Below are 281871 nucleotides of genomic sequence, written 5' to 3' on the forward strand. Positions count from 1 at the left end.
CCCGCCCTTAAGGCGCATCCCGGGACGGAGCAGGCAGTGGGCCCATGGCGAGGGGGTGCAGATGGCTGCCCTGGATGGAGGTTTTACCCCGCAGGGCGTTACCCCGGGTGTCCCAAAGAGTTTCCTGCCCCTCGAGGGGGTGCTGCACGCGCGGGGGATGGGGATGCTGCGCTGGAGGGGCGCGAGTGTTGCATGCGGGGCGGGAGTGCTGTACTAGGGAGAGGTGCTGTATTCGGGGCAGAGGTGCTGCACACATGGGGGGTGCTGCACGCCAGCGAGGGGCATGCTGCGCTGGAGGGGGCGGGTGTTGCATGCGGGGCGGGGATGCGGCACACGTGTCGGGGGAGGCTGCATGGGAGTCTGTGGGGCTGCTGCACGCGGGCGTTGTCCAAGCAGTGATTGTGCACCCCCAAGGAGGACGTGGCCCTCCGCCTCCGCTCCCGAGGGAGAAGCCGCGGTTTTCCCAGTTATGGCACAGTGACCTGCGCGGCGCCGAGTCAAGGAACTCACCTGGGATCCGGCCGCAGCGCCCTGGCGCCTCCCGGCCCTTGCTACCGACCCCTCTTTCAGGTTGAGCAGCTGGGCAGGGGCTGCCGGGAGCAGCCTTTGGAGGTCTAAAGACAGGCAGCCGAAGAGGCAGCCAGGCCTGGACGGACCCTCTGTTTCTTTGCAGAAAAACACTGGTATTTCCTTAAGCCCGTGCTGCAGAAGGTGGTGGGAGGGGAGAGGTGAGGGAGACCCGGAACGCTGCAGAAGTGGGGGTCCCAGATCTTGCGCGTGTATGGTCTGCGGGCAACGTTTCCCCTGCGGGCTCTGCCATACACTGCTGCTGGCCGTGGCCCGCTCCCCACCCTGGTAAGCCGGTATGAGCTCAGGAAACTGCGGGGTCTTCCCAGTGCGCCCTCCTGCTCTTTGGGCTGTCTGCATTTCCAGCTGGGGAAAGGGAGTAGGCCCCAAAGTGCCTGTCCACTCTCGGCCTGCACCCCCGCGCCCTGCTTCCCTTCAAATGCTGTGGACTAAGGGTCCTCTCTACTCAATTCTGGGGCCTTTTGAGCATGAGCAGTCAGGGCCCCGCCAGTGGGGGCAGGGGAGGGGGACTGAGAACGTGGGACAGAGGCAGAGGGCACCCCCCCGCCCCCGCTGCTGCTGCCGTGAGTGGGGACAGCAGGCATTTTTAGCTGAATGTAGACTGTTTGGGACCTCCAGCTGGAGAAACTGTCAAGCAGTGAGGTCTGGCTGGAGGCTGACTGGGAGTGGTCCGGTCCAGGTGCCAACAGAGGCCGAGGGTGTGCAGGAGACCAGGAGAAGGTGTCAGGCCACAGCCAGAGGGCAGGGGCACTTGACCCGAGATGCTCTCTCTCTGCTGCCACAGTCACCTGGCCTCCCAGCCTGCAGCAGAGTCAGACGCACCTTTGTGACATCCTCAGCAGCATTTTGCCCTATTGACCGTTTGCATCCGGCTGCTCCAGTGGCCAAAATTCTTGCTTTCTTCCTTCCCACTTGCTTGCCAACCTGCATCCCTCTCCCACCCCTCGCTGCAGCCCTGAGGCCTTTTCTTCCCTGTCTGTGTCTGAGCAGCCTACGCCATCAGTAGCCTCTGGGGCTTAGTCTGGGGCCTCTCTTCTGGCCCCCTGCCTGTCCTCCAGGCGCGAGAGGCTACTCAGCCTTCAGCCTCTGAGTGCCTATCCTCAAATCGTCCTCCCAGCCTCCCTTGGCCCTGCTATCGCCTCTTGAACGTGCTGCACAAACCCCTAGACTCAACACCTTCTCCATAGCACGCCGCACCCTCCCTGCTTCCATCTTTGTGGGGGTCAGCAGGACGATTGCCCTTCCTTCCAGTGGGCCTGGTGCTGGGGTGCCCCAGGAGAGGGTGTACCAGGGTGTGGCCAGCCAGGAGGTGCTCACGACTGTGATGCCACAGCCCTTGGTCCCCCTCTGTCACGTGTAAGGTGGGAGCAGGAGCCCCAAGGGAGCCAGGGCTCTTGAGCACGAAGGTCTGTTGCCGGAGTTAGGAAAGGGCCCAGTCTCACAAAGACATCCAGGCCAGGCCAGGCACAGTGGCTCATGTCTGTAATCCCAGCACTTTGGGAGGCCGAGGCAGGCGGATCACGAGGTCAGGAGATTGAGACCAGCCTGGCTAACGCGGTGAAACCCCCTCTCTACTAAAAATACAAAAAATCAGGTGGGCGTGATGGCGGGCCCCTATAATCCCAGCTACTCAGGAGGCTGAGGCAGGAGAAGGGCATGAACCCGGGAGGCGGAGCTTGCAGTGAGCCGAGATCACACCACTGCACTCCAGCCTGGGCAACAGAGCGAGACTCTGCCCCCCAAAAAAAAAATAAAAAAAGGACGTCCAGGCCAGGCCAAGACTCACCGGTGGAGCCCACCAAACACTAATGGAGGAAAAGCACCCCGCTACACAGACGCTTCCAAGACACAGAAGAAGACAGGCCACTTCCCAGCTCCTGTGTGAAACCGCCATCACCCTGGTGCCAAAACCATACAAGGACATGACAAGAAAATTAAAGTCCACTCAGGAGCCTAGACACAAAAATCCCTTAACGAAACATCAAATCAATTCCAGCAATATGTAAAGAGAACACATATGACCTTATGGAGCGTACCCGGGAATGCAAAGTTAGTTTTACATTTCAAAATCAATTTGTCATTCACTATTAGCAGACTGACACAGAAAAACCACACGGTCATTTCCACAGACACAAGGAAAGCATTCAACAAAATTCAACACTCATTCACGACAAAAGCTCTCAGTAAACCAGGAGGAGAAGATTCGAATCTATTCTAACCCTGCACTCCCAACCCAACAAAGGGAAACTACAAAAACCCACACAGCTAACGTCAGGCTCAGTGGTGAGAAACTGAAAGCTCTTCCTTGGGTCAGGGACGGGGCAAGGTTGTCCATCATCATCACTTATTTCAGTGTTGTGCCAGAGGACATGCCGAAGTAATGAGGCAAGGAAGACAAAATTTGTACCAGTTGAAAAGGAAATTTATTATTATTATTATTATTTTTGAGACGGAGTCTTGCTCTGTCACCCAGGCTGGAGTGCAGTGGCCCGATCTCGGCTCACTGCAAGCTCTACCTCCCAGGTTCACGTCATTCTCCTGCCTTAGCCTCCCAAATAGCTGGGACTACAGGCGCCCGTCACCATGTCTGGCTAATTTTTTTTATTTTTAGTAGAGATGGGGTTTCACCATGTTAGCCAGGATGGTCTCGATCTCCTGACCTCGTGATCTGCCCGCCCCGGCCTACCAAAGTGCTGGGATTACAGGCGTGAGCCACCGTGCCCAGCTGAAAAGGAAATTTTAGGTGATCTTCATTAGAAGATAACATTAATGGCCAGGCAGGGTGGCTCACGTCTGTAATCCCAGCACTTTGGGAGGCCAAGGTGGGCAGATCACCTGAGGTCAGGAGTTCGAGACCAGCCTGGCCAACCTGGTGAAACCCTGTCTCTACTAAAAATACAAAAATTAGCTGGGCTTGGCGACGGGCACCTGTAATCCCAGCTACTCAGGAGGCTCAGGCAGGTGAATCGCTTGAACCCACGAGGCAGAGGTTTCAGTGAGCCGAGATCGTGCCATTGCACTCCAGCCTGGGCAACAAGAGCGAAACTCTGTCTCAAAAAGAAAAACAAGAAGATAACATTATTGTCTGCAGAAAATTCTAAGCTACAAACTGGTACTAAAACGAATAAACAAGTTTACCAAAGCCACAGGGTACAAAGCCAAAAAAAGGTCAATTCTATTTGAGTGCTAACAATCAATTAGAAATTGAAATTATGAAAACAGTACCACTTACAAAGAGATTTTAAAAACGACGAAATACTAGGGGTAAATTTATCAGAATTTGCATGAGACCTGAATACAGAAAACTATTATACAGCTCTCAATATATTGAGTGAGACTTAACAAGGCCTAAGTAATCGGTTTAATTTTAATTTGATTTTTTAAATTTTCTCTCTCTCTTTTTTTTTTAGAAATTGACAAGCTGCCAGGTGCGGTGGCTCATGCTTGTACTCCCTGCACTTTGGAAGGCCAAGGTGGGAGGACAGCTTGAGCCCGGGAATTTGAGACCAACCTGGGCAGCTTAGCAAGACTCCATCTGATATAGTTTGGGTATTTGTCCCCGCCCAGACATTATGTTGAAATGGAATCTTCAGTGTTGGAGATGGGGCCTACTGGGAGATGTTTTGGTCATGCGGAGGATTCCTCGTGGCTTGGTGCTGTCCTTGCAATGGTGAGTATTTGTGAGATCTGGTTAAGTGTGTGGCGCCTCCCCTCCCAGTCTCTGTTGCTCCCGCAACAGACCCCTGCTCCCCCTTTGCCTTCCGTCATGGTTGGAAGCTTCCGGATGCCATGCTTCCTCTACAGCCTGCAGAACCATAAGCCAATTAAACCTCTTTTTAAAATAAACTACCCAGTCTCAGGTATTTATAGCAACACAAGAACAGCCTAACACACTATCTCTATGAAAAATAAAAATAAAATAGCCAGGCATGGCTACACACCAGGACTCCACACTTGTAGTCCCAGCTCCTTGGGAAGCTGAGGTGGGAGAATTGCTTGAACCAGAGAGATGGAGGCTGCAGTGAGCCACCATAGAGCCACTACACTCCAGCCTGGGCAACAGAGTGAGACCTTGCCTCAAAAAAAAATGACAAAAATTTGGAAGATGCACAGCACCTCGAACTCTCAGACGTTGCAGATGGGAGTGCAAAATGATGCTTTGGGAACCAGTCTGTCAGTTTCTTATAAAATTAAACACACCATTACCATACAATCCAACAACCCCGCTTACAGGTATTTTCCCAAGAAAAATGAAAACTTACAGCCACACACAACTTGCATGCAAATGTTCATAGCCACTTTATTTGTAACAGCCAAGAAGAGGAAAGAACCCCGTTGTCCTTGGGTGATGACTGGACAGACAGGCTGTGGTGCACCCACACGGGGAACACGACTCAGCCGTGACCACAGAGGGCCGGGGAGCGTGGCTGAGATGTGGGCGAATCTCAAACACATTAGGCCAAGTGAAAGAATCTGGCCTCAGAAAGCCATGTGCTGTATGATTCTATGAGGATGTAAGTGCAGGCCAGTGGACAAGTGGGTCATTGAGGCCAGGCGTGGTGGCTCACACCTGTAATCCCAGCACTGTGGGAGGCCAAGCAGGCGGATCACCTGAGGTCAGGAGTTCAAGACCAGCCTGGCCAACATGGTGAAACCCTGACTCTATTAAAAATACAAAAATTGGCCTGGAACGGTGGCTCACGCCTGTAATCCCAGCACTTTGGGAGGCTGAGGTGGGCGAATCACAAGGTCAGGAGATCAAGACCATCCTGGCTAACAGGGTGAAAACCCATCTCTACTAAAAATACAAAATACAAAAAAAAAAAAAATTAGCCAGGCATGGTGGAGTGCGCCTGTAGTCCCAGCTACTGGGGAAGAGAATGGCGTGAAGCAGGGAGGCAGCACTTGCAGTGAGCCAAGATAGCGCCACTGCACTCCAGCCTGGGCAACAGAGCGAGACCCTGTCTCAAAAAAAAAAAAAAAATTAGCCACGCGTGGTGGCGCGCACCTGCAGTCCCAGCTATGCAGGAGGCTAGGGCAGGAGAATCGCTTGAACCCAGGAGGCGGAGGTTGCAGTGAACCGAGGTCGCACCACTGCAACCCAGCCTGGGAGACAGAACAAGAGGCCATCTCAAAAACAAAGCAAAACAAAGTGGGTCATTGATCACGCAGGCCTTCCTGGAGGACCCCAGGGGAGAGGAGGATACAGAGGGGGTCACCGGATGTCCCATCTCCATTGCCAGCCTAGAAGTTTCCGGCCGGCGGGGGTGGCCTTTGTTTCCAGGCACCGGCCCTCGGGAGGATGTGTGTCCAGAGGTTGTGAGGCTCTGGGCGTCAGCTGGTGTCTCACGTCCCGGCCGCGGCCTCCGCTGCTGCGGAACTGGAACCACTGACGTCATCAACCTTCTCTCCCTCCCCTCCCCGCCACCCCCGCTCCTGGCGCCCCGGCCCGGCATGTGTCTCCCCGCGCTGAGGGCTCACGGCGCCATCCCTTCACTCACTCCACGTTGCCCTAATGCCCGCACCGCACCGGCACCAGGGATTAAAGACGCTGTCCCAGCCCCTGCCCCAGACTGAGCAGGCGCACGACCAATGACGAGGCGCCCCGCCAAGCAGCATCTCCGAGCTACGGGACAAGCTCACGGCCACCAGGAGCTGGGCCGAGGGCCCGGGGGGAGAGGGCAGGTGGCACGGGTGGGCAGCCGGCCTGCCGTCGCGCGCATTCCCGGGGCCTCCCAGCCAGCCTCACACCACCTCCTGGACCCGCCCCCTTCACCTGCCTGAGAGCTGGGCTTCCTGCGCTCGCCTCATCCCTGACCCGTCCGGTCTCCCTCACCAAGGTAGCTGTGTGGAGGAGGAAGAGCAGCCGCTTTCTTGGTTCCCAGGACCATCCACGGACATCAGGGACACCTCTGGCCCAGCCGTCGGAGCAGCCACCTCCTTCCCCACTGGCAGGGCCTCCCTGGCTGGCCCAGGCTGCCCATGACTCCGTCCTGCAAACAGATCCCCCACTACCCGTGGGGACCTTAGAGAGGCCACCCTGCCCACGGCCACACCTGCCTCTGTCCTCTCTGCTCACGCCTCGCACCCACCTGTCCCAGGACAGTGGTCAGAGAGCTAGGTCAGGGCGGCTCAGGTTAGGGTCTCTGTTGCTGCTGTCCCCGTCCCACTCCCGCCCTGCTTTCGTCTTCGCCTCTGGTCCTCCCGCTGCTCTCTCATCAGCCCCTTCCCAGAGGCTTACCCCACGCCCCGCCAGCCTGGCACCCACCAGCTCCGTGCCCGACAGCTATTGGCCTCTTACCTCGACAATGGGTTGCTCTTGGCCAGCCTGTCCTGCTGCAGAAAGGAATGGGGTGCAGTTCTAGAGAGCGTGGCCACAGTCTAATTCCCCCTCTGTTGTACATAGGTGGCTAGAGTCCCCCATAGAGACAGGCAGGAGGTCAGTGTGCAGGTGGGAGCAGGTGTGGGGTTCTCCCACCCGGGCCCCTCTGGGTGTCCCCACCACCAGGTGCTCCCAGCCACACTGGTGGAAAGCAGCACCTGTCACAGTGGGGACATTAGCTGCTGAACCGCCTGTCTCTATCTAAGCTCCTGTCCCTGCCCTAGCCCGGGGGCTTCCTGCTGCGCCCAATGGAGGTGACCAGGAAGCCTGGAGGGGCACACTGGGGCCTCTGATGCTCAGAAGCCCAGCACAGATCCAGCATCTGCTGAGCATGTGTGCTCAGACCCCCACGATGGCCCCCACTGAGGGACAAGGAGGGAAGCCTGGGAAGGGCAGTGCCCAGGTGGCCCCTGTTGGGGGTGGCAGGGGGGTCAGCTCCACACTGCACACATTGTTCTGGAAGCTCTGCAGGTCACCAGCACACAGAGGTAGGCGTTGCCCACGTAGGAGCCAGACACCCAAGGAGGGCTTGCGGAGTGAGAAGACAGGCCAGAGGGTGGGAGGGTGACAGGGAGGGATGGTGCAGTAAGGGAAGGCCCCGGGAGAGAAGGAGCAGAGCAGTGGGAGGAAAGCGGGGGAGAGAGTGTCATGGAAGTAAGGTACAGCTCCCACGGTGGGGAAGAGGATTCTGAGGGTCAGAGTGGTGACCTGACTTACCCAAAGCAGGCCTTTGATGCAGAAGCCCCCTGCTACTCCTCCTGTTGAGAGAAGCCAGGAATGGGGAGGGATAGGCAGCAGGATGAGCTGATAGCCAAGATTTAGACAGGAGGGTGGGACCAATGTGTCTGAAAAGATGGTTGAGAAAGTGATGCTATGTGCCTCTAAATTGACAAATACATGTATGGGTATTGAAGAAATTTTGAAAAATGTAGCCAAATGAAAAGGCAATAAAAATCACCTCTGGTCCCACCACCCAGAGCAAACCACTAGTTCACCTCTAGCTCTGTGTCTGCCAGCTGTCTTCTGCTAAATGTGATGTTTGTAACATCCTCCTTTCCATTAAAAATGTTTAATAGCTTTATTAAAATATAATTCACGTATCATACAATTCACCAATTCGCACTGCACGACTCAATGATGTGTATTTTTTAGTGTATTCACAGAACTGTGTAGTCATCACCACAATCAATTTTGCAATAAATTCATTATCCCCCCACAAAAACCCACATCCATTAAACACACTCCCCATTCCCTGCCCCTGCAATTTCAGGCAACCACAGATCTACTTCCTTCTACTTCCTTTCTTTCTTTCTTTCTTTTTTTTTTTTTGAGACGGAGTCTCCATCTGTCACCCAGGCTGGAGTGCAGTGGTACGACCTGGGTTCACTGCAAACTCTGCCTTCTGAGTTCATGCGATTCTCCTGCCTCAGCCTCCCGAGTAGCTGGGATTACAGGCGTGCACTAATTTTTGCCTTTTTAGTAGAGATGGGGTGTTGCAATGTTGGCCAGGCTGGTCTTGAACGCCTGACCTCAGGTGATCCACCCGCCTCAGCCTCCCAAAGTACTGGGATTACAGGCATGAGCCACTGCACCCAGCCCATTCACCAATTTAAATTGCTCAATTCAGTGATTTGTATTTTTTAGTGTATTCACAGAACCGTGCAGCCATCACTGCAATCAATTTTGGAACATTTTCATCATCCCCCCAGAAACCCCACATCCATTAAACACACTCCCCACTCCCTGCCCGTGCGATTTCAGGCAACCACAGATCTGTTTCCTCACTCAGTGGATTTGCCTGTTCTGGACATTTTACGCAGGATCACACAATATGTGTGGACAGGATCACACAATATGTAGCTTTTTGTGTCTGGCTTCTTTCCCTAAGCACAGCATCTTTGAGGCTTATCCACATTGTGGAATGTGTCGGAATTTCCTTCCTTCTGTGGCTGAATAATGTTCCGTCACGCAGACACTATAGACCATGCCTTACTTATCCATGTAACTGTAGACCGTGCCCAGCCCATACAAATTTTAGACTCAGCTTGTCAATTTCTGTAAAAAAGGCAGCTGAGATTTTAACAGCAATTGCATTGAAGGTGTAGATCAATTTGGGGAGTATTGTCATCTTAACAATAGTAAGACTTCCGGTCCATGAACATGGGATATCTTACCATTTATTTAGGTCTTCTTTAATTTCTTTCAATAGTGTTTTGTAGTTTTTAGAGAACAAGCTTTGCACTTCTTTTATTAAACTTGTTTTTAAGTATTTTATTCCTTTTGATGCTATTGTAAATGGAATTGTTTTCTTAATTTCCTTTTCAGAATGTTCATGGCTAGCACGTAGAAATAGAATTGATTTTTGCATATTGATCTGCACCCTGCAATGTTGCTGAACTTGTTTATTAGAACTTGTTCTAATAGCTTTTCAGTGGATTCATCAGGATTTTCTATATACCAGTTCATGTCACCTACAAATAGAGATAGTTTTACCTCTTCCTTTCCAATCTGGATGCATTTCTTTTCTTTTCCTTGACTGATTACCTGTCTAGAATCTCCAGTACAATGTCAAACAGAAGTGGTGAAAGCAAACATCATTTTCTTTTCCTGATCTTAGGGGAGAAGCAGCAGTCCTTCATCATTAAGAGTAACATTAGCTGGCTGGGCACGGTGGTTCACACCTGTAATCCCAGCACTTTGGGAGGCCAAGGCAGGCGGATCACGAGGTCAGGAGTTCGAGATCATCCTGGCTAACATGGTGAAACCCCATCTCTACTAAAAATACAAGAAATTAGCCAGGTGTGGTGGCGGGTGCCTGTAGTCCCAGCTACTCGGGAGGCTGAGGCAGGAGAATGGCATGAACCTAGGAGGTGGAGCTTGCAGTTAGCCGAGATTGCACCACTGCACTCCAGCCTGGGTGACAGAGGGAGACTCTGTCTCAATAAAAAAAAAAAAAAAAAAAAAAAAAAAAAAGAATGACATTAGCCTTGGCTTTTTAAAAAAATGCTCTTTATCAGCTAGGTGCGGTGGCTCACACCTATAATCTCAGCACTTTGGGGGCTGAGGCGGGTGGATCACGAGGTCAGGAGTTCAAGACCAGCCTGGTCAACATGGTGAAACTCCGTCTCTACTAAAAATACAAAAAATTAGCTGGGCAGAGTGGCAAGTGCCTGTAATCCCAGCTACTTGGGAGGCTGAGGCAGGAGAATCACTTGAACTCAGAGGGCAGAAGTTGCAGTGAGCCGGGATCATGCCACTGCACTCCAGCCTGGGTGACGGAGTAAGACTCCGTCTCAGAAAAAAAACCCAAAAACCAAAAAACAAACAAAAAAAATGCTCTTTATCAGGTGGGAGACATTCACTTCTACTCCTAGTTTGTTGATTTTTTATTATTACAAAAGCATGTTGGATGTTGTCAAATGTGTTTACTGCATCAGTTAAGATGATCATGTGGCTTTGTTTTTTTATCCTATTCATATGGTGTATCTCATTAATTGATATTTGAATTTAAACCAGCCTTGCACTCCTGGGATAGACTCCAGAAATTGGTCATGATATATAATCATTTTCTGTGTCTCTGTATTCAGTTTGCTAATATTTTGTAGAAGGATTTTTGTGTGTATATTCAGAAAGGATATTGGTCTATAGCTGCATAGCTGCCTTTTCTTTTCTTTTTCTTTTCCTTTATTTTTTTTTTTTTTGAGACAGTCTCACTCTTTGCCCAGGCTGGAGGGTTGGAGGGCAGTGGCGTGATCTCAGCTCACTGCAACCTCCGCCCCCGGGTTCAAGCAATTCTCCTGCCTCAGCCTCCCTCGTAGCTGGGATTACAGGCATGCGCTACCATGTCCAGCTAATTTTTGTATTTTTAGTAGAGATGGGGTTTCACTAAGTTGGCCAGGCTGATCTCGAACTCTTGACCTCAAGTGACCTGCCTGCTTCGGCCTCCCGAAGTGCTGGGATTACAGGCGTGAGCTGCCACGCTGGGCCTATAACTGTCTTTTCTTGTGATGTTGTTGTCTGGTTTGGGTGTCAGGATGGTTCTGCCCTCATGGAATGAATTAGGACATGTCCCCTCCTCTTTGATTTCCTGGAAGAGTTTGTGAAGGATTGGTATTAATTCTTTCTTAGGTGTTTGGTAGAATTCACCAGTGAAGCCATCTGGTCCAGAGTTTGTTCTTATGGGAAATTTTTAAATTATTCCTTTAATCTTGTTTATTCAGTGTTTCTGTTTCTTCTTAAGTCCGTTTTGGTAGATTGTGTCTTTCTAGGAATTTGTCCATTTCAACTAACTTATCTAATTTATCCAGTTAAATGATCTAATTTGTTCAACTAAGTGATCTAATTTGTTGGTGTAACGTGTATATTCATATTGATGAGTTCTCTGTGGTCTTTGGCTTTTACCCTTGGCCCCTTATGAGGTAAACACAGGCTCCGAGGGACCCTCTAAGAACATAAGGCAGAGTCCATACCCCATCTGCTTGCAACTCTTTTTTTTTTTTTTTTTTTTTTTGAGACGGAGTCTTGCTGTGTGCTTGCAACTCTTCCGTGAGCCCTTCTCACTCAGGGTCAAAGCCAAAATGCCCCCGATCCATCTCTCTGACCTCGTCTCCCACTCACTCACCTGCCGTGCACTGCTCCAGCTGGTCGGCTCCTCCTCACGGTGCTGTGTGGTGGGCACACGCTTGCCTCAGGCCACCGCCCTGGACTTGGCCCAGAGGGCCTTCCCTTCTCATGCACTTGACTCACTCCCTCAGAGCCTTCCAGTTTTTCACCAAACATCAGTGCACTCATCTGCTATGGCTGCCAAGACAAAGCACCCAGGACTGGGCGGCTTGGACAACAGACACTGATTGTCCCACAGTCCTGGAGGCTGGAGCCGGAGATCAGGGTGTCAGGGCTGGTTCCTCCCAAGGCCTCTCGGCTTGCAGACACCACCTTCTCCCTGCGTCCTCACGTGGTCATCCTTCTGTGTGTGTCTGCGTCCTCATCTACTCCTCTTATAACACACCAGTCCTATTGGATTAGGGCCCGCCCCAGGGACCTCATTTTAAATCAGTTAACTTTTTAAAGGCCCTCTCCTCAGATACAGATACATTCTGAGGCCCTGGGGGCTAGGATTTTGACCTCTGAATTTTGGGGGGATGCAGTTGACCCCATAACGGTCAGCATGGTGACTGTCACCCAGGCTGGAGTGCAGTGGTGCAATCTCAGGTCACTTCAGCTTCCTGGGCTCAAGCAACCCTCCTACCCCAGCCTCCCGAGTAGCTGAGGCTATAGGCATGTACCACCACTCCTGGCTAATTTTTGTATTTCTTGTAGAGATGGGGTTTCACCATGTTGCCCAAGCTGGTCTTGAATTCCTGAGCACAAGAAATCCTCCCTCCTTGGCTTCTCAAAGTGCTGGGATTGCAGGCATGAGCCACCATGCTGGGCCGAGTTGCACTGATTTTACGGCCATGGGCTCACGCCCGTTCCTTCCTCCGTCAGCTGTGGATGTGAACCAGCTGCCCTGGTGTGCCCTCATGGGCTGAGCTCTGACACTTGTTTCCCTGCACATTTTCATTCACTGCTGAGACTCCACATTTTTTCCATGTATTTAGTAGCCATTTGCCTTTTTCTTTTGTGAGTTGTTCATGTCCTTGCCGGTTTTTAATACTGATTTATAAAGCCCTTTGTAAACGGAGATATTAGCATTCTCTGTGGCGTGCATGTAGCAATGTTTCTTTCCCAGCTCGTTTGGCTTTCGGTTTCACTGTGGTATTTTGGGGGCTGGGGACATTTTCCCATCTGTGTTTTTTTTTATTTTATTTTTTATTTTTTTGAGATAGAGTCTCACTCTGTCACCCAGGCTGGAATACAGTGGCGAGATCTCAGCTCTCTGCAACCTCTGCCTCCTGGGTTCAAGTGATTCTCCTGCTTCAGCCTCCCAAGTAGCTGGGATTACAGGGATCTGCCACCATGCCTGGCTAATTTTTGTGTTTTTAGTAGAGATGGGGTTTCGTCATGTTGGCCAGGATGGTCTCGAACTCCTGACCTCAGGCGACCCACCGACCTCAGGCAATCCGCCCGCTACGGCCTCCCATAGTGCTGGGATTCCAGGCGTGAGCTACCGCGCTCAGCCTTCCGTCTGTGTTGTCGGAGCTCATGGCCTCCCTCTCTGCAGCTCAAGTGCAGTAGGGGCCTCGGGCTGTTGCTCCAGGTCAGGGCTCTCCTCGCTGTTGAGCTCGCATCTAGGGCTGGGCCCCGAGTGGTTCTGTTTGGGTCCCGGCTGTGGCTCTGTGGACCATCTGCCTATGTGCAGCCTGCCAGGTTCTCCTGATGATTTGACAGAGGAGCCCAGAGGTGCCCCAGGCTGCTGCTTGTGTAACCTGAGGTCACATAAGCTGGGGTGCTACGAAGGTGCCGTAGGGGCCCTGAGAGGCGAGGAGGGAGGGGTGTGGGAGCAGAGGCTTGGGGGGATGGGGAGGTGCACAGTGGACGGAGGCCAAGAACCCAGCAGGACCCGGAGGCTCCTCAGGCTAGGCCCTGCCTCAGAGGTGCGGGTCCCATATCCCCAAGGACACGATCCTGTCTGCCGGGCTCACCAGGTGGGTCACTGGCCACCCACCATCGAGGGGACCAGAGCAGATCCCAGAGCTGTGTCTGGCAGCCTTACTCTCTGCTGTGAAAATGACAACCTTTGTGAGGGCCAAGTGCTGCCCACCTGCGTCACCCCTTCAACACCCCCAGCTCACCCTGGGGCACCCCGAGTGAAAGCTCCACTCTCTTCCTAGCTGGGCTGGCCGCTACCCCATCCCCTGGACTCAGGGTGCAGGAAGGAGAGGTGAGGGGGTGGGAGGGCTGGGAGCAGGTGCTGAGATGCATAGCACCCCATGGCCAGTCCCTGTTGCCCACCCTTGCTGGGTCGTGCTGAGGCGGCTCCCAAAACCTCTGTCTGCTGGGGTTGGGGGGCCCAGCCTCTGTAGCTGAAGGGTGATGGTTCCTGCCCACTCTTTGGGCAGCTGGAGAAGCATTGAGGAGGGAAACAGGGGTGCGAGGGGGCTCAGAGTCTGTGTCTGCCTCTCTTTAGCACGGGCTGTGCTGGAGAAAGATGGGGGCCTTGTTCCTGGGTGACTCCGAGGCCAAAGAGCCCAAGTCCCAGGGGGCAGGACCCAGCCGCAGGATGTAGAAAGACCTCCAGGGACTCAGAGGTGGGCACACCACCCTGGGGCCCCAGGAGGCTCAGCCCAGCCTGGGTGGGGCTTCAATACATAGGTGGGAGGGAGTGGAGGGGTCAGATGGCTGGGAGCGTAGGAACCTTCAGACCCGGCCTCGGATGAAGGCCTACAGCCCTGCTTGCTGCCCGCGACCCAGCAGAAAAGGTGTGAGCCCCTGCCGGTCCCCTCCTCGCTAGGTATCCATCAGCCGTGAGCAAGGAGGAGGTGGGGGGTATAGAAAGCCCGAGAGCATGCTGCGGGGGGCGGGGGGAGGGCCGTGCAACAGAGTATGGATTTGCCCATTCTCGCACCACTATAAAGAATCACCTGAGACTGGGTACTTGATACAGAAAAGAGGCTGAATTGGCTCACAGTTCCTCACGCTGCAGGGGAAGCCTGATGCTGGTGTCTGCTTGGCTTCTGGGGAGGCCTCAGGAGACTTTCAATCGTGGCAGAAGGCGAGGGGAAGCAGGCACATCTAACCTGACAGGAGCAGCCAAAGAGTGAGCGGGAGCTGCTGCATCCTTAAACACCCACAGCTAAAGAGAACTCAGGCCTGCTCGGGAGGACAGCACCCAGGGACAGCGCTAAACCATTCGCGAGGAATCGCCCCCCACCAGGCCCCACCCACAACCCTGGGGATTACGATTCCACCTGAGATTTGGGCGGGGACACAGAGCCAAACTGTATCAGTGCAAACGTACTGAATGCTCCCAAACTGTATACGCTTAGAGTGTGTCAGGTGGCGCATTTTATGTATATTTCAGAACAATTTTTAAAATGCTTAAACAAGCTGGGAAAAGCACGGGGGTCACATTCTTAAAAGTGGGGTTTTTCCCACTTTCCCCTCCATGGACTTCTGGGGGCTACACCAGGCTGTCTCTGGCTGGTGCTGGGTGCGGGGTGGGAGAGGCAGGAAGGAGGGCGTCATCTCCGAGGGGCTCCCAGGTGCAGGCTGGATACTTTTGGAGCATGAATCCCATTCCTCGAGAGGAGCAGGCCGAGTCCACACAACCAGCATCGTGGTGGTTAACCGGAGCAGAGTGAGGAGGGACAATGGGCCCCACCCGAAAAGGAGGAGAGAGGGGAGGCCACGCCTGACATCGCGCTTACTAACAAAGCACGGCATGCCGAGGCCGCAGGAGCCCAGGAGGCCACTCTCCTCCCTCCTGTCCCTTCCTGAGATAGCCACGAAGAAGTGATGTAGAAAGAAACTGTGTCCAAAGCAATTGAGCAGAAAATGCACCGTGAGGAGCCTCCCCCTCTGACCGATAACAGGAATATCAAGACGTAATGATGTTTATAGTCTGGTGAATTGTGACTTAACATTCCATGAATTTTTAGCATGACTGTCTTTGTATTTACTTGTTTAATGAAATATGGCTCTCGAGACCATGGCAAGGTCCCCGCTGGGGAACAGTCACCACGGCTGTAGGGGTGCCCCAGCCCTGCCTTCCCAGCCGTCTGCACGTCGCCTGTAATGAGACCATTTATTTATGATTTCAATTTTTTTTTATCATTACTATTATTTGTTTTTCAGATTTAGGAGAAGTACATCAGACATTCTCTCACCCCCAGAACAGGGCCACACAGCCCCACTGCACAGGAACAGAGCTTTCCTTGGATGCAAGGAGAAAGACAGCTCATAATTACATTGAATGTTAACAATTAAAGTTAATATGGCTCGATGGGTTGAGCCCATATTTCTCGAAATGTGCCTGTCCATCGCTAGGCAACCCTGCATGACAATTCCTCATGCCTAAAAGGCTGGTAGATTTCCAGTTTTGTAAAGTTAGTGTTTTCTGTGAAATCTGCGTTTAATAAGAGATTTTCTCTTGGTTCTCCAGACCCTCTCAATACCAGGACTGGTCGCCTGATCTTTTTACTGAGACAGGGTCTCTCTGTCACCCAGGCTGCAGTGCCGTGGTGTGATCTTAGCTCACTGCAGCCTCGACTTCCTAGGCTCAAGCCATCCTCCCACCTCAGCCTCCCAAGCAGCTGGGATCACAGGTGCATGCCACCACGCCCTGCTAATTATTATTTATTTTTATTTTTATTATTTTTTTGTAGAGATGAGGTCTCCCTATGTTGCCCAGGCTGGTCCCTACATCCTGTTCTCAAGTGATCCTCTTTCCTCGGCCTCTGAAAGTGCTGGGACTGCAGGTGTGAGTCACCGCGCCCAGCTCCATCACTTGACCTTGACCTGTCTCTGGTGTGAGGCCATCTGTGGCTGGGGTCGTGGCCATCTGGCATACGTTGTGCTGGCTCCCCGGAGAAACCCTTGTCCTATCCACCATCCCAAAGAGCCATGGCTCTTGGGTCTCCAGCCCCTTCTGTGAATGAGCCCCACAAAAGGTCCCTGCCTCCCTGTAGGGGAACGGGGTCTATGGCTGTCACCTCACCCCGAAGGCAGCTCTGCAACAGCCCTGAAGCCGGGCACTTTTGGACAGAGACTCCCTGTAGCCAGACCCCCATGGGGGAGCCTGGGATTAGGGTGAGCTCAGGTATGGGGGAGCCTGGGATTAGGGTGAGCTCAGGGTAGGATTAGTCATCTTTTCTGGTCACCTGAAGGTGAAGCCTCCCACAGTTGGGTGCAGTCGCTGGGACCCTGTGTAAAATCCTGGAGGCCCCTTTGCTGAGGGAGGCCATGGCTGGGTCTCAGTGCAGTGGCTGGGACAGGGCGGCGGCAGTCACTGAGGGGCTGATCCCAGAGGGCCCTGTTCCCACAGTGGAGGGAGGAAGGCCCATCCCGGCACAGCAACTGCAGGTGCAATGGCGCTAGGGAAGACTCCCTCCATGGGCCCGTTGGCCCTCAAAGGGTTGAGTCCTTCGTCCTTCCCTGACGCTCCCTGGCCAGGAGCCTGTCCTCCTTCTCTGTTCCTCAGCCGGCGCCATCCCGGCGTGGAGCCACAGCAGGGCGGGTGCAGAGCCTGATGCGCCAGCCCAACCCGAGGGGAGGCCAAGGGCACTGCAGGTCGCCAAGGTCGGATACTCCCTCTGTCTCTCCCGCACCTGCCGCACCTCTGCTCCCGGGACTCCTGTGGTCCCCGAGGCCCCATTGGCCCCTGTGCACAGAGCTCCCTGCTCTGTGTCCCGTGGCCACCCCTCAGGCTCGGGGTCCCCAGGTCCCCCCACCATCCCTTCTCCTTGCTCCCTCCTGGGCTCCTCCATGACTCCTCCCACCCGGCCCCCTCACACGGGTGTTCTGGGGTCTCTGGTCCGCAGCCCCTCTCCACTCTCCTGTCTCCCGCACGAGGTCCCCGTCCACAAGCTCTTGGTGAAGTTCCCAGCCCCACCTGGCTCCTCCCAGTGAGCCCAGCGGTCCCGGCCCCTGCTGAGGGGAACAGCCCCCGTCACTGGCTCCTTGGCCTCAGCGTTGGCCTTTTATGTCTCCCTGCTCAGGACCCTCTGGGACGGAAACCACAGCTGGGGTTAGAGGGGACAGGGGACAAATGCTCAGGTTGGGGAGCAGGGGCCTCCCGGGAGGACGGCCAGATCCAGGGGTGGCCCCAACTATGCAGGTGAAACACACGGAGGGCGGGTGTCACCGATGCCGTCCTGCATCGGCTACATCGTGTCACCCAGATTCATGCATCAAAGTCCTGACCCCCAGGACCTCCATGTGGCTGCATTTGGAGGTAGGGCCTTTCAAAGGGGAATTTTGTTAAAATGAGGCCTTTGGGGCAGGCCCTGTTCCAGTCTTCTCCCCATAAGAAGAGGAGACTGGGACATCTCCCCGCTGCCCGCCCTCCTGGAAGCCTGTGCGCAGATGGACAGTCCTGTAAGGAGGGAGGGAGAGGTGGTGTCTGCAGGCCTACGAGAGAGGCCCCGGGGAGCCCTGTGGCCCTGTGGTCTCCACTTTCCTGACTGTCCAAGCAGGCAACAGCATCCTCAGCACCTTCCTGCTGCTGCCCAGCCCTGGGTGTGCTGCTGTCTAGTGAGGGCAAGAACGCCCGGTGCCACCCTCAGAGGCTCACAAGCCTCCAGGGCAGGCTGCATCCAGCTGTCAAGCAAGGCCAAGGCGCAGGGCCAGGGATGTGGGGGTGGGTCGCTGTCCCCGGCTTCCTCCAGCCCCACCGGCCCCCGCCAGCCTCCCTCCAGTCCCCAGTGGTGTCTTCCACGGACACAGGTGCGTGCGTCAGAGGTGGCCACAGGCCTGGTGTAGGCCAGTGGGACGGGCAGAGCGGTGAGGCCCCGGTTCCCAGCTGGACCCGAGAGGTGCTGTGTGCCCCACCATCACCTGGGGATGGCCGGTCTCGGGGCTTCCCCAGATGGGACTCGGAGCGGAACGATCCCCAGCCCTGGCCATTGCCGTCCTTGCGCCTGCTCCATTGCCCTGTGTGGCACCAGGTGACCGAGGCTCTGGCAGTGCTCCCTCCCCTCGGCGCCGCCCATGACAGCACACAGGGTCCAGCTGCCGAACGCCTTGGTCCAAGTTTTGTACGCCTTGGTCCCCGACACATGCAGGGACTGCTGGCCTCATTGCCACTGCCTGGCCGAACCCGAAATGCACAATGACCCCAGCCAACGTTGGCTTCGACCAGCCCCCCAGGGCCAGGCAGTGGGACCCACGCCTGGGACTCCTGTGCCTTGGGGGAGCCAGGACGCCCCAAGGCCCCAGGCCGAGCTCCTGACTGCCTGCACAGCCCTGCTGCCCCATGGGCTACCCTAGGACCTTGGGTGTGGGTCTGGGGACAGATTCAAGTCCATCTCTGCTGCAAGTGTCTGTGCTGCCCAAACGAATGGGAAGATGGACTTAGGGCACAGAGGGGACCCTGCCGGGTGTTTGTGGGCCTGAAGGTGTTGCAGCGCCCGTCGTCCAGCGTGGAGGGCAGCGGGTGGTGGGGGATCGGCGAGAGGTCATGGGAGGTCAGGGCCCCCGACCAAGCCCCAGTGTCTGCCTGGCAGAGTCCCCCAAACACTCAGGGTGGCCAAGGGGGACTCCTGGCCAGGATGAGCCTCACCGCCCCTCCCCCTCCTCCTCCCCTCCCCCTCTCCCCTCCCCCTCTCCCCTCCCCTCTCCCCTCCCCCTCTCCCCTCCCCCTCTCCCCTCCCCTCTCCCCTCCCCCTCCTCCTCCCCCCTCCCTCTCCTCCTCCTCCCCCTCCCCCTCCCCCTCCCCCTCCCCCTCCTCCTCCTCCCCCTCCCTTCCTCCTTCTTCCCCTCCTCCTCCTCCCCCTCCTTCTCCTTCCCCTCCTCCCCCTCCCCCTCCTCCCCCTCCCTCTCCTCCCCCTCCCTCTCCTCCTCCCCCTCCTCCTCCTCCCCCTCCTCCTCCCCCCCCTCCTCCCCCTCCTCCTCCCCTCTCCTCCCCCTCATTGCTTGTCCCTGGAGAACTTAGCTGGGCTGGGCCACAGGTGACATGTTGCTCCTCCAAGGGGCTCATGTGGGCAGGGGGACCCCACCTCTTGCTGGGTGGCAGGGCTGGGAGGAGCAGGTGGGACCAGAAGTGTCACTGAGGCCACTCTGGGAACACATGAAGGGCCACACCAGCACCATCCCCTGCTGGCCTGAGTTCCCCTTGCACCTGCTTCCAGGGCTGTCTTGAGTCCCTTTCTCGCCACAGGCCTCCCACCCCTGTCCAGAGCACGGCCAGCTTTCTCCCATCCCAATAGCTTTGGGGACCTCAGGCAGGAAGCTCCTGGAGCCTGGCCCTGCCTCACCCACCCAGCCACCCCACGCTGGACTGCTGGGTCCTCAACCCCAACCCCACTCCACCATTGCCTCCCTTCCTGCAGCCATGGAGGGTACAGCGCCCAGACCCTGGTACACAGCTGGGGCCTGAGCCGCGAAACCTCGTGCTACAGCGGCTCTGAGACGCCTCCTGCCTCCTTCTGGTCCTCCATGAAATGACCAGAGCAGCAGGTGTGGGAAGTTCCAGCCAGTTCACCCCTCACTGATCTGTTGCTGAGTTCCCTGGGTGAAGGCTGGGACCTTCTGCTCTGGCTCCCCTGACCTCTCCACCCCGGGGTCTGCACTCCACTGGCCAGTAGGTCCCCATTCAACCCTTCCTTGGATGCCGCCTCCTCTCCCTTCCCTTCCCTGTCCTCCACAGCACACACACACGTGCCCTCACACACATCTCCACCCTCCCTGGCACGCACACAGGTTCCCTCACACACCTCTGTCCTGTTCTCCTCGGCACACACAGGTGCCCACACACGCCTCTGAGGTCTGGCCAGGGGGCATGGGCTCCCCTCCTCTGGGAAGCCCCTGGGACTCCTACAGGGCGACACGTCCACCCCGGACTCCTAGGGGCTGCACGTGCCCAGTGAGTGTCGGCTCCACTCAGGGCTGAGTCGATGAACTTGGCCAGGAGCTCCTCAGTGACCCCCACCTCCCACCGGGAGGGCAGCCCCTGGGTTGAGCTGGAGCCCACGTCAGCTCCCAGCAGGTGGGCTTGGAGGCTGTGGGTGCAGGAAGGTGACTGCTCACCCAGCTCCCGTCCCCGACACACGCGCATGATTTATTTTGCAATTACGTCGTCTGTCAAGTTGATTTCGTGTGGGTCCCTGCTGCTCCCCCAACTCGACTGTAAACCCCGTGCCACCAGGGACCCAGCACCTCCGCCATTCGCAAAGTTAATAACGATGATTTGTATCTGAACCAAGCTCTGAGTTTCCTAAAACCATTCGCAAAGTTAATAACGATGATTTGTGTCTGAACCAAGCTCTGAGTTTCCTAAAACCCGTTCAGCCGAATTATTCCACTCACCAAAACAGACTTGCGCAAGGGGCTTAGTGTCCCCAAGGTCACAGGTGAGAAGCGTGGGGCTCAGGGTCACTCAGCATCTAGGCCATGGCTGCAGGAGGAGAGACGGAGAGGCGGGCACTGCTTACCCGGAGGGCAGCCCCAGAGGCCGGCCTGGCCGGGGAGGCAGATGCAGGGCAGGGGTGGCCCTGCAGCAAGAGGTCATGTCCAGTCCCGCCAGGGCCCAAGGCCACTTTCCAAAAGGGTAGAGGGGGCTCCAGGTGGCTTTGGGTCAACAGAACACAGGGGCATTTGGGGCAGGGTGAAATCGGTGTCGCGGGTGGGTGAGCAGAGACCCAGTGCAGCCCTGAGCGCCACGTGGAGCTGAGGTAGGGGCAGGACTTGGCTACAGAGTCCAGGCTCTGACACCAGACCAGATTGAGGACTAGGTAAAACAGGGCAGGGCGAAAGCGGCTTTCCAATCAGACCTGCCCTCCGCTGTGCCAGGTCAGTTTACCATTGACGTGGCAACACCCAGGCCTTGCCGCCCTTTCCACAGCAGCGACCTGATGGCCCAGAAGTTACTACCGCTTCCCTAGAAATTTCTGCATGAACCACTCTTTAAACTGCATGCAGTTACAAGTGGGTATAAATGTGATGCAAACTGCCCTGAGCAGCTGCTCTCTGCCTGCTTGCCCTTGGATTCTTTCCTGGGCAAAGCCAAGAATCCCCAAGGGCCAAGCTCCACTCCGAGGCTCACCTGCCCTGCATCAGAAGGGCTGGGACATGCCCATCACACACAGCCTGGCTGGGAGCGGGGTCTCCATCTCCCAGTGTAGGGGGATGTCCTGGTACCCCCACCCCTGGGTTCTGGTGGAGGTCCACTGTGCCCAGAGAACACTGTCCAATGCCAACCTTTCAACCATGTGGACATCTGTGTTGTGGCCACGACACGACGTGTGCTCCCGTGTTCCATTTACACCCGGAAAGAGGGGGCAGGGTTCCACAGGTGGTGTTTCTGAGAGCAAGTCTGTCTATCATGGGTCCAGAACGCCTGTCAAGTTATTGATCCTTTTCCTTCTTGTTTTGTTGTCTACCGGAGGAAGTGGGTTAAGATTTCCAATGACAAATGTGGCTTTATCGATTTCATTTAGTTCACAGGTTTGTCTTAAAATCAAGAGGGAAAACATCACAGACAGTGAGATGCAAAGGTTTTCAGTGCATACGATTGCGTGAGTTGTGGTGGAGCCACACCCCCATGTGCCCAACGCATCCCTCGAGGGAACCAGGAATGTGGTTGCCACCAGCCCCGATGCCCCCTCACCTGCTCCAGCCTCCCCTCCGTAGGCAAACGCGCCCCTGACTTCTATTACCCTGGGCCCGTTTTGCTGGCTCTTGGATTCCACAAAAGTGAAATCAAACTGTGTGTTGTCTTTTGTGTCTGCTTTTGTGTCTGGCTTCTTTCACATGTGGTAATGCCTTTAAAATGTGGATTAAGGATATTTTGCAGCTTTATGTAGCTACAATAGAAATCCATGCTATTAACACAGAATCAGTGGTTACCACACGAATTCATTTCAGGTGAAGTTAACTCTTTTTCATTACAGTGGAATGCACATAACATAAAATTTACCATGGTAAATGCACGCAATTTTAAAGTGTACAGTTTAGTGCCATTAGATACGTTCATGTTGGTGTGCACCCGTCACCACCATCATTATCTCCAGAACTTCTTCAGCTTCCCAAACCGAAGCCGTCCCTGATACATTCACATTGGTGTGCACCTGTCACCACCATCATCATCTCCAGAACTTCTTCTGCTTCCCAAACCGAAGCCGTCCCTGATACATTCACATTGGTGTGCACCTGTCACCACCATCATCATCTCCAGAACTTCTTCTGCTTCCCAAACCGAAGCTGTCCCTGATACATTCACATTGGTGTGCACCTGTCATCACCATCATCATCTCCAGAACTTCTTCAGCTTCCCAAACTGAAGCTGTCCCGGTTCCCATGAAAGACCGACTCCCATCCCCTCCGCCAGCCCCTGGCGCCCACCATCCACTTCCTGTCACGGGGGATTTCACTGCTCTGGGTTCCTCGTTTATGGGGAACCTTATAGGATTTGTCCTTTGCCGAGTGGCTTCTTTGATTCAGCGTAATATCCTCAAGGTTCATCCATTTTGTAGCCTGTGTGAGAATTTAATTTCTTTCCTTTTTTTTTTTTTTTTTAGAGACAGGAGAGATCATAGCTCACTGCAGCCTCGACTTCCTGGGCTCAAGCTATCCTCCTGCTTCAGTCTCCTGGGTAGCGGGGACTACAGCGAATTTTTAAAATTGTTTTTTGTAGAGACGGGTTCTCATTATGTTACCCAGGCTGGTCTCAAACTCCTGGCCTCAAGCCATTCTCCTGCCTCAGCCTCCCAAAGAGCTGGGATGACAGGCGTGAGCTGCAGGATTTCCTTCCTTTTTAGGGCTGAATAACATTCCCCGCTATGGGTAGAACATACTTTGTTTCATTCATCAACGTCCATTCTGCAGAGGCCCCTGCAGTCATTGGCGGCAGTGTACCTGGGCTTCTGGAGTCAGTTTGAGAATCACCCTGAGGTGCTGCAGGCAGCTGGGATCACTGGGGCGGTTTCTAACCATGTCAGTGGTACAGTTATCAGGGGACAATGGATGCTCCCCTTCTATCCCTGCACTTCCAGATCTCCTGAAATAACCTTCAATCCCCAAAGTTCTCAACATTTGTGTAAGCCTAAAGTTCCCTGCAATGAATCTCTTTCTACCCAAAGTACCTAGAGTGACTTTAGTGTTCCCGACCAACCATTCCTGGTACCAGCAGTGTTTCCAGGAAGACAGAACCTCAAAGATGGGAATCTGGGGTTAGTAATTGGACAGATCAGATTTCATCTGATGTCAGTGATGACCACGTGACGAGTGGGAAGCAGGATGCAGATAATCCATGAACATTGTCACTGGTAAAATCATTACCTTGAGGTCTCTGCAATGCAGTGCCCATCACAAGCCTGGGTTTCAGACACCAGGGGGCTCTTGCAATAGGACATTAGGATGGGGATGGAAACCATGCATACAAGGATGTGGCATGGGGTGGCTGCTTCTGACTGCACTGGGGAACTGACAAAGAAAACGACAAGCTGTGGCCTTGAGTGCTCAGCTCAAGGTATAGACAGAGAACCAGAGCCCTTCTATGGCTGTCCTAAAAAAAAACCATTTTAGTTCTTGTAGCTGCAGAGCCAACTTTTTTTTTTTAATGCAGAGCACAAATTTGATCTTGCAGGCTAATGAATTACAACTAAATAATAATTCAATGTCTTACTAAATCTCTTAAGTCAAAGTTAAGGCATTTATTTATTTATTTGGAAAGAATGAGACCTCGAGAACTGGAGAGGGTGGATTTCTCTGACTCTGAGTCCCCTGAACATTAGAACTTCCCAAGTCTCCCTGTAAGCAGAAGTGACCCTTCCTTAGAGTCTGAGGTGAGTCAAACTGTGCCCAAAGATCTGCGATGGCTTCACTTGAGGGAACAGCCTTGCAAAATGACAGATCTCCCTTGAGATCCACATCCACCTACCCTCATTATTCCCAGAGCCACGACTAGAGTTGGGTCAGACCCAAGAGGAGCCACATACATACACAATGAATGCAAGTTTTTGCCAATTTACATCAGCAGAAACCCGGGGCCTCTGAGGCTGTGGACTCTTGGAGTGTTGGACCACAAAGGAGGTAAAAGAATGTTGGATCAGGGTAGATTTACCAATGAGGACTCACATAGCAGAGACTCACTTAGCAGAGAAGTGTGCAGAAGCAGTGGCTGGGAGTGGTTCTCATAGTTTGTTCTGTTGTTTGACAGAAGCTTGCACACCACGCGAAATGAAGTGAGCTGTCAGAACTTCCTCCATACAGCAGAGAGGAAAGAAGGCAAAAGCGCAGACGTGGCAACGTTAGAGGATTTATCGCATGACCCTGTTCAACCATCCCAGCAATGCATCCTGGGAGAGAAAGGTGTTGGGCAATGTGCTGATGGAGGGTATCACATCTTGGAAGGCTCTGTGGACCGAGATAGTGGTGGAAGTTGCTCTCGTTGAACAGACTGAGTGTTGGCAACCAGGTAGCAGCTCCAGCACAATGGGGTGTCCTGGTCTCAATGGGTGACAGGGCCAGGGCAGCACCTGTGTCATTCACCCTGTAGTTCTTTGGGGGATGTCTAACTGATCGAAGTGTCCCCAGGACTAAAACATGTAAGTAGCCTGCCAAAGTGTTCACTGGTCTCTGTCTTAGTCTGTTTGGGCTACCATAACAAAAATGTCATTAAAGAACTGGGTGGCTTATAAATGATGGAAACATGTCTCACAGTTCTGGAGGCTGGAAGTGCAAGACCAAGGTGCCAGCTGTGTTTGGTGAAGGCCAGTTTCCTCTCAGACAGTGACTTCTGGCTGCACCCGTACATGGGGCAAACAAGGCTCCCGTGGGCCCCTTTCATAAGGGCACCAATCCATTCATGAGGGCTCTGCCCCCATGACCTTGCCACCTCCTGAAGGTCCCACCTCCCAACACCATCACCTTGGTGATTAGGTTTCAATACCTGCCTTTTGAGGGGGACACAAGCATTTAGACCACGGCAATCACCGTAAGTGACAAAACCCTGTAGGTCTGGTGAACAGAGAAATGGCATCAGCCAGCATGGTGGACAATCCTGGCTTTTCCCCATATCCCAGAACTGAGCAGCTCAGAGCCCCTGAATGCCGGGGGACCAGACCTCCTTACAGAAGGGCTCTGAGATACCAGTGGCCCCACGACTGTGGGCTAATCAGAGCGGGTGGGATGCTCGGCTCAGAGGTACTGCCTAGCCATTCTCCAGGGTGAACTGTTTCCTGCCTTCCGTCTGCAGCCACGCTGCCAAAGGGTTGCAGACTCCTTCAGAGAAATCTAGGAGAAAGATTTACAGTACATACTGGCAACAGTATCCTGGATTCCTTTTTTTTTTTTTTTTTGTTTGAGACAGAGTCTTGCTCTGTTGCCCAGGCTGGAGTGCAGTGGTGTGATCTTGGCTCATCACAGCCTCTGTCCCCCAGGTTCAAACAATTCTCCAGTATCAGCCTCCCGAGTAGCTGTGACTGCAGGCATGTGCCACCATGCCTGGCTAATTTTGTATTTTTAGTAGAGACAGGGTTTCACCATGTTGGCCAGGCTGGTCTCAAACTCCCAACCTCAGGTGATCCACCCACCTCAGCCTCCCAAAGTGCTGGTATTACAGGTGTGAGCCACTGTGCCCAGCTGATATCTCAGATTCCTATCACATCCTCTTACTTCACCTCCTTGGCCTGTGAAGGACAGAGGTGGATTTTGGAGAGTGACTGTGGATGGCTGCAAACACAATCAGGTAGGGACTCCAATTGCAGCTGCTCTTCCAGATGTGACCGGTGTGATGGAACAGCCAGCTATGGCTTCCAGGAGGAAACTCGTCTGACCAGTGTTTTCTTCCACACTCAAGAGCTGAGCCACAGGGGAAGGCTGCTTTCGCCTGGCAGGGACAGCAATACACCCCGGCTCATGCTTCTCAGACCTGTGCCCATCGTCCATCCCTTTGTCAAAATATAGTCCTCAGGGCCCTTGCCTATCTCAGTCCTGGCCATCCCACGGGACAAAGTGCCAGTTCACTCTGCTGATGGTGTAATGGAGATCAGACCTGGTGGCAGGAAGTAGTAAATACTCTAATTGTCTTAGTAAGGCCCTTTCGTGCCTCCATAGTAGGAGACACACCCCACAAAATTAAGGATTCTTCCATTTCAGTGAAATTTCTAGACATCCGGTGGTCTGGGGTGTATGAAGATATGTGCCCCCAGCCAGGCGCAGTGGCTCACACCTGTCATCCCAGCACTTTGGGAGGCCGAGGCAGGAGGATTTCTTGAGCCCAGGAGTTCAAGGTTGCAGTGAGCTGTGATGGCACCACCACGCTCCAGCCCGGGCAACAGAGTGAGACCTTGTCTCAACCATAATGATAATAATAATAATAAGATACCTGCCCCAAGTTCCTGTTCTTTGCACTAAGAAGGTGGCACAATGCTGCTTGGTAGGCCTTTTTAGACTCCAGAGAGCTCATGCACCATATTGAAGCAGACTGCTTTGACCATATGGAAGCCTCCAAGGCTGTCAGTTTTGAAGGGGCCTACAGCAGCAGAAGGCTCTCCAGGCTGCCATTAGGCACCTCTGCACGGGTGTCTCAGCAAATCAGATGGTGACGACGGGTCTGTGTCAGACAGGGATGCCATGTGGAGCTTCCGACAAACCCTGCAGAAGAATCCCAGCTCAGCCACCCAGCATTTTGGAGAAAAATCATGCCCTCTTCTGAAAGTAACCATTTTCCTTTGGAGACCCAGCTCCTGGCTTTCCACTGGGCCTCGGAAGAGATGGAAGTGTCAGATGACCACGTGACCTACCGGTCATGAATGAGGCAATGCAAGATCCACCAAGCATTAAAGCTTACCGTTCCCAGCATCCCTCCACCATCACTCAGGGCGGAGGCTATGGCACAGTCTCTGGGACGGCCTGGGACTGCACCCTTCCCACTCATTCAGGTGGCCACCTGTCTGTGCCATGCACCCACGTCCACGGCACCCAGGCCCACAGCATCCACGTCCACGGCACCCAGGCCCACAGCACCCACATCCACGGCACCCACGCCCATGGCACCCACACCCACAGCACCCACACCCACAGCACCCACACCCACAGCACCCACACCCACGACATTGCCATTTCTCCCTCCACAAGCACCAGTAGCCTCCCAGGGCAATTCCTAGCCACCAGGGGACTGAGGAATCAAACACTCACACTCAGTTTCCAGGTAGGTCCACACAGTTCCAGACAACACTAGCACCAGCTGAGAGCGGACGGGGCAATGCTGCAGCCTCGTCCGGGGATGGCCCTGGAGGGAGGCAGGACAGGGACATCATCCTAGCAGGCAGCGCTTGGGGCGGCCTCACTGGCTGTGTCCTGTGCCTGGACAAGAGGACAGGACCAGACCTCTTCAGGGGATGTGGCTAACGGTTTGCTGGATGGTCCAGGACTTGGAAGCCATCCGTTTGAGAGGTTGATGACAAGGAGGTCGCGGAGAGACTTGTGGATGAACCTTTCCAGAGGGGCACAGGGTGTGGGGTATTTGCGTGTCCACGGAGGAGGCTCGTCACAGCCAGCTGGACACACGGCTTGTCTTGGGGATGTCACCAGCCACCCCAGGCATGCTTGGTGGCTCCTGGGCAGGGCCCACAGCAGTGGGCATGGAAGCTGTGCCCAGCCTCAGACATGGGCCCCCACCATGGCCAAAAGCCCAACAACCAGCAGCAGAGAGCCAGAGCTGTGGGCCTGAAATGGCACTGTTCCACACGGGACGAGCCAGTCACGGGGGGAGGTTGGTTTCACTGGACCCCTCCATCAGGGAGGGTGCAACGATGTGTCCCGGTTGGAATGGACGCTTTCTCTGGACATGAGTTTCTGTCCCTGGCCATGGCGCTTCTGCCGACACCACATGCAGAGTCTGAGCAGCTGTCATGGTCCTCCACAAAGCATTAGCTGCGACCCAGGGCCCCATTCCACAGAAAAAAGGGAGAGAAAGGGCTCAGGCCCATGGGTTCCCTTGCTTTACCTGGGCCACGTCACCCCCATCACGGGCTGTTGAAGGCTCACTTATGTGACAGTGTGTGACAGCTGTCTATAGGACGAGGCCTCTGGAGGGTGCAGTCCCACAAGGTGGGCCAGGTTCATGTGTGATGTTCTCCCAGAGCTGGGACACATAGGCCCAGGGTGGTTCCCTGCACCATGGCCCTAGTGATGCACCAGCTAAGCCCATGCTCCCCACGTCAGCACGTCTGGGTTTTGCTGGTGCTGAGGCAGTGTGGAGTACTCATGTCACACACACGCTTCCCCTGAAGGGAATGCCTGGACAGCCACGGGCCCGGGAGTCCTTGTGCCACCAGAGCAGTAGACCTCCTGCCGGGGCAGCAGACTCAGGTGGCCAAGGGGAGTCAGGACGGCTCCTTCATGAGAGCAGCAGGAGGAGGTTGAACCTGGAGTCTCCCCAAGACCACCTGGTAGCCAAAGTTCATGGACGACATTTTGTTTTTTTGTTTTGCTATTTTTTTTTCAGACAGTCTTGTCTCTGTCGCCCAGGCTGGAGTGCAGTGGTGTGATCTTGGCTCACTGCAACCTCTGCCTCCTGGATTCAGGTGATTCTCCTGCCTCAGCCTCCTGAGCAGCTGGGATTACAGGTGCCCGCCACCATGCCCGGCTAATTTTTGTATTTTTAGTAGAGACAGGGTTTCACCATGTTGGCCAGGATGGTCTCAAACTCCTGACCTCAGGTGATCCGTCTGCCTTGGCCCCCCAAAATGCAGGGATTACAGGCGTGAGCCACCGCGCCCGACCGTGGATGGCATTTTGGAACAACCTCAAAGAACAGGACGAATGACGGCTCAGCCCCTTTGAGAACACAATGGCTATGGAGCCACGGAAAGGACACTGTGCCGTGCAGAGGCGGTGGCGGGACTGGGGCAGCCATGCATGTTTTCCCCCCCAACCACTTCCCCTCCCTGGGCCCTTCCCTGCTGTTTTACATGGGGTGTGGTCAACATTTATTTATTTACTTATTTATTTATTTTATTTTTCCATAAGTTATTGGGGTACACGTGGTATTTGGTTCCAGGAGTGAGTTCTTTAGTGCTGATCTGCGAGATCCTCGTGCACTCATTACCTGAGCAGTATACACTGCACCCTATTTGTTGTCTTTTATCCCTCGCCCCCTCCCACGCTTCCCCCCAAGTCCCCAAAGTCCACTGTATCATTCTTATGCCTTTGCGTCCTCACAGCTTAGCTCCCATATATCAGTGAGAACATACGATGTTGGGTTTCCTGTGGTCAGCTTTTAATCTTGGTATCTGATTTACAGGACGGCAAGAGAGGACCAGTGTTGACCTAGAAAAGCAGCTCGCCTGGCCCGGAGGTTGCCACACCGACTCACAGGCCTGTTTCCCCTTGTGGGGGGATGGCAGGTGGGCCTCACTGGAGAGTCATCACCGGGGGGCAGCAGCCGGGTGGCATGGGCCTCACTGGAGAGCCGTCGCCGGGAGGCAGCAGCCGGGTGGCATGGGCCTCACTGGAGAGTCATCACCAGCCGGGTGGCGTGGGCCTCACTGGAGAGCCGTCGCCGGGAGGCAGCAGCCGGGTGGCATGGGCCTCACTGGAAAGCTGTTGCTGGGAGGGAGCAGCCAGGTGGCCTTGCAGGAAGTCTTCACTCTGCAGCAGGGCAGGCCTGGCCAGTGACCAGAAGCAGGCCTTGCTGGCCTGTTTGCTGGCCTGTTTGTCACAGCCCTGCACACCCCCACCCTCATGCGCTTTCCTCCCACAGCACAGGAGAAGCTTGGACTACACCACCTGGGATGTCTTTCCTGAATGGTTCTGGGTCAGCCTCTGCCCGTGGCATCATCCAGGAGCCCCGAGTGTGGTGGCAGCATCTTCTGAGCCTGTGCTTGGTGCTGCACAAAGCAGGGACCGGGCAGCAACTCCCCTGCCTCTCCTGTCCAGAGCCCACCTTCCCAGGTCTCCTGAAAGCCTCAACCTCTGTGCTCCCTACAATCCAACAGTTGAGTTCCTCAGGGAAGTGGAGAAGGAATCGGAAGACTGAGGAGTGCAGAAGGTTGGGTGGAGCTCAGGCACGACCAGCTCACCCGTCCGAGTCTCCCAGGAGATAGTCACTCCATGGCCCAGCCTTGTGATTTGCCACACAAACAGTGCAAAAAGAAAAACCACATGTCAATTTCAATAGCTGCAAGATAAATGATTGATATAATTCAATAGTATTTTAAGATAAAACTCTTACCAAACTAGGAATAAAATAATTTTTTTAAACTTTATAAAAGGAATACACACACAAAAAAACAAAGCACAGCAACCATCACAATTACACTTTTTTTTTGAGATGGAGTCTCGCTCTGTTGCTCGGGCTGGAGTGCAGTGGCGCAATCTTGGCTCACTGCAAGCTCTGCCTCCCAGGTTCACGCCATTCTCCTGCCTCAGCCTCTCTGAGTAGCTGGGACTACAGGCGCCCGTCACCACGCCCGGCTAATTTTTTGTATTTTTAGTATAGACGGGGTTTCACCGTGGTCTCAATCTCCTGACCTCGTGATCCGCCCGCCTCGGCCTCCCAAAGTGCTGGGATTACAAGCCTGAGCCACTGTGCCTGGCCACAATTACACATTTTTAAATAAAATCAGGAATGAGACAAGTCACTCTCACTGCCTCTAACCCACGAAGAACTTGAGGACCCACTCAAAACCAGACAAGGAAAAGCAACAACGGGCCGATCACGCCTGTAATCCCAGCACTTTGCGAGGCCGAGGCGGGAGGATCACGAGGTCAGGAGATCGAGACCATCCTGGCTAACACAGTGAAACCCCATCTCTACTAAAAATACAAAGAATTAGCCGGGCGTGGTGGCGGGCGCCTGTAGTCCCAGCTACTCGGGAGGCTGAAGCAGGAGAATGGTGTGAACCCAGGAGGCCGAGCTTGCAGTGAGCCGAGATTGAGCCACTGCACTCCAGCCTGGGAAACAGAGTGAGACCCTGTCTCAAAATAAATGAATAAATAAATAAATAAAATAAATTTTAAAAAGAAACAATGGATATTAAAAATTGGAAACAAAGAAACTAAACTATGTGTTGATGAAATGATTACTTACAAAAAATACTGCAATCCACAAATTATGAGAATTAAAATAGTTTAACAAGATGCTCCAATCTAGAAATCAACATTCTAAAGTCATTCGCAGTTTTCTATATGGGCATCAAACACAAATGTTAAAATTCAAACCCCAAAATAAATACTTAGGAATAAACCTAGCAAAATACATATAAGATCTGTGAGTAGAAAATTATTAAAGTTTAATGAAATACTTCAAAGAAGACCAGAGAGAGAGAGAACGACAGAGAGAGCGAGAGAGAGAGAGAGAGCGAGAAAGACAGAGAGAGTGAGAGAGAGAGAGAGAGAGAGACAGAGAGAGGGCATGAAAGAGCGAGAGAGAGCGAGAGAGAGACAGAGAGAGACAGAGAGAGCAAGAGAGAGCGAGAGAGAGAGAATGAGAGTGAGAGAGACAGAGAGAAAGCAAGAGAGAGCGAGAGTGTGAGAGCATGAGCGACTGAGCGACAGAGAGAGCGAGAGATAGAGAGCGAGAGACGAGAGAACGAGAGTGAGAGAGTGAGAGAGAGACAGAGACACAGCGAGAGAGAGCGAGAGACAGCGAGAGCGAGTGAGAGAGAGACAGAGAGTGACAGAGACAGAGAGAGAGCGAGAGTGAGAGAGAGACAGAGACACAGCGAGAGAGAGCAAGAGACAGCGAGAGCGAGCGAGAGACAGAGTGCGAGAGAGACAGAGAGCGGGAGAGACAGAGAGAAAGAGCGAGAGACAGAGAGAGTGAGAGACAGAGAGAGCAAGAGACAGAGAGTGAGAGAGAGCGATAGTGAGATAGCGAGAGAGCGAGAGCGAGAGAGAGCGAGAGCAAGAGAGAGTGAGAGAGAGAGGGAGAGCAGGAGACAGAGAACAAGAGAGAGAGCACGAGAGCGAGAGAGTGAGAGAGCGAGAGAGTGAGAGAGAGCAAGAGAGAGCCAGAGAGCAAGAGAGAGCGAGTGAGAGAGAGACAGAGAGTGAGAGAGAGCAAGAGCGAGAGAGCGAGAGACAGAGACAGCAACAGAGACAGAGAGCAAGAGACAGAGAGAAAGAGCGAGAGAGACAGAGAGCGAGAGAGACAGAGAGAGCGAGAGAGATAGCGAGAGAGACAGAGAGAGCGAGAGAGACAGAGAGCAAGAGAGAGCGACAGAGAGCGAGAGAGACAGAGAGAGCGAGAGAGATAGAGCGAGAGCGACAGACAGCGAGAGACAGAGAGCGAGAGAGACAGAGAGAGAGCGAGAGAGACAGAGAGAGAGCGAGAGAGAGCAACAGAGAGAGCGAGAGACAGAGAGCGAGAGTGACAGAGACAGCGAGAGAGACAGAGAGTGAGACAGAGTGAGAGAGCGACAGAGAGTGAGAGACAGAGTGACAGAGTGAGAGACAGAGAGCGAGACAGAGAGAGAGCGAGAGAGACAGTGAGAGACAGAGACAGAGAGAGCGAGAGAGAGCGACAGAGAGCGACAGAGACAGAGAGAGCGAGAGACAGAGTGAGAGACAGAGATACAGACAGTGAGAGAGACAGAGAGAGCAAGAGAGAACGACAGAGAGCGAGAGAGAGCGAGCGAGAGAGAGACAGAGAGCGAGAGACAGAGTGAGAGACAGAGCGAGAGAGACACAGAGAGACAGCGAGAGAGACAGAGAGAGCAAGAGAGAGCGAGAGAGTGAGAGAGACAGAGAGTGAGCGAGAGACAGACAGAGAGCGAGAAAGACAGAGAGAGTGAGAGACAGAGAGAGAGCGAGACAGAGAGAGAGTGAGCGAGACAGAGAGAGAGTGAGAGAGACAGAGAGCAAGAGACCGAGAGTGAGAGAGACAGAGAGAGAGAGACAGAGAGAGAGCGAGAGAAACAGAGAGAGAGCGAGACAAAGAGAGAGTGAGCGAGACAGAGAGAGAGTGAGAGAGACAGAGAGCAAGAAAGACAGAGAGAGACAGAGAGAGAGCGACAGAGAGCGAGAGAGACAGAGAGAGAGTGAGACAGAGAGAGCGAGAGAGACAGAGAGAGTGAGAGACAGAGCGAGAGACAGAGAGAGCGAGAGAGACAGAGAGAGTGACAGAGAGCGACAGAGAGAGCGAGAGAGACAGAGAGAGAGTGAGAGCGAGAGAGACAGAGAGAGAGCAAGAGAGACGGAGAGTGAGAGAGACAGAGAGAGTGAGAGAGACAAAGAGAGCAAGAGAGACAGAGTGAGAGAGAGCGAGAGAGACAGAGAGTGAGACAGAGAGAGTGAGAGAGACAGAGAGACAGTGAGAGCGAGAGAGACAGAGAGAGAGTGAGAGAGACAGAGTGAGAGAGACAAAGAGAGTGAGAGAGACAGAGTGAGAGAGAGCAAGAGAGACAGAGAGTGAGAGAGACAGAGAGCGAGAGACAGACAGAGAGCGAGAGAGACAGAGAGAGAGCAAGAGAGAGCGACAGAGAGAGATCGAGAGAGACAGAGTGAGAGCGAGACAGAGAGAGAGCGAGAGAGACAGAGAGCGAGAGAGACAGAGAGCGAGAGAGACAGAGTGAGAGAGAGCGAGAGAGACAGAGAGCGAGACAGAGAGAGCGAGAGAGACAGAGAGAGCGAGAGAGAGAGACAGAGAGAGCGAGAGAGACAGAGAGAGCGAGAGAGAGAGACAGAGAGAGAGAGCAACAGAGAGAGCAAGAGAGGCAGAGAGACAGAGAGAGAGCGAGAAAGCGAGACAGAGAGACAGAGCGAGAGAGACAGCGAGAGAGAGAGAGTGAGAGAGACAGAGTGACAGAGAGTGAGAGAGACAGAGAGAGAGAGCGAGACAGAGAGCGAGAGACAGAGAGAGCGAGAGTGAGAGAGACAGAGAGCGAGCGAGAGAGCGAGACAGAGAGCGAGACAGAGAAAGCGAGAAAGAGACAGACAGCGAGCGAGAGAGAGCGAGACAGAGAGCGAGAGACAGAGAGCTAGAGAGACAGAGAGACAGAGAGAGACAGTGAGAGAGTGAGAGAGACAGTGAGAGAGAGAGCGAGACAGACAGAGAGCGAGAGAGACAGAGAGTGAGAGAGACAGAGAGAGAGCGAGAGAGAGAGAGAGAGAAAGGTTTGTGTGTTGGAGTCAATGTTGTAACAATGTCATTCCTTCCCTCTGTAATATCTGTGTACAATGCAACTCCTGTCTAAATTTCACCAGCATTGTTTGCAGAGGCAGGGAAAGGGGGTTGATAAGCAAGCAGAAAAGGGCCACAGAGATAAAGTAGTCAAAGCTCCAGGAGCTCCGAGTGCTGTGGTGACAGCACGGCAGTGTGGGTGGACGGCCAGTACTGGGGCTGGGTAGAAAGTTGATATTCTGAAAAAATCACATCTGCCTTTTCTCCTGTCCTATTCTCAGTGGGTCCCTAACCCAGGCAAGGAAGAGAGGGGCTGTTTGTGGTGGTTCACACCTGTAATCCCAGCACTTTGTGAGGCCAAGGTGGGAGGATCGCTTGAGCCCAGGAGTTCAAGACCAGCCTGGGCAACATAGTGAGACTACCCCCGTATCTAAAAAATAAAAATAAAAAATTAGCTGGGCATGATGGCACGAGCCTGTGGTCCCAGCTACTCAGGAGGCTGAGGTGGGAGGATGGTTTGAGCCTGGGAGGTTAAGGCTGCAGTGAGCCATGATCATGCCTCTGCACTCCAGCCTGGGTGATGGAGCAAGACCCCGTCTCAAAACAAACCAAAAAACCCCCACGTAAAACCATGCTATAGGCCAGGCTCGGTGGCTAATGCCTGTAATCCCAGCACTTTGGGAGGCCAAGGCGGGTGGATCATGACGTCAGGAGATCGAGACCATCCTGGTTAACACGGTGAAACCCCATCTCTACTAAAAATACAAAAAAATTAGCCGGGCGTGGTGGCGGGCACCTGTAGTCCCAGGTACTCAGGAGGCTGAGGCAGGAGAATGGCGTGAACCCAGAAGGAGGAGCCTGCAGTGAGCTGAGATCGCACCACTGCACTCTAGCCTGAGCAACAGAGCAAGACTCTGTCTCAAAAAAAAAAAAAAAAAAAAAAAAAGAAAGCACCTGTATAGTGTTGAGGGTCACATGTGTGCCGTGAGGTCTACAAACGTACCCCGGCACAACACTCCGGATGTGGGATCGGCCCCAGGAGGGAGAGCAATGGCACCGGGGGCTTTGGGTGGATTGGATGGGTTGAATCCATTTAAAATCATGGCACAGACACAGCCAAATGTCAGGGAGTCTTAGGGCTGGGAGGGGCTGATGGTGCTTATCATATCATTCTCTGTGGTTTTCCGTATGTTAGAAACATCCCATAACAAAACAGAACAGAGGAAGAGGAAGGCCAATCTGTGCTGCACTGATTTAGCAAGGAGCAACTCAAGAGGGAAACAAAACCTTGGCTGGAGGCACTGGCCAATTTCCGTGGTGTAAACATTCCCACCACGGCCGATGCCCAAGCCACCCACCTGAGGGAGCTGACAGAGCAGACGCATAGCACCGGCCTCCCAGCTGGCAGGGGCCGGCCCCCAGCATACATCGTGAAGGACACACAGCACTGGCCTCCCAGCTGGCAGGGGCCTGCCCCCAGCCCCATCACGAAGGACACACAGCATCAGCCCCCAGCGCACATCACGAAGGACACACAGCACTGGCCTCCCAGCTGGCAGGGGCCGGCCCCCAGCGCACATCGTGAAGGACACACAGCACGCCTCCCTGAGTGGGAGCCAACAGGCAAGGGTCACGTCTCTACAATCAGGGAGAAGAACAGAGAGGCTGCTGTGGGAACCTAGCAGGCATCCGGCTCACCGGCACACCAGGGAGCTCGTGTGGAGCAGGGCCGGGCACATGCAGGCCATCCCCGCCCTCGCCCTCACGTTCAAGTCTGGAAGGCAGAGAATGGACCAGCAGGGCAGCGGGCAGGTGGTGAAGGATGCACCTATGGTGATGGCTTAGACAGGAACTGGAAGGGCAGGCCCTGCCACTTTTGTGGCCAGGATCTCCCCGGTCTCTACCACTCTGGCCGCCACGGCAAAACACCCCAGGCGGCGGCTTCAAGCGACCGACATTTAGCTCACAGCTCTGGAGGCTGTGAGTCTAACAGGCCCTGGCAGACTGTGGTTCACAGCCAGCGCCTCCTGGCCACGTCCGCACATGATGAAGGGGTGAGGGGCTCTCTGAGGTCCCTTTTGTCTGGGCACTAATCCATCCACGAGGCCGACCCTCATGGCCAGACCCCCCCAAAGGCCCCTCCGCCCAACAGCATCACCTTGGGAGTGAAGGTTTCAACAGAAGAATTTCTGGGGATAGACATTCGGGCCATGGTGACCTCTCTGGGGGTGCCCCTCAGTGTGAGAAGGATGGAGAGAAGGAACCGGCTCCACAGGTGCCTGCGGATTCACATTCCAGGCGGAGGTGCTGGGGCAGAGGCAGGGATGGGTGTCTGGGTGTGATCTAGATCCTGAAGGGAGGCCCGGGGGCCGAGCAAGGGGGCTGGAGTGGCCCCAGCACCTCGGAGGCCACTCACTCACAAGCTCTGAGGTGTGGGGCTTGATGCCCCTCAGGCTGTCCTGTGGGTCGGGCACCGCAGTAGGGCTGGGAAGACCAGGCCTGGCCCCGGCCGGCCAGAAGCAAGAAAATGGGTCGGCAGGTGGAACGTTTGCCCTTTGAGGGGACTAGGGCTGAGGGTGGGCAGGGAGGTGGCGCTCTGCTCCATGGGCTGGAAAGAGCCCGGGGAAAGGGGGAGAAGAGCCACGTGCAGCCACGGCCATGCTGAGTCCAGGCCCAGGACTGGCTGGGGTGGCTGAGGAAATGAGATGCAGAGAGGTGATGTTCACATAGTGACTGGAGGAGAGGGTGGTCTTGGATGGGGGGTCTTGGATGCAGGGTCTTGGATGGGGGGTATAGACACATTTTTTGAGACAATTTGCTATGAATAGAAGAAAATTAGGGAGTTGCTAGAGGGGCTGCATGTTCCAGGAGGCACTGGGACAGGCAAGAGGGGGTGGGGGACCTGGTGTAGACCTGGGAGGGGAGTTGGCGGGGGTGGGGGGTAGGGGTCCAGGTGTGAGGCCTGGGAGGGGAGTCGGTGGGAGGTGGGGGTGGGGGACCTGGTGTAGGCCTGGGAGGGGAGTTGGCAAGGGTGGGGCGTGGGGGTCCAGGTATGAGGCCCGCGAGGGGAGTCGGTGGGGGTGGGGGGTGGGGCTCTAGGTGTGAGGCCTGGGAGGGAGTTGGTGGGGGTGGGGGGTCCAGGTGTGAGGCCTGGGAGGGGAGTCGGTGGCGGTTGGGGTGGCGGTCCAGGTATCAGGCCTGGGAGGGGAGTCGGTGCGGGTCCAGGTATCAGGCCTGGGAGGGGAGTCGGTGGGGGTCCAGGTATCAGGCCTGGGAGGGGAGTCGGTGGGGGTCCAGGTATCAGGCCTGGGAGGGGAGTCGGTGGGGGTCCAGGTATCAGGCCTGGGAGGGGAGTCGGTGGGGGTCCAGGTATCAGGCCCGGGAGGGGAGTCGGTGGGGGTGGGGGGTGGGGCTCTAGGTGTGAGGCCTGGGAGGGAGTCGGTGGGGGTGGGGTTCCAGGTATCAGGCCTGGGAGGGGAGTTGGTGGCGGTTGGGGTGGCGGTCCAGGTATCAGGCCTGGGAGGGGAGTCGGTGGAGGTCCAAGTATCAGGCCTGGGAGGGGAGTCGGTAGGGGGTGGGGGTTCCAGGTGTGAGGCCTGGGAGGAGAGTCGGTGGGGGTGGGAGGTGAGGATCCAGGCATGAGACCTAGGAGGGAGTGGGTGGGGGTCCAGGTGTGAGGCCTAGGAGGAGAGTCGGTGGGGGTGGCAGGGTTCAAACATCACACCTGGGAGGGAAGTCAGGGTTCAAACATCACACCTGGGAGGGAAGTCGGTGGCAGGGGGCCCAAGTGTGAGGCCTGGAACAGGAGTCAGTGGTGGTAGCAGTTCAACGTATCAAGCCTGAGAAGGGAACAATAGCACAGCTGCAAGGCCTGGGGGTCAGGCACGGGAGACGAGCTAGCAAAGTTAGGAACGAGGGGTTTATAGTACAGCTACAAGGCGTGGGGTGGGGGGTGGGGGATAAGCTAGCAGAGTTAGGAACAAGGAGTTTAACATCCACTCACCTTACAGTGGGGGTCAAGAACAACAAACTGTTTTTAGAAGGGCAGGGAGGCATGAGGTTAGGGATCAAACCTCACATCACACTGAGGGTGTTCCAGGTGATTACAAATTACATTTGCAACAGATCAGTAGACAGAGAACATTTAAAAAGAACATAATTAGTAAGCTCAGAAAAATTGGTAAAACGCATAATTAGTAAGCTCAGAAAAATGGTAAAACACAGAAATACTAATGAAAACAAGCACATCTGCATAATCCAGTGCAGCCGAGCTTCTGCGAGACAGACCCAGCCGAGCTTCTACAAGAGACCCGTTGCCGTTCGCAAGTCCGAAGTGATTCAACCTTTTAAAGTCAAGGTCAGGGTGATTCTTCCAGGATAATGAGAACATCAACACCCTTTGACTCAGGATTATAGTTTTTAGGCCAAATTTTAAGGAAATAATCCCTAAGGAGAAACAATTGTTTTCTCCTTTCCATGTTAGAGTGTTAGCTCGAAGAGTCGAGTCAATATTACTAGCCTGGGCGCGGTGGCTCACACCTGTAATCCCAGCACTTTGGGAGGCCGAGGCAGGCGGATCACCTGAGGTTGGGAGTTTGAGACCAGCCTGGACAACATGGTGAAACCCCGTATCCACTAAAAGTTAAAAAAAAAATTAGCTGTGTGCGTTGGCGTGCGCCTGTAGTCCCAGCTACATGGGAGGTTGAGACAGGAGAATCACTTGAACCCGGGAGGCAGAGGTTGTAGTGAGCTGAGATCGCACACTGCACTCCAGCCTGGGCAACAGAGCAAGACTATCTCAAAAAAAAAAAAAAAAGAAAAAGAAAAAAAATGAGAGTAAACATGATTGGAAATCACTCAAGTGTCCACAGTAAAAGAATGGTTGGGCAGATTACGGTACATTCACTTAAAATCCTATGCCATTGGGGATATATTGTGATAATGCCTAAGGGAAAATGAAAAATTACAGTGGCCAGCGTTTTACGATACTCACCTGGGTCAGGAGTGCTCTGTGTTGAATTCATTTAATCTTCACAAAGGTCCAAGGAGTAGCTTTGATCGTGTCCCCACCTTTATGAATCAGGAAATGAGGTCTCGTGCCCACAGTCACACAGCCCCTGAGCAGCAGATCCCAGGCCCCACCCTCCCTGGCCTCTTATGGCCCCAGCCTTGGGGTCAACTCTCTCCCACACAGCTGGAAGGCTCGAGAATGGATAACTCTTCAGAAAACCGTTTCCTGGGCAGAGAAGGGCCGGCTGGAGGGTGAGGAGCCCAGGGGAGCTGACCAAGGCCACACGTTTGGGGTGTCGCTGCCTGGTTTACACCTGGTCCTATGGGTAGGGTGGGAACCAGAGGGTTTGAGCCTGACTGGTCAGGTGGGCCTGGCTGGGTGGTGTCCACTGCCGTGGGGGCCTCCACATGCAAGGAGAAATTCCCAGAGCCAAAGAGGAGTGTGGTCCCAGAGCACGGCTCCCGGGTGCCAACCCCCGGGGAAGCGGAGGAGGCTCCCAGGCGCCAACCCCAGGGGAAGCGGAGGAGGCATGGGGAGAGGGTTGGGCAGCAGCGCAGGGAGGGTTGTCAGAGCCAGGGCAGGGGCGGCCTTGCCCTCCCAGATCAGCCTCACTGCCTGCCGGGGGTCAGGGTGCCAGGGCCTCTCCTGGGGCTGCGACTGCACCTGGAGCAGTCAGATTCTCCCAGGCAGAGGAGCCGGGTCCAGGACCCTCTCATTCTACAGGGCTCTGCGGAGCGTGGGGGCAGGTGGGGAGGGCAGCAGGACCCTCAGAAGTGGACCGACTCGGGCTGGACATGTAAGACGTGGCCGCATGCAGGCTGAAGCCAGCTGTGCTCTGGGAACAGCTGGGGAAAGGGGCTGTGTCCCCTGGGGCCATCGTTCCCTCTGTCAGGGGCTTTGACGGCCTGAGAAGAGGGAAGGGAGGAGTTATCCGGCAGGACCAGGGTGGGCGCAGGCTGTGTCTGAGACCCTGTCTGTGTGCGTTGCTCTCCATGCAGCGACGTGGCTGGAAAACCAGACCCCTCGCCAGGAGCGAGTGAGGCTTGACAGACAGCGCCTCTCCCTCTGCAGGGCACCGGCCCTGAGATGGTGCAGGAGCAAATCTACCCACCGGGCCCCAGGCTGGCTGCCGCATAGGAGGGGCTGGGTTGGCCGAGACGTCTCAGGGGGAAGCTCGAGTCCCTGGAAGGTTCCAGTCCAGAGGCCCAATGGAGGGACACACAGACCCACCCCCAAGAGCACTGAATTTGGGTCCGCACCTGGGCCATCTGCAGCCCCGAAGCCCACACCGTGGGGTCTCCAAGCCCTCCCAGCACAGGCTGGCGGCTCCAGGCAGAGGCTTTTCTTCCTGAGGGGTGTCCACCCAGCCCCCTGGCCTGCAGGGCAGAGCCACAGCGCAGGGCTGGCAGGCCTGGCAGGGAGGACAAAGGGACAGAGGCCGAGTCAAGACGTTGTGCCTCCTGAGCAGATGGAGCAGGTGGGGCCTCAGGCCTCCAGGGCCGCAGGAGTCGTCCATCAAGCTGAGTGCCCCTCATTGAAATTCTAATGGCAACGTGGCCACAGGCAGGGCTCCTCCGGGGCGTGCCCTCCTTGCCTGCCTGGTGCTCCTGAGAGCCAGACCCAGGTCACAAGGTCACGAGGCTGCACGCAGGCAGAGGCCGTCCCGGGAGAGCTCGGGGTGGGCACCTGCAGGGCCTTCCTGAGGACCACACGCCCCTCCCCCAGATGCTGGATGGACATGCTTCTCATGGGGAGCTGGGTTTTCCTCAGGGTTCTCTGTCCCCACGTGGCTCTGCCATATATGATAAAGCATGTCCTTTGCCACCAGCTAGTGCTTTGTGTGCGTGATTTAATCTCCCCTCCCAGGTGGAAGGATGCAGCCGTCCCCAAGCACTCCACACGGGGCCGCATCTGTACACTCATGACCAGGGTCGGCCGCCCAGCCTGATCCACATGCAGGACCTGGATTGGCCCCCTGTGCTCATGCAGGGTCTTGCTTTTCATTTAGTTCAGAAGGTGGGTAGGGAAGAGAGGGCTGGGGTTGATCCCTCCACCCCCCACAGTGTCTGAGGACCAGAGAGGGGCCCTGTGATACGGAGAGAGGGTGACGTCGAAAGGGGTGCGGTTTGCAGAACAGGCTCCTGCCAGCTGTGGCAAGGACTTGGAGTTTTATTCCAAAGGAACTTCCAACTAATCATTAGCCAGAAATACAGAATCTGGGTCATGACCCCTGCTTGGTCCCCAGCATTGTTTGGAAGTGGAGGTGAGGGTGGGGGAAAGTCACAAGCGTTCCTGGCACTCTTTCTGCTTAAGCAATGGGTGGCTGGTGGTTCTATTTACAGAGATGGTGGGGTTGAGTCTGGGGCCCTGGGGGTAGATGGGGCTGAAGACCCGGCGTGGGAAGCGAACCACAGACATGAGTGACTGTGACGGCACTACTGACAGCCGGCATCTGGAGTGTAACCTGCCAGGTATCGTCCCCGCACTTACATGGATTGCTCATGAATCCTGCTCTGCAAGCTTCTCCCTCCTATTTGAGGGAATCTCCTCAAATGAGGCCCTTCCTGTAACTAAGGAGGGTTGATCAGGCCCCTGAGGAGGCCACAAGACCTCTGGAGAGGCCACAAGACCCCTGAGGAGGCCAGGAACTCAGAAGAGAAAGGGACTGCCAGTTGAGCATGGAAAACTCAGCAAAGATGTCTTTCAAAACGGTTTCTTTGCAGTGAGGCCAGCGTGCGTCAGTGGGGTCTTCTAGACCAGCTGAGTCAGCAGTTTCGTAGGTATGCAGGACCTGAAGGAATTTTTTTTGAGATGGAGTCTCCCTCTGTCACCCAGACTGGAGTGCAATGGTGCGATCTTGGCTCACTGCAGCCTCCACCTCCCGGGTTCATGCAGTTCTCCTGCCTCAGCCTCCTGACTAGCTGGGATCGCAGGCGCCCGCCACCACGCCTGGCTAATGTTTGTATTTTTAGTAGAGATGGGTGGTTTTGGCCAGGCTGGTCTCAAACTCCTGACCTCAAGTGATCCACCAGTCTCAGCCTCCCAAAGTGCTGGGATGACAGGCGTGAGCCACCACGCCCGGTCCGTACCCACCTTCTGAACCAAATGAAAACCAAGACACAGCCGCCACCCCATGAGGCCAAGCCGGGTCCCGCGTGCATATTGGCTGGGTGACTGCCCCGGTCCTGGGCACAGATGCAGATGATCAATGACGTGCTGTACACTGACAGAGCCACGGACAAACGTCACATTTATTCCATCCCGGCGGACATGGAAAAGCACTGGACAAAACCCATCACCCACTTGTGATAAAAGTTCTCCCACCAGGGCCAGGAAGGAGAAAGGGCAGCTCCGTGTACGCTGACTTCTTCACGCAGTGAGTTGTTCATGTGCATCACTGTAGGCTCACGGCTTTGATTCTGTGGGTTACAATCCAGTAAACTGTTACCTGGCGCCTGGGGGCTTTCATCTTGACTCCCAGGTCCCCTCCCCACAAGCCCTGCTCCTGTTCACGCATTTCCTCACATTCCGGGACTGTGAGTGCTCCAGGCTCAGCCTGACGTTTCCCTGCCCCGGCCTTGGCACCAGCTGAGACTCCGAGGCCTGTGGGGTCCTCTCACTGGAGGGTGACGTTGGGGACCGAGACCTGCACCCTGTGCTTCCTTTGGTACTGGGGCATCCCAGTGTCTAGGCCCTCTTGGTGGACAGAGCCAGAAGATGCATGCCTGTGTACTCACCCCGATGCACAAACAATCTACATGTGTGTAGACTGACGGCATGAGCTCATGCTGCTGCCACCCACCCTAGGGCACACATCCATCCTCGCCCACCCCAGGGGCATGGGCCCTGTCCTCACCCACCCCAGGGCATGCACCCATCCTCACCCACCCCAGGGCACACGCCCCATCCTTGCCCACCCAAGTGGCACACGCCCATCCTCACCCACCCCAGCAGCGCGGGTCCCTCCTTGCCCACCCCAGCAGCACAGGCCTGTTCTCATCCACCACTTTACCTGTTGCGTCTCTTGTCGGAAGAAACCTGGCTTTCACACCTTCACCTGCTTATCTAGTCCCAGCTGCAGGTGAACTGACTCCAGACTTGCTGACACACCCCCATGAGGGACAGACCCACCACCCAGAGCCTGGCATCCATGCACAGCGCGTCTTGTCTTCAGCCTCACCTTCAGCGTCCCGTCAACACTGTCCCCGCGGTGACTTCAGGTGTTCCTTTACTTCTCAGCTTCCTTCAGTGTGACTGTGTCATTCCTCTGCAATATGGTTACATTCATCTGTTTGGTGGGTGTGGTTAACCCTTGAACAATGCAGGCTGAGGGGCAATGATGCTTGCACAGAGAAAACCCACACAGAACATTTTTTGACAGGGTCTTGTTCTGTCACCCAGGCTGGAGTGTAATGGTGCAATCTCAGCTCACTGTAGCCCGAAATCCTGGGCCCAAGGGATCCTTCCTCCTCAGTCTCCCAAGTAGCTGGGACCACAGGTGCACGCCACCACACCTGGCTAATGTTTGTGTTTTGTAGAGATGGGGTCTCCTTACGTTGCCCCAGCTGGTCTGGAACTCCTGGGCTTAAGTGGTCCTCCTGCCCTGGCCTCCAAAAGTGCTGGGATTACAGGCATGAGCCACCACGCCCGGCCTGATTCCCTAAAACTTAACTATTAGTAGCTTATTGTTGACCAGAAGCCTTCCCAATAATATAAACAGTTGATGAATAGATATTTTGTATGTTATACATGTTATCTACTGTATTCTTACAATCAAGTAAACTGGAAAAAAGAACATGTTATTAAAAAACTCATAAGGAAGATAAAATATATTCACTAAGTGGAAGTGGATCATCATCAATGCCCTCATCCGTGTCGGCTTCACATTGAGTGGGCTGAGGAGGAGGAGCAGGGGCTGGTCTTGCTGTCTCAGGGGTGGCAGAGGCGGAACAGTCTTTGTCCAAATGGACACTGGGTTATTAGCCAGCACCATTTATTCAAAATTCCAGCCTTGCCCCTGTGACTTGTGCAGCTATCCGTGTCCTGGGGTCTCCTGTCTGCAGGCCTGGGACGTCTGCACCTGCACCAGACACAGTTTCTTTCTTTTTTGCGGGGCGGGGGGTGGGGGCCAGAGTCTTGCTCTGTCGCCCAGGCTGGAGTGCAGTGGTGGGATCTCGGCTCACTGCAAGCTCCGCCTCCCGGGTTCACGCCACTCTCCTGCCTCAGCCTCCCGAGGAGCTGGGACTACAGGTGCCCGCCACCACGCCTGGCTAATTTTTTTGTATTTTTAGTAGAGACAGGGTTTCACCATGTTAGCCAGGATGGTCTCCATCTCCTGACCTCATGATCCGCCCACCTTGACCTCCCAAAATGCTGGGATTACAGGCATGAGCCACCCCGCTCGGCCTACACTATCCACAGTTTCTGCTTTGGGGTTTCAAGGAGTGTTCTGTCTGCTAGTGTGTTCCCACCTCTTCTTACCTGAGTGCTTTCCTGTAAAAACATTGCTATCAACCCGTCTAACTCCATAAAACTGCAAAAAAGGCGTGGGGACCTTTGCAGCATTGCACTGACCTCGCCCGATGCTTGGCCCCACGTACATCTGCTCGGGACCACTCTTGCCTCCTTTGGGGATCTTAAGGTTTTCCCTAGACACGTTTCAGCATTTCTCAAAATGGTGGCCCACTAACACCGCCGGGGTTTTCTTCTGAGCAGCTGCTGACAATTTTGCAAATTCTAATGCTGGCACTTAAGAAAAAATCTCACTGAAAGGTGTTAAGCCAGGCTCCAGCCAGGGGCAGGACTCATGCTCCTTCTCCAAATCGTCCTGAAAGGTGTTTTGCAAGACACCTGCCAAGGGCCGCTGCTGTCCAGCCTCGCCCAGCGAGGAGCCGCCCGGGTGGAAACTGCCGACCATGCCCGTGTCAGCTGTCCCAGGCAGTGCGATGACAGTCGTTAGGAGACGGCGCCCACAGCAAGGTGGAAAATCCATGCCTGAGGAGTCACCGACCCAGGACCCTGTGAGCACGCGACCCGTAGGAATGGCATCCATGCGTGCACCACGCTAGCAAAGGAAGGAAGAAAATCGCACGCTCGTCTCCACAGACGCCAAAAGCGCTTTTGATAAAATCCAACATTCATTCATGGTTTTTTTAAAAAACAACAAGAAACCCTAGCAGACCAGGAATAGCAGGAAACATCCCCAGTGCGACTGTGGGTGAGTCACAGGAGCTGTCCCTGACAGCAGGAACAAGGCTGGGGGCCTGGTGTTGCGCTGTGTGCGGCGCTGGGCTGAATTCCAGTGCCCAAAAGAAGAGAGATTAGAGGAGAAAGCAAGGTGATGGAGTCACACAGGATGTGGTTGGGTGCGTAGAAGATGCAGAAGAACCTCACGTCCTGGGCTGAACTGTGGCCCCCGCCCTGCGCTCGGATGTTACAGCCCTGACCCACCAGACCTCAGAGGTGACCCCACCCTGCACTCTGATGTTGCAGTTCTGACCCCCGGGACCTCAGAGGTGACCCCCGCCCTGCACGCTGATGTTGCAGTTCTGACCCCCGGGACCTCAGAGGTGACCCCCGCCCTGCTCTCGGACGCTACAGCCCTGACCCCAGGACCTCAGAGGTGACCCCCGCCCTGCACTCTGACGTTGCAGTCCTGACCCCAGGACTTCAGAGGTGATCCCCGTCCTGCACTCGGACGCTACAGCCCTGACCCCAGGACTTCAGAGGTGACCCCCGCCCTGCTTTCGGACGCTACAGCGTTGACTCCCAGGACTTCAGAGGTGACCTTATTTGGAGATAGGGCCTTGCAGATGTAATGAAGTTAAAGTGAAACCATCAGAGTGGGTCCTAATCCAACGTGACCAGTGTCCTAATAGAAGGAGGACATTTAGACAGAGCTGTGCATGAGGGGGACGCTGTCTACAAGCCAAGGTGAGAGGCTTCAGAAGAACCCAGCCCTGCTCGGCTCCAAAAAGAAACCCTGATCTTGGGATCCAGCCTCCAGGACTGTAAGAGTAACCATCTGCTGTTCACGCTGCCCACCCATGAGGTTTGATTTTTTAGAGACGGAGTCTTGCTGTTTCACCCAGGCTGGAGTGCAGTGGTGTGATCTCGGCTCACTGCAACCTCCGTCTCCCAGGCAAGTGATTCTCCTGCCTCAGCTTCCCAAGTGGCTGGGATTACAGGCATGTGCCACCATGCCCAGCTAATTTTTGTGTTTTTAGTACAGACGGGGTTTCACTATATATTGGCCAGGCTGCTCTTGAACTCCTGACCTCAAGTGGTTTGCCTGCCTCGGCCTCCCAAAGTGCTGGGATTACAGGCGTGAGCCACCGCACCCGGCCAACTGTGGGGCTTTGTTAAGGCAGCCCTAGCCAGCTACTTAATACCACCCACAGGAAAAATCAAGCACTGGGAACATGCTTAATGCTGACGAACTACACACTGAAACATATTTAATATGAAAACATTAGCCGGACATGGTGGTTCGCACCTGGGGTCCCAGCTACTTGGGAGGCTGAGGCGGGAGGTTGGCTTGAGCCAGGAGGTGGAGGCTGTAGTGAGCTGTGATTGTATCACTGCACTCAGCCTGGGAGAGAGTGACACCCTGTCTCAAATTTTTAAAAAAAGTTTAATACAGTAAATTGTATGTTATGTGTATTTTAACATAATAAAGAAATTAATATATAAAAATTTACACATCAGTAACAAACCACTAAAAATCAAATTTGGAAGCTATTATTTATAATAGCACCCAAAATATCAAGTGTCTATAAATAAATTTAACAGAAGATGTGGAAGAACATGGTGGTGGAAATTATGACATTTCAAGAGAAATTAAAGATTGTCACAGAAGATGGAGAAATAGACCCTATTTAGGGACCAGAAGACTCGGTGTTGTTAGGCATGTCAATTCTCTGCAAATCCCCACCCGCATCTTATTCCAGAGCTTCATGGATGCCTCTGAGGTTTTAGAATACATAAGACAGACACTGTATGTTTTAGTAGACACCCTGGATGGAATGCAGGAAGTGCTTTTCCATTCCCGATTTCCTGAGACTGCACCCAAGCTCCGGGTGTACTGAATTGCATTAATAGACTTCCTAATGTCAGAACGCCCTCGCATGCTGAGATAAACTCGCTTCTGACTATGATGAGGTGCTATTTCCATCCCTTGCTGGCTTCTGTCTGCTCGTTTTATTTAGGCAAGAAAGAAAGCAGCACTGTGTATTTCCATAAGCAGCAAAGACGCCATCCTAAACCATGTGGACAGTGGTCACACTGTGTGTTTCCATATGCAGCAGAGACTCCACCCTAACCCATGCTGACAATGGTCACACTGTGTGTTTCCTTATGCAGCAGAGACCCCACCCTAAACCATGTGGACGGCAGTCACACTGTGTGTTTCCGTATGCAGCAGAGACCCCACCCTAACCCATGCTGACAATGGTCACACTGTGTGTTTCCTTATGCAGCAGATATCCCACCCTAAACCATGCTGACAGCGGTCACACTGTGTGTTTCCGTATGCAGCAGAGACCCCACCCTAAACCATGCTGACAGTGGTCACACTGTGTGTTTCCATATGCAGCAGAGACCCCACCCTAACCCATGCAGACAGCGTCAGCTCTGGGGAGGCGAAGGGGCTGGGCCATGGGACAGCCATGGGGGATCTAGGCACTATCTGTGTCATATCATCTATGTGTGGCTTATGCAATTAAAACTGTAAAATGGAAATTTATAGAATGTTTGCATCCATATTTTTGTGTGATATTGTCCTGTGGTTTTCTCTTTTTCCATTTTTTTCTTGCTGTATGTTTCTGGCTGTGTCTATGTGTATTACTGGGTGTCTGCCTCTGTGTATTCGTGTGTGTGTCTCTATGTGTCTGTGTCACTGGATGTGTGTGCACCTGTTTTTCTGTGTCAGTGTGTGTGTTACTGTGGGTGTGTCTGTTTTTCTAGATGTGTGTCTCTGTGTGTGTCTGGATGTGTTTGTGTGTGTATCTCTAGGTGAGTGTGTGTTTGTATCACTAGGTGTGCGTCTCTGTGTGTGTCTGCATGTGGGTGTGTTTGTATCACTAGGTGTGCATCTCTGTGTGTGTCTGGATGTGGGTGTGTCTGTGTGTCTTTCTAGGTGAGTGTGTGTCTGTGTGTGTCTGGATGTGGGTGTGTCTGTATTTCTAGGTGAGTGTGTGTCTCTGTGTGTGTCTGGATATGGGTGTGTCAGTGTATTTCTAGGTGTGCGTCTCTGTGTGTGTCTGGATGTGGGTGTGTCTGTGTGTATCTCTAGGTGAGTGTGTCTGTGTGTGTGTCTGGATGTGTTTGTGTCTGTGTGTATTTCTAGGGTAGTGTGTCTCTGTGTGTGTCTGGATGTGTGTGTGTCACATTTCGAGGTGAGCGTGTATGTATGTCTGAATCAGTGTGTGTGTGCATATTTCTGGGCAAGTGTCATGTCTGCCTCTGTGTGTGTCGTGTCTGTCCATGGGTGGGCCACAGTAGGAGGTCCGGGGGTGCCCAGCTCTGGCCCCACGGCCGTGGGAGCTGTCCATCTGTCGCTGGACGCTGTGTCCATGTAACGCAGGCCAAGCCTGCTTCTTGGAGGTTTGTGGGGCTGGCTCTGCAGGTCTCCCGGCTGCTGGTGGGGGTACGGGCACCATCTTACGTCTTCCTGGTCATGGCTTGTTGTGGTTTTCTGCCTCGCTTGGGTCCTGTGAGAAGGTCAGCGCCTCAAGGGCGGGGGTCCCTGTCTGTCTGTCTGTCTGCCTCCTGTGGTCTCAGCAGCCTGGCTCCTGGGAGGGCCTCCAAATATCTAGGAATGAATGAGTTAAAGAACAAGTCCGTTTTTCCCATGTTGCCTTAGAAATGATCCATTTCATCAAGGTCTTCAAATGTATCAGTTTCAATGTGTGTGACGCGTTCTCTCTTAATTTTCAAACGTCTTCAGAATCTATCCTCGATCCCTTTCCTCTTTCCCATGGTTGTTGGTTTTTTTCTCTCTCTCTCTCTTTCTTTTTTGGAGTCTTGCTCTGTCGCCCAGGCTGCAGCACAATGGTGTCAACTTGGCTCATTGCAACCTCCACCTCCCAGGTTTAAGTGATTCTACTGCCTCAGCCTCCTGAGTAGCTGGGACTACAGGCACCTGCCACCACGCCCAGCTAATTTTTGTATTTTTAGTAGAGACAGGGTTTCCCCATGTTGGTCAGGCTGGTCTTGAACTCCTGACCTCAAATGATCCACCTGCCTCAGCCTCCCAAAGTGCTGGGATGACAAGCGTGAGCCACTGCACCTGGCCGGTTTTGTCTTTCTACTGATTCATTTCTATTTACCTTGGTCAAATACATTCTTTTCCAAGTCTAGCTTTGGGTTTTATTGAGCAAGTTTGCTTTTTTTCTATTTTATCACTTTCTATTTTGCTTTCAATAATTCCTTTTCTCTACTTTCCTGGAGTGTGTTTTACTGCCTTACTCCAGCCTAATTGGCTTGTTTTCTGCCTTTCCTGTTTCATAGTCAAGGCCTTTAAGTTGCCCTCAGAGCTCCCTTTGGCGACCTCGTGGAGGTTTTGCTTCGAGAACTCAAGAGGCCCTTCTTCTCTAAACAGCTTGTAATCTAAGTTTTCATTTCCTCTACAACCAGAAAGTTATTTAACAAAGGTATTTGCTTAATGTCAAGGGTACTGATTTCAAAATCTTATTTCACGGCGTGCACGTGCACACTCACGGACATGCCACATCCATGCAGTGTGGAGGTGACATCCTTACACATGCACATGTACACTCACAGATGCACACGTATGATCCCATCAGTTGCATCCCCCATGCCCGGAGCAGTGCCGGATCCCAGTGGATGCCCTAACAGATAAGCGGCTGAGAAACGCCAAAGCTGCTCGCCAGGCGCAGGCGCAGCACAGTGAGAAGGTTCGTCCTTTCGGGAAGTGGCGTGGGAGTTCCCGCAGACACTCAAGTGCAGAAGAGGAAGGATTCCTGATGGAGGCCGGGCAGCTCCAGAACCATCCACAGTGGCCCGGCCCCCGCACCCCCGCAGGCCTCACTGCCAGCGATCACGACCGGAGTCTTGGTGCTGGGGATGCTTCCAGGACTTGGACAACCTCCAGCCTGGGACACACCTTGTATGAGCCCATTCTCATGCTGCTATCAAGAAAACCCGAGACTGGGTAATTTATAAAGAAAGAGGTTTAATTGACTCGCAGTTCTGCATGGCTGGGGAGGCCTCAGGAAACTTACAATTATGACGGAAGGCACCTCCTCACAGGGTGGCAGGACAAAGAATGCGTGCTGAGGGGAGGGAGAAGGCCCCACCGGGATACTCACTCGTTATCACGAGAACAGCATGGGGGACCCGACCGCATGATCCAGTCACCTCCACCTGGTCCTGAGATTGACACGTGGGGATTATGGGGATTACAATTCAACGTGAGATTCAGGTGGGGATCCAGAGCCAAACCATATCACACCTGAAACAGGGGCGAGGAACTGAAAGGGGGTCTCTGGAGGACCAGCAGATGGAGGATGCAGAGGGGTGGAGGAGATGGAGATGGCGGACCAGAAAGGATGGAGGACGGGGAGGGGTGCAGGAGACGGGCCTCCTGCAGGCTGAGATGGGCCTCCTGCAGGCTGAGCTGGGGAAGAGGCGGGGGCCCGGGCAAGGACAAGAGAGCCAGAGATGAGCAGCACGTGGGGTGGGGGGGTGGAGGGGGGCCCAGGCCCAGGGGAGAGAGCCCGGGGGAGGTGGAGACAGAGAGACAGAGGACAGAGAGAGACAGAGAACAGAGAGAGACAGAGAACAGAGATGAGACAGAGAACAGAGAGAGACAGAGGGCAGAGAGAGACAGAGGGCAGAGAGAGACAGAGAACAGAGATGAGACATGAGAGACAGAGGCAGAGAGATAGAAGCAGAGATAGAGACAGAAAGAAACAGAAGAGTAATGAGAGAAAGAGGCAGAGATGAGAGAGAGACACACAGAGAGGCAGAAATAGAGAGAGACAAAAGATAGAGAGATAGAGACGGAGAGACAAAGAAGAGACAGAGAGAGACCAGGAGGAGAGGAGAGATTGGCAGAGGAGACTCACGGGCTGGCAGGTGAACCTGGGAGGGGCGGCTCTGGTGAAGAAGGGGGTGAGGAGGTCTGAAGCCGGTTTGAATGTGAATTTCGCGTGTCCCGGGAGCCCCTCCGTGGCCGCCTCTGTCCCCCAGAGGCGCCCCCCAGGCCCTGGGGTCCCTCCCGCGGTGGCTCCGGAGACAGGACCGCGCCCTCCACGGAGCCGCCATGTGGCCGCCAGGGCTTCCAGGGGGCGGCGGCCCCGCGGGGGCTCGGGTGGGACTTCGGGACCTCCCACCCTCGCTCTTTTTAACGTTTGTCAGATAAGATGATGCGGAATGAAAAGCGCGCTTGGAATGGAGCGGCCGTGGCCGGTGGGCTGGGAAGACCCCCGCGAGGGGAAGAAGCGAGCGCGCCCCCCGCCCCCGGGAAGGCGGCGCAGCCACTGGGGAGTCTCAGCGCCAGGCGGCTCCGTTCCGCGTCTCTGTCCCGCGTTTCTGAGGCTCGAAGCTGCCGGGGGAGCTGGGGGGGCTTCTGAACACGCTGAGCCGAGCCTCGCGGCCTCCGAGGGACCCCGTGCGAGGAGCCATTCCCAGCCAGGGACAGGGGGCTGCGCGGGCCTGGGGGGTCCGAGGCCGCGCGTCCACGGGAGTGCCAGGCGGTGGTGGGGCCGTGGCTCCGGGGGTTCGGGCTAGGGAGGGACGGGGACCCCCGGGCGGCCGCGACACCTCTTCCTGGAGAAGCGGGAGCGCGAGGCGGGGGCCAGGCAGGTCTCACCTTCTCCATCCCGCTGTCCGCGCGTCTCACCCGCACCTGGAGGGCGCGTCTCCCACCGCGGGCGGGGCGGGCTGGACGCGGGGCCTGGGCAGGAGGAAGACGCAGGATCAGCGGCAGCGCGAACCCACAGCCCTGCAGGGTCCCCGCGCCTGGGCACGGACGCGTTTCGCACAGGAGGAGGCTCCGGCGTAAGCGCCGGGAGCGCGGGGAACCCGGGCCGTCTCGAGACACCTGCGGGCCTGGGGTGAGCCCAGCGCCTCCCGACCCCCACCTTGTCCCCACCCTCCTCGTCCCCCCGCCCTCCCCCCCTCGCCCCCCCGCCCCCCCTCGCCGGGCGCCCGCGTGGCGGGAACTCAGGAACGCGCCGCCGTCCCGCTGCTTCTCAGGGCTGCGCCAGGGACGCTTTGTCTTCGCGTCTGAATGACGGGTTGACGGCCGTTTGTAGCGGCTCTGAAGCGAGCGAGTGGGGACGGCCTTAGGACGGTCTCCCGGACGGACGCGCTTCCAGGGGAGAAGTGAGGAGGGCACCGGGCGGTACTGGAGGCCCAGGGCCAAAGACGGGGAAGCAAGCGGCCTCTGGGGAGTGGTGGGCGGTGAGCAGCGGGGCGGGGGAGGGGGGTGCACGTGGGTGGGAGAGGGCGGGGGAGGTTGGAGGAGGGAGGAGGGTGGGAGAGAGGGCGGGGAGGTGGGAGGAGGGAGAAGGCGGGGGAGGTGGGAGGACGGCGCGGGAGGACCCCGGGATGGGAGTCGACACCCACAAGCCCCAGGCCCCTGGCCCAGCCTCACCCCAGGCGTCCATTCGTCCACAGCCAGGAGAGACACACAACATCGCCTGGGGCCACCTGCCCGAAGGTGCCCGGGAACACCTACGAAAGCACAGAAACCTGGGCTTCGTTATGCAGGAGTTTTGTTCCTGAAGATGGTATTGTTTGCAACCTCCCTCCCCACCCCACTCCTTTCTCCGTGAACATGAACGTCTCTGGATTTCTCAATCTCTGAATTTGCCAACACCACGAAAATTCACACCCGATGCTTTGCAAGAGCTGCTATTTATAGGAGCGCTGGGTTTCAGTGGATTCTCTCCAGAGTTGCAAAGTCACTCTCTAATGCAGCTGTTTCATCAGGCACCGCCCCGTGTCCTGGGCATCTGGTCTTTTTATATTCCTTTGGGTGCACCCATAATATTCTACTGGGGGCCGGAAGAGAAAATTTTGGTCTCCAGTTTAGCTTCATCATGCAGAATCCACCTTCCTTTTACCAACTCATCCAGCCATCCACTCACTGTTTGTGTGAACTCAGCAAGTTACTGAACCCCCCAGCCTCAGTTTCCCCATTTGTAACATGGGGCTGAGCAGCTCTTATGACGAGTTCAGGGAATTGTGAAGTCCCCGATGCATGAATGTCACCGCGATTGTTGGCTGTATGATCACAAGTCACTCAGCAACACTTGTGTGCACCTGCATGGGGGCCCTGGGCCCACCAGACTCGGAGGTGACCAATCTCAGTGCTGGTGAGAAGGGCTATGACAGGGGCCCTGCAGGGCACTGGCCCTGAGCCCACATCCCAGGCAGCAGTTAAAGCTGCCAAGGAGTTTGAAAAAAACCACCCAGGAGCAACCGAGGGCTGGGTCTTCATGGGATGAATAGGAGTTTTCCAGGCAGAAGGTGGGGGAGTGGGACTCGTATGCAGTGGAGTCAGGAGTCATTCTTGGGGACAGGTGGAGTGCAGTGATCACTAGGAAGAGACAGGTGCCTCACACCACATAGAACAATTAGTTCAAAGCAGGTTAAAGACCTAGACGTAGTAACTCAAAACTATAAATCACTGAGAAGACATAGGGGTGAATCTTTGTGAGCTTGGTTTTCTTAGATATGACCCAAAAAGCACAGAAACAAAAGAAAAAGATAGATAAACTGAATTCCTCAAAATCAAAAAAGTTCGTGCTTCAAAGGACACCATCAAGAAAACCAAAAAACAATCTGCAAAATGGGAGAAAATATTTGCAAATCACTTGTCTATAAGAGACTTGTATCTGGCGTATATAAAGGGGGTTATATTACACAAAGAACAACTGCAACTTGACAACGAAAAGACAAACAGCTCAATTAAATAATGGCAAAGGGGCCGGGCGCGGCGGCTCACGCCTGTAATCCCAGCACTTTGGGAGGCTGAGGCGGGCGAATCATGAGGTCAGGAGATCGAGACCATCCTGGCTAACACGGTGAAACCCTGTCTCAACTAAAAATACAAAAAATTAGCCATACATGGTGGCGGGCGCCTGTAGTCCCAGCTATTCGGGAGGCCGAGGCAGGAGAATGGCGTGAACCTGGGAGGCGGAGCTCGCAGTGAGCCAAGATCGCACCACTGCACTCCGGCCTGGGTGACAGAGCGAGACTCTGTCAAAAAAAAAAAAAAAAGGCAAAGGATGCGAACAGACATTTCTCCAAGAAGATGCACAAATGACTGATCAACACAAAAACATGCTCCACGTCAGTAGCCATCAGGGAAACGCACCCACTAGGGTGGCTACAATCTCTATTAATAATTTTGTTTAACTGGAAAACAGCAAGTGTTGGTGGGGATGTGGAGAAATTGGAAACTTCATTCATCACTGGAGGGAATGTAAAATGGTGCGGACACCGTGGAAAACAGTCGGGCAGTTGTTCCAAACATACACACGGAGTTGTCACAAGACCCAGCAATTCCGCTCCCACATATATGCTCAAGAGAACTGAACGTGTGTCCACATAAAAACCTGTCCACAAATGTTCATAGCAGCATTATTTATAATACCCCAATGTGAAGTTAACCTACATGTCCATCAACTGATGAAACATGGGCTGCATCCATACAACGGAATATTATCCAGCCATAAAAAGGAATGACATCAAATTGAAGGCAGGGTCTCGAGGACATATTTGCACACCCATGTTGCATGTTCATTGCAGCATCATTCATGAGCGCTGAGAGGTGGAGGAACCCTGTGTGCTGAAATTGGGGCTGGCCGAACCAGGTAGGACGTGGACAGGCTCTCTGGTGGCACTCCAGGGACATCCTTCAGGGACAGCTTTGAGGACGTCCCATGAGCAGTGCCCATGTGGTCAAGGGCTTCAGTGCCTGGCAGCAGCTCTCAGCCACCTTGACCATGAGCAAGGAGAGGACATATCTGGTGCCTCAAAAGAACATCTTTGCCTAAAGCTCATCTGGGAGAGAGAGCAAGCAGACTGCAACTTTCTGAAACTGCTTGAACCAAGTGCATGAATTTGGTGCATCCTGAAGTCCCTCTGCCCAGAGAGGGCTGCTAGTCTGTGCATGGCAGGATGGACTGCTGCTCTGAGTCACCTCTGCTGAGCAGCCAAGGCTGGGTTTCCCTTGGAATCGCTTCCAGAATGAGATATTCAGGGCCAGTCCTTGGCTGTGCTTTCTAAACTTCTCCTCGACGGGGCAGCTCCTTGGTGCAGCTCCTGCTGCACTGCTGGCCCCGGTCTGGCTCTCTTGGTGGCTGTGGCCACCCGTGCCATTGCATGGTCCTAACGGTCTCTGTGTATATTCAGCTTGCTTCCTGCTGTGGGGCCCCACTCCTGCTGCAGATCTCAGCCCCTGGGTCAGTGCTGACATTTGTACCCCAGTCCCTTAACTACGCAGGCATCTTCCTGTGTTTGTGTGGTGTTTTGTAGGTATACATCTCTCTTTCAGCAGCTAGCTGAAGTACGATTTGCATACAACAAGCCACATTTATCTAAGGTGTTATCAGTTGATATGTTTTGCCTTTTGCAAATGACACCAAAAGCATCACCACAACTGAGACAATGAACAGACCCCCCCAAGCCTCCAGTGCCACTTAGCTTCCTCTCGCCCTCTCCCTCCACTCTCTCTCTGTAGCCCACTGACCTGCCTTCTGTTTTCATAGGTGATATAGTTTGGATCTGTGTCCCCACCCAAATCTCATGTCAAATTGTAATCCCCAATGCTGGAGGTGGGGCCTGGTGGGAGGTGATTAGATTGTGGGGGTGGTTTCTCATGGTTTAGCACCATCACCACTGGGAACTCTCATCATCATAGTGAGTTATCATGAGATCTACTTGTTTAAAAGTATGTGGCACCTCCCTTCCCCCTCTCTTGCTTCTGCTCCAGCCATGTGACCTGACCTGCCGGGTCCCCCTTTGCCTTCCACCATGATTGTAAGTTTCTTGAGGCCTCCCAAGAAGCAGAAGCTTCCATGCTTCCTGTACAGCCTACAATTAAGCCTCTTTTTTTTTTTTTAAAATAAATTACCCAGTCTCAGGTATTTCTTTATAGCAATGCAAGAACCAACTAACATGATAGGTCAGTTTATATCTCCTTATGTTTTGAACACATGGAATCTCTTACAGTGTTTACTCTGTCATGTCGTGCCTGCTTCTTTCATTCGGCAAAGTTATTTTGAGATTCTTTCATGTTGTGTGTGTGGATAATTCACTCCTTTTCATGACCGATTGGACCTCCACTGGTTGGATATAGCACGGATTATCTGTTTCCACATCGATGGACATTGGGGTTGTTCCAAGTTTGAGACCATTACAAATAAAGCAGCCACGGGCGTCTTCATAGGGACAGGCACTTTCATACTTCCCAGTGAAAGGCCTAGGAGAGGAATCATACAGCAGGTGTGTGTTAACCTTTTCAGAAACTCAGTAACAAGAATACAAAATCTCTTCAGAAACTACAAAACTGTCTTCCAAAGCAGCTGCACCATTTTGCTTTCCCAGCATCAGTGATGGGAGATCCAGTTCCTCCATGTCCCCAGCAGCCATTGGTGTAGCCAGTGTTTTTAATGTAGTGCTGGAATAGGCGTGCAGTGGCAACTTGCTGTGCTTTTAGTTTGCATTTCTCTGATGATGGACGTGCTGAGCGTGCTTTCAGGTGCTTCTTTCCCTTCTTTTTTTTTTTTTTTTTTTTTTTGAGATAGAGTCTCACTCTGTCGCCTAGGCTGGAGTGCAGTGGCGTGATCTCGGCTCACTGCAATCTCCACCTCCTAGGTTGAAGCGATTCTCCTGCCTCAGCCTCCTGAGTAGCTGGGATTACAGGTGCCCGCCACCACACCTGGCTAATTTTTTTGTATTTTTAGTAGAGACAGGGTTTCACCGTGTTAGTCAGGCTCATCTCAAACTCCTGACCTCAGGTGATCCACCTGCCTCAGCCTTCCAAAGTGCTGGGATTACAGCCATGAGCCACCACGCCCGACCTCTTTGCCACTTCTATGTCTTCCTTGAAGTGTGTGTTCCAATCTTTTGCCCATTTTTAGTAGGGTTGTTGGTTTTCCTGCTGTTGAGTTTAAAGAGTTCTTGATATATTCTACTTACACATCCTTTATTGGATATACAATTTGCAAATATTTTGTTGGTCTATGGCTTGTCTTTTTATTTTCTTAGCATCTTTAGAAGAACAAAAGTTTATTCTACTTAATGAAGTACGATTTATCATTTTTTATCTTATAGATTGTGCTTTTCCTATTGTATCTAGAAAATCTTTACTTTGAGAGTACAAAGATTTTCTATTTTCTTCACTAATATTTATATTTTTATATTTTATACCTAGATCTATGATTAATTTTCAGTTAATTTTTTTCATGATGTGAAATACTGATCAAAGTTATTGTTTCGCATGTGGATATACAATTGTCATAGCACCATTTGTTGAAAAGACCATCTTTTCTCTGCTGAATTGCCTTGACACTTTTGTTAAAAATTAATTCATCTAGAATTATTCACAACAGCCAAGAGGTTAAACCAACCCAAATGTCCATCGACTGGTGAGCAGAAAAATAAATGTGAAACATGCTTACAGTGGGACATTATTCAGGCTTAAAAAGGAAGGAAATTCTCACACATGTTACAGTGTGAATGAATCTAGGGGTTCATCTTCATGAAATAAGTCAGTCACTAAAAGACAAATACTGTATCAATCCACTAACATGAGCAGGAAATTCTCACACGTTATAGCGTGAATGAATCTAGGGGTTCATCTTCATAAAATGAGTCAGTCACTAAAAGACAAATACTATCTGACTCCACTAACATGAGGTTTTCTAAGTGGTCGAATTCATAGGAACAGAGAGTAGAATGCCGATTACCAGCGACTAGGGGAGGGAAAATGGGGAGTTGTTGTTTAATGGTACAGAGTTGCAGCTTTGCAAGATGAAAAAGTTTTGGAGATTGGTTGCACAACAATGCGAATATATTTAACACTACTTAAATATACGCTTAAAAATGATTAAGGCCTGGTGCAGTGGCTCACACCACTTTGGGAGGCCGAGGCAGGAAGATCACTTGAGCCCAGGAGTTCAAGACCAGCCTGGGCATCATAGTGAGACATCATCTCTACTAAAAGAAAAAAGAAAAAAAAAAAACAATTAGCCAAGCACAGCGGTTCCAGCTACTCGGGAGGCAGAAGTGGGAGGATCACGTGAGCCCAGAAGGTTGAGGCTGCAGTGAGCCGTGATTATGCCACCACACTCCAGCCTAGGTAACAGAGTAAGACTGTGTCTCAAAAAAAAGATTAAGGTGGTACATTTTATGCTATGCATTTTTAAGCCACAATTAACCATGTTTAAACAATTAACCACGTATCTGTGAATTGGCTTCTGTACTCTATGTTGTCCTGCTCACCTACTGCTGATATTGACATCATCAGTGCCACAGTAGCTTGATGACTGTAATTTTATAAGATCTCTTGAAATAAATTAGCATAACTCTTCCAATGGTATCCTTCTTTTTCTTTTCTTTTTTTTTTTTTTTTTTTAGACAGAGTCTCACTCTGTCACCCAGGCTGGAGTGCAATGACGCGATCTCAGCTCACAGCAACCTCCACCTCCCTGGTTCAAGCAATTCCCTTGCCTCAGCCTCCCAAGTAGCTGGGATTACAGGCACACACCACCACGCCTGGCTAATTTTTTTGTATTTTTTAGTGCAGGCAGAGTTTCACCATGTTGGCCAGACTGGTCTCAAACTCCTGACCTCAGGTGATCCACATGCTTCGGCCTCCCAAAGTGCTGGGATTACAGGTGTGAGCCACGGCACCTGGCCATTCTTCTTTTTCAAAGTTGTTTTGGATTTTCTAGATCTGTCGCATTTTCATATGAATTTTAGTAACAATTTATCAATTCCTTAAAAAGAGCCACTGGGATTTTGGTTGGAGTTTTATTGACTCTCTAGATCAATAAGGGGAGAATTAACATCTTAAAGATATTGAGTCTTAACATAAACAAAATGTATCTTTCCATTTATTTAGTTATTCTTTAATCCCTCAGCCATATTTTGCAAAAAAAATTTTTTTTTTTTTTTGAGATGGAGTCCTGCTCTCTGTCACCCAGGCTGGAGTGCAGTGGTGCCATCTCGGCTCACTGCAACCTCCACCTCTGGGGCTCAAGGGACTCTTGTGCCTCAGCCTCCTGGGTAGCTGGGATTACAGGCATGCGCCACCATGCCTGGCTAATTTTTTTGTATTTTAATAGAAACAGGGTTTCACCACGTTGCCCTGGGTGGTCTCAAGCTCCTGAGCTCAGGTGATCCGCCCGCCTCCACCTCCCAAAGTGCTGGGATTACAGGCGTGAGCCACCACTTCCAGCCTATAATTTTCAATATATAAGTTTTGCACATTTTTGTCAGATTTATTTCTAAGTATTTAAGTTTTTGATGTTACTGTTAATAGAATTGCTTTTTATTTAATGTATGATTGTTTATTACTGTAGAAATACAAGAGATTTTTTTTTACTTCCCTTAAAGTCTGCAAATTTGCTAAACTCACTAATTACTTCTAGTAGCTACTGCATTCTACAGATTTTGTAGGATTTTCTACATAGGAAATCATTTGTCTGTGAATGAAAACAGTTTTACTTATTTTTCAATTGGGCACCTTTTTTTTTCTTTTTCTTGCCTGATTGGCCTGTTTCTAGCCTGCACTGCAATGTTTAGTAGAAGTAATTAAAGTGCACATCCCTGCCTTGTTCCTGATCTTAGGGGAAATCATTCCTTCTTTCACGATTGGGTACAATGTCAGCTGTATGTTTTTTGCAGATGCCCTCTATCAGGTCGAGGGAATTCCCTTCTATTCCTGTTTTGCAGAAAGCTAATATCTGGAATGGATTTTGGATTTTGTCAAATGCTTTTTCTGCCTTTATTCCGATGATCATCTGGTTTTTCTATTAATGTGTTAAATTACATTGCAGGATAATTTTCAAGTGTTAAACCACTCTTGCATTCCTGAAATACATGCCACTTCGTCATGATGTATTATCCTTACTATACACTGATAAATTCAATGTGCTCAAATTTTTGTTGAGAATTTTGCGTATGGGTTTGTGAAGGCTATTGGTTTGCTCTTTTCTTTTCTTACCATGTGTTTGTCTGATGATAGTACCAGCATATGCTGTGGTCTCATGGAATGAGTTGGAAAGTATTTCCTCCTACCCTATTTTCTGGAAGAGTCTCTGAAAAATTGGTGTTATTTCTTCTCAAATATTTGTATATATTTGAGATTTATTATTTGGGACTCACCAGTGAAGACTTTGAGTCTGGAGTTTTGTTTGCAGAAAGGTTTTTTTTTTTTTTTTTTTTTAACTCCTTTAATAGATAAATGAATATTTTTTCTATTTTTTCTTGAGTGAGTTTTGATAATTTATGTCATTCAAGAAATGTGTCTATTTCATTTCATTATGTTTAACTTAAGTAAAGCTGTTCATAACATTCCTTTATTATTCTTTTAATGTCTGTAGAATCTGTAATGATGCCTCCTTTCTCATTCCTGGTACTGGTAATTTGTGTTTTCTGTCTTTTTTTTCCTGGTCAGTCTACCCGGAGGTTTATCAATTTTATTGACCTTCTCAAAAATAAGCTTTTGTTTTTACTGGTTTTCTCTGTGGTCTTTCTGTTTTCTAGTTCATTAGATTTCTGCTATGACCTTTATGTATCACTTTCTGCTTCCTTAGAACTTAATTTTCTCTTCTTTTTCTAATGTCCAAAGAAAAATGCTAATATCAGTTATTTGAGACCTTCCCTCTTTTTTAATGTAGATATTTAATGCTATGAATTCCCCCTTAAATACAGCATTAGCTGCATCCCACAAAACATAATATATGTTTTTATCTTCATTCAATTCAAAATACTACCTAATTTTCCTTTTGATTTCTTCTTTGATGCATGGGATATTTAGTAGTATGTTAGTTTCCAAACATAATGGGAATTTTGCAGATAACTTTTTACTGTTGATTTCTAATTTAATTCCATTTTGGCTAGAGAACGTACTCATTTTAGACTTGTTTTCTGGCCCAGAATGTAGTCTATCTTGATACACATTCAGTGTATTCTGCTGGTCTTGGGTGGAGTTTTCTATAAATGTCAGCTGGATCAAGGTGTTTGATAATGCTGTTCAAATCTTTTCTACCTGCACTAAGGTTCTCTATTTGTTTTATGGAATGCTGAAAAAAGATTGTTGAAATCTCCAGTTACAGTTGTGAATTTGCCTGCTTCTCCTTGCAGTTCTATCAGGTTTTGCTCTTTTGAAGCAAAACTTCAAAAGTATTTTGAAGCTCTATAACTAGGTGTACAAATGTTTAGGATTTATACGTCCTCTTGATTTGTTTATCCCATTATCATTATAAAATGGCCCACTTATCCCTGGCAACATGAAGGCAAAACACTTTTTTTTTTTTTTTTTTGAGACGGGGTCTCGCTCTGTCGCCCAGGCTGGAGTGCAGTGGCACAATCTCGGCTCACTGCACGCTCTGCCTCCCGGGTTCACGCCATTCTCCTGCCTCAGCCTCTCTGAGTAACTGGGACTACAGGGGCCCGCCACCACGACCGGCTAATTTTTTTTTTTTTTTGTATTTTTAGTAGAGACGGGGTTTCACCGTGGTCTCGATCTCCTGACCTCGTGATCCGCCCACCTCGGCCTCCCAAAGTGCTGGGATTACAAGCGTGAGCCACTGTGCCCGGCCAGGCAAAACACTTTTGAGTACTCTACTCGGTATCCTGTCAATTCTGTGGTTTTTCACTCTCAATGGTGGGAATAGGAACTATTCCTGGCCCTGTATTAGCTAACAATGTTATTTCTGAAATTCTTTCCTTGGCTGGCTTCATCAGATGCATGTACTCATCAGTACTGAGCTGAAGACACAAGGAGGAGCCTGTGTAGGCCTCTGTTCCTCTTTCACTGTGCAGCTCTCTCCTCCCTGGCACTCTGCCCTGAGAACTCCGGCTTTCCTGTCCTCCCTGGACTCCCAGCAAAGTCTCCTCAGCTCAAGGAGACCATGTGTCTTTGCCTATGTTACGCATCCCTGTGCTGCAGCCTGGAAACTCTAGGTGGTGCACAGAGGCAATCACAGGGCTTACCTCATTTGCTTTCTCTCTCGGGGGTTGCTGAGCTTTACTGCCTTTTACATCTGATGTCTTGAAAACTGCTGCTTAAGATATTTTCCTGGATTTTATAAACGTATGCAAGTGGTTCTGTGAACACCAACTTTATTGTCTCTCTGCACTGCACAGTGTCGCAGAGTGCATATTTACCACATTTTGTTTATTCATTCTTCTAAAGACGAATAATTAGGCTACCAATTTCTGCTACACAAACAGCTGTGCAAAAACAGCCTTGAATGCATTCCCCGGTGAGTCAGTGTGAGCATGTTTACAGGATATGCTCTCGAGAGACAGCGCTCACAGGGCACATTTACTTTCACTAAGCACGTCCATATTACTTCTCAGAGATCCTCTGCCAGTTCCTACTCAGGGGTGCAAGAGCCTCCCATCTCCTCAATTCTCACCCAAACTTGATTTCCAACCCCTTTCTAATTTTTACTATTCTGAGGGATGTAAAGTGGTATGTCAGTGTTGTTTTCTTTATCATATTGTGAGAAAACATTTTAAATGGTCCATTTCCAAGGCAAGATAAATCTAAGCACTGGCAGCCAGCCTGAGGATGTAAAAACCATATGGCTCATGCACCTGGAAGGTCACGATAAGCGAACAGAATGTAGAGGAGGGGTCAGCCCATAAAAGGGAAGAAAGTTTCATTATTGGGAAATCGAAACTTAAGTGGGGAAGGGGACGGGGTATAACCTTATAAGGGGGAAAATGAAACTCAGGTGACGTCGGGGAAGGTTGTAACCCCACAGTACTCGACCAATGAGGACCTGGGGGAGGGTTTGTGTGCTAGGAGGTCAATTAACCTGCTGTAACTGCCCTGGGTGTGCCTGCCTACCGGACACCCAGTCTTGCAAGACTGCCATTAAAAGTCTTGCTGGCCAGCGCAGTGGCTCATGCCTGTAATCCCAGCGCTTTGGGAGGCCGAGGCTGGCGGATCACGAGGTCAGAAGATCGAGACCATCCTGGCACACGGTGAAACCCCGTCTCTATTAAAAATACAAAAAAACTAGCAGGGCATGGTGGTGGCACATATTAAACACTCGAAGGTGTTTTGTATCATTATTACTCAAGAATCCCATTAACGTTATGCAGAAAACTTGTCTGGGGCTCTTGGTACATTAGAATGTTCCATGACTACTCAGACCCATGTGTGCCATTGTGAGTTGAAATCTAGAAATAGAAAGACCAAGGGGAGTGGAACGCCCATGACAACGTGGAACGGGGCTGGAAGCAATGATGGTTCCACAGGCAGATGACCTCACTCAGGTGATTCACAGGGTCAGCGTCCATGCATATCAAACTCTGGATGTTGGCATCAGCTATCTAAGGGAATGGGAGCAATTACTTGGAGCATCTAACATTTAAGTCAGAATTTCCTTTACAGTCTACACTTAGAATATTCACTTAAATCATTCACTTAACTCTGCCCCTCCTTTGTAAAGAGTCCATTCATTACAATTTTTCCAGTCATCTTTTCCAGCTATCTTCATATTATTGATTTCTAATTTTAATGTAACTGTGGTCTGAGAGTACAACAGAAATATATATGGCTGGACCCCAGGCCTCCAGAATTGCCCCTTCTTTTTTTTTTGAGATGAAATCTCGCTCTGTAGCCCAGGCTGGAGTGCAGTGGCACGATCTCAGCTCACTGCAACTTTTGCCTCCCGGGTTCAAGCAATTCTCCTACCTCAGCCTCCTGAGTAGCTGGGATTACAGGCATCTGCCACCCCGCCCAGCTAATTTTTGTATTTTTAGTAGAGACAGGGTTTCACCATGTTGGTCAGGTTGGTCTTGAACTCCTGACCTCGTGATCCGCCCGCCTCGGCCTCCCAAAGTGCTGGGATTATAGGCGTGAGCCACCGCACCCAGCCACACCTTCTTTAATTCTCTTGACAAAGATGTCATCTTTGCTTACCTCTAAGGCCACACCACTCCACTCCTTAAAGCCCCATGACGATGGCTCACTGTTATACATTGTGATGGTTTCCAATGCTCCATGCTAGCATTGAAAACCCTCTTTCTGGCCTATCTCACTCTTATTCTTCTACCCATTCACTCCCCTACCTTTCTCAGGTATATTTCATGACTGATTGTCAGGTAGCCTTGGTCTGCTGAACACCTTTCTCCCACGTTTGGTCTGCTGAACGCCTTTCTCCCATGTTTGGTCTGCTGATCGCCTTTCTCCCATATTTGCTCTGCTGAACGCCTTTCTCCCATGTTTGGTCCGCCAAGTGGCTCTCCTTTCATCATGGAGGGTATCTCCTGACACCTCAATGGCTGCTCAAACTTTCCAAGATGGATCAGAGGACAGGCAACAATTTTTCCTGATTTTATCCTTTCTAAACTTGATGTAGACACTGAATTCATCAAATATTTATTGGGTTAATTCCATTAGGAATTGCTTTTTTGTTTGGCATAAGGTAGAGGTCCAAATGGATTTTTTTCATATATACAGTTAATTGTTGTGGCCCATGTATTGAAAAAAAAAATTTCTTTCCAAACTTCTCAACAGTGACAGTACTCTCATAAATCAAATTTTCATGTTCTGTTGCACTGGTGAAATGTGTCTATCCCCATATCACAGTCTTAATTATTATAGTTTTATAATACATTTTTATATCTCCTCTGACATTTTCCTTCCACCGCCACCACCACCTTCTTCTTCTTCTTCTTCTTCTTCTTCTTCTTCTTCTTCTTCTTCTTCTTCTTCTTCTTCTTCTTCTTCTTCTCCTCCTTCCTTCTTCTTTTTCTCCTTCTCCTCCTCCTCCTCCTCCTCCTCCTTCTTCTTCTTCTTCTCCTCCTCCTCCTCCTTCTCCTCCTCCTCCTCCTTCTTCTTCTCCTTTTCTTTCTTTTATGTTTTGGCTATTATTCAGCCTTTGATTTTTTTGTATGAATTTTAGAATCCATTTGTTAAATTCCTTTTAAAAACATTTATGGAGTTTTAATGGAAATTGCTTTTTGCAGAACGATTTAGGGGAGAATTGACAAATTTTTAATACTGACCCTTTCTATCCATGAATATGGTTTATAGTCCTCAATTTATTCAGGTCTTCATTAATGTCTTTCAATAAAGTTTTATAATTTTTCCTGCACACTTTTGCCCACTTTAAAAATATCTTATTTTCTACGTTCCCTCCTTATTTGTGTTGCTTTTTTCAGTGATACGTTACAAAATTGTATCTTCTGGTTATGGCTGATATTTGGATGCATGTGTAGTATAGTTTCTCAATTCACTCTCTGTCTTTCTCTGCCTTTCTTTGTGACCCAGGAAGCTGGTGTCTAACAAACTACATCACCTGGTTGGGCTAATGAGAGGCACCTGCAGGAGATGAGCGGCGAGGAGAAAGGTCAGAGTTATCTATTTCCTGAGATCGCTCCTTGTAGGCTTGTGGTTTGGCAGTGACTTTATTCCTCTATATAAGACCACAACTTCTGCCAAATAAGTCCCTTTCTCTGCTAACTATGACCTTCCTTTGTCCTTTCAAGGTCAGCAGTGCTAGCAGCTTCCTAAAGCTAAAAATGTCTTGAGGCTTCACTATACCTTGTTCATTCACTGAACTCTGCCCCTCCTTTGTAAAGAGTCCATTTATTACAATCTTCCCAGTCATCTTTTCCAGCTCTCTTTATATTATTGATTTCTCATTTAACTGTGGTCTGATCATACTGTATGATCGCTATGATTTTAAATTTGTGAAGATGTGCTTCATGGCCCACAATACGGTCTATCTTAGTAAATATTCCATGAGAGCTTGAGAAAAATGTGCATTTTGCTGTTATTGGGTGATTTAATCTATAGGAGTCCATTATATTCAGCTGATTGGTGGTCCTGTGGAGTTCAGCTATGTCCTTACTTATTTTCTGCTTGCTGTATCTATCCATTTCTGATAAAGGGTGTTGACGTCTCTAAAGTGTATTCCTCAGTTTTAATTAGATTTTTTTTGTTGTTGTTTTTGTTTGTTTGTTTTTTGAGACCGAGTCTCACTCTGTTGTCAAGGCTGGAGTGCAGTGGCCTGATCTCGGCTCACTGCAACCTCCACCCACCAAGTTCAAGCGATTCTCCTGCCTCAGCCTCCCAAGTAGCTGGGATCACATGTGACTGCCATCCTGCCCAGCTAATTTTTGTATTTTTAGTAGAGATGGGTTTTCACCATCTTGGCCAGGCTGGTCTTGATCTCCTGACCTCGTGATCCACCTGCCTTGGCCTCCCAAAGTGCTGGGATTACAGGTGTGAGCCACCGCGCCTGGCCAATTAGTTTTTTCCTCATGTATTTTGATGTGCTGTTTTTAGACAGATATGTTTTAAGGATTGTTATGTCTTCTTGGAAAAGTGATTCCTTTATCATCACGTAATATCCCTCTTTATCCCTAATAATTTTCCTTGCTCTGAAGTTTGCTCTGTCTGAAATTAGTATAGCTACTCTAGTTTTCTTTTTCATCATGGCATATCTTTCTCTTCCCATTTACCTTTAATCTATATATGTCTTTTTATTTATTATTTATTTATTTATTTTGAGACGGTTTCATTCTTGTTGCCCAGGCTGGAGTGCAATGGCGTGATCTTGGCTCACCGCAACCTCCACCTCCCGGGTTCAAGTGATTCTCCTGCCTCAGCCTCCCGAGTAGCTGGGATTACAGGCATGCACCACCATGCCTGGCTAATTTTGTATTTTTAGTAGAGACTGGGTTTCTCCATGTTGGTCAGGCTGGTCTCAAACTCTCGACCTCAGGTGATCCACCACCTTGGCCTCCCAAAGTGCTGAGATTACAGGAGTGAGCCACCATGCCCGACCTATATATGTCTTTATATTTAAAGTGAGTTTCTTGTAGTCACCATATAGTTGGGTCTTATTTTTTAATCCACTTTGACAATCTCTGTCTTTAATTGGTATTTTTAGACTATGGATTTTAAAATGATTATTGCTATAGTTGGATTAATATCTGCCATGTTTGTTGCTATTTTCTATTTGTTGCCTGATATGGTTTGGCTGTGTCCCCACCCAAATCTCATCTTGAATTGTAGCTCCCATAATTCTCACCTGTTGTGGGAGGGACCTGGTGGAGTTAATTGACTCATGGGGGTGGTTTTGCCCACACTGTTCTCATGGTAGTGAATAAGTTTTATGAGATCTGATGGTTTTATAAGTGGAAACCCCTCTCACTTGGTTTTCCTTCTCTCTCTTGCCTGCCACCATGTAAGACATGCCTTTTGTCCCCACCCAAATCTCATCTTGAATTGTAGCTCCCATAATTCCCACATGTTGTAGGAGGGACCCAGTGGAGTTAATTGACTCATGGGGGTGGTTTCACCCACACTGTTCTCGTGGTAGTGAATAAGTTTTATGAGATCTGATGGTTTTTTAGTGGAAACCCCTTTCACTTGGTTTTCCTTCTCTCCCTCGCCTGCCACCATGTAAGACATACCTTTTGCCTTCTGCCATGATTGTGAGGCCTCCCCAGCCATGTGGAACTGTGAGTCCATTAAACCTCTTTTTGTTTATAAATCACCCAGTCTCAGGTATGTCTTCATCAGCAGCGTAAAATCAAACTAATACATTGCCCTTGTTCTTTGTTACTATTTTCGTCTCTACTTTTTTCTGCCCTTTGTGGTTTTTACCAAGAATTTTATATGATTCCATTTTCTCTCCTTTCTTAGCATATCAATTATACTTCTTTTTAAAATACTTTTTTTAATGGTTGCTCTAGATTTACAACTAACATAAAAGTCCTCTTTCAAATAAAACTATACTGCTTCATGAATAGTGCAAGTATGTTATAATAACAACATAATTCTAATTATTCCCTCCCAGCCCTGCATTATTGCTTTATTTTGTGTAATTACTGTGTATTTACACTTACACTTAAACTATAATCATTAAATATATTGTTGCTATTATTTTGAACAAGCTATTATCTGTTAGATGAACTAAGAATAAGAAAAAACTATTTTACCCTCAATTATTTCTTCTCAGATGCTCTTCCTTTCTTTATGTGGATCTGAGTTTCTGACCTGTATTATTTTCCTTCTGTCCGATGAACTTCTTTTAGCATTTCTAGCAAGGCAAGTGTACTGGCAACAAATTCTCCCGATTTTTGTTTGCCTGAGAAAGTCTGTGTTTCTGCTTTACTTGTGAAGGATTTTCACAGGATACAGAATTCTAGCTTGGTTCAGTTTTATTTTCCTTTCAACACTTTAAATATTTCCCTCCACTTTCCTCTTACTTGCATGGTTTCTGAGGAAAAGTCAGATGGAATCATTATCTTTGCCCCTCTATAGGTGTATTACTCTGGCTTCCTTCAGGGATCTTTCACTTTCTGTAGGTTGAATATGATATAACTAGGTACAGTTATTTTGTGTTGTTTTTGTTTTTTGTTTATCCTTCTTGGTGTTCTCTTATCTTCCTGAATCTGTTGTTTGGTGTGTGACAATTAGTTAGGAGAAATTCTCAGGCATAATTACCTCAAATGTTGCTTCTGTTCTTTTTTTTTTTTTTTTTTTTTTTGAGATGGAGTCTTGATCGTGTTGCCCAGGCTGGAGTGCAGTGGTGCGATCTTGGCTCATTGAAACCTCCACCTCCCGTGTTCAAGTGATTCTCCTGCCTCAGCCTCCCAAGTAGCTGGGATCACAGGTGTCCACCACCAAGTCTGGCTAATTTTTGTATTTGTATTTGTATTTTTTTTTTTTGAGATGGAGTCTTGCTCTGTTGCCCAGGCTGGAGGGCAGTGGCACAATCTCAGCTCACTGCAAGCTCCACCTCCTGGGTTCACGCCATTCTCCTGCTTCAGCCTCCTGAGTAACTGGGACTACAGGCGCCCACCACCACACCTGGCTAGTTTTTTTTTTTTTTTTTTTTGTATTTTTAGTAGAGACGGGGTTTCACCACGTTAGCCAGGATGGTCTCGATCTCCTGACCTTGTGATCTGCCCACCTCAGCCTCCCAAAGTGCTGGGATTACAGGCGTGAGCCACTGCACCTGGCCCTCTTCCTTTCTTTCTTCTCCTTCTGGTATTCCCATTCCCATTACACATATTTACACCTCTGTAGTTGTCCCACAGTTCTTGGATATACTGTCTTGTTTTTTTCAGGCTTTATTAATGTAGTCTCAAGTTCAGAGATTCTTTCCTCAGCCATGTCTAGCCTACTAATAAGCTCATCAAAGGGAATTTTAATTTTTATAGCAATATTCTTATCTTTAGTATTTCTTTTTTATTCTTTCTTAGAATTTTCATCTCTCTGCCTTCATTTTCCATCTGTTCTTGCACATTGTCTACTTTTTCCACTAGGGCCCTTAGCATATTAATCATAGTTGTTTTAGATTCATGATCTGATAATTCCAACATTGCTATCATACCAGGGTCCAGCTTAGTTCTGGTGCTCAGTCCATCTCTTCAAATGGCATTTTTGTTTCTTTGTTTTTGTTTTGTTTTTGCCTTTTAGTATGCCTTGTAATTCTTTGTTGAAAGGCAGACATAATTTACTGAGTCAAAGGAACTGCAGTAAATAGGCCTTTAGTAATGTGGTGGTGAGGTGTGAAGAGAAGGAAAGCATTTTACAGGCCTGTGATTAGGTCTCCTGGTGAGTCTGTCCTGCTGGGTTGCGAACCTCATAAGTGCTTCTCAGGTTTGTTTTTTTACACTCCTTTAGGCGGCACAGTGTGCATAAAGGGGGCTGGAGTTGAGGACTTCCCTCCTCCAACATGGAAAGCTAGAGGGAGCTGGAGCTGGGCATTTTCTTTCCCCCAGGTCAGTTAGGTTCTGATAAAACCCCAGTAGGGTAGGCTGTGGTAAACTAGTTTCTGTTGAGGTGAAGCCTTTTTAAAAAGAGCAGAATGCTTTAACTTATTTCAAAATGGTTCCTTTTCCTCTCTGCCTGCTGTAAACCCCAGGAGATTTTTCTCTGCTCTTCACTGTGAGAATCTGGTAGAACTCCTGGAGGTAAAACTCACAGAAGCAGAAGATGGGGGGTGCCTGATGACTATGGGGGGGCTGATGACTGTGGGGTGCTGAAGACTGACTCGATCCTCCTGAAAGAGCAGGGTTGGGGGTGCTGATGACTGTGGGGAGGCTGATGACTGCCTAGGTCCTCCTGAAAGAGCAGGGTGGGGGAGCTGATGACTGTGAGGGGGCTGATGACTGCCTGGGTCCTCCTGAAAGAGCAGGGTCGGGGGGGCTGATGACTGTGGGGTGCTGATGACTGACTTGGTCCTCCTGAAAGAGCAGGGTTGAGGGGGGCTGATGACTGTGAGGGGGCTGATGACTGCTTGGGTCCTCCTGAAAGAGCAGGGTTGGGGGGAGCTGATGACTGTGGGGGGGCTGATGACTGCCTGGGTCCTCCTGAAAGTCTTCCCTCTCAGACCTGTGGACCCTGAGCCTCCAGAAATTTACCAACTACAGTTGAGGTTTTCCTCCTCCAGTGCTGGTTCTTGCAGAGGCGGATCTCTGCTTTGGTAAGTTGTGATTTTCTGTATCCACCTGTTTATCTCTCTAATTCTGGGGGCAGCAGTTTGCCCAGAGATCTCATTTCTCTGATGGTTCTAAGAAGAGTTGTTGATTTTTCAGGTTTTTTTTTTTTTTTTTTTTTTCAGCTGTTTGCTTGTTGTTAGGTCAGAGCATCAACTTTTTTTTTTTTTTTTTGAGACAGAGTCTCACTGTGTTGCCCAGGCTACAGTGCAGTGGTGTGATCTTGGCTCACTGCAAGCTCCACCTCGAGGGTTCACGCCATTCTCCTGCCTCAGCCTCCCAAGTAGCTGGGACTACAGGTGCCCGCCACCACGCCCGGCTAATTTTTTTGTATTTTAGTAGAGACAGGGTTTCACCATGTTAGCCAGGATGGTCTTGATCTCCTGACCTCGTGATCCACCCTCCTCGGCCTCCCAAAGTGCTGGGATTACAGGAGTGAGCCACTGTGCCCGGCCCAGAGCATCAACTTTCAATCTCCTTACATGATGGACCCAATTAATTATCTTTCTGAGTATGCCATCGGTTTCATAATGGGATCTTGACTGATACAGTCATTGGTATCAGAATTGGTCCCAAGAAACGGACTCTCAGAATGGGATTCTAGGACTGGATTGCTCATACATTTGATGAACACGGGGATAAATCCTTGCTGGGGAAAACAGAACACTGGGAGCTCACGTCACACAGTGGCACCTCAGTTCTTCACGTACTCATCAACAGCAGCATGGGACACCATGCACATGGAGGGAAAATAGATGGGGAATCACATGGCTGAGACACGCAGTTGCTTCAGCAAAAATGGGGATTACAAAGACTGTGGAATGGGCTGGCTGCCTCTGACGGCTCCAGAAAGTGTTCACAAAGGAACAGGACAATTCAAGCCTCAGATATGCCAATGCCTCCAGCAAAAGACCACCGGGAACACATCTGTAATGGAGCAAGCTGCGTTTATCACTCGTTGCAGTGAAGGAGAGCACACACACACCCTGGAGAACTACAGGTTAACTTCATAAGAGGGCACCGGAAAGGACTTACAGTAGCATTGGGGCTTGTGGAGGTATTCTGGGGAGGGTTTAAGGAAGTGGGGTTTTGTTCTGGGTTTGATGCAGTCAGGAAGCAGGGTTAGTTCCATGACTAGGCTTCTTTTTCTTTTTCCTTTTTTTTTTTTTTTTTTTTTGTGAAGGAGTTTTGCTCTTGTTGCCCAGGCTGGTGTGCAATTGCGCCATCTCGGCTCACTGCAACCTCCGCCTCCCAGGTTCAAGCAATTCTCCTGCCTCAGCCTCCCGAGTAGTGGGATTACAGGCACCTACCACGACGCCTGGCTAATTTTTTGTATTTTTAGTAGAGACTGGGTTTCACCATGTCGGCCAGGCTGGTCACAAACTCCTGACCTCAGGTGATCCACCCACCTCGGCCTCCCAAAGTGCTGGGATCACAGGTGTGAGCCACTGCACCTGGCTGATTAGGCTTCTTAGTAATTCTTCTCTAGAAGGAGGGAAGAATAGGTGGAGGCTAAAGTTGTAGTTGGTAAAGCAGCAGCTGTCAGACTGGCCAGGGTAGGTGATCTGGTCATTTGTCTTGGACAGTATTCAGACGTGATTAGAGAGTGGTGTGTTTTGGTACTGAGGCATCATGACCACAGAGTGGCCTTGTATGATGCGACTCTCCAGCGAAGATGATATGTTTAACAGAACACCACGCCCTAACTGGGAGTGCCAGGCCAGCTCATAGCAACACCAAGGCCTCACTAAAAGAGAGGCTTTTAACCTCTTTCTCTGATGGAAATTGAGAAAGCCTCAGTGGAGACTTGACAGGAACTTCTTATCTACACCAGCTTCAGGGCAGATATGGCTGAGGCACTTAGCAAAGAAAAGGAGAACGTGAAATGAATGGTGGACTAAGGAAGCTATGAGTATCACCACAGGTCTCATCACAGATACAGAAATGGAGAATATAACAGTTGTATATTCTGTTTCTGGTTATCGTTTTCCCTAACAAGTCACAGTTGGTAGCTAATGCTTCAATTCTTGCGGTAGGTCGTAATACATCTTAGTTGACCCACCCACGAAAATATGGTGGCGAATGGCACCTTGTATTTCTCCTATGCTGGGAACACAGGGCTTTTTGTCCAGAACAAAGAATAAGAATCTAAGTAAAAAACAGTATAAAGTGACAAAGAAGGTGGCTGGGTGCAGGGGCTCACGCCTGTAATCCTAGCACTTTGGGAGGAGGCAGGTGGATCACCTGAGGTCAGGAGTTCGAGACCAGTTTGGCCAACAGGGTTTGGTGAAACCCTGTCTCTGCTAAAAACACAAAAATTAGCCAGGCATGGCAGCATGCACCTGTAGTCCCAGCTACTTGGGAGGCTGAGGCAGGAGAATCGCTTGAACCCGGGAGATGGAGGTTGCAGTGAGCCGAGATTGTGCCACTGCACTCCAGCCTGGGCGACAGAGTGAGACTCTGTCCAAAAAAAAAAAAAAAAAAATGAGAGAGAGGGAGACAAAGGGGGTTATTATATGATGATAAAGGGATCAACTCAGCAAAAGGATATAGCAATTCTACACATATATGCACCCAACACCAGAGCACCCAGATATATAAAATCAACACCATTCAATTTAAAGGGAGATGTAGACTCCAATACAATAATAGGAGCGTCAATCGCCCACTCTCAGCATTAGACAGATCATCTAGACAGAAAATTAACAAAGAAACGTTGGACCAAATGTAAATTACACACTAGACCAAATAGACCTGACAGATGTTTACAGAACATTCCGTGCAGCAGCTACAGAATACACATTCTTCTCATCAGCTACATAGAACATTCTCCAGGTTCAACCCTATGTAGGACACAAAACAAGCCTCAACAAGTTTTTAAAAATCAAAGTAATATCAAGAACCTTCTCAGACTACAATAGAATAAAAACTAGAAATCAATAATGAGAACTTTGGAAACTGTACAAATACATGGAAATTAAACAACGTGCTCCTGCTGGGCACAGTGGCTCATGCCTGTAATCCCAGCACTTTGGGAGCCCAAGGCAGGTGGATCACCTGAGGTCAGGAGTCTAAGACCAGCCTGGCCAACATGGTGAAACCATGTTCTACAAAAATACAAATATTAGCCGTGCGTGGTGGTGGGCACCTATAATCCCAGGTACTTGGGAGGCTGAGGCAGAAGAATCGCTTGAACCTGGGAGGTGGAGGTTGGGTTGCAGTGAGCCAAGACCATGTCATTGCACTCCAGCCTGGGCGACAGAGTAAGACTCCGTCTCAAAAAAAGAAAAAAAACAAAAACAAAAACAAAAACAAAAAACAATGTGCTCTTGAACAACCACTGGATCAGGAAGGAATTTAGGAGCAAACCAAAAAATTTACCGGAAATAAATGAAAATAAAACTACAACATAGAAAAACCTATACAGCAAAAGCAGTGCTAAGAGGGAAGTTCATAGCAATAAATGCTTACCTCAAAAAATAGAAATATTTTAAATAAATCATCAAATGATGTACCTCAAGGAATTAGAAAAGCAAGAACAATCCAAATCCAAAATTAGTAGAAGGAAAGAAATAATAAAGATCAGAGCAGAACTAAACAAAATAAGAGAGTAAAAAGATGCAAAGGATCAACAAAACAAAATGTTGGTTATTTTGAAAAAATAAACAAAATCAATAAACTTCTTGTTAGACTAACAAAGAAAAAAGAAAAGAGACTCAAATAAGCACAATCAGAAATTAGAAAGGAGACCGTTACATCTGATACCACAGAATACAAAAGATCATCAGAAACTATTATGAACAACTATACACACTAACAAACTGGAAAACCTAAAGAAAATGGTTAAATTCCTAGGCACATACAACCTACCAAGATTGAATCAGGAAGAAACAGAAAACCTGAACAGACCAATGATGAGTAATGGGATTGAATCTATAATAAAAAGTCTCCTAATGCAGAAAAGTCCAGGAACAGATGGTTTCACTACCAAATTCGACCAAACATTTGAAGAAAAACTAATACCAATTCTCCTCAAGCTATTCCTAAAAAATTAAGGGGAAGGAATTCTCCCTAACTCATTCTATGAGGCCAGCATCACCCTGATACCCAGACAAGTATGTAAGGAAAAAATAAGACTATAGGCCAATGTCCCTGGTGAACATAGACACAAAAATTCTCAGTAAAATATTAGCAAACTGAATCCAACAGCACATGAAAAAGATAATACACCATGACCAAGTGGGAGTTATCCCAGGGATGCAAGGATGGTTCAACATATGTAAATCAATAAACATGATACATCACATCAACAGAATGAAGGACAAAAATCATATGATCATCTCAATAGATACAGAAAAAAGCATTTAATAAAATTCTACATACCTTTATGATGAAAACTCACAACAAACTTGCATAGAAGGAACATACCTCAATATAGTAAGGACCATATATGGCAAACCCACAGCTAACATCATGCTGAATGGGGAAAAGTTGAAAGCCTTTCCTTTAAGATCTGGAACAAGACAAGGATGCTTACTTTCATGACTTCTATTCAACATAATACTGGAAGTCCTAGCCAGAGCAATCAGGCAAGAGAAAGAAATAAAAGGCAAAAAAGAAGAGGAAAATAATAATTCAAATTGTTCCTCTTTGAAGATGATATAATCTTATATTTGGAAAAACCTAAGGACTGAACCAAAAAATTATTAGATCTGGTAAATAAATTCAGTAAGGTTGAGTGATATAAAATCAACATACAAAAATCAGTAGTGCTTCTATACACCAACAATGAAATAGCTGACCAAGAAATCAAGAAGATAATTCCATTTACTACAGCTACAAAAAAATAGGAATAAATTTAACCAAGTAGTTGAAAGACTTCCACAAGTAAAACTACAAAACACTGATGAAAAAAATTGAAGATGATGCAAACAAATGGAAAGATGTCCCATGCTCACCGACTGGAAAAATTAATATTATTAAAATGACTATACTGCCCAAAACAATCTACAGATTAAATACAATGCCTATCAAAATACCAACATCATTTTTCACAGCAATAGAAAAAACAATCCTAAAATATTTATGGAACAGAAAAAGAGCCCAAATAGCCAAAGCAATCCTGAGCAGAAAGAACAAAGCTGGAGGCATCACATTATCCAACTTCAAAATATACTACAAAAGTATCATAACCCAAACAGCATTGTATTCATATAAAAACAGACACATAGACCACTGGAACAGAAGAGAGAATCCAGAAATAAATCCACATACTTATAGCCAACTGATTTCTGACAAAGGCACCAAAAACACACAGTGGGGAAAGGACACCCTCTTCAATAAATGGTACTTGGAAGATTAGACATCCATATGAAGAAGAATGAAACTGGACTCCTATCTCCCACCATCTGCAAAAGTCAACTCAAGATGAATTAAAGACTTAAAGTAAGACCTGAAAGTATAAAACTACTAGAAGAAAATACAGGAAAAACACTTAAGGACACTGGTCGAAGCAAAGATTTTATGTCTAAGATCTTAAAAGCACAGGCAATAGAAACAAAAATAGACAAATGGGACTATATTAAACTAAAAAGCTTCTGCACAGCAAAGGGAATTATCAACAGAGTGAGGAGACAACCTGTTGCATGGGAGAAAATATTTGCAAAGTATTCATCCAACAAGGGACTAATATCCAGAATATACAAACAACAGTAAAAAATCAAAAAATCCCACTTAAAAGTGGGCAAAGGACATGAACAGACATGTTTTTTTTTTGAGAAGGAGTCTTGCTTTGTTGCCCAGGCTGGAGTGCAGTGGCATGATCTCAGCTCACTGCAACCTCCGTCTCCCAGGTTCAAGCAATTCTCCTGCCTCAGCCTCCCAAGTAGCTGGGATTACAGGCATGTGCCACCATGCCAGGCTAATTTTTTTTTTTTTTTGTATTTTTAGAAGAGACAGGGTTTCACTATGTTGGCCAGGCTGGTCTTGAACTCCTGACCTCAAGTGATCCACCCACCTTGGCCTCCCAAAGTGTTGGGATTACAGGCGTGAGCCACCACGCTCAGCCTGTATGTCTTCTTTTAAGAAATTTGTAGGTACTCTTAATATGTTTAGACTAACTCTGTCACATATATTGAAAATGTTTTCTTTTTGTCATTAACCTTTTGTTATTGAGATAAAACTTACATGCATACATCAAAATGCACAAATCACAAGTTTACAATCATATGAGTTTTGATACATTTACACATTGGTATAACCACTCCATCCCAATCAAGATATATAATCTTTCTACCACCCCAGAAAGTTCCCTTATGGTCCTGTCTAGTCAATCTCCAGTCCCTCACCTCCAACACACATAGATAACCACTGTTCTGAAATACATCGCCATATCATTTTGCAAGATATTTCAATTAACATATAATTTTTTTTCTTTTAGCACTTTAAAGATGTCACTCCATTCACATGACTTGCATTCTTTCTAATGAGAAGTCCGCTATTATTCTAATCTTTATTCTTCTGGATGTAATGTGTCATTTTCCTCTGTCTGCTTTTAAGAGTTTCTCCTTGCTTTCTGTTATCAGCAGTGTGAATATGATATGACTAAGTGTTTTGTTTATTTGTTTGGAATCCATTGCTTCCTAAATATTTTGTTTGGTGCCTACCATTAATTTGGAGAATTATTGGCCATTATTTCTTCAGATTTTCTGTCTCATTTTCCTTTTTTCTTCTGGAATTCTTATAATGCTTAAGTCAGATCATGTGGCTGTAAGCTTAGTGGCCTAAAACAACACGCACTTATCTCAGAGTTTCTGTGGGGCAGGGTTTCAGGCACAGCTTAGCTGGCTTATTGTTGGGTCTTACGAGGCTATAATTAAGGTGTCAGCTGGGTTGCATTCTCATCTGGAGGCTTGACTGGGGAAGGATCAAAGCCCCCTCAGATTCTTGGCAGAATTTGTTTCCTTGAAGTTGTAGGAATTATGGCACCTTGCTTCCTCAAAGCCAGCAACTGAGAGACCCTTGAGAATGAATCTGTGAGCAAGATGGAGTCTTTTATAACATCAGGTAATCATGGAAGGGACATCCCATCACCACTGCCATATTCTCTTGTTTAAAAGCAAGCCACTGGCTCTGTCCACCCTCAAGAGGAGAGGATTATTCAAGGATATGAACACCAGGAGGCAGGGATCATGCATCTACCTTAAAACCTGTCCACCCCATAGGGGAAGAATATTAAGGAAAGAGCTGAATCTAGTGTCTAGCGGAGGTCCTGGTGGGAGATATAGATTTTAGGATCATCAGCATATGGATAGCATTTAAAGGAATGCAACTGGATGAGCTCACTGAGGATGCAGATAGAAAAGATGTGCAAGGACTGAGCCCTGAGGTGAGGCACTCTGATGTTAAGGAGGCAAAGTGTTACCAGTGCGCCCTGGCATCTTGTAATCTCCCAGGATGGAAAGAGAGATCAGCAGACATAGCATCGAGGAGAAAGAGAAAGCTTTATTTAGCTTGTGCACAAGGAAGTCAGCACCATGAAAGACACGCACTTATCTCAGAGTTTCTGTGGGGCAGGGTTTCAGGCACAGCTTAGCTGGCTTATTGTTGGGTCTTACGAGGCTATAATTAAGGTGTCAGCTGGGTTGCATTCTCATCTGGAGGCTTGACTGGGGAAGGATCAAAGCCCCCTCAGATTCTTGGCAGAATTTGTTTCCTTGAAGTTGTAGGAATTATGGCACCTTGCTTCCAAACGGTGGGCTGCCCCATAAAAAATGATGAGTTCGTGTCCTTTGTAGGGACATGGATGAAACTGGAAAACATCATTCTCAGTAAACTATCGCAAGGACAAAAACCAAACACCGCATGTTCTCTCTCATAGGTGGGAATTGAACAATGAGAACTCATGGACACAGGAAGGGGAACATCACACTCCGGGGACTGTTGTGGGATGGGGGGAGGGGGGAGGGACAGCATTAGGAGATACACCTAATGCTAAATGACGAGTTAATGGGTGCAGGAAATCAACATGGCACATGGATACATATGTAACAAACCTGCACATTGTGCACATGTACCCTAAAACCCTAAAGTATAATAAAAAAAAAAAAAAAGAAAACGGTGGGCTGCCCCCCCCTCCCCCGGGGGGTGGCACGTGGGTTAGTTTCACAGGGAAGGGATTGGTCCAGGCATGAATAGGAGGGGTTTGTCTAGCGCTTCTCAGTAGCTTTGCATGCTTCTTCATGCATCGCATGCAACATTCACATTTTAAATCTCTACCCCTAGGTGTGATTTTTAGCGTGAAAATGAGGAAGGGGTAACTATAGTTGAAGTATAAGACTAACTGCACATATGGGGCCCGGGGAAGTCCCTAGGCCCCTAAAGCAGGAACTTGTGGTTAATAGCTTCTTGGGTCTTGTGCTGTGGATTGACTGGAAGTTAAGCTACAACTTGAGGAGGGGCTTTCGTTCTGTTTCTCTAAACTCCATCAAAACAGGCAAGCGGCCAGGCTGCCCGTTTGAAAAGGAGAGACTGGTAACCGAGACCTGAAGATGTGGTCTTTGGGATAAGAGGAAAGTGACAGCACATGGTGTCCTGGATGGGGAGTGAAGAAAGCATGTGTAGCAAGAATGACTATCGATTCTGCTGTAGTTCCCGGAGGACGAGGACTGAGAACTGACCACTAACAATATAGAGATCACTGACAAGAGTTTTAGTGGAGTGGTTGTGTTACCGGAAAAGGGTCCTGATCCAGACCCCAAAAGAGGATTCTTGGATCTTGTGCAAGAAAGAATTCCAGGCCAGTCCACAGAGTAAAGTGAAAGCAAGTTTATTAAGGCAGTGAAGGAATAAAAGAATGGCTACTCCATAGAGCAGGGTGTTCCCAAAAGCACGAGAAGGAAGGCGTCCACCTGGGTACGCTTGTTTATATTTAAGATAAAAGCCAAAAAACATCACGGGAGAGACATGCTGTACTACCTGGGCTCGTCAAACAAAGGATTGCTAATCTTTGCGTAACGCCTGTCCTCCGCAAGCATCTATATCATCTTTAAAGCGAAACTTCAACTAAGAATGCTTTTTTTCTCAAGATACCCAGACATCAGGACCTAAGTCCCGGGTCTGCTGGGTAAACGTTTATTAACCTGTTCCCGTGACCGTAAACGCCCGACTACTGGGGATGCAGCCAGCGGGGTTCAGCCTCAGTTTACCCAGCGCTGTTCGAGCTGGAGTCGCTCTGGCTGGAGCGCCTGACGCGGGGGGCGAGGTCAGGCCGGACTGGGGTTCTCCGGAGCGAGCAGGAGGGGAGCGGGGCCCCTGCAGAGCGGCGCGGCGGGGAGGCCGAGGGCAGGGCGGGCTCGAGCTCGGGCTCTTCTGACAGCGCCTCCATCCCCGTTCCGTTCACCCGGCAGCCGCCCCGTGGAGGAACTGCACCCCATCTTTAGCCCTTTGAAACAGAAAGGCCCTTCCTCCCGCAGGCAGCTGAGGGAAAGATCGCGCTAGAGGGGATGTCGGGCCTGCCACTGTTTTGTTCCGGGCCACAGTTCCCTCCCTTCTCCGAGCGGGTCGCACGTCCGCAGGTCACCCCCGCCAGGTGGCCAGGCCCTGCCGCCACTCGACAGAGGACGGAGGAGGAACCAACCCGCTGCCCAGACTGCAGCGCCGCCACGCTTGGGCCCGCGCCGACAGCCGTCGTGACTGGGCATGCGCAGACGGCCCAGCCGGGAGCCATTTCGCCGGGCTGCGGGGCTCGAGGAGAGAGCGGCTGCGTCTGCCCGACCCTGGAGCGCGCGTGCGCGCGAGAGCCGGAAGGGGCGGTGCCTGGCGCGGCGCCTGCGCAGTGGGGCGGTGCCGGGGGCGGGGCGCGGCGGCTGTCAGCTGACTGTGGCGGCGGCCTCGAGGTGACAACTGTCTCCGTCGCAGGCTCCGGCGGGGGCGCAGGAGGTCGTCCGGCGCGTTACTGTCGGGTCGGCCAGCCACGGGGGCCGCCGCAGCACCATGGCGACCACCGTCAGCACTCAGCGCGGGCCGGTGAGGCAGCCGGGCGAGGGTCGGGCGGGGGCGGCGACCTGCGGCTGCGGGCGGGGCCTCGGGCCACGGCTACTGCTCAGCTGCGGCTGGCGGGCCGGCTCCTCTGCTCTCCCGGGGCACGCGGGGCGCCCGGCCGGCCGGAGGGGAGCGGCGGCGTCCACACCTCGGGGCGGGGCAGGCCGGACGAGCGCGCCCACGCTGCGGGAGGCTTGAGCTTCTCGCCGCGCCCGGGCAGAGCTTTGGGGAGGCGGCCCCGCGGGAGGGGGCCTGCGCCCGTGGTGAGCCTCAGATGGAGGCGGGCCCCGTGCCCCATGGTCCCCCAGAGGGAGGCAGGCGCCGCTCCCTAATGGTCTCCAGATGGAGGAGGGCCCCGTGCCTCACGGTGCCCAGATGGAGGCGACCCCGAGCTCTGATGGTCTCCCGAATGGAGGAGGGCCCTGCACCCTAATGGTCCCGTAGGTGGATGCGGGCCCTGTACCCTAATGGTCCCCTACATGGATGCGGGCCCTGCACCCTGATGGCCCCCCAGGTGGAGGCGGGCCCTGCATCCTGATGGCCCCCCCCAGGTGGAGGCGGATCCCGCACCCTGATGGTCTCCCAGGTGGAGGCGGGCCTACACTCTAGTTGGTCCCATAGATGGAAGCTATTTCCTCTTTCTCCTTTACACAGAATGAGGGCAATGGTGACCACTTCTTGGGCCCAATTGTGTCCCCAGTTAGTGACCACCATGCAAAGCTTCAGTTTCTTCATTTGCAAATGAGAGGATAGGCGCCAAGAATTTCAGAGAACCTTTCCTGCTCTGAATTCTCTCCTGAGGGTTGCCTGTCAGTTTCTTCTATAGCATTAATATTGCAGGAGAGCTGGTGTAGACTGACTTAGAGATGATGGGCTCCTGGCATGAGTGGCCTCCTGGCTCACTGTTAGGGCCTTCTTGCATTGCTGTAAAGGAATACCGAGACTGGGTAGTTTGTAAGAAAAGAGATTTAATTGGCTCCCGGTTCTGCAGGCTGTACAGGTAGCATGGTGCCGGCATCTGCTCCTGGGGAGGCCTCTGGAAGCTTCCAGTCATGGCGGAAGGCCAAGTGGGAGCTTACACGTCACATGGCGAAAGCAGCAAGAGAGTTGGGGGTGGGGAGGTGCCACACACTTTAATGACCAGATCTTGTGAGAACTCACTATCACCAGGACAGCACCAAGCCATGAGGGATCTGTCCCTGTGACCCATACACCCACCCTGCCAGGCCCCACCTCCAACATTGGGAATCATAATTCAGCGTGAGATTTGGCGGGGACACAGATTCAAACCGTGTCACTCACTGAGGCTGGGCTGGGGCAGGCTGTCGTGAGCGGTACAGTTTTTATCAACAGTGGCTCTGAACATGCCGTGGGTGGAAAAAAGTCCTTTTTCACGATGCTCCAAGGTCCCTGCCCTCGCGCAGCCCAGTGCTGGACGTGGTGGAGGGGTCACCAGGGCTCCCCACCCTTAGCACTGCATCCACAAGTCCTGGTGTTTCTCCTGAGGAGATAATTCTTCAGGTAGAACATTTTTTCTGAGTTTAGAGTGAAGCCCCAGGTTTTGGGCATAGCTGCCTTTTCTGAGGACTTTGAAGGAAACCTCCTGACACTTACGAGACTCAGGTGTGGAGCCTGCGGGTCGGCAGAGGTCCTGGACGGCCTCTGATGTCAGCGTCTCTACCTCTTCATCTTCACTCCACCACAGTGAGTCCCCGCAAGTTGCTGTGGCAGCCAAGTGCTCCTTTCTGCCTAACCGGAGGCTCACAGCAACAAGGGAACCAGCACCCTGCCTTTATGTCCTCCCGGAGAGCAGGGGGGCTTGGTGGCCAGGCAGGATGGCCCCTTCCTTGCTGTGTGGTCTGGGAGACATCCTCAGTCTCCTGGGAACTTGTCCCTCATCTAGAACCCCACTGGGGTGTAGGACTGGGTTTGAATGCATCAGGTGCTGAGCACGCAGGGAGCAGTGGGAGGCAGGCCCTTGCTGTTCTGAGGGGCACTGGTGTGCAGCGCTGTTACACCTGCGATGAGGAAGTGGGAGCGGCAGATTTTCTCACACGCAGGGCCTGTGCTGACAAGTGCTGAGGCGTAGTTAGAATCTCCTCTTGCCCGGTGCCTCCTGGGCTGTTTCCATCATGTAGACAAGCAGCTATTTCAGGGGCATCCCCGTTCACCAGTAAACGCACAGTAACATCAGGTCTGGCTCTGAGCTGCCAGGGTCTCCAAGAAGGTGTTGTCAGTGATGGGGGTCTCAAGTGCTGCTTGGAGTACATGTGACTTAATCAACCAGCCTTACTGACTGTGGCGTTTAGGATGGCCACGATACAGGGGGCAACCAGCTGGTTCCTGCCACCGGGATCTTCCAGGGCAGCACGGGAGACGTGGCAGCACATAAGGACAGCTGAGCCTTGTGGTGACGGCCCGGTGGGTCTGCGATCTTAATGGTCAGGTGCTGGGAGAGTTTGTAAATGGTGGCTTCACCAGGGCTGGGTGTTGGGCTGAGGATGTGACATCTCTTGGAGGAGGAATGGGAGTTGGGGGGGTGGGCTGGGAGGGGAGGGCACAGAAAGCAGAGGCGTGAGGTCTGGAGGTAGAGAGGAGGGAGCCCCAGGGGCCGAGGATGGAGGGAGGGAGGCAGGAGCTGGAGGCCGCCAGAGGGTCCTGGGCACAGAAGGACTGGACTTGCCCTGGAGTTTACCACGTCAGCGCAGCACTCTGTAAAGTGTTGCCCGGCACACACAAGATAGGGCCCGCCTTGGCACTGGCCTGCTTCGCTGAGCATGACCCACCCCAGCCCCTCTGAATTAACTCATAGTGGGCCTTTAGCCAGTTATTAGCGCCTAGAGGAGCCCTGCTTTTGCAGGATGTCTTGACACAGTATTTATCGTGTCCTCTTTCTGTTACACTTGTGGTGTGGGAGAGGCAGGAGGTTAAGCAGGGTGCTCCCACTCCTTGTCCTGCTTTTGGAGGTGCTGGTTGACCACGGAGTCCAGCTGGAGGCGGCCTGGCCCCTCCACTCCTCCCTGAGAGGCCTGTGCCTCTCCAGGTCCCCTCACTCTTTACATCGTTGATAATTCCTGCCGAATCGGTGACTTCATTAGGGATGACAGAGGGTAGTTTCTGAACTTTATCACTTATTGGTGTTTATTAACTGGGATTGTTTGTAAAGATTAGCTTTCCCCATCAACCAGTGTCGGCCGGTTGTCCTGAGATACAATTCGTGAAGGAAAGGCAAGCGAGATGCTTTTCCCTCACCTTCCCGTACCTCAAGGAGAGAGTTGCTTTTCTTTGTAGATGTGTGTGGGCTTTCTCTTCCCCGAGTGTTGTGAGGAGCCCATGGATTTTCCTGCATCCTGTGTGTCTGAGCCAGTGGCACTTACCCGTCTCCGCTGGCTCCGGTGGGCTGTTCCTGGGCGGGCGTCCGTTCCTGCCAAGCGCACCTGAGCCAGTGGGGAACGTACTCACCACCTCCTCACGAGTCCACTCTCTGGGTCCCTGTGAACGTTTGCGCTGGATTTTTTAGGCCGGGTTGTGAGTGTGTACAGGTGTAGAATTGCTGTGCTTGCCTGGAAATCACATCTTTTCACTGTGTGGGGACCCACGGGCCTCTTGGAAGATAAAGGCCTCTTGCCTTTAATTATTTTGTCTGATACTGGCACGGCCACTCCAGCTATCTTTTAGAGAGTATTCACCTAGTACTTTTTCCTTCTTTGATTTTACATTTTTCTGAAAACTTTTGTTTAAGATAGGTGCACTATCGATATAGCATGTAGCTGGATTTTTAAAAAGTCAAATCTAAGAAGACTAAGTCTTTTGATGGGAACATGCTAGTTTCATATTTCTAGTTACAGACGCCTAGATGGATACACAGATCTACAGATTTTTTAAATGTTTTCTTTTGTGCTTTTATTTGTCCTACATTGTCTTGTTTCTTTTTCTCTTATTGCCTTCTTTTGGATTTATTAAACGGAGTTTAAAAAAATTGAGTTGTTTATCTCAAGTACATACACACTGTGCTGAGAAAGTACAGGGGCTCTCCTGGAAATGGGAACGTGCACTTATCAGCTTCTGCCGTGAGGTAGTCTCTGAGTGAACTCTGGCTCCGGAGGCTGCCCGGCTAAAGAATAATTAAAGAAGAAGTTAATCATTGTCTGTGCCACCTCCTGATCCACGCAGAGACCTCGGCCTCCCCGTCCCGGCGTGGGTGCTGCTGTGCCTTGTGTGGGTGCCGCCTCCCCTTGGGGCTCCCCCAGGAACGTGTTACTTCTCTCGAGTCAGCGCTTGTTTAGATTTCCTTGTATGTTTCTCTTTTCTTATCCCTTCTGGTGTCTCAGACCTTCCATTTGGGTCACTTTCCTTTAGGTTCAGGTTCATCTTTTAGAATTTTCTTTGCTGGCAAACTTGATTTTTGCTTGTATATGCCTTTTCTCCGTGTTCTGACAGCTATTTTTGTGTGTGTGGAACTCCGGGTGGACAGTACTCCAGGTGGACGGTACTCCAGGTGGATGGTCACTTGTCCTCAGTGCCTCGAAGGTGGGACCCTGCCCTCTCCTGGCTCCTGGAGTGGCTGCTGAGCAGTCCGGGAGTGGACATCCCTTCCTCTGGCTTTCCTTCGTTTTTGCCCCTCTCTTTGCTGCCTTCTGAATACGCTGCTTCTGGCCTGCCTCCCAGTTCACTTGAGGTTTTTTTTTTTTTTTTTTTTTTACACGGAGTCTTGCTCTGTTGCCCAGGCTGGAGTGTGGTGGCACAATCTCAACTCACTGCAACCTCTTCCTCCCAGGTTCAAGCGATTTTCCTGCCTCAGACTCCTGAGTAGCTGGGATTACAGGCGTCTGCCACCACGCCCAGCTAATTTTTGTGTTTTTAGTAGAGATGGGGTTTCACCATGTTGGCCAGGCTGTTCTCGAACTCCTGGTCTCAAGTGGTCCGCCTGCCTCGGCCTCCCAAAGTGCTGGGATTACAGGTGTGAGCCACTGCACCTGGCCCCAACCCCTGTTCAACGGGCCTCTAACACCGTCCCTTGACCTGCCCGACAGGCCCCTGGTTAGGCCTGCTGTGCAAGTGTTTCCTGTCCCTGAGTCACTGTCTCCAGATCCTGCGGGCGCTGCCCTGGCACCGTGCTGGTGAGGCCTGCCTTGCTGCCCTATGGGAAGTGCAGCATGCCCCTGCCACCCGGCCTTGCCCTGTTTCTGTGCACAGCGCCTCCTGCCATTAGCATACAGTGTAACTCATGATGCTTCCCGTTTGTCTTCTTCCACTCAAGTGTAAGTACCACAGGAGGAGGGGTCCCCCAGCACCTTACCACGGAAGCCTCAGGCACACAGTGACACGCAGAGGCCACCGCAGTGCGCACCCCGTGCCCGGTGCCCAGGGCCTGCCACATCACACACCGTCCGTCTCTGGATCTCTGTCCGCCCTTGGCCCTGCTGCTTGACTGGCTTTTGTTCCATCTGAATGAGAACGGGTTTTCCGCCTCTGCCTTGCTTGACCGTCCCAGCACTTAGGATGCAAGGCTGCGTGCAGTGGAGTTCCTGGCAGAGACCCCATTTAAAGTCGCTTGTTCTAGTCAGCTTTTATAATCTATGCTTATTCTCATTCCACCCTGTACTCTTCCCTTTCACCACTCTTCAGCTTACATGGGTTCGTTTCAATACTGTCATCTCCCAGCTTCCCTTACACGAATTCTAGTGTTTGCTTCGAGACTTCAGCAGAGCCGGGGAACCTCCCGGCATGTTGGCTTTGAAGCGCCTATTGTGTTTTGTATAACTAAAGGAAGAGGGGAGCGGGGGATAGGAAGAGGGAAGGAAAGCCCTGTCTGAGGAAGGCTCCAGAAGGGGAGACAAGGCACAGCAAATGAGTGCTCAGCGAGGGCTCCTGGGAGGGGGCTGCTGAGTGGCTGTGGGAGGAGGATGTGGGAACCGGGGACACAGTCACCACTGCCTGTCCACACTGGCGTGGGAGCTGTCTTGCCAAGAGCAGATGCGTGAAATGCCACTTGTTTGCTCAAGGGTTGTTTATTGAACATGCCAGTGCCAGGAGACTGGCATGGAGCATGAGGCCGAGGCTGACTGGAGTGGGTTTTGGGGAGTGCCAGGAGGCTGGCTGGAGTGCCAGGGGCTACAGGGTCAGGGACTGGTCCAGCTTTTGAATGCTGGTGCTGTGAAGGGTGGTGGGTGAGGGAGCCAGCAGCTGGGTGGGCATGGGGAATTGCAGTTTTCCTTCCAGCCTTAGTTTGGAAAATGCTAAACTTACAGGGCAATGGCAGTGGCCACCAGTGAGCGTCGGTGAGTCCTTCACCTCTGCGGGGCTCCCGTCTTGGCCGTGAGTGTGCAGGCCCGGGGCATGTGCAGGCTGGCACTTCAGTCTCTGAAACCCTGTGCACTGAGGGGTCAGTCAGCCGGGCAGAAGGACCGCCAGGGCCACCCAGGGTCTGTCCTGACTGCCCACGGCCCTGTGTCTCAGCCCTGGTGCGCGTTCCTGCCCTCTCGCACCCCCGGGTCTGGATATGAATCACACAGGTGTGCGGGTGTCCGGTGGACGGGCCACTTCTCCTGGGCCAGACTGAGCTCTGACCTGGGTGTGAACTTAGCAGCAGACATCCCCTGTAGGACAGTGGCCTGGAGCAGGCCCCTTGCAGGGCCTTCAAGGTAGGGCCGGCCCCTCAGACACAGCAGGGAGGCTGGTGATGACCTGGGCTCCAGGTTCTCAGTTTCATCTGGGCCAGCAGTGCTGTTCTATGTGAGTCCTGGGGTCCTGACCGAGTCTGGGGCTCCCTTCCTAGCAGACACTCAGACCTCACCCAGGAGGCTTGTGAGACTGACTTCCGCCCATATCCCCAGGTGTTCCTACTACAGGGGATTTATTTCTCTCAGTTTCATTAGCTTCCTCTGTCCCTTTAGCTACGAGCCCAGCCCAGGTCTTCCTGCTGTGGGTCCCAGCTCTGAAAGTCATGTTGAATCATGGCCATGTTAGGAACTGGAGCAACCCAGGGCTTGGGGTACAGAGTTTCACTAGTTGGGCTTCTGTGTTGGGGCCTACGTGGGCTGGCTTTGTGGCTTCAGGAGCCCTTGACGCTTGTTCTCAATGTGGGGGTGATATTGACCCTGAGAGGGCACAAGGGGTTCTTGGGGGAGGAAACTCCTGGGATTTGATGGCTGTGTGTGTCTCCCCAGCCCAGCTCCTAGATTTCTTGTTCCTGGGTTTTCTGGGTGTTCCAGCACGTGGATGTGGAGTTCTCGGAAGCTCACGACACGTGTGCGAGCTCAGGCCTGCCGTGAGGTGGGCGGGGAGGGTGGGCAGGTGCCCGTGGATGCCGTTTGTGTGGGATCCTCAGTGCTGGTTGAGACTCTGGCTTGGAGAGTTGAATGAGAATCGTCGACGTTTTGTGATTTAATTGCACAAAACGTATTTAGCCCATCGCTAATGATGTCAGTTTGCTGAAAGAATACCAGGCAGCCAGTTAAAAGGTACTTTCTCACATCAAGCAAAAGCTTCAGTTCACTAAGGATATTTTTTACTGTGTTTATATAAGTTGTTTATTTGTATGTGTTATTTGATACGTTACAATTTGTGTAAATAAATTACACTCAATGCTGCTCAGCACATAGTCATGAAGTGTTAGAAGCGTTCTAGTTTTTAATTGAACTTAATTTGACTTAGACCTGGCATTAGCGCTGAAACTCGTTAGAGCCTTGCTTGCAGTTTTGACGTGCCAAGTGCAGGTGCACACATGGCACACAAACACAAACAGCACCTCCACAGCCTCGCAGCGTCATGGGGTGGGAACAGTGAGAAGGTCTAAAAAGGCTCCGCAGAGGGCCAGTCATGGAAGTGGCCAGGAAACCCTGGTCTCCTGCCGCCTGCATGTGGCCAGCCGTGCTCCCGGGGCGTCTGTGGTGCAGCTCCTTGGGGTGATGTCTCCTGGCAGGCCTGAGGCCAGGACTGCGTGTGTTCAGGACTCCACGTCCTGGGCTGAGCTGGGCTCTTCCTGGGCTCTGTCAGGCAGAAAGTGTGGCCCAAGGAAGCAGCGGCTCTCTCAGTCGGAAACGTATTCCTAACAGGTGTTGGGCAGAAAGTGTGGCCCAAGGAAGCAGCGGCTCTCTCAGTCGGAAACGTATTCCTAACAGGTGTTGGGCAGAAAGTGTGGCCCAAGGAAGCAGCGGCTGTCTCCGTTGGAAACGTGTCACCAACAGGAATATTCACAGTGGGTGTTTAATTTGTGTGCTTAAAAAGAAAAATTAGCTTTGGGTTGACTACACGCATTGCATGACAAAAAAGAAGAATTAAGATTTTATTTCTGTGCCAAAACTAAAACTTAGACTTGAAGAGAAGTTGTTTTAAATAGAAGTGAATTTTGGAGATCTCTTTTCTTTCGTGTGGAAAGGTGCGCTGCAGTGGTTTAGAGCTCTGGCGTCAGTGAGGGAGGAATGGTCGTCAGTCACAAGCTTGCGTCGTGATCCTCTGAGAGCACCACATGGGGGAGGAGAATCAGCAATTCCAAGAAATATGAAGTTACATTTTTAAACTATATTAAAAGGGATAATATTTATAAAAGTAGCTTTTATTTTCAGAGCAGACGAAACGCAGAGAGCTGTGGGATGAGAGCCCGACCCTGTCCTTCTTATTTTAAAAGTAATTGACGAATGTTTTTAAAAAGTTTCTAAAAATAACTAGCAGGATATAAAAGTATAAATAAAATAGAATCTTCCCTGCCCGTTTCCCTCGAGTTCCGTTCTTGAATGCTCCTCCAGAGTTGGTGTCGACAGAGGCCTCCTTATGGCTCCCTGCAGCAGTTCGTGCTGCACCTCCGCCTCCTCCCCCGCCCCCGAGTCTCCTTGTGTTCGCGGCAGGGACCACCGGCTCCAGTGTGCTGGGTGGCTGTGCCTGGCTGGTGGACGGGGCGTTTTGACGGCACAGGTGACGCAGCCGCAGGCATCCTGTGCTCACGTGCCCGAGTGAGCGCTGACATGGGACTGGCTCCTGAAGTGGAATTGTCGGCCTTCACACAGGCATTTAGACTTACTTGTTAATGTTGGACTCTGTGTGCATCTTGTACATGGAAGCAAAATTCTAGAAAAATACCCATTATGTATCAGGAGTAATTATTTTTGTTTTCGTATTTCCAAGCCTTTGAACCAGGGTAAAGCATATATTTTTATGTGACCATTGAAATATTTCCTCCATCATAATATGGCAAAAATAAATTTTAGGATTAGCACTGAATTTAAAAAATAAATTCAAAATAGACATTTATTGAAGGACCGAGTGTCGTCACTGAAACAATAGGGTTTACTTCAGCGCCTGGACTCTCTACCCTGTGACTCGTGGAGCATGAACTGGTAGAACTCCCTCCTCATTTGAAGGGCTTTGCTCTAAGTTGAGAAACGAGGGCATTGCAGCAGCAGGCGAACCGCCTCTCCCTGGTAGGCGGGGCAGCAGGTTGCGTAACCAGTGTTTGTACTGGGAGGACTGAAGCCCGGTCTCCGTCTCCTCTCTTGCTCTTGCTGTCTTCAGGTTAAATGGAATATTTTTCTGAAAAAGCTTGAATTTTGTAGTGTTCAGTTTTATGACGAATTGAAAAGCTGGCACGAAGAGGTCCTGTGTGTCTCACCCGTGTTCCCTGGCCGACGCTCCCATCACCGGGAACAGCTCTCACAGCTGTGGCGCTGAGCTGGGGGCGTGACTGTTGGCTCCAGGTTTTATTTGGATGTCCTGGTTTTTCAATGACTGTCCCCTGCTGTCCCAGGACCCCGCCTTGCGTTTAGCCATCATGTCTCCGTCTCCAATCTGGGGCCGTCTCTCAGGCTTTCCTTGTGTTTTTGGGACCTTGACGGTTTGAGGAGGACTGACTGGTCAGGGATTTTGTCAGATGTCTCTTAATCGGGGTGTGGGTTTTTGGGAAGAAAACCCAGAGGTGAGGTGTGCATCATCTTGGGGAGCTGGATGCGCACCTGCCCCGCCACGTGGTGCTGGCAGTGGTCCCCGGGCTGCGTGGGGCTGACGAGCTCCATCCATGGGGAGCTCCTTCTCCCCTTTTCATGTTCTGTCCACACGGTTTATGTTTAAAAACCCTTGTTTCCTATTTGCCATTTTATGGTTAAATCCTTGTTGAAAAATGACCCTTGATCATTAGGCCTTTGGATATAATTTTATTTTCTCCCAGTAATGAGCAGTCCCATTGTCTTTAACGGACACCTAAAGAGTGCAGAGCAAGGAGATGGAGCGCTGGACGCCTTCAAATACTGGGACAACCAGGAGGCAGAACAGCGAGGGACCCACAGTGCACCCTCAGAGGCCTCTGAACCCTACATCCACACATCCCTGTGACCACCCACACCCTCCCCCGACCAGCTTCTCCATGCTGCTATCTCTGGGACATGAGTCGCCTGTCTGTCCCCCACATGTGCCCAGGAGGACACGAGCCGCCTGTCTGTATCCCACATGTGCCCAGGAGGCGCGAGCCACCTGTCTGTCCCCCACGTGTGCCCAGGAGGACACGAGCCACCTGTCTGTCCGGCACGTGTGCCCAGGAGGGCACGAGCTGCCTGTCCGTCCCCCACGTGCACCCAGGAGGACACGAGCCGCCTCTCTGTCCCCCACGTGCACCCAGGCGGGCATGAGCTGCCTGTCTGTCCCCCACGTGCGCCCAGGCGGGCACGAGCCGCCTGTCTGTCCCCCACGTGCGCCCAGGAGGACACGAGCCGCCTGTCTGTCCCCCACGTGCGCCCAGGCAGGCATGAGCCGCCTGTCTGTCCCCCACGTGCGCCCAGGCGGGCACGAGCCGCCTGTCTGTCCCCCACATGCGCCCAGGAGGGCACGAGCCACCTGTCTGTCCCCCACATGTGCCCAGGAGGACACGAGCCGCCTGTCTGTCCACCACGTGTGCCCAGGAGATACGGTGCTTTTCCTGCCGTGTCCTCAGAGTTGTGCGTGTGGCACGCAGGAAGCAGTTGTCACAAACAAACAGGAATTTGGCCTGTGTATGTTAATCCCGAGAACTTGGTTAGCACGAGTCTGTTTCTGCAAGATAACCCATTCCTAGTGAGCAGACAGAGCTAGTGATAGAGCCTGCTGGCATGGGCTGTGCCAGGGCCCTGTGGGGTTGGCAGGGAAGCGCCTCCTGTGTGGCCAGGTGTCCCCCGGGGAGAGAGCTCTGGGCTGTGAATCCTTCTGGGAGGCAGGCAAAGGGCCCTGGCCTTCTGTACCCCAGTGTTTCATGTGTGCCAACAGGAACAGGTGCTTAGCATCTCGTGCCATGGGGCCTCTCAGCGCCCTCCTGAGCCAGAGCTTGCTGGTGAGCTGTACAGCGCCTCGAGAGAGGCTGCCTGGGGGAGGCTGGCCTGGGACTCCTGGCATGGGCCCACTCCCCTCAGGCACCTCTGCACCCTCCTCAATTGTCCATAAGGGCGCAGGGGGTCCCTCTGGGCCCTGGCCTGTGCCACACCCTCCGGAGGTGAAGCTGGGGTGCTCTGCTGTTCTCACAGGACGGCTTCTCTCACAGGGCAAAGGTCACTCGTGACGTGTCCCGGTCAAAAACGGGGTAAAGTGTGGGGAAAGGCACAAAATGTGTTTTGCTTTTTAGAGAAGAGAGGTTGAGCACACACCGTGCTGGCTGCTCAGGTTGGGGTGCAGCCTGCAGAGAGCTTCCCGGACTGGGGGGTCCTGAGTCTGTAACCGCTCGAAGCGGTGCCTGGATCGTCCGGGTCCCTTCTGTTTGCTCCTGTTGGTCGTGGAGCGCTGACTGCTTGTGCTCTCCAGGCCTTAGATGGGGACACGGGTGAGGAGCTAGACCCTCTCGGGGTCCTTTGAAGTGCCAGGCAGCCAGAGCACAGCACGTGCAGGGCTTAACTCAGAACCTCCTGGAGCTCTGCCTGGCTCCATGTCATTGGGAGTCTATGGCACAGGCAGGTACGGGTTTCTGGTCTGCACGGCAGAGGAGTTCTGGCAGCCTCAGCACGTGCACCCTGCCTATGCTCACGTCCGACACACCCAGGGTTCCAGGTTTCCACTTGGTATTTCCTGAGAACAGCTGCGCAGGGCACTGGCACTGGCCGGGGCCCCTGCAGATGGCTGGGCCTCCACCCCACTCCACCAGCAACCAGGCCTCCACCCCACTCCACCAGCAACCAGGCCTCCACCCCACTCCACCAGCAACCAGGCCTCCACCCCACTCCACCAGCAACCAGGCCCACCCTCAGGGCCTCATCAGCCACCTTTCACCTGTGGAGCGTGGTTCTTAACCCAGCCCCCTTCGGCCGCTGCAGGTGTGCGGGTGGTTTCGGAATGGCATTGTCCTGCCTGGGCCCGTCCTCTCTCTTCCCCTCAGGGGTGGCAGCGGTGGACAGAGGGTCGAGGAGACACAGGATGCAGAGTGGGGAGGTCTTTCTTGGTTGTTTGGAATCGATTTACTTCCTGTGTTCTTGTAGGATACTTCTGAATTTCAGCTGTTTCACGTGGAAACATTTGAAGTAAATCAGCAGAGGGTTTTCCAAATCACTTTAGACTTGAGGCTCAGCTTTTGTCTCATTCATTTGTTTGACCAAGTGACCTGCAGTTCAGTGGCCCTGCCTTTAGCTGTGGACAAGGTGAAAGAGCCATGGGCACACATGGTGCAAGGGAGACCCTTTAAAATGACCTGAAAACCCACCTGAGCAGGCTTTGAGGACGGGAGCCCGTTTTTAGCGGCAGAAACCTGCATTTGGGGATCTCCTGAGTGAGGGCTGCACCTGTACCGCTGGGGGCCAGGCCACAGGCTGGACATCCTTGACCCCTCGGTTTAGAGATGAGGAAACTGAGGCTGAGCACAGTCCAGGACTTGATTAGGACATGGGTGGGGGCGGGGCCGTGGGAATGCTGGGGCAGCTGCTGTCGGGCTGCTTTGTGTCCCCGCCCTGACTCACTGGTCTCTCTGGTCCCTGGCCCCGCAGGTGTACATCGGTGAGCTCCCGCAAGACTTCCTCCGCATCACGCCCACACAGCAGCAGCGGCAGGTCCAGCTGGACGCCCAGGCGGCCCAGCAGCTGCAGTACGGAGGCGCAGTGGGCACCGTGGGCCGACTGAACATCACGGTGGTACAGGTGGGCCTTGGGGCACCCTCCTGCCTGCCTGGGGCTGGTGCGCTCAGGTGGGGTGGGATTGAGGATTTCGGCGTTTATACTGCATTTCCTAAGCGGGCAAACAGAACTTCTGATTCCCACTTTTCCTGAAAACGTGTGTGATGTTGAAGACGATCTGTGTGAAAGATATTCGCATTGACCCCAGGTTCTACCAAACATAACTCAAGTAATAAGTAGTGGGTATAGGTGGGCGTCTGCTCCGTGTAGGGCCTGGCTCTTCTACCAGGCCTAAGTACGCCCAAGGACGTCTCCTGGACCCCTGCTGGCAGCTAGAGGAGATGCAGCCGCCCCCCCCCCGCCAACCCCCGCCACCCGGCGTGTGCTGCGTGAGTGGCTTCCCGTTGGCCCCAGTGCCGGTGCCTGCACCCTCCCCTCCCCACAGAGCAGCCCTCGGTCAGCCTTGGGGCTGGCCCGTGGTCGCTTAGTGGTCTTTCAAGTGAAAACCAAAATCGGCAGATTGAACGCCGATTTTGATCACACGAAAACCTTCTGTAAGACCGCAGGAAAAGGAAACACATTGTGAGCCACACAGGCTTTTGTAGAAATGCACAAATATAGCAGGCAGAAGAGTCGCTGTGGACCTCACAAATAAGACTTGGTTTCAGGGGCTTCATGGTGTGGTGAGCACAGCGGCGCCGTCATCCCTTCCTCGCAGCGTCTTAGACCCTTGCTTGTGCAGCTGTTTCTGTGCTGGTGTGGCCGATCCCTCTGTCCACCCAGTGAACTCCTGTAAGCCCATGTATTCCTGCGCCAGCTGCCACCAGGCCAGCCAGTGCCATCACCCGTCCTCAGCCGCCACCTCCTGGCAGGGCCTGGTGACCGCAGGGCACTCCACCTCACACAGTTCAAGCTCCAGAGCTGGCTGGGCCTTGGAGGTGGCCCTGGCATTGCCCACGCCTCCGGCCCGCCTTGGTCCTCTCCCGCGCCCTGGAGCCCACTGCAGGCAGCCCGTTTCCTCCACGCGAGCTCACCCAGCCTTCTGTGGTGCGGCTCCAGTGCTGGGAAACATTCCTGCCTCCTCACTGGGCCACGTAGCTCAGCCCCTGCTTCCTGCTTCTCTTGGCTTCTGGGCGGCCACACATGTGGTTCCCTGTTTGCCTCCCCTGGCTGCTTCCCCTCATTGTCTCCTGGGGCCCCAATGGTCTGGTCCTCAGCCCTCCTCCCCTTTCTGCCCACACACCCCAGTGACTTCTGCATCCCTGTGGGTCTAAACACCTATGTGCTGGCCCCGGCCTGAGCCGACCACTCAGCCCCGCCCCAGATTCCTAGGTACGGACCATGGCCACATGGCCTCCCCCGGTGTTCTGTGGGCACTCCGGACTCCATGTGCCCAAGGTGGAGCTCTCGGGCCACCCTGCTGGCCTTTCCCCCCGTGTCTGCAGGTGGCTGCCCCACATTCCGGAAGCTGAGGCCCAAAGCCCTGGTGCTCCACGGTTCATCTCTGCCTCTTGCCCTTCAGGCCTGACCCTCGGCACAGGTGCCACCTTCAGCCTGTCCAGGCGTGGAGCCCCCTGCTCCCACCCACTGCCTCTGCGCAGCCACTGGAGTGTGGCCAGAGCAGGTCACGTCCTGCGCGGGCCTTTCTCATGGGCACTGTCCTGCCGAGCCTTCTCAAGCTGGAGCCCATGTTTTGCCTCACCCTAATCACTCCTGACCTTCCTGTTCCCTGGCTGTTCTCCTCCTGCTTCCTGCAGCTCTTCCTCCAGATCCTACAGCCCACACACTCAGTCCTCCTAGCTGGTCACTCCCTGCAGTGGTAGTGCCGTCTGCTGCACCGTGTGTCTGCCGCGCATCTCTTGCCTGTTGCGGGGAAAGCAGCCATGCCTGTGTGTCCCCACAGTGTCTGCTCTCTGACGCGCGTCTCTTGCCCGTTGCCGGGGAGGCAGCGGTGCCTGTGTGTCCCCATGGTGTCCACAGTGTCTGCTGCACCAGAACAGCATGTGGTTGTGGGCAGTCATCGTGAATGGGCAGATGCTTCTGTAAACATCGAGGAGGTCACTTCAGCAGAGCAGTTGATGTTACAGGACGCTCCTCCTAGAGTTTTCTAGCCACAGTGCAGAGGGCAGTGGGAGGAGACAGGAATGACAGGATGAGGCCGAGTGTAGCAGAAGCGGGCAGGATCCAGTGTGTGCAGGCATCGGTGATGGGCACGGGGACGCTGGCAGGGGAGTCCCATGTGCCACCCAGAAAGCTGGCTTTGCTCAAAGCCTTTAAAGTTATTAATAAAAAAAAAAGTCACAGCAGCTAGGCAGAAATAGCACAGTTACCTGAAAGCTTTGGAAAATCATGCTGGTCTCAGACTTTCCTGCTACATACTTTCTAGAAAATAGGGCAATTTCTAAGGAGTTTAGAGGGGCAGAGTTTCGAGTGTAAGAGCTGATCTAGCAGATCTGTGGGTGTGCAGCAGAAGGGAATCAGAAGCTGTTAGAAGCTGAGCATGCCTGTCGCCCAGGAGCTTCTGGAAAACTGTCACTCCATAGTATTCCGGAGTACGCTCTGGCCACCCAAGAAACACACTAAAATTAAGGACCCAAGAATGGGGCAGTTTTGACATAAAAGGACCGGCCACAGCTTTGGTTAGAAGTGAAAGGAGGGAACTTACATGTGGACGAGAATAGAAAACAGAGGACCTGGCAGTCCAGAGATGTGAGCACAGGAGGGGAGAGTTCAGCTGTGCAGCGAGGGATGGCGAGGACGGGGCGGCCGTGCCCTCAGAGGTGGGTCAGTGAGGACGGGACGGCCGTGCCCTCAGAGGTGGGTCAGTGAGGACGGGGCGGCCGTGCCCTCGGGGGCGGTGAGGACGGGGCGGCCATGCCCTTGGGGGCGGTGAGGATAGGGCGGCGGTGCCCTCAGAGAGGGTTCAGTGAGGACGGGGTGGCTGTGCCCTCAGAGGGGCATCAGTGAGGATGGGGCAGCCGTGCCCTCGGGGCGGGTGATGAGGACAGGGTGGCGGTACTCTCAGGGGGGTTGGTAAGGACAGGGCGGCCATGCCCTCAGAGGGGGTCAGGGGGCAGTGTCTGGACTCTGTTCCACTGTGAAGGAGGAACTGGTGGGCTCCATGTGGGTGGGAGGGCCGGGATGGCTCCCGGGGTCTCTATCACCAGCTCCTGGGGGTGAGCCGGGTTGGCCGCAGGAGAGCAGGTGGCTGCGGCGCAGGGAGGCCGTCCGCGTTCCAGGCAGGATGCTTTATAGGCAGCCGGAGCTGCAGGGCTGAACCCAACAACCCAGCTCACGAGGGCTTTTCTCCTGATTTTTTCTTGTAAAGGTTTTACAGTTTTAGGTTTTATATTTGAACCTGCCATCCACGTTGAGTTTGTTTGCTGAACAATTGTCTTACTTGCCAGTCTTCTGTCTTATTCTGAATATTCATTCCCTGTAACACACGTTCACTCCACCCCGAGGACCTCAACTGTCTCTGCCCAGCCGAGCGCCTGGCCTGAAGTCGGATCTCATGGTCTACATGTGATGTGGCTCCTTGTGATTGGGAGACACAAGAAAGACAAGTTCCTGTCCCCAAAACCCCACGTACTCCGATAGCACAGGCAGGGCTGCTGCCTTCATGAGGGAGGAAAGCAGCCACGTGGTGTCTGAATTACGCGCAGTAGGTGTCCTCACACCCACCTAGAGCAATGATGCACCTCTCCCGGGTCATCATGCTCCAGGGGCAGGTTCACACTCCCTGTCGTGCTCTGGCTCTCAGCTCTGTCCCGGGACCTCCTCCTCTTTCCCTCCTCAGCCGCTTCTGAGGAGGGCATTAGAGAGCGCACCCTTTACGGTGGCTGAGTGGCGGTCTCAGCTGTGTCTGTGAGCGTTGCAGGTTTCTGCTGTCAAGGATGAGCCATGTGCTTTGTCTCAGAATTGCACGATCATATGTGGCTCACTCTTCTTGCTCCTGGCCTCCTGGGAAGCAGGTCACAGCCGTGTTCAGGCGACTCTGAGTGGCTGTAGTCTATATGTTAGGGAAAGGCCTCATGGAAGGGTTCAGGGAGGCAGACGGCCTAGAGAACCCACCCTCTCCTGATGGTTGGCACCTCCTTTTCCTGACATTCGCTTCATTCCAGGCAAAGTTGGCCAAGAATTACGGCATGACCCGCATGGACCCCTACTGCCGACTGCGCCTGGGCTATGCGGTGTACGAGACGCCCACGGCACACAATGGCGCCAAGAATCCCCGCTGGAATAAGGTCATCCACTGCACGGTGCCCCCAGGCGTGGACTCGTTCTATCTTGAGATCTTCGATGAGGTGAGAGGGACGTGCCAGCTATTATGGAGGCTGCACGTGGCTGAGCATGGCTGCTGTGGGAACACGCCTGCCGACACAGCCACGTTCCTGGCTGGCTTCGAGGCATGGCTCCCCACCTGGTGTTTCATTGGGTGCATGACAGGGTCCTGCTCTCCCCAAGGAATGTTAAAAAGAGATTGTTTCCAGCTCCTTGAACACCCTTACATCTGGAAACATCCCCAGTGACAAGCATGACCAGGGACAGAGCGTGCACGTGTCCCCTCCACTGGGCGCACAGGGTCTGGCTGCTCACCAGCAGGTGGGATTTCCACCGAGTGCGGCTGCCTGCCGGGTGGGAAAGCTGTTCTTGGTGGTGCGAGCGGCCATGACCCTTGAGGGTCCTGAGTCCCATCTGTGGCTGCACGTGCAGCGCCTCTGAAGCAGAGTCAGAAGGTCAGAGGGGATGTGGCAAGGCTGCTGCTCAGTGTGGTACCGGCACCTCGCACCTGTGGCATTGTGAGCCTAGAGCCTGGGTGGGGGCCGGGGATCATTGTGGGGCAGTCAGGCCAGCAGACGGCCAGCCCTCCCTGCCTGGGCCCTGCCTTTTCCTCCCGGCTTTTCTCTCCCCGTCCCTACCTGCTTTCCCCTCCCTGGCCCTCAGAAGAGTAGAGAGCGCATGGGAAGTGCAGAGTGAGCTGTGGGAGGCAGACCCCATGTCCTTTCCAGTCTGCACCCCGACTGCTCTGGGGCTTGAGAGATGGCAGCTGGTGGAGCAAGGATGGGGCCCCGAGGGCTGGGGAGGAGCAGCCAGTGTCCCTGAAGCGGAACCGGAGGAGGACAGCAGCCCAGGGCCCTCGCTTTCCCCAGTCCCAGACCTGGCCCTGGCCCTGGCCCATCCTGGTGGAGAGAGGGAAGGAGAAGCCCCCTACGGAGGCTGATAAACGATCGTGAAGCCTGCGCTGCCCGAGGGGTCTCATCGATGGGGTGCTGGTGCAGGTGGGAGCCCTGTTCCACAGATGAGACAGGGACTCGAGGCAGGCCCACGATGGTGCGGCCTCAGGGGCAGGGCGGCCCCTTCCCTGATGCCAGGGGCCTCTCCCTCTTGTCTCCCCCAGAGAGCCTTCTCCATGGACGACCGCATTGCCTGGACCCACATCACCATCCCGGAGTCCCTGAGACAGGGCAAGGTGGAGGACAAGTGGTACAGCCTGAGTGGGAGGCAGGGGGACGACAAGGAGGGCATGATCAACCTCGTCATGTCCTATGCGGTGAGCTGCGGGCCTGGGCGGGGCGGGGCGCATCGGGGTATGTTGGAGTACGTCGGGACTGTGCCGCCCCGCAGACACCCTCGTCTCTTTCCTGTGGGCACTGAGCCCGTAAAACAGCAGGGCTCACGTTCTGAGGACAGAGGGCAGGAGCCCTGGGTGGTTTGGTGGCGGAGAGGGGCTGCCCCGCCCACTGCTCCTGCCCATGTTGTCTGTCTGGAGAAACAGCATCGGGGTTGTTTGTGTTCCTAAGATGGGCCCACCCTTTGTGGTGGTCTCCACTGTAGGCCCCTGTGTCCTTGGAGGCCCACCACAGCACTTCCAAGCTCTTCCCTTAGGGTCCAGCTGAGCAGCCCTCCAGGGTCTGAGATACAGCCCTGGGGCCTGCAGGACACCAGGCTCCTCCCCACAGGGCAGGCACTGGCTGGGGTGTGGCAGGGCATGCCTGGAGATGTGGGGGAAGCCTGGGGGCTGCTGTGCTCGGGGTCAGGAAGTCGAGGCCTGGCTGTGGGGCCAGCACGTCAGCGCCCTGGCTCCCAGCTGTCTCCATCCTCAGGGCACCTGCAGCTCCTGGGGGTGTCAGGAGGGCCAGTTAGAGGCTCCAGGACGTGCAGAGCTCCTGCTCTCTCGTCTGTATTATCAACCACGGGATTTTTTAGGTTGTTGTTGCTGAAAAATGATGCTGTGGGAAATGCCAGGCAGATGTGACAGCAGAGAGGGTGCAGCAGGGAGCTGCTTTTCTGGGCTATCTTGGCTCCTCCCACCCCCTTTTCGTTAACGCTGGGATATTTTAAAGCATGTCCCGGCCGTGAGTGACCATGTGTAAATGTCTCATGACACATCTTTAACAGACGCTTTCATACAAACACAGAACCATCATGATGCTCCAGTGACTTTACCTGCAGTTGACAGTTTTGAACTCAGAGGAGACAGCAGTGCAGTGACTTATCCGCAGTTGACAGTTTTGAACTCAGAGGTGGCAGCGGTGCAGTGACTTATCCGCAGTTGACAGTTTTGAACTCAGAGGAGACAGCAGTGCAGTGACTTATCCGCAGTTGACAGTTTTGAACTCAGAGGAGACAGCAGTGCAGTGACTTATCTGCAGTTGACAGTTTTGAACTCAGAGGCAGCAGCGGTGCAGTGACTTATCTGCAGTTGACAGTTTTGAACTCAGAGACAACAGCAGTGCAGTGACTTATCTGCAGTTGACAGTTTTAAACTCAGAGACGACAGCAGTGCAGTGACTTACCCGCAGTTGACAGTTTTGAACTAAACTGAGAGACAGCAGCAGTGCAGTGACTTACCCGCAGTTGACAGTTTTAAACTCAGAGACGACAGCAGTGCAGTGACTTACCCGCAGTTGACAGTTTTGAACTAAACTGAGAGCAGCAGTGCAGTGACTTATCCGCAGTGGACAGTTTTGAACTCAGAGTTGACAGCAGTGCAGTGACTTACGTGAAGTTGACACTTTCAAACTCAGACACCACAGCAGTGCAGTGTGGTTCCCCCCAGGCCGACTCGACACCTACACTGGGATGTCCCTCCTGTTACCATCCTCTCTCGGTCACATCTCAGTGAGAGGGGGGTCTGTAAGCCCGAGCCATGTCACCTCCTGGATTTTAGGAGGTGGTGCGGGGGTGGGAGCGGGGCGCGGCGTCCCCTGTGCCCTCAGGGCTCATATCTGCTCTCAGGGCTGGTGTGGGGAGGGCGATTCTGGGCTGCCGTGGGGAGGGCGATCGTGGGGAGGGCGATTCCCGAGGTTCTGATGGGTGGATGTTCCTCCTTGACCCCGGGACCATCCTCGCTGCATTTCAGCTGCTGCCAGCTGCCATGGTGATGCCACCCCAGCCCGTGGTCCTGATGCCAACGGTGTACCAGCAGGGCGTCGGCTACGTGCCCATCACAGGTGCGTGTGCCCCCTCCCCAGGTGCCTCTCCCCTGGTAGAAACCCCAGGGCCTAGGGCAGGTGCAGGAGGAGGGAACGGGGCTTAGAGCGCCGGGGTGGGGACGTCATCCATTCTAGAATCCTGCAGACATGCCGACTGCACGCAGATCCTTTCAGGCCAGGGAGCCAAGGGTTATGTTGGAATTTTGTTTGCATATCTAGAAAATAGAATTTTTTTTTTTTTCTAATTGTTGGCAGAAATGAGGTGAGTTGAAATTTTCAGAGATGTGGAAATGTGACTTTGAAACCCCGTTGTGCCCAGCTCTGTGCAGGAGAACCTCACGTCCCTGTCAGGTGATGCATGCTCTGCACTGCGCCGTTGTGTCCAAACCTCACACCCGTCGGGTGACGCGTGCCCTGCACTGCCCCGTTGTGTCCGAACCTCACGCTCCTGTCGGGTGACGCGTGCTCTCTACTGCACCGTTGGGTCCGTTGTCGTGTGTCACTGTTATGAGTGAGCAGCCTGTGGCTGCAGCAACACCAAGCTGGGATGTCGCTTTTTCATGCTGTTGCGTTTTCAGTCCAGCTGTGGCTGTTGCAGCAGCTGGTGCAAGGCCGGCCCCCACCATGGACGGGCCCAGCCGTCTTTAGCAGGAGAGGAGACCGTAGCCTCGGAGAGGAGATGCTCCCCTGGTTCTCCTCCTGAGGTAGCCTCTGTCTCGTTCCGGGGAGCTGGTGTCCAGGCAGAACACTGGTCCCTCTGCACGGAGGGGTGGAGGCCAGAGGCCCAGGCCATGGAAGTGGCCAAGTTGCGGGCAGGGCACTGGGGATGCGTGGTGGTGTTGGGGGAGGTGGTGTTGGGGGAGGTGGTGTTAGGGGAGGGTCTTGGGGCTGCTTGTGCTCAGGGGCTGCTTTGGGGTTGGGGCGGGACAGAGCTGCTGGCAGGGGAGAGTGCTGTGAGGCTCGTGCTGGTGTCTAGCCTAGCTGGAGTGGAGAGGCCTGGTCAGAACCCCAGTCCCGCCAGCATCTCGCACAGATGCAGAAAGGCCACCTTGGGAGTCGGGACCTCGCCCTAGACCCACCTGATGTGGCCTGAAACCCAGCCTGATGATGGGAAGGAGGAGACGGCGCTGGGAGACTCTGGGCTGTCCACTGGTGTTCAGGACATTCTCTGACAAAACTGCTTGTGAGAACAGCATGGCCTCGCCCTCACTTGCTCACATTACAGACTCTGTTTCCATGTAAAGCCGCCTGCGCAGGTGCCAGGGCTGCCTTTCTCCAGAGCAAAGAGCAGAGCCTATGTCTGAGCAGGGCCTCTGTGGTGTCCAGTGTCTTAGAAAACCATCAGCCCGGGGCCGGGCGCGGTGGCTCATGCCTATAATCCCAGCACTTTGGGAGGCCGAGGTGGGCGGATCATGAGGTCAGGAGATCAAGACCATCCTGGCCAACACGGTGAAACCCCATCTCTACTAAAAATACAAACAAATTAGCCGGGCGTGGTGGTGGGCGCCTGTAGTCCCAGCTGCTCGGGAGGCTGAGGCAGGAGAATGGTGTGAACCTGGGAGGTGGAGCTTGCAGTGAGCCAAGATTGCGCCATTGCACTCCAGCCTGGGTGACAGAACGAGACTCCATCTCAACAAAAAAAAGAAAACCACCAGCTCAGCAGAGGCAGCACCTGCGCCCCGTCACCAAGGAAAGAATGCTTCATAGGAAGTGACCAGAGGTGAGCCAGGAACACAGAAGCAGCCTTGAGGCGTTCAGAGTTAGAGGAGGGTGGGCATCTGGGTAAGCGGAAGAGCCATCACCTTGGCAGAGAAATGGGGGCGAGCATGGGAGCCCCGCAGCTGTTCCTGAGCCTGGAGCCTGGCCAGGGGAGCTCTGCTGCCCTGGGGGCCCTGATGCACCCTGGGTGCCCCACAGAGTGGCTCCCGGGGGGTTCTGGTTTGTAACTGGGACAGCCCAGAGCCGCCGTCGTGGGGTCGGAGTGCCTTCTGTGGTGTGCAGTTCATGGGGCTGGTGAAGTTCCGTCTGGTTGTCCTGAGTTGGAGGCAGATGGGCAACATCAAAGAACAGAGACCCAGGCCCTCCAGCTTCCTGAGGCTGGAAGTCCAAGCCCCGGTAGGCAGGGCCACTCACTCGCCAAGGCTGTGGGGAGGATCCTCCTTGTCTCCTCCAGCTTCTGGGCCGGGCGCTCTGTGGCTGTCTCCTCCTCCTCCTGTGAGGACCCCCGTCTGTGGATCGAGGGCCCACCCACCCTAGCATGCCCTCGTCCTCACCTGCTCACATCTGCAGAGACTCTGTCTAAGACCCCCCACGCAGGCTGGGGTTAGGACTCGGCCTGTCTTTTTAGGGGGTGCAGTTCCATCAACTGGTTACAGCACCAGGGTGTATCTGGCTGAAAGAGCATTCAGATGACAGATAACACTGATTGACTTACCTCTTTCTGGTTCCTATCCCTAATTCTCTTTGTAGATGCCTTTCAAGTTTGCTCTAAAAGGTTTATTTTAGGAAAGGCTAGACAAACTTTGAAATTTTCTTTTGATAGACATTGTAAATTTTGAAACAGCCCCACACTTCATAGAAAAGTTCCCAAGGAGATGCAGGAACATCTGCCAGAGCCTGTGAGGACTCGTCCATCTGATGCCCCACTGGAGCCCCCAGCCCCATGCCCAGGCATGCGTTTCCCATAAGCAGGGGCGTCCCTGGCACAGGACGGCCATCTAGATGAAGCTGACACTGACGCGTTGGGGCTGTCCCCTGCTTGGAGCCCATCTGAGTCCACAGCATCCAGGCCGGGGTCACTGGCCCTCCATGGCCTTGCCTCCCTTGGCCTGGAGGGGTCCCCATCTTGCTCCTAGGGTGTGCTCTGGTCAGGGACCTGGTGGGGCTGCTGACGTAGCCTTGCAGGGTAGGGCTGAGTTTCCTGGGGGCTGCTGGCAGGGCCCCCGCATTTTACCCAGGCAGATTCCACCACCGCAGATTCCACCCAGCGCAGGTTTACCCAGCGCAGGGCTAGTGGTGTGACTTGCTCACCCCTCACGGCGGGCTCTGCCTGGCTGCTCCCTGGGAACTAAAATATGTCCTGTGTGGGAGGCACCCCAGGACCACGTGAAGATCCCGCCCTTGTCAGCCCCTGAGTTTATCTGACTTCCCCAGCAATGTGGATTTACAATTTCCTATTTTATTTTATTTATTTATTTTAATTATACTTTAAGTTCTAGGGTACATGTGCACAACGTGCAGGTTTGTTACATATGTATCCATGTGCCATGTTGGTGTGCTGCACCCATTAACTCGTCATTTAACATTAGATATTTCTAAACAATTTCCTGTTTTATTTATTTATTTATTTTAATTATACTTTAAGTTCTAGGGTACATGTGCACAACTTGCAGGTTTGTTACATATGTATCCATGTGCCACTGTGGTGTGCTGCACCCATTAACTCGTCATTTAACATTAGGTATTTCTCCTAAACAATTTGCTATTTTTTTCCTTGGGTCAGAATCCCTTACGAATGTTATTTTTTCACTCAAATTATTCCAGATTGGCCAGAGGGAGCCCCCTCAGGCGAGATCTTTGTTCCTTGGCCTCCTCCGATCCTTCCCTGGGCCCCTCCCTGCTTCCTGGCACTGCAGGAAGCCCCAGGCTGTCTGCATTTCCGGCCTTAGCCCTGGCGTTAGCTGTTTCTCCCAGGAGTCCTGGTTCCCATTAGGAGAGCATTGCTTTTAGGAGCCTTTGAAGTATTTTTTAATTATCCTAACAGTACTGTAGAGTGTGAATAAGGCACCCTTCTTCACTGGAAGCCGATGCCCTAATTTTCCTCTGAGTACCTGTGATCACAGCCCATCCTTCCGGCAGCCACTGTCATCCGAAGGGTGAAGTCTGCGGAGACTTGGAGAGGCTGGCGGCTGCGTGCTCAGGGCGTCTTGGGCTGACTGGGCAAGCACGGTGGATTCACACCAGGGTTTTCTTCTCAGAAGTGGAATCTCAAAGTGCATCTTGGCCAGAGCATGTGTGTCGCCCACAGCTTCAACTGTTTATGACTCACATAGTGCAGAAGCCTGTGCCGCGTGCTCTGCCTGGCTGTGCGGTGCTGGCTGCGTGGCTTCGGGCCTGTGTGCATGCACAATGGCCTGGCCAAGCCCTCTGGTGAGACAGGGCTGCCGGAGCAGGCCAGGAAAGGAGAGCCCGGCTTCTCAGGGCCCTGCTTCTCACCAGCCCCTTCAGCCACTTGTTCATGCAGCTGTCGCCTGCTGAGCACTGCCTAGAGACCCCTGCACAGGGTGCAGGTCTCGGGCTCACTGTGCACAGTGAGGCCCCGAGAGCCTCCCGTGGTGTCTGAGCCCAGCTGCCACCTCTATGGAGAGTGCAAGCTGGAGACTGAGGGCTGAACGCTGGCTGAGTCCACAAGGACCGTCCACTTTCCTCAGTGAAAAACCAGAGTCCCCCACAAAGCAACTCAGAAGCCGGGGGCGCTGAGGTCAGACCGTCTCCTTCACAAAAATAAAGTGTGACCACAACAGTGAGGAAGGGAGGCTGGGACACAAAGCACAGCTTGATTATTAAAGCTTTTATGCCACGATCATGGCCCGAAGAGAACAGTTTAAGTTTTGATTTTTTTAAAACAAAATATTATTTTGATTACCAAGTTAGATACTTTACAGATTTCAAATAATTAGTGGTAGGCATCATGTGGTTATAGGGGGGTTTTTAGCCTCAATTTTAAGGAAACATCTAGGCGTGAAGCATCTGGAGACCGCGTGGCCTCATGAAGCACGTTCTCTTCCACGGAGCTGCAGAGTGGACAGAGACCGCCAGGCTGGCAACAGCAGCCAACTGCTCAATTTTCCATGCATTCTTCGTGCATGAGAGACCAGCGTGGGCGCCACTGGGCCTCAGCCCTGCCTGCACTGTCCCTCCAGCTGTCCCTGGCACAGAGGGGCACTCGGGCTGCAGCCACTGCCAGGGGTCTGCCCTGAGGGTCCCCACGAGACTGACAGGCGCTGAGGTGGAAGGTGGTGCCGGCCGCTGTCCTCTGGGGCCCTCCTCGCTTTCCCTCCTCCTGTTGCTTTCCACCTCCTTCTGCCTGGTGGTGGGAGGATAATCGGCGTGGAAAGTCGGGTGTCCAGCACCTCCCCAGCCCGGCCCTGGACAGGCAGCATCAGGGTGTGCATCAGCTCATTCTGCGCTCACTGTGGCTGCAGCTGCCAATTGACGCTGTTTCCATCTGTTCCCTTGTGTGCCTCCATTTCACACGGGCCTGGAGTACTTTTCTCTGCTGCCCCTACATCCTCACCGGCGCAATCCCTCCCGTCATCCTGGCCTGCGTCTCTGTGGGCACAACCTCCACTGGTTTCTGTGGAGCCGACCAGACTGTGACATGAATGCCTGTCCACAAAGTATGAAAGCAAAGCTAAACATGCAGGTGGATGCCTGCTGCTGGGATGGACAAGAGGGAGGTCCATAGAGAACGTGCACGCAGTGGCACCATGCACGGGAACAGCCAGCGTTCACAGCACTTGTGAGTTCCAGAGAGGGCCAGCCAAGGCCTCACCCAGCGGCCCAGGCATGCTTCTCCTCACACGTGGAATTCCAGGGAACAGGGAACAGCCAGCGTTCACAGCGCCTGTGAGTTCCAGAGAGGGCCAGCCAAGGGCTCACCCGACCGCCCAAGCCTGCTTCCCCTCGCACGTGGAATTCCAGCAAACGGGGAGTTTGCAGCTGAGCAGCGCATGCCATTTAAAATACAAAATGGTTCCATTCAAAATGAGAATTGATGCTTAAAAGTTTCCCAGACAAACTGTCACATGGAACTCTCTGCTGTTGTGTTTATTAACCCGCTAACTTGGTCGCTTTGAAACAAAGAATCATGTAGGTTTTCTTGTTTGTGATACACTCTGTGGAGTGAGAAGCAGCAACAAGCCTTGGGAGTTCCGGAACAGTCTCTGAGCTGGATGGTCGTCCCCACCTGCTCTTTGGATGTCTTTCCACTGTCGTGTGAGACGTCTGGGGCCCAGGGCCACATGCCTTCAGCTTGAGCAGGGCCGATGCTCCCCTGCCCACCGGCGGCCGGGAGTTACCATGCTGCGTGGTCTGGGGTCAGGGCCTTCTCGGAGCAATTTTTCCTGAATGGAAAAGGGACAGGTTTTGGTTTTCCCGGGTACCGTTGTGTTTGTCAGTAGAGAATTTGATTTTGCCGAGATATGACAGCAGATTCATGCAGCGTGAAGAATGTGAGGTGGGGCCTGTCCTGTGCTGTACATCCATCCGCGTGGGTGCAGGTGGCTGGTGGGGCTGAGCGCGGCGGACGGCAGGGACACAGCAAAGCCGCCCATCACTCCTCCCAGGGCCTCTACAGGTGGGGTCTGGGCTGCCCCGGGCTCCCATGGCGTCCTCTCTGCCCACGTTTTGGGGACTTTGCGCTCCACCAGGCCCGAGAGCTCCTGGTCTGTCCTCCTGAAGTCCCCAGGCAGCCCTGACACGGTACACTCACCGTTCTTGGAGGGCTGGATGGGCACATCCACGCTTGGTAACCAGGATGGGTCAGGCTCAGGCCAGGCACACGGCCTCTGCCTTGCAGGAAGGAGGGGAGTGAGCCAGGCCACTGCCCTCAGCCCACACTGTGGAAGCACTCACCTCTTCCCCTGGGGGTGCCTGGTCCCCGAGTGAGTGTGTTGGGGCCGTGCTGTCGGGACTCACTTGAGGGCCAGTCAGCACCGCATCCCCTCATGGTCAGCAGAGCAGGTTTCTCAGGCACCCCAGGCCGTGACGTCACTGCATCGCAGTCATTGTCGTCGATTTTGCAGCAATTCCCCTCCTCCCATCCCTTCTCCATCAGACTGGTAAAGGCTGGAGAGAGTGGGAGTGTGATGCCTCCGTTCCTCATGTTGCCACACTGTGGGGAGCCGTGTGGGCAGGGACAGGTGACGGCCGAGCCCTGTTCCTCTTGTTGCCACGCTGTGGGGAGCCGTATGGGCAGGGACAGGTGATGGCCAAGCTCCTGCCCGCCTGCCGGCCGGGGTGCCTAGAAAGCCACGGGGATCCCAGGGGTCCTTCCAGGACAGGCAGCGCCCGAGCCTTTGTCTTGTTTGAGGAAGAAGAAAGGGTGGTGAGGGTGGCCACGTCCCCACCTGGCCATGGTTCGGTTCATTTTCCCTCATTGCCAAAAGGCTGATCAGTGTGGGGTTGATGCTTCCCCAGTGAGGTGAGGTGTCCAGTGGCCAGGACAAGAGGCAGGTGTGGGTGTGGAGGAAAGGTGGGCCTGGCCCTGAGAGAGCCGAGAAGTGGAGGAGGCAGGGGTGGGTGTGGAGGAAGAGTTGGCCTGGCCTGGAAGGAGCCGGGAAGTGGAGGAGGTAAGGGTGGGTGTGGAGGAAGAGTTGGCCTGGCCTGGAAGGAGCTGGGAAGCGGCGGCCTTCTTTGCTGAGGAGCCCTGGCCTTTGCAGCAGGTGCTGGGGGCTCGGCAGCAAGCCCCGTCCGCTCCGTTTCCACCCCTGCAGGTCCTTGTTGCTGGTGTTGGTTCAGGCCAGGGTTGAAGTGGCTTCTGCTGCCTTTAGGATCCTCCAAGTATAGAAAGGAACAAAAGTCCTATCGTAAGATTGGGGCTCTAGTGCTCCAGTGAGCCTAGCTGGGAGATCATTTGTGCTTTTAAAGGTGAATGAACGGGTGAGCGGTGAGCCCTTGAACTGCTGCAGCTGCTGCTGCAGGAGGAGCTCTGTGTCTTGCTGGTTGCCAAGCCCCGCGTACACTGCCTGTGCTCTGTGCCTCGCTGGTCACCAAGCCCTGCGCTCGCTGCCTGTGCTCAGGGTTGCTTGTGGTTTTAGGGAGCAGCCACCAGGCTGGGAGGCGAGTCTTAAGTCTGGCCACACCGTGCCTTCAGGGGTGCGTGCGCTGCAGTGGCTGAACCGCTGTGCAGCTCCTGCTTGATAGATTGCATCTCAGTGTGTCCTGCCGCATCAGACACGGGGCGAGGGGCCTGCGTAGCTGTGGGGTGGAGATGCCAGGAACCCTGGACAGTGGCCCCAGTGCACTGAGGGTCCACTGTGCACCGCACCTGCTTCCCGACTTGTTTGAGTTTTGTGAGCATTTACTTGGTGTAGTTTGTATGTGTGTGTGTGGTTGTCATTCTGGGCATCGGCTGCAGCTTTGCTGAGGTCTTCAGTGCCTGTGGTGATTGTTCCCCACCAGCACACAGTTTAGTGACACTTGCCAAGCTGCAAAAGCATCTTCTAGAATGCCTGATAAAGGAAGAGGCTCAGACCCTGCAGTGTTTGGATCAGCGGGCGTGACATTCCGTGTAGTCCGTCCCCAGATGAAGAGGACTCTGTGAGCCCACTGGTCAGTGAAGATAAGCGTGTGCAGTGCAAATTTACGAGTTCTGAAGGGATCAAAACACTACCCCCAGCCTGCTAGTTATAAAACAGACTCGGGTGAGATTTGAAAGAAAGATCAAACTTTGATTTTTGTACGGAAGGAAGATGAGTTAGTGAAGGAGGCGTCACAGAGGGCCCTGCCCACCTGCCCCATGGCTGTGCCTGGGGTTGCTGTTTGGAGGTTTGCGTTTCCAGGGTGTCTTGCGGGACTGGTGTTTGCTGAGACCCGAGGTGGCCTCTCCCTCAGGGAGGCTGGTGGGATGCGTTGTTTTCTTCCTTCAGCAGGAGCTAGTGTGGTACTTCTGGAAGCTTCCGACATTTTTACCAAACTTGATCTTTGCTTCCAGGGATGCCCGCTGTCTGCAGCCCCGGCATGGTGCCCGTGGCCCTGCCCCCGGCTGCCGTGAACGCCCAGCCCCGCTGTAGCGAGGAGGACCTGAAAGCCATCCAGGACATGTTCCCCAACATGGACCAGGAGGTGATCCGCTCCGTGCTGGAAGCCCAGCGAGGGAACAAGGACGCCGCCATCAACTCCCTGCTGCAGATGGGGGAGGAGCCGTAGAGCCTCTGCCTCACTGCCATGTCGCCCCAGCTCTTTGGACACGCCGACCCGGCGCTCCCCAAGGAATGCTGTCCAACAAGATTCCCGTAAAAGAGCACCCGTGTCGCCCCCTCCTGTGGACATCTATGCCGCTGCGTCCACACCTGTTCTTGGGTGCATGTGGGTTTTCGGTTCCTGGCAGCCCAGGATGGGGCGGGGGCTCCCCTCGCATCTCGTGTTGGGAGGTCTCAGCGTGCTCTCCTGTCCCTGGGACGTGCGTCTCTCCTGCTCATGCCGTTCTGGAAAATGTTGTTGCTATAGAGAGCAGCTGCTTCTGCCAGGGTGTTGGAGGTGGTGGAGCGCCTTCTGATTCCATTCATGGCATTTTGTGATGTGATGTAATTGGAATAGAGCTGTTGATTTAAGGCACACACAATCCCTCACACTGATTTGTGGGTTTTTTTTAGAACTTCCCAGCTGAAAACTCACGCCCTTGCCCTAATGCGCTTTGCTGTGAGCCTGGCCCCTGCCCAGGGCTTGGGTCTGGTGAGCTGAGCCGCTTCCTATGGATGGTGTGGGGCCAGCCTCTGGCCTGGCTCACCTGGCCACTGTCCAGCCAGCCTTGTGACAGACTCTGGCGTGAAGGCAGAATGAACCCACACCTGGCGTGAGGAAGGGAGCCTGGCACGGTTGGCCGGGCTCTGCCTGATTGCCAGCCAGCAGGCATCTGAAGCTGGGTCCTTCGCCCGCCGGAGGCTGCCGTCCGTCTCCTGCTGCGCTCGCGCCAGCTCCGTGGGTGTCCTCCCAGGGGGCTTCTCTTCTCAACAGGCCTTGCAAGGCTGGGGTGGGGGGCGATAGAGGTAGCACCGTGCATGATTCTGAGAGGGTGTGGCGGCACGGCCAGCCAACTGCTGACAGCTTGGGAGCTGCTGTGCCCGGGACCTGGGTTCAGCGTGGGCGAGGAAAGCCTGGCAAGTGTGGCTTTTACAAAAGCTTTCTGAGGCGGGAGGCGCTCGCTCACCTCTGACTGCCTGGGTGCCGTGTGCAGCATCGTGGCTCACAGGACAGATTTTAGGTGACACCTGGTTATGAAAGTCAGAAATTTGAGAAGCTTCTCACAAGTGATGCACTTTAAATAATCCGCATGCCATCAAGACTCCTGCATGTCTGGTGTTTGTGGTTCAAGTGTCTGCCCCCAGCCTTCGGATGTAAACCCACTGATATGGACAGAGAGAGAATGCCCACAAGTGGGTCTTCTGTGGAAGATGCAGGAGGAGGAAGTGAGTGCTTACATTTTAGTCTTTTTCTCCCTCGAAAAAATAGGTTAAGTTTCAGTGCCAGCTAGAAAATACTGCTTTCTGCCACCGATTGGGGGTGGTTTTTGTCAAATATACTGTTGATAAATATTTATTTTTGTAAACTTGAAGTGTGTGGTGGCCGTGGGGGAGGGACATGCTGGCAGCAGGCGCCTTCTTCAGCCGTGGGTCCTAAAGGCCTTTGATCCCGTGAAGAAGAAAGACATGGTATTTGTTCAGCAGACGCTGACCACTGGGATGACAGAGGGGCCCCTGGGATTCCCTGTCTCAGATGGCCTGGTGTTATGCCTGTGTAGATTTCTTCTCCATTGGGAATGAAGGTGTCAGGTAGGACTGGAACGTTCTAGATGATATGTTTCGTGATACTAACAACTCTAACCCAGGACAGACCACAAGCCACACTTGGAGGCCTCACTGTGCTGGGGGCTTCAGCATCCAGGCACCCAGGTGTGGCCACCAGCACCGTTTCTGCCTTTGCGTTGCTGGGGTGCAGTGAGACTGCAACACGCATGCCCATGTGGCTCTGTGGGTGTCTCCTAGAGAGGACGTGGCCCCTGCTGCCAGCCCCTGAGCAGCCCGTGTGGGGGCCCGAGGGACCCACACAGTGGGGGCCGGCCTCGCTGGAGGGAGAGCAACCCTTTGCCGATGACCACGCTTGCTGCCATCTCTTAGTTTTCTTTTTCACGAGCGCTTTATTTTTTTAATAGACAAATCACATTTTGTAAGGCCTTTAATAAGATTCTTCTTTCCTTCATTTTATGCTTTATTTCCTGTTTGAAGGCTTACTGTAGAAGCAGCTTGCTGAGCCCCTCCGAGCGGTCCCCAGAATTAGCTGGTTCACACCCCCCACCCTCCCCCACCCCTGCCCCTGCCTGTGTCAGGTGTGGATGAGGTTGTCAGACTCAGAAGGACAGGCTTGTCCGCCAGCTCACAAGGGGAGGCTGCAGCGGGTTTGGGAGCTGGGTTTAGGCCCCTGGTGTCTGAGAGCCGGGGCCTTGCCAGGCCTCTGCTGCTCCTGCTCCTGGGTTTGAAGATGCAGGCCGATCGCCAGCTCCGTGGCAGCGGTCGCTAAGGACAGCCTGCCTGTGCTATCTTGGAGCCTAAGGCGGGGCTCCGGAGATAGAAGACAGGTTGCCGGAGGTTCCCCCCTCCTCTCCTCTCCCCTCTGCAGATGCTCCCTGGGCGTTGCCCTGCAGGGTGCCGGCAGGAGTGGTCTCAGAACGTGTGCTTCTGATTATTTTACTGGGGTCCATTGTCCAGATTTTTCTTTGATTGTAAAACATATTTTTACTTTTTAGCCTTCTAATTTAATAAATGATCCATATAAAAATAGAGAAATAAAGTCCTTTAAGGGAAGGTTTACCATGTTTGTTCCCGAGTGTTTTTTAACTTAATTCACAATATGCAGGAGTAACGAATCAGTCAGAAGCGGAGTTCACTCGTTAGGAACCATACACCTTCAGACCTAGCCTGGCCTTTGTTTCCCAGATTGAATTAGAGGAGGGAAGTCGCGGTTACTCCTCCCTCAACAGTAGCAGTGGTCGTGGGTCTGCTCTTCCCGTCCAGGCACCCTCTCCCCGCTGGGTGGTTCTGTTGTGCCTTTTCATTTCCAGGCCATTTCCATCTGGGAGTGAGCGTGGAACACGACCCCATTCTGAGAGAACCCACTGGGACCGTGGCACCCCCAACTCAGGAGTCTGAGCCCCTAGTGATGAGCTCATGCTTAGGGAGCAAAGCGCCCATAAATGTGAGCAGTACTCCAGAGACCCCGAGCCACCCTCACACCCAGGCACGGACCCCGAGCCACCCTCGCGCCCGGGCACAGACGCGTTGCTGGAGCATCCATGGACACGGTGGGGTGTCTGCCCCCTCTCTGCTGCCCAACCCCCAAGGCATGCCCGCTGGTTCTCTGCCTCCACCTGAATGTGGCCTTTCTGCAGTGTTGACTCCACAGCAAACTTCCAGCCATTACCTCTGTGATTCTGTGAATATTTTTTGCCCAAAACAGCTGAGCCTGTGTTAGTGCTGGACACGAAGCGAAGAAATGGCACCTCTAAAAGCCTGCGACAGAACACCAAGCTTGCTGGGAAACCACAGTACCTCAGGGCACAGCTGGGCTCGCAGGAATGCGGGGAGGGGCCCGAGGTGGGGATGGGGAGTGGGCGCGACGGGGAGTGGGCCAGTGATACCAGCAGGCCAGGGCCCAGGGGCCCACATGGGAAGTTCCAGCGCATTTGCCGAGGGAGCACAGGGTGCCACGTCCCGGGTGTCCTGGGCATTTGCAGCCGGTGGGTCTAGAACCTGTGCTTTGGCAGCCAGGAGACGTGGCTGAGCCCAAGAATGGGGCCACTCTCATGCCAGGAGGTTGGGAAGGCCGTTCCCTGGTTGAAAGGTGGAGCTAGGAAGAAGCCCACGTGCTGGGACCCAGAGGCCCTCAGAGCCCTGGGAAGCCATGACCACACCCCCTATCCCCCAATAGGCTTTGGGTTTGGTCTGCACCGAGTGGTCCGGGAAACCTCCAGGGGCCAAGTGCATTCATATGTTTCTTTCTGAAGGGGCCCTGTCCACACAGGCTGCTCAGGGATCCAGCACTCAGAACCACCCAACATGCACTTACCATTCAAAGAGCAAAATGGGCTGGGTGCAGCGGCTCACGCCAGGAATGCCAGCACCGTGGGAGGCCAAGGTGGGCGGATCACCTGAGGTCAGGAGTTCGAGACCAGCCTGGCCAACATGGTGAAACCCCATCTCTACTAAAAATACAAAAATTAGCCGAGTGTGGTGGTGAGTGCCTGTAACCCCAGCTACTCGGAAGGCTGAGGCGGGAGAATCGCTTGAACCCGGGAGCGGAGGTTGCAGTGAGCTGAGATCGTGCCACTGCACTCCAGCCTGGGCGAAAGAGTGAGACCCTGTCTAAAATTTTTAAAGAGACAAAGCACTGGGATTTTGTTCTATGATATATAAAATATTTTATGGTCCAGAGTCAAAACACAAAACAAGGTGAATTCACAGAGACCACATTTTCCTCGCCTGTGCTTCTGTCCCCGTCTGCTCTCCTCCCTGTAGGCGAGTGTGTCTGTTCCCCTTCGCGTGGCCTTCCTTGGCCTGGTGTGCATTTGATGCAAGCAAATCACACATGCACGGAAAAGTGGAGATATCTCCACACTGTCACAGGGACCCTTCCTTTCCGCAGCAGCCTGGCCTGTGATGTGTCCCTTCCATGGACGTCTGGGTCACTCTCATTTGTGGCTGTGACTGATGGCATTGGTTCTTCTGTGGAAAAGACCCCTGGGCGTGGGACTCCTGAGCAAAGATGGACCTGCCTCCCCTGCCCAAATCCCAACCCACTTCCTGGTGCCCTGTCCCCATCACCTGGCATCCCCATCACCGGGCGTCCCCATCACCGGGCGTCCCCATCACCAGGCGTCCCCATCGCCAGGCTGGCCTCTCCGTCCCAGTGCTGTCTTGGTGCAGCTGCAGTTAGGATCTCTTTTATTTAGTTTTTATTTTTTGTATTTATTTTTATTTTTAGATTTTATTTATTTATTTATTTATTTATTTATTTATTTATTTATTGCTGTGCGGCGGGTTCGCAGCCCCCGGATCCCCTGGGCCCGGCCTGGCCTTCCCGGCACCCCCGCCTCCTGCATCCTCGCAGGGCTGGCCCGCGCCCGGCTTCTCCTTCTAGAGGCTTCCTGGCTGTTCGTGTTGGGACTTACCAAGGAACTTCTTCCGGATAAGCTTGTTCAGAGCTCATTTAATGAACTCGGGGAAAGTAGCTTCCCACGCGCCCATCCATCGTGCGGACCCCCGGGGGCCGCTGCGCTGAGGGGTGAGGGGGTCGCTGGCCGCCTGTTGGCCTCGCAGCTGCGCCGCCTGAGGGTCCCTGAATTCCGGGGGTTTCCAGCCTTCTCGAGGTTTCCATGGTTACCTGGCTCCGAAAGAGACGACTTCTCTTTCCCTCCACGCCGGGTTCCTGCTGCTGCATCCCAGGCCCCGGCAGGGGGATGTGATTGGGGAGGGGCGGGGGGTTCCAGGGCGGGAGGTGCAGGGTGGGGGGTGCAGGGCGGGGGTTCCAGGGCGTGGGGCGGGGGGTTCCAGGGCCCGCTGGTGAGAGGAGCAGGGCCGGTCCTGGGGACCCGCGGTGGGTGGGGAGGAAATGCAAGGCGGAGTCCTGCTCCCTCCCAGCGGAAGGCGCCCCGGGACCCACTCAGACCGCGGTGCATCCCAAACGTCCCAGCGACCCTTAGTTGGGGAAACGGGCAGAGACCCTGCAGGGGGTGGCCCGGGCCCTGCGTGTCCTCTGGGGCCTTTGCCGCGGCCCCTCCTGTGCCCCGCACCACCCTGGACGTGCTCTGTGTGGGCGGGCGGCTCAGCCCTGCCCGGTGGCCCCAGGAAGTGCTGAAATGAACGAGGTCCCCTGGTCCCCGCCCCCGGGGCATCCAAGAGTAAAGGGACACGCAGCACCAGCAAGGTGCCCCAGGCTGGGGGGGTCCCAAACGCCGCTCCCAGGTCCCTCCTTCCCAGCTGGAGTGGAGAAGAGCCCACTCAGCCTGGTTCCTGCCGCTGAGCAAAGGGCGGACACTTCTCTTGGATTTTAGTTTTGAAAACAGTGTTCAAAGCGTCTCTTTGAACTGTAGATTTCTGCAGAGAAACGTTTTTGGAAGCAAAACCCTGACACCAAGTTTTACTCGAAATGGAAAGTGCCAGGTAGGGAACAGAAAAGGAAGGCCTGCAGGTGCGCGGCTTTCCCCAGAGCTTGGCAAAGTCCCTGTTACCTTAAATTTCTAGCCTCAAAAATAAAATGCTGGTGCCACACTCCCCGACACAGAGCCGGCCTCACTGCTCAGCATGAGAGTCAGGCTTTAAACATCCACCTTCCCTTGAACGTGCTGGCGGGCATCGCTGTGCAAAGCATGACACCTGACCCCGCAGGAAACCCCTTCTTACTCATTTGCAGTGTCACTGAAAGAAACTTATCTCCCGTGCCTGTTAACTGTCAGGTATCACTAAAGTTAAAGCAATAAAGCTCACTTAAGAGAAGATGGAAAAGTGAGAAACAGTGAAAATGACAGTACAGACATCACAAACTCAGCATGAGTTTCCTCGAGGCGTGACACCGGTTTGTGATTATGACTGGCAGGCTGAGCAGTGCCGAGTGTGAGGTATTTGCCCCAGTGCAGGCAGGAGGGACTGCGGTGGGCTCTGCCTCTCGGAGGACCTGAGGCTGCCCCAGGGCCCTCCCCGCTGCCCCCACTCGCTTTGGGGAGTGGGTGAGACTTGGCCTTCTTTGCTGACTCACCATACACCACTCCAGGCCCCGCTGCCCCAGGCCAGCTCCCTCTGCCTCCTCAGCGCCTGTTCTGGGCCCCAGAAGTGGCTGGAAGGGTCCTCAAGACCTCGATGGCCTCTATTCAGCGAGGGAGCAGATTCGGGGGGAAATGAGGAGGAGGCCCCCAGGGTCACCCAGACCCGGGGAAAAGTGGCCAGAGAGCTGCTTGCTTCCCACAAACACCACAATCACCCCTTGCAGGGTAAAGTTTCGCACAAGTCTCTGAGTGCAGAGAGCCTGGGCCAGAAGGCCAGGCCCTGAGTTCTGGAACAGGCGAGGACCCACCCAGGCTGCCCCATCCCTCCACCCTCAGTGAATGGCGACAGCCTCTGGGCTTTCTACTGCCTGTTGGCCCCCAACCCAGACCAAGCCCCTTCCCTCTGGTGAGCCTGGCCATGGAGATGGGTTCACCCCGACGGCTGCGTCCAGGCATCAGCAGGGCTGAAGGAGCCCTGACAGAACGCACATGGCCCACCAGGCCGGGCATGTGGTGATGGGTCAGGGTCCTTTCTGGTGGGCCAGGGACTCCCAAGGCCTAGGACCAGGGTTCCAGAGGGAAGGACAGCAGGGCCCCAGCTGGATCCCGCATCCAGGGCTGTGGCATGGGAAGAGAAAAGTTTCAGGAGCCGAGACTTGGCCCTTGGCCCCTGGCCCCAGAGTCCCAGAGGGCAGGGCCAAGGGCCAGGTAAGGACCCACAGAGGCAGGATGGTCTTCAGCACAGACACCTCATCGTTAAGCTCTTTCTCATGACGCTGTGGGGCTTTGGACATGTTCTCTTGACCATGGAGAGGAAATGGAGCCAGGGGGATGCAGCTGGTCCCAGCCGAGAGAGTGAGCTCAGAGAGAGTGTGTCCAGTCACAGGCTCCAGGGATGCAGCTGGTCCCAGCCGAGAGAGTGAGCTCGGAGTGTGTCCAGTCACAGGCTCCAGGGATGTAGCTGGTCCCAGCCGAGAGAGTGAGCTTGGAGAGAGAGTGTCCGGGCAGAGGCTCCAGGGGGAGTAGGACTGAACCTTCCTCTGCCCGCTGAGCCTCAGTCCTCTCAGTGGGGACCACAGGACCTGGGCACATCAACCAGTGCTGGCAGAGTCCTGAGGCCTCTCCCAGGAGAGCTTTGGCCAGAGGTCATTAGAAGCCAAGGGGTGTCTCTGTGTTGCAGACACTCACTGGAGCAAATGCACAGCCCCAAGGGGCGGGTTTACAGCAGCTCGGGCGGCCCCCTCACAGGAGCCTCCAGAGCCCCTTGATGTGGCCACAGTGCAGCTGGCCCCTTGCAGGGTGTGCGTGAGCAGAACTGATAGGTACTGCTATACCTCTGAGGCCTGTATCCTCTCTTGAAAGGGGACACCTCATCCCAGAAATCCAGCAAGGTGGGTTTATTGAGACTGTCCCACTGAAAACAGCCCAAAATGATGGATACCATATGTTTTTAAATTCTTCCTGGAGTTTTTGAAAAGATGACAAAGGAAAGGCGAACCCAGAGAGGCGATTGCAGCGAACTTAAGCTTCAGTCCAGGTGGTCTTATGGGGATGGAGGATGGAGATGTACAATGTTCATGGATTGAAATAGTCAATACGTAAAGATGTCAGCTTCTCTCAAAGTAATTTAGTCAGTATAATCCCAAATTCCCAGCAAGCCCTATTTTGTTGTACTGTTTTTTTGTAAAGCTTGATAAGTTAATTCTAAATAGCTAGGAAGAGTCCAGACATTCTTGTAAAAGAAGCACAAAATGTGAAAGCTTGCTCAAATAGATATCAAGGCCGAGTGCAGTGGCTCACACCTGTAATCCCAGCACTTTGGGAGGCCGAGGCAGGTGCGTCACTTGATTTCAGGAGTTTGAGACAGCCTAACATGGCAAAACCCCACCTCTACTAAAAAGGCAAAATTAGCTGGGCATGGTGGCGGGCACCTGTAATTTCAGTTACTCAGGAGGCTGAGGCAGGAGAATCATTAGAACCCGGGAGGTGGAGGTCTCAGTGAGCTGAGATCGCACCATTGCACTTTAGCCTAGGCAACAGAGCGAGACTCTGTCTCAAAAAAAGAAAAAAAAAAAAAAAAAAGGCCGGGTGCAGTGGCTCATGCCTGTAATCCCAGCACTTTGGGAGGCTGAGGCAGGTGGATCAAGAGGTCAGGAGTTTGAGACCAGCTTGGCCAACATAGTGAAACCCTGTCTCTACTAAAAATACAAAAAATTAGCTGGGCGTGATGGTGGGTGCTTGTAATCCCAGCTATTTGGGAGGCTGAGGCAGGAGAATTGCTTGAAGCCGGGAGACGGAGGTTGCAGCAAGCTGAGATCGTGCCACTGCACTCCAGCCCGGGCGACAGTGCGAGACTCCGTCTCGAAAAAAAAAAAAAAAAAAAAATCAGGACTATCAGTACTGTTGTCTACAGTAAGAGAATAAAGAGTCCAGGGAACAACACAGACTGTAGAGATGACAGGGTGGGGAACAGATGGCCTTTTTAGCACATGATATTGGGCCAAGCAGCAAGATCTGTAAAATAAAATGGAGTCAGACCCCCTACTTCATGCCACTGTCATACACCATTTCTGGGTGGATTCAAAATTTAAAGGCAGAAGGCAAAATTGCAGAGCTTTTAGGAAATAATTCAGAAGACAGTGTTCCTGATCCCAAGGCAGAGAAGGGTTTTCTTAAATAAGACCAACAGGCACTAATTACGAAGGATTGAGTCGTTAAAGTTAGCAACTTCTGTATTGTGACCTGTGGATTTCTGTTAGGTGCGTTTCTTATTCGGATATAACAGGGCATGTAGGCCGGGCACGGTGGCTCACACCTGTAATCCCAGCACTTTGGGAGGTCAGGAGTGGGCGGATCACCTGAGGTCAGGAGTTCGAGACCTGCCTGGCCAACATGATGAAACCCCGTCTCTACTAAAAATACAAAAATTAGCTGGGTTTGGTGGCGCATGCCTGTCATCCCAGCTACTCGGAAGACTGAGGCCGGAGAATCACTTGAACCCAGGAGGCGGAGGTTGCAGTGAGCCGAGATCATGCCACTGCACTCCAGCCTATGCAACACAGCAAGACTCCATCTTAAAAAAAAAAAAAAACAAAACAAAAAAACCAGGGTAAGTCACCCATTTCTTTGCTCACCATTATGGCATGCTTGTGACTGCACTTGGCCACTGGTCACCTCTGTTAGTAGCTCATTCACAGAGGATCTGTGGGAAGTGACCTTCTCAGTCCTTGTATGTCAAAAATGTCCTTGTCACTCTTAAATGACAGTCTAGTTGGAATAGAATAGAATTCTGTGTTGATTTACCTTCCCTCAGCGCTTTGAAAAATATCATGGCACCATCTTGCTGCATCCAGTGTTACTAATGAGAAACCAGATACCTGTCTGGTTCTCATGCCTTTGTAGGTGAACTGCCTTGTCTTTCTGGTAGCTTTGAGGTTTTCTCTTTCTCTTGGGCATATTTTTGCTTGGTCTGTCTTGGCATTCATTGAAAGCTTTGAGTCTAAGACTTCATGTTTTCAGTTCTGAAAATATGGCCTCTCTTCCACTCTCTCTATTCTTTCCTTTTGGCATTCACTAGAAAAAGTGTCGAGATTTCCAGATCTATCCTCCAAATCCTCTATTAAACCTGACAGCTTGAGCACATGGCCTTTGTCTTTCTCTACTGACGGAGCATTTCCTCTCTTTCAGGATGTTAGCATCTCTGAGCTGCTTGGTGGTTTCAGGCTGAATGCCCATTTTCTGTAAAGAAAAGTGATGTCAGGCTCTGTGTCCCCACCCAAATCTCACCTTGAATTGTGTCTCCCAGAATTCCCATGTGTTGTGGGAGGGACCCAGGCAGAGGTAATTGAATCACGGGGGCCAGTCTTTCCCACATTATTCCCGTGATAGTGACTAAGTCTCACAAGATCTGATGGGTTTATCAGGGGTTTCCACTTGTGGTTCTTCCTCATTTTTCTCTTGCTGCCACCATGTAAGAAGTGGCATGATTCTGAGGCCTCCCCCGCCATGTGGAACTGTAAGTTCAATTAAACCTTTTTTTTCTTCTCAGTCTTGGGTATGTCTTTATCAGCAGTGTGAAAATGGACTAATACAATAAATTGGTACCGAGAGTGGGGCATTGCTGAAAAGATACCTGAAAATGTGGAAGTAATTTTGAAACTGGGTAACAGGCAGAGATTGGAACAGTTTGAAGAGCTCAGAAGAAGATAGGAAAATGCGGGAAAGTTTAGAACCTCCTAGAGACTTGTTGAATGGCTTTGACAAAAATGCTGATGGTGATATGAACAATAAGGTCCAGGCTGAGGTGGTCTCAGATGAAGATGAGGAACTTATTGGGAACTGGAGCAAAGGTGACACTTGTTATGTTTTAGCAAAGAAACTGGCAGCATTTTGCCCCTGCCCTAGAGATATGTGGAACTTTGAACTTGAGAAAGATGATTTAGGGTATCTGGCAGAAGAAATTTTTAAGCAACAAAGCATTAAAAAGGTGACTTGGATACTGTTAAACATTCCATTTTAAAAGGAAAATAGGCTGGGCACAGTGGCTCACACCTGTAATCCCAGCACTTTGGGAGGCTGAGGCGGGTGGATCACCTGAGGTCAGGAGTTCGAGACCAGCCTGGCCAACATGGAGAAACCCCATCTCTACTAAAATGCAAAAATTAGTCGGGCATTATGGTTCATGCCTGTAATCCCAGCTAGGGAGGCTGAGGCAGGAGAATCACTTGAACCTGGGAGGTGGAGGTTGCAGTGAGCCAAGATTGCACCACTGCACTCCAGCCTGGGTGACAGAGCGAGACTCCATCTCAAAAAAAATTTTTTTTGTTGTTAAAGGGGAAAACAGAGCGTAAAAGTTCAGAAAATTTGCAGCCTGATGATGCAGTAGAAAAGAAAAACCCATTTTTTGAGAAGAAATTTAAGCCGACTGAGGAAATTTGCTTAAGTAGCAAGGAGCCTAATGTTAATCACCAAGACCATGGGGAAAATATCTCCAGGCCATGTCAGAGACCTTCACAGCACCCCATCCCATCAGAAACCTGGAGGCCCAGGAGGAAAAAATGGTTTTGTGGGCTGGGCCCAGGGTCCCCATTCTGTGTGCAACCTAGGAACTTGGTGCCCTGCATCCCAGCCTCTCCAACTGTGGCTGAAAGGGGCCCAATGTGGAGTTCAGGCTGTGGCTTCAGAGGGTAGAAGCTCCAAGCCTTAGCAACTTCCACGTGGTGTTGAGTCTGTGGGTGCACAGAAGTCAAGAACTGAGGTTTGGGAACCTCCGCCTCAATTTCAGAACATTTATGGAAACATCTGAATGTCCAGGCAGAAGCTTGCTGTAGGGGCGGGGCCCTAATGGACAACCTCTGCTACGGCAGTGCACAAGGGAAATGTGGGGTTGGAGCCTCCACACAGAGTCCCTACTGGGCCACCACCTAGTGGAGCTGTGAAAAGAGGGCCACTGTCTTCCAGACCCCAGAAAGGTAGATCCACCAACAGCTTGCACCATGTGCCTGGAAAAGCCACAGACATTCAACACCAGCCCATGAAAGCAGCCAGGAGGGAGGCTGTATCCTGCAAAGCCACAGGGGTGGTGCTGCCCAAGACCATGGGAACCCACCTCTTGCATCAGCGTGAACTGGACATGACACCTGGAGTCAAAAGAGATCATTTTAGAGCTTTAAAATTTTACAGCCCCGCTGGATTTTGGACTTGCATGGGCCCTGTAGCCCCTTTGTTTTGGCCAATTTCTCCCATTTGGAACAGCTGTATTTACCCAATACATGTACCCTCGTTGTATCTAGGAAGTAACTAGCTTGCTTTTGATTTTACAGGTTCATAGGCAGAAGGGACTTGCCTTGTCTCAGATGAGATGTTGAACTGTGGACATTTGGGTTAATGCTGAAATGAATTAAGACCTTTGGGGACTTTTAGGAAGGCATGATTGGTTTTGAAATGGTTTTGAAATGTGAGGACATGAGATTTGGAGGTATCAGGGGCAGAATGATATGGTTTGGCTGTGTCCCCACCCAAATCTTACCTTGAATTGTATCTTCCAGAATTCCCACATGTTGTGGGAGGGACCCAGGCAGAGGTAATTGAATCATGGGGGCCAGTCTTTCATGTGCTATTTTTGTGATGGTTATTAAGTCTCACGAGATCTGGTGGGTTTATCAGGGGCTTCCACTTTTGCTTCTTCCTCATTTTCTCTTGCTGCTACCATGTAAGAAGTGCCTTTCACCTCCCACCATGATCCTGAGGCCTCCCCCAGCCATGTGGAACTGTAAGTCCAATTAAACCTCTTTTTCTTCCCAGTCTTGGGTATGAAGACAGTGTGAAAACGGACTAATACATCCCTGTGATCCCCACATGTCATGGGAGGGACACTGTGGGAGTGACTGGATTATGGGGGTGGTTTCCCCCATGCTGTTTTCGTGATAGTGAGTGAATTCTCATGAGATCTGATGGTTTCCTAAGCATCTGGCATCTCCCCTGCTAGGTCTCATTCTCTCTCCTGCCAGCTTGTGAAGAAAGTGCCTGCTTCTGCTTCACCCTCCACCATGATTGTAAGTTTCCTGAGGCCTCCTCAGCCAGGCAGAACTGTGAGTCAGTTAAACCTCTTTTCTTTATAAATTACCCAGTCTCGGGTATTTCTTTATAGCAGTGTGAGAATGGCCTCATACAAAAAGCTTTGGGCCCCCCTCTCAGCACTTCCCAAATGTTTCCTTTTCGGGATATCTGCTGGCTTTGCGGATGATTTACTTTCTTGTTTTCAACTGCTGCTATTTTAAAGTTTCTTTCTATCATTGTCATAGTTTTTGTGTCTGTGGGGGAAGACAGGCCCACTTTTCCATCTGGAAACCAGAAATCCCTTTTAAAACGTCTTTAAAGTCTAAGTAACATTGGTTTATATTCACTGTGTTTGTTTATTTATTTATTTATTTATTTTTATTTATTTATTTATTTTTTTTGAGACAGAGTCTCGCTCTGTCGCCCAGGCTGGAGTGCAGTGGCGCGATCTCAGCTCACTGCAAGCTCCACCTCCCGGATTCATGCCATTCTCTGGCCTCAGCTTCCCGAGTAGCTGGGACCACAGGTGCCCACCAACATGCCTGGCTAATTTTTTGTATTTTTAGTAGAGATGGGGTTTCACCGCGTTAGCCAGGATGGTCTCGATCTCATGACCTCGTAATATGCCCGTCTTGGCCTCCCAAAGTGCTGGGATTACAGGCATGAGCCACCGCGCCCGGCCCACTGTGTTTATTTTTATAGTTCGTTGCTCTGGGGCATTGCAGAGCCCTGTGGTTTTGAGTGTGGCCTCGACTCGGGCTGCCTGGGTGTGAGCCCAGCTTTCCCCCTGACAGAACCACACCTTTTCATTGCTTTGTGCCTCAGTGTTCCCATCTGTGGAGTGGGAGACACAATAGCAGACACCACACAGGGTATTGTCAGGATTGAATGATACAGTTCTGGGGCACAGAGACAGCACAGCATGGGCCTCTGAGAGGGGTGCTTGTACCCACACACTGACATAAATGGGTCTAAGGAAACCATCGCGCCGTGGGAATGACTGAGGTTCAGGAAACCATTTGTTTACACGTGGCGGAATGCAGACCCAGGTCAGGCAGTGAGCTGGCGCAACCTCCAGACAATCAGCCTCAGAGATGCAGGGTAAAGCTATAGAAGCTCACCCCAGTGGTGACCATCCTAGCACACCACCCACCAGAGCCCACCTGCAACCTTGTCAGGCCCCTGACTATCTCCAGCCCAGTCCTGGGGTGGCTGGCCCTGCTGGGCCTTGGCAAGGAGGGCAGGAGAGGCTGGAGCTCTGGAGTGCTGGCAGGGGCCTGGCCGAGCCCCCAGAAGCTGGGAGCTCTGTAAATGTACAGTATGATGGCATCGCTTCCTGGGCAGGGCAGGACCCCCCCAAGGGCGGAGGGCAGAGGCAGGCCCCGGTGTGGGGAAGGCCCCACTCTGCACCCACACTAGAGGCTTCCATAGCCAGGCACGAGCATTGCTTTCGTCTCCCCAGGCCACGTTCTGCCTGTAGCCACCCCCTGCCCAGTAGGAGGTCATTTTGTGTCCAAAGCTCCCTGCATCCCACTGTGCCGAGGTCCTGGCTGGCACCACCTTCACTGTCTTCCCTACCCACACCTGCAGCCCCAGCTGCCGACCCCACCCATCCCACAGGCTCCCCGATACCCTGCTGTCTGCACCAGGTGCTCTCTGCTCTGGACAGAGCAACAGAAAGGAAGGGCAGAAAGCCCTGCCCGTGCGTGTGGAGGCGGGACAGGAGGCGAGCAAGCTCACGTGTGGCTCGTGTAGCAAGTGCCCCAAGGAAAGCATTCCCGGGGAGGTGTGCATAGCACGGGGTGAAAGGCGGCCCCACAGGGCCCAGCACCAGCCTGGGAGCATTGCACCCGGCTCCGTGCACCTGCCCTGGGGGGCGGCTGCCTTCCCGCTGACCGGGCCTGGTTGCCTGCCTGCCCCACTGACTGCTTCCGTCTTCCTACATGAGCTGGTTTCCTCACACAATCCACTATGCTGGAAATAACAGCCGGGGTGACCTCTGGGTCCTGGTGGCCCCCTGCCCCCTGTCCCCTGGGCAGTGCTCCCACAGCCCAAGACTGACTCTCGGGGTGCCCACAGGGGCATGTGGATGACCAAGCGGCTCCTTGTCCCCCACCCTGCCTGGCCTTCCCAGAGGCTTCCTGGCCCTTCAGTGGCTGCTGGGGGTCCTGCACCATCCCCCGCATGTGTCCTCCAGCCTGCAGGCCCCAGGCAAGCAGCCCACAGAGGACCTGGACAGCCTGGGAAAGACGGTAGGCAAGAAAAGACGTCAGGACAGGAAACGTACTCGATGCTCAGGGTTTATTTGCAAAACTGGGCTGGGTTGAGCAGAGGGGGCTTTGGGATGCTGACCCCTCTCTGACCTGGCGGTTGCAACCTCAGCCCTGAGGTACCCTGCAGCAGGCGTGGACAGGCGGCCGCCTTGCCTATCGCAGCTTCCTGGCAGCAGCTGGCCTTGCCTGGACAAGCCTGTCTGTGCCCCAGCGGCTGGACGTGGCCAGCCGGAATCCGTGCTGCACGGGGGTTCCGGCCGTGGCAGGGACACATAGGCCTGCACATGTTTAGTTTGTTCCAGGGCGTCCCAGTGACATCAGGGAGGGGCAAGGCCAAGGTGGGCCACAGGCTCTCCCAGGGCAGGACTCCTGAGTGGCGCCCTCCTGAAAGGGGTCCTGCTGGCCCCTCACCCTTCCAGGGCTGGTTTCACCCATGGGGTGGGCAGCAGGAGCACGGAGCACGGGGTGCCACACACAGAGGCCGGGGGGCTCTGCGGAGCAGGCCCAAGGTTTTCATGATTGGACAATGCACGTCTTGGCTCCAGGTGGACAGAGCATGGGGATGGAGGCAGAATGTCCTCAGACAGCAGTGGCCTCCTGGGCCAGGAAGCCAGGGGTGTGTGGGGGAGCCCTGGGAGCAGGGACGCAGAAGGGCGTGCAGCCACACTCATCCACGTGGGTGTACGTGTGCAGGATGGCTGAGCCGTCGGGACAGCGCAAGGGTACCGTTTCCTCATGGACCCGCCTCTCCTGGCAGCAGGTGCACTGGTGCTGCATGGCCTGGGCCTCTGCCAAGTACCTGTGGACGCAGAGTGGCCCTCACATCAGCCACTTTGGCCCCGCCGTTTCTCTGCCCAGCCATGGTGACACGTGGGCCTCTGGGGTCCTGGGCCAGACGGCCGCCCCCTTCTGTCCATAGTGGCCTACTCTGTGGGTACGTGAGGCTTCACCTTCTCAGGTTGGGGCAGCTCTGGGCCCCCAGGGTCCCTTGGCTCCCAGCTCTGTCTTCTGTGGCCTGCACTTCCCCTGTCTGAACCGCTCCTCCAATCCTGCTGACCCTGATCAGCCCTTGACCCTTCCTCCTGCCTCTTCTAGCTAAGGGTCAACCCTGCTGGCCCCTCCTGCTGAAAGCCACAGTGGCAAGCCATGGGGGGCTTCACAGAAGGCTCTGGTTCTGCCCACCCTTCCCAGGGGGACACCTGGACCTGGGTTCGCAGCTGGGAGCTCTGTGCCATGTGGCTCGGCTCAGCCGGGCCCTGACCTGGCTAGGAGAGTGGCCCCAGGCTTTCTGCCAATGGACTTGGAGAGGGGGAGCCCTGCTGGGTAGCCCCTTCCCTCCTTCCTGGAGCTGGCGTAGGCCCTCCTGACCCAGAGCAGGCTGCCAGCCAGCTGACGGGCCAGGGCAGACCCACCACATGCAGGTGCTCTTGGCACAGGGCCAGGAGCCCACTCACTTGGACACTCCGGGGCAGGAGCCCTCGCAGAAGGTGATGTTGACCTCGGTCTTGCAGCCCTGGTGCCACAGGACGGTCATGTTGACGCGGACTTGACAGGAGTCTGGGAGGAGGAAAGGCAGATGCGGAGCCCCACTGGACCCTCACTCTGAGGGCCTGGACCTGCTGGGCCGACCATCCCCATGGGACCACCCCTCCCATGGCCCTCCAGGACCGAGGGTAGAGTCTGGACATGGGCATCCCACTGCTGCCCAGTGCAGATGTCTGGGCAGGAATGGATGGGCGGCAATGGGCTGGAGCTGTAGGGCTGGTATGGGAAGGTGGCTTCCACTTACCCTCCTCACAGGAGTAGCAGCAGCCGGTTTTCCTGAGGCTCCCCTGGGGGGCCAAAGACAGGGGCAGGGCTGTGGGTGGGGCCTCCCTGGTGGGTGTGGCCTCCTGGGGAGGGGTGGGGCCTCCCAGGCAGGGGCAGGGCCTCCCAGGCAGGGGCGGGGCCTCGCTGCTGTGCGGGGCATCCTAGACAGGGGTTGGGCCTCCCTGGTGGACAAGGACTCCCAGGCAGGGGTAGGGCCTCCAGCACACACCCTGCAGCTGGACACATCTGGGCAGGATGCAGGCTGTGGGGTCAGCAAATGGACTCCACCCTCAACCTCACAGAGGTACACAGTGCAGTTGTCCACACGGCTGTTGACCCAGGTTTCGTTCAGCTGAAATGCAGGGGTGAGAGTGGAAGCCGAGTAGAGATATCTCTTGTGTGGAGCCCCATTGAGGGTGAGGGTCTCCAGGGAGGGAGCTGAGAACTGCCCCCACATGCCTCTGCTGTTACCTGGACTGGCTGGCCATCGGGCGTGAGGCAGGCGGTCTGCATGCACTCCCCACAGCACTGCCCGGCCACTCTCTTGTACTCAAAGCCCTGTGGGGACATGAGGGGCGTCAGGCCCTAACCCTCTCCTCCAGCGCCTGCCCCGCCCAGCCTGCCCTCCTGTCTACACCCCAGTGGTCCAGGGTCCCTTAGCCCTGTCCCTGCCTGGGCCTATACCCAAAGAAGTTGCCCCCACTCAGTTATCCTGGCTCAGCCTCACCCCAGTTTCCAGCACCTTCTCTCTGCCTACCCCTGCCTTCCTGGAACCTGACCCCAGCCCCTGTCCCCAGCAGCCTGCAGGTCCTGTCCCACCCCCAGACCCCCTCAGTCATCCTCCTACTTCATACCCTCCCTTTGCAAACAAACAAGACCCCAGCAGTGGCTGAGCTAGAGAACCCCAGGGAGCCAGGATAAGTAACTCAGGGCTGGGTCTGCCCAGCAGCTGTGGGCTCACCTGGGGGCAGGTGCCTCGGGTCTCACCTGGGGGCGGTGCCTCGGGGGCTCACCTGGGGGCGGGTGCCTCGGGGGCTCACCTGGGGGCAGGTTACTCAGGTCTCACCTGGGGGCAGGTAGTATTGTTGCAGGCATCCTCCTGACATTGCACCGTTGGGTCCTGGGTGTCCCCAGAGAGGCAGGTACATGTGTGGCAGGGAAGGGCCCCTGGGAAGTTTGCACCAACCTGCAATGGGTAGGAGGGTGGCACTGAGGGCACTGGTGGGGCACCAGGGCCAGGACCTCTCCCCGTGACCCACTGGGGCCCGCAGAGAGTTGTTCCTTCCTCAGATGGAGCATGGATGCACCCCTGGCTGAGCATGGACCCGGGCAGGCAGGGAGCTGATGCACACAGGGACCACAGGTGGGCAGGGAATCCCGGCAGGCAGAGACCCCATGTGGGCAGGAATCTGGGTGGGCAGAGACCCCATGGGGGCAGGAATCCGGTGGGCAGGAATCCAGGCGGGTAGGAATCTGGGCGGGCAGGAATCCGGGCGGGCAGGGACCCCAGGCAGGTGTGTGCTGCCCCCAGGCTGTTGGTGGGAGCCCCTGAAAGGACCTTTCAGAGGCAGCAGGTGTGGAGCTCATGCTGTCGACGTAAGGTGCCCCCGAGTCCCAAGCACGTCCCAGCTCTGACGTGCCCAGGGCCCCTGTGCGGATCTGCCCTCATGGCAGGAATGTCAAGACAAGGAGTGGGGCTCAGAGGGCCCCGGGGCATCCCACACACATGTTCAGGTCCCAGGGCCACACCCACCCACTGCTGTGCCCTTACCCCGTAGAAGGTGCCATTGTATGAACACAGCTGAGGTCCTGGAAGGAAAGGGAGCTAAGCCCACAACAGGTGGTGGGGAGCATGTGCTCCAGCGCTCCCACCGTCCTGCACCTCCCACCCAGGCGAGAGGCCACCCAGGAGCCCGGCCCCAGCCCTGCCCCAGCCCCGCTCACTGCAGCGGAAGGTGGGACAGCAGTCGCCCTCCTCCTGGGTGCAGATCAACTCCTGCCCTGGCGGGCACACGGGCAGGCTCTGGGGGCAGGTGGTTGTGTCGCACACTGTGGGAGGACGGAGGCCACTGTCCGGGTGCTGCTCACTCCTCCTCCAGACCGCTTGTTCCCAGAGTAAGTTGCAGGCATGCTTTTCCCCGAGGACCTGACCGTTTCACGGCCCCTGGGGACTCCCTCCAGGCCCCTTGCTTGGCCACCTCCCTGCTGCTTCCCACGTCCCTGGGCCACTCCTGGGCAGGCTAGAGGTCACCAGCCTCATCCTTAGGAGGAGAATGAAGCACCTGGAAGCCATCTCTGCCGAGTGGTCCTGCCACGGTCACACCAGGACACAGTGGCTCTCCTCTGCTCTCCTGTGCCCAACCCGCAGGCCCCTGGTGGGTGCCGGCTCTGTCCCCCCTCACCCTACGCCGGGCACCTCTGCTCTGCAGGGTCTTACCGCACACCGTCTCGGGGCAGCAGGGGTTGTCGGCCCGGGGCCTGGTCACGGTCACAAAGCCGGGACGGCTGCACGGCAGGGGCTGACCCTGGGCCTCACAGGGCAGGGGCTTGCACTGCACCGACACTGAGCCCTCGTCACACACGCAGGACTGGCAGTTGCTGACCCACCGCTCCCCGGGCTGGAATGGATCAAGGGGGTCCCTGAGGGCTCCTGGACAGGCACAGGTCAACTCTGGGCATCTGTCCAGCCACCCCCTCCCACCTCGGGCTGGTACCCGAGTGGCCCAGAGTGATGGGGCAGGAAGCCCACACCAGCCACCGGCACGTCCACGTCACACTCGGGCGCCCCACAGCTGCCCTGTGTGATGGGGATGATCCTTCCCTCCCTCCCTCAGCTCGCGAGAGGGTGGGGTAGGGCAGGTGGGGGTGGAGCCACTCACGAATTTGGGAAATCCATCGGGTCCCACGCAGGCTGGAAAGAAAACAGCATGGCGTCACTGAGGGTGCTGAGGTTGCAGGCGGAGGGGCCTCTGGCCATGAGAGGTGCTATCAGGCCTGGAGCCTGCTTCCCCTCGGGATGGAAGGCCCTGGAGAACTTTTGGGGTATCAGATGTGGCTGGAGCTCAGGCCAGGGCACCGTAAGCCCAGCTGTCAGTGCACAGAAGCCTCGTCCATGGTGGTGGGAGGCAGGGCTCAGGGGAGGGACCACCACAGCATCACACAAGGGCAGAGCCTCCCTGTGGGGCTTCAGGGGACCGTGGGGGCTCTGCAGGGCTCAGGGCTACTCTGGGGCCATCCCGTGCTCTGGTGGGGCAGAACAGGTCACAGGGGTCAGCTGGGGAGAGGGGAGAGCACATCACGGTCCTGGGCGGCTCCTCCCACCCTGTGTGTGCTTGGGTCGAGCCCAAGGTCGTTCCCGCAGCAGGTGGCGGAGCTTACGGCAGGCCTGCACGCAGATGCCTGTGTGTGTGTTGAAGAGGATCTGGTCCTCAGGGCAGAAGCAGCCCTCCGCCAGACCGTCCAGCTGTGGATTCTGGTTCCTGCAGGACGACAAGAGAGGCCCTGAGACCTAGAGATCCAGGAGGCCTCCACTGTCATCCACGTGAGTCCCCAGGATGGGCATTGGGGAGCGGGGAAGGAGATGAATGGGTGGAGTGCAGGGCTCAGGGTGGGTGGGGCTGGGGGCGGGGATGTGTGGGGCTGGGGTGGGGATGGGCGGGGCTGAGTGGATGGGGATGGTTGGGGCTTGGGGGCGGGGCCAGGTGGGGATGGGGGACTAGGCGTGGCCAGGGATGCGCCCCCTGCCCGACTCTGTCTCTAAGGCATCTGGGAGCAGCAGGGGATGTTTTTCAAGGAGTCCTGGGCTCGGGCACCCCAGAGATCTGTGGCTCACAGTGGGACACCCTCTGGCCTCCTCCTGCTCCCCCAGACAGGTCAGGCAGGCCTGGGTGGCAGAGAAGGCACCAGCCATCCCTGTACTCACCTGGAGTTGCAGGTGGCAGGCTGTATGCGGCCGCATGGCTTGTACACTTTGGTGGGCGGGCAGGTGAGGTCTGTGGGCACAGAGAGGTGTCAGACAAGCCAAGGAGTCTGGGGGGCCCAGGGCCACCCCCACTCACCACACAGGCCACTCAGGCTGAGGGGTCTGGGGGGGCCCAGGGCTGCCCCCACTCACCGCACAGGACACTCAGAGAGGCCGAGGAGGCTGGGGGGCCCTGGGCCGCCCCCACTCATCGCACAGGACACTCAGAGAGGCCGAGGAGTCTGGGGGGCCCTGGGCCACCCCCACTCACCGCACAGGACACTCAGAGAGGCCGAGGAGTCTGGGGGACCCAGGGCCGCCCCCACTCACCGCACAGGCCACCGGTTGCACCTCGCCAGTCACTGCACACTCCCCGGGTGCGGCAGAGTGCTGCGTAGGCCTCCAGGCTCTGGCAGGGCACCTCGGGGCGGCCCCCGCAGTGGTCGCTGATGCAGGCGTTGAAGAATGGGCCCGGGGGCACAAGGTCGTGGCACTCAGCAAAGACCCTGTGGGGCAAAGCAATCAGGACAGAGGGCACCCAGCCCCAGGGAGCTGCGTGCATGCGTGCGTGCAGGCGGGGGCGCCCCAGGGCCTGCAACTCCGGAGGGGAGGACTCACTGGCTCAGCATCAGATCGCAGAGCGGCTGCGGTGGGCACGGGCTGGGGGTGGGTGTGCTAGACACCGGGGCCGGGGGGCTGGCAGTGGGGGGTGTGCCAGTCGGGGCCCAGCAGCCATCCTTTCTGCTGTCGGGGACCAGCCAAGTCTTGGCCATGTCCTTGCAGCTGGCGGCAGTGGTTCCATCCCGCTGGAGACAGTCGTCCCTCTGGTTGTTGGTGCAGGTGCCTGGGGGTGGGGGTGTCACCGCGGGGCTGGAATCCGGGGAGCCTTTCGCAGCCCCCACCCCCCTCCCCCACTCATTCCCCTCCCCAGGCTTCCCCTACGCTCACTGGGTTGTCAGGCCCAGCAGCAGCCCTGCCCCGGACAGGACCCGCCGCCCACTCACCGCACTGGCCCTCGGTGTTGTTGTGGAAGAGGCTGTGGGGCAGCCGGGCCTGGAAGACGTGGCCATCGAAGGTGATGCTCACGCCCAGGGCAGGAATGTCCACACGCATGGTGGTGGTCCCCGTCACAGACACCAGCACGCCGTTCTTGCTGAAACCGCTGCTCACCGGAATTTTGTCAAACAGGGTCTGGGGGAATCCGGGGGAACCCTGAGCCGGGAGGCAGTGCCAGGCGAGCTCGGGGAGCGGGGCTTCCCTTTGGGGCTCTGCCTTGATGTGCAGAGACCCCCCTGTGTATCCCCCACCCCAAAGCCCAGATCTTCCCCAGGGGCCTGGAGTCTCCAGTTGGCTGCATTTAGGCCACGGGGTGTGCTCGGCCTTAGGTGGCCCCACAGGCCTTCCCTGCCCCCTGGGAGCTGTCTTGGGCACCGGGCCATTGCTGCGGCACCTGGGTCACCCCGGCCTGCAGTCGGCCTGCCCAGGTTCAGTTGGGACTGGGCCAACACTGTGCCACCTGCAGCCTGGACTCACCAGGCCCTCCTCCTTCCCATGCACCATGGTGACGGTGAGGACGATGTCCATGGACTTGTAGTGGATGCTGAGGGCGCGGGGGCAGCTGGCGGCAGCGGCAGAGGCTGCGCAGTAATTGTTGTCCAGGTAGAGGCTGAGATTCCCAAAGCGTGCGTGGATCTCTCTCATGAGGACATAGGTGCAGTTGCCCCGGAAGGTGTAAGAGGTGCCGTCAAAGGTGGAATAGTGGGAGCCGCCCCACATGCTGCAGATGCCTGTGGGACACAGATGGACGGGCTGGCAGGCTCCGTGGTGGTGCCCTCGTTCCCCAGGCGTCATGGCAGCCAGCATCACCACTGTGACTGCCACCTCGGGGAGCCACTGAAGCCCTGGGGCCTCAGCTGCCTCATCTATAAAAATGGGTCCAGTGTGTGGAATTGGGTCCCCCAAAATCTATGGCCACCCCAAAACCTCTGCACGTGGCTTTGCCGGGAGAAAGCGTCTTTGCAGATGGGATTAAGGGAAGCATCTTGAAATGACTTCATCGTGGACTAGCTGGGTGGGCCCTCAATCCAATGACCAGTGTCCTTACGGGAGACAGAAGAGACACAGACACAGAGAGGGGAGGCCACAGAGAGGCAGAGGCAGAGATCAGAGGGATGCAGCCACAGCCAAAGGACACCTGGAGTCCCCAAAGCTGGGAGAGGCAGGAAGGACCTCCCCAGACCCTCAGTGGGGAGTGTAGTCCCTGCCCGCCTGGATCTCAGACTTCCAGCTCCAGGACGGAGAGTGTGTTTCTGTTGTATAAGCTCCCCAGCTTGTGGCAGTTTGGAACAGCAGCCCTGGGCCAAGGACATGGGGAGGAGTGAGAAGGCCATCACTTCTTAGCGGCGGGTCCCGCATGGTGATAGAAGCCACTGTTAGGACCCGGGAGACAAAAGCTCCTCTGGGCTCCCGCTTCCATCCTGAGCTTCTCCTGGCCCCAGAAGCCCCTGGACGGGGTCCCTTTCAAAACACACAGGCTGATGTACAGAGAAGCTCAGCAAACCGGCCTCTGCTGCCTCTCCCTTGGGCTGTGTCAGCATTTTCAGCCCTGTGGATACAGAGCCTGCACACTAAAGGCTCTCAGGACATGCACCACTGAGGCCCGAGACAGCATGGTACGTGACGGTTTCCTGAAGGGATGCTAGCGATCTTCCAAACACCACCACCATGCCCCACCATGCCCCACTGCACCCCACCATGCCCCACCACACCCCACCATGCCCCACCACACCCCACCATGCCCCACCGCACCCCACCATGCCCCACCATGCCCCACCATGCCCCACCACGCCCCACCATGCCCCACCGTGCCCCACCATGCCCCACTGCACCCCACCATGCCCCACCACACCCCACCATGCCCCACCACACCCCACCATGCCCCACCATGCCCCACCACACCCCACCATGCCCCACCATGCCCCACCACGCCCCACCATGCCCCACTGTGCCCCATGCCCCACTGCACCCCACCATGCCCCACCATGCCCCACCGCACCCCACCATGCCCCACCGTGCCCCACCATGCCCCACTGCACCCCACCATGCCCCACCACGCCCCACCATGCCCCACCATGCCCCACCATGCCCCACCATGCCCCACCACACCCCACCATGCCCCACCGTGCCCCACCATGCCCCACTGCACCCCACCGTGCCCCACCATGCCCCACCGCACCCCACCATGCCCCACCACGCCCCACCACACCCCACCATGCCCCACCGCACCCCACCATGCCCCACCGTGCCCCACCATGCCCCACTGCACCCCACCATGCCCCACCATGCCCCACCGCACCCCACCATGCCCCACCACACCCCACCATGCCCCACCGCACCCCACCATGCCCCACCGTGCCCCACCATGCCCCACTGCACCCCACCATGCCCCACCGTGCCCCACCATGCCCCACTGCACCCCACCATGCCCCACCACGCCCCACCATGCCCCACTGTGCCCCACCATGCCCCACCGTGCCCCACCATACCCCACCGTGCCCCACCATGCCCCACTGTGCCCCACCATGCCCCACCACGCCCCACCATGCCCCACTGTGCCCCACCACACCCACACACTCACACTCGCACTCATAGTGGAAGTCACAGGGCTGGATCGGGTCCGACACTTTGATGGGCAGGTGCTTGTTCACGCAGGTGACGTTGGCCACAGGCTTTGGATCCAGCAGGATGACACGGTTGTCACCCACGCACCTGGCCACCATGCAGTTCTCCAGGGTCCAGGTCTCATTCACCTGGGGCAGGGAACATGCACGTCCTCACCTGGACTGGCTCACGGGACCCATCCCCAGCTCATCCCACCCCTCACGGCCCAAAGCCCCAGGTGGCCACAAGATCCTACCTGGGGAGGGCAGCCCCTGTGCTATTCTGGCCCCTAGACCCTGTGTGCCTCCTCCAACTGGAGATACTGGCGGCAGGGTCACTGAGACGGGCCTTGGGGACTGGGCCGTGGCTGTGCCTCCAGCCAACCCAGACCCTGTGCACACAGCAGGGGAGGTAGAGGGCAGGCGGGGCCCACCTGCCGGGGAGGGATGGCATTGTCACAGCCAGGGGCAGGGGAGGGCGAGGACAGCGGGGTGGAGGACACTGGTGCTGGGGAGGTGGGGCAGGCGCCCTGGAAGCGGTCGATGTCACAGTGCTGGTTGCACACTGCGTAGAAATGGCAGCCGGCTCGGTCGGTCTTATTATAGATGACTTCCCCTGTGAAGGACAACACCATAGGAAGATAAGCCACTCCCAGAGATGGGCAAGCCAGAGTCCTGGGAGAGTGAACGCAGAGGTCAGTGCAGGAGGGAGCAGCTGTTCCAGGGAGGGGAGTGGGGAGGGCCGAGGCTGAGTGTGTCCAGTGGGGACTGATTGTGGCCAATGGGGACGCATTGTGGCCAGGGGAGACCGAATGTGGCCAGTGGGGATGCACTGTGGCCAGTGGGGATGCATTGTGGCCAGGGGAGACCGAATGTGGCCAGTGGGGACTGATTGTGGCCAGTGGGGACCGATTGTGGCCAGTGGGGACTGATTGTGGCCGGGGAGACCGAATGTGGCCAGTGGGGACGCATTGTGGCCAGTGGGGACTGAATGTGGCCACTGGGGATGCATTGTGGCCAGTGGGGATGCATTGTGGCCAGTGGGGACCGAGTGTGGCCAGTGGGGACCGAGTGTGGCCGGGAGGGGCCAAGTGAGGCCAGTGGGGAACAAGCATGGCCAGCAGGGAGAAAGCAAGTGGCTCCCAGGACAGGCAGACCCAGGTTGGCATAGCATGTGGGGAAAGGGTATGGCAGCATTATCCACGTTCACTCACCAGGCGAGAAGAACTGTCCAAATGCCCTGCAGAAGCAGGGAGTAGAGAAGTGGGAGCTGGGCAAGCCAGTGGGTCTCAGGGTGGTGAGGACTGAGGAGGACACAGTGGACATGCTGAAGGTTGGCAGGCTGCTGGGGAGCACTGCAGGGGTGTGGGTGGTCCCCAGGGTGGACGAGCTGGGAACCGTGGAGCCAGTGGCTGTGGGCATGGTGGCCATGGTGGTCACCACCTTGGGGGTGTGAGCTGTTCCTGGAGTGGAGGAGGCGGTGGCCATGGAGCCGCTGGGCACGGTCATGGTGGCTGTAGTGCTTGGCTCTGTGAGGATCCAGGTGGTCCCTGGGGTGGAGGACGGGGTGGCCGTGGAGCCAGTGGCTGCAGTCGTAGTGGCTGCTGTGGTCAGCTCTGTGAGGACCCAGGTTGTCCCCAGAGTGGAGGAGGATGTGGCCATGGAACTCGTGGCCCTTGTCGTGGTGGCAGTGGTGGTCAGCACTGTGGAGGTGTGGGTGGTCTCTGGAGTGGAAGAGGTGTGGATTGTGGACATGGTGGCCATGGGTGTGGTCTGTGCTGGGAGGGTCCAGGTGGTCCACAGGGTGGAGGAGGGGATGGGTGTAAAGCTGGTAGCTGTGGATTTTGTGGCTGTGCTTGTCAGCACTGGAAGGGTGGTTGTAGTCCTTGCACTGGAGGAGGGAGTGGCTTTGGAGCTGCTGGCTATGGGTGTGGTGGCCGTGCTGGTCAGCACTTTGGGAGGGTGAGCTGTTACCGGGGTGGAGGTCAGGGTGGCCGTGGAGCCCGCGGCCACAGTCGTGATGGCTGTAGTGGTTGGCTCTGTAAGGATCCAGGTTGTCCCCGGAGTGGAGGACGGTGTGGCTGTGGAGCCGGTGGCCACGGTCGTGGTGGCTGTAGTAGTTGGCTCTGTGAGGATCCAGGTGGTCCCTGGGGTGGAGGAGGGGGTGGCTATGGAGCCAGCGGCTGCAGTCGTAGTGGCTGTTGTGGTCAGCTCTGTGAGGGGCCAGGTCGTCCCCAGAGTGGAGGAGGGCGTGGCCGTGGAGCTGGAGGCAGGGGTGCTGGGGCAGAGGCTGTAGTTGCAGCAGAACACACGGATTTCATAGTTGAAGCACATCTTGAACTTCCCCACCTGCTCACGGTTCCTGCAGACCAGGCCAAAGTCCAGGCTGCATTCCACGATCTGGCCCAACTCCCGCAGGGGGACACCAGGCTGGGCCTGGGCGCGGCACTCGAGGCCCAGGGGCTGCTCACAGACGGCCCCTCCGGCCGCGCGGATGTTGGAGTAGGTGTCAAAGTCGCCGCCAGAGGGCCCCGGCATGGGGTAGCTGTAGTCCAGCCAGTCCGACCAGGCACACTGGGGCTCACAGCCCGTGGTCACCGCCGGGGTTGTGGGGGCCGATGTGGGGCTGCTGGGCAGCAGGGTCGAGGTGGGGGTCTCACTGGGTGTGGCCGTGGTGCTGGAGGTGGCCGTGGTGAGGCCCAGGGTGGTCTTCCCTGGAGAAGGGGGTGACTCAGTGGCCCTGCTGCTAGGATGAGGGCTGGACAGGGCTGGAGTCGAGTGCAGGGTGGTACCTGTGGTTCCTGCTGGGGTGTGGGAAGTCACCGTGGATGGCTCTGTGATGTGGGTGGTGCCCGACGTGGCCACGGAAGTCCAGGCTGTGGGCACCATGTGGGGACTGCTGGGGGGCAGCGATCGTCCATGTGTGGTGCCCGACGTGGCCACGGAAGTCCAGGCTGTGGGCACCGTGTGGGGACTGCTGGGGGGCAGCGATCGTCCATGTGTGGTGCCCGTGGTGATCGGCACTGGGGGGATGGGAGTTGTCCCTGGAGTGGAGGAGGGGGTGGGGGTGGAGCCGGTGGCGGTGATCGTAGTGACGCTGGTGGTCAGTGGTGGGGGAGTAGCAGTGGTCTGTGTGCTGGAGGAGGGTGTTGCCATAGAACCAGTGGCCACAGTAGTGGTGGTGGTGGTCAGCACTGCGGGGGTATGGGTGGTCCCTGGGATGGAGGAGGGGTTCACCGTGGAGCCACTGGTGGTGGGTGTGGTGGTTGTGCTGATCCGCACTGGAAGCGTGGGTGCCGTCCCTGGGCTGGAGGAGGCGGTGGCTGTGAGGCCCGTGCTTGCGGTAGTCAGCACTTTGCTAGTGTGAGCTGTTCCTGGGGTGGAGGAGGGGGTGGCCGCAGAGCCGGTGGTCCCGGTTGTGGTGGCCGTGGTGGTAAGCACTGTGGAGGTGTGGGCAGTCTCTGGAGTGGAGGAGGGTCTGGCTGTGGTCATGGTGGCCGTGGGTGTGGTGGTCTGTGATAAGCGGGTCCAGGTGGAGCCCAGGGAGGAAGAGGGGATGGCTGTAAAGCTGGTAGCTGTGGGTGTGGTGGCTGTGCTTGTCAGTGCTGGAAGGGTGGTTGCAGTCCCTGGACTGGAGGAGGGAGTGGCTTTGGAGCCAGTGACTGTGGGTGTCCTGGCCGTGGTGGTCACCTTTGGGGTGCCAGCAGTTGCCGAGGTGGAGGAGGCGGTGGCTGTGGAGCCGGTGGCCACGGTTGTGATGGCTGTGGTGGTCACCTTTGGGGTGCCAGCAGTTGCCAGGGTGGAGGAGGCGGTGGCCATGGAGCCGGTGGCCACGGTTGTGGTGGCTGTAGTAGTTGGCTCTGTGAGGATCCAGGTGGTCCCTGGGGTGGAGGAGGGGGTGGCTGTGGAGCCAGTGGCTGCAGTCGTAGTGGCTGTTGTGGTCAGCTCTGTGAGGAGCCAGGTCGTCCCCGGAGTGGAGGAGGGCGTGGCCGTGGAGCTGGAGGCAGGGGTGCTGGGGCAGAGGCTGTAGTTGCAGCAGAACACGCGGATTTCATAGTTGAAGCACATCTTGAACTTCCCCACCTGCTCACGGTTCCTGCAGACCAGGCCAAAGTCCAGGCTGCATTCCACGATCTGGCCCAACTCCCGCAGGGGGACACCAGGCTGGGCCTGGGCGCGGCACTCGAGGCCCAGGGGCTGCTCACAGACGGCCCCTCCGGCCGCGCGGATGTTGGAGTAGGTGTCAAAGTCGCCGCCAGAGGGCCCAGGCATGGGGTAGCTGTAGTCCAGCCAGTCCGACCAGGCACACTGGGGCTCACAGCCTGTGGTCACCACCGGGGTTGTGGGGGCCGATGTGGGGCTGCTGGGCAGCAGGGTCGAGGTGGGGGTCTCACTGGGTGTGGCCGTGGTCCTGGAGGTGGCCGTGGTGAGGCCCAGGGTGGTCTTCCCTGGAGAAGGGGGTGACTCGGTGGCCCTGCTGCTAGGATGAGGGCTGGACAGGGCTGGAGTCGAGTGCAGGGTGGTACCTGTGGTTCCTGCTGGGGTGTGGGAAGTCACCATGGATGGCTCTGTGATGTGGGTGGTGCCCGACGTGGCCACGGAAGTCCAGGCTGTGGGCACCGTGTGGGGACTGCTGGGGGGCAGCGATCGTCCATGTGTGGTGCCCGACGTGGCCACGGAAGTCCAGGCTGTGGGCACCGTGTGGGGACTGCTGGGGGGCAGCGATCGTCCATGTGTGGTGCCCGACGTGGCCACAGAAGTCCAGGCTGTGGGCACCGTGTGGGGACTGCTGGGGGGCAGCGATCGTCCATGTGTGGTGGCCGTGGTGATCGGCACTGGGGGGATGGGAGTTGTCCCTGGAGTGGAGGAGGGGGTGGTGGTGGAGCCGGTGACGGTGATCGTAGTGACCCTGGTGGTCAGTGGTGGGGGAGTAGCAGTGGTCTGTGTGCTGGAGGAGGGTGTTGCCATAGAACCAGTGGCCACAGTAGTGGTGGTGGTGGTCAGCACTGCGGGGGTGTGGGTGGTCCCTGGGATGGAGGAGGGGTTCACCGTGGAGCCACTGGTGGTGGGTGTGGTGGTTGTGCTGATCCGCACTGGAAGCGTGGGTGCCGTCCCTGGGCTGGAGGAGGCGGTGGCTGTGAGGCCCGTGCTTGCGGTAGTCAGCACTTTGCTAGTGTGAGCTGTTCCTGGGGTGGAGGAGGGGGTGGCCGCAGAGCCGGTGGTCCCGGTTGTGGTGGCCGTGGTGGTAAGCACTGTGGAGGTGTGGGCGGTCTCTGGAGTGGAGGAGGGTCTGGCTGTGGTCATGGTGGCCGTGGGTGTGGTGGTCTGTGATAAGCGGGTCCAGGTGGAGCCCAGGGAGGAAGAGGGGATGGCTGTAAAGCTGGTAGCTGTGGGTGTGGTGGCTGTGCTTGTCAGTGCTGGAAGGGTGGTTGCAGTCCCTGGACTGGAGGAGGGAGTGGCTTTGGAGCCGGTGACTGTGGGTGTCCTGGCCGTGGTGGTCACCTTTGGGGTGCCAGCAGTTGCCGAGGTGGAGGAGGCGGTGGCTGTGGAGCCGGTGGCCACGGTTGTGATGGCTGTGGTGGTCACCTTTGGGGTGCCAGCAGTTGCCAGGGTGGAGGAGGCGGTGGCCATGGAGCCGGTGGCCACGGTTGTGGTGGCTGTAGTAGTTGGCTCTGTGAGGATCCAGGTGGTCCCTGGGGTGGAGGAGGGGGTGGCTGTGGAGCCAGTGGCTGCAGTCGTAGTGGCTGTTGTGGTCAGCTCTGTGAGGGGCCAGGTCGTCCCCGGAGTGGAGGAGGGCGTGGCCGTGGAGCTGGAGGCAGGGGTGCTGGGGCAGAGGCTGTAGTTGCAGCAGAACACACGGATTTCATAGTTGAAGCACATCTTGAACTTCCCCACCTGCTCACTGTTCCTGCAGACCAGGCCAAAGTCCAGGCTGCATTCCATGATCTGGCCCAACTCCCGCAGGGGGACACCAGGCTGGGCCTGGGCGCGGCACTCGAGGCCCAGGGGCTGCTCACAGACGGCCCCTCCGGCCGCGCGGATGTTGGAGTAGGTGTCAAAGTCGCCGCCAGAGGGCCCCGGCATGGGGTAGCTGTAGTCCAGCCAGTCCGACCAGGCACACTGGGGCTCACAGCCCGTGGTCACCGCCGGGGTTGTGGGGGCCGATGTGGGGCTGCTGGGCAGCAGGGTCGAGATGCGAGTCTCGCTGGGTGTGGTCGTGGCCGTGGTCCTGGAGGTGGCCGTGGTGAGGCCCAGGGTGGTCTTCCCTGGAGGAGGTGACTCGGTGGCCCTGCTGCTAGGGTGAGGGCTGGACAGGGCTGGAGTCGAGTGCAGGGTGGTACCTGTGGTTCCTGCTGGGGTGTGGGAAGTCACCGTGGATGGCTCTGTGATGTGGGTGGTGCCCAAGGTGGCCACGGAAGTCCAGACCGTGGGCACTGTGTGGGGACTGCTGGGGGGCAGGGATTGCCCATGTGTGGTGGATGTTGTGGTCAGCACTGGAAGTGTATTAGTTGTCCCTGCAGTGCTGGGGGCTGCAGGTGTGATGGCTGTGGTGTTCCACACTAGAGGAATGGGAGTTGTCCTTGGAGTGGAAGAGGGGGTGGTGGTGGAGCCAGTGGCCGTGATCTTGGTGGCCGTGGTGGTCAGTTCTGTTGGAGTACCAGCTGTCTGTGGGCTAGAGGTGGGTGTTGCCGTAGAACCAGTGCCCATAGTTGTCATGGTGGTGGTGATCAGCACTGCAGGAGTGTGGGTTGTCCCCGGGATAGAGGAGGGGGTCACCATGGAGACGGTAGTTGTGGGTGTGGTGGTTGTGGTGATAAGTGCTGGAAGGGTGCTTGCAGTCCCTGGGCTGTTGGAGGGGGTGACTGTGGAGCCCGTGGTGGTGGCCGTGGTGGTCAGCACTTTGGGGGTGTGAGCTGTCTGCACGGTGGCGAAGGGGGTGGCGGTGGAGCTGGCAGCCACAGTTGTGGTGGTAGTGGTGGTCAACATTTTGGGGGTCTCAGCAGTCCTTTGGGTGGAGTAGGGGGTGGCTGTGGAGCTGGTGGCCTGGGTCGTGATGCCTGTGGTGGTCAGTACTTTCGTGGTGTGAGCTGTTCCTGGGGTGGTGGCGCGCCTGGCTGTGGCGCCTGTGCTCCTAGGCGTGGCAGCCGTGGAACCAGCACTCATGGATGTGGCAGCCATGGATCCGGTCCTCGTGGGAGTGGTAGTGATGGATCTGGTGCTCGTGGGAGTTGTGGCACAGTGGCTGTTGTCACAGCACAACAGGCGCACATGAAAGTTGTGGCAGTACCACAGGGGCCCAAGTTGGTCACGGTTCCTACACACCAGCCCAATGCTCACGTCGCATTGTACCACCTGTCCCAGGGCCTCCAGTGGCTGGTCGGGCGCCATCTCAGAGCGGCACTCAATGTCCTGTGGATGTTCACAGAAGGTGTGGCCAGCCGAGCGGATGACCCCAAAGGTCTCAAAGTCCCCGCTGTCAGGGCCGGGGCTGGGGTAGTCCTCATCAAACCAGTCTGTCCAGGTGCAGCGAGGCACACAGCCTGTGCTGGGAGATGGGGGGCCGGAGGGCAGGGTCGTCCTGATGGCGGGCCCAGAGCTGGAAGTCTGCAGAGTTGTGTGCACACGGTCGGTCACCATGGGGGACGTTGTGGGGGTGCTGGCCACAGTTGGACTGGTGGGCATGGACGGAGCCTGGGAGGTCTGCTGCCCCCTGGTAGGGAGGAGGCTGGTGGTGGAAGCTGGAGGGGCAGAGGGACTGGGGAGGGGTACCCTCTCTGTGGTCTTGGAGAAGCTGGGGCCAGTTTGAGTGGTGGCCAGAGTTGAGGGTCCTGTTACTGCTGGTGACTTGGTGCTCCAGGTTGCAGTGGCTGTGGGGGTGGTGGCCACCATGGCAGTGGTGGCTGTGGAGGCAGTCACTGTGGGGGTGGTGGCCCCCGTGGTGGCCCCCGTGGAGGTGAGTTTGGGGGCCTGTGTGGAGGAGGTGGGCGTGGGGGCGGCTGTGCTGGGGCAGTGGCTGTAGTCGTCACAGCAAAGCACACGCACATTGTAGTTGAAGCACATGTTGAACCTGCCCGTCTGGTCCTCATTCTTGCAGGTCAGCCCCGTCTCCAGGCTGCAGGTCAGCACCTGCCCGACCTGGTCGATGCTTACCTCGGGATAGTTCTCCGCCCGGCACTCTATGCTCTTTGGTGCCCAGCACATCTTGCCCCCAGCAGCCTTGATGTTTTCAAAAGTTTCCATGTCCCCGCCTGCAACCCCTGAGGTTGGGAAGTCCACGTCGAACCACTCTGTCCACTCACACTTCGGCTGACAGCGGGTTGTGCCCTGGCTGGTGGTGGCCTCAGTCAAGGGGGTCAGTGTCGTCTCTGCCCTGGGCGTGCTGGTGTCGGCCCGAGAGGTGGACAGCTTGCTCGTGAGGGTTGGCGCCAGGCTTGTGGTCAGTGGCTCTTTGGAGCCGGTGCTGGCTGTGCCTGTCGGGTGAGCTCTGGAGGTTGCCATTGTTGTTGTGGCCAGTGTGGATGGCTGTGAGGGGCGCCATGTGCCCGAGCTCCCTGTGGTCGCTGGAAGGGCTGAGCGTGTTGGAAGGCTGGATGTGGCCACCCCTGGGACAGTGGGTTCTGTGGAAGCTGCAGGAACCGTGGGGCCTCCCGTGGTGGCTGTACCAAGGGTGCTTGTGTATCTGGGGGATGTCAGTCCTTTTGAGAGAGTGGGGACTGCTGTGGTGCTGGGCAGGGGAGCCCTGGTCACCCCTGGGCTACTCGCAGGCTGCGGCGTTGAGAACAGGGCCTGGGTGGTGGTGGTGGTGGCTGTCTCCGGCTCTGTGGCTGGTGGCGGGGTTGTGGCCCGTCCCCTACAGTGGTCGGCGCTGCAGCACAGGACCCGGATCCTGTAGTTGTAGCACATCTTGAACACGCCCTCCTGTTCCCAGTTCCTGCACACCAGGCCGAAGCGGACGTCACAGTGCACCTTCTGCCCCACCTGTGCCAGGGTCCAGTTGGGGAAGCTCTCGGCCTGGCACTCTATGTCTTTAGGCTGCTGGCATAAGTGCCCTCCCGCGGCCTTGATCTTATCGTAGGACTCAACGTCCCCCCCAAGTTGTTCAGACTTGGGGTAGTCCTCATCAAACCACTCTGTCCACTGACACCGGGGCTGGCAGGTGGTGGTACCTGGGGCCGGGGGGGTGACCGTCACGGGGCCTGAGCTGGACCCAGCCTGCGAGGTGAGGGCCGCCGTCGACTGGACGCTCGGGGTCACCCATAGGGTGGTCTTTTCGGTTGCTGTGGTCTGGGTGGGGGTAGGCACAGCAGGCTCCGTGCTGGCACTGAAGGAGGGCTGGGGGCTGCTGCCTGGGGCCGGGGAGGGGCCACAGGGCACGTATTCACAGCAGAGAACCCGCAGCTCATAGTCGTGACAGAGCGGGGGGCTCTGCTGGCTGTTGGCGCACATCAGCCCCCGCATGCGGTCACAGTCCACCTGCTGGCCCAGCTCCTCCAGCGGCATGTCGGGAAGCTGCCCCGCCCGGCACTCGATGTCAGCCGGCATGGGGCACACCTGGTACCCTCTCTGCCTCAGGTTTTCAAATGTCTCGAAGTCTCCACCTCCCAGGCCAGGCTCTGGGCGGTGCCCATTGTACCAGCTGGACCAGTGGCAGAACTTGCGGACACACACGGTGGAGACCGGGAGGGCTGGGCCTGCAAGGGGCGTGGGAGAGGGGTCCTGGCTCAGCATCCTCCAGTCCTGGCCTCACAAGGTGGAGGGGCCCCCGAGGACCCTTTTCCCAGGGCTGGCCCTGCCCCTATGGGATACTGGGGACCCCAGTGCCTGCCTCAGCCTTGGTTAGAGCCGTTTCTGCATGAGGGACTGGGGCCTGGCAGCCTGGCCTTGAGGGAGCCGGCTGGCTGGGATAGGCCATGCTGAAGGATGGGACGGAGTCTGGGAAAGCTTTATTGTCCCCTTGGGGTATCCCATCAGTCATTGTGCTGAGGCTTCGTGGGGAGCCCCTGGAGACACGCAGGGTGTTGGGGGGCCGTGTACCCCGAGACAGAGCCCAGCAGGTCAGTGGATTGGGACTGTCACTACCATCCAGAGCACCTGCACCAAGAGCCCAGGGGGTCCCTCCTTGTCACCCAGGTGTGACCGGGCCTCAGGAGAGCCAGGTAGGGCTTACTTGTCGTGGAGTGGGGGACCCAGGTGGTGGTGAAGGTGAATGGCGTTGTGGCTGGAGTTCCAGGACATGCCACAGCCTTCCTGATGATGGTGCCGTTGCTTCCGCAGATGGCGATCAAGCAGGCGCCAAGCCCATCGGTGGTGTTGTAGATGACGTCCTGGTAGCCGTAGGTCCTGTCCTCATAGGTGCAGGTGCAGGCTGGGGATGGAACCGGCAGAGTCACCCAGTGCCTCCAAGTCCCTGGCCGCAGCCCTCACCGGCCCACTAACCCCCCGGCCCTTCCTTACCCTCAAGGCTGTGAGCGCACTGGATGCCACTGGGTGTGCAGTTACTGGGGGTGGGGGAGAGGCGAGCTGAGGGCCTGGGGGGCAGCCTGTGGGGTCTGCTCCCCAGCCCTGCTCCCCCAGCGCCACCCGCTCCCCACCCCCTCACCAGCTCTGGCAGTTCTCCGCTGTGGGGACCCTTGCACCGACGTCATAGTAGTTTCCGTCCTTGTCGTAGCAGCCACACTGGGCCACGCACTTCATCTGGTCCTCATTGAAGAAGGGCTGGCTGGGTGGGCACTTTGGGTAGCAGCCTAGGGCCGGCAGGGTGAGCAGAAAACTCACCAGGGCCCTTTAGTCTCTCCAGCCAGGGGCTCCATGCTGCAGGGAGTAGCTGCCCCCCACCAGCCAGCAGGGGCCTGCCCTCAAGGCTTGCATTGTGCAGTTTATGGGAGCCTACACTGCGCCCCTGGGGATCCCTGGCCCCCCACATACACTCGGGAACCCAAGGATAGGAGGCTCCATCCAAGAAAGGCTGCCCCTCACCTTCCAGGCCAGGCAGGTCCACCAGGCAGTGCCCACTGGGGTTCCGGCAGGTTTTCAGGCAGGGTGCCCCGCAGGGCTGGTAGTGCCACTCACAGCTCCCGTGTGGGTTGTAGAAGTCACAGAACAAGGCTGGGGCACAGAGGGCAGAGGCTAAGGAGGCGCCCACTGGCCCTCACCCCTATTGTGCAGGGCAGCCCCCACCCCGGGTGTGGGGGCCGGTGTCCCCAGGGCCAGACCCGGGCTTGTCCCAGACATGCAGGGCCTCGGGCCGGGTGGTGCCTCACCTTCCCCTCCACTCCCCAGCCCTGCTCTTGGAACTCCTGTCCAAGAGCCGTCTCGTACTGGGGCGACCTGTCTGGTGGTTTTGCACAGGTCTTCCTCTGTGCATAGGAAAGTGTGCACTCACGTGGAGGCACATGCGTGTTGGATGTCTGTGTGCGGCTCAGGCCCAGGCCAATGCACCTATGGAGGCCGCCACACCTCTTCCCCTGCCCCGGCTGCTCCACCCTTCAGCACCACGGACAGAGCCCGACTCACGGCAAGTGTCCGGAGTCCGCCAGGACACACACAGGCCCGCGTCGTGGCAAGCCTGGGCGTAGGCGGCCACAGCCGTGCAGAAACACTCGCAGTCGCCACCCGAGTCACAGGCACACGCGTCGTTCACGCAGGCCTCGTAGTACTTGGTGGAGTCAACCTGGGGGCGAGGCCAAGATGCAGCTCAGCCAGGCCAATGTCCCCCCCAGCCAGGGGGTGGCTGGCCCAGGGCCAGTTGCTGGAACCATTTGTATTTCAACACCCCCCATAGCAGCTCTCTGAGCTCCAGGGCCTGGAATACCTCAGAGCGTGCCCCAAATGGGAGCTTCCCAGCACTTCTCCAGCCCACCTGTGCCCTCGTCCAGCTATATCCCTGCCCACCCGCCCACCTGTACACCTGCCCATCTGCCCACCTGTCCATCTGCCCACCTATGCACCTGCCCACCTATGCGCCTGCCCATCTGCCTGCCTTCACATGTGCTCTTTGGATTTTTCTATCACGTGGATCCGGTCATGTGGCCCACAGGTTTCAAACCCATGTAGAGCATAGGACCCTTGCTCACCCTCTGCCCTCACACCTACCTCCCTCTGCTGCAGTCGTACTGGCCTCCTTTCCACCTGGGGGCCTTCCCTCCAGCCGACCCAACCCCTGCCCAGGGCCCTCCACATCCGAGCATCTGACCACCCAGCGCCCACCGCCTTGCTGCCTCCTCTGGAAGCTCTGTGAGAGTCAGCCTCGTCCCCTGATCACTGGGGTGAGCCCAGAACATGCCAGGCTGTTCCAGGCACCCAGTGAATGTGCACTAAGGAAGGAGTGGTCACTTCCTTTCCAGACCAGCCACGTGGGGAGCCGAGCTGTGAACCCGTTCTGACCATGGGAAGCTGCCTACTTCCTCCACACAGCCCACACCCCTCCCAGGCCCCATCTGAACCTGGGCTCAGCTTTGTCAGGCCACAGGACCTTCCAAGTGGTCACCAGCTGCCTTCTCAAGAAGGCAAGCGGCGACCAACGTGAGAGTGCTTCAGGGCCTCCCACGAGCGAGTATGCCCACTGCTGCCCCTACGACAGCCCCTCATCTCAGCTCCTGAGCCACCATGCTGTGTGCCTAAGTGGGCACTCAAGTCTTCCTTAAGATGACAGGAAACTGCTTTTTGGTTTTTTGGTTTTTTGTTTTGAGACAGAGTCTCAACTCTTTTTGCTCAGGCTGGAGTGCAATGGCGCGATCTTGGCTCACTGCAACTTCCTCTTCCCAGGTTCAAGTGATTCTCCTGCCTCAGCCTCCCGAGTAGCTGGGATTACAGGCATGCACCACCACACCGGGTAAATTTTTGTATTTTTAGTAGAGACAGGGTTTCACCATGTTGACCAGGCTGGTCTTGAACTCCTGACCTCAGGTGATCCACCTGCCTCAGCGTCCCAAAGTGCTGGGATTACAGGCATGAGCCACCGCGCCCGGTCAGGAAACTGCTTTTTGGAAGTGTCTGCTTAAGGCTGATCTCTGATTCCTCCCTGGCTGGGTGGGGAGCCAGGCTGGCGTTCCAGTTTGTGCTGAGGACTGGGCAGGTCTGGGGATCATAGAGGAGGGTGGCTGGGGCCACATCGAGGGCTGCCCCTCCCTGTGAGTCTCTGGGTGTGACTGAGGCTGTGGTCAAAGGAGTGGCCGGGAAACAGCCAAGATGGCTTTGTGCCAGGGGCAAGAGGCACAGGTGTGGGGCTAACGGGAGATCCGGACTTGGGACCTGACATCCAGGACCGTGTGCCGTGGGACATGGTCAGACCCTCCTTGGAGCCCTGCTGTGTGCCCAGAAGACCCAGTTCTCAGCGGGAAGGAAGCAGCCGCCATCCCCACCAGACCTTGCCTGCCAAGACCAGAGCCCCACCTGGGAGCGGCAGGCGGCGAAGGTGGGGCCGTGGAGGATGCTGCACTGCTTCTGGGCCCAGGACTTGCGGAAGGGGTTGGCTGTGCAGGGGTCCTTGGGCACCAGGGCATCCGGGCAGGAGGGGGAGAGCTTCCAGCTGTTCCCGAACTCCAGCGCGTCCCCCACCACGGACCGGCTACGTGTGGCAAAGTCATTGATGGCATTGTCATCGAAGTTCCCGCACAGGCCGCAGACCCTGCCCTGCAGAGGCAGCGAGAGAGTGGGGCCCTGGAGCTGGGGCCACAGACATCCGTGGGAGGCAGTGCAGAGCCCGCCCTGGGGTCCAGAGCCCTCGGGGGATGGAGGGATGGCAGCCGGTTCCCCAGGCAGTGCCTGGTGAACTTGCAGGGGACAGGTGTGCAGTGGGTCCCTGGGTGGGCCGCTGGGTGGCATCTGCTTCCCTGCAAATCCCTCTGCCCACTGTGGAGACCACAGGCAGGGCCCTCGCCAGCCAGGCTCACGCACTCATGGGTCAACGAGTCCCACCCAGCACCAGGGTTTCTGTCACTGTGAGAGGGTCCTGCAGGGCCTAGGAGTGCACGGTCTGAGCTCACCTTGTAGTCCTGGTGCAGTCGGATGAACACGCTGGTCTTCCGGTCCCAGGACACGGCCATCCCGCGGGTCTCGATGACCAGGAAGATCCCCATGTAGCGGATCTTGTAGGGTGGGTCCCCACCTGGCCCTCTCACCACCGCCTTAAAGGTCCCCTCCTGGAGGATCAGCTCGTAGCTCTGCAGGGGAGGCAGATGCCGCCGGAAGCTGACCCTGTGGCCCCCGGGGAGGGGCCTGAGACCCCGGGATGCCCCACCCAGTACTCTGCAGGTGCACAGGGGTCCTCAGCCCCTCCCACCATCTGCAGGGAGCATCCCGGCCAGCGGCACTGCTCTCTCCCCTGGGAGCTCCAGCCCCCCTTTGTTGGAGTGGGTGTTTCTGGGTGTGGCAGGGTGAATGGTGGCTCCTGAAAATGTCTGTCCACATGCGAACTCCCAGAACCTCGGCGTGGGCCCTCACTGGGAGAAAGCATCTCTGCAGACGGGATTAAGTGAAGCATCTTGAAATGAGATCATCCTGGACTACCTGGGTGGGCCCTAAATCCAATGACCAGTGTCCTTACAAGAGACAGAAGAGAAAAACAAAAACAAAAAGAGAGAAGACAGACGCAGACACAGCGGGAGGCCACAGGCAGCCACAGCCCAGGGACGCCTGCCGCCCGTGAAGCTGGAAGAGGCAGGAAGGACCTCCCCAGACCCTGGACAGGGAGTGTGGCCCTGCCTGCCTGGATCTCTGACTTTCGGCTCCAGGACTGAGAATGCATGCCTGTTGTCTAAGCCCCCTAGTTTGTGGCTGTTTGGAACAGCAGCCCCCAGCCAGGACACTGCTGAGAACCTGTGGGTGCAGCTAAAACCTCACGAAGCTTCCCTGCGGGCCGGCTCGTTGGCTGCAGGGTCGGGGGGCCGCTCTCACCTCCACGAAGAGCTTGATGGCCTTGGAGCAGGTGGTGCCGGTGGTCCCACAGGGGATGTTCTCGGTGACGATGCGGAAGGTCCCGTGGGTGGTGTTGTCCCCACAGTAGTCCTGGGCCAGAAAAAGACAAGCTGCTGGCTGCGGGCTGGAGTGTGCCCGGCCTGCAGGAGCGGGCGAGGGGGCGGCGTACCTGGGCCAAGATGTACTCGCAGCTGCCTTCAAAGCTGTAGCGCTCGCCATCAAAGGTGATGAAGTGGCCGTCCCCGTAGGCCACGCAGGTGCCCAGGCAGAGCCGGTGGCTGCACTCCCACCTCCGGTTCCTGCAGGTGCTGCGAGGGGCCACAACGGTGCCTGCTCACAGGGGCCTGCCCTCCCGGCCTTCCTGAGACCCGGCACCCAGGCCTGTGCAGGTCAGCATGGGGCCTCAGCCTCCCCAGGCCCAGCCTGACCTCTCCTCCATGGAAGGAGTGGTGTCCCCCACTGTGAATGCAGGGCACGCAGCCCCACCAGGCTTCTGGTAGCACCATGGCCCCTGGGCCACCTTCCAGAGGACGCACAGGACGGCCCATGGCTTTCCTAGCAACTCTCTCTCCTGCCACGGCCCCACCTCACCCTGGCCAGCTGGCCCCCTGCCCTCCCTGGCCCACTGCCCTTCCCGCCGGCTGCCCCCCTGCTTCCTGCCCTCCCCGCCCCCGCCCGCTACCCTCCCCGCCCCTGCCCTCCCCGCCCGCTGCCCTCCCCGCCCGCTGCCTCCGAGGGACTCACGACCCACCAGGTGTTGCAGTCGACCCTGATGGTCTCTCCAGGCTTGTAGGTGGCCTCGTTGTGCACGCAGGGGCAGTCCTCCTCGGCAATGCAGCCCCCACTCCCGTCCGACACCAGCCCCGGGGGACAGACACAGCCGGACACGCAGTGTGTGCTGAACTGTGGGGCCCAGGCAGGTACCGGTCAGGGCCGGACACCAGAGTGGGCAGATGTCATTCACCCTCTGGGACAGGCGCACCCAGCTGCCCCCAGGGCAATGCATGGGCCAGGGCAGAGCTTCCGGGGGGATGTCTCCAGGACCACCAGATCCCTGGGCTCGGGAGCTGGGAAAGCTGGGACCCCTTCCCTGCCCACCCCTCCCTGAAGCATGGAACTCACACAGCCCACGTCCAGCGTGTGGCAGCTCCGGAGGCACTCGGCCCCAGGGGTGCCCGCCGAGCTGTTGCTGCAGTCCAGGTACACCATGGGGGCGGTACACCCTGGGGGCAGAGCTTGGTGGGAGGGGTCCTGGGGAAGGGCAGCCCTGAGCCTGTCCTGCTGATCAAGCTAACGGCGCCCGAGCCAAAGCTTCCATGACACCTGCAGCCCCCAACCCCAGGACACCCTAGCCACTCTGCGGGGCAGAGACCCACTGGTCCCTCCGTCCCTGGCATGTCGGGGCATGGGTGCCTGTGGCAGAGCCCAGGTGAGGACTGACCTGGCCCAGCAGGGCTCAGGAGGGGTGGGGCGGGTTGGGGCGTGTTGGGGCTGGGCCAGGCGGGGTGGTGCGGTGCAGGGCCCGGCAGGGCCAGGCAGGGCGGGGAGGGGTGGGGCAGGGCAGGGCTGGGCAGGGAGGGGCCGGGCAGGGCAGGGTGGCACTTACCTGTGCTTTTCTGCAGAGAGGCTCCCAGGCAGCTCAGCTTCCCACCCGTACACGAACTACAAGAGATGGATGGCACAGCCTGGACCTGTGGCCCTCACCCCACAGACCCCACCCCCGGGCTTCCAAGCCCCCGCCTAACACTGGGCCTCCCCAGCCTGGCCACCTCCTTGTAAGGCCAGACGGTGCCTGCTGCTGTGTTTGCTGGGAGCCCCCAAATCCCCTGGAGGAGCATGGGTAAATACACACAGGTGGGCAGCAAAGCAGCCAGGACCCTGGGCTTAGGAGCGGCCTTTGAGCCCAGGGTGGGAGTAGGGGCCACCCACCTTTCCTGGCGGGGGCTGCCGTGTGGACCCAGCTGAGAACAGCCAGCAGGCGTCCTCCCAGGGCCACCTCCACTCTTGGCCTCTTTCCCGGCTGAGAATTTTCTCTTCAGAATGTGCTGGGTCCACCCTGCGCCCCCCTCCCCAGCCTGGCCCCTCGTGTCTCAGAACCCTCGGAGGGAGGCACAGAAGCCTTTGGGGAGGGCGGGAAGTGGCTTTGAGGAGCACCCAGGGACCTGCTTTCCCCCCCTGCCCCTTACCACACAGCGCCTTCGTCGTGCACAACCTCTCCAGGAGCCAGCACGGTGCCATGAACGTAGCAGGGGCACTCCTGGGCGGGCACACAGGCGCCCGCGTCATTGAGGAAGGTGCCCGCGGGGCAGGTGCAGCCGTCCACAGGCACGAAGGAAACGCTGCAGGTGACGTCGGCCTCACTCAGGCCGCGGCAAGTGGGCTGGCAGGCATCCACCACGTAGGCGTAGCGCTGGGACTTGGGGCAGTTCTGCATGTACTTGGCTATGGTCGGTGGGGCCAGGGGGGACAGGTCAGCGGCCGAGCAGCCTGGCCAGCCCCCATCTTCAACTCAGCATCCCCGTCTGTGACGTGGGGATCGCAAGGGCATGAGGTTCTTGTGAGGCTGGGATGAGGAGGTGCAAAGCTCTGGGCTGAGAACTGTGTGAGTGACGGCTGCTGCTGGCCAGGGTCCCCCGCACCCCCACGCAGCGTGGACACATCCCACCCCCAGCGCGGGCACTCACTGCAGACGCCGTCCCTCCAGCCGCTGAGCTGCACGCCTTTGGCAGCGCAGGCGTGCACATAGGAGGACAGCGCGGCGCACAGGCAGTCCTCGCTCCGCTCACAGTTGCAGGTGTCAAACATGCAGTTCTGCGGAGGTGGGGGGCGTCGGGGCGTCAGGGACCCCAGCCTGCCAGGGCTCCCCCACCCATCCTGCCCAGGCGTGGGGGTCTGGCCTCACGGCCTCTCACCGAGTGGAAGGGCTTGGGGTTGATGACGGAGTGGCAGCGTGAGAAGGCACCGTTGGGGTCGGTCAGGCGCGAGCACCAGTGCCGGGCGTAGTTCTCTGCGGGGAAGACCCAGCCTCATCTCCATGCCTGCCCCGAAGCCCACACCCCTGACATGCAGGCCTGTGCCCCCCTCAGCCCGGGGAACAGTGAGTTGGAATTTGCAGCTCACCTGCTGCACTTTGGGGGGTTCTGGCCACCTGGCCCCAAGCACCTCCTCCTGATGCCTCCCACCTGCCTCCATGGGGTCCCCAATCCCACCCAGGGATCCCCGTGGCCCAGGGGACAGGAAGGTGCTGGGTGGAACTTGAGCCTGGGGTGACTGTGGGGGTGGGGGCGAGGAGTACCATTCTCCACACTGAGGGAGCAGGGGTCCTCAAAGCTGTTCCTGGCATTGGCACAGGCGGCCTGGGCCTTCCAGGTGTTGGCGAAGGCTGCGCCAGTGGCCTCCACCACCCCACTGAGGGCCGTGAAGTCGTCAGCCTGGTTCTGGTTGAAGTTCCCACACAGGCCTGGGGGCCAGGGTTGGGGGATGTCAGTGGCCGCTGTTGGGCCCACCCAGCTCCTGGCCCCTGCCATCCCTCCGGCACCATACAGGGTGGAACGGCTGGGGGCCCTGTCCCAGGATTCTGCTCCCAGAACCCTCTGCAGATAAGCCCCGGCGGGGGGCAGCCCCTGTGCAAAGTCAGCCCCTGTGCGAAGCCTGCCCCTGTGCAAAGCCGGCCCCTGTGCAAAGTTGGCCCCTGTGCAAAGCCAGCCCCTGTGCAAAGCCGGCCCCTGTGCAAAGTTGGCCTGAGCCAGGGCAGGGCTGCCCGCTCCATCCTCCCGGCTGGCTGCTTCGTGGCTGCCAGTCCGATGCTGGTGTCCTGCGCTGACACCAGGGTCTCCGCCATGCCCTGGGAGCAGCCCCCTCCCCGGTCCCCAGCCTGCCTCTGCCTGCCCCTCCCTGCAGTGTGGCGCTAGTCCAGGCCCCGTCCCCACTGGACCTGTCCCCGAGGGCCCCTACCCAGCCTCACCGCACATCTGGCCCTGGTGGGCGGAGTCCAGCCTGACAAACACCTGCATGAGCGGCACCAGCTGCACCAGCAACTGCAGCCCGAGGCCTGTCTGCACCACGATGAAGAAGCTCGAGGGTGTGAACAGGGTGATGTTGGCTGCCGGGAGTGTGGGAGAGAGGCTGGTCAGGGGTGCAGGGTCAGATCTGGCCAGATTGGAGGGGCAGGGCATCCAGTGGGCCAGGCCACCCCGCTGAGACCCGGGAGTGAGACCCAGGCGTGGCCAGGAGCCCTCAGGCTCCCTGTCCCGCGCCTGTGGCCGCCAAGCCGGCTCAGGTGGAGACTGGGCTCCCCAAGAGAGTGGGGATGAGCAAGCTGGATGTGGGGTCCCTGCTGCTGCCGGGGTGGGATCCTGGCATTCCCACTCTGCAGATGAGAAACCGAGCATAAGAAGCTCCTGGAGCTGCCCGAAGCAACAGAAAGCTAGCAGGGGATGGAGCCGACGCTGCCCAGGCTGTGGGAGCTGCCCCTGCTAGGAGGCGCCACCCGGCCCAGCCGTCCTGGGAGAGCCGCGTACCTGCCGACAGGGGCAGCTGCGTATAGATGGAGTTGAGGAACACGCTGCCATCTGCTTGGACCCGGATGGCCTGCGGGAGGAGGTGGGCGGGAAGTCAGCTGTGGGGAGGAACCCATTCCTGACTCTCAAATGAGGGGGTGGCCTGCCCAGGGGCCCCCACTGGGGACAGAGCCCACAGAGAAGCTCAGGCCCGGACCTGCGGTGCGCTCTGCTATTGCCCCCCGGGGAGGACCTGACCTCAGGGCTGGAGGGGGACCTGACCTCGGGGCTGGAGGGGGGACCTGACCTCGGGGCTGGAGGGGGGACCTGACCTCGGGGCTGGAGGGGGCACCTGGCCTCGGGGCTGGAGTGGGGACCTGGCCTCGGGGCTGGAGGGCGACCTGGCCTCGGGGCTGGAGGGGGGACCTGGCCTCGGGGCTGGAGGGGGGATATGACCTCAGGGCGGGAGGGGTGACATGACCTCAGGGCTGGAGGGGGGACCTGACCTGGGGGCTGGAGGGGGGACCTGGCCTCAGGGCTGGAGGGGGACCTGACCTCAGGGCTGGAGGGGGGACCTGGCCTTGGGGCTGGAGGGAGACCTGACTGTGTTTGCTCCCTGCACACCTTTGCATGCCCCTTCCTGTCCCAGCCCAGGGCCCCAGCCAGGTCCTCACCGTGTCCCCGCCATCCAGGCTGAGCGTCACTGCTTTCAGGCAGTTCTCGTTGTCCGTCAGGCCGCACTTCCGCAGCTCGGCCAGCACGGTGAAGCTGCCATCAGCACATTTCTAGGGAGAAGGACCCACGCATGCATTGGGCCTGGCTCGATGATGTGGGGTGCCCCCCAGAAGGGTGCTGGGGATGCCCATGTGGGGGATGTGGCTCTGTGGGGAGGTGGCCCTTGGCACCTCTGGTCACCTGCCAGCAGCTTGTCTCAGGACCTGGGGGCTCCTTGGCCCTGTGCTGCTCAGCAGGGAGAGCCATCCCTCTATGACCATCATGGGGACCCAGGGCTCCCTCTTCAGGCAGGGACATCCACCCCTCTATGACCATCGTGGGGGCCTCCCCTGGGTGGAAGGGGCGTGAGGGTCCCGGGAGGGTCTAGGTGTCTGAAGACCCGGCCCCACGCCCAGACCTTGGACAGAACGTAGCTGCAGTCACCATGCAGGTCGTAGAGTTTCTCATCGTAGGTGGAGATGTGGGCCCCGCCCTGCACGGAGCAGGTGCCAGGGCACGGCAGGTCCTGGCACTGCCATAGCCCCCCGGAGCAGGTGCTGGGGAGGGAGGCCGTGAGCAGAACCGGCATGTCAGGAGGAGGTGGGCCCCACCCTCCACACCCCCACCGCAGGTGGAGGCTGGTGGGTGTACACCAGGAGCTCCACACCCCCACCCCAGGCAGAGGCTGGCAGGTTCATAAATACCAGGAGCTGCAGGTGGTGTTGAAGGAGGTGCCAGGGCTGTAGGTGCGGCCGCTGTGGGTGCAGGGGCACTGCCCGAGGGGCAGGCAGCCAGAGTGCGTGATGTCATCCAGCACCGTGCCTGTGGGGGGGGGTGTGAGGCAGGGCCGGCCCATGCACGGGGGACACCAAGGTCAGAAGACACCAGCCTTGGAGACAAGCTGCCTCCCTTGGGGAGGAACTCCTGCTCCAGGACACCGCCCCCGCCCTGAGCTGCACCCGCTTGGATGAACACCAAGCACCTCTGGGCCTTGATTTCCCCACCGTGCCCAGCTGGCTCATGGCACTGCTCTGCCTCCCTCCACGCATCGTCTTCCGGCACCCTCCCAGCCAGTGCCCTTCCCACCCTGGGCCCTCTCGGGGGACCTTCTGGCATGAGGGGCTCTGCTTCGGGGCCTGATGAGGCTGGGGGCGGGGTTGGGAGCCGGGACCTGAAAGCCCCCTTTGGGGTCCAGGGCATGCAAGACCTGCCTGGAGGGCAGAAGCAGCCATCCACACAGTGGTCCTCGCAGAGCTGCGCGCGCTGGGGGTTGGAGCAGGTGTCCGCGCAGGGTGAGCCACACTCCTGGTGCTGCATGTTGAGGGGGCAGGTCCGGGCTGCGCAAAAGGAGGCGGGGCTGGGCCAGGGGAAGGGCCCTGTACTGCCCGTGTGGTCAACCCCAGCCGCCTTCCACCACCTTCCACATGCCATCAAGTCCACAGAAGCCAGAGCTGGGCCCCAGGGTGGCCTTGACACCCCTCATCGTGGGCAGCTCCACCCTCCAGCCCCAGCCCCCGCCACCTCCTGCACAGCCTCTCCACAGCCTCTCCTTCTCCTGCAGCCCCCGGAGGCCCCAACCCCTCCTGGGGTCCTGGGGTGGCCTCTGCCCACTACGCCTGGAGTGGGTCCTCTGCCCTCCACCCCTGTCCCCCAGGCCTCCCCACCCCCCAATGGCCCCCAAGGTGCTCCCCCTGCCCCTTCTCTCCAGCACAATCCCTGGCGAAGGCCCTGGGAGCACTCACGGCAGAGCTCAGGGCGCCTCCAGTTCCGCGGCTGGCCCCCCGCGTGGGCGCACTGGCGTGAGTATTCCACAAAGGTGGCACACGGGCAGGTGGGGCAGCGGCACAGGTCCTGGGCGCAGGCGGCCAGGTACGCGGCGCTGTCCACCAGTGTGTGGCACTCCGCAAAGGCCGGCCCCAGCAGGGTGCGGTGGCAGATGCCCTCCTGGGGGAGCACAGTGGGCCAGGCTGGGCACCCCTGCCATCCATGGGGGCTGCCACGGTGCTGGAACAGGACCCATGGCAGGCCAGGCTGGGAAGCCCTCTCCCTGTCGGGGTTCCGTGTACCCAGCCCCACCCCTTCCACCCACTGTGGCTGTGCAGAGCTCTGCTTGGCCCTTGGGAGTGGCCCATGACCCGGGATCCCCCACCCGGGATGTGCCTGCCTGTGGAGTAAGCGCCCAATAAAGGTGCAGACTCCGCCCCAGGAGGCAGAGCCAAGGAGGGGAGGTGGAGGCCCCGCCCCAGGAGGCAGAGCCAAGGAGGAGAGGTGGAGGCCCCGCCTCTCTGGGCAGCCCGGCAGGTTCAGGGCAGTCCAGTGCTGAGTGTCCTCCGTCCCCAGGCCCAGGGCTGCCGGCTGCGGCTGCGGAGCCCAGCTCCCACGGGGGCTGATGCTGTCATTTACGGCACAATTTAAGGCTCAGAGATCCTGCTGGTTTGGGGATCCTAGAGCCTCCAGGCCCCTTCTGAGTCCCCCTGCTGGTGGGAAGGGCTGGCTCCAGGCTCCCCGAGTGCCCAGCCTGTGCAGCGTGGGCCTGTATTTGCTCACACAGATGGGCACACGCGTGGCCTGAGGAACACGCACATCACCACACTCACAGTGTGTACCGTGGAACTGAGCACACAGAGGGTGGCTGCCCGGCCTCCCTCCAATGCCACCATCTCTCCTCCAGCTGCGACCGTTCCTCAGACCTCGGCCCAGCTCCCCCTGGACCTGGAGGCCGTCCCTGCCCAGGAGCTGGGGGTAGGGGGGAACTCACCTCGTCCGTGCAGTTGCCGGCTGGCAAGGGCAGCGGGTCTGGGCACTGCTCCGTGGGCCCGTCCAACTTCTGCAGGTTCCCAAACTGGAGCGGGGTCAGCCTGGCATCTGCCGGGAAGAAAGCAGGGGTGTGGTGGCTCTGAGGGGCTCCTGGGGACAAGATATGGGCTCCCACTTCCTGAGCCCAGGCCAGAGGACTCCCACTCCTGCCTAGGGCCCGATGCCCCCGAGGGGCGCTCCTCCCACCATGTAGGGCACAGTCCTCGTGGCCCCTCCCTGCCCGGTGCCCGGTCCGCACTCCGCCCCCTCCCGGCCTCCCCGGGACTGTGGCTCTTGGTTGGCTGACATAATCGGTCACTGCCCCCTCACCCAGGTGGCACTCACTGTGGGCGTAGAACTCGTTGAAGGTTGGGAGGCCATTGAAGTCCCCACACAGGCCACAGGTCTGGTTGGCGTATTTGGGGTCCAGCTCCAGCTGAGAGTGGGGGAGGGACAGCTCCAGCCTCAGGACCTCTGATCCCCCCACCGGCAACATGCCCCAAGTCCCGTGACCCCAAGCCCAGGGAGGTATCCCTCGACCCCCGGTGGGGGTTTTGTGGCCAGGCCCGAAGGGGCAAGGGGCGAGGGGGCTTCCTCACCAGGGCACTGTCCTCTCCGTTCCACAGGAATGTCAGGACCAGCCGGATGCTGACCTTGACATAGTCCCCGCTCTGCTCCACCAGGAGGCCAGTGCGGCTGTAAGGCAGCTCCTCCCTGCGCAGACAGCGGGGTCTCTCCCTGGGCCCGGCCCTCCTGGCTGCCTGCCTGCCCAACCCCACCCCAGCCCTGGCCCAGGTCAGACACGGCCATGTGGGGAGGTCACACCGCGTGGCCCGGCCCTCGCCTCTCCCCAGGGTGGCCGGCTCACCGCTGCCCGTTGATGAGGACAGAGCCGTTGGACGCCTCCAGCACCAGCCCCTGGGCCTTGATGACAACACGGGTGACCACAGGCCTGGAGCCCACCAGGCCTCGGCGCAGCTGGACGTTGAAGTCCTCATAGGCGACGCCGCAGTGCTCAGAGAACACGTAGTTGCAGAGGCCGGGGAAGTGGAAGACGTCGCCGTCGAAGGTCTTGTAGTGGAAGTCGCCCCAGGTGCTGCACACCCGCCCGTTGTGCGCCGGGTTCAGGGCTGCGGGGAGCGCGGGATGAGGCCCATCCCCATGCCAGCCCCCCACGGGGTAGCCTCCCCTAAGCCGAGGCACCCTGGTTTTTGGAACGGAAAAGCCCATGGTCGGCTGCTGGCTGTGCCCTGCCTGGCTCACCCTGGACTGCCTCTGTTTTGCTCCAAGACCCCTGACCCATCCCCATCCCCCAGGGTGGCCAGTGACCAGGAGACCGCCCACACGGAGGACTCTGGGTCTGGCCCAACGGCCCCACCTGGTGGCAGCTGCACCCCTAGATCTGGGCCCCCACCTTTGGGACTGGCAAACGCCCCTTTCCCGGCTGGCAGGGGCAGCATCTGCTTACGGCTCAGGCTGGGGAAGACAGTGACGGGTGGAACAAAGCTCACGCGCCGGGTGGGCGAGGATGTCGGGGCACCTGTGGGTGAAGGCTGGTCACCCCAGGAACGTGGCCAGGAAGGGGAAGCAGAGACACCCTCCCTGGGGCCCACCCTCCTCGCCAGCCACCAGAGTTGAAGCGGAGCCCAAAACTGATGGGCTGGGGGCAAGGCAGCCCCTTTACCCTTGGCCCTGTCTGCCCCACAAACACTGCTGCCCTTGTGTTTTGGCCTGTGTGTGCACACATGTGTGTGTCGGTGCAAGTGTGGGCACGCCTGTGCCTGTCCACGTGTGTGCGTGTGTGCGTGTGTGTGCATGTCTCTCTGCTCTGCACTTTCCTCTTCTTTGGAGCACCAAGCTCCGCCTCGGGTGACGGGCATTGTCCTGGGCAGGGGACCCAGGATGGGTCTCTGTCGGACACATGGCTGCTCGGAGAGCCGTCTGCCTGCCCCAGCCCAAATTCCAGCCCCTCCAGCCTGGTCAGGAACCTCCCCGCTGCCTGAACCTGGCCACGTACCGCCGTCTGTGGTGTGCCCTGCACTCCCCCAGCTCGGTTCCGCAGGGCCCTGGGTCTCTGTGGGAAGAGAGGATGGGAGTCAGTGAGGAACCAGATGTGGCTGCCAGCCACAAACCTGACCATGGACCTGGCCACATCCCTGGTGCGGCAGCCTCATGTGGGGTCCACGGTGGCGGTCTCCACGCCCTGCAGGTTCACCCGCACGGCACACTCTGGCCAAGGCCAGGACTCCTCAGCCACTCAGGCCACCCCAACCGTCAGCCACAGACACCTTCCCTGCCACTCAATGCTATGGAAAGCCTGCAGGATGGAAGCTTCCAGCAGGGAGCCCTGAGCTGCCCCCGGCACGGCCTGCCCTGCCCAGGGACCCCAGCCCTCCCCGACTGACACGAGGGGATGGTGCCTCCTTCTCAAGTGATGGGGGAGAAAATGGAATCAGGAAAAGGCGTTGGCTGCCCCACGGGGGGATTTCGCCCCATCCCACACATCCCTTGGAGAAGGACAAAGACCAGCTTTGTTAGGAGGACACACTTGGAGCCTTCCAGGCGTGACTTGGCAGAAACCTAAACACAGAACCAGTTTCGAACTCGATCCTAAGTCAGGGTGAGTGGGGCAGGCTGGTGGCAGGCCTCTGGGCCGCGCAAGGTGTGTGGCCGTTGATACTGGGATGGCTGCCCAAGGTCCCCCAGGCTGACCAGCGCCTCCAGGCAAGGCCTCACCCACCAACCCCATGGAGGTTGGACTCTGGGCTGAGAGCCTGAAGGGAGGCAGCTCCAACCCGCAGGACTCTGAGGCCCCCCGGCCCCCCGGCCATAGTCTGCCCAGTTTGGGTTGGGGCGCCCCCTTCACAGGACCCCAGAGCTCCTCCCTGGAGCCTGATCTGAGTCGGCCCAGCCCAAGCCTGTGCTCTGTGGGGAGGCGGGAGGTGAGGCCCCAGCCCCTACAGCACGGTCAGGGCTCAGCGAAGGGCCGGCCCCTGTGGTTCTCGCTCTGGCCTGGCCCTGCCTGGCTTTTCCAGCCAGGTCCTGCTGACATCTGGGAACCACCGCAGGGGCCGCCTCCAGAGGTCCAGGTTGACTGCCTTTCCCAGAAGGCCAGCCGCTCCCTGTGTCCTCCACCCCGACCCCCAGCCCACAGCCCTGCCCTTGTGTGCTGGCCCAACCAGCCACTCCCATGTCCTGGCTCCGGCCACAGGCAGCCCCTCCCCACCCCAGCAGCCCCTCACCCGCCCCAGGAAGCCCCTGCCTGGCCCGACGGCCCCTCCCCAGCCCCAGTCAGCTCCTCCCCTGCCCCAGACAGCCCCTCTCCCACCCTGGCAGCCCTCCCCACCCAAGCAGCCCCTCCCCCCCCAGACAGCTCCTCCCCGGCCCCAGGCAGCTCCTCCCCAACCCCAGGCAGCACCCCCCTTCACCCAGGCAGCCCCTCCCCTGCCCCAGGGAGCCCCTCCCCACCCAGGCAGCTCCTCTCCACCCCAGGCAGCTCCTCTCCACCCCAGGCAGCTCCTCCTCAACCCCAGGCAGCCCCTCCCCCGCCCAGGCTGACTGCCCTTGGTCGTCTGCTCCATGCAGTGCCCTCCTTGGGCTGGACCACCTGGGCCTCCATCTTGCAGCCAGAGAAGTGCCCACCACCAGCCACCCCATCACCTTGGGTTGTGTCCCCTAACATGAAGCCGCTCTGTGCAGGGCCTGCCCTCCCTGGCCACAGGACGTGCATCTCGTGACTAAAGCACAGTCCCTGCCAGGGGCTTGATCTCCCCAACTTGGACGTGCGTGGAGGACAGGAGGACGGGTGGGCTGACAGTCCCTGGGCCCTGCCTGCTCGGGTGAGGGGAGCCAAGGCTGCATGGCCCAGAAGAATCAGATGCAAGGATTGGCTATTCTGGTCAAACCAGCACCCAAACCTTGCAGCCAGAGGCAGCTCCCCCCGGGCCCAGGTTGGGAGCCACTGGGGGAAGCCCCCTGCCTCCAGCCCTGCTGACCACCCAGCCTCCCTTCCACAGATGGAGAGAGACCCCGGGGAGCCTCGCCTTCCCAGCCCAGACCCCAAGCTTGGGAGGGGGCAGAGGGCGGGGCAGGAAGGGGCTGCGGAGCCCGGCTGGGTGTCTCCCGGTGGCCCCTGGGGCTGCATCTTTCTCTGTTGACAGTAAGTATTAATGCTGCGGCTCTGGCCAAGAGACGGCAGACGAGGGAAAACGCTTGGCTGAGAGCCAGGCCGCCCGTGCAGCCTGAGATGCCCGCAGACAGCCCATGGGAGTCGGGCGTGGGTTGAGGCCTGGGCTCTTGCCGCTGGCTGTGCAACCCTTGAGGGTGGTACCCTCACCTGCCCTGCCAGCTATGATCCCCAGGCAGGTCGTGAAGGGTAGAGCCAGTCCTGGACAGGGGTCCACGCTAAGCCTGCCCCTGCTCACTCTGATGCCTGGGCCTCACGGGGCTCCAGAGAGATCCCCAGCTGCGACCCCCTCCCCCGTTGCCCATTCCTGTCCCACCCCCAAGACCAAGACCCTTTCGGTGGTCTCCCAGGGGCCTTGCCCTGCGGTCAGGGGCCCGACTTCTCCGGGACACCCCATCCAAGCCAGCCCCTGAGTTTCCTGACACTGTGAGCCCGTGGGGCCCGGGAGCCCTGTGTTGGGGACGGGTAGGGTCCCATGCAGGACACTCAGGGGGTCGTAGGGGGATCTGCCCATCCACTCTGCAGGAGAAGCTCCCAGGCAAGCGACCCGCAGAGACCCCCGCCGTGAAGATGGCATCGAGAGGGGGCGGAGTGGGGGGCTCTTACCTGCCTGCGGCACCACGAGCACGGCTGCCAGAGCCAACACCAGCGTCCGGCACGCGCTCGGGGCACCCATCCTGGGGGCTGGCACGGGTGGGGGGATGGGGACGGGCAGGGAGGGAGCCAGGCCGGGTGCTTGCTCCCCTGGGGGCCCCAGCTTATGTAGCAGGGAGCCTTGGCCCCAAGCCAGGCCAGGCCACGCAGGGCACCGTGCTCTTCCCCGCTCTAGCCACGTGTGTTTGCTCTCGGGGAGGGGCTGTGGCAGGGGAGAGGCCTGGATCAGGAAGGATTTGCAGCTCTGTGCCCTGAGGCCCAGGACGCCCCCACCCCCAGCAGCTTCTGAGAATCAGAAGGGAGAGGAGAAGGAAGGGCCTATCCCGCCTGGCACCCGTCCTAGATGGCAAAGCTGCTGGAAGGCAGGGCTGGCCTTGGATGCAGGGTCCATGGAAACAGTGGTCAGCCAGCCTGCCTCACACCCATCCCCACTCCAGCTCCTGCTGGAAGGGAACCCCAGCCTCTGGGCAGCTCCCCCAGCCAGGGGAGGGCCCACGAGGCTGGAGCTCCTCTCCCACCACTGCTCAGCCTGAGCTCAGGCATGCACGTGGCCAGGATGCTCAGTCTGGGTGGCTTGTGGGGGTCCTTGGAGGAGGCCCTATTTCCAGAGACCCCAGCCCAGCTGACCAGACCCTTGGAGTCCGTGGGAGGTCTCTGGGCTAATCTGTTTCAAGGTTCACGTTCAAGGGGAAACTGAGGCCCAGAGTGTCTCCTGGCAGTGCACATCGGGAGTCAGCTATGCTTGTCCAACGCCAGCCCTGATCCAGCCAGGCCAGAGGCTCCAGCCCTGAGTCCCATCTGGCCTCCACCTCACTCTGGGGCCTCCTCGTTAACCCTGGCAGGCTTGAGGAATCAGCTGCTCCGGGGGGTCCCGGACCTGCCCGGGGTCCTCAGCCTGCCCCAGGTGGGAGCCGCAGAAGCCTAGCACCTCCCACTGGTGCCGGGTGGGCTTCCCGGGGGCCACGTGGTAAACGTCCCCGACGAGCATCATCTACAGGACAGACAGCGTCATCTGCAGGACACTCCGTCTGCGCTGCAAACACCTCTTGCAAACACCTCCTGCCTGTGTGACCTGCACCTCAGGTGTTCCCACCTCCTGGCTCCCTGGCCACCAGCGTCCTGAACGCTCCGTGGCGCAGACCCCAGGCGGGAAGCACCAGGTCGGGTGGTGTGGCCTCGTCCGGCCCCATGGGGACCCTAGGGTGGTTTCCAGGTCTGTTGTTTTGTTTGTGTCACAGTCGCCGTCACAGGGGCCCTGCACCAGTTCCCCCGCGTTTGTCTTTCTGAAGTTAAATTCTTAGAGGTGGAGTTTCTGGGGCAAGAAGAAAACCCGTCTTCAAAGCTTCTGACCTGCTTCACACTCAATAGGACGGCGGGGATCAAGAAACCCAGGAAGTAAGAAGTGTTGGCAGAGACGTGGGGACCCGGAGCCCTGTGCCCTGCTGGTGGGGGTGACTAGCAACTCCACTCTGGGTCTGTCCCCAGAAGAACTGAAGACGGGTCATGAGGGACATTTGCACACCCATGTCCACAGCAGCATCACTGAGAAAGGGCAGAAGCTGCCCACGTGTCCCTGGACGGAGAACTGGGTCAGCATCGTGAGGCCGATCCGTGCGGTGGAATACGGTTCAGCTGTGAAAAGGAGAGGCTGGCCCAGGCTGCTCCATGGGGGAAGCTGGGGACACTGTGCAGAGTGAGGCAGGTGGACACAGAGGACAAAGGCAGGAGGGGCCACTCGTGTGCTGCCCCTGGAGTCATGAAACCCGCAGAGACGGAGCGTGGACGGTGGGCGCCAGGGGCTGGCAGAGGGGATGGGGATCTGGTGCTTCATGGGGACAGGGTTTCAGCTTGGGAAGATGAGAACGTTCTGGAGATGGAGGGCGGAGACAGCTGCACAGCAACATGAACGGACCTGGCCCGTTTTGCCACCTGTCACCCCTCATGGCTGAGGCCCCCAGGTAGCTCCTCAGAGCGAGAGGGCTGTGGTGGAGGCTGGGACCCGCCTTCTTCCTTTGTTCTTTGTGGCAGTTTCTCCAACTCAGGGCACACCTTAGGCTTCTGCCTGGCCCTGTACCTGGGTGGGGGGAGGGGGTCTCCCAGATCTCAGCACAGTGCAGACCCCTGCTCCCCGCTCACTTCGGGGACTCCAGAGCCTGTGCTCCCCCCACCCCACCAACGTCACTTCCAAAGCTGAAGGTTCCGAGGTCTCCGGGGTCTTAAAGCTCTCTTTCATATCCAGGCCCACAGATCCGCTGCGGCACGGCAGGGCGGGAGGGGCGGCCGGGGATGCCTGGGCCAGTGGGCCTTGAGGGTGGTCTGGAGGGTGGGCCGGAGTCCCCACCCCTGGGCTCATGGCTGTGACTGCGCCCAGGCCCCGGCCAGACCCCCGTCCCCGGCCTTCCTGCCTGCTCCAGGCCAGGCTGGGCAAATGGGGGGCTCCCGAACGCTGTGGCGCCTCATCCCTTGCACCGGCGGGAGGGGTGCGCCTGCTGCCCAGGCCTCTGCTGCGGACGTCCCCCCGACGCACCCACCCGGATCTCCCACCTTGGCCACAAGCCCTCGTGGCCTCCCGCCTCCCTGCCCGCGGCTCCAGCTCACAAGCCAATGCCCACTTGGGTGGTGGGGCCAAGCCTGGTGTCTCCCCTGCTGGCCCCCACTGCCTGTCCCCTGCCCTCCCTGACCACGGCCAGTGCCTGCAGCCTTCATGGGGGCTGGTGGCCCACTGGGGAGCAGCCCCCTCACCCCCAGCTCAAGTGGGCCGGGCACCTCGGCATCAGCGAGATAGCGTTTTCTCCGTGGCAGAGCTGCGACCCTCAGGCAGCTCCTCTGTCCCTGCTCAGTGCCTGTGGTCCAACCCCCCCGCCTCCACCCTGGAACAGCCTCGCCCGCCTGTGGCTGCTGGCACGCAGTGACACCAAACAAGTGGGGGCCCCGACTTTGCCCTCATCCCTCCCGCTATGCACCTCCCCAGGCAGAGGGCCCCTTGGGAACTGGGCTGGGTCCGGGGCAGGGGTCCGAGGTGGACGTCAAGGCCACAGCTATTGAGACATCCCGGATGTGGCCCCGGGAGTCTGGCCTGTTTGCTCAGCATGTTTGAAGAGTTCGCCTCTTCACAGTTGAAGGCCCTGAAAACAGAAGATAAAGGAAGGAAAGAGACGCAGCCGGTTCCTGCCGGGAAGGGGGGCCAGGCACAGCCTACTGGAGTGCAGAGGAGCCTCCCGCCTCGGACGTGCCAGGAACCTGCCCTGCGGCTCTGACGGGGTCTGAGCCAGGCCCAGCCCTGGGTGGGTCACTGTCCGTCATACTGGCCAGGGGGCAGTGGGGACAAAGAGGCGGCCTGGGCCACACAGAACCCAAGGGGGTTAATCCTGCCATGAATGAGGACCCATCCAGGACCCCACAGACTCCTCCAGAGGCCGTCCAGGCACCAGTGATCAGGGCCACCATCTGCTGTCACCAGCTGCCCCAAGCCCAGACCCTCATCCCTGGGGGGCCACCTGGAGGGCTTGGCCACTGCAAAGAGTCGTCACTGGGGCTGGGGTCCCCACGTGGCTCAGCCCTCCCCTCCCCTGACCACAGTGCTGCAGGTTTGAGCTGGGGCCCAGGGTCCATCAGCCCCCAGGCACTGAGCTGGGCCCCAGCTCCACGCTGGACACCTGGGGTGTCAGGCACAGCCCAGGGGCGTCACAAAGCAGGGATGGGCTCTTGGTCTGCTCAGAGCCAGGCCCCAGGCTGTGCTGAGGACAGGGGGTGGTGGCTGTGTGGGACCCTCCACCTCGGCAGCCTCCTGCTCCCTGGCACAGGGGCCCCCCACCTCCTGGGGTGGAGGCCTCACCAGGCCACACGCACGCTCCTGGGGGCTCACCTGCTGATGGGCTGAGGGTCCAAGTGTGTGACCGAGCGGGACAGGTCCAGGGCTGGGTGGGCCCAGCAGGAAGGTATTCCAGGCCTCGGGGCCCTGGGCAGGTGACGGGCTGCTTGCTCCTGGGTGTTGGGATGGCCAGGCCCCTGTCCCCTGGCCCAGTACACCTGGGGAGGTGTCCAGCAAGGCCCGGGGGTCTCAGAGCCAGTGCCTGGTGTCCAGAAGCAGCAGGTGGGGGTGTGTTGGGTCTTCATGGCCCTTAGACCCCAGCCCACTGAGCGACAGGCACAACTAGGGGTGCCGAATCACCCGGCAGGAAGTGAAGCTGCGGGATGGCAGGTCACCTTCCACCTGGGCGTCCCGGTGCCCTGAGCTGCCCCTGCTCTGAGGATGCCCTGCACAGGGGCTGCAAGTCAAGGAGACCCCCCTGGGATGGCCCCTGCCCTGTGTGAAGGCTTCAGCCCCCCAACGACCTGCTCTGGTTTCTCCTGATCTTTGCACAGACCCCCGTCTCTGCCTGTCTCCCCACCCTCTTCCTTCCTGCCAGTTCCAAGGAGCCCCAGCTGGGTCCTGGTGCTGCCCTGGGCAGTGGGATTTGACAAAGACTAGAACAGAGTCCCCCCTACTTTGAGGCTTCCAGTAGTGTGGACTTTGCAGCAGCAGCACCAGCTTCCAAGGAACAAAAGACGATGATCCTCTGGGTGGGGTGGGAGGATGACGGCTGAGCTGCAAACCAGGGAACAGCAGGTGCAGAGACGCCGAGGCGGGGATGAACTTGGCCCCCTGGAGGGTCCAAATGCACCTGGTGTGGCTGGGGCTGGGGCACAGGGGGCTGAGGGGAGCCAGAGGTGAGGGCAGGGTCAGGTGTGGGGAGGAGCCTGGGGGAGTGGGGCGAATTGATTGGATCATTTAAAGCAGGAAAACTATAGGGCATTTTTTCTAAAACAGTGGCGAAATGTATGTGACATAACATTGATCATTTTAGCTTTGTTTGTTTGTTTATTTTTGTAGAGACGAGGTCTCACTCTGTTGCCCAGGCTGTCAGGAAATCCCAGCCTCAAGCAATCCTCCCACCTCAGCCTCCCAAAGTGCTGGGATGAGAGGAGTCAGCCACCGCACCACCCAATTTGCAATTTTTTTTTTTTTTTTTGAGATGGAGTCTTGTTCTGTCGCCAGGTTGGAGTGGAGTGGCTCGATCTCAGCTCACTGCAACCTCCACTTCCTCAGTTCAAGCAAGTCTCCTGCCTCAGCTCCCAAGTAGCTGGGACTACAGGTGTGCACCACCACACCCGGCTAATTTTTGTATTTTTAGTAGAGATGGGGTTTCGCCATGTTGGCCAGGATGGTCTCAATCTCTTGACCTCGTGATCCGCCTGCCTCAGCCTTCCAAAGTGCTGGGATGACAGGAGTGAGCCACCGCGCTGCCCATTTTGCCATTTTTAAATGAATATAGGAGCATTAAGTCCACTTATACTGTTGTCCAACCATCCCCAGAGCTTTCCCATCGTCCTGCACTGAAACTCTGTCCCCATGAAACACCAGCTCCCACTCCCCTCCCCAAGCCCCATGCATCCACAACCTCACCTCTCTCCCTAAGTTTGGTCCTCTAGAGGACCTCGTATAAATGGACTCATACAATACCCGTTCTGACGTGACTGGCTTGTTTCACGGAGTACCATGTCCTCAAGTTTCGTCCGTGTTGTTGCCTGTGTCCGGGTCTCCTTCCTTGTTTAAGGCAGAGTCATTTTCCACTGCATGGATGGGCCCTGCTGGGTTCATCGATTCGCCCGTTGATGGACCCTCGGGCTGCTTCTGCCTTTTGGCTTCGTGAATGAGGCTGCGATGGACATTGCAATGTGCCCAGGAGTCCGCGTCCCTGTTTCCAGTTCCTCAGGTAGGAGTCCCTCTGGCTGGGAGCAGAATGGCTGGGTCACACGGTAAGTCTATGTTTGGCTTTCTGAGCAGCTGCTAGACTGCTCCACAGCGGCTGTGCTGTTTTACGCTCCCGCCAGCCGTGCACAGCATTTCCAATTTCTCTATATCTTCACCAACACTTGTTATCTTTTAAAAACAAATCACCTCGTGATATTTCCCTGTGGTCTGGACTTGCATTTCCCTAATAGTGATGTCCAGTGTCTTTGTATGTGCTCATGGGCCATTCACACATTTCCTTTGGAAAAATGTCCATTCAGGCCGGGTGCAGTGGCTCACACCTGTCATCCCAGCACTTTGGGAGGCCTAGGCGGGTGGATCACTTGAGGTCAGGAGTCCGAGACCAGCCTGGTCAACATGGTGAAACCCCCATCTCTACTAAAAATATAGAAATTAGCCAGGCGTAGCGATGAGCACCTGTAATCCCAGCTACTCGGGAGGCTGAGGCAGGAGAATCACTTGAACTCGGGAGGCAGAGGTTGCAGGGAGCTGAGATCACGCCACTGCACTCCAGCCTGGGTGACAGAACAAGACTTCCTCTCAAAAAAAAAAGAAAAGAAAAAGAAAAAAGAAAAATGTCCATTCATGTCCTTTGTCAATTTTTTAGTTGGATCTATTGGGTTTTCTTGTTGTTGCTACGTTTTAGGAGCTCTTTGTATGTTCTAGATATTGATTCTTTATCAGATATATTTTATTGGCAAATATTTTCTCCTGGGCTTGTCTTTTCACTCTTTTGATGCACAAGAGGTTTTAATTTTGATGAAGTCTTATTTATCTATTTTACTGCCTGTGCTTTTGCTGCATGTTCAAGAAATCATTGCCAAATTCAATGTCATAAGATTTTCTCCTATGTTTTCTTCTAGGGTTTTATAATTTTAGCTCCTATGTTTAGGTGTTTGATCTATTTCGAGAATTTTTAAAATCTCTCATAAGGTAAGTGTTCAACTGCACTCTTTTACTTGTGGATATACAGTTTTCCCAGAGCTGTTTGTCAAAAAGATTGCCCTTTCTCTATTAAGTGGTCTTGGCACACAAGTTGAAAATCAACTGACCAGGCCAGGCACGGTGGCTCACATCCATCATCCCAGGGCCAGGCGCGGTGGCTCACGCCTGTCATCCCAGCACTTTGGGAGGCTGAGGCCAGTGGATCACCTGAGCTCAGGAGTTCGAGACCACCCTGGGTAACATTGTGAAACCCCATCTCTACTAAAATACAAAAAATTAGCAGGCGTGGTGGCAGGTGCCTGTAATCCCAATTACTCAGGAGGCTGAGGCATGAGAATCACTTGAGCCTAGGAGGTGGAGGTTGCAGTGAACCAAGATTGTGCCACTGCACTCCAGCCTGGCAACTGAGTGAAACTCTGTCTCCAAAAAAAAAAAAAAGAAAGAAAATCAGTTGATCATATATGCCAAGGTTTATTCCTGGCCCTCTGTTCCAGTCTATTGGTCCATATAGCTGTCCTTATGCCAGTACAGCAACTTGATTACTGTAGTGTTGTCATGCGTTTTAAAAATAAGAAGTATGAGTCCTCCAATTTTGTTCTTTTGAAAGACTATTTTGGCTATTCAGGGTCCCTTGAGATTCTATACAAAGTTTAGCATGAGTTTTCCTATTTCTACAAAAGTACCATGAGAATTTTGATAAGGATTGCATGGAATCTGTACTACCTTTGGGTAGTATTGTTATCTTATCAATATTGTCTTCAAAGCCACGAACACAAGATGTCTTTCCAATTTATGTCTTTAAATATTTTTTTCAACAATGTTGTGTAGTTTTCAGTGTACAGATGTTTTGCCTCTTTGATTATGTTTATTTCCTAAGCATTTTATTCTTTTGGATGCTATGTAAATGGAATTGTTTTCTTAATGTCCTTTTCTCATTGTTCATGGCTAGTGTATAGCAATTGCTGAATGCTTTAATCAGCTTCAATGGTTTTGGGGTGGAATTTTGGGGGATTTCTATATATAACATCATGTCTTCTGTGAACATAGTAATGTTACATTGTCCTTACCAATTTTTGCTTCTGTTATTTCTCTTTCTTGCCTTATTTCTCTGGCTAGAACTTCGAACACTATGTTGAATACAAACGGTGAATACAAGCCTTGTTGTCTTTTTCCCAATCTTAGAGGAAAAGGTTTCATCTTTCATCACTGAGTATGAGGTTGGCTGTGGGCTTTTTACATACCCCCCTTATCATGTTGAAGTAGTTTCCTCCTATTTCTAGTTGGTTGTTTTGTTTTGGTTTGGTTTATTTTTAACCATGAAATGGTGTTGAATTTTGGCAAATGCTTCTTCTGCATCAATGGAAATGATCATGGGTTTTTTTCCTGCTTCATTCTATTAATGTGGTGTATTTCAATGGTTGATTTTCATATCTTGAACCACCCTTGCAGCCCAGGAAGAAAACCCATTTGATCATGGTGTAGAATCCTTTTAAGAAGCTGCCGAGTTCAGTTTGCTAGTATTTTGTGGAGGATTTTTTCATCAATATTTTTAAGGGATATTGGTCTTTAGTTTTCTTGACTTGTTTTGTCTTTGTCTCCTCGGTATCAGTGTAATGCTAGCTTCATAGAATGAGTTAGGAAGTTGATATGGGTGCTGTTCTCAGAACAGTGAAAAAGTCTCAAGAGAGCTGGTGGTTTTATAAAGGGCAGTTCCCCTCCACACACTCTCTCCCCTGCTGCCATATAAGATGTGCCTTTGCTCCTTCTTTGCCTTCTACCATGATTGTGAGGCCTCCCCAGCCATGTGGAACCGTGAGTCCATTAAATCTCTTTTTCTTTTTCTTTTTTCTTTTTTTTTTCTTTTTGGGACGGAGTCTCACTCTGTCGCCCAGGCTAGAGTGCAGTGGTGCAATCTCAGCTCACTGCAAGCTGTGCCTCCTGGGTTCACGCCATTCTCCTGCCTCAGCCTCCCGAGTATCTGGGACTACAGGCACCCGCCACCACGCCCGGCTAATTTTTTGTATTTTTAGTAGAGATGGGGTTTCACCGTGTTAGCCAGGATAGTCTCGATCTCCTGACCTTGTGATCTGCCTGCCTCGACCTCCCAAAGTGCTGGGATTACAGGCGTGAGCCACCGTGCCCGGCAAACCTCTTTTTCTTTATACATTACTCAGTCATGGGTATTTCTTTAGCAATGTGAAAATGGACTAATACAGAACTGTTGCCCTTTTTTTCCAATCTTTTGGAAGAATTTGATACATATTGGTGTTAATTCTTCTTTAAATGTCTGTTAAAATTAACCAGTAAAGCCGTCAGGCCCTGTGATTTTCTTTGTGTAGGAGGGTTTTGATTACTGACTTAATCTCCTTTTCTACATCTACTCAGTTTGCCTCTTTCTTCATGAGGCAGTTTTGCTAGATAGAGTGCTTTTGAGGAATTTGCCTATTTCTTCTAAGTTATCAAATTTGCTTGCAGATAATCGTTCATAGCATTCTTTTATGATCATTTTTGTTCCTATAAAATTTGTAGTAATATCCTTTTCATTTCTGATTTTAGTAAATTGAATCTCCTCTTTTTTCTTAGCCAATCTAGCTAAAAGTTTGTCAATTTGGTTGATCTTTTTAAAGAACCAACTTTTGGTTTCATTGAAGGCTTTCTTTTTTCCTATTATTTTTTAAAATTCCTTATTTTATTTATTTTTACTGTAACCTTTATTATGTCCTCCCTTTTGGTAGCTTTGGGTTTAGTTTTCTCTTCTTTTTCTAGTTCCTTAAGGTATGCAATTAGGTTATTGATTTAAGATATTTCTTCTTTTTTGATTTAGTTGTTTCTAGCTATACATTTCCCTCTCATTACTACTCTTGTGTGTCTTACAAGTTTGGATACATTGTGGTTTTGTTTTCATTCAAGCTTTAAGAATGCCTAATATCTTTGGTGATTTCTTCTTTGACCTGTTTGTTATTTAAGGGTGTGATATTCAATTTCCTCATATTTGTACATTTTGGTTTTTCTCTTATTATTGATTTTTAGCTCCATTCCTTTGTGTAATACTTAGTGTGATTTCAATCTTTTAAAATCTGTTAAGACTTATACATTTTAGTTTTTCTTTTATTATTGATTTTTAGCTTCATTCCTTTATATAATACTTCGTGTGATTTCAATCTTTTAAAATTTATTAAGACTTATTTTGGATCCTATCATATAGTTTATCCTGGAGAATGTTTCATGTGCACTTGGAAAAAAATGTCTCTTCTGCCATTGGTAGGTGAAGTGTTCTGTGCATATACATTATGTCTAATTGGTCTATGGTGTTGCCCAAGTCCTCTGTTTCCTTATTGATCTGTCTGGTTGTTGCATTGATTATTGAAAGTGTGGTACTTAAGTCTTCAGCTATTGTTATAGAACGATTTATTTCTCCCTTCATTCTGTCAAAGTTTGCTTCGTATATCTGGAGGCTCTGTTGTTTGGTTCATATATATTTATAGTTGTTATATCTTCTTGTTGAATTGACTTTTTTTTTTTTTTTTTGAGACAGAGTCTCACTCTGTTGCCCAGGCTGGAGTGCAGTGGCATAATCTTGGTTCACTAGAACCTCCGCCTCCTGGGTTTATGCCATTCTCCTTCCTCAGCCTCCCGAGTAGCTGGGACTGCAGGCGCCCACCACCACGCCTGGCTAATTTTTTGTATTTTTAGTAGAGATGGGGTTTCACCATGTTAGCCAGGATAGTCTCGATCTCCTGACCTCATGATCTGCCTGCCTCAGCCTCCCAAAGTGCTGGGATTACAGGCGTGAGCCACCATGCCCAGCCAATCATGGTTTTTTAAAAATTGATTTTAACCAGTCTCTGCATTTTAAATGGAGAGTCTAAGTCTATTTGCATTTAAAGTAATTACTAATAAGGACACACTTACCACTGCCATTTTACTATTTTTGTGTGTGTGTCTTCTAATTTTTTTGTTCCTCATTGTCTCCATCACTGCCTTCTTTTGTGTTCAGTTGATTTTTTGAAGTGACAAATTTTTATTCCCTTCTCATTTCTTTTTGTGTATATTCTATAGCATTTTCTTTGTGGTTACCCTGGGGATGACATATAACATCCTAAAGTTATAACAGTCTAGTTTGAATTGATACCAACATAACTTTAAGTGCACACAAAACCCTCCTTCTACACAGCTCCACCCCTCCCTTTATTCTATTGATGTCACAAATTACATCTTTATACCTTGTGTATTTAATAACATAGATTTATAGTTATTTTTATGCATTTGCCTTTTATATCCTGTAGAAAAGAAGAAGTGGAGTAAAATCAAATTTACAGTAATACTGGATTTTTATATTTGTCCATGTATATAGTTTCAGTGAAGATCTATTTCTTTTTACAACTTTGAGTTACTGTCTAGTGTCCTTTCATTTCAACCTGAAGGACTTCTTGCAAAATTTCTTGCAGGGCTTGGCTAGTGGCAACAAATCTCTCACCTTTTGTTTATCTAGTAATGTCCTAATTTCACCCTAAGTTTTGAAGGACAGTTTTGCCAGATATAGAATTCTTGGTTGACAGTGTTGTTGTTGTTTTTTAATTTCAGCACTTTAAATATTATCATCCACTACCTTGCTGGCCATTAAGGTTTCTGATGGTAAATATGCTGCCAATCTTACTGAAGATCTCTTGAATATGACAAGTCACATCTCTTGTTGCTTTTGAGATTCTTTCTTTGCTTTTGTCTTTCAACTGTTTGATTATAATGTGTCTCAGTGTGGATCTCTTTTGAGTTTATCCTACTTGGAGTTTCTTGAACTCCTTGGATTTGTAGATTCATGTTTTTCATCAATTTTAGGAAGCTTTTGGCCATTTTTGTTCCTTTGAATTTTTTTGAGTTTCTTTGAATAATTTCCCCCTTTCTCTCCTCCTGTAAGACCCACTTTGTGGTCAACAAGTACCTCAGACTTTATTCACTTTTCTTCAATCTTTTTTTCTTTCTGCTCCTCAGACTTGATCATTTCAATTGCCTTGTCTTCAAGTTTGGCTGAGCCTTTCTTATGACTGCTTAAATATGCTGTTGAACCCCTCTAGTGATTTTTTTCATTTCAGTTATTATAATTTCCAAGTACAGAATATCTGTCTGGTTCTTTTTAAAAATGATTTCTGTCTCTTTGTGGGTGTTCTCATTTTGTACATGCATTGTCTTACTGACCTCCTTTGGTTCTTTGTCCATCCTTTGCTTTAGTTCTCTGAGCAACTTAAGACAGTTGCTTTAAAATCATTGGCTAGTAAGACTGATGTCTGAATTTACTCAGGGATAACTTCTCCCAGTTTATTTTGTTCCTCTGAATGGGCTATATTGTTTCTTTGTAAGTCTTGTGATTTTTTTGTTGAAAATTGGGGATTTAACTATTATAATGTGGTAACTCTGGAAATCAGATTTCCCCCTTTTTCTAGTGTTGGCTGGGGTTTTTTTCTTCTTTTTTTTATTATTGAAGGCTGTAGTGATCCATTTGAGATGTTTTTAAGTGAATTTTGCAAAGGCTATTTCTTGGTGTTTTTTTTTTTTCTTGACAGAGTCTTGCTCTGTTGCCCAGGCTGGAGTGCAATGGCACGCTCACTGCAACCTCTGCCTCCTGGGTTCAAGCAATTCTCCTGCCTCCGCCTCCCAAATATCTGGGATTACAGGCACCCACCACCACGCCTGACTAAATTTTTGTATTTTTAGTAGAGACTGTTTTTGCTATGTTGGTCAGGCTGGTCTTGAGCTCCTGACATCAGGTGATCTGCCCTCCTCGGCATCCCACAGTGCTGGGACTACAGGCGTGAGCCACCATGCCTGGCTGCCAAAGACTATTTCTTGTCATGTGTGATCATGAAGTCTGTGTTCCTTTAGCTCATGTTCAGCTGATGTTTTGACAGAGATTTCCTTGAATGCCTGGAGCTCTCCCAGTTTTTAGAGAGAAAGACTAAGAAAAGTGGGAGGAATTAGAGTCACTGATGGATATTGACACTAGTTAAGGCACAGCAGCTAGGGAGGAATAGAGTAACTATGTGGTCCTAAAGCACCTCCCACAAGAGACTCCTTAGCTCCAAGGGAGGAGATGGCAACTTTCTGCCAAGACCAACTCGGTTGGGGAGACCCTAACCCAGTGGCGCTAGAGGAATTAAAGACACACACACAGAAATATAGAGGTGTGGAGTGGGAAATCAGGGGTCTCACAGCCTTCAGAGCTGAGAGCCTCGAACAGAGATTTACCCACATATGTATTAACAGCAAGCCAGTGATAAGCATTGTTTCTATAGATCATAAATTAACTAAAAGTATTCCTTATGGGAAATGAAAGGATGGGCCGAAATAAAGGGATGGGTTTGGCTAGTTATCTGCAGCAGGAGCATGTCCTTAAGGCACAGATTGCTCATGCTATTGTTTGTGGCTTAGGAACGCCTTTAAGCGGTTTTCCGCCCTGGGTGGGCCAGGTGTTCCTTGCCCTCATTCCGGTAAACCCACAACCTTCGGCGTGGGTGTCATGGCTATCATGAACATGTCACAGTGCTGCAGAGATTTTATTTATGGCCAGTTTTGGGGCCAGTTTATGGGCAGATTTTGGGAGGCCTGTTCCCAACAACTTTCCAGTGGAGAAAACTGGCAGACACCCCTGAACCAAGTGATGAAGGCTGGCGTCCCAGTGCTGGGTCCAGTCGACATCACATCCTCTGGAGACACGCACAGCTTCCCTCTGGTGACCTTGCCAGGGTACAGCCCAGCCGGAGTACGAGCAAACCTCAGACAGACTTAGGGGTGTCACACAACATAACCAGCCTGCTCTCCTCAAAAGACCATGGTCAAGAAACACAAAAGCTGAGGACAGATTCCAGATACAAGGAGACTGAGGAGCAGGCAGTGGTGGGACAGGTGGTCCTATGCCAAATCCTGGGGTGGGAAAGATGAAAGCTGTGATGGACGTGGGTAGGACAGCAGAGGGGTCTGCCTCTGGGCTGTGATGTCACGTCATCGACCCGTCTAGGTGGGACCCCTGCTGTTTCTAGGCGACACGTCTGCGTATATAAGGGTGAAGGGACATGCTTCTCAAACACCAGAGGTTCAGAAAAATATGTAGCTACAGACAGCAAATAGCAAAGTCCCTGGAACAAAATGCAAGCCCCAGAGCCTGGGGAAGGGCATGGAGGAGGTCTATGTTCCACTCATTCAACTTATCTGCGAGTTCAGAACCACAGTGAAGGAGGACTTTCCCCAGAGGTGTAACGCTGCCAGAGTGCGTCCCCTGCAGTAGCCCAGTGGGGCCTGGATGCAGGGGTGTGGTAGTGAAGGGGGACAAAGGGAGAAGTGGAGGGGACACGTGTGGGAGGAGGAGGAGGGGGACATGGCAGAGCCAGCCTGAGCAGGCAACAGGGATGCAAGGGGCTGGCGCGCCGTGGCCAGGGGCTAAGGCCAGTGTTGGGGGTGACCTGGCCCCAGCACTGTGGATGCTTAGTGGCTCCCCAGCCCTGTGAGTCTCCTGGGGAAGCAGCACCCCGATGCAGGGCCAGGGTCTTGGGGTGGCTCACAGTGGCAGGCAGGCTTGACCTCAGTGTGGTGGGCAGGCGTGACCTCAGTGTGGCGGGCAGGCGAGGATGCGGGCAGGGTGTGGACAGAGGACAAGGCCGAGGCAGGCCCCTTGGCCGCATTTGCTCAGGATTAAGACGACTCGAGTCAGAGCAAATAGGAGTGGGGCGCACGTTGTCCGGTTCCCTGCCAAGTGTCAGCGGCAAACAAGCCCTCCCTTCCCTCCAGGAACCCCGATGTTGACTTAGCGCCTGCGGGGTTGGCAGAGGGGCCGATGTGGCCCCGTGTGGCCAAGGCCACCTTCCCCAGTGGCCCGGTGCTGTGTGAGGCACCTGATACCAAGGCCAGCACCCACACCCAAGCTGTATAGGCTCCTGCTACCGCCGGCTCCTGTCCCACCTGGCCCCAGGGCCCCTGCAGGAACTGGGAGAGGGAGATCCAGGCCCAGCCCAAGGGACTCACCACGGTCCTGACTCTGGCGCCAGGATGGGGCAGGCCGAGCAGCAGAGGGGCAGCCTACTTGCAGGGCCTGACCCTCACAGGACACAGGCCCAGGCGTGATCCCCGCCCCTTGCACCTTTGGGCCTGGCCACCATGTCTGTGCACTCAGCCTCACCAGGGCCCTGCCTGCCCCACATCTGGGATGTGGCTGACGTTCCGAAAGCCTGTGTGGTCTGAGCAGATGGTGGCGGATGTGCCCACACCCCTGTGGGGTACAGAGTCAGAGCTGCTCCAAGGACAGTGGTGAGTGAACTCTGAACTCTGACCTACTACCCCATTCAGAGGTCAGGGTGGTCAGAAAGGCTCAAGGGGCACAATGAGGACTTGTTTGTTGAGGGGAGGTTGGCGACCAGACCAAGGCCTCACGCCCAGTTCTGCCCAGCCGCAGGGACACGAGGGGCAGCCTCACCCATGGCCGGCCTGAGGCTTTGGCAGAGCTTGGCTGAGAGCTGCTGCCAGGCCCCTTTCTCAGAACTTAAGTGCACTCAGCACCGACCCCTTATCACCCAGGAGGATGGTGGGATTCGCCTGGGGTCGGCAGGGGCCCTGCCCTGGAGTTGCTGAGCCTCTGGATGGACGGGCGTCTGCCCAGCTGAGCAGCCCCATACTCTGCTTCCAGGGAAGGGGGCAAAGCCCCAGGCCCAGCTCTTAGCAGGGCTGAAGAGGCATTTCCAAGCCTCTTTGTATTGACGTCCATATATCCACACATCCGCCCAGGGCCTTGCAGCTCTGTCCATGCAGCACACACGTAGGCAAACAGGAGCCGTCGCCCACGATTCTCCAGAGGCAGAGTCTGCAAACCAGCTCGGCCGGCGCTGCTGTGGAGACCCAAGTGGAGGGGGGACATGGCCCCGGGGACAGCTGAGACACCCCGGGAGAGGAGGCTGGTCTCAGTGGAGCTACCAGTGGCTTCCTGAGCTGCGCACGCACAGGTGAACGGGTCTAAGGCAGGGGGGGCGGGGTGCTGGGAGCAAGGCCATAGTGCCTCTTGGCTTTGGGGACCTAAGGCACATCCTGCCACCAGGGTGTGGCCTGGTGACCTCCCTGCCCCCAGGGGCTTCTTCCTGGACCCTGTGAGCTGGAGCCAGCCTGCCAGGGCCCCTCCTGGCAGGACGTGGATTCTCAGTTTTCACTAAATTCTGAACCATCCTTTCATGGGAGGGTGGAAGCTTGAGAGCCATCGACTGGGGACATCAGCTTGGGGACCCTTCCCTGGCCCCCTCCTGCCAGCCCCCGCCCAGGCATCTGAGGCCTCCAGGGTGAGTGCTGGGCGAGGCAGCCTGAGCCCCGGGTCCCTGCAGGGGTGGTGCATCAAGGCTGGTCTCCCTCTGGGTAGGACAATCAGAGGAGCAGCCCCCCAACCCTGCCCGGGTGGGAATGAGCCTCTGGCTCAGCCCAGCCAGAGAGGAGCCAGTGGGGTGCTGGCCTGGGATGGGTGTGGATGGTTTGGGGTGCAGGACCCCTGCCTCTGGTTTGGTAAGCACTGCTCTCGGGGCCCCTGCAGGGTCTGGGACTAGGGTGGCACGTGGTGGCTGATGAGCAGGGTGAGCTCCTGGAGGTGACAGAGCTGCCTCTACCACTGGCAGGGGCCCAGCCAGCGGCCTCTGAGTCCCCCAGGCCCCACAGCTCAGATGGCCCAGTCTTCATTGTCTACCTTCATCTGGTGAGGGCGGGGCCAGCACAGGAGCCCACACCCCACAGTCCCAGCTAAGGCACCAAGGCTGGGGCACCCCAGGGGTGGGCTTCGAGGGCTGAGGAGCCCCACATTTGGAGAAGTGGGCGGGCCGGGCAGGGATGGTTGTGGGATGCAGGGAGTGGGGTGAGATTGCGGTGAGGGGTGCATGTTGCCTTCGAATAAACAGTCGGTCCGGACGATGATGGCGGATGAGAGCAGAGAGTGCGGCGCCAGCGCGTCCTTCCCACTGGGCCTGTGTCGGGGCCGCCGGACGGACACACCTCGGCCTCCCAGCCATGCAGTCCTGCCTGCAGGCGCCTTCTTTCTGACCTGAACTTGCTGCTCTCCATGTCCTCCGGGCTGCCGTGTCTACGCCTCAGTCATAAAAATGTCTTTCTCCAGGGCCCAGGATGCACATACTTTGTCATAGTCACCCTCTGACAAGTTTTATTTTTTATTCTATTCTGTAAAAATACAGCAGCCTGGGTGTGACCTCCAGGTGGGTTTTGTGAGCATTGAGAAAGCCTCAGGGTGAGTGAGAAGCAGCAGGATTTGAGGCAGACTTCGAGGTGCCTCTGCTGGGACCTCCAAAGCCCACCTCACTCGGCCTGGCCTGGCCACTTCTGTATCCACCCCTCCTGGCCCACCTTGGTCCAGCCACCCTGGCCGGGGGCTCTCTCGCAGCCCTGCTCCCAGCGGGGCTCTCTGTCCCGCCACCCCCGACCCCACAAGCACCCTGGGCTCCCGCAGGCTCTGGTCAGCACACCCACAGTTCTAGCCCCAATATCTTGAATTCTCCTTTTCTGCTTTATGTTGCCCTGTAGCTCCATTGTGGGGTGCCTTCCACCAGGTAATCTCATCTGCTCTGCTCACTGTGAGGGCCAGGCTCCATCCCTGGGCTCTGGGCTGTGAGCGCTCAGCGACCAAACGCTGCAGGCCTCCCAGCAGATGCTCAGGCGCTGACAGCCCTGCACACTGCTCCTGCAACACGGCGAGGCCCCAGGGACACGGGCACCTCACCGGGCCCTCAGTGGGTCCCTTTGGCCTGCGTGGGGCAGTTCACACAGCACGGCTGCTGGAAGCCACTGTGACCTGGGGGGAGGAGCGCTTTCCCTGCGATGATTGCCGGGGAGCCCTCCTGGGTGGCAGGGCAATGTACTCTTTGCTCATGTCTTTCCAAATCCACCTGGATATTTGAGGACCTTTTTTCAGTCTGGGTAGATTCTACAATGAGTTTGCCAACTTCCTCCAAAGCTCTCACCAGCCGCTGTCGGCCTGGGGGAGCCACGCCTGTGTGTGCAATGCCCCTTCCCTCTCTGAGTCCTCCTCTGCATCCCTCCAGCCCGCTGCTGGAGACATGGACATTCACCACGCAGCTTCACACAGCCAGAGACATGGTCGTTTTCTGGTGGTGGTCCAGGGTGTGGAAGAACCGCGCTGACTTCGGGCCGCTCTAGCCAAGGCTCTGCGGGGCTGTCCCGTCGGCACCCATGGCTCCTCTGTTGGTTCAGTCGGGTTCTCGACGTAGGTGGTCATCTCTTCTGCAGTCTTTTGTCCCCCATGAGGCTGTCCCTGGGTCAAACACGTTCCAGGTCCTGCCTAGGGACATTCGAGCACACAGTCGGTGCCTGTCCTGAACACAGGCACACCTAGGGGCAGGAGCTGTGCCCAGGGTGAGTGGCCAGCCCGGGGCAGCTGCCCTGCTTCCCCACACTGGCCCCAGCCTCCTTAAAATCATCCTCCGGTCTCTCTGCTCCCAGAGCTTCAGCTGGCATCTGTGCCACCGCAGCGTCCATCTCTCTGCGCCTGGGCCAGGCAGGTGCCCTGGATCTCTGATTGCTCTGAGAAGTCACTCTGCTGCCCGGGAGCTCAGAGCTGCTGCCTGTTCACACCCCAAGATGTGGCCGACCGTGGGGACCCACCCTGCTGCCCAGAGCTCAGAGCTGCTGCCGGGGACACCCCAAGACGTGGCCAACCGCGGGGACCCACCCTGCTGCCCGGGAGCTCAGAGCTGCTGCCTGTGCACACCCCAAGATGTGGTCGACTACGGGGACCCAGCTCCCCAGGAGCCCTGGGTGCTGCCATGCTGGGGAGAGCTGGGAGGGGGCTGAGAGCACAGCCCACCCTCCACGGTCACAGACCCCTGAGCCCTGCGTCTCTGTCCATCTTGCTCCCCATGGCCGGGAGCCTCCCAGGTCCCCTTTTCTGGGACCTGGCCCCAGTATGGGCCCCAATATGGATCCCCCGGGCACGTGGCGGGACACCGCTTCTCCATCAGCCTGGGGGAAGTTTTGGCTCCTGGAGGGGTCCCAGAATCATGAGTGTCCAGCCTCGACGTGACGCCTCCGCCAAGGCCATACGCCAGGCGGCCTCCTGGCACGGGAGTGTGGGGGGTGGGGCAGGGGCCACCCAGGCCAGCCCTGGCCTCTTACCGCTCATGTCCTGGAGGAGTGGGGAGCAGGGGCAGGCTGGCAGCTGCCAAGGTGTTTGGGGCCACACCCAGCTCTGTGGCTCTTTCCGGAATGGCGACTTGCATAACCGGGGCCAGGGGCTGTGGCGACCCAGGTGGGCGGCAGGGAGGCGGCTGCTCCCTCCCAGGGACCTGCTATCCGGTTACCTCTGGCCACTCTGCCGTGTTCCAGGCAGGGAGGGCTGGGCGGGAGGCCATGGGGCCAAGCTCACCCCAGGGGGTGGGGGATTAGTCAGCAGTTCCCACCCTACCCTGAGAGGAATTGGCAGCTTTCTAGGATACCTGATCCACCCCGGGCACAGTGGTGCTGGTTAGGGTGCCCTGAGGCTGTGAGGTCAGGTGGTCAGCCAAGCACTGGAGCCAACAGTTCTTAGAGCGGGAGCTCCCGGCTGTGCTTCTGCCTGGCCGCCAAGGGGACATGGGTCGAGGCTGGGGAGCCTCTGCCCCACCCGTTCACCCCAGGAGTCAGGCTCGGAGGCAGCCCCACTGCCCAGGTGTCTGGGAGCACACACTGGGACAGGGCGTGCGGGCAGGCAGCTGGGGAACTGGACCTGGGGGTTCCAGGGCACCCCAGCCCTGAGACCTGTCAGAGCAACCCCCAGATGTGAGCCAAGACTGGGAGCCACGGAGGCCTCGCTGCCTGCCATTGGGTCAAAAATCCTGGTGTAGGGACTGGGCCGGCCTTGCCCTCTGACCTCCCAGTACCTGCAGACGTGGCCCGCGGGCAAGAGGGACTCTGGGACTGGCTGGGCCTCCTCACAGGGCTAGGCACATAGTGGTGGGAGGGACCGAGGCCCTCCGGCCCAGCCCAAGCCCTCCAGGCTGCCATGTGCCTGTAAGCCATGAGGGGTGTCCTCAGCCTCCCAGGGCCATGGGCAGGCCTTGAGGGATGTGGATCGAGACCCGGGACTCCCCTGGCACTGCGGTGCCTGGAGCCCAGGCCTGAGCCGACAGGTGCCGGGCCTGACTGTGCTGCCACCTCGTGGCAGCTGCAGGGAGCGCGGCTGCACTCCTGAGAATGGAAGGTCGGTTCCCCAGACCCCACCCTGCCGGGCCTGGCACCTGAAACGGAGGCTGGGGGAGGTTGGAGCAATGGGCACAGCCAAAGTCCAGGAGGGCTGGGAAAAGCGCCCACCCAGACAGGCACACAAGGCCGGGCCCCTACATCCACCTTGCTGATGGTGAATCCCCCTGCCAGCCCCTCAGCCACTCCACACCACGCCCAGGGTGCACAGGTCCCTGAGATCCTCTCTGGCCCAGAGGGACACTGGGGCCACCTGAAGCCATGGGAGATTTGTCCAGCCTCATCCCTGTGGAAGGCTCAGTCCAGAGTCACAGACCGGTGGTGGACAAGCCACAGTGGCATCTGGTTATGGCCCCCCAAAATCCCAGGTGGAGATGCCAGCCCACAGCCCCTGACAGGGCCTGGTCTAGGCCACTCACTGCAGTTTTGGACCGGGCAGCAGGCCCCCGCCTCGTAGGTCGGGATTGCGCGGGCGCCCTCAGGACAGCCCGCGGGCGTGGGGCAGTGGCTGGTGTTGCAGGCTGCGGGGGTGGGAGGGAGGCAATCGGGAGTCTGTCCCCCGCCCCCGCCCGAAGGCCCACCCCCAGGGGTCTCCAGGATTGCGGATTGCCTCGACAGCCCGCTGGGGGGGTCTCCAGATGAGGCTGTTGCAGGAGCGGAGGAGGAGATGCCCTCGTAGGCACTGTCCCCAGGTGCACGCCCCAAGGCAGCAGCAAAGGCCGGGCCGAGTGGGCTCTGGGTCACCTGCCTGCCAAGCCATGCCCCCCACCCAGCAAAGGGCTTACCGCAGCTGTACTGGGGGCAGCACTGGCCAGCCTGTGGGGCTGCAGGCACAGGCATGAAGCCGGGCAGGGGGCGGGCAGGGGGCAGCGGGCAGAGCTTGGGTCGGCAGGCCAGCGTCCACGTGGCCGCCTCACACGTGCACTCCTGGCAGTCCATGCTGACAGTGTGGCCCACTTGCAAGGGAGGGGACTGAGGTCCAGCGTCCTCAGCGGCTCCACCCAGGGGTGCAGCAGCCAGGCCAGCTCATGCAGTGCCGGGTGGCCAGGTGTGGAGGCCGTGTGGCCCGCAGCTGAGGACCCCGCAGGAGTAGGGCTTCAAATTGCAGGGTAGGGCCCAGGGATGGGCACGAAGCTCTGCAAGGTGGGCAGGCTGTGGGGTGACTGGCAGGCTGTGGGGTGACCTCACACCTCCACAGTCTTGGCTGGGCAGAAGGGGGGGGTCCCAAGGAAGGGAGGAGCACAGCCAGCCTCAGGGCTGGCATCCACAGAGCAACACCAGGACAGAGGCCCTGGCACTGTCCCTGATGCGGACAGAGTGGGTACCTGGGAAGGGAGATCCCGAGTCTTTCTGGGAGCCCGGCTCCTCCCACGGCCCTTTCTCTGGGCCTCTGGCATGGAGAGGACACCCCGACCCCTGAGCCCCATCTGACCATTTCTGGGGCCAGTGTTTCAAGAGCCTCCCTCCTCGGGCTCTTGGACCCCAGTGCCCTCTTGGGTCATGCCTGCCGCTCACCTTCACCGGCTGTCCGTGGGGCCCCAGACACCCTGGAAGGAGAGAGATCTGAGGTCACTGGGGGTCAGCCGCCACAATAGGGGCGAGGGGCAGGGTCCTGTATTGGGCCCGGGGCAGACCCCAGGACCTGGCCAACACTCACAGGCCCAGTCCTGCCACAGCCCCCAGCCCTGGCCTGGGGCACGTACTGGGGCAGCCCGTGGGCATGCAGACTTAGGCATTGGTGCTGAAGAGCATCATGCCCTCCAGACAGATGCAGCCTTCGGTGATGGGGCGGGCCTCCGGCAGAGCCCTGTGGAGAGCATAGGGTTGGTGGGTCTCCTTTTTCCCTCCGGGTGGGAAGGGCCCCAGCCTGGGAGTGGGAGATGCAGTGGGAGGCTGGGGGCTGGGTGGCTCCAGCAGCCCACAGCAGGGCCAGGAGGGAGGGTGCCTACCCGAGGCTGGCGCTGTCATTCCCATAGCAGTAGGAGGGGTTGCTCGGGTCGCAGGGCTGGTACACCTTGTAGGCTGGGCAGGTGAATGCTGTGGGGAGGGAAAGCCACACCTGAGAGGGCGGGAGGGCACCCACCCAGAGCACCGTGGGCCACTGGGCACCCATATCTGCTCCAGAGCTGCCTGCAGCCACCCGTGGGCCTGGGCCTCGCTACAGCCTCCCACACCCCAGTGCCCCGCTATGGGCTCCCCCATGTGGACGCCCTCCTTTCTCTCCAGGGAACCGGGTGCACTCTGCCCTGGGGGTGCCCCCTCCTCCTCCAGGTCCCACCCTGACTGGCCGAGCCCACCCTGATGGTCCACCTGGCGTGCCTGTGCCCCTCACAAGCGACTTGGGACCCTGAGGACAGTGGTGGCACTCACAGCGCATGTGGTTGGTCTGGCCTCTCCAGTCGATGCAAATGTCTCGGGACGCGCAGAGCGCCACATACAGCTCCAGGCTGGAGCACACCACATCCAGGTCGGTCATGTGGCACTGGTCGAAGACACAGCCCTCATAGAATGGCAGTGGGGGGACCACGGCGTGGCACGGCTCAAAGACCCCGTGGGAGGGATGGGCGGGGTGCTGGGTGCAGCCTCTCCAGTCACTTGCCTGCTCTACGTCAGGCTCCCAGGCTTCAGGGCAGTCCCCAGGCGAGGCGAGTCCCAGAGCAGCCGCTGGTGTGGGGCCGCCCTCCTGTATCCCCGGACAGGCTCCTTCCACACATTCTGTGTGCTTGGGGGCTGGGGGTGGGGGTCCAGATGGCATCATCCATTTATTTCTGCAAGTTCTTCTTCCTGGCTCCCCCAACCCCTGCCCTGCAAACCTGGGAGCTGCCTGGGGGCAGTGACCGATGCCCCCGTCCATACACCTGAGCCAGCAGAGAGCCTCAGAGATGGCCCAGCCGGCCAGCCCTGGCGACCCCTTGGCAGCATTCCAGCCATGACCACCCCTCCCTGGTGCCCGTCCCTCCCCAGTGCCCACCCCTCCCCGGCACCCACTTGTCCCCAACACCCGCCCCTCCTTGGCCTGTGGCACCAGCAGCTCTCATTTCCTCTCAGGAGCCCCCTGAAAATGCGCCTCTTCCCCTCCAGCCCTTGGAAGGGTGGGAGGTGGGGTGGCCGCACTGACCCTCCCTCCCTTGCACCCAAGTCTCACTTGCTCAGAATCAGCTGGCAGATGGGTGATGGCAGGCACGGAGCAGGCGGTGTGGTGGGCCCGACCGTGGTGGGTGTCGGGCGAGGCCCGTGGCAGGCTGGCTGGTCGGGGATGCTCACGTTCCAGAGGCTGGACATCTCAGAGCAGGAAGCGACCACCGTCCCCCTAGGCGTGCGGCACGCATCCTTCCTGTCATTGGTGCAAGTGCCTGGGCAAACGCGGTGGGAGTCAGGCTGCTGGACAGCAGAGCCGGCTGGCCCCACTGCCCATGGGGCTTGGCACCCCCAGCTGGGGGACAGGACCCTGGCGTCTCAGGGTCACACCTTGGTGGACTGCAGCGGGCCCTGCGTGTGTCTCACTGTCCCCCGAGAACAACCCTGGGACAGTCCCCATGGTACCGGGGAGCTGCAGATACCGGCAGGTGTAAGCCTCATGCGTGTGGCCTGCACTCAGCAGAGCAGCCAGAAAGCAGAGACACCGGCACACGTGGCACACGGAGGCCATGTCCCTGCCCGGCACCCCCCACCCCCGTGAATGTGAGATGATGCCCAGGAGCCCTGTGGCCTCACCGCACTGGCCCTCGGTGTTGTTGGCAAACTTGCTGAATGGCACCTCCACCGAGAAGATGAGGCCAGAGAACATGATCTGGACTCCCAGCTCCGGGACGGTCGCGTACATCTTGATGCCGATGCGCGAGACCACGATGCCGTTTTTCCAGAAGCCGGGGCTGACCACCTTATTGTTGAAGATGATCTGGACGCAGGGCGCAGTTGACGGGAAGTCAGAAGGCAGGCGGGTGGGCGGTCAGCCGCTGCTCAGGCTCTTGCCGGGAAAGCCTCGTCCCCCACCCTCCCCGGCACACTGGGCGCGCCCCCACCTCGTTGGTCATCACCCCGTGGACTGGCTTGCGGGTCAGCACCACGCGGTCCTGGTGGTACTCCAGGATGATGGACCTCGGGCAGGAGAGCCCGTCCTCCACACCGCAGAAGTAGTTGTCGACGAGCACGCGGAAGTGGCCATACACGGGCACAATCTGCTGCACCAGCACATACGTGCAGTTGTCCAGGAAGGTGTAGTAGGTGCCGTCAAAGGTGATGTAGTGGGGGTCACCCCAGCCGCTGCACACACCTGCCAGGCCCCAGGGGCAGCCTTACAGGCGGCTCGAGTGGTGGCACCATGGCCCTGGGGCTTCCTCCCAACAGGTCACATCTGTTCCTGATCCCCCACCGTCTCGCCTCACAGGGCGCATGAGACCCTCCACGTCATCAGAACACACATGGCCAGTGCCTGCACAGAGGTCTGTGCAGCAGGCTCTTGACAAGGCTGGAGCGAGGCAAGGACAGACTCCTCCACCTTCTCCAGCCAGGCTGCTCCAAGGCTCACAGGGATTCACTCAGCACCTCTAAGTGGGGAGGCTCAGCCCCATGCACCCCCGCCTTGATGCTGGGAAGTCCTTCCTGCTGTCCCACCCAATTCTTTTCTGCTTCAGCCAAGCCCCACCCATTTCCACCTGGGTGGGGAGTGGCTGCCCCGGCTGCCCTGGCTCCCACCCGGCGCTCCACTCACACTGGCACTGGTAGTGATGGCAGCAGCCATCTTGGTCAGCCACCTTCACGGCTGGGTAGCCATTGACACAGGTGGGCTTCTCCACCCTCGGGCACCTGCGCGGGCGCAGGGAGATGACGTTGTTGCCCTCACAGGTGGGCTCGGAGCAGTTGGGCGTGGCCCAGGTCTCACCTTTCTGCAGAAGCCCAGAGACCTGCAGGGTCTGCCCTCTCCCGATCTCCGGGGCACCCCTTGGTTCTCGGAGTCCCGAGAGTCCCGTGTGGGGACAGGGGAGGGTGGCTGTGCCCCAGTCTCCTTCCCGCCCCACCCTCAGCACCCACCCCAGACACCGAGCTGGCCCGGGGCAGGGGCCTCTGGTGTGGGAGTTGCTCCTCCCTGGCTCTGCCACACTCCCTGGCTGTGCAGCCAGGGCCACAGCCTCATCCAGCTTCTCTGGCCCTGGCTGTCCTCAGCACAGCCCCAGGCTTGGGCCCCACACACCCAGTGTCTAGAAAGCACGTGCCTGGGAAGTCCGGGGGGATCAGAGACGCCAGGCTACAGCACGGCCCTCTCCTGACGGCCGGGCTGCCTCCACTAGGGCCAGTGACCTTCTCAAGACCTTGCAGCTGAAGACTAATTGCAAAGACATTCAAGTTCCCTGTAGGGGCCCCTGAGCCTTCAGAAGGGTGAGAAGTAGGGGGTTACCTTTCTGGGGGGAACCGCATTTGGGCATCCCAGCTCAGTGACGGGCTCGGAGGTGGATGTCGAAGGGGACGTGGCTGGGGCAGGAGGCAGTGTGGTGGACGGACAGTCACTGTCAACCCCTCTGACCACTTGGCAGTCCTGGCTACACAGGGCATAATAGCAGTGGCCGGCGAGGTCTCTGTGGCGGTATATGGTGGATCCTACAAGAGAAAGGGACATGGCAGCCTTTAGTGGAGTCCTGCACAAAGAAGCAAAAACCTCTCAGTGAGCCACAGAGGCACTTTCTACCACCTGCGTAATGGGAAAAAATTTCAGAGAATGCCAGCAGCCACTCTGTGACAATGAGCCTGTGCCACAAAGAGCAGAGACTCCTCTCATCTCCATCACAGCTTGGCGTTTCTGGATGAAAAACTGACCAGGGTGAGCTCAGAAACAATTGCACCAGAAACACTCACGAACCCGCAGGGTAGAGCCGGTTGGCTATGTTGCAGAAGCAGGTTTGGGTGGAGTAAGCCACGGAGCTGGATGCCACAGAGCTGGATGCCATGGAGCTGGATGCCACAGAGCTGGATGCCATGGAGCGGGATGCCATGGAGGTGGATGCCACGGAGGTAGACAGGGAAGGATACAGGGCATTGGTAGGAGAAGTCCCATATGGGGTCACAGAGGTCACCGGGCAGCCTCTGGGGGTCTTGCAGCAGAGCATGCGCACCTCGTAATCGAGGCACATCTTGAAGGGTCCCTGCTGGTCCTGGTTCCGGCACACCAGGCCCTCTTCGTGGCTGCACTGCACCACCTGGCCCAGGTGTTCGATGTTCACCTCCAGATGGCTCTCGGCTCGGCACTGGAGCCTGGTGATCTCCTCAGGTCAGCGGCAGATTTTTTCCCCACTCCTGATGATGTTGTTGTAGGTTTCCTTGTCTCCGCCATGGGGTCCAGGGGATGGGAAGTCCACATCGAACCACTTGGTCCAGGTGCACTGGGGATGACAGTCACTGGTGACTGGTTGAGAGTGGGTTGTCTTGGATACAGAAAGATGGCTTGTGCTGGTCTTTGAAACAGAGGTTGTGCTGGTGGAGGGAACAGGGCTGGGAGTAGTTCCAGGACCAGAGGCTGTGCTGGTTGTAGGGGCAGAAGTTGTGCTGGTCTGTGGAGTGGAGATTGTGCTGCTTGTAGGAGCAGAGGTTGTTCCGGTTGTAGGAGCAGAGGTTGTGCTGGTTGTAGGGGCAGAGGTTGTGCTGGTTGTAGAAGCAGAGGTTGTGCTGGTGGGGGGAACAGGGCTGGGAGTAGTTCCAGGACCAGAGGTTGTGCTGGTTGTAGGGGCAGAGGTTGTGCTGGTTGTAGCAGCAGAGGTTGTCCTGGTGCTGGGAACAGGGCTTGGAGTAGTTTCAGGACTAGAGGTTGTGCTGGTTGTAGGAGCAGAAGTTGTGCTTGTGGTAGGAGCAGAGGTTGTGCTGGTGCTGGGAACACAGCTTGGAGTAGTTCCAGGACCAGAGGTTGTGCTGGTTGTAGAGGCAGAGGTTGTGCTGGTTGTAGCAGCAGAGGTTGTGCTTGTGGTAGGAGCAGAGGTTGTGCTGGTGCTGGGAACATGGCTTGGAGTAGTTCCAGGACCAGAGGTTGTGCTGGTTGTAGAGGCAGAGGTTGTGCTGGTGATAGGAGCAGAGGTGGTTCTGGTCGTAGCAACAGGGCTGGGAGTAGTTTCAGGACCAGAAATTGTGCTGGTTGTAGGGGCAGAGATTGTGCTGCCTGTCAGGGCAGAGGTGGCGCTGGTTATAGGAGCCAAGGTTGTGCTGGTTGTTGGGGCCGAGGTTGTGCTGGTTGTAGGGGCAGAGGTTGTGCTGGTTGTAGGGGGAGAGGTTGTGCTGGTTATAGGAGGCGAGGTTGTGCTGGTTGTTGGGGCTGAGGTTGTGCTGGTTGGGCAGGTCGTGTGGTTGTAGGGCAGGGTGCTGGTCTGTGGAGTGGAGGTTGTGCTGGTTGTCACCAAAATGGTTGTCCTGGATTTCTGCCAAGAGGAAGTGCTCTGAGTTGGGCTGGTGGCTCTCCCACTTGGGGTGCTAGGAGCTGTCACAGGTGTGGAGGTCACAGGGCAGCCTTTGGGGGTCTCACAGCAGAGTATGTGCACTTCGTAGTTGAGGCACATCTTGAAGGGTCCCTGCTGGTCCTGGCTGCGGCACACCAGACCCTCTTTGCGGCTGCACTGCACCACCTGGCCCAGTTGTTCGATGCTCACCTCTGGGTGGCTCTCGGCTCGGCACTGGAGCCTGGTGATCTCCTCAGGTCGGTGGCAGATTTTTTCCCCACTCCTGATGATGTTGTTGTAGGTTTCCTTGTCCCCGCCATGGGGTCCAGGGGATGGGAAGTCCACGTCAAACCACTTGGTCCAGGTGCACCAGGGATGACAGTCTCTGGTGACTGGTTGAGGGTGGGTTGTCTTGGATACAGAAACATGGCTTGTGCTGGTCTTTGAAACAGAAGCTGTGCTGGTGGTGGTAACAGGGCTGGGAGTAGTTCCAGAACTGGAGGCTGTGCTGCTTATAGCAGCTGAGGTTTTGCTGGTCTGTGGAGTGGAGGTTGTACTGCTTGTAGGGGGAGAGGTTGTGCTGGCTATAGTAGCAGAGGTTGTGCTGGTTGTAGGGGAAGAGATTGTGCTGGTTGTAGGGGCAGAGATTGTGCTGGTTGTAGGAGCAGAGGTTGTGCTGGTTGTTGGAGCAGAGATTGTGCTGGTTGTTGGAGCCGAGGTTGTGCTGCTTGTAGGGGCAGAGGTTGTGCTGGTTGTAGGAGCCGAGGAAGTGCTGGTTGTAAGAGCCGAGGCTGCACTGGTTGTAGGACCAGAGGTCGTTCTGTGTGTAGGAGCCAAGGTCCTGCTTGTTGTAGGGGCAGAGGTTGTGTTGGTTGTAGGTGCAGAGGTTGTACTGCTTGTAGGAGCAGAGGTTGAGCTGGTGGTAGGAGCCGAGGTTGTGCTGCTTATAGGGGCAGAAGTTGTGCTGGTTATAGTAGCAGAGGTTGTGCTGGTTATAGGAGACAAGGTTGTGCTGGTTGTAGGGGGCTGGTTGTAGTAGGGTTGTGGGGTAGCAGGGTTGTGCGGTGTGTGGGGTGTGGGTGGGCAGAGATGTGGGGGGGCTGGGCTCTGGGGTAGGGAGGCAGGGTTGTGCTGGTGTGGGGCAGATTGTGCTGGTGGGGAGGGTGGGGTGTGAAGCAGAGGTTGCTGGTGGGCAGGGGGGTAGTTCAGGAACAGAAGTTGTGCTGGTTGTAGGAACAGAAGTTGTGCTGGTTGTAGGAACAGAGCTGTGCTGGTTGTAGAAGCAGAGGTTGTGCTGGTGGTAGGAACAGAGCTGGGAGTAGTTCCAGGACCAGAGATTCTGCTGATTGTAGTGGCAGAGGTTGTGCTGCTTATGGGGCAGAGGTTGTGCTGGCTGTAGGAGCAGAGGTTGTGCTGGTGGTGGGAATGGGGCTAGTAGTAGTTCCAGGACAGAGGTTGTGCTGCTTGTAGGAGCAGAGCTGGTGCTGGTTGTAGAAGCAGAAGTTGTGCTGGTGGTAGGAACAGGGCTGGGAGTAGTTTCAGGACAGAGATTCTGCTGATTGTGTGGCAGAGGTTGTGCTGCTATAGGGGCAGAGGTGTGCTGGTTGTAGGGCAGAGGTGAGCTGGTGGTGGGAACGGGGCTAATAGTAGTTCAGGACTGGAGGTCGTGCTGCTGTAGGAGCAGAGCTGGTGCTGGTTGTAGGAGGAGAGGTTGTGCTGGTGGTAGGAACAGGGCTGGGAGTAGTTCCAGCACCAGGGGTTGTGCTGGTTGTAGGAGCAGAGCTGGTGCTGGTTGTAGGGCAGAGGTTGTGCTGGTGGTAGGACAGGCTGGAGTAGTTCAGGACCAGAGATTGTGCTGATTGTAGCAGCAGAGGTTGTGCTGCTTTAGGAGCAGAAGTGTTCTTGTTGTAGGGGCAGAGGTTGTGCTGGTGGGGAACAGAGCTTGGGGTGTTCAGGACCAGAAGTTGTGCTGGTTGTAGGAGCTGAGGTTGTGCTGGTTGTGGAGTGGAGGTTGTGCTGCTTGTAGGGTAGAGGTTGTGCTGGTTGTAGTAGCAGAGGTTGTGCTGGTTGTAGGAGCAGAGGTTGTGCTGATTGTAGGAGCTGAGGTTGTGCTGGTTGTAGGGGCAGAGGTTGTGCTGGCTGTAGGAGCAGAGATTGTGCTGGTGGTGGAACAGGGCTGGGAGTAGTTCCAGAACCAGAAGTTGTGCTCGTTGTAGGAGCAGAGATTGTGCTTGTTGTAGCAGCAGAGGTTGTGCTGGTGGTAGGAACAGGGCTGGGAGTAGTTTCAGGACCAGAGATTCTGCTGGTTGTAGTGGCAGAGGTTGTGCTGCTTGTAGGGGCAGAGGTTGTGCTGGTTGTAGGAGCAAAGGTTGTGCTGGTGGTGGGAACAGGGCTGGAAGTAGTTCCAGGATCGGAGGTTGTGCTGCTTGTAGGAGCAGAGCTGGTGCTGTTTGCAGGGGCAGAGGTTGTGCTGGTGGTGGGAACAGGGCTGGAAGTAGTTCCAGGACCGGAGGTTGTGCTGCCTGTAGGAGCAGAGCTGGTGCTGGTTGTAGGGGCAGAGGTTGTGCTGGTGGTAGGAACAGGGCTGGGAGTAGTTTCAGGACCAGAGATTGTGCTGGTTGTTGGGGCAGAGGTTGTGCTGGTTGTTGGGGCAGAGGTTGTTCTGGCTGTAGGAGCAGAGGTTGTGCTGGTTGTATGGGCATAGGTTGTACTGGTCTGTGGAGTGGAGGTTGTGTTGGTTGTCACCAAAGTGGTTGTCCTGGATTTCTGCCAAGAGGAGGTGCTCTGAGTTGGGCTGGTGGTTCTCCCACTTGGGGTGCTAGGAGCTGTCACAGGTGTGGAGGTCACCGGGCAGCCTCTGGGGGTCTTGCAGCAGAGCACGTGCACCTCATAGTTGAGGCACATCTTGAAGGGTCCCTGCTGGTCCTGGTTGCGGCACACCAGGCCCTCTTTGCGGCTGCACTACACCACCTGGCCCAGGTCTTCGATGCTCACCTCCGGGTGGCTCTCGACTCGGCACTGGAGCCTGGTGATCTCCTCAGGTCGGTGGCAGATTTTTTCCCCACTCCTGATGATGTTGTTGTAGGTTTCCTTGTCTCCACCGTGGGGTCCAGGGGATGGGAAGTCCACGTCGAACCACTTTGTCCAGGTGCACCGGGGATGACAGTCTCTGGAGACTGGTCTGGTGTGGGTGCCCTGTGTGACGCTGGTTGCTGTGGTCCTGCCCCTGGAGGTGGCCGTGGGTTGCTCTGTGGAGGCCGAGGGCATGTGTCTGGTGAAGGTGGTCAGGGTCTGAGCTCCGGTTGGGTGTGGAGTCGGCCGTGTCGTTGCGACGGTCTTTGGCGGTCTGGTGCCGTCTCTGCACACGTTCACCGTCTCACAACACTGGATGCGGATCTCATAGTCATAGCAGATGGGTGGGAGCTGGTTCTTGTTCAGGCAAATCAGTCCCTCCGTGCGGCTGCAGATGACGTCCTACCCCAGGTCTGCCAATGGCGTGTTAGGGAAGCTCTCTGCCCGGCACTGCACGCTTCGAGGACTTTCACAGAATGTGTATCCTTCGTCTCTCAAATTTTGAAATGTGTCAAAATCTCCACCATTTATTCCAGGAGCAGGGTAGCTGCCATCGATCCACTCGGTCCAGGTGCAAAGCTTCTGTAGGCAGGAGGATGTGCTGGGCTCGGTGGGGGTGGGCTTGCTGGAGACCACGGAGGTCCCTGGGGCCGTGGTCGACATGGATGATGTTGATGTTGCCAGCACTGGCGGAGGGCTGGGAGTTGAGAAAGTTTTTTTGACAGATGTAGCGGTACCTGGGGCAGGTGTTGTCCTGGCTGTAGAGACAGCCACGGGGCCAGGTGTGCTACTGGGGGCTGAGGAGGCTGAGGCCCGGGTTTCAGTGGTCTTGGAGGTTGTTGGAGGAGTGGTCTGGGCTGGACTGCTAGAGGTGGAGCAGGCTAGGGGCGTGCAGCACAGGACCCTGATCTGGTAGTTGTAGCAGAGCCCTGATGCCTGCTCCCTGTTACAACAGGTCAGCCCCACGTCCGCGCTGCACTGCACACGCTGCCCCAGGACTCGGAGCAGCACTCAGGGGGCATCCTCGGCTCAGCACTCCACTGACCTGGGTGATTCGCACACCCGGTACCCATGGGCGTGGAGGTTCTCCAGTGTGTTGAAGTCACCGCTGTCCTTGCCCCGTCCAGGGCGGCTGAGGTCCATCCATGGCGACCAAAGGCACTTTTCCCCACAGACCGGCGGCAGCGAGGCGGAGGCTGTGGGCGGCCTTGTCCTGGGAGAAGTGCCTGCTGTGGTGGGCCAGGCGCTGCTCGGAGGGCCTGTGTGCGCGCTGCTCGGGCCAGGGCTGGGGGCGTGCCTGGAGCTCATGACTGTGGGTAGAAGAGAAGGCAGCTGAGCATGAGGGGCCGGCACTTGGGGGCCGACCCCGCCCCTCCCTGCAGCCCTGTCAGCGGTCTGGGGCTGTGCCAGTGGGCCTGTCTGCCTGTCCCCACCCACGGTCCCTGCTCAGAACCCACATGAGCGGCACAGGTGCTGAAGAGCCAGGCGAACTGACTTGAGTTTTAGGGAAGTGGCTCCCAGGCCATGCCCTGAGCAGGGTCCACACATCTGTGTCCCAGAACACCAGAGTTCCAGAGCTTTCTACTCTCAGAGAAGCTCAGATGATGCCTTGGGCCCTGAGACATCCCCCAGGAGAGGGCGAGGACACGGGGGTACCTGAGCCCTGAGCAGTGTGAGGCAAGTGGCAGCCGTGCATCCCTGGGGCCAGCCTGGGCTGCCAGACCCCTGACACCCCCATGAGGCCAGGCCCGGGGACTGCTGAGGGCAGGACTTGGACGCCAGGCCTGCCGGGGTGACTTGGAGGCCAGGCCCTCCCCACTGCAGGTGGCTGGCGGGGAAACAGCAGGTAATCCCCGAGCCCGACTCCCTGCTCCTCGGTCCCTTCCTGATCCTCAGGGGCTGCCGCCCATGCCCAGAGCTGCTGTGACCTCAGCATCCAGCAAGGGCAGCTGTGCCAGGCAGTGGGAGGGGCTCACCCCGGGGCTCCTCGGCCGCATTTGCCTTACCCAGCGGGGGTGTGGAGAAGGAGAAGGTGGTTGAGGGGACGGGGGTGGTGGGGCTGCAGGGGTAGACCGTCCTCTCAATGGTGCCATTGGCCCCGCAGCGGGCGGAGATGCAGCCACCCGTGCCGTCTGTCGTGTGGTAGATGACGTCCCCTGGGTGGAAGTGCCGTCCATCGTAGGTGCAGACACAGGCTGTGGGGACAGAAGGGCCAGGCCCGTCAGAGGCTGGGCACAGACAGAGAACCCCAGACTCCAGCCCCAGGGGCTGCGGGCTGCTCACCCTCAGCTTTGTAGGTGCACTCCACGCCGCACTCGGTACAGAGGCTGGAGACAAGGAGGAAGGGCAGGCCGATGCGTGGGGGCAGCCGTGTGCCTTCCACGGGTATCCCATGCTACCAATGGCGGGCAGGGAGCAGCTCCAACAGGGGTGGAGTTCCCTGGGCACTGCATTGTACCCCCGGACTGGGGGACAGGTGGCTGGCCCCACCTGGGTCCCAGCAGTTGTCTCTCCAGGGTCAGCCCAAGGTCCCTCCCTCGTGGGGCCCCTCCAGTCAGGTGCCAGGGGAGGTGGGTGCCAGAGTGGAGCCATTACTTTCCAGGGGTGATTTTAACAGGGACCCTGGGGCTCCATCTCGGCCCAGCTTTCCCCTGCTGCCCCATGAGCCCCTCGAGCCTGCTCCCCAGAGGTTGTGCTGGTTTTCTGCCCAGAGGAGTCCTACACCCAGTCCCGCCTCTGTGACTCAGGACATGGGGGTGCTGGTCCCTGAAAAGCTTATGTCATAGACACCTGGGCCAGGACAGGACCCACAGCTTCAACTCCAGTAACAGGGAGGTCCCCAGCCCTGCCGCTCCCAGCCCCACCCAAAGCCCAGGCCGTGGCCAAATTCCCCTGCATGCTGCAGGCTCCACATTCCTCCCCCCAAAGGACTCACCAGGACTGGCAGTTCTTGTCCGAAGGCACCACTGTGCCTGGCTGGTAGGACTTCCCATGGACATGGCACCGTGGTGGCAGAGGCGGGGTCGGGCAGGTAGCCACACACTGCATCTTGTCCTCATCAAAGATGGGAGCCTCTGGTGGGCACTTGGGGTAGCAGCCTGTGGGCCAGAGAGGCCAGAGTCACAACCAGACCAAGTGTCGTCCTCCTCGCTCCGGAGGGCTCCGCCCAGCCCCCAAGCAATGGGCCTCGTGGACAGCACCGGAATGTGCTGGAAGCTGGGGCCACAGAGGCTCCTCGAGGGATCAGGAGAAGGCCACAGGCGGCGGAGCCCAGGCCACCCCTCCCGGCCGGCCCCAGCCCACCTTCCAGGCCCCGGACGTCCCGCAGGCAGTCTCCGCGGGGGTTCTGGCAGGTCCGCAGGCAGGGTGCCCCACAGGGCTGGTAGTGCCACTCGCACTGGCCTTCAGGGTTGTAGTAGTCGCAGAACAGAGCTGCAGGGAGGAAGGAACAGAACAGAGCTGCAGGCTCGGTGGGGCCCCAGGCACTCACTCGCAGAGGCCCCGCACCCCAGGGCTGCTCTAAAGCCGCTTCCCTCCCCTGCACCTCCTGGCCATCGCAAGATGGGGACAGGGGAGGGTGGGCCAGATCGGGACCCCCCAATTATCAGGGTGCCACGGAGGCTGCCACCAGAGTGGGGTCTCCAGTCAGAGCAGCTCCAGCAGTGCCCGTTCCCGGCAAGGCTCTGAGTGGGCTAGAGCTGGGCAGCTCTGCTGACCCCTCTGCCCAGAACATTCTACCATGCCAGCGACCCCTCCGTCAGCCACGCCCTCCTCTCTGGGCCCAGGTGTTTCTGTTTATTTGGAAATCTTCCCCACCCCACCCCCCGCCCCCACGCATCAGCGGCGAGTGTGGTGGGGCACACCCTGCTGGCGCTTCCTGTTCTGCCCCAGGCACCCACTCGCACTCACGGCAGATGCTCGGGGTCCGCCAGGACACACACAGGCCCACTTCATGACAGGCCTGGGCATAGGTGGCCACGGCCGTGCAGAAACACTCGCAGTCACCCCCTGAGTCGCAGGCACACACGTCGTTCACACAGGCCTCATAGTACCTGGCCGACTCCACCTGAGGGAGATGGGGCTTTAGGTTCCAGGGACCCCCCACCCACCCCGTGGGCTCTTGGGGACCGGGCCCATGCTGGCACATTGATTGGGGCCGAATTCCAGTGGAGCTCAGGGAGGGCGAATGCCCATCCCCAAGTGGCCGGCTGGGCCCATCTGGATATCCACAGGTCCCAGGGCTTCCTCGGCAGCCCTCGGGGTTAACATCCCCCAGGGCCCCGAAACCACAGCTGACAGGTATCAGAGCTGGAAGCCCAGCCCCTCTAGGCGAGGCCACACCAGCGCCAGTCCCAGCAGCCCACACCCTTGGTTGGCAGCTGTCCCCCAGCCCCCATTCCCTTCTCCCTTCTGGGGCCTCCTTGGATCACCATGACCCCCTTGGGCCCAGAGAAACGCCCCCCCGGCCAGTGTACGTGTGCGTGGCAGGCGGCGAAGGTGGGGCCGTGGAGGATGCTGCACTGCTTCTGGGCCCAGGACTTGCGGAAGGGGTTGGCTGTGCAGGGGTCCTTTGGCTCCAGGGCGTCTGGGCAGGAAGGGGAGAGCTTCCAGCTGTTCCCGAACTCCAGCATGTCCCCCACCACGGACCAGCTCCGTGTGGCAAAGTCATTGACGGCGATGTCGTCGAAGTTCCCACACAGGCCACAGACCCTGCCCTGCAGAGGCACCGGGAGAGGTGCAGGTGGGTGCAGCAAACCCAGAAGGCCAGAGCCCCCGTGCCCCGCAGCCACCTCCCCTCAACCCAGGGCCCCCTGCCCTGCGGCGGCCTCCTCCTACCCAGAGTCACCCTGCCCCGCGGCCGCCTCCCCCCACCCAGGGCCCCCCTGCCCCCTGGCCGCCTCCTCCCACCCAGGGTCGCCCTGCCCTGCAGCCACCTCCTCCCACCCAGGGTCACCCTGCCCTGCGGCCGCCTCCCCCCACCCAGGGCCCCCCTGCCCTGAGGCCACCTCCTCCTACCCAGGGTCACCCTACCCTGTAGCCGCCTCCTCCCACCCAGGTGGCCAACAGCGACCACAGGTGCTGCTTCCTCCTTCCCACCTCCGGCTACACCTGGGGAGGCCCCAGGCAGTGCAGCTGAGCACCGAGGGCTGGGGCCAGACGCAAGCCCCTCCTGGAGGAAAAGGAGCTGACGTGGCCTCGAAGGACCCGCCTGAGTCCTGACCCCGGCGCCTGTGCATGGCACCTCACTGGGAGATGGGGTCTTGCAGATTGAGGTAATGAGTGGGTCCTGAATCCAATGCCTGGTGTCCTTATAACAGATGGAAACTTAGATCCAGTCACAGGGAGGAGGCCGCGTGAAGACGGGGCGGCGATCCAAGCCAAGGCGATCCAGCCAAGGAGCGCTGGGGTCCCCAGCAGATGCAAGGGGCCAAAAGGAGCCCCCAGAGCCTTCTGAAAGAGCTCGGCCCTGTGGATGCCCTGCTGGACTTCCAGTGTCCAGGCTGCGGGCAAATCCGCCAGGGTGCGGGCCTTTGCTCTGGCCCCAGAACACTGACACCCAGCCAAGGAGTCTCCTGACCGCTGCCCTTGCCAAGGCTCCGTCACCCCCACTTCCCACCCCGCTTCCATCTCTATGTCTCTGTTCCTCTCGTCTCTGCCCACCTGTTCCATGCACCCCACCTCCAGGTTTCCAGCTGGCCCTGGCCTGGACGAGGGGCGTGGTCTCACCTTGAACTCGGGGGCTGGGGTTGATGAAGATGCTGGTCTTCTTGTCCCACAGCAGCACCAGGCCGATGTCGGTGTCCACCACCAGGTAGATACCCATCTGCCCGATGGTGTATGGCACCTCCTGGCTCTCGTCCGTCCCGATCACCTCCACCTTCCCATGGCTCAGCTTCAGCTCGGAACCCTGCACAGCAAGGGGTCGCTCAGGGCCCCCAGCGAGAACCCCAGCCCACCTGGCCAGACGCTGCCATGGGAGCCTCCCGCAAGGCACGCGACCGCCTGGCCTCGCTCACCCCCAGGAAGATCTTGATGGCCTTGGAGCAGGTGGTCCCCGTGGTGCCGCAGGGGACATTCTCAGTGACGACACGGAAGGAGTCCTGGGCGCTGTCTTTCCCGCCACAGTGGTTCTGGGGAAGCAGAGGCCGTCAAGGACCAGGCAGGCCCTGCCCTTCTTCCCGCAAGAAGGATGAGGCAGGGACAATTTGTGTGCACCCTGGGGCAGCCGCAGAGAGGCAGTGAGCAGCTGCGGGCCATGGGGGACGCCGTGAGGACCCCAAACACGCCGGCTCACCTGTACCAGCGTGTACTTGCAGTTTCCGTTGAAGCTGTAGCTCTGCCTGTTGAAGGTGAGGTAGTGGCCCTCCCCGGACACGGTGCAGGTGGCCAAGCAGGGGTCATCTGTGCACCGCCACATCCTGCTGTCACAGGTGCTGGGGGACATCTGGGGGTCAGGCTAGAGCACACACAGGGGTGCCTGCCTGGCTGGGTGCAGCCTTCCTACCCCCAGGGGGACCTGGCACCACAGACACGTGCCCACTGGGCCTCCCTGGCTGGGGCTGCTGGTGGCGTCCAGCCCTGAGTCTGTGCCTTGTGTTTTCCCGGGCCCCCTGTGCTGGGGGCTCACCTGTCTTTAAGGAGGGCCTCTGGTTTCCTGGGCCTGACACCCGCCATGGGCTTTCAGCCCCCGGCATACCAGGTGTTGCAGCCCACCCGGATGGTCTGGCCGGCCTGGTAGCTGGCCTCGTTGTGCACGCAGAGGCAGTCCTCCGCAGTGATGCAGCCGCCCTCGCCATCCGCCACCAGCCCGTCGGGGCACACGCAGCCAGGCACACACTGGGGGCTGTACTGCAGGGCCAGCAGACACCACTGAGTGATGGGGCAGGGCACGGGGCCTGCCAGGTCCTCCCAGGGACAGCTCACCCGAACCGCAGTGGAGGGACCACAGGACCAGGGAGTCCAGGAGCGCATGGGCAGGGGTCCTCCGGGACGTGGGGCAGCCCATGGCCTCATGTGTCGGAGGCTCACCGCTGCCCACCCTGGGGGCAGGCACCCTTAGCAGGCAGGGGCGGATGGAGGGTCTGTCATTGGGGAGTCCTCAGGGGCTTACACAGGTCATGTCCAGGGTGTGGCAGCTCTTCTGACAGCCGGCCCCTGCATCCCCAGGTGTGGCATTGCGGCAGTCGAAGAACACCATGGGTGCAGCACACACTGGGGAGGGAGGGGCCGTCAGGGGGCCCAGCCACAGGCTGCTGCAGCACCTCAACCGTGTGTTCAGGGAGGACGTGTCTGTGCCATGTGCATGTGCATGAGTGGGTGTGTGTGCATGAGTGGGGGTGAGTGCATGTGCATGAGTGGGTGTGTGAGCGTGTGCATGAGTATGAGTGTGTGTGCATCAGTGGGTGTGTGTGCATGAGTGGGTGTGTGAGCATGTGCATGAGTGGGTGTGTGAGTGTGTGCATGAGTATGAGTGTGTGCATGAGTGGGTGTGTATGCATGAGTGGGTTTGAGTGCGTGTGTATGAGTGGGTGTGTGTGTTGCATAAGTGGGTGTGTGTGTGCATGAGGGTGTGAGTGGGTGTGCATGAGTGGGTGTGTGAGCATGTGCATGAGTGTGAGAGTGTGTGCATGAATGGGTGTGTGTGCATGAGTGGGCGTGTGAGCGTGTGCATGAGTGGGCATGAGTGTGTGAGTGTTATGTGTGCGCCCACACCCTCCTTTCTTCCCCCTTGCTGCCTAGAGGGCACAAACCATGCCTGACACTGAGCAACTGATCGACAACTACCAGCCCTGTTGACTTGCAGTGGGGCTAACCCTGAAGCCATTTTTCAGGATTTCTTATGGAGATGAGGAGGCTGGGGGCCGCAGTGCCTCCTTTCTGGCACTCACATGAGGTGGGGGCTTGGCCTCTGATGCAGCTCAGCTTCCCATGCGTGCAGGTGCTGTGAGGAGATGGTGGTCAGAGCCTCACCCTGGGCCAGGAGGTGCCAGGGACCCCCCAGTCCACAGTGGGAGCTCTTACCAGACAGCCCCGCTGTCGTGCACCGACTCCCCACTGGGGATCATGGAGCCCCTGTGGTAGCAGGGCCAGTTGCTGGCCTGCACACACTTGCCCGTGTCGTCCAGAAGGTGCCCTCGGGAGGGATACAGCCATCCAAGGGATGAAGCCAACACCGCAGGTGATGTCCCCCTTGCTCAGGGAGCGGCAGGTGGGCTGGCAGGTGCTGACATGGTGGTGGTAGGTCATCGACTTGGGGCAAGTGGTCATGGGCTTTGCTGTGGGATGCCAGGAAGAGGGATTCTCAGGACACAAAGCCCGGCGATGGGCAGCCAGCAGTGAGTGAGCCCAGCCCTCTCAGCTACCCTCCCCTCCCCTCCTTGGCCAGGTCCAAGGCCACACTGACCTGGGCACTCCTTGCCCTCAAGCCCAGCACAGAGGACGGGGGCCCTTAGAGCACCTGTGCACACCAGGGGCCCCCCAAGACCCGCGGCCACCCAGCGAGGGAAAGGGACTGGGCTTGGCGGGCACTCACTGCAGACGCTGTCCCTCCAGCCGCTGAGCTGCACGCCCTTGGCGGCACAGGCGTGCACATAGGATGACAGTGCAGCGCACAGGCAGTCCTCGCTCCACTCACAGTTACAGGTGTCAAACATGCAGTTCTGCGGGGAAGGGGGTCATCGGGGCATCAGAGACCCCAGCCCACACCTGGTGGCCCCCCACGTCCTGCAGGCCACACATCCAGCAGCCAGGGTCCTCCCATCCCAGGTCTTCCTGCCTCGACCCCTCCGTGAGTCCTCACAGGCATCCCACCCCCTCAGCAGAATTGCTTGGCATGTCATGGAGCAGAACCACTGTGCAGAGCAGGGGTTACTGGGAGGACCAGGTCCTTCATCTCTGTGACCCAACAGGTCCAGCCATGCCCAGCTTGCCTCAGACACAGCGCATCAGCTCAGCCTTGGCCTAATTCCCATTTGGCCCCTGGGGCCAGGTGGGCAACAAACCCCTAAAGTTTAGCCCCTGGGCCTAGTGTAGTGCTGGAGGTGCAAGAAAAATGCCATAAACATGGTTAATGAATGAGTGAAGGAATGAATGAGGAAATAAGTGAGTGAGTGGATGAGTAGGTGAAGGAATTAGTGAGTAAATGAGTGAATGAGTGAGTGAAGGAATGAATGGGGGAATGAGTGAGTGGATGAGTAATGAGTGGATGAGTGAGTGAGTGGATGAGTGAGTGGATGAATGAGCAGGTGAAGGAATTAGTGAGTCAGTAAATGAGTGAATGAGTGAGTGAAGGAATGAATGAGGGAATGTGTAAGTGGATGAGTGAGTGGATGAGTGAGTGAATGAGTAAGTGAAGGAATTAGTGAGTGAGTAAATGAGTGAAGAAATTCGTGAATGAGTGAGTAAATGAGTGAGCGGATAGGTGAATAAGTAGATGAGTAGGTGAAGGAATTAGTGTGTGGGTAAATGAGTGAATGAGTCAGTGAAGAAATAAGTGAATGAATGAGTGAGTGAGTGAAAGGGTGAGTGGGTGAGTGAGTGAATGAGTAAGTGAATGAGTGAGTGAATGGGTGAGTGAGTGGGGGGGGTGAACGGGTGAACAGGTGAGTGAGTGGGTGAATGGGTGGGTGAATGGGTGAGTGAGTGAATGGGTGAGTGGGTGAGTGAATGGGTGAGTGGGTAAATGGGTAATGGGTGAGTGGGTGAGTGAATGGGTGAACGGATGAGTGAGTAGGTGAATGGGTGAGTGTGTGGGTGAGTGGTAAATGTGTGAATGAGTGAATGGGTGGGTGGGGATGTGGGGAATGGAGCTGGACAGACAGACTGGCTTCCAGCCCCTGGTGCCCATCACAGCCTAGAAAGGTTAGTCCTGCCTGCTGAGCCCCCCAGTGCCCTCCCAGCCCTCCTGGAGGCAGCCTTGAGGCTCAGTGGCTGGAGCCACACCGGGCCAAGAGGTGGCAGATGTTACCGAGTAGTAGGTGCCCGGCTTCACGGCAGCATGGCACCGGCTGAAGGGGCCATCAGCGTCGGTCAGCTGCGAGCACCAGTGCTGAGCATACTTCTCTGTGAACAGAGGAGGGATAGGGTTAGGATTAGGATCAGGCAGCACACTCATCCCACCCAGCTTGGCCCCTGGTGTGGGGTTTGGGGCACCAGCTTCTCTGGGCAGTCTGACGTTGGGCCCTTCATCCTGCTACACATTCAGCTCGGGTGGTGCAGCGCCCTCCCCAAGGGAAAGCTCCCCCAAACGCAGGGTACAACGTCCAGAGCCGAGGCTTCTCTCGTTTCCTGCATGTCCCAACCAGCCCCTCACAGCCTCTCACAGTGCCGCCTTCCAGGGACGTTAGTGACCACCACTGTGGGCAGACAAACCGAGGCCCTTCTGGCCACTCCACTGGGCTCAGTGGACCCTGGCTTCCCAGGCTGCAGGAAGGAGGACAGAACCAGCAAGATGGGATCCCACCTCCCCATGGCTGGCGCCCAAGCTCTGAAGGCGAAATGAATGAATGACTGAGTGAGTGAGTGAGTGGGTGGATGAGAGAGTGAGTGAGTGGGTGGGTGAGTGGGTGGATGAGTGAGTGAGTGGGTGGATGAGTGAGTAGGTGAGTGGGTGAATGGGTGAGTGAGTGAGTGAGGTGAGTGGGTAGTGAGTGGGTGAATGGGTGAGTGAGTGGGTGAGTGGGTAGTTGAGTGGGTGAGTGGGTGAATGGGTGAGTGAGTGAATGGTTGAGTGGGTGAGTGGGTGAGTGAGCGGATGAGTGGGCGAATGGGTGAGTGAATGGTTGAGTGGGTGAGTGGGTGGTTGAGTGGGTGAGTGGGTGAATGGTTGCATGGGTGAGTGGGTGAGTGGGTGAATGGGTGAGTGAGTCGGTGAGTGAGTGAGTAGGTGAGTGGGTGAGTGGGTGGTTGAGTGGGTGAGTGGGTGAATGGGTGAGTGGGTGAGTGGGTGAATGGGTGAGTGGTTGAGTGGGTGAGTGGGTGAATGGGTGAGTGAGTGAATGAATTGTTGAATGGGTGAGTGAGTGAATGAATTGTCGAGTGGGTGAGTGAGTGAATGGGTGAGTGAGTGAATGGTTGAGTGGGTGAGTGGGTGAGTGAGTGGGTGAGTAGGTGAGTGGGTGAGTGGGTGGTTGAGTGGGTGAGTGGGTGAATGGGTGAGTGGGTGAGTGGGTGAGTGGTGAGTGGTGAGTGGGTGAGTGGGTGGTTGAGTGGGTGAGTGGGTGATGGGTGAGTGGGTGAGTGAGTAGGTGAGTGGGTGAGTGGGTAAGTAGATGAGTGGGTGAATGGGTGAGTGGGTGAGTGAGTGGGTGAGTCAGTGAGTAGGTGAGTGGGTGAATGGGTGGGTGAGTGAGTGGGTGAGTGAGTGAGTTGAGTGAGTGAGTGGGTGAATGGGTGAGTAGGTGAGTGAGGTGAGTGGGTGAGTGGGTGAGTGAGTGGGTGAATGGGTGAATGGGTGAGTGAGTGAGGCGAGTGAGTGAGTGAGTGAGTGGGTAAGTGAGTGAGTGAGTAGTTGAGTGGGTGAGTGGGTGAGTGAGTGGTTGAGTGGTTGAGTGGGTGAGTGGGTGAGTGAGTGGTTGAGTGGGTGAGTGGGTGAGTGAGTGGTTGAGTGGGTGAGTGGGTGAGTGAGTGGTTGAGTGGGTGAATGGGTGAGTGAGTAGGTGAGTGAGTGAGTAGGTGAGTGGGTGAGGTGGGTGAGTGGGTGAGTGGGTGAGTGGATGAGTGGGTGAGTGAGTGGGTGAATGGGTGAGTGAGTGGGTGAATGGGTGAATGGGTGAGTGAGTGGGTGAGTGAGTGAGTAGGTGAGTGGGTGAATGAGTGGTGAGTGGTGAATGGGTGGGTGAATGGATGAATGGGTGAGTGAGTGGGGAGTGAGTGGGTGAATGGGTGAGTGGGTGAGTGGGTGAGTGGAGTGAATGGGTGGGTGAGTGGGTGAGTGAGGTGAGTGGGTGGTGAGTGGGTGAGTGGGTAAGTGGGTGAGTGGGTGAATGGGCGAATGGGCAAGTGAATGGTTGAGTGGGTGAGTGGGTGAGTGAATGGGTGAGTGAGTGGGTGAGTGAGTGAGTAGGTGAGTGAGTGGGTGAGTGGGTGAATGGGTGATTGAGTGGGTGAATGGGTGAATGGGTGAGTGAGTGGGTGAGTGAGTGAGTGGGTGAGTGAATGGGTGAATGGGGTGGTGGGTGAGTGGCTGACTGGGTGAATGGGTGGGTGAGTGGGTGAGTGGGTGAATGGGTGAGTGAGTGAGTGGGTGAGTGAGTGAATGGGTGAATGGGTGGGTGAGTGGGTGAGTGGGTGGGTGGGTGAGTGGGTGAGTGGGTGAGTGGGTGAATGGGTGAGTGAATGGTTGAGTCGGTGAGTGGGTGAGTGAGTGAGTTAATGGGTGAATGGGTGAGTGAGTAGGTGAGTGGGTGAATGGGTGAGTGGGTGAGTGGGTGAGTGGGTGAGTGGGATGAGTGGGTGAGTGAGTGGGTGAATGGGTGAATGGGTGAGTGAGTGGGTGATGGAGTGATGGTGAGTGAGTGGGTGAGTGAGTGAGTGGGTGAGTGGGTGAATGGTGAGTGGGTGAGTGGTGAGTGGGTGAGTGGGTGAATGGGTGAATGGGTGATGGGTGAGTGGGTGAGTGGGTGAGGTGGGTGAGTGGGTGAGTGAGTGAATGGGTGGGTGAGTGAGTGGGTGAGTGGGTGAGTGAGTGGGTGAATGGGTGAATGGGTGAATGGGTGAGTGAGTGGGTGAGTGAGTGAGTGGGTGAGTGAATGGGTGAATGGGTGGGTGAGTGGGTGAGTGAGTGGGTGAATGGGTGGGTGAGTGGGTGATGGGTGAGTGGGTGAGTGGGTGAGTGAATGGGGAATGGGTGAGTGGGTGAGTGGGTGAATGGGTGAGTGGGTGAGTGGGTGAGTGAGTGAATGGGTGATGGGTGGGTGGGTGGGTGAGTGGGTGGGTGGGTGAGTGGGTGAATGGTTGAGTCAGTGAGTGGTGTGAGTGAGTGAGTTAATGGGTGAATGGGTGAGTGAGTAGGTGAGTGGGTGAATGGGTGAGTGAGTAGGTGAGTGGGTGAATGGGTGAGTGGGTGAGTGAGTGAATGGGTGAATGGGTGGGTGAGTGGGTGAGTGGGTGAATCCATTCCCCACATCCCCACCACCCCACCCTGTGCAGGGGTAGGCGGTCAGGGCCGATGTCGACCAACAGAGACTTGCACCCTTTCTTTGACCCTGAAGCAGGTGCGCCATATTTCTGAAGCTCCACATAAGCCGGGGTAGGCGCCCACCATGAGCCTGTCCTTGGGCCCCTTCGTGATCCACCCCACCCGGCTCACAGGCACACACAGGGCCGGCCTTGCTGCCTGCAGCACCAAATGGAAGCAGGTGAACCAGTGCCAGGCGGCCAGCACAGAGGCGAGCTGTGGACACACGTACCATTCTCCACGCTCAGGGAGCAGGGGTCCTCGAAGCTGTTCCTGATGTTGGGGCAGGCGGCCTGGGTCTTGAAGGTGTTGAAGAAGGCCGCGGCCATGGCCTCCACCACCCCACTGAGGGTCCAGAAGTCATCGGCCTGGATGCTGTTGAAGTTCCCACAGAGACCTGGGGGCGGGTTAGGCAGGTTGAGGACCATGTGCCCCGGCCAGAGTGGGTGGGCTCCAGCCCCGAAGGCAGCCCTCTTACCGCAGGTCTGCCCGCGGAGCTTGGGCGCCAGCCGCACGAACAGCTGCATGGTGGGCACCAGCTGCAGGTTCAGCTGCAGGCCCAGGCTGGTCTGGGCGATGATGAAGAAGGTTGAGGGTCTGAAGATGGTCACTGGCGGGGGACAGAAAGGACAAGGGTTTTGCTGGGGGGTGTGGGGCGGGACCCCAGGCAGCCCCAGGGTGGGGAGGAGGCTGCCACCCTCACCTGCAGAGATGGGCAGCTGGGTGTAGATCTGGTTCGGGAACACTTCCCCGCTGGCCTTGATCACCACCACCTGAGGGCAGCCAGACGTGTGAGCGCGGGGCAGGCTTGCGGCACCTCAGCCCCACGGAGGCTGTGAAATGTGCCTACAGGTGCCTGGGAGGCCTTTCCCTGTGGCTGCAGGTCCTACAAGGTGGCCTTGTGCTTGCCCTGATTTTCTGAATTTTCTGGAGGACCATGCTTTTTATTCTTCAGTAAAAACCAAAGTTATTAACCAAACATAAATTGACTTCAGTGGAGAAGCCATGCTGGCTGCAGATGCGCCGAGTCCCTCCTTCCTGGGGCCCCTCGGGTCAGGTATGGCGGCCCAGGCGGCCTGGCCCTGAGCTGCTCCCTTTACGGACAGTCACGTGGACCCATAAGTAATGGACACAGCCCATGTTGCTGGAGGGTCCCCACCTCTCGCTGTTCACGCCAGGGATGAAGGGCTTGGGCAGAGGTGACTTGCAGAAGAGACAGGCCCCTCCCCCTTCCCAGGGTTTGCCCTGCCAGGCTCCACTCACCTTCTGCGCCCCGTCCAGGCTCAGTATCACGCTCTTCAGGCAGGTCTCGCTGTCCGTCAGCCCACATCTGTGCAGCTCAGCCAGTACAGTGAAGGCACTGCTGTCACAGGGCTGCGGAACAGGACACACTAGGGGTCCTCACACTCCATCCAACACCCAGCTCGCCTGGCCCTGCCCCTCCACCCAGCTGTGCTCCTCTCTCTCTCACTAGAAACCCCCACTCCACCATCCCAGTCCCCGAGAGGGAGATGTGCTAGGAGGCCCCCAGGTGTGGACACCCAGGCACACAGAGAAATCTGCATGCACCCTGGGGAGGCCACACTCTGCAACGCCAACTACAGGACCCTCTGGGAAAGACAGCACTCAGAAGGTGCAAATGCCAGCAGCTGCCAGGGGCTGGACGAGAGAGGGGTGAGGAGGCCAAGCTCCAAGGGGTTTGAGGGCAGTGGAGCCGTCTGCGTGAAACTGCTTGGCAGGAACAAGACATTGCACATCTGTCCTAACCTGTGGAATTTCATCACCACGAGGGGCCCCATTGTCAACCATGACCTGGGAGATGAGGGTGCCAGTGCAGCCTCCACCCCAGTGCAGGGTCTCATCTTGGGGAGACTGTGTGTTGGGTGTGGGGTGTCATCTGGGAGAGACTGCGTATTGGGTGCAGGGTCTCATTGTGGGGAGACTGTGTGGTTGGGGGCAGGAGTACTTTGTGCTCTCAATTTCTTTGTAAACCTAACTATTCTCAACAGTAAAGTCTGTTAAATAAACAGCCCAAAGTGCAGAGGGCCCAGTGCTGGGTGGGGCCCAGTGCTGGGTGGGTGCTGGAGGCTCTGATCTGTAGCCTTCATGGCCCTGTGAGGACTAGCACTGGGGAGCTGGAGTGCTTCCTTGAGGGCTCACCATCGGGGACCCCCAAGGGTCACCCTAGGGGCAGCAATGACATGCAGCTGAGCTGGGGGAGCCTGTGGGAGGCTGGCCGTGGGCCCCCTCTGTCCGGCGAGCCCCCCAGGCAGCGAGGCCGTACCTTGGTCAGCACATAGCTGCAGTCCCTGTGCACCGTGTATTGCCTCTCGTCAAACGTCGAGAAGTGGGCACCTCCAAGCACAGAGCAGGTACCTGGGCACGGAAGCTCCTGGCAGCTCCACCGGCCTCCGGAGCAGGTGCTGAGATCGAGAGACGGTGCCATGTGGGTGCCGGACCCAGGAGACCAGCCTCCAACCTCCGTGTCTGGAGGCTGACTGGGTCTCACCCAGGCCTGCCTACACTACAGCCCAGACGAGGGCACCTGCCAGCCTGGGTCGCAGCCCCCAGCGGGTCTGTCCCATAGCATAACCTGGGGGCCTGGAGGGGGGCCAGGACCTATCAGTTGGCACAGTCTGTGGAGTAGGTGGCCCCCGGGGCATAGGCGGCCCCACTGTAGACACAGGCACACTTTGACGCAGGGACACAGCCAGTCTGGCTGATGTCGTCAAGCACCATCCCTGCAGGGGTCAGGCAGGCCTATGACGGGCGCCTGCTGGGTCCACGTGGTGGGTGTTGCAGGGGAACAACATGGCGGCCCTACAGCGAGCTGGGGCCTCAGCCAGCCTCAGGGGCCTGGGACAGGGGCCTCAGCCAGCCTCAGGGGCCCGGGACACCTCGGGCCAGGGGCATCAGCCAGCCTCAGGGGCCCAGGACAGAGTCCTCACCCAGCCTCAGGGGCCTGGGACACCTTGGGACCGGGGCCTCAGCCAGCCTCAGGGGGCCAGGACAGGGGCCTCAGCCAGCCTCAGGGGCCGGGACACTAGGACTGGGGTCCTTCTTTGGAGGCTTGGCCATGGAAGCACAGCCCCCTACTTCCCGGGGTGCACCTGTGTTTCCCAGGGGCGGGGGAGCCTTAACCCTCAGGGCAGAAGCAGCCGGCCACACAGCGGTCCTCGCAGGCCTGGGAGTGCTCCTGGTTGGTGCAGGTGTCTGTGCAGGGGGAGCGGCACTCGTGTTGTTGGGGCATTTCTGGGCTGCGGGAGGCAGAGAGATGGCTCACGTCCTCCCGCCCCTGCCCTCCCTGCCAGAGGGGTTGGGGGACAGGGGGCCAGGACACTCACGGCAGAGGTCAGGGCCCCACCAGTCCTGGGGCAGCCCCCCTGCGTGGGCGCACTGCCGGGAGTACTCGGCGAGGGTGTGGCAGACGCAGCTGAGCGGGTCGGTGTCTTCACAGAAGCAGAGGTCTTGCCTGCAGGCCTCCAGGTAGCTGCCAACGTCCACCGGGGCCGTGCAGCCAGAGAACAGCTGGCGGTGCAGGAGCTCCTCGCAGATGCCCTGGGACAAAGGCCACAGCCTGTCTGAGTCCTCGTGGGGGGTCTGGACCGGTTCCCAGGCTCACAACCCCTCCTCCTCAACCTGCTGGGCCCTCTGTTCCCTCCAAGGCTTACAAAGCCAGTGGAGCAGTTCCTCGGGGGTTCAGGGACAGGGTCCTGACACTGCTCCGTGGGGTCGTCCATCTTCTGCAGGTTCCCGAACTCCATGGGTGTCAGCTTGGTGTCTTCGGCAAGCACAGAGGCGGGCTCTGCCTGAAGGTCCCGGTACCTGTCAGCCCAGCACCCGAGCAGCAGACCCCCAGGGCCGGGTCCCTGGGGTGGGGTTAGGAGGGCCATCAGTGGCTCCTGCCCCCTCTGGATGCCTGAGTTGTCCCGACTGCACACGCTTGGCCACCCCATGCATGCTGCTGGGACCCTCAGGGGGTCTGGAATGATGGGGAGAAACAGCCCAGGAGGTTGGTGTCCGGGCCGCAGGGTGCCGCCAGCTGAGGCCTCAGCTGACCCAGGATCCTGGTCTTCTGCCAGGCTGGCTGGAGCCTGAGCACCTCCCAGTCCACAGAACCCAGCCAACCCAGCACTGGGCCTGCCTCACCAAGGGCTGCTGGACACCCAGGCAGACTCAGTTCCCCACAGAAGGACACCCCATACTCGGGGCTTGTATGGGGCTTCATGGGCCTAGCAGGCGGAGGCGGGGAGTGGGGTCTTGGCTGGTGCAGGTCACATTTGCAAGGCCACTGCCTCGTGGCAGAGACTCAAAGGCCAAGGGGGCAGGTCTGTCATTTCAGGAGAGGGCGTGCGGTCAGGGGTCACCACCCAGAGCAGCCACATGGAGCAAGGGGCCCAATGGGTGATTTGCTCCCCGCTTGCACCCCTGGGACAGGCCAGCATCACATGTGTGCACATGTGTGCTGTGCTGGGAGGGAGGGCAGCTGCATCTGTGCATCTGCGCATGTGTGTGCCCGCAGTGTCGGAGGGTGTGTGTGCACACAACACTGAGCCCCCAGGGGACACTGAAGAAGGGGCTGATGGCGCCGTGGGGCCTTACTGTGGGAGAGGAGCTCGCTGACCACGGGCATCCTGTTGAAGTCCCCACAGAGCCCACAGGTCTTGTTGGCGTATTTGGCGTCCAGCTCCAGCTGCAATGGGAGAGACATCAGACACCCATCCCCACCAGGCGCAGATGGACTGATGAGGCTCGAGCCTGAGATTTCCGAGGAGGAGCTGAGGCCCACAGAAGAGACACCCCTGAAAGCAGTCTCCATCCTGGGGGCACAGACCCCGGGACACCACTGGTGTCTGGGCACCTGTTCTTGCCTGCTGTGTGGGGTGGAGTCTGACCCTGAATGGGCCCAGGGCACCTTCTACCCTCTCTGGAAAGGCTGTGGGAGCAGGCTGGCCCTCGAGGGCTGGAGTTGCACACCGGGACACCCCCACCCAGCCTCACCAGCAGGCTGTCATCATGGTTCCACATGAGGACAAGGCCCAGCCTGGCCTCCACCTTGGTGTAGCTACTGCTCTGCTGAATGAGGACTCCAGACTGGCTGAAGGGCAGCAGGACCCTGCGGAGGAAGGCAGGGCTGAGGGGCTGGGAGCACAGTGAGGAGAGACCCCAGGCAGGGCAGATGCCTGCGGTCACAAATGTGACACGGTCATCGTGACCGTGAAGTTGCGTCTGGGATGGGGACATTGACCCCTGGAGTTCTGGGGTCACAAGGAGCTAGGAAGGGGCAGAATAAGAGCCTGGGGATCCCAGGAGGGGCAGGTGGGCCATTCGAGGGATGAGGGAGGGCCCACGTCCAGCTCCACTCTCAGGGGCTTCCTGAGAAGTCCACATCCCTCCCAGGACTGCGAAGCCTCGTGACCACCCGGAAATGCCATCCCACACACTGCATGGCCCCCACCATCCCAGAGCCCAGACTCACGGGCAGCCGTTGACCAGGACGGAGCCCTTGGTCAGCTGGATGACCACACCATCCACCTTCATGAGGATCCTGCTCAGCGTGGGGGCCGCTGACTCCTGGCTGCGGCGTAGCTGGACGTTGAAATCCTCGTAGGCGGCGCCGTAGTGCTCGGAGAACACGTAGTTGCAGAGGCCAGGGAAGCGGAAGACGTCGCCGTCGAAGGTCTTGTAGTGGAAGTTGCCCCAGGTGCTGCACACCTGCCTGTTGTGCTCCGGGTTGGAGGCTGCGGTGGAAGCAGCGTGGCGTTTGGGGGCATCGCCCTTGTCCTCGCCCTGCACCCCCTGCCCCTGCCCTGTACCTCCTGCTGCTCCCAAGGGTCCTGCAGGAGGTGCTGCTGCCCTGGACGGGGCACCCAGGCTCCTTCCTGCGTCTGGGAAGTCCCAGAAACGTGTGCAGGGAGGTGCTGGGCCCTCTGGCTCCAATACCCACCCAGTGGCCACCCAGAAGGCTGGGGCCCCTCTCCACCCGGCACCTCCAGGCCTGAGCGGGGAGCTCAGCAAAGCCATGCCCCTTCCCCACCCAGGCCTCCGGGCTCCACTCATCTCGTACCACAGGGATGGTCCTCAGAGATGGGAAGACAGTCACCCCACGGAGCGGGACCCCTGAGGAGACAGGGGCTGGTAGGATGCATGCGCGGCCCCAGGTGGGGCGGGGGCTCCGCAGCCAGAGGAGACGTTCCAGAGTCAGCAGGTCCCGGCTCCTGGCTCCGAAGCCGAGTCTGGGTTCTGCTGCGTGTTGGGCCTCCTCCCACCCACCCACCATCTGCACGTTGTGTGCTTGTGGCCACACACCCTGCATTCGGTGACTTTCTAATTCCTCCCGGCTGTCACCAGGAAGAAGCCTCCAGGGGCTGCCAGCTCTCACACGCCCGTGGGCCTCAGAACCTGAGTCTGCATCAGCAGCTTAAGACAATCTCTTAGGTGCTGAGATTAGGCATGTCTGGCCCGATTTGGAGAAATGCAATCTGAGAGTTTACCCGAAGCCCCCTGCCCTGGCTGCCCTCGCCTGCCCTGCCTCTGCCAGGGCTGCTGGGCCTCCACGGGCTCCCGCTAGCACGAGCCACATGGGGATGGCCGGCGCCAAGGGAGATGCCCCATGTTGCTGAAGCGTCAGGAGGTGAATGGGGGGACACCGAGGCAGGACCCAGCTCCAGATCCCCGGAGGGTGACCGGCTCCCACGGTACATGGGCACAGCCAGTCTGCCCCACCCTGCAGCTCCTTCAGAGCCTGAGCGCTGCAGGGGGCTGGCCCAAGGAGAGGCAGGTAGTGTGACCGACCAGGGCCATGGATGTGGGGGTGTCCTCCTGTACCCCCAGGTTTGGTCCTCAGCAGTGGCCAGCTGGGGAGCCACCCTAAAACCAGTGGCCCTGGGGGCCGTGCCATGCAGTGGAGGGTGGAATCTGACAGGCTTAGGGTGGGGGCCGGATGCTCAGACTCACCGCCGGGCCCCCGGGCGATAGGAGAGAGGGCGGCGTGGTGCTTGTAGCTGGATTCGGAGGAGCCATCCTGGGCATGGCCTGCAGAAAGAGGAGGGGGGCTGAGCCCAGATGCAGGGTGGCTGAGGGGGCTCAGCCTGCGGCCATAGATGCAGCGTGGACACCAGAGGGACGGGAGGCCACAGTGCGTGGGGGTGGCCCGTGCGAGGGCTCTCTCTGTGCTGGGTTGGGGGTCCTAGGGGGCCTCTGTCCATGTGAGTCAGAAGTCTGAGCCCAGACCCTCCAGGAGCATCCCCTCAGCCTGGCCCCATGGAGCAGGTGGCGTCAGGACCCTTCGCCCCGATCTGGCATCCCCATCTATTCATTCCCACTCACTGCCGAGCATGCCAGGTCCTGGCCTCCACTCCCACGTTCGGGACCCCTGTCCAGTACAGTGATCCCACTGAGGGGCTGGAGCAGTCAAAGGCATGGGAGGGGTCGGCCCCAAGACCACCTGGAGGACCCTGCCTCCCTACAAGCAGTAGACCCTGCAGGAGGCTGATCTCCAGAGTCCATAGAGACTGTGCCAATGTGCAGAATGTCACCAGATTTCAGCCCGGCCCAGCCCCGCACAGCCCTGCACAGAACCAGCATGATGGGACCAGAACCCAGCCCCACACAGCCCCGCACAGCGCCAGCATGGTGGGACCAGAACCCAGCCCCCCCGCACAGCCCCACACAGCCCAGCCCCCGCCACAGCCCCCGCCACAGCCCCCGCACACAGCCGCCAGCCATGGTGGGAGGGGCGCCCGGCCCAGCCCAGGACCCTGCAGAGAGGGGTCTTGGGGAAAGCTGTGATTCGCCTGCACCCCAGACCCAGCTTTCCAGTTCCCGCAACTGGTGTAGGGGTCCTCAGGCCAGGCTGGGAGACCCCCCTCGCCCCCACACCCTCTGCCCCCAGTGGGGCCCAGTGCATCAAATCCGTCAGTGGGCGGAGGAGGCGTTAGCATCTGCAAGCCTCGTGGGGCAGATAGAGATGACGGCCTGAGCCTCACTTACCCAGTCCCGGCCCAGGCCTGCCCCCACCTTCTGAGACCCCGCAGTCCCCAGCCCCGCCCTCTCCTGGGAGCAGCCCCGGGAGAGAATTCCTGCTTCTGAGATGAGGGTGGTACAGATGAGGAATGGCGGGGCAGAGTCCGACTAGGCCACAGCTGAGGGTGTCACGGAGACACCGGGAGAGGGTTCTTCTTGCTCTGAGACTGCCTGGAAGAGGGCCAGAGGCTGGGGACAGGGCTGGTTGAGGGACCTGGTTGGGCCATGTGGCCGTCTCGGCAGTGCTGAGGTCCCTGTCCTGCTGTTCGAGGAGCGCCCACCCCCCTCCAACCCCAGGCATTACCCCATGGGGGCACATGGTCACCAGCGGACCCGGGCCCAGGTGTCCCTCAGAAGCAGAGGAAGGGACCTGCTGGCCCACCAAGGGGCAGTCCAGAGCACAGGACCTGGAGCCTCCCCCATCACCCTCTTAGCCTCAGGCCGGGGGTGAGACGGTTCCCCTGTGGACCTCACCATCACATCCCTGCTCAGAGGCTGACACCCCCCCCAGGAGACCCCCATTGAGGCCCAGACAGGCAACTGAGCTAGTGAACTGGGCACGTGTGGGGTGTGCAAGGGCAGGTGCCTGGGGCTGATGCCCTGACCAGGCCCAGCAGGGGCCATGAGCAGCTGGAGATACGGTGGGCCGGGCGCTGTTGGCTGCTGGGGACAGGTGCAGGGATCCAGGCCGGGAGGGAAATCCCAAGACCTGAGCTCCTACTTCCCTGCCTCAGGGAATGGCCCAGCCTCAGAGGTCCCCGAAGCCCAGAGATCCCTTCCCAACCCCATGACGGGAAACTGCTCGTTGGTGGCCAGGCCACAGGCAGGGGCTATGCTGCTGGGAGCCGTTCATGGCACATGCAGGCTGCCAAGAACCCAGGGCAAAGCCTGAGCACCACCCAGGACCAGTAGAGCGGCCAGGGGCCGAGCCATACCTGTGTGCCGGGTGCCGGCCAGAGCGAGAGCCAGGGCCCAGAGCGGGGCCAGCTTCCTCCAGCCAACACTCATCGTGTGGACGGTGGGGAAGAGTGCCCTGTCCCTCGGCAGCCTCTGAGGAGGGACCCAAGGTGGCAGAAGGCTTTTGTAGCCCCAGAGCTGGCTCCGGCCCCGTGCTTCACGTGGGTAGGCAGGGTGGGGCCTGTGGTTCCCCCTCACCCAAGTAAACAGTGGGTGCTCACTGCGGGCTGGCCAGCGGCCGGTGGCAGGCGGAGATGGGTGTGTCGGCCGGGTAGAGCCCAGTTTCTGAGGGCTCCCCCAAGCCCTGGCCTACAGGGGTCCTCCCCACATACCCCACCCTAGACTCTCCCTGGGCACCGTGCCATGCCCAGCAGCCTGTGAGTTCCCGGTGCCGAGAAGTGAGTGCTCAGAACAGCCTTAAGGCACCCCTTTGACACTAATCCCTCTGCAGCAGGATGGGGGACCCAGCCCAGCCTTTCCCTTTCCTGCCATTCCTCCCATGGCTGACCTCCTGGTTGGACCCTCCACATGGGCAGTGGAGCTGCCGACCTTGGCTGGGGAATGTGTGGCTGCCTGGGAGGGAGAGGCCAGCCCCAGCCCCGTCCCAAGCTCCTCATGGTCACCTATTTCTCCATTTCTGTGCCTTTTCCTCCCCATGTCTTAGCCCAGGTGCCTGGAGAGAGAGCACACGCGGCAGGAGTGTGGGGAAAGGGAAAATGAGTGAGTGAATGAATGAGTGAATGAGTGATTGAGTGAGTGAGCCAAGGTGTCCCTGAGGCCAGCCACATGCTGCCACTGAAGTAGTGCCAGCCAGCCTCACCCTCCCTGGAGAGGGGCTCCTGGCAGCAGCCTCCAGACAAGTGACAGAACCCCTCCCTCACCATGCAGCCCCTCCCAGCATTGCCCAGGAGTCCACCTGTGCTTCTGTCTCCTGGCCCCAGGCGGGCAGGGCCAATTCAATTCACATGATGATCTCTGGCCACCAAGATCCAGAAATGCTCAGTACCCTCCGGACAGGAAGCTGTTGACTGGTCAAGCAGTCCCAGCACAGAAAGGTCCCAGTGAGTCTTTGGCCTGAAGGGCTCTGGCTGAGAAGGTTCTGTTGTGTGATGAACACTTGCCCAGACCATGGGTGTGTGGCTGGACACTGGGGCTGGACTCTCCCTCCCAGGCAGCCACACACTCCCCAGCCAAGGTCGGCTGCTCCACTGCCCACATGGAGGGTCCAACCAGAAGGTCCCCCATGGGGGGAATGGCAGGAAAGGGAGAGGCTGGGATGGGCCCTTTGCCCTGCTGCAGAGGGGTTAGGGTCGAAGAGGTGCCTCAAGGCTGTTCTGAGCACTTGCTTCCAGCTCTCCAGGGACCCGTCCCAAGCTCCTTATGATTGCCTGCTTTCCCATTTCTGTGCCTTTCTCTCCCCATGTCCTGTCTTAGCCCAAGTGCCTGGAAAAAGAGCACTTCACATATGGCAGGAGTGTGGGGAAAGGGAAAATGATTGAGTGAGTGAAAGAATGAGGTAGTGAATCAGTAAGTGGATAAATGAGTGAGTCTATGAGTAAATGAGTGAGTTAAAATGAATGAATGTGAATGAGTGAGCGAGTGAGTGAATGAGTGAATGAACCGGTGAGTGAATGAGTAAATGAGTGAGTAAATGAGTAAGTGAATGAGTGAGAGAGTGAATGAGTGACTGACTGAGTTAATGAATGAATGTGAATGAGAGAGATAGTGAAAGAGTGAATAAGTGAGCAGTGAATGAGTGAATGAGTCAGTGAGTGAGTGAATGAGTGAATAAGTGAATGAGTCAATAAGTGAGTGAAGGAGTGAGTGAGTGAATGAGTGAGTGAATGAGTGAGTGAATGAGTGAGTGAGTGAATAAGTGAGTGAATGAGAGAGTGAATGAGTTAATGAGTCAATGAATGAGTGATTCAACGAGTGAGTAAATGAGTGTGTGAGTAAGTGAAGGGGAAATGAGTGAGTGAATGAGTCAATGAGTCAGTGAGTGAGTGAATGAGTAAGTGAATGGGTGAATGAAAGAATGAGTGAGTGGGTGATGAGTGAATGAGTGGGTAAATGAGTGAGTGAATGAGTGGATGCGTGAGTGAATGAGTGAGTGAATAAGGATGAGTGAATGGGTGAATGAAAGAATGAGTGAGTGGGTGAATGAGTGATGAGTGGGTAAATGAGTGAGTGAATGAGTGGATGCGTGAGTGAATGAGTGAGTGAGTGAATGAATAAGTGAGTGAGTGAATGGGTGAATGAATGAGTGGGTGAGTGAGTGGGTGAGTGAATGGGTGAATAAGTGAGTGGGTGAGGTGATAAGTGGTGGTGAGTGAGTGAATAAGTGAGTGGGTGAGTGAGTGAATAAGTGAGTGGGTGAGTGAGTGAGTAAGTGAATGACTGACTGAGCGAGTGATCACATTGGAGGCTGAGCGGCTGACAGGGTTAGGTGGACCACCCCAGCCACTGGTGCTTCAGGAGGTCTGACCCAACCAGGTGTAGCCAGGGTTCCCCTGCCCTGGCCCACGACTGGACACCAGGTCGCCTGGTGCTGATGAAGGCAGAGGAGGGTCCTGGTAGTGGACAATGGGCCCCGTGGTGGGACCAGATCCCGGGGCCAGGTGGTTATGTCAGTGGGGCATAGGGAAGGGCTGGAGGATCTGCAGGTGTGACCGGGACCTTGGCCAGGGCCTCATGTGAGTGCCCGCAGGCCTGCCCCCGTTACGCCCTCAGAGAGACAGGAGGCAGTGGGTGACTCAATGTCCAGCCCCCAGCAGAGGACAGGCCTAAGTCACTGGCCCAGTCCATACCGTGACCTCTGAACAGTCTGAGTCACCAGCTTGGCCCTCAGAGGGGAGTGCCCCCTGCGTGTCTGAGGCTGGGCCAAGCCCCGGGGCACCTGGCCAACTGGCCACCCAGGCCTTGCCGCCCCAGCCACAGCTTTCTCCTCCCTCAACCAGACGTCACCCAGGGCCGCTGCTGGGGTCCAGGCTGAGGTGACATCCCCCTGCCAGCGTTGGTGACCCCTGGCTGTGCTGGGCTTCCTCTTGGGGCCTGGGCTCAGGCACCCAAAACCTCTGGGCATGGGCCACGGGCTGACCGCCTGGTCCCATGAAAACCCCGCTGGCCAAGGTCTCAGCTGACCACCTGGTCCCATGAAAACCCCACCAGGCCGAGGCCTCAGGAGGCCTGAAGCCAGTGCCTACAGTTCCAGAGCCTACAGCCTCAGGCTCCAAACACCCAGAACTTTCCAGAAAACCCACTGGGCCTTGTTTCTGAGCCCTGTGGGGGTTTCCTGTGTGTCCCCAGGGGCAGTGAGGTCCTGGCCACGCCACAGGCCTCAGAGGGGAATCTGAGGTGGTCACTGCAGGCTTACTGGGGGCTCTCAGAGGGTGCAGGCAGGGCCGGCCGAGCCGCGGCGCAGCCACCTGGCTTCTGGTAACCCTCCCTGAGGCCTAAAGCTCTCATCATATTCCTGGGAGTCCCACCCACCGGAGGGCTCCAAACCATCTCCCGCCCCCTCAGCTCCCAGCCCCCCATCTGGCACAATAACTCCTCCTGCTGCCTCCCAGCAGGGGCCCTGGCCAGGCCGGCTGGATACCTTCCCCCAGCCTGGGGCCGGTGTCAGCTCTGAGACCAGCAGCCAGGACAGGTGTAAGGCCAGCGACTTGGCCTCAAAATCAGGATCACTCTTCCCCCGTGAGCTCCCGACCTCCCGTGGTAGCCGAGCACAGCACTTGCATCTCGGAATTCTGATGCCCCGGCCACCCTGCCCGCAGCGCTGACCATTTAGTGGGCACGGCTGCACGTGCGGTCCGGGTGGGGCTGCGGCAGGGGCCTGGGGGCCGGTGTCTGAAAAGCAGGTGCATCCCTTAAAGCAGACCCTGCCTCAGCCCCTGAGAAGGGTGATGACCCCACCAGGCAGGAGTCCACCCTCCTGACTTGCACCTGCACCCTCAGGTGAGAGGCACCTTCAGGAAAGGTGTGTGCCTGGGACCAGTAGCTGCCTGTTATCTGGAAAGTGCTTGCAGGAGGGTCCCCAGGGCGGGGACAGTGCCAGGCGGGTGGGAGCTTTTGCTTCTGTGGGATGTGCAGGAGGAAGGCTGTGCATGGGGGTGGCAAGTGGGCTCCGCCGGGACTGCAGCCCACAAACCTTCACTCTGCACTCTGGTGCGGGAGGTCCCACAGCTCTGGTCCTGGGCGGCTGCCAGTGCCCTTCTCTCCCCGGGATCTGACAGGCGAATGCAGACAGGAGGGCACTGGAGAAAGGGCGGGGGTCACGGCCCTGATAGGAGCTCCCAGCCAGGTGTTGCCACAGAGACAACAGGATTGGGAATGGAGGGAGGCCTGGCCACATCCCAGGGCAGCGCTGTCTCCTGCCGCCAGGTGCTGACCCTGCCTCTGGCCCCCCAGACTTGGGAGGAATCGCGTCGGATAGCCGTTTGTCCTGGGTGACTAACTCAAGTGAGATTAACCGCAGCCCGCGCCGCATCCGGTGGGGAAAGACCCCTGTGGATGGCTTCGGCCCCACAGAGCTGGGAGAACAGCCTGGGGTATCCCAGGGCCACTTCCCCTGAAGGAGAGAGTGAAGAGGGTCCTGCTCCCAAGGACCCCCCAGAACTCCCTGGGAGCCCCTTGGACATACCCATAGGTGTGTATGTTCCAGGTTTCTCAGCCCCACCAGGCCCAGCGCACAATGTTGGGGGCACCTGGCCCAGTCTGCCCTCCAGCAGCATCAGGAGAGGCCCCCAGCCCAGCCTGAGCCCAGCCACGACCCCCCAGCCTGGTGGTTACTGGCCAGGTGAGCAGGGGAGGGAAGCACTGGTTTCAACATCGCAAGCCCTGGGCTGGGCTCGCAGTCTGCCCCCAGCCTGTCGCTTCCATCCCAGTTTCCGGGCACAGCCCCTAGGAGGTGACCTGCAGGGCCGCTGGGGTCAGCCTGGCTCTGGCTGGCAGGACCTGGGGAGGCCACGCCCACCGTAAGGCACCCAGGATGGAGGGCGGGGGTCTGTCCTGGGGAGACCAGGGGAGGGCAGCTCCACACACCCTGCCCACAGGGAACCCCAGGGCTCTGTGGAACAGCCATCTTCCCTTCCAGGCAGGGGGTGGCGTAGGACGCTGGCAGTGCCTGCTGTGGGGCCCTGAGCCCATGCATTACCCTCCTGTACCATCTATTAAATGGCTCATTTAGAGCCCACTGCTCAGAACCCTGCTGCCCTAGGAGGAACCCAGCCATGCACCCCCACAGCGTCCAGGCATTCTGGGTCCAGAGGGGAGCTCAGTGCCAGCCCGCCCCACCCTCCTCCTAGACTTGGGGCCACTGGGGGCCTGCAAAGCGCCTGTGTCCTCATCCACAAAACGGGGTGGAGCCACCATGTTCTGCCATGTCTGCCACTTCCACGCTCTGAACATAGCCTCTCTCGTGCCTGGTGGTTCAGAAAATGATGGTAGCTTAGCACCTGTGACCCTCAGTCTCGCCGAGGCCGGGGTGGGCCGTGGGGCCCAGGACAGTCCCTGGCCGGGCCTCTGACAGCCCGTGTTCTGGGGGATGTGGCAGAATCAGGAAGCCTGATTAGGCTTCGTGTGGGAATTGGAGAATGATTTCACAGAAAGACAATAGCGTTTCTCAGCGCTGGGACCAGGATACGCTCCAGCTTTGGAAGGGGAGGCGCCCTGGGCGGGGCTGGGAAACTGACACACGAATTATCAGAGGCTGTTGACAGAAAGAGCAGGCTTCAGTGGCGGATTTTTACCAAGCCAGGAACTTACACAATAAGGAGGAAGGAGTCTTAAATTTCTTCCCGGCTTTACCAGGGGGCCCGAGGGAGAGCTGTGGCGGATGTGCCCATGGCAGGGTTGGGTGGCCCTTGCCCAGAGGGAGCTGAGACCCTGCTGGGCCCTCTGGGCGGGGAGGGGGCAGAGTAAATTTGATTTTGTGCCGGGGCTGCATGATCTGGAGCCTTCCTACGTTTATTTATTTTCTTTGAATCACTGGACAAACAGAATTCCTCCCAAGATCTGGCCTGGGCTACTGAAGCTCTGGCCCCCAAGGCCCACGGTTCTGGCCAAAGCATCAGTTCCCTGCACCCGTGTCCACAGCAAGGGCCACATTGACCCCCCAGGAGTGGCTGTCGGCTCCGTGGGCCTCCCATGTGGCAGAGACGCTCATCTGCACCCGCTTCCATCTTCATCTTCCCCGGGCGGGCAGGCGGGTGGTGATGCTCCGTGCTGGGGGCCCTCCTGTGCCTGGGTCCAGTTCAGCTCCTGGGAGCCCCGGCCTCCTCGGCCCCCTCCCTCCACCCCTCGGCCCCCATGCCTCTGGCTCCCCTATTGCCTTCACATCTCCTGGACCCCAGGCACCTTCAGCAGGGCCCCTGAGTGCACATGCACCTGTGAGTAATTTGGGGCTGGGGACTCGGGGGATCACAGATTCTGGGGCAGATCTGTGGACCCCAAATCCCCTTCAGTCCATCACTCAGCCAGTTTCCTGGGCCCCTCCCTTGACCCCGGTAGCCCCAAAGGCCCATGAGAGTCAGGGGACGCTGCCGGCTAGTCCCCTGCCCCCCTGCTCCGCCGTGCACATGCTGCCCCTCCCGGGTGGGGGGCCCTACCAGGCCGTGCGCACCATGGATCCCCATCCGGGTCGGCCTCGGGGAGAGGACCAGCCAGAGCGTGCTGCCCTCGCTGTGGTTTCCAGGGTCCCAGACCAACCAGGGCATTGGGGCACAGGTTAGCACCTCTGACCCCTGGGAGGACAGAGGGGCATCAACACAGGGTGGGGTGTCCACCAAATGCATACGCAGGGTGGGGCGTCCTCCACCAAATGCATACGCAGGGTGGGGTGTCATCCACCAAATGCATACGCAGGGAGGGGTGTCCACCAAATGCATACGCAGGGTGGGATGTCGTCCACCAAATGCTGACAGTGCATTTAAAAGGTATTTTTCTCAGTGCAAAATCACAAAGACTTGAAAGCAGGGTCAGCAGTCTTGTTGACCAGAGCTAAGAGGCAGAAGCAGCCTGGTGTCTGTCCACAGATCTGGGGAAAACAAGGTGAGGCCCACTGTGCCAGGGAGCACCAGGCAGCCCCCAAAAGGATGGAGGCCCTGGCATAGGCGGCAGTGCAGGCGGATCCGAGGACATTGGCTCAGAGAGACAAGCCAGCCACAGAAGGGCAAACGCCGCGAGTTTCCACTACACCAGGGGCTGGGGCCGCCAAATCCACAGACACAGAAAGCAGATGGTGGCCGCCAGGGCTGGGCAGGGGCTGGGCACGGGGAGTGGGGACCTGGTGTTTAACAAGACAGAGCTTCAGTTCTGCAAGACAAAGATGTTCTGGAGATGGTGGCTCTGCGGGCTGTGCGGCAGTGTGAATGTCCTAACAGCACTGCACTGTGCACCCAGTAGTGGCAAAGATGGTCAACTTTATGTTATGTGTTTTTTACAACAATAGAAAATTGAAACAAAATTTAAAGCGAAAATTGCCCCCCTCATCTTGAGAAGACACCCGCTAATATTTTGATGGGGTCTTTTCAGATCTTCTGTGGACACTCCTGCTCCTCCTGTAAGGAGGCATTGGGTGCCTTTCTTCCTGGAGACCCTGGGGAACTCGAGCTCAGCCTGGCCCCTTTGCCCAGGGGGGCCTCTTCAGGTCCAGCTTTCCGGGTTCATATAAAATACAAATATACTGGCCATGTCTCCAGGGATGTCTCGAAATACATGTCTTGAAAGTATTGGCTGAGGGGAGCTGAGCCACGAGGCATGGGCTGGGCCCAGCATCCCCAAAATGCCCAGGGGAGGCTGTCTTCCCAGGGCCGGTGCAAGCCCAGCTCCAGGAGCAGGTGGGCCCAGAGACACCCACTTTTGGGGGCTGGAAACCCAGAGGTGCTGGGGGCCACCCCGCCCAGGGCCCCACCTGGCAGACACACCCCCGGCGTGTTCACAGCCTCACACTCACATCTGGACTGTTTGAAGAATGCACAGGTGAATAAGCCCTGTGTGCACCTGCTCTGAGCCACGCCCCAGGTGGGTTTGGGCCGTGCGGCCAGCCAAGCTCTATCACCCTCAAAGGGCTCTGCTAGCTTCACCTCCCCTTGGCAGGCCTGGCCCACCCACCTGCATCTCAGAGCCCCCACAGTGTGCCCCAGGTGCCTGTCCCACAGTCTGGGGAGAGGGAGTAAGTAGGATGAGGGACACAGGATTAAAGGCCCTGGCACCTGAACATGGTCCTGGGAGAGAGACAGAGGGTGGCACGTGCCAGGCTAAATGGTGCAAGAAAGGCCCCACACTCACCCCACACACAGCCTGGGACTCGCCCAAGGAAACCACAATAGCCCATTCAGCTCTGCGGGCAGGACCATGTGATCACAACGCACAAACCCACTGAACTGCCACATGGCAGCAGTAGCAGTCCACACACACACCATGCAAACACACACACACACACCACGCAAACACACACGCACACCATACAAACACACACACACAAGCACACACACGCCACGCAAACACATATACACACCATGCAAACACACACACACCATGCAAGCACACACACAAGCACACACACACCATGCAAGCACACACACACAAAGCACACACACAGGCACACACACACGCTATGCAAACACACACACACACCATGCAAACACACACACACCATGCAAGCACACACACAAAGCACACACACACACAAGCACACACACCATGCAAACACACGCATCATGCAAACACACACACACAAGCACACACACATCCATGCACACACACACAAGCGTGCACACACACCATGCAAACACACACACACCATGCAAACACACACACAAGTGCACACACACACACCATGCAAACACACACACCATGCAAACACACACACAAGTGCACACACACACCATGCAAACACACAAGCACATACAGCCTGCATACACACATGCAAACGCACACACACCATGCAAGCACACAAACACACAAGCATATAAAACCTGCATACACACACATGCAACCATGCAAACACACAAACACACAAGCACATACAACCTGCATATGCACACATGCAAACACACACACAACAATGCAAACACACACAACCATGCAATCACACACACACAACCATGCAAACACACACACAAGCACTTATAACCTGCATAAACATATATGCAAACACGCACACACAACCCTGCAAGCACACACACATGCAAACACACACAACCCTACAAACACATACACACATGCAAACACACACAACCATGCATACACCCAAACACACAAGCACATACAACCTGCATACACGCACATACACAAACACACAACACATGCAAACACGCACACAACCCTGCAAGCACACACACATGCAAATACACACAACCCTATGAACACATACACCCATGTAAACACACATGCAAACACACTCACATGCAACACACACAACCATGCAAACACACAAGCCCATACACACCTGCATACACATACATGCAAACACACACAGAACCTTGCAAACACACAAACATGGAAACACACACAACTCAGCAAACACACACATGCAAACAGATACACACACAACCCTGCAAATACATACACATGCAAACACAAACACATGCAGAGACACAACCCTGCAAACACACACTCAAGCAGATGTGCAAACACGCACAGAACCCTACAAACACACGCACGTGCAAACGCATGCAACCATGTAAACACACAAACACACAAGCACATACTCACAACCTGCATACACACACATGCAAACACATATAGAACCCTGCAAACACACAAACACAGAAACACATACACAAGCCTACAAATACATATACATACAAACAGACACATAACCCTGTGAACACACACCCACACACACACACACACACACACTGGCACTCTTGGTTTTCCTTGGTGTGTTTGCCCGGTATAGGTGACAGCCTATTTATATGCTCTCAGTTCGTCTCATTAATCTGAATGTCTAAGTTTATATCAATGTCACTCCATCTCAACTAACAGCTTTATTCTAAGTCTTGAAAATGTTTTTTTCTGCTTCATCAAGATCGTCATGGCTATCCCAGGTCTTTTCCATGGCCTTATAAATTTTAGAATGCACTTGTCAATGTCCACCCCAAAAAAACTGGATTTTTTATTAGGATTGAATTTACCCATCAGTTTGGGGGAAAATGGCATTTTAACAATATTGAGTCTTCAACTCTATTAATACATCTCCACATATTTTGGTCTTTTTGAATTTCTGCAGTTCTTTGCAGTTTCTAGTGTAGAGGTCGTGGGGATATTTTGTTAAATTTATTTCTAGGCAGTAGAAGTTTTTGATGCTCTTTTCTACTAGTTTGTTGCTAGCATGTAGAAATGCAGTTTTCAATATACTGACAGCATTCTCCTGCATAATGGCCCCAGAGATGCCCGCGTTCTAAACGCTGGAACCTGGAGCCATGGGGGAAGGGACCTGGTGGACAGAGTGATGGGCCTTGGGTGGGGAGATTGTCCTGGATCATCTGGATGGGACCGAAGTAATCACAAGGGCCCTTGTGAAAGAGGCAAGAGGGTCAGAGAAAGAGGTCACGCAGACAGAGACAGCAGGAGGAGAGGGAGGCAGAGTCGGGGAGAGCAGAGGCTCCCGATGGAGCCGCAGGTAGAGGACGGTCCGCCGGCAAAGAGACGTGGCCTCCAGAGCGGGAAGAGGCGAGGACATGGACCCTCCCCTGGAGCCTCTAGAAGGAACACAGTCCTGCGAGCTCCCTGGAGGCTTCACACCCCCGGACCGCACGGCATGAGCGTGCTGTGCTCAGCCACAGAGCTGTGATTCTTTGCCACGGCAGCAGCCCGGCTCCACGCAGCCAGGACGGTCTTGGTCGCGATTGCGGACCACACGTGACTGTAACAGGTTTACCACTATGCACCTTAACGGCAGCTTAAACACGTAGCACCACTTAGGGAAAACCTAAGTGGCAAACAGTTCATGCAAAGTAACATCTCTCAAGGGGTCCTGGATCTGCATACACGGTTTGAGCAAAGTGACGTTTCCCAGAAAGTGGCCATGGCCCATTTTGAAGACTAAGGAGGGTCCAGGGGAGGGGAGAGGAGAGAGGCCAGAGACAGGAGATAGGCCAGAGACAGAACAGAGGCCAGCGACAGCCCTGCCGGGTCCACTCCCAGCCGCTTAGGCTCTTTTGTCTTATTCACATGTTTGTTATCAGTTTTCAGTTGTATTTTGTTAGAGACCATAGCCACAAAAATTAATCTCACATTAGGCCCCAGAGAAAACTGCAGCCAATTCCGTAGACAACAAATTGGACAGAATTATGCACTAACAAGGGTGAATTTTACTGTATGCAAATTATACCTTCAAAATGAAAAATACATGTAAAAAAGATTAATTTTTGTAACTATTCTATGGATGCCTAAGATGAAGGAGTATTATCTGTATTAGAGAACAAAGTTTGAAATAAATGTGTAAATAAATCCTATTAATTACATAATTCAAATCTTCTCTCCACCTCTTGCCTATTGTATCTGTCATGGAGTAAGATACTATAACTGAACTTTTAAAAATTTATCTGCACTTTTTCCTGCATCAACTTTACATATATTTTTCATTTTTTATTAAGATGTAATTTGCATACAGTAAGATCCACTCCTGTTAGGGTTACAGTTCTGGGAGCTTTGATGAACAGTCAGGTAACCATCATCACACTCAGAGACAGTTGCTCGGTCACCCCACGAGGTCCCCCATGCCCTGTGCAGCTGACCCCATCCGCTCTCCCAGTCTCCGGCCACCGCATATCTGTTTTGCACCCCTACAGGTTTACCTGCTCTGTGATGGGATATAGATATAGATATAGATATAGATCTGATGGAATACTACTCAGTCATAAAATGGAATGAATTAACAGCTTTTGCAGTGACCTGGATGAGATTGGAGACTATTATTCTAAGTGAAGTCACTCAGGAATGTAAAACCAAACATCGTATGTTCTCACTGGTACGTGGGAGCTAAGCTGTGAAGACGCAAAGGCATAAGAATGATACAATGGACTTTGGGGACTTGGGGGGAAGAGTGGGAGGGAGGCAAGGGACAAAAGACAACAAATATGGTGCAGTGTATACTGCTCAGGTAATGGGTGCACCAAAATCTCACAAATCACCACTAAAGAACTTACTCATGTACCCAAATACCACCCAGTAACTTATGGAAAAATAAAATGAAAATAATAAAATTATTTAAGCAAAAAAAAAAGAAAGAAAAAAGGAAAATAAATGGGTTTTTTTCCATTCATGGTAAACCTTTTGCCAATTCCAATATTTTTCAGAAGTGTTTGCGGGAATAAAAATGATTCTAAATGAAAACAAAAAGAAAGATTTCTTTCATCAGTGTTTTGTAGTTTTCAGCACACAAGTCCTCCACATGTTTGGTTAGATTTACGCCTACATGTTTCATGTTATTTGTGTGATTGAGAATGGTAGTATATTTTTAAAGTTGATGAAGTCGTGGTCATTGCTAGTAAATAGAAATACTATTCATTGTTGTATGTTTATCCTGTATCCTTTGAAACTTTCTGCACAGACATTAGTCTTGGATTTTTTTTAATTTCAGTATCTTTGGAATTTTCTATATAGACAATCATGTCACTTAAAAATAGGGACAGCTTTATTTCTTCCAAATGAATTGCCTTTTATTTCCCTTTCTTGCTTTATTGCACTGGCGAGAACTCCCAGTAGTATGTTGAATAAGAGCAATGAGAGGGGACACCCTCACTGTGCTCCCAGTGTCAGACACGAAGAACTCAGCCTTCACCATTAGTATAATGTTAGCAGGGGTGGTTTTTGCTTTTTGGTTTCTCTTTTTTGTAGCTATTCTCTATCTCATTGAGGAAATTCCCTGTATTCTCATATTTTGAGAATGTATAAGAATGAAAGTTGAGTCTTTTCAAATGTTTTTGCTGCTCTGATTGATAGGCTTGTGCAATTTTTCTTCTTTGGCCTGTTAATATGGTGGGTTGCATTAATTTTTTAAATATTGACCCGGCCACCTTGCATTTCTGGAATAGATCCCTCTTGGTTAGGATGGATAATGCTCTTCATATAGCACTGAATTCTCTTTGCTGTTATTTTGTTAGAGTCTGTATCCATCTTCATGAGGGGTGTTGGTCTATAGTTCTGGTTTGGATTTGCTTTGTTTTTGTCCTGCCTGTATGATTTTAGTATCTGGGTCATAGTGACACCCTCCTCTTCTACATTCTGGAAGAATTATGTATGATTGGTGTTAATTCTTCTTTAAAGTTTTTACAGAATTCACCCATCTCAGCCTGGAATTTCTTCATTTGGAATTTAAAATTATAAATTCAATGTTCTCAACCATTTATTGGGCTGCCCAGTTATCTATTTGTGTTAGCTGAGTTGTGATCACTTGTGCTTTTTGAGGAACTGGCATATTTCATCTAAGGTGCCAAAGTTCCGTGTGCAGAGTTGTGTGCCACAGCCCCTTGTCACCCTCATGATATCTGCAGGGTCTGTAGTGATTGCTCCTGTTTTAGTCCTGCCCTTGGTCGTTTGTGTCTTTGCTCTTGTTTCTTGCTGTAATGCTAGAGCCTTGTCTGTGTTATTGGTATTTTTCTTTCTGTCACTGTCTCCCTGCTTTTGGTTTCACTGAGGTCTTTACTCTTTCCTTCCTTCAGCTTGCTCTGTGTGCAACCTGTGCTTCTTTTTCTCATTTCTTCAGTGGGTGGCATAGATTACTGACTTGACTCATCCTTTTTTCTAGTGTGTTCCATTACTGCTACAAATTTCCCTCAGCACTGCTTTAGCTGTATCCCTCAATTTTTTTATATCTTTTTTTTTTCAGAGATAGGGTCTTGCTATGTTGCCCAGTCTAGACTCAAACGCCTGGCCTCAAGTGATCCTCCTGCCTCAACCTCCTGAGAAGCTGACACCCCAGGTGCATGTCTCCACACCTGGCTATGTCCCTCAATTTTTGATACACTGCATTTTCGTTTTCATTGAGTTCAATGTTGTTGTTTTTCTAAACTTCCCTTGAGACTTCCTCATTGGCCCACAGATTATTTACAGGTCTGTTCTTTAGTTTCTGAATGTTTGGAGATTTTCCTGTTAACTTTCTGTTGTTCATTTCTAATTTGATGTCATTGTTGTCAGAGAACATGCTGGAGTGTGATGTCAGTATGTTAAATGTGCTAAAGTTTGTGTTCAGGCCCAGGACACGGCCTCTCCTGGAATGTGTTCCATGCACATTTGAAAAGAATGTGTGTTCTGTGGTTGGGTGGAGCACTCTACAAATGTTTGTCCTGTTGGTTGATGGTGTTAAGTTTTTCCACATCTTTGTTGATTTTCTGCCTAGTTGTTCTATTAATTGTTTAGAGAGGGGTGTTGATGTCTCTAGCTATAATTAGAAATGGGTGCATTTCTCCTTTCAGTTTTATCAGATTTGGTTCAACTATTTTGAAGCTTTCAGGGTACATCTTCTGGTGGAAATTTCTCTTACTTTTCCTTCATCTGAAAATACGTTAACTTCCTCTTCCTTCTTCGGGGATACTTTCACTGAATATAGCATTCTGGGCTGACAGTTCTTTTCTGTCAGCATTTGAAAAATGTTGTGCTCTTTTTGGCCTTCGGGGTTTCTGATGAGGAATCCAATGCCATCCAAATTGTCTTTCCCTTATATGTAAAACATTGTTTCTCTCCTGCTACTTCCAAAATTTTTTGTTTTTATAGTTTTCAAAAGTTTGACAACGAGATGTCTTGCTGTGGATTTTCTTGGGTTTATCCTGTTAGGGGTTCATCGAGCTTCTTGAATCTGTGGGTGTTTTGGAAAAGTTGGGGAGTTTTCAACCTTAGGTCTTTGAGCTCTTTTCCATCCCTGTCCTCTTTCTCTCCTCCCATGACCCCAACACCTGGAGTGCTGGGTCTCTTGTTCTAGCCCCACGGTTCCTGAGGCTCTGCACGTGTTTCTCTCGTCCGGTTCGGTCTGTTTTCTCTTTGCTGATGGGTCTGATAACGTCTATTATTGTACCTCCCTGCTCACTGTTTCTGCCTCTCACCAGACTCTCTATTCTGTGTTGAGCCCATTCATTGAAGTCTTGTTTTTGTTTTTTATCCCTTCAATTATTGTAATTTTGAGCTCTACCATTTCCATTCAGTTCGTCTTTGTGTATTCTGTTTCTGTGCTGGGATTTTCTATTATCTGTTGAGACTTTCTATTTTTAAATTGGTTTCAATTTGTTGACAAGTGAAGCACTTTATGGGCTGCTCAAAAACCCTTTCCAGATCATTCTAACACCTCTTTGTCTCAGGGTCTGCCTCTGCTGATTGTCCTTTTGAATTCAGTCTGAGATCTTGCTGGGTCTTGGGATGATGAGCAATTTGTTATTGAAACCTGGGCATTTTGGATATTGCCACAAGACTCTGGATCTTATTTAAACCTTTCTTGTTGACTTCCTCTGGCACAGATTCATGAAGGGAAGGTGCAGCTGGTGGTGTGGAAGTGCTCATTCCCCACCAGCCCTCTCTTAACACCCCAGGGGTTCTGCCCATGCCTACCGGGCAGGGTGAGCCCTCACCGATGCCTTCTGGCTGGGAGGGGCAGGGCGCCTCGTTGCTGTTCCCATTCCCTCCACGGGCATGATGGAGGCGGCCCTGTTACACTGAGAAGTGGTCAAAGTCCTGACTCTCCACCCAGCCTCCTCTGACACTCCTCATGGGGAAGAGGAGAAGTGTTTCAACACCAGGGGTGGAGTGGAAATCCAGGCCCCCTAACCCTGTATGGTCTCCACCGTCCCCATCACTGGTCACAGGGAAAGCGGTTCAGAACCACCCACTGGGATGACCCCAGCCTCCTGCTGTGCCCACTTGGACACCAGCCCTGGGGCCACCTGGGGCGCCTCATTCCAGTGACCAGGGTGGGTGCCCAGCCCCGCCCAGCCATGCCCAGACCTTGCTCCAATGGAGTGAAGGTTTTCCATGGTGTTCGGCTGGAGCAGGGCAGTTATCACCTAAAAGCCTTCTGCTTTGTCGGGCAATCACTTTCCTGATCACGCTGGCTCCAGGAAGCAAGGACTGGTGGGGCCTTTTTTTTGGTGTACATGTGTTGAAGTGTCCACACTGCCAGCTTCTCCAGCTCCAGGCCTGGGATCCATGAGGCAAAAGCAAAACCCAGGGAACTCGTAATGGGTCTTTCCTGGGGCCCGAGGTCCCTGGCTGGTCTGCCCTCTCCTCTCCACCTTCTGGAGCCTTCCTACATTTCTTTCGTGTCTAATGTTCAGGATTCTTCTTTGTACTTAGGAGGAAGAATAGGGAAAAGAAGATCTACGCCACCCTCTGGGAGCAACAGCATTATGTTTTTTAATGAGTAAAAATCAAAATAAATCATCATTGTTTCTTCTGCTTCTTCTATAAACTCAAACTGATCCTCTTTGTCATGTTTGGTGTTCATATTTTAACTCCATCTTTTGGCTTATTAATACTATGGCCACAGCTCTGCATCTGCTGGCTTTTGTCTCATATCCTGTTGCTTTTTTTTTTTTTTTATGGAGTTTTGCTCTTGTCATCCAAGCTGGAGTGCAGTGGCACGATCTCAGCTCACTGGAACCTCCACCTCCCGGGTTCAAGCAATTCTCCTGCCCGAGTAGCTGGGATTATAGGCACGTGCCACCACGCCCAGCTAATTTTTGTATTTTTAGTAGAGATGGAGTTTCACCATGTTGGCCAGGCTGGTCGCGAACTCCTGACCTCAAGTGATCCACCCGCCTCAGCCTCCCAAAGTATTGGAATTACAGGCGTGAGCCACCACGCCTGGCCATGTTGCCTTTTGATTTTAACTTTGCTGGGGCATTCGTTTTAGATGTGTCTCTTATAAACAACGTGCAGTGAGACTGTGGGCCCTGCTCTTTTCTTTTCAGCCCCATCTCCATCCTCCTTTTCACAGCAGCATTCAGTCAGGCTTTATTGCCATGGCTGATCACTGGCTCCTCAGTCCCTGGCCTGAGAGTCTTGACCTTTCTCTGGTCTGTTCTTGTGCAACCGGGCTCGTGTTCCCTTTGCCATTTCCTCTTGCAGGTCTTCACTCTGTTTTCATGACTATAGAGGTCATCCTTTTAACCCTGGGATCTGCGTTTCTATGAGCGACCCTGATTTGCCTGTGCATGTGGAAGAGACGTCACTGCCCCTTCCCTTCCTCCTTCCGGCCCCTCCTTTCTAGGTCTCAGTTCTGGGCTGTGCACTCTGGATTGTTAACATGACACCTCCTCTTGTCCTCCTCCAAGAATTGACTGTGCTCTTTGCAATCTGTGGCAGCCATTGCAGCAAATTACCGGGATGAGCCCTAAACCCAGTCATTCCAGACCCTCTGAATGTACAACTTTGCCTTTCTTGAGGTTTGGTTTTGTTTGCCGCTTTTGTGTTTTTTTGCTGAGATTGTATCTTGATGGGCTGAAGTATGTCTTCCAGTCCTTTCTGTTTGCAGGAAAAATGCATAGGAAATACTCTTTCTAATTGATTGCCTTAGCAGTTTTCCAGGGCCTGTTCCCCCACCCCAGGGCTTCCCTGTAGCTGCTTCTGTCTGAGCACCGCTGCCTCCTCCCGCCACCCCCGCCTCCCCCAGCTACCCCCTGCCTCCCCCAGCCACCCTCCGCCTCCACCAGCCACCCCATGCAAGGCCACCTCCCCTGCCTACGCCCCGCTCAGCTCCCCGTATTGAATTTCCCCACAGAAATGTATTCCCTTCTGCAGTTACCCATTGATTCATGAGATTATACAACTGAAATATTATGATCCCACTAAACTCTCATCCCAGTGACAGGAAGGATCTTGTCTAGTTTTGTGCACCTTGATGAATGACATGTGAGAGATTCTCAACTAGCCAAATAAATGAAGTCTTGCTTTGACTCAGACATGTTTTATTTTATCATTGCCTCAATATTGCTGTTTTACAGGTAGGGCAGGTTCAGCCCACCGTCTTGCAATTTGCTTTATGTGTAACCCATGCGTTCTTTGTTCCTTCGACCTTCTTTGCCTGCTTTCCTTTCAGTGAATCGATATTCTTGTTTTCTTTTGAAATAAAATTTGTTGAGATGTAATTTACCCATAATAAAATCAATTCTTTTTTTTCCCTGATAACAATGGACAATTACAAGAATAAAAGACATGTATCTTTTTTCTTTTTTTTTTTTCCTTCTCTCTTCTCCTACCTGAAATGCAGAAGAAATGTCTGGAAGTGCTACAGCCATTTTGCAACTGTGAAGGCAAAACTCACACTCTAAAGATATCAGGACAAGAACCTGGAAGTGTGGGTCCTCACTTCTTCCTTGAGCATCTATACTCGCACTGAACTACAGTTTCCAGAACACATTTCACATGAAAAGAATAAGCATCTTTTGTCTACAGATCCCAAAGCATCCTTGGACACAATTCAGAGTTTCATGAACTTGAGCGGAAAGAGATTACATTTTCATTTTCACACAGCCCTAACAGAGATTTAGCATTCCCCTGCTTTATGAGTGTGGACAACAGACCAGGGTAGTATTGGCAATGCTTTTGGTTTTGTGTGATGGTTTGCTCTCAGCTGGCAAGGCCGGCAATACACCTTCACCATCCTACCCTCAGGGATATATCAACCCTCCAGCCCTGTTATAATTTAGTTTGCAGGCATCTTGATTGCCTTTTCCTTCCACAAGAGGTCACACTGCTTCATTACACTGATGACATTACACTGATTGTATCTAGTGAGCCACAAGTAGCAACTACTCTTGACCGATTGATAAGGCATTTGCATGTCAGAGGATAGGGGAATAACTGACTAAAATTTTATGGGCCTTTCATCTTAGTTAAATTTCTAGGGGTCCAGTGGTGTGGGGCACTTTAGAAGGTCTAAAGCAAAAGATAAGTTGTTTCATCTGGCCACTCCTACAACCAAGAAAGAGGCAAAATGCCTAGTGAGCCTATTTGGATTTTGGAGGCGACATATGCCTTGTTTGGGTATGCTGCTCTGGCCCTTTTCCTGAGTGACCTGAAAAGCTGCTAGCTTTGAGTGAGGCCCAGAACAGGAGGAGGATCCCCAGTAGGGAGTTGCTGTGCAAGCTTCTCTGCCACCTGAGCCATAGGATCCAGCAGACCCAATGGTACCTGAAATGTCAGTGGCAGATAGGGATGCTGCTTGGAACCTTTAGCAGACCCCCATAGGAGAATCACAGTGCAGGCCTTTAGGGTTTTAGAGCAAGGCCTGCCATAATTTACAGATACTTTCCTTGTGAGACACCACTTTTTGCCTGCTACTGGGCCTTAATAGAAACAGAATGCTTGAACAGGCCACCATGTTACCATGCGATCTGAGCTGCCTGTCATGACCTGGGTGTTAAAAATTATCTGACTGCATTACTCCATTCTCATGCTGCTGTAAAGAACTGCCCAAGACTGGGTAATTTATTGAAGAAATTGATTCACAGTTCTGCATTGCTGGGGAGACCTCAGGAAACTTACAATCATGGTGGAAGGCAAAGAGGAAGCAGGGACTTTCTTCACAAGGCAGCACGAGGGAGAAGTGCCAGGAGGGGAAATGCCAGATGCTTATAAAATCGTCATATCTCATGAGAACTCACTCACTATCATGAGGACAGCATGGGGGAAACCTCACCCATGACTCAATCACTTCCCACCCCAGGTCTCTCCCATGACACATGGGGATTATGGGAACCATAATTCAAGACAAGATTTGGGTGGGGACACAGCCAAACCATATCACTGACCTACCAAGCCATAAAGTTGGGCATGCACAGCAGCACTCCATCACCAAATGAAAGTGGTGTATTCATGATCCAGTTTAAGCAGAACCTAAAGGCACAAATAAGTTCCATGAAGAAGTGGCCCAAATGTCCATGGTCCACACTCCTGCTACACTGCCTTCTCTCTCCCAGCCTGCATCTATGGTGTCATGGAGAGATCCCCCTAATTAGTTGACAGCTCAGGCCTAGTTTATACATGGTGCTGCACGATATAAAGGCTGGTGCCACCTGAAAGTGGACAACTGTAGCACTACAGTTCCTCTCTGGGGCATCCCTCTAAAGCACAGGGGTAAAGGGAAATCCTCCCAGTGGGCAATACTTCTGGCAGTACACCTGGTTTTGCACTTTTCTTAGAAGGAGAAATGGCCAGACATGCCATTATATACCAGTTTCCTGGGCTGTAGTCAATGGTTTGGCTGAATGGTCAGGGACTTCCAAAGAACATGTGTGATGACAAGTAAATGTAGGGGAAGGGGTATGTGGATAGTCCTCTCTGAATAGGCACAGGACATGAAGATATTTGTGTCCCACATGAATTCTCATCAAAGGGTGACTTTAGCAGAGGAGGATTCTGATGCCCAAGTGACTAGGATGAACCATTCTGTGGATACCACTCAGCCTGTTCCCCCAGCCACCCTCGTCATCACCCAATGGGCTCGTGAACAAAGTGGCCATGATAGCAGGGATGGAGGTTATGCATGGGCTCAGCAGCATGGACTTTTGCTCACCAAGGCCAACCTGGCTATGGCCACTGCTGAGTGCCCAGTCTCCCATAATCAGAGACCAACACTGACCCCTTGACATGGCTCAGCATTCCCCAGGCAGATCAGCCAGCTACCTGGAAGCAGGTTGATTACATTAGACCACTTCCACCATGGAAGTTGCAGTGTTTTGTCCTAGCTGGAATACATACTTATTCTGGATATGAATTTGCCTTCCCTGCACACAATGTTTCATCCAAAACTACCATCCATGGATTTATGGAATGCCTTATCCACCATCGTGATATTCCATGGCATTGCTTCTGACCCAGAAACTCACTTCACAGCCAAAGAAGTGCAGCAATGGACCCATGCTCGTGGAGTTCACTGGTCTTACCTTATTTCTTACCATCTTGAAGCAGCTGACTTGATAGAATAGTGGCATGAGCTTCCAAAGACTCAGTTACAACACGAGCTAGGTGGTAACACCTCACAGAGCTGGGGCAAGGTTCTCCAGAAGGCCATATATGCTCTGAATCAGCATCCAATATATGGTGCTGTTTCTTCCATAGTCAGAATTCATAGGTCCAGGAATCAAGGAATGGAAATGGAAGTAACACCACTCACCACTACCTCCAGTTGCCCACTAGCAAAATTTTTGCTTCCTATTCCCTTGACTTTGTGCCCTGCTGGTTTAGAGGTCTTAGTTCCAGAGGAGGAATTCTTCCAGTAGGAGACACAACAATGATTCCATTGAACTGAAAGTTAAGACTAACACCCAGCCACTTAGGGCTTCTCTTGCCTCTGAGTCAACAGGCGGAGAAGGGAGTTATAGTGTTGACTGGAGTGGCTAATCCAGACTACCTAGGGGAACTTGGGCTACCACTTCACATGGAGGTAAGGAAGACTATGTCTGGAATATAAGAGAACCCTTAGAGTATCTCAGTATTACCATACCCTGTGATTAAGGTCAATGAAAAACTACAAGAACCCAATCCAGACAGGACTACAAATGGCCCATACACTTCAGGAATGAAGGATTGGGTCACCCCACCCCAGGTAAAGAACCACGACCAGATGAGGCGTTTGCTGAAGGCAAAGGCATACAGAACAGGTAGTAGAAGAAGGTACAACCACGTGACGAGCTATGACCACATGACTGGTTACAGAAACAAAGACTGTAATTGTCATGAGTGTACCCTCCTTTTTTATTAATATTTTTGTGTGTATATATATGTATATTAAACATATATCTTCTTTTTCTTTCTTCTTTTATTCCCCTATCATGTAAAATAAGATGCATTGACCTTATTACCAGCATTTAAGCATTATTAATTGTACATCATCTATTTAAGCTATGGGGTATCATTAGAAGAGTAAACATCACTCTTCCAGAAGGGATTAGTGTGTTTTCGGTTGTACACAGGACAGTTGTATCATGTCAGGCAGAATTATGACCTGGTTATTTGGAGATTACGTATGGCTTAAGGAGATGCATATGGGTGCCAACTTGACAAGGGGTGAAATTGCAATCGTTAATGTTATATGTCAACTTGACTGGGTTAAGAGATACCCAGGTAGCTGGTAACACATTATTTCTGGGTGTGTCTGTGATGGTCTTAGTAAAAAAAATTCCACTCTCACCAGTGTGAAAGGCAGCATCCAATCCATTGAGATCCCGGACAGAAAAAAATGGCAGAGGAAGGGCCAAATTGCTGTCTTTTCTGGAGGTGGAATATCCCCACGTTCTCCAAATCTCACGGTCATCACAAGTCCAGGTTCTTGGGCCTTTGGACGCCAGTGGCCCCCCACATTCTCAGGCCCTCAGTCTCAGACTGAATCACACCACCAGCTCCCCTGGTTCTTCAGCTTGCGGATAGTAGGTCGTGGGACTTCTTGGCTCCCATGATTGCATCATAATATAGATAGATAGATAGATAGATAGATAGATAGATAGATAGATAGATTTTATTCCTGTGGCGAACCCTGACTAATCTAATACACTTTGTCAATAGAAATCACAGACGTTTTCCTAACATTACAGTTGTTGCCAATATCTCTATTTATCACCTACAGTTAGTTGTCACTATTTTGAAGTGCCAGTGGTTGGTTGTTAGACCCACTTCTTGACCTAGTTACTAATGCATTAATTAAAAAGCACATATACTACTATATCTCAAGCTTGGGTCTTAAAAATGTTGTGAAAATGGTTTTAATGTGATTGGTTTCCTTCTTCATCAGGTGTACTTTATTTTATGCATATATAAACATTCTCTGAGAAGGAGTCCTCGGGCTTTGCAGACTGCCAAAGGAGGTCACGGCACAAAAATAATGGTTCAGAGCTTTTATTCCATTGCATTCAGCACTGTGATCAGGTTTTCTTTAATGCTGCACAACAGAATTTCTAACTGATCTTCCCATTTTTCCCACCTGAAACATTGACAACACTAAGGGAAGGGTAATTTCTGGAACCAAGGGCAGAGACACTGATGAACTGAGAACAACCTTTGTAGCTCAAAGACCTTGACCTTTTTCCTAACTCTAAGAGTCCTCCGTTGAAATTTCAGATATCCCTGGAAGATACTAGAGGAAGGTGGTCCATGGTGTTTTTCCTCCTTCACAATCTTCCCTTGGACTAAGCCTTCCTGCCATTCACAGGACAGTATCCAACCAATAAGATAGAAAATGGTTTCCTCCTTGTGAGTGTGTGGTCCCCTAGGACTCGAAACGTCTGGAAATTAACGGAGGCTTTCCCCTACCTGTGCTATCATCCTCAGGCATGCCGCTCTCATTCAAGCCTCCCTGGCAGTTTCCGGGCCGCATGCTTTATGGTGGCTGAGGTTATGTCTTCCTGCTGGGATGATTTGCACTCTGATGATTATCCAGCTCGGCATGCCCAACATTTGCACGACCTGCCCTTCATCACAGCTGCCAGCTTGCCCAGAGCCATTTGTCCAGACTGCAGCCTCTCAGGCTCCTGTGGCATGACTCCCACAGCCCCACCAGGGAGCCGACAGAAATAATATGCCACATCCACAGGGTGAGCATAGGTCACCCCTTGTCAGTGGCAATAGAACATCTGCCCCAGGGAGATGAATTGATGACCATTTCATCATTCCCAGCGATTAAAGCCAGTCAACTTTCTTTTCCTATTGTGTTTGGCCACAGAACAAAGCCAGAACCTGAGAAGGAAAAGCCAGATCTCAGACACCTGTGGGAGGCCTGGCGTTGGCTATGGCTGGGTGGCATGAGATTCCTGTAAGACTTAAGGTCATCTGCTACCCCTAGCCTCGAGTAAGGGTAGCAGATGCTTTCATGCTTCTTAAGAGCACCGAATTTACTGAGTATTATTCTCAGGAGGTGTGCAGTGATGCTTCCTGGGCTTTAACATGGTATTTTGCAAGTGGAAGTTGTTAGATTATGAGTGTATTAGTTACCTATTGCTATATAACAAATTACTCTAAAACTTGGGAATTCAAAACAATGAACATTCTTGTGGTCAGGAAACTGTTCATATTTCATCCATGCATTGCCTTCACAATTTGTCATGCTTCTATCTCCAGACTTCAAGTATACTGTCACTCAACACCAGAGGTTCTTAACCTGAGATCCATGGGCATTGAGAGAAGGTTCTAGGACTCTCTTAAAGATATGAGCCAAACGCTTGGGGATGTGTGGATTTTGCTGGGAAAAGGATCTGTAGTTTTCATTAGATTCCCAAATGGGTTCAAGACTCCAAAAAGATAAAGAGCACTTCTCATAATGTTTAGAAGACACCTGTCTCCTTTCCCAAAATGCTGTCAGATAGTAGCAGAGGACCAACAGAGGAAATGCTGAGCTGCAGAGCAGGTGGCAGCTGACAGGAGTGAGCTGGCCTGCTCAAAGGCCCTCTTTTCCAACAGGTAGAGGAACAGAGGCCTAGGGAGGAGAAAGGGGACATGTAAAAGCACTAGCCAGGGTCACAGGTCTCCTGATAGGGTTGGAAGCCAAGGCTTGTTTCATTTTTGCCATGCTGCTTTCGTCACCACGTGATCTCACTAAATAATGGCACCATGCATTTCCATTGCCATCCTGCAAACAGGAATCTTTGCTAGCAGAGCGGTATGAATGTTGCTTCAACACAGTGTCTTGATGGTAAAATCCATTCACAACATCTTCCTTTCACCTCAAATTTTTTCCCTTCAATTTGTTTGAAAAACCTTGCTCCATGCTTACAACAGCGCTTCACCATCCACAGGACAGGAAATGAACAGTAACCACTCAAAAACGCATGCTGTTTACTGCAAGAAAGGAGATGGGGTAGAGATGATGGCTGGTACCCTTGATGAAGCCACTTTTGTAAAGGCAGCCCCTCTAATCAAGCCAAGTACATGACTGAGACACCCTGGTAAACAGTGTGTCTGGCCTTTACTATCCCCTCTGCACACGTAAGCTATGTGACCTTGGGTAAGTCACTTAACCTCTCTCAGCCTCAGTTTCCTCATCTGTAAAATGAGAATAACAACAGGACCCACTCCATAGAGTTGCAGGGAGTATTAAATCAGATACTAGGTATGAAGCACTTAGTCCAGCATCTGGCTCAGAGTAGGTCCTGGAAAAACGGGGAATGATAATATCCTTTCCCCTTCTGAATTTCTAAGGCTAAGAACTTGGCAACTTCATAGCTAGTGAGAAGTCAAGGATATCTGGTTTTTTCACTGCAGAGTCTGTTCTAGTTATCATTATGATATGTAAGAATATCAATGAAAAGTCCTAGAGTCTAGGGTCCTGAGTTTGAGTCTTTTCTCTAACCACACCCTGGTATCACCTTCAGCAACTCACTGCTCTCTCAAAGCCTGGTCAGGGTTGCTTAGAGGCACACACTTGCTCTCCTACCCTCCAACCCCCTCCACAACCAGCTATGGCAGACATTGCTAGTCAATCACGGCACCTGGGGAGGACAGAGCCAGCAGTAGGCGTGCAATCCATTCTTTCCCTCTACAAGGAATGCTTTGGGAAAGAAAGGGAAGTACTTGATCAGATTGTCTTCTAAACATGCTAATAATGACAGACCGTCTGGAAAACACACTGATGATATTTACTAGGGAAGAGTTCTTACCCATGGAATGATTTTGGCAAGGTATACCTGAGTGTCTGAGTTACTCATGGCAAACAAATGTGCGATCCGTGGATGTTTGGGGCATGTATTCCTGGAAAGTGTCATATAACCTTTGCAATTTTTGAAATATCAAATGGAGATGCCTCATGATCAAAATGTGTCCGGAATTGGTTCCTTCCGGTGGGTTCTTGGTCTCACTGACTTCAAGAATGAAGCCGCTGACCCTCGTGGTGAGTGTTACAGTTTTTAAAGATGGTGTACTGGGAGTTTGTTCCTTCAGATGTTCAGATGTGTCCAGAGTTTCTTCCTTCTGGTGGGTTCGTGGTCTTGCTGACTTCAGGCGTGAAGCTACAGACCTTCGCAGTGAGTGTTACAGCTCTTAAACGTGGCACGTCCAGAGTAGCTCCTTCTACCCGGTGGGTTCGTGGTCTCACTGGCTTCAGGAAAGACGCTGCAGACCTTCACTGTGAGTATTACAGCTCATAAAGGTAGTGCAGACCCAACGAATGAGCAGCAACAAGATTTATTGCAAAGAGCAAAAGAACAAAGCCACACAGCATGGAAGGGGCCCGAGCAGGTTGCCGCTGCTGGCTCGGGTGGCCTGCTTTTATTCCCTTATTTGGCCCCACCCACATCCTGTTGATTGGTCCATTTTACAGAGAGCTGATTGGTCCATTTTACAGAGTGCTTATTGGTCCGTTTTACAGAGGCTGACTGGTCTGTTTTTACAAAGTGCTGATTGGTGCATTTACAAACCTTTAGCTAGACACAGAGCACTGATTGGTGCATTTACAATCCTTTAGCTAGACAGAAAAGTTCTCCAAGTCCCCACCCAATTAGCTAGACACAGAGCACTGATTGGTGCATTTACAAACCTTTAGCTAGACACAGAGTGCTGATTCGTGCATTTACAATCCTTTAGCTAGTTAGAAAAGTTCTCCAAGTCCACACCTGACCCAGGAGCCCACCCAGCTTCACTTCTCAAAAAGAGCCCTCTTTTGTGTGTTTCTCCCACTGCCATTGCTTAGACTTCACTTGTTAATGGAGGAGAGGGCATTCTAATGTGGCAAGAGAGAATCTGGGGAACTTCATTGGGCCCTCTCCATGCTTTGGCCTGTGCCTCACAATTACTGATACACTTAAAATTGTCAGTACAGTTTGATACTAGATGAAATCTGATTCTTGCAAGTCTGATTTGGCAATGCAGTCCTTTGTGTTATCTCAGCACCCTAGGGCTAAAGGTTAGAGCTGTACAGATTCTGAGAACACAGCTGGTGACCTCCTTGGGGCCAGGGTTCATATTGTACTCATGTGTCCCCATTTCTACACACTGGATGTGACCCATAGTAGGTGCTCAGTAAACAATAGTTGAACGAGTGTTGGTTGTATTATCCTAGGAGTTGATTTTCGGGCCCCTGACTCTTCAGCAGAAGCATTCAGTGATAACAACTCAGACAGGAGAGCAGGGGCAGGAAGTGGGTGAGGGGGAAGCCATGAGTAAAGCTGTGCATGTCCTCAAACTCATTTTGAAAATTTTGACCCACACCCAGAGACTGCTGCCAATGTAATAGAGAGATCCGGCTAGTGTCGAATGCCCTTCTGAAACAGTTCCATCAGCTCAACAGATCTATTTCCTGCCATTGGCATAAATAATCCATATAAGAAGGATTGACATTGGTGATAGAAGCCTTATAATCCATCAGGTTGAACTTGAGACTTTTGCGGAAACAGCCAATTTTTAAAGCTTATTAGCCCCACAAAAATACATTTCCACTAAGTTCACCAAGAATCTCTTATTAAGGAATAGGAGAGCTACTGAATATCATTTATTTTCCTCAATGCAACTTAATAATTAACATGGGATTTTTTTTTAGAGTCAGAAGCAGGTAAAGAAAACACAGACAAATTCCATTCATCTGAAATCTGCACATCTTTAATGGAAAAGGCAAAAACACCAAACATATGAAAAAGAAAGAAGTTTCAGAAAAAATGGAATTCGACATTTATTGGAGAATAATTTTTCACTGCACTATAGTAATTCATTAACCCCAGAGTAAACCTAAAGTTAATGATTATTATCATTGTGCAGCAACATCTCACATTTTCTAAAGAAAAAAAAATCAGTAAGCACAATGGTGTCCCCTTAGAAGCCTTTTAATGCTTATTTTTGGTGAAATAAAATCCATTATCCAGAAAAAAAAATGCCCAGTGCTGAAGATTGTGCTTCAGTCCGGGGCCTGGGTAGTGTCACACACCCTATTTTAATAGGAAAAAAGCCTCGAAATTGAATTACTGCCTGAAGATTTTGTGCGAAAGAGGGCATTGTCAAAGGACCTTGTCAGATCATATTCTGTATGTTTTATAAGGCATCTCATAGTATATGTTTAAATCTCACAGATTTTATGCTGGGACACAAGAGGCCTGGGGCTGGGAGCACTGAGGTGTTAAAGAACAGAGATACAGTGAAATAAAATGCTGTCGCTCCAGTCTCTGTGATAATTCTCTCAGCTTACAAAGTGATCTTAGAAAGAGAAAGAGAAGGAAAGAGAGAGTGTGTGTGCATTTTTTGGAAGGTAGGATTGAAAGGAATGTCTTTTTTATGTATTAGTTAATTACCTTAATTAGAGTTTCTCAATCTTGGCACTATTGACGTTTTTGTTACCAGAAAGGGGACCTGATCCAGACCCCAAGAGAGGGGTTTTGGATCTCACACAAGAAAGAATTTGGGGCAAGTCCACAGAGTAGAGTGAAAGAAAGTTTATGAAGAAGGCAAAAGAATAAAAGAATGACTACTCCATTGACAGAGCAGCCCTGAGGGCTCCTGGTTGGCTAATTTTATGCTTATTTCTTGATTATATGCTAAACAAGTAGTGGATTATTCACGAGTTTTCCAGGAAAGGGGCAGGGATTTCCCAGAATGAAGGGTTCCTCTTCCTTTTAGACCATATAGGGTAACTTCTGGATGTTGCCATGGCATTTGTAAACTGTATGGTGCTGGTAGGAGTGTCTTTTAGCATGTTAATCCATTATAATTAGCGTATAATGAGCAGTGAGAATGATTAGAGGTCACTTTTGCTGCCATCTTGGTTTTGGCGAATTTTGGCAGACTTCTTTATTGCATCCTGTTTTAGCAGCAGAATCTTTGTGACCTGTATCTTGTGACCTCCTATCATCTTGTGACTACGAATGCATAACCTCCTGAGGATACAGCCCAGCAGGTCTCAGCCTCATTTTACTGAGTCCCTATTCAAAATGGAGTCACTGTGGTTCAAGTGCCTCTGACATTTTGAGCTAGATAATTCTTCATTAGGGAGTGGCGGTGGGCTTGTACCTGTACTAGGATATATAGCAGCATCCCTGGCCTCTGCTCACTAGATGGCGGTAACACTATCCACCTCCCAGGTACGATAATCAAAAATGTCTCCAGACACTCCAAATGTACCCAAAGGGGGCAAAATCACCCTTATTAAAAAACCACTTACTGGGCCAGGCATGGTGACTCATGCCTGTAATCCTAGCACTTTGGGAGGCCAAGGCAGGTGGATCACCTGAGGCCAGGAGTTCGAGACCAGCCTGGCCAACATGGCAAAACCCCATCTCTACCAAAAATACAAAAATTGGCTGCACATGCTGGCGGACGCCTATAATCCCAGGTACTCGGGAGGCTGAGGCAGGAGAATCACTTAAACCTGGTGGGTGGAGGTTGCAGTGAGCCGAGATTTCTCCACTGCACTCCAGCCTGGGCAAAAGAGTGAAACTCCATCTCAAAAAAAAAAAAAAAATTAACCACTGACTGGGGCCTCAGAGGTTATCACTAGGATCAGGACATGAAGAGTAGAAAGGACACAATGTCTCTGGTGCCCACTGCAGCTGGCTGTGTGCTCAATGTCTGCCCAGGAAGGAATCTGCTGTAAGCAGAAAATATGATCTGCACCTGCAGAGGGGGAAAAAAAAAAGTCGGTTTCCAGAATCTTTCTACCTGTGATGTCATTAAAATTAACTGTAGATGTATTACCAGAATTTCCTCGTCCCCTGCCCACAAAAGAGAATTCAGGCTTGGGCCATGAATTAGTCAGGGCTCTCCAGAAAAGCAGAAGCAGCAGGATGTGTGTATAGAGGGAGAGATTTAATTTCAGAAACTGGCTTACGTTATTACGGAGGCCTGGTAAGCCTAAAATCTCCAGGGTAGGCCACAAACTGGAGGTCCAGGGAAGAGTTGCAGTGAGCCCCAAGGCAGTCTGCTGGCAGAATCCTTTTTGGGCAGGGGAAATCAGTCTTTGTTCCATAAAGCCTTCAAATGACTAAATGAGGCCCATCCACATTAGGGAGGGTAATCTGCTTTACTTAAGGTCCACCGATTTAAACGTAAATCTAATCCAAAAAGACACCATCACAGAAACATCCAGAATAATGTTTGAACAATTATCTGGGCACTGTGACCCATCCAACTTAACACATAAAATTAACCATCACAACCCGTTTCCTGACTCCACCCTCTGAGAAGGACCTGGCCCAGCCAGATGGGTTCTCTGGCTTTCATGATGGAAGAATGAAGAGGAAAAGGGAGGCAAGATAACAGGAGGCAGTCAGGGAGGAGGCTGAAGGAGGCTTTGGTTTTGTGTGTGTGGAGAGAGGTAGGTGTAGAGAACTGGGTCATGAGAGAGTGAATGGCACAGGTTTATAAAACAGGATTTCAAGAATATCAGTGAAGAGTGTCATCATCAAAGTGCTCAAAATCATACAAATAAAGGAGTTGAGTTATTTGTGAGAGCACTTTTGATGGTGTTGGCTGTGTTCTTTTTCATTGCGACACCTTTTTGGGACTTATCTCTGTGGGTGTCTAGGCATTACACATATGACAGAGCCTCCATTGTGGCCAACAGGTTCCTCAGGTGAGGTGTGGTTATTGCAGCTGTGAGCCAACTTCAGTGTATTTATTTAGCCATTAACAACAGTAGAGAGGCCCATCTTTTCCTCTAACCGTCATTTCCTTCTTGCCTGAACACCTCCAGGGAAACTCCCCCAACCCCTTTTCAAAGGAAGTTTTCTTTCAGTCCATGATGAATGGGCAAGGTGGCCTGAAGGGAACATGGCCCACCCTCCAGTCTTAGCTAATTGCTGCAGGAATGGATGCTGGTGGGCCATCAGGATATTTATAACCTGACGCGTCCACCCTACTGCTGTGTCCAGTTTCCACTGGCTGGAATGGAACCTCACATTCTGTATTTGTCCTGATTGGCAAGCAACTTAGAACTTTCTAAAGAGGCAAAGGCAGAGGAGAACAAAGGAAGGAGGAAGTAACTTATGGAATGCTGAGAAAGGTAAAAGCCCTCCAAATAAGCAAGAGGAACAGGCTATGACCTAATGCTTGCTTGGACCAGTATAAGCATGCCAGGGCAAATATTTAGGCTAAATTGTGGGAGCTAGGAACACAAAGCACATTGATTTCTTTATTATGGCTAGCAGATATCTAAGAATGTTAGCACAGGTCTTTGAATAAATTTTGTTAAGAGAAGTTACTATTTATTCCTAATTAGACAGGGAAGAAAGTCTCTTTGAAGAGGAACCTCTACTTTACTTTTTACACAAAAAGGTGGATAATCTAAAAGAAATCTTATATTAGTGATGATGCTGGTGGTGGAGATTGTGATGAAGGCAATGGTGATAATGATGATCATGATGGTAACAACAGTGGGACACTGGTGGTAGTGATGGCAATCATGGTGTTGGTGATGCTCATGATGATTGTGGCAAAAGTAATGGTGGTGATGATGTGATTCTTATGATGATGCTGATGATGAAGCTGGTGATGATGGTGGTGGCGGTGATGATTGTGATGGTGATAATGACAAAGTTGATGATGATGGTGATGATGGGAATGGTGATAGTGATGCCAGCAGCAACCATTCATTGGGTGCTTTAATTGTACCAGATCTACTTCTGATCAGATCTCTCAATTTCTTGAGTTAATATACAAAGGAAATGAGGTCATAGATGCAAAAGCTTCTGAAAATGATTAAATCAATCATGATATTAATAATTTGTTTATTAACCACTTACTATAACCCTACACTGAGCTAAGTGCTTTAGGCAGATATTTTCTCATAACAACTCTATAATAGATGTCATTTTTTATGTTTGACTGCTGACAGTTTTCAAGCTTCCACCATTCCCGTTCCCTTTGCCCCAAGTCTGGGCAAGCTGATAAGAAACCCCAAATACTCCCTCCCTTGGCACCAGTGGGAAAAGTCAAGCTGTGCAAACCCCTATGTGATTGTGGGAACTCAAACCCCAGCCCCATCTTCTAACCACAATAAAAACCAAAGGCACTGCCACTTTGAGCCATTTTCAGACCAACTTGGGTGCCTCCCAAACCCTCCCAAAAAGACTCATGAACTGAGTAAAAAATATTTTTCTCCCCTTTTGGTGCACTTGCAACATCATCAATTTCAATATTTGAACCAATTCGGGGTTGGGGGAGGTTGATCCTGCCCTCTTCACAGGGCAACCACAAAGTAAGCTCCATGAAATAGGGCATCTTATTGTTCCTATTTTATTGACAAAGAAACAGAGGATCAGAGAGGTAAATTAACTTGTTTCACATCACTGCAGCTAGCTAATGGCAAAGATAAGATTCTGTTTAACTCCGGGACCTGAGTGTCGATCAACCAGACTATATTTTCTCCATTTCTCAGGGTGATTTTAAAAACGAAGTAGGATACTCATGGTGGAAGATCCTTGAAAAACTGAAAGCATTTGCTATGGTCTGAATGTTTGTGTTTTTCCAAAATTCATATGTTGAAATTCTAACCCCCAAGTCTGGGGGAATGGGATGGGGGGGGCTTTGGGAAATAATTAGGTCATTAGGGCAGAGCCCTCAAGAATGGGATTAGAGCCCTTACAAAAGAGGCCCAAGAAAGACCTCTTATCTCTTCCACCATATGAGGACACAGCAAGAAGGTGCCATCTGTGAACCAGAATATGGTCTCTCACTAGACACTGAATCTGCTGGCCTCTTGATCTTGGACTTTTCCAGCCTACAGAACTGTGAGAAATAATTTTCTGTTGCTCATAAGCTCCCCAGTTATGGTATTTTGTTATAGAAACCCAAACGAACTAAGACAGGGTCTGTTCACTTTCTCACTCTGTCAATCATTGACATTTTTCTACCAAAAAAAATGTGTGTATGGGGTAGATAAAGGGACTATTTCTTCCTTCAGTTTCTTTTTCTCAGCAAGTTAAATTTTTTACAGAAGTGTCTCCTCTTGCCGCCTACCTTAGCAGCTTTTCCTGATGTCTTACTGCCCAGAATGGTGGCACATGGTAACGCCTAAAGTGATCACTGGCAAGAGGCATAGTGTAGCCCAATCCAATTAACGTGCTTGGGCTGTGGACCGAGTCTAGTTCCTGTGAAGTTTAAAAGGTGTGCAGGTGAGTGCATGTCAATCCAGTAATTACCCGCACTTCTGCTACTTACCAAGCGGGGTCTAGGTTTTGGGGATAGACATTTGGACAACCAGAGGCCCTTTGAGTCATTTAAAACCCAACACTCTTCTGAAAGACGTTAGAGGATCCTGGGGCAAAGTAGAAGTCAACCAGGTTAACCCTCTGGAAAAATGCTTGGAATAAAGCCAACCAAAATGGGCAGGTAGGTTGAGAATGAAGGACTGAAGAAACAGTTATAAAAACATAAACACAAACCTGGCAAGCATGAGGCTGCTTGCTACAGCAAGACACAAAACCTGAACCAGAGAAGAAATTCATTTTAATAAATCATTCTTAACTAAAATTGCTGATGAAAGTTACAATAATGCTCAGCACCATAGCCCGGGTTTGGAGACTGCCTCTTTGCTCTAATTAACAAAATGAAGGATTAATTTATAAATCAAACACTCATATTTAAAATTCAGAGGGCAGCAATAAATATTTTTCTGTTCGTGCTAAATTCATCTAATTTTCTGTAATAAATGGCATTCAAAGATGATTATTGGTAAATTAACAGAATATCCAATTAAAGCACTTCTTTTGAGTGTTTGCCAATTTGAGGGGCTTGTTTATGGAAAATACAAGCCTTGGGTGGATCCTGAGGAGTATGAAATAATTGACTCTTCCTTGGGTAACGGAAAGGTTCAGTTTGAATGGCTTGGAAACAAATCAACAAGAGCCATTTAGTAAATGTGTAGAAACATTTGCCCTTTTTCTTTCTCTTTCTCTTTTCCTTCCTTCCTTCCTTCCTTCCTTCCTTCCTTCCTTCCTTCCTTCCTTCCTTCCTTCCCTCCTTTTCTTGTTGTTATTGACAACAAAATGAGTCAGGTCTTGAAACCCAGAGCCTTGGCCAAGCCAATTGGATGTTATTTCCCAAAACTTTGAATATTATAGGTGTGAAGCAAGGACAAGAGGATCAATTGAAGGTGCCTTATCACAGTGGCCGCAGTGACACACTGGTGCCTGGCACTAGAAAAAGCCCTTGGTTCTCACCTCTTTCCTAAGCTTTGTTTTCAAGCTACCTATCAATGCTGAGAACTCTCATGTCCTTCCAATAAATTCCCGTATGCTTAACAGGGCCAGCATCCGTTTCTTGCAGGCAACCAAGAGTTTTGACTGAGAAATAAATAACCTGAAGGAAAAGATAAGTTGTGTATTAATTAAGTTTCCTGTTCAACTTAGTCTCTCTGTGTAAGGTAAGAGGAGCTTGCTTTTAGAAATATGGGGGAAGGCATCAGGAAGCTATTTAGCTTTGATAAATGTGGGGAGTGTGGTTTGGAGGGCACACGTCTCTGAATGAAATCAGCACAGAAAGAATTATGATCAGAGAAAGAGGTGGGAGAGGATAGTCAATCGGTTTACTAGAGCACATGAAATGAAGTCATTATCCAACCAACAAACAAAGGGTAGAAGTGCTGTTCAGGCCAGTGCAATTGCTTGAGGCTCCTACTTATTATTAGGATAAATGACAAATATTCAGGGCTGGTTATGAATCAAGGCAGTACTTCTTCCTGGTCTTGTCTATCTGGTTTCTGACTGTGCACCTGCAATATGTTTCTCTAGCAGGGCTCCCAGTGCAAAGATCCTAAGCAAACTGGTGGCACAACATAGGTGCTCAACAAATATTTGTTGAAAGAACGGGCAAACTGAGACCCTAGAGTTTTGCTCCTTCTTATGGACAAAAAGGGGTAGTATAGTCTTTAAAAAATTGTCATGCTTTTAACCATTTAAGAATGCATATCACCCCACTTAAAGATGTTCATTCAATAATTTCTTTCTCTTATAGGTTAATTGTAGTAGTAGACTTTCAAGATAGCTCCCAATGATTCTTTCATTCTGAAATTTATGCCATTATATATATAGCCCCCATCCCATATTCAATAGGGATGAATAGGGCTAATCTATGTAACCATTAAGATATTGCAGAAATGATAAAGTGTGACTTCTAAGACTACATCACAAAAGACATGGCAGCTTCCACTTTGCTCTTTCTGTCTTGGATCACTTGCTCTGGAAGAAGCCAGCTGCTGTATTGTGAGAACACTCAAGCAGATTTATCTGAGGTCCACATGGTGAGGAACTGAGAGATTTTTTGCTAACAGCCAACATGAATGTGCAATCCATGTGGGTGCAACATCTCGGAATCAGATCCTCCAGCCCCAAACAAGTCTCCAGAAGACTGCAGCCTCATGAGAGACCAGAACCCAGAACCACTCAGCTAAATCCCTCCCAAATTCCTGACCAAGAGAAACTGTGAGATAACAAAATGTATTGCTATTTTAAACCACTAAGTTTGGAGGTAATTTGTTATGCAAAAATAGGTAACTAATGCACTAGAAATGTTATAACCATAAAAAGCCCACATAATGATAATATTTGGGGTGACTTCTTCAGTCTACTCAGATCGTCTCCTCCAACCCCAGGTTTCACTCCTCATGAGCAAATGTCTTAGAAACTTAGAGTTCACTGCATGGCTGGCCAACCCTGTAGTCATCAGAGAATGTTCCTCCTGGACCTGCTTCTTCACGACCCTCCACCTGTGTCCCCAAAGGCCCATCATCTCCTGCTCATCTCCCAGTGTGGATTGTCAGTTATTCTCCATCCATCCAGGCCCACTGTCAGATGAGGAACGGGGCCTCCAACCCTAAAGATAGAGCAGAGGAGGAAGAAGAACTCTCTCCAAAGTCACTGCTCAAAGTGGAGAATAAAAAAAAATGAAAATCAGACCTTTCGCACCATGAAGATTGACCTCTTTCTTTCCAGTGTGTTTCCTGTAAGTTATTACACTAAGTACATTGCAAAAGTCTAGGCAGAGCCAGGGCCTGAAGCTCAACACCCAACTCCAGAGTGAAACTGATCCACAGCTCCTTGCTTTTCTCTTCTCTGATGAATGTGTTAGCTCAGTGTTTCCCAAGCATATGGATCTCTAGTCTCTTGGGATACTCAGAGGAGAAAACAAAAGAGTCTATAGACAAAAACCTAAGGAGTTGTCGTATTCTTTAGTCTCCCCTTAGAGATCCACAGCATACATTCATATCCTAAGTCTTTCAGTAAAGAAAACTGTTTAACCCAGGTTTTCCTGAGTGTGCTTGGACACAGAATATTTATTCCTCCCTAACAAATCCTACTGAATCAGTGTTTAACAGACACCCTTTGAGAAACACTGTTTTTGCCAAAATGTTGGTTTCTTCTCCTTTTCAGTTCTGGTTTTATGATGGCAAACAATGCAGCATGACACAAGCAGCATCACGCAAAGAAGACAGAGCTCAAGCTTTGGAGTGAGAAGACTGGGCGGGCAGGGGGCGTGTTTTGTTTTGTTTTGGAGTTTTATTTGTTTGTTGTTTTGCTGTTTATTTTGAAAAAAGTTTTAATACTCACAAGAAATTATAAAAACAGTACAAAGAGTTCTCATATACCCTTCACACAGCTTTTTCTAATAATGAAATTTAACATAACCACAGTACATTATCAAAAAATTCACAATGGTGGGCCAGGCATGGTGGCTCAGGCCTGTAATCCCAGCACTTCGGGAAGCCAAGGCAGGAGGATCACTTGCATCCGGGAGTATGAGACCAGCCTGGGCAACATAGTGAGAACCTGTCTCTACAAAAAAAATAAAAAATTAGTCAGGCATGGTGGTGTGTGCCTGTAGTCCCAGCCACTCAGGAGGCTGAGGTGGGATGATCATTTGAACCTGGGAGATTGAGACTGCAGTGAGCCATGTTCACGCCACTATACTCCAGCCTGGGCAACAGAGTGAGACCCTGTCTCAAAAAAACAAAAAATCACAATGGTACACTATTTACTGAACTCTTACTTGGGTTCCATCAGTTTTGACACAGCTTTCTGTGTATAGAATTATGAAATGTTATCACGTGTACAGATTTGTGCAATCACCACCACAATCAGAATACAAAAGGGCTCCATCACCACAAAGAAACTGCCTCCTCCTCTCCCTTTATAGTCACAGCCTCCCCAACTCCTAACCCGCCAAACACTCCATTCCTATATTATTATCATTTGTAGAGTGTTACATAAATATAAGTATGCATAACCTTTTGAGAATTTTTTTTTCTCTCAGTATAATATTCTTGAAGTCCATCCAAGTTATTGCACTTTGCCACAGTTCATCTCTTTTTATTGCTGAGCCATACAGGCATACCTCATTTTATTGCACTTTGCTTTTATTGCACTTCACAGATATTGTGTTTTTTACAAATTCAAGATTTTGTGGCAAGCAAGTCTGTCAGTGCCATTTTCCCAATGCAAGTATTCACTTTGCGTCTCTGTGTCTCAGGGACCTTGGACCCAGTGTGGGGGTCCCTGCAATGGTGAGGGGCAGAGGGAAGGAGAGAGATGACAGGAGCAACTGAGTGCATTGGCATTTCCTCTGCAGGCCACAGAAAGGGAGTTTCCCCCACTGCTTTTAGCCAGAACACCAGGCCTTTGTAGCCTCCCATCCCTCAGGAAGCATTCAACCTTTTAAAAAACAGCCACAATGAAACCCTCCCCTTGTCCAAACATCTCTGATTCCCTCCTGCCTAGTTCTGCTTCAGCTCCATAAACAAAGGTGTGCACTGGCACCCAGGGCAGAAAGCTAAGCCCTTGTGAAAACCTGGATAACCCCTACTCCTGATAAATGCGGGCTATGTGTGAAAAAAGTACACCCAGCAATAAAACGCAGGCTTGGCATAAGGAAACTAGGACAGAAATGTATTTGGCAATCATTCTCTATAACCTTAAAACCGTCCAGCTCTATGAAAAGCATCCTCGCAAACATTTGTTTTTGGTGTTTTGTGAGTGTGGGCACAGGTAGGTGTAAAAGGAAAAACTTGGGGCCCCAAAATTACTAAGCTAAAGGGAAAAGTCAGGCTGGGAACTGCCCAGGGCAAACTTGCCTGCCATTCTATTTAAAGTCATCCTTCTGCTCACTGAGATAGATGCATATTCTGATTTCCTCCCTTGAAAAGGCTTATCAGAAACTCAAAAGAATGCAACCATTTGTCTCTCACCTACCTGTGACTTGGAAGCCCCCTCCTTGCTTCAAGGTGTCCTCCCCTTTCTGGACAGAACCAATGTACTTCTTATATATATTGATTGATGTCTCATGTTTCCCTAAAGTGTATAAAACCAAGCTGTGCCTCGACCACCTTGGGCACATGTCCTCAGGACTTCCTGAGGCTGTGTCATGGGCACTCGTCCTCAACCTTGCCAAAATAAACCTAAGTTAACTGAGACCTGTCTCGAATTTTGGGGGTTCACATTTGGTAACCACGGGGGCATTCTGAGTGGAGATGCTCCTGACCTTTGACGAATTTCCTACGGTGCTTGGTACCAGCATGAGCTAACTTTATGGATGAAACCAATCAGACAATTTGCTGAGGTCTGAGAGCACCCCCTTCAGGGAATCCCTGATCTCTCAAAATTTGGTCGAGAGCTAAAGTTTATTTTGCTGTACAACTCCTCTTTTTTTAGAGTTTTACTTGCTTCCACCACAAGGAAGGCAAGTTTTTTCTGCTTCCATGATGGTAGAAGGCAGGTAACTCCTTTACGGAGTTTGAGCTCACTTCTGACAGGGAAGACTAGTTTTTTTTTTCCTGCTTCTAGGATGGTAGACAGAAGTCTTCAGCCTAAGATCCATCCCTGGGTCTTAGTAACTGAATTGGAGTTTGTCTTGGCTAAAGTTGAGATTAACAACCAGCTGGACTTAATTTCTCCTTGCCATTAGAGCACTCAGTGATCATATTGTTGGGGTTTTTTGTTGTTTGTTCTGGTCTTTCTCCCATCAGATTTGACCAACTCTGAGTTGGTCAACTCTAAGAATGAAGAGAAAACAAGGAGAATGATTCCCTTTCGAGCACTCTGTAGGTTTTGTGGTGCCTCTACTTGCCAGAGCTTATATAATATGGAAATAATATGGCCTTTGTGCACATTCACCTTAAGGAAAAAGAGCCCTAAGGTCGATCTGCAAACTATAGAGTTCCTAAGTCCTTTTTTAATCTATTTTTTACATTCTGCCTGCTCTAAACCTGCTGCTATTTTTCTATTAAGATAAAAACCACTGTTAGATCCAACAAGTTCTTTCTGCAAGCCAGTGAATTTGTATTTATCTCATGGCTAAAAGTTCTAAAGTAAAAGCTATAGAATCTTTTGTGCGTGTGTGTGTGTGTGTGTGTGCATGTGTGTGTATTTAAAAGGCCTTTATCATTTCTACAATTTTATGTTTAATTGGCATTTAAATCTGTTTTAGTCTCCCTCTAACACACCAAACTTCTTCTCTCTGCACCTTATAATGTAAATTTTGCTATTTGATTTTCACCTGAGTTGTTTCCTTTGATATGCAAATTAGCTGGCAACTGCTCAGGCTTGTGAAACAGGTAATCAACAATCCGAAAGTCTAAGGAAAAAAAAGTTTTTATGAATCTATAAGATGTACTTCTATCAGCATGCCTAATATGTCTATGTATTTATGTGTTGTGTACACAATGTTTCACTACTAAAAATATATAAAAGAGCTCTAATTCATTGGCTTAAAAAAATAAAAGTGTTTAAATCAGGTACTAAAAAAGAAAAGACTAGTCAAATGCTTTTTCAAGTTTATGTAACTTAAGTAAAATATTTAATAACTAATCTAGCTTTAAAATTATTGGTAAAGTAATATTAGAAATGCCTTAAGAATTTCCAACATAAATTTTTGTTTGCATTTATTAATCAAGCAATTCCATACTTATCCCTGCCAAATACTATAAGGTGTCAAAATTTGGTATAGGGGTTACAAAACTATAAACCCGGCCCAAAAAAAGGATGATCTTTGCTTGTGTAATTTTTAATAAATAAGACATTGATATTGGTTTAATGAAAATAGCTGCATCTTGAATTTAGTAAGATTACCATAACTTCTAATCCTGTGGCTTTAGGCAGTATAGTCCACAGGCAGTAAGGAGGTTTGTTTTGAGAAAGGACTGTTATCATCTTTGTTTCAAAGCTAAACTATAAACTAAGTCCATCCCAAAGTTAGTTTGGCCTACGCCCAGGAATGAACGAGGACAGCTTGGAGGTTAAAAGCAAGATGGAGTCAGTTAGGTCAAATCTTTTTCACTGTCTCAGTTAAAATTTTGCAATGGGCTTTCTGTGTTTGTCCTCTGCCCTGCCAAGGCCGTAGAGCTGGTGTGTGCAGGTAGCGGGGCGCTCCGAGGAGCCGCATGCCGGCGGCACCATGGTGCACCTCACTACTCTCCTCTGCAAGGCCTATCGTGGGGGCCACTTAACCATCCGCCTCGCCCTGGGTGGCTGCACCAACCGGCCCTTCTACCGCATTGTGGCTGCTCACAACAAGTGTCCCAGGGATGGCCGTTTCGTAGAGCAGCTGGGCTCCTATGATCCATTGCCCAACAGTCATGGAGAAAAACTCGTTGCCCTCAACCTAGACAGGATCCGTCATTGGATTGGCTGCGGGGCCCATCTCTCTAAGCTTATGGAAAAGCTTCTGGGTCTTGCTGGCTTTTTCCCTCTGCATCCTATGATGATCACAAATGCTGAGAGACTGCGAAGGAAACGGGCACGTGAAGTCCTGTTAGCTTCTCAGAAAACAGATGCAGAAGCTACAGATACAGAGGCTACAGAAACATAAATGAGCTGACTTTAGTGAGCATAGCAGTGGGAACAAGGTCAAGGTCCTCTTGAAACACTCTGCAGAGATCTTAATTTTGTTAGATTTGGAGTTCAATAAATGGAGTATCCTGAAAAAAAAATATTTTGCAATGGCAGTTTCATAACTTTAAATGATGACTATAGCAGTTTTCATAAATAATCTAGTAAACAATTAAAACAAAATGATTAAGTAAATGTAATAGGATAAATACTTGTAGATAAATTCATCATAATTTAGAATCTAAAGTTAAATTAAATAATAGATATTTCATTTCATTATTTAGATATTTTCCAATAAAACTATAATCATAGGAAAACAATCTTTTTAAAAAAAAAGTGTGTCCTTTCAAAAAAGGTGAACAATTTTTGTCTAATTCAAACCTTATTTAAAGGTCACGTATAAAACAAGGTAAAAGGAACCAGGAAATAAAAAAGATGTAAAGAAAGTTATAAAAATAAAGAGACTTGTTGTGGTTAGAAAGCTTAAAGAGAAATAATTTTATATGAGAAAGAATCTTGTATGGTAAATTTAGTCCTAAAATAAAATGACTGTTTAAGAAGAAGGGATGTTCAGGACAAACCACAAACTCCAAGCATGTCATAAATGGTCAGTGTAAGTCACAATAAGAGGATTTGTTTAAAAAAAACCTTTTATGAGATCAAGTTGTCATATCATTATTAGGTTTTGGTTTGCTTAGGAAAAAACAAACTGAGAGAAAAAAATGTTAATCGAGGTTATTATATCCATGTATCTTCCTGTATGTGTTTTTAAAGTCTTTGTGACATTGAATTACAGGGCTTTGACTCCTGGGTCTACAAAAGACACCGTGTCCTGCTAAATCTTAAACACTGAAAGCAATTAAAGCCTCATCTTCAGGCTCCTAAGAAGATGCCAATAAAAGGAAGGAATGAAGGGATTTATTGAAAATGAAAGTACACTCCACAGTGTGGGAGCGGGCCTGAGCATAGGGGCTCAAAAGGCATGTTACAGAGTTTTTTTGAGTTTAAATGCCCTCTACTTGGGGCATATCCTATGTAAATGAAGAGGATGAAGTAAAGTTACAAAGTTATTTACTTGGTGTATGCCCTATGGAGAGGATATTTCCTGTTATAGCTGAAGTGTGAATCAGCCTTACGTTCTCTGCCTCTAGACCTTATTTTCCTGCCTCATCTCTCCTTACAAGAAATACAAAAATTAGCCAGTCATGGTGGTGGGTGCCGGTAGTCCTAGCTACTCAGGAGCCTGAGGTGGAGGGATCACCTGAGCCCAGGAGGCTGAGGCTGCAGTGAGCTGTGATCATGCCACTGCATTCCAGCCTGGGTGACAGAGTGAGACCCTGTCTCAAAAAAAAAAAAAAAAAAGAAAAGACTCGAGAGTGTGAGTAAATTGTATATGCATGAGCCTTCTGATTGGGATATTCCCTCAATTGATATTTCCACTGAACAACATTTCTTATCAAAGTCTGGGGCTTAGTTAAGCTAACAAGCCATTACCCTTCAACAGAGACTTTGAACATTGATCCTAGTCAATGAATCTACATAGCTTTCTTTGGAGATTTAGGCCACAGTTGGACTCTGCAATTCATTTCAAGCATTGCTCTAGTGCCCAAGTTTGTCTAGAGATGGGGGCCAAGAGTGAGAACAAAGCCGGACAAAGATCAGAAATGGAGCCAGGGTGATGGGTCTACCACACCGAGCTTTTTGTTCCAGGAAAATTTATCTTTGGAGTCATTCTAAGATTGTAATATTTCAGAATTCCATTTTACTGAAATTCTCAACCCCAACATGTGGACTGAGAAGTATACTTCCAGCACTTGAGTTGGGGGGCAGAATATCTTGTAGCTGTATAGATTCATTGACTAGGATCAAGGTTCAAAGTCTCTGTTGAAGGATAATGGCTTGTTAGCTTAACTAAGCCCCAGACCTTGATAAGAAATGTTGTTCAGTGGAAATAACAATTGAGGGAATATCCCAATCAGATGGCTTATGCATGTACAATTTACTCACACTCTCTTGAGTCTTTTTTTTTTTTTCTGAGACAGGGTCTCACTCTGTCACCCAGGCTGGAATGCAGTGGCATGATCACAGCTATCTTCTGAGTTGGCAGATAGGGATCCTCCCAAAGGCAACTGGATTTTGGTCCTAGGGGCTACCCAGAGACCAGGCCCTTCCTAAGAGAAGGAAGAGGAGGAGACACCAACTGCCTTCTCCAAGACATTCTGCCCCCAACTCAAGTACTGGAAGTATACTTCTCATTCCACATGTTGGGGTTGAGAATTTCAGCAAAATGGAATTCTGAAATATTACAATCTTAGGATGACAACCTGACAGAATCATTGCATTCCATGAGCTCCTCCAGGACATAAATTACCTCTTAATCCTATTTGTTCCCTCAGTCCCTAGCACAGTCTGGCATGGTTGAGGCAATGAATGCTTTATAACTCTAATAGATTCAGGGGCCTCCCTGACCCAGTTTCTGCAGTCATGTCCAAATAAGTGTAGTCCAATCTCTAAAAGAAAACTTTAAAAGAATCCCAATTTTTACTTGAGTTTCTCAGGAAACATGATAAAGGAGCCAGTTAATATCCCTCAAGTCCTCTCTGCTCTTCTCCTTAATTTTCTCACACCCAGCAGCAGCCTTTCCAGACCACAGTTCCCCAACTTTCTCCACCCTGACCTCAAGGAATTTTTTCCTCTCTCCCACCTCCACCCTCACTTCCAGCCCTTTGAATCTGATTTCAACTCAGCCTTTCCAGCTATGTCCTTCTCCCTTTCTTCTCCAGCTGTCTCTCTAACTCTTCACCAGATTGCACATGACAAAAGCTCTGAGAACTGAAATGGTAACCACAGAACCTACCTTGGATAGGAGAGAGGGATGGTATTAAATGTAAAGGAGACAAATCAGAGTAGTCAAAGGCAACATCTAGCAAGGAAGGGAAGGCAGGGAACACTCATCTCCACTATAGATTGATGAAAAACCATCCATGTGTGGATTGATTGACAGACAGATAAATAGAAGGTCAGAGTTTTCAGGAACCCAGAGTCCATCTCATTCCCTCCATTCTCTCCCAATTCCCCAGCAGCTCCAGGAATTCTCTCTGTATCTTCCAGAGTTTGTCCAGCTTCCACAGGAATACCTCTGGGAATCAGGAGCACCTGGAGAGTAGGAGGCACATTCCCTCTTGAACCCTAAATTATGAACTCATGAGGCTCAACTTAGAGCAGGAGGCCTCAGCCAAAGCTAAACCCACAAACTGCTCCAAGGACCTGCCACAGCTGCCTTTCCCCTACAGAAACTGCCTGTAGAAATGGCCAGGGAAGACCAAGAAGCAAGTGAGGAAAGAAGGACTAGCAGAAGAGAAGATGAGTACAGTACTGCCTCTGCTCAGGCCCAGAGATTTGGCCAGTGGAGGCACAGGCTCAATCCCACAGCATGTTCAGGCAACGGGTCATCCAGGGCTTCAGCTCCAGATGACCTAAAGCCATGGGACTGTCAACTTTGGTACCTTCACCAACTTGCTCCCACCATTCACGGCAAAGGTATTTTTCAATGCTCATCCCCTCTATTTCCTTCTTCCCCAAGACATCATCTGTACTAAGCCAAAGCCACTTGCAATGGAGTGGGCTTCATCTGAGCCCCCATTGGACTTGGCTTTGGAGGCCACATTTTAATAAATGCACCACCCCCCCCCCCACACACACACAGTCCCCTTGCCACCCAAGGAAAGAATCTGACACCATCTCCCCCAGTTCTGTAAGCATCCTCTCCCTGCTCATGGCTCACTCACATGTGCATGTCCAGAGGCCACAGATAAGAAAATCTACCTTCTCAGCAGCCCTGGGGGCTGCATCAGTCTGATTTTCAGAGGCAGCAACTGGTGCGTGTTGGGGTGGGGGGCAGTGAATGATATGTTTCAGTGTTTTCAGAAACTCAAAGTGTACACTTCCTTTGTTGTGCTATTGGGCAAACCTCCAACAACACCAGCTGCTGCCATGGAGATGCTTCTGAGACAGCTGGATGGGTTGCACAGAGCAGAGTGGCTGAGATATGATGTGATCATACACAAGTGGTAGGCGGGGACTTATTCAAAAGATAACAGTGGGAATGTTCAAGCAGGACGGCTTTGGGAAAGGCAGGGGCTGTAAATAAAGCAATAGAATCTTTCTCTCTGGGCAAAGATCAGAGGAGTGTAATACGGCATTCAGTAGGAGAATGAGAACTGAGAATTTACATTGCTAACAGTACCCGAGTGCCTAACCAAGTGGCCTCTTCCATTCACTAGCAAGGATATTTTGAGCACCTGCTGTGTGGTTGTCTTTGTGTTGTAAGCACCCCAAAGACAAAGCAAAACATATACCAGAGGCTGCTTAGTGTGATCTCCCATCATAAACAGCCCAATTAATCTCAGATCCTCCATTTGCTGGCTGTGTGTCTTTTCATCTGTTACCAAACCTCTCTGTGCCTCAGTTTCCTCATCTTAGAAATAATGCTTTTCTCATAAGTTGTGGAGATTGCATGAAATGTACAAGGGCATAGCATAGTGCCCAGCACATCATCAGCACTCAAAAATTAGGTGAGATTAATTTTAGTAAAGTACTTTTTAATAATATCCCAGGTAGACCTTGGTTAATGCTCACACTGGGAGAAATCCAAAAGAAGGAGAGAAAGTGTGCATGAGACAGGAGCAGGGGGCCCTCTTGGATGAGGAGACATAGGCAAAACTTACAAGACCTATTCCCTTATAAGATGTGATGGGGAAGCCATCCTAGTTTTGAATTTTCACATTCATTTCAATCAAAAAGCTTGGAAGGGTAGGAGAAGTGTCTGCCAATTAACATTTATCAGAGGTGGAAGTCAATTACAGAGGCAAAATAATAGTAATTAATGATCACTGATTAATTCATATGTCATGGAATATAAGACACACAATAATGTCCCACTGAGAAAAAATAAAAACTGCTAATTGAACAATGACACAGTGCTCTTTTAATAGTTATGGTAAGATGAATCCCAATTTCAGATATGTTAAAAGGTGAAAAAAAGAAAATGCACTTGAGAATCAGTGAAGTATGATATTTGCCATGTTCTATAATAATGCATTTTAAGAGCATTTTTATTGAACCTGCACAATTAAACAGGTCTAATGGAATCCATTTGACAGATGAGGAAACTGAGGCACAATGCAATGAAGTAACCTACCTAGGGCCCTCTAACAAGTAAACACTGAAACTGGCAATCGTATTTAGAGCTGCCCCACCAAAAGTCCAAAAACTTCCCATCATACTATACCTAAAATGCCTAAAATCCAGAGCAACTGGGTGCAGAGGGGCGGGGAGAAGCAGTGGAATTGGTCCAGATTCTAGAGAGCTCTGAAGGCTGGGTAGGGAATGGCCATCCACTCAAGGAGGGTTCACTGGGCCCTGCGGTATGGCAGGCACCATGCTGAGTACTGAGGGGAGGCAGCCCCGAGCAGGAGACAGACCCAGTCCCTGCTTTCACAGAGCCCTGGGACGAGCAGAGGACCAGCAGCCAGCCCGATCATTCAGGGTGAGGGTATGCATAGAACGCACATAGGAGGAAATTTGAATCCAGTGCTGGGGGCTGGGAGGACTTCCTGGAGGAAGTGAGTTCTCACAGAGACCTAAAGAATGGGTCAGAAGAAGAGAACTATGTGGCACCAAGCAGCAGTGCCCACTCAGCATTCCACATGCTCCTCTACGTTACCCAGCCTGCCCTGCAGTTAGCGTAGGGCCACGTGACCAATTCTGGCCAATAGAAAGAGACAGGAGCCACTCCCGGGCTGATCCCATTAAGTTCCAGGTGCCTCCTCCATCCTTTCTTCCTTTGCAGCAGTGACCTTGGCTGGAGAAGTAGCCACCTGAAGAAGGACCACTCGACCCACATTGCACCTCACAAGAGTGAGACACAAACCATCCTTGTTAAGTCACTGAGATTTGGGCGTTAATTTGTTACCACCAGATAACCTACCTGATCGTAACTAATCCAATAGGAAAGCATGTTTCTTGCAGGAAAAAACAAAAATACAAAAGCGAAAGAGAACACAGCACCTTGAAGGAGGGGGATATCTCTCCCGGCTGGAGCAAGAGCATCAGTGGCCAGTGGCGTGAGATAATGCCAGAAGAAATAATGCCTGCCACGGCCCTGCAGGCCAGGAAGGGCTGCTCTGTCTCAAAGAATGGTTAGATGGGGAGATGGACCAAGTGACACATGCTGGAGACTCCAAGACCTGAGAATGATGATGAGGACAACTATAAAGAAGCAGGTGTGAGAAATGCCACAACTTGGAATCTACTCAAATCTACTGATTGGAATGCAGAGGACAAGAGAGAGGGCTGGGTCATATTTGCCTCCCAGGTTGTGAGCTTGAGATCCTGGGTTAATGACAGTGTCCTCTATGGAAATGGGAAAATCCTAAGAGAAACTGTTTTGAGGGAAATGCGGATGAGTCTAACATGGAACACACTGAGGCCGAGGTTCTAAAGGAGCATTGTTCAAGGGAATTCACGTCAACAGGGTTGGGTGGTGCAGGCTCTCTGCTTAGTCCTGGGAGGCAATTCCTCCCCACTTCTTTTCATTTACAGCAGGTTCCCCTAGACTTGCTCTCTAGATTAAGGCTTCTGTGACAGGCTGAGTTTTGCTAAATGCTTTACAAAGACCAGTTAATTGCACTAATTTATCTATCAGCTTTTTCTGGAATGGGCTCCTAACAAGTGATTAGACAATTGTCGTTAAACCTAGGCAACAGCTCCCTGAGAGCAGTCAGCAGTGAGATGGTATGTTTTTCATTGCGGCTGCCACCTGAGGTGACTGCAGGAAAATAGGAAGAAACAGAGGCAGAGAGGTGACGAGGAAGAGAAGGAGCTCTCTGGGACCTCAAAGACACCGCCTGGTAAATCGTTCCCAAGAGAGGACGTGCTGAGACCGTGTGTTGGTTTGTTTTGCTGGGGCTGACTGCTGCCGGCTCAAAAGACCTGATTGCTACCTCTTCAGGATACTTGAGAACGGGCTTACGGTTTGAAGCTGGCTGTGGTGAGAGTATTTACAGCCCAGAATCAACAAACACTGTGAACCAGGGCTTTTCGTGGAAGAAGCGGGGGAGCCTGTGTACCAGTGAATTATGCTATACCAGTGTGCCAAGGGTTCACACCAAAGGAAGGTTGTGGGGGGATGTGCGGGGTCTCGGTCCCTGGCTCCACTCAGTTCTCAAGTGAAAATCTAAGAGTCATTCATGATACTCACCTTCCTCTCATCTTCCAATTCCAATCCATCACATGCTCTCCATCCTATGTTCCAAATATATCAACATTATGTGGTCCTGCTCCCCTCACTCGTGGGGCCCCAACCACACCAAGCGCTGTCCTTCTCTGGGACTCGCATACTCCTAGAGTCACTCCTCCTAGAATGGCTAGTGTCTTCTCATCGTTCAGGTCTCAACTTCAATGTCTTTTCTCTTAAAGACTTCCCCAGGTTATGCCATCTAAAGTAACACCCCCTATATTATTTTCTTCTTCTTTTTGTTTGAGACAGAGTTTGCTCTTCTTGCCCAGGCTGGAGTGTAGTGGCATGATCTCAGCTCACCCCAACCTCCGCCTCCTGGGTTCCAGCCATTCTGCTACCTCAGCCTCCTGAGTAGCTGGGATTACAGGCACATGCCACCATGCCCAGCTAATTTTTTGTATTTTTAATAGAGACGGAGTTTCTCCATGTTGGTCAGGCTGGTCTTGAACTCCCAACCTCAGGTGACCCACCCGCCTCGGCCTCCCAAAGTGCTGGGATTCTTCTTTCTTAACTTTGTCTTATGCAAAGCTCTTTTCACACTGGGTAATACTTTTGTTGCATAAGTCCTTTGTTGGCTTCCTCCTGGACTGGGAATCCCAGGAGGTCAGTTTGTTTTCTATTCTACTGCTGATACCTCCCATGGGGCCTGGCACATAGCTGGAGATCAAGAAGTATTTGCTGTGGAAACAGATGAAGAGGCAAACTCCCCAATTTTGTAGTTGTGAGTGATACTCCGCTTTTCAGATTTGGACTTCTTTAAGGTTGGAGGGTTTTGCTATTAAAAAAATTCAAACAAATTGAACTCACAGTATGGACAATTTCACTGATATCAGGAGGCCTTCCTGGTGGCCCCATGGAAATAAGATGATGGACATCCCCTGCCTTCCTGATATTGGAGTGCATTTCAAAGATCCATTCAAGTCATTGAGCCCATTTTTCCATTGTATTGCATCATTCCAAAACCCCTTCTCATCACCATGGCACTCCAGGTAAAAACAAGGGGAGGAGTCTACCTACCGCTCTGATCTTAATTTTTTCTAAGCCTGGGATGTTTGTTTTGGCAATTTCTTCTTTTTCTCTGAGGCCTCTTGATGTCTTAAGACACTCAGCACCTGCTCCATAAGTACAAAAGACTTGGGTTTACCAGACATCTTGGCACTAAGAGAACCACTCGGCTCCTCTCACACATCCAACATCAGCATGAGATAAATACCAAAATTATAGAGATCAACCACTCAACAAGGGGAAGGCAAAATGTCCTGAAGTGAGGGAACGCCAGGGTCACTGGCTGACTCTACTCAAGAGCTAACGCTACATATACTCTGTGGTAGGGAGGGGACAGAGATACAAAGCAGTGTGGCCAGAAGACCCTCAGGTGACCTCCAGGGATCTCTGCCACTTGGTGTTCACATCCAGTATAATCCCTTCCCCTGAGTGTGGGTGGAAACTGTGACTTGCTTCTAGCCAATAGAATATAGCAAACATGAAGAGGTTTCACTGATTTAATGGCCCATATCAGTTTATGTGGCGTTCCTCAACAGAGAGATTATCCTCAGTGGGCCTGACTTAATCTAGTGAATCATAATTACTTAATCTACTTAATCTAGTGAATCTTAGAGGAGAGACTACGCCTTCCCTGAGAGATTGTCCTTGCTGGCCTGATGAAGTAAGAAACCCTGCTGAGGAAGTCTCCATGGCAAAGAACTAGGGTCACAGCCTCCAGGACCTGGGGGCGGCCTCTAGCCAACAGCCAGCAGACATCCGAGGGCCTCAGTCACACAACCACAGGGATGTGTGACAGCCTCAGTCACACAACCACAGGGATGTGTGACAGCCTCAGTCACACCACAACACAAATAAACTTGAAAGTGAATTATTCCCCAGTCAAGTTTCCAGATGAGAATGCTACCAAATGAATGCCTTGATCACAGCCTTGTGAGGCACCAAGCAGAAGGCCTAGTTTAAGACGCACCTGGACTCCTGGCCCACAGAAGCTGTGAGAGAATAAGTATGTGTTGTTTTAAACCATTAAGAGTGTGGTGATTTGTTAGGCAGCAATAGATAACTAATGCACGCAGTGACATGAGCTGATCCCAGGGAAGAGTGGGACAGAAATAGCAACCAGAGATGCATTACTTGCCCACTCTTTGATTCATCATGTCCTACCCTTTGTAACATCCTACTTGTGGCACTTGCGGTTCATTTCTGCTCCCAGACAAAGCATTTCAGATACTCCCTAGGGTGTAAACCCGGTCATTCATCAATTTATTGAATACCTACTATGTGCCAAGCCCTGGGTGTCCTGAGAATTCAAAGATGACTGTAACCTGGTCCTTCTTTCAAGGAGCTTACAGACTAGGACAGATGGCACACAGATAATGCAAGTCATTCCTTTGTTAGCACATATTTATGGAAGGCTGCCAGAGTGGCAGACACTGCACTAAGCACGTGACCAGAGAAGGATAAAGACCTGCCCAGCTGGAGGAATCAGTCAGATTGGGGAGATCCTCAGTGGTATGCTGGAGCCAGTTCATACCAGCTTGCCAGAGCCAATTGTTAAATTTTTGGGAATCTTGTGATCCAGTAGCTAAACAGTCATTATTAAAAGTTAAATTATTTTAACTTACAAGTAAACACCTTCTATTAAAAACAAAGGTTGGCCAGGTACAGTGGCTCATACTTGTAATCCCGGCACTTTGGGAGGCCAAGGTGGGAGGATCGCTTGAGCTCAGGAGTTCGAGACCAGCCTGAGCAACATACGGAGAGCCCACCTCTAAAAAAAATTTTTAAATTTTTTCTGGATGTGGTGGTGCATGCCTGTGGTTCCAGCTACTCAGGGAGCTGAGGTGGGAGGATCACTTGAGCCTGAGAAGTCAAGCTGTGAATGTACCACTGCACTCCAGCCTGGGTGACAGAGTGAGACCTGGTCTCAAAAAAAAACCAAACCCTCAAAACCCATCAGTTCCCAATTATTTTTCTACCTCTTACTATTATCAATGCTCTTGAAGTTATTTACATGTAGTGTATCTGTATGGTAGAAATATCACATAATGGTGTGCTACTGTGCATGTCTTTCCAGCTACACATTAGTGATTTCACAATGGTAGCTTGAAATTAGTCATAGCGTGTGCATTTACATCATGGAAATTGACAAACACTATAAATTGGAGCTTGATTTTTTTGTTTTGTTGATTGTCTAAACCCTAGGCTTAAGAAAGGGATGGAGAAAATGTTAATAATGCAGATTAAGCATTAAGGTATGTCCTGTCTGTGGCCATTACATTGTGAATGGAAAAAAAAGGAAATGTTCTTCCAGTATTGAAAAACTGTTATCTGATTCAGCAAAGAAGTCATTCATGTCACTGCGATTGAGTGGAGTTTTGACCGTGTCTTCATTGTTTCACTTTCATCTTATTCATTAATATAAATGAAAACATCAACCAATGTTCATGACAAAACTACACTCATTCATTCGATGACCTGAGAGACCTCTTCGCTAAATGGGAAACTAAGCAACCACATATTCACAGTCTACTTTTGTCAAATCATGGTTAAATTGCAACTACAGGTTGGCTAATTCAAGAAGCTGGCAAAAATGAGTGAAAGTATGCTGTAGGCCAAGTGGCTGTGTGGAATTTACAGTGGGTATTGTATATCTTATTACTATTTAAATTTTAAGATGTGTATTCAATACCAGTAAAACATAACCCATTTATGTATGTACAGACAAGTATACATTTTTTTTTCTGGAGAGTTAATTGACAAACATTTATCAGCCCAGCACTGGTGGAGACAGATAGAGGACAATCAGTGAGTTAAGAGCAAGCCTCAGGGTACCCACAAAGTCCTGCGGGAGTGGAGGGGCATGGTTTCTGGCTCACACCGAAAGGGTCTGAATGGGGTGATTTCTGACCTGGGTTTTGCTCTCAATGACATTGGGAGGATGTGGTAAGACACTGGTCCTCGACATCACCCTGTCCCTGGTCTGGTCACCAGCCAGCCCCATGCTGGGCCTCCTTGGATTTGGATGAGGAAGGAGGCATTTGGAGAACAGCATCAGTCATGGTGTTCCCTTTGCTGCTCCCTGTCTGAGTCCTGGTTCCAGCACCCTCCACAGCCCTAGAGATGCGGGCCCCACCCCTGAGGCAGCAAGCCCTCCCACAGTGTCAGGACCTCTTGCAAAGGAGGAGGGCAGTGCAGACAAGGAGAGCACAGGGAAAGACAGGGGATAAAAGGGCGGAAGCAGTCCCTGCTGAGCAAGGCTCCCTGCTGCACACTGGATCTGCATCTTCTCATTTCATCCTCACAACAACCCAGTGGGGCATCTCTCTTAACAGCCTCATTTTACAGAGGACATCAGGGCTCAGAAAAACAAAATGACTTGCCCAAGCAAGCTCACACTGCTGCTCAGGGTAGGAGCCGGAATTTGAACACAGGCAACCAGACCACGTGCATGCTAAAGTGATGGGTGAGGCTGACTTCCTCCCAGGCATCTTAGTGATGATGAAATGTGAGCATGACAGGGAAGCATGAAGAAAAAAGAGCCTCACCCATAGCTACGATGATGATGGAGATGACAATGAAGATGAGAGGATAATGATGATGATGATGATCTATGAGAATCAGAAATAAAATCCTTGCATTTCATTTGATTTTCAGATTTCTTTAGGGATGGACTGATTACTCCAACTAGCAGGAAACACATTTTTCATTCTTTTCACACATTTTTATTGAGCTCCTACTATATTCTAGGCATGGGAGACACAGCCAAAAAAAAAAGCAAGACAGGCAAAAGGAAACAAATGGCAGCATCCCTCTGATGGTGTTCACCCCAGATTGTACCAGGAAGTGGGTCTACTCTTGCTTTTCCTCATATCCACAGACCCCAGCCTGCTTTCTGGCCCAGAGAAGGTATTCATTAAGCATTTGTCGATGAACAGCTGGGCAGAGGAATGCCATAAGGCTTGGTTATACCAGAGCAGCAGCCTTCCCTGCCCCACTCCAAAGGTGCCTGTGCACAACTGCAAAAGGAAATTCCCAGAGGTCCTTTTGATCCCCAGATGTGCTCAATGTCTGCATTCTCTGAGCTGCTCCCACCCTCAGGCTGCTCCTGGGAGAAGACCCACCAGCCCACATGCCTGGCTGGCCCACCCACTCAGAGCCTGGCTCCTAGGAGGGAAATTCCAGATCACCTGCCTTGGTTGGGCCTCTGCCTCCCCTAAGTCACTGCAGAAGAGAGGGCAAGAGGGCAAATTCCAGCCAGCCCAGCTGCCTGGAAGCCAGGGAGGTTGAGTACTCCCTGTTTGAATAAAAGGACAACAGCTGTGAACCCCAATAAAAAAAGCTATGAGGTGTCCATAAAGGCTTCCTTCCAGGATCTCTAAATCCCTGCCCCATCCAGACACTTCCTTAAACCTAGGAAGGCAGTGATGACACAGTAGGAGCTGCCTCTGGTTCACATCCTGAGGATTTCTCGGCATCGTTAAACCTGTGCCCATGCCCGAGGAGGGTTTGCCCATGGGAAGCTGGGCAAACACTCAGCTGAAAGGAAAGACAGGTGGAGAATCCACATAGAGTACTTATCCTGAACTTTATTATGATGATTCCAAAGTGACATCTGTTACCTGTAGAACAGAGAGAGTAGTATCAAGGAGAAAGTTAAAAACGCCAAAACCCCTCCTCTAGGAAACAGCCATTTGGCAGTTGGCTGCATCTCTTGCAGCCTTTTGTCTCTATGTGGGTTTGTTTATTTACATTGTTTTCATCAGAACCATTCCCGGGACACTATTTTAAAATGCGTGACTATGTGGAAAGAAAAGGAGACGTCCGATCCTGTTTCCACAACGTCACTAAGCCCCCACACCCCCATTTTTTGGCAGCCTTAAGAAGGATGAGAGAAACTCCAGAATTTATGGTTGGCACTGAAGTTAAATTATGGTAGATACCGAAGTTCTCACCTCCACCTGACAAGTGGAGGGTTGGAGTGAAATTTAACCTGACTTAGAAATATAAAGAAATATGATATTTCTTATACCCATGGCAGAGAGTAAAATTCATGCCAGCTGATGGATGGCTGCTTGGCCAGCAAGGAAAAAGGGAGAGAGAAACAGAGAAAAACAGAAAGGGAAAGACAAAGAACCAGAGAGAAGGACATATATATGCTTGTGAATGCATAGAAAATTCTAGAAAAATACTTAGAAATTATGAACAGTGGTTCATCTTCAACAGTGAGTAAAGATGAGCATTTAAATAGATATTTCATATAGCTCTGCACTGTTCTGAATATCTTATCATAAGTAAGTATTATTTTCATAATTCTTAAAACATTTGAAGTGATTTTCCCACTTCAAATATTATGAATAGGTTTCATGGCAAAGGAGAATTAAGATTGCAGGTAAAATTAAGGTTGCTGATCAGCTCACCTTAAAATTGGGAGAATCGGGGGAACCTGGGCAAGACGGCTGAGTAGGAACAGCTCCAGTCTGCAGCTCCCAGCAAGATCAACACAGAAGGCGGGTGATTTCTGCACTTCTAACTGAGGTACCCGGCTTATCTCATTAGGACTGGTTACACAGTGGGTGCAGCCCACAGAGGGTGAGCTGAAGCAGGGTAGGATGTCACCTCACCCAGGAAGCACAGGGGGTCAGGGAACTCCCTCCCCTAGCCAAGGGGAAGCCGTGAGGGACTGTGCCGTGAGGAATGGTGCACTCCGGCCCAGATACTACGCTTTTCCCATGGTCTTCAAAACCTGCAGACCAGGAGATTCCCTTGGATGCCTATGCCACCAGGGCCCTGGGTTTCAAGCAAAAAACTGGGCAGCCATTTGGGCAGACGCTGAGCTAGATGCAGTTTTTTTATCCATACCCCAGTGGTGCCCAGAATGCCAGCGAGACATAACCATTCACTCCCCTGGAAAGGGGGCTGAAGCCAGGGAGCCAAGTGGTCTAGCTCAGTGGATCCTACCCCCATGGAGGCCAGCAAGCTAAGATCCACTGGTTTGAAATTCTCGCTGCCAGCACAGCAGTCTGAAGTCGACCTGGGATGCTCGAGCTTGGTGGGGGGAGGGGCATCTGCCATTATTGAGACTTGAGTAGGCAGTTTTCCCCTCACAGTGTAAACAAAGGGGAAGTTCAAACTGGACGGAGCCCACCGCAGCTCAGCAAAGCTGCTGTAGCCAGACTTCCTGTCTAGATTCCTCCTCTCCAGGCATGGCATCTCTGAAAGAAAGGCAGCAGCCCCAGTCAGGGGCTTATAGATAAAACTCCCATCTCCCTGGGACAGTGCACCTGGGGGAAGGGGTGGCTGTGGGCACAGCTTCAGCAGACTTAAACGTTCCTGCCTGCTGGCTCTGATGACAGCAGTGGATCTCCCAGCACAGTGCTCGAGCTCTGCTAAGGGACAGACTGCCTCCTCAAGTGGGTCCCTGATCCCTGTGCCTCCTGACTGGGAGAAACCTCCCAGCAGGGGTCAACAAACACCTCATACAGGAGGGCTCCAGCTGCAATTTGGCAGGTGCCCCTCTGAGACGCAGCTTCCAGAGGAAGGAACAGGCAGCAATCTTTGCTGTTCTGCAGCCTCCACTGGTGATACCCAGGCAAACAGGGTCTGCAGTGGACCTCCAGCAAACTTCTGCAGACATGTAGCAGAAGGGCCTGACTGTTAAAAGGAAAACTAACAAACAAAAAGGAATAGCATCAACATCAACAAAAAGGACGTCCACACAAAAACCCCATCCAAAGGTCATAAACACTGAAGACCAAAGGTAGATAAATCCATGAAGATGAAGAAAAACCAGCACAAAAGGCTGAAAATTCCAAAAATCAGAATGCCTCTTCTCCTCCAAAGGATCACAGCTCCTCTCTAGCAAGGAAACAAAACTGGAGGGAGAGGGAGTTTGACAAATTGACAGAAGTAGGCTTGAGAAGGTGGGTAATAACAAACTATTCCGAGCTAAAGGAGCATGTTCTAACCCAATGCAAGGAAGCTAAGAACCTTGAAAAAAGGTTAGAGGAATGGCTATCTAGAGTAACCAGTTTAGAGAAGAACATAAATGACCTGATGGAGCTGAAAAACACAGCATGAGAACTTCGTGAAGCGTACACAAGTATCAATAGCTGAATAGATCAAGCAGAAGACAGGATATCAGAGATTGAAAATCATCTTAATGAAATAAAACATGAAGACAAGATTAAAGAAAAAAGAATGAAAAGGAATGAATAAAGCCTTCAAAAAATATGGGCCTGTGTGAAAAGAACAAACCTGATTGATTGGTGTACCTGAAAGTGACAGGGAGAATGGAACCAAGTTGGAAAACACTCTTCAGGATATTATCCAGGAGAACTTCCCCAACCTAGCAAGACAGGTCAACATTCAAATTCAGGAAATACAGAGAACACCACAAAGATACTCCTCGAGAAGAGCAACCCCAATACACATAATCATCAGATTCACCAAGGTTGAAATGAAAGAAAAAATTATAAGGGCAGCCAGAGAGAAAGGTCAGGTTACCCACAAAGGGAAGCCCATCAGACTAACAGTGGATCTCTCTGCAGAAACCCTAAAAGCCAGAAGAAAGTGGGGGCCAATATTCGACATTTTTAAAGAAAAGAATTTTCAACCCAGAATTTCATATCCAGCCAAACTAAGCTTCATAAGCAAAGGAGAAATAAAATCCTTTACAGACAAGCAAATGCTGAGAGATTCTGTCACCACCAGGCCTGTCTTACAAGAGCTCCTGAAGGAAGCACTAAATATGGAAAAAAAAACTGGTACCAGCCACTGCAAAAACATACCAAATTGTAAAGACCATCGACACTATGAAGGAGCTGCATAAACCAACAGGCAAAATAACCAGCTAGCATCATAATGACAGGATCAAATTCACACATAACAATATTAACCTTAAATAGTAGGGGCTAAATGCCCCAATTAAAAGACACAGACTGGCAAATTGGATAAAGAGTCAAGACCCATCAGTGTGCTGTATTCAGGAGACCCATCCCACATGCAAAGACACACAGGCTCAAAATTAAAGGGTAGAGGAAGATTTACCAAGCAAATGGAAAGAAAAAAAAATTAGGAGTTGCAATCTTAGTCTCTGATAAAACAGACTTTAAGCCACAAAGATCAAAAAAGACAAAGAAGGGCATTACATAATGGTAAAGGGATCAACGCAATAAGAAGAGCTAACTATCCCAAATATATATACACCAAATACAGGAGCACCTAGATTCATAAAGCAGGTTCTTAGAGACCTACAAAGAGACTTAGACTCCCACACAATAATAGTGGGAGACTTTAACACCCCACTGTCAATATTAGACAGATCAATAACACAGAAAATTAACAAGGATATTCAGGACTTGAACTCAGCTTTGGACCAAGCAGACCTAATAGACATCTACAGAAATTTCCATCTGAAATCAACAGACTATTCATTCTTCTCGGCACCGCATTGCACTTATTCTAAAATTGACTACATAATTGGAAGTAAAACACTCCTCAGCAAATGCAAAAGGAGAGAAATCATAACAAACACTCTCTCAGACCACAGTGCAATCAAACTAGAACTCAGGTTTAAGAAATTCACTAAAAACCCCACAACTACATGGAAACTGAACAACCTGCTCCTGAATGACTACTGGGTAAATAACGAAATTAAGAAATGAATAAGTTATTTGAAACCAATGAGAACAAAGACAGAATATACCAGAATCTCTGCGACACAGCTAAAGCAGTGTTTAGAGGGAAATTTATAGCCTAAATGCCCAAAGGAGAAAGTGGGAAAGATCTAAAACCGACACCCTAACATCACAATTAAAAGAACTAGAGAAGCAAGAGCAAACAAATTCAAAAGCTAGCAGAAGATAAGAAATAACTAAGATCAGAGCAGAACTGAAGGGGATAGAGACACAAAAAACCCTTCAAAAAATCAATGAATCCTGGAGCTGGGTTTTTTTTTTAAAAGATTAACAAAATAGACAGACTGCTAGCCAGACTAATAAAGAAGAAAAGAGAGAAGGATCAGATAGACACAATAAAAAATGATAAAGGGGGTATCACCACTGATCCCACAGAAATACAAACTACCATCAGAGAATACTATAAACACCTCTATGCAAATAAATTAGAAAATCTAGAAGAAATGAATAAATTCCTGGACACATACACCCTCCCAACACTAAACCAGGAAGAAGTCAAATCCCTGAATAGAGCAATAGCAAGTTCTGAAATTGAGGAGGTGAAGGACCTCTTCAAGGAGAACTACAAACCACTACTCAAGAAAATAATAGAGGACACAAGCAAAAGGAAAAACATTCCATGCTCATGGGTAGAAAGAATCAATATCATGCAAACGGCCATACTGTCCAAAGTAATTTATAGATTCAATACTATCCCCATCAAGCTGCCATTGACTTTCTTCACAGAATTAGAAAAAACTACTTTAAATTTCATGTGGAACCAAAAAAGAGCCTGTATAGCCAAGACAATCCTAAGCAAAAAGAACAAAGCTAGAGGCATCACGCTACCTGACTTCAAACTATACTACAATGGTACAGTAATCAAAACAGCATGGTACTGGTACCAAAACAGATACATAGACCAACAGAACAGAACAGAGGCCTCAGAAATAATGCCACACATCTACAACCATGTGACCTTTGACAAACCTTACAAAAACAAGCAATGGGGAAAGGATTCCCTATTTAATAAATGGTGTTGGGAAAACTGGATAGCCATATGCAGAAAACTGAAACCGGACCCCTTCCTTACACCTTATACAAAAAGCAACTCAAGATGGATTAAAGACTTAAACATAAGACCTAAAACCATAAAAACCCTAGATGATACCATTCAGGACATAGGCATAGGCAAAGACTTCATGACTAAAACACCAAAAGCAATTGCAACAAAAGCAAAATTGACAAATGGGATCTAATTAAACTAAAGAGCTTCTGCACAGCAAAAGAAACTATCATCAGAGTGAACAGGCAACCTACAGAATGAGAGAAAATTTTTACAATCTATCCATCTGACAAAGGGCTAATATCCAGAATCTACAATGAACTTAAACAAATTTACAAGAAAAAAATAACCCCATCAAAAAGTGGGCAAAGGATATAAACAGACACTTCTCAAAAGAAGACATTTATGTGGCCAGCAGACATATGAATAAAAGCTCATCATCACTGGTCATTAGAGAAATGCAAATCAAAACCACAGTGAGATACCATCTCATGCCAGTTAGAATGGTGATCACTAAAAAGTCAGGCAACAACAGATGCTGGAGAGGATGTGGAGAAATAGGAACGCTTTTACACTGTTGGTGGGGGTGTAAATTAGTTCAACTATTGTGGAGGACAGTGTGGCAATTCCTCAAGGATCTAGAACCAGAAATACCATTTGACCCAGCAATCCCACTACTGGGTATATACCCAAAGGATTATAAATTATTCTACTATAAAGACACATGTACACGTATGTTTGTTGCAGCACTATTCACAATAGCAAAGACTTGGAACCAACCCAAATGCCCATCAATGATAGACTGGATAAAGAAAATGTGGCATATATACTACGCAGCCATAAAAAGAGATGAGCTCATGTCCTTTACAGGGACATGGATGAAGCTGGAAACTATCATTCTCAGCAAACTAACACAGGAACAGAAAACCAAACACTGCATGTTCTCACTCATGAGTGGGAGTTGAACAATGAGAACACATGGACACAGGGAGGGAAAAAACACACACTGGGGCCTGTCGGGGGGTGGGGGGCTAGGGGAGAGATAGCATTAGGAGAAATACCTAATGTCGATGATGGGTTGATGAGTGCAGCAAACCACCATGGCACATGTATACCAATGTAACAAATCTGCACATTCTGCACATGTATTCCAGAACTTAGAGTATGATTTAAAAAAAAATTAGGAGAATGTCCTGGATTATCAGGGGCCCCAATGTAGTCACAAAGCTCCTTTAAAGTGAAAGAAGAGCCAGGCATGAGGTTCACACCAGTAGTCCTAGGTACTCAGGAGGCTGAGGCAGGAGGATTGCTTGAGTTCAAGAGTTCAAGACCAATCTGGGCAACATAGCAAGACCCCACCTCTAAGAATAAAAATAAGGTGAAAGAGGGAAGGAGGCAAAAGAATGAACATCAGGGAGATGGTACAATGGAAGAAGGGCCATAAAGATGCAACCTCACTGGCTTCGAAGATGGGGAAGGAGCCGTGAGCCAAGGAGAGCGGGTGGCCTCTAGATACTAGAAAAGGCAAGGAAATGAGTTTTCCCAGGAGCCCCCAGAAAGGAATGTAGCCCTGTGACACCTTGGTTTTAGCTCAGTGAGACCCATCAGACTGGGACCTGACTCAGCCACCCTCCACCTCCGCCCACCCACAGTGGGAGACACACTGTGGACAGAGTGGCTGGTGACCAGTGAGCAAGGCCTCTGAGTGCAGGAGCTCCTTTGCCCACCGCCCACTCCAGTCCTCAGCACCGATAGAAAGGCTTCTATTTCATGGCTTGTTATTGCTGTTGTTCAGAGGAATGGCAGTTGCATTAAAGAAATGAATGGAAGAATGAATTATTAATGGTTGCAAGGGAAATTTGTAACTCAGTTAGTATGCTATCCTCAACTTCGTCTCTTACGCCAAGGCACTGATTTTATTACAAAGCCAATCAGGCCATGAGGCACACATGGCCACGTTGGATGTGGTCAATTACCGAGGTGGGGGAAACTAAATTGTTGGTAGTTTCTTGCTGAAGCACTTGGCGTAGTCATGCTTTGTGACTTTCTCCCTTGGCTTCAGAGCGCACCCGACTTCCTTTTGTTATCAAGGCTTGTGGCTGCTGTGAAAAATGCTGAAGGGAATGTAAATAAATTACTGCCTGGTCTAGTTTCTTCTCAAAGATTAGAACTAGAAAAATTGATGCAATGGTCATTTATCCCATCGGTGAGCCAACTCTTCTGTCTTTGGGCACCCAGAAGGTCAAATACAGCCTATACAGCCACTCACATCTGTGTACTCCTGTGCATACACACGCACACACACACATCTCAGGGTACCCACACTTGGCACACACCCTCAGGCACACACACTGACATACACATACAGTGACTCCGCTCTGCCATTTTGTCTTAGACGTGCCGGGGGTGGGTTTTTCTCCTCTGGGCTTTTCCCTTTAAATGAAGCATTCTCATACCCCAGCTCTAAGGAAATAATCTTCAGAATAGTTTGTCTGCCTGCCAGGAACACCGGACTGTGCTCAGTAAAGAACAGTACATCATTTCAGGAAATGCTGGGGGTCTTGGGGGCTCTGAAGCCCCAGGGAATCCACTATTGCAGTGTTCTGGGGCCCTCATCGCTGATGCCTGCAGCTGTCAGGGAAAGTATGTGCATGTGTCCTTCCTCAACTTCCCACTTGAAAGCTGGGTCTCCACGAGCAAACTGCTTAACTGCTCTGGGCCTCAGTTTCCCCATTTGTAAGCTCTAGGTAATAATAGTACTCCCCCTCGATGTGGTTGTTAGAACGAATTCAGATCATGAATGTATCTTGTTTAATAGAGTGCCCAGCAGGTGCTCTATAAATGTTGAATGCTGTGGTGGCTGTTATTCCTAGTTCCACCCTCATCTATCTCCCAACTGTTGAAGAACATACACACACACACACACACACACACACACACACTCTCCTATCTTAAACAGGTAGTGCTCAAAATCTGGCCTTGCATTTGGGTGGCTCTTTTCTCCGTGGTTTTCAAAGCACCTTGATATCTGTTTCCTCCTTTAAGCCTCATAAAACCTTGTGGAGTCAGAAGACTGGAATTATTGGTCCCATTTTAAAATTTTTATAGATTTAGGGGCCAAGAAGGAAACAGAGGTGCACAAAGTCACAAGATATGCCTGTAAAGATTCATTGTAGTGTATTTTTAATATACACACACCCAGAAACTAAGCACCCAGGAATTGAGGAAGGGAGGTGAAGACGGTGCTTTGTGACATGTGATCATCTGCAGTCATTAAGAAATCACATTTACAAGTTTTTAACGATCCAGGGAGATGCCCCAGCTGTAACAACAAGTGAAGAGAGGAGGATACCGAGCTGGATGCTTGGGAAGAGCCACATAACACAACCGGGGAAAGGAAATAGCCCAAGGCACTAACAGCCAGCCCCAAGGGAGACTGTACTTGCCTGATTTGTTTCCTTTACACTTTTGTTTTCTTCCAAAGTTTTCATGATGGGACTGTATTATTTTTATAACTAAATAAGAAAAATAAGCTTTCTGTGGAGTCCTAATTAGGGAAAGGGAGTCAGGCTGTTGGGACCAAGGGAAAGCAAAAGGAGAAAGCAGATGAGCTACAAGTCTGCCTTTCTTCATGATCCAGGACACAGCCCTCCTGCACAAATAAGTCACCATCTTCCTGCGCCCAGCTATCACCAGACATCTGCAGGTGAGCTCACTGCAAGCTTGGCGTCGTGGTGCTGCACACAGCCCTCTTCAGCACACAGCATCTGCACCATCCTATAAAATCTCCAGCCAGCCTTTGTTTCTTTGCAGTCGGCTTCTCTCATGCAGGCTGCCCCCCTTGCAATGTATTTTTCTACTTTCTCCAATAAACCTGCCTTTCTTTACCTACAACTGTCTTGGTAAATTCTTTTACCCCCACACCACCGGGCCAGAGAGTTGTCAGTTCCCTGCAACACTTTTGTGTTACAATAACTTCCCTAAGTATATATACAGCTTGGCTGGCAGCAGAGGCAGTGTCCAAGTTCAATGACAATGAAAGGGCTGTTGGCACTTCCCAACTCCTCCCTGCCACCATGGCTGCCTTTGGCACCAACACCCCAGGGAAAGGATGAATTACCAATTATTGTACTTTCAAGACCTCCTGCCAAGTCGTGTATCTAGACTTGACATTGATACCCACTCTGTCAGTGTTGCCCTCTGAGACAGAAGAGAAGGCATTCTGGTCTCTTTCACCAGGAAATTCTGATTCACAGGTGATATTACACCAGTAAGAAGTAATGATGATCACAGGCAGCATTTACTGAGCATCTACTATGGGCCAGGCCCTTCCAATGTACTCTCTTACTTTATTCTCTTGACCACCCTGTAATAAAGGGATTATCCTACTTAATAGAAGAGAAAATGAAGGCTTGGGAAGGGGAAATTACTCATCAAGGTGACCCCACTGGTCGCAAACAGAATTAGGACATACAAGCAGGCCTGTCTGACCAGGGCCCATGTTCTCCACCTGCCATGGGCTGGGCAGTGGTGGGAGGTGGTAGGGCAGGGGGTGATGGGGCAGGGGGTGGCATGCCCAGGAACCAGCCCCAATGCCAGACCCCACTGATTGTTCCCTGAGTGTACACTGGGGAGAGTGTTCCTCGGATACCTGCTCAGGCTGCCGCTGCCTCAGCAGGGCTTTTGCTATTGGGAGGAAATAAGCGATGACTTCATGACAGCAATTAACTCCTTCAAGATCTGAAGACCTCAGGGTGGCTGCCCTGTGCCTTCCCTTCCTCCTAGGGCTGGGGTGAGAATGCCTGAGACTCAGAGAGGGGAAAGGAAGGCTCCAGGTCACACAACTTCACAGGGTGCGGTGGGGGTCGCAGCTCCTGGCACTCAGACCAGTGCTGTCTGTGTTGACTCTGATGCAGAAACGAGCTCAAGCTCAATCACCTGTCCATTCATGCAGTAAGTCTTTGTTGAGCACCTGCTGAGTTCCAGGCACTGGTTTGTTGGTGTTGTTGTTGCTGTTGTTGTTGTTTTGAGAGGGAGTCTCGCTCTGTCACCGAGGCTGGAGTGCAGTGGCACGATCTCGGCTCACTGCAAGCTCCACCTGCAGGGTTCACGCTATTCTCCTGCCTCAGCCTCCCGAGTAGCTGGGACTACAGGTGCCCACCACCACGCCCGGCTAATTTTTTGTATTTTTTTGTATTTTTAGTAGAGACGGGGTTTCACTGTATTAGCCAGGATGATCTCGATCTCCTGACCTCGTGATCTGCCCGCCTCAGCCTCCCAAAGTGCTGGGATTACAGGCATGAATGAGCAGCACCTGCAAGGTCCCTGCCCTCTTGGGATTCACTTTCCAGTAGAGCGAGACAGGTGACAAGTAAACAACAGTCAGGAAATATCATTTCAGGCTGTTAAGTTCGATAAAGAAAAGGAAACAAAATTGCACCTGTGATTAGCAGACTCTTGGCCCCCTAATGGGATTAGGTCTACATCCTGATCCCCGGAGCATGCAAATATATAACATAACTGAGCAAAGGGGAATTAAGATCTCAAATGGAATTAGAGTTGCCGATCAGCTGACCTTAGGATAGTGAGAGTAACCTGGATTATCCAAGTGGGCCCAGTGTCGTCACTGGGTCCTTAAAAGTGGAAGATGAAAGCATAGAAGAGTTAGAGGGAGATGGAAGGAAGGAAGAATTGTCATGGAGACCCAACATTGCTGGCTTTGAAGATGGAGGAAGGGGCCATGAGCCAAGGAATGCAGGTGGCTTCCAGGCACTAGGAAAGACAAAAACTGTTTCCTCTGGAGTCTCCAGGAAGGAATGCAAGCCTGCCAGCACCCTGATTCCAACCCAGTGAGACCCATATCAAGCTCCTGCCCTCCAGAGCTGTTAGATACACAGCTGTGTTGTTAAGCTGCTGGTCTGTGTTTGTTTGTTACTGCAGCTCCTCAAAGCACCCCTCCTCAGAGAGGCCTTCCCTGACCACCTGCTGAGGAAAGTTCTCCTGGAATCACTTTCATGGGTTCTTTCACAGAATGTCTCAATTTTAAATGATTTGCTTGTGAAGGAGTTCTGAAGTAACACCCAAAAATATGCCACTCTGAGACTTTGAAGTCTCCCTTGTGAAGAGGGTATACAAGCTTCTAAATCTCACTGGGTGTGGGGAATTCCTTTTCTTTCCTGGGATGCCCCCATGCATGTGATAAATGTCTGTACCTTTTCTCCTGTTATTCTCCCTGCTGTCGGTTTAATTCCTGACCAGCCAAGGAAGCTAGAAGGGTAGAGAAAGCCATTTTTACTCCCCTACACTTGTGTGCTTATTTATATTGGAAGTGAGGGTCAGGAGGGCCCCCCTGAGGAGGTGACACTGCAGGTCAGGTCTGAACAAGACCCAGGCACCAGTCATGGGCAGAACCGTCCTAGCAGAAGAAGGGAGAGCAAGAGGCAAGGAGATGGGACAGAGGACAGGACCAGTCCTAAAGCCAGTCAGAGTGAAGGAAAGCACTGCCTGGCCCTGGGATACATCCTGAGGGGGCCCACGTGCCTACCTGGGGATGGGCAGCTGGAACAGCAGAACTGGGGCCACTCCAGGCACCTCATCACACAGGGTCCACTCCCTGCTCCTCCCTTGCACCAGCTCCCTGGGCACACATCTTTATTTCCTGACCAGCTGCTGGACCTCATGCCCCTGAATATTCCCTCCAAGTGGGCCACACAGCCTACGGAAGCATTCAGAGTCAGCAACCAAGGGAGGAAGTCGCCCGGAGCCTGTGTGCCAAGGACCGAGGCAAGAACTCCTCATAAGAGGAAAGCGCTTGGGAAAGAGGCCATGATTTATGACAAAGACTGGGGGTGCTGGATCAGGGGAGGAGGAAGCTGAGCCCTTCTCAGTGCACCTTGGATCCTAAGGAGAGAGAAGGGAGACAAAGGCTGCATTCACCATTTCACTAAAAGTCTGCCACCAACCAGCCCTTCTTTTCTTTCTCCGTCTTTCCCTTTCTCCACACCCCACCCCCTCCACCTTTAACCTCTAATTCAATATGCCTCACCCAAATCCAGAATCTTTTCCCAAACCACTTCCTCTC

The 281871-nt window shown here is 53.9% G+C and overlaps 3 protein-coding genes and 1 pseudogene across 6 annotated transcripts; 2 read left to right on the top strand and 2 right to left on the bottom strand.

The window, feature by feature from the left end:
* The first annotated feature begins 81160 nt into the window (after nucleotides 1–81160).
* Nucleotides 81161–113454, top strand: TOLLIP (toll interacting protein). Of its 3 annotated transcripts, none has more exons than XM_003281331.3 (6): nucleotides 81161–81363; nucleotides 94302–94451; nucleotides 98552–98734; nucleotides 99829–99981; nucleotides 101794–101884; nucleotides 110583–113454. In XM_003281331.3, the coding sequence occupies exons 1-6, from the start codon at nucleotides 81331–81333 to the stop codon at nucleotides 110795–110797; spliced, it is 825 nt and encodes a 274-aa protein (XP_003281379.1). In that variant the 5' UTR covers nucleotides 81161–81330; the 3' UTR covers nucleotides 110798–113454. The 3 variants fall into 3 exon arrangements, with proteins under 3 accessions (XP_003281379.1, XP_004087919.1, XP_030667382.1); XM_030811522.1 differs by lacking the exon at nucleotides 81161–81363 and adding an exon at nucleotides 83782–83799 and having other exon boundaries at nucleotides 110583–111212; XM_004087871.3 differs by lacking the exon at nucleotides 94302–94451 and having other exon boundaries at nucleotides 81192–81363.
* A 13085-nt stretch (nucleotides 113455–126539) lies between these two features.
* MUC5B (mucin 5B, oligomeric mucus/gel-forming) lies at nucleotides 126540–163448 on the bottom strand. Its single transcript, XM_030811524.1, has 50 exons — nucleotides 163379–163448; nucleotides 160604–160660; nucleotides 160055–160126; nucleotides 159455–159716; nucleotides 159186–159300; nucleotides 158932–159022; nucleotides 158549–158655; nucleotides 157533–157734; nucleotides 157002–157127; nucleotides 156495–156612; nucleotides 156209–156347; nucleotides 155751–155861; nucleotides 155098–155167; nucleotides 154542–154679; nucleotides 153873–154037; nucleotides 153490–153584; nucleotides 153262–153388; nucleotides 152764–153019; nucleotides 152184–152239; nucleotides 151700–151800; nucleotides 151329–151480; nucleotides 150747–150885; nucleotides 150557–150667; nucleotides 149647–149823; nucleotides 149054–149293; nucleotides 147176–147332; nucleotides 146639–146767; nucleotides 146262–146406; nucleotides 146117–146160; nucleotides 145830–146027; nucleotides 139436–145353; nucleotides 136876–139351; nucleotides 136096–136277; nucleotides 135640–135811; nucleotides 133536–133789; nucleotides 133007–133193; nucleotides 132621–132846; nucleotides 132333–132508; nucleotides 131964–132033; nucleotides 131420–131520; nucleotides 130921–130952; nucleotides 130479–130659; nucleotides 129986–130090; nucleotides 129813–129850; nucleotides 129108–129227; nucleotides 128513–128599; nucleotides 128271–128393; nucleotides 128022–128064; nucleotides 127687–127789; nucleotides 126540–127031 (listed from the first exon to the last, which is right to left on the bottom strand). The coding sequence occupies exons 1-50, from the start codon at nucleotides 163446–163448 to the stop codon at nucleotides 126812–126814; spliced, it is 14784 nt and encodes a 4927-aa protein (XP_030667384.1). The 3' UTR covers nucleotides 126540–126811.
* An 807-nt stretch (nucleotides 163449–164255) lies between these two features.
* LOC100603077 (mucin-5AC) lies at nucleotides 164256–216080 on the bottom strand. Its single transcript, XM_030810054.1, is given in 53 exon segments — nucleotides 164256–164417; nucleotides 165600–165742; nucleotides 183803–183904; nucleotides 184169–184355; nucleotides 184899–184930; nucleotides 185087–185190; nucleotides 185333–185420; nucleotides 185754–185932; nucleotides 186529–186736; nucleotides 187098–187281; nucleotides 187406–187656; nucleotides 188095–188269; nucleotides 188779–188978; nucleotides 189238–191824; nucleotides 192381–192456; nucleotides 192458–192599; nucleotides 192602–192637; nucleotides 192640–192800; nucleotides 192802–192971; nucleotides 192974–195180; nucleotides 195877–196065; nucleotides 196154–196197; nucleotides 196806–196968; nucleotides 197174–197302; nucleotides 197780–197936; nucleotides 198346–198585; nucleotides 199605–199778; nucleotides 199888–200001; nucleotides 200166–200304; nucleotides 200568–200719; nucleotides 200982–201082; nucleotides 201760–201812; nucleotides 201893–201995; nucleotides 201998–202027; nucleotides 202030–202146; nucleotides 202404–202530; nucleotides 203838–203932; nucleotides 207280–207444; nucleotides 207526–207657; nucleotides 207745–207820; nucleotides 208311–208421; nucleotides 209332–209471; nucleotides 209672–209788; nucleotides 210189–210287; nucleotides 210290–210304; nucleotides 210392–210605; nucleotides 210719–210828; nucleotides 211650–211740; nucleotides 212049–212163; nucleotides 212527–212790; nucleotides 213110–213167; nucleotides 214005–214082; nucleotides 216008–216080. Coding segments are annotated over 53 exon segments (11379 nt in total).
* A 40145-nt stretch (nucleotides 216081–256225) lies between these two features.
* On the top strand, nucleotides 256226–256845 carry LOC100580208 (annotated as a pseudogene). Its single transcript, XR_001116742.2, has one exon. The product of XR_001116742.2 is annotated as a 28S ribosomal protein S16, mitochondrial pseudogene (transcript).
* The last annotated feature ends 25026 nt before the right edge of the window (nucleotides 256846–281871 follow it).

Source organism: Nomascus leucogenys, chromosome 4 (genome assembly GCF_006542625.1).
Source record: "Nomascus leucogenys isolate Asia chromosome 4, Asia_NLE_v1, whole genome shotgun sequence".
NCBI lineage: Eukaryota > Metazoa > Chordata > Mammalia > Primates > Hylobatidae > Nomascus > Nomascus leucogenys.

What these genes read in the sequence shown, in the direction of transcription:
- TOLLIP (XM_003281331.3), top strand. Translation starts at nt 81,331, where the DNA reads ATGGCGACCACCGTCAGCACTCAGCGCGGGCCG. An exon ending in TCAGCACTCAGCGCGGGCCG is followed by an intron (nt 81,364 to 94,301) that starts GTGAGGCAGCCG and finishes CTGGCCCCGCAG; the next exon opens with GTGTACATCGGTGAGCTCCC. An exon ending in TGAACATCACGGTGGTACAG is followed by an intron (nt 94,452 to 98,551) that starts GTGGGCCTTGGG and finishes GCTTCATTCCAG; the next exon opens with GCAAAGTTGGCCAAGAATTA.
- MUC5B (XM_030811524.1), bottom strand. Translation starts at nt 163,448, where the DNA reads ATGGGTGCCCCGAGCGCGTGCCGGACGCTGGTGTTGGCTCTGGCAGCC. An exon ending in TGTCTTCCCCAGCCTGAGCC is followed by an intron (nt 159,717 to 160,054) that starts GTAAGCAGATGC and finishes CGCTCCCCGCAG; the next exon opens with CCCTGAACCCGGCGCACAAC. An exon ending in CCATCAAGCTCTTCGTGGAG is followed by an intron (nt 149,824 to 150,556) that starts GTGAGAGCGGCC and finishes CCTCCCCTGCAG; the next exon opens with AGCTACGAGCTGATCCTCCA.